Source organism: Vidua chalybeata, chromosome 6 (assembly GCF_026979565.1).
Source record: "Vidua chalybeata isolate OUT-0048 chromosome 6, bVidCha1 merged haplotype, whole genome shotgun sequence".
In the NCBI taxonomy this organism is placed as follows: domain Eukaryota; kingdom Metazoa; phylum Chordata; class Aves; order Passeriformes; family Viduidae; genus Vidua; species Vidua chalybeata.
The window spans coordinates 46,017,402-46,256,034 of record NC_071535.1 but is presented as its reverse complement, the minus strand read 5'-3'; the positions used below and the strand labels follow the sequence as shown (position 1 = coordinate 46,256,034).

Below are 238,633 nucleotides of genomic sequence, written 5' to 3'. Positions count from 1 at the left end.
AAGACATCTTGTAACACATCTGCTTCCAGTCTCTGCATTTCCTCATCAAAAAATTTTCAATGCAGTGACCAGAAATCTGTAATCCTCTTGATCATTTACAGTATTTCTTACTTTCATTGATCATAATACAAGTAGAACTTTTATATTTTTCAAAACATCAAGGAAACTTTTTGCTTAGCCTTTTGACTGCTCAACTAGAAACATTCTCTTATCATAAAAGCATATTCTTTAGCTGCTATTTTTTTATTAATAATTTTATCTCAACTATAGCCTAGACTTTATCTGAACATCTTCCTGTTTTCCCTCAATACATCTCAAAATGTTTTAGATTTTTTCCTTTCTCTATTTGAGAATACAGATTTGTGCTTCTCTTACCCTTACATAGTGTATCACTTAACGATTCTGACTGAAATTAAGTAGGAACCCTTTTCTCCCTCATGAATCTATCACTGGAAGAATATAACTTTATTTTCCTTCTTGGAAAATAAAAATAAACCCAGTAATAATCAGTTAGAACTAACCATTCATAGAAAACAAAGCAAAAACACAGTCTACAGAGATCTTTCCTCAGTGGTTACTTTACCATACTTAACTTATGATACCTCAGAGACATCTCCCCACTTGGCATTTTCTGTCTTTTATGCCACCAAAACTCTTAGTTCAGAAGTGTTTTCTAAAAATACTTAGGAGATTCCCAAAGGACTGTTTTTTGAGGTTTTATTTTCCTCCCTGTGTTTTTCTAGATAGTTTGGCTAGAACTCTCACCTCAGAAGAAAAAGGGTTTCCATTACTTAATTCCTATAACAGTCTTTGAAAACTGCAACAGCAACTCCATGTACACAGCAAACCTGACCCCTTTTTAGATTAAACTGGATGTGTATGCTGACAGGTGTAAGTTGGAAACTTTCATGTTTTCCATTCAGGTTTCTTTGCCATAAAACTCCTAGATCTCGATGGAATCAGTCTCATTCATTTCTTGTGACTGGGAAAGAGAATCATCCCTCAGCTACAGTTGCACCATCCCTCAGTTCAATCTGCTGGTATTTTCTATAATTTTAATACATTCTGTGTAGGAGAAGAGCTATTTTTAGCTAAGCACCTCTAAATTTTAGAGACTGATTTGCGCTGCTCTAGCTTTGTCCTGCCTGTACAGGGAGCATGATTCCTTCTTGAGCTGTGAAGTTACACAGAACAATTTTCCTTCTGCAGTCTTTGCTCCTCAGAGTGACCAACAACTTCCCATTGTCCCTTCTTCTGACATATGTGTGGCTTCCTGTGACATCCCTAACTAGAGATTAAGGGACATCAATATGTCTTTAAGCACTGAGACCACTCTTTCAGAATTCACACTTGAGCTTACATGGCTGTGGTAATCTGAAGAGAAATAAATACAGATGCTTATCTCCAAAAGTCCTAGATATTTGTACTTTTGCTAGCATTAGAAGGTGTCCTAAACTCCTAAACTATACTGTCTCTGTTTCCTTATTGACAGAAGGGTAATGATCCTGTCTACCATCTGTTTTATATGTTTTTTAGAAATAATCAATCTTTGAGTTAGATATCATAGCCTGGTCATTTCTTGCTCAGCTACCTTAAAGGTTTTTGGACTATATATTTTAACCCAGAAAAACCTTAATGGTAATACGCAGATAACATCTGTACGTATGCATTAATTTATTTACCATAAATTGTTTGACAACCTGAACTAACCAATCATTTTGCAACAAAATTAATTCCACTTTATCATTACCATCTTTGCCCTAAGCTTACGTAAGTTATCTATACCTGAGTTGACCTTTCTGTGGAACCTTGTGCCATTCCTGCTTCCAGTCAGCTTAATCAGAAGTCACCTTCCTCTTTTCCATATTGGTCAGGTGTTCAGGTGCTTTTGTTACCAAAGATATTACTTATAATTCTGCATGCTGTCACTATGCAAGTGGCAGCAGAACTAGTGACAAGAAAGAGGATTTTAATGTTTAGGTTCTACAGCTGAGTATTAACAGAGATGTTTTTTTTAAAAGTTCCTGGAGCCCATAAGTAGCAGTACAACTTCCCATAAGCTTTCACTATATGTCTGACCTAGGACCCCCAACACCAGTGCTACAAAAATCACTGCTAAAATCCAAAGCATAAAAAAGAAAAGTTGGTTGCATGGCAAGTGTGTTTGTTATAGCAGCAGATGCAGATGCAGAAGCAGAGATAAAAGATGTGTTTTGCGTCATTGTTATGTCATTGCATTGTTTCCCTACCCTTAAACTTTTATGAGACTATTTCCAATTGTTCCATCAGCATAGCTAACCTTTGATGTTCGTTTAGTGACAGGGTAAATTTATTTTGCAATATGCTTGTTGTTAAAAATAGAATCTACATGAAAGATTATCTTAATTCTGAATCACACTGCAGAATAAAAGGGCCTATATGTATCATTATATAACCTTAAGATAAAATTCAGCTGAGACCTGATTTGGTTTATTTTTTTAGGAAGAATAAATAATTTTTTAAGAATGTGGGGTCTGTTTCTATCAGTTAACATATCAAGAGGAAATCTAACTGCACTCTTGCCACAGCAATCACAGGATGACCACTGTACAAATACCTCAAGAAGTACAATTACACTTGGTGACTGAGGTCTTCCATATCTGCTTTTGTAGTCCTGACTTGCTGATCACAGGCTGCCAAACCAAGCAGCAATGTTCTATCAGTAATGTTGTTCTGCAGAAGTGGCCATAAGATTTTTTTCTGCTACTCTTCCACTGGCCAGAATTTCACCAGAGCACACACAGCCTTACACATGACCATACAACTGCACATCACTGCTTTTATTTCAAGCACAGAGATTGTCTGAACTGGGTTGCTGGAACTCCCTTGGCAGCCGTTCTAAAATAGCTCTGGTAAAATCTAGTCAAATTATGAATTCAGAGATGCAGCATACACAATCACTGCATTTCCTTGACTGAGGCATTTAAGCCCTCTACAGCACATCTTGACAAAAACTTAACAAGCAACAGAGACTAGCAGCAGAAGGCTGAACAGTGCATGAAATTGTTAAAGCAATAACATAGAAGTAATGGGGGTGAATTTTGACATGCATGCTGCCAACAGATTAATCCAAAATTACCAACACAAAAGGAGCCAGCATTTAGATGTATGTAAAACTGATATAGAATCAATTTCATCACTGTAACCTTATGTGGCAAGCACATTTTTCTCTCTCAGGATTTTTCATTGAAGTGCACAGAGAGAAATGAAAGAGAAAACTATTTCTATTTCTGCTCCTTGTTTTTCTCTTGTGGAATGTGTTTGGAGAATTGTTTACCTAGAGTGAGCGCTTGGTTAGATCGTGGTGGATTGTTTGGGCCTGATGGCCAATCAGATCCACCTGTGTCTGGACTCTAGAAAACAAGATCACAAGTTGTAAAGGAGTTATATATGACAGAGAAAGTAGCATGTAGTTTTTAGTATCCTCTTTTATATAGTATATTAATGAATTATAGCATAATTATAATAGAGAAATCATTCAGTCTTCTGAACTGGAGACAGACATAATCATTCTTCCCATTTGGTTCGCCAGCATCTACAACAACCTTGAGTAGCCTTTGGGTTATGGGCATTACTTTTCATTCCAACAAATACAATACTGTAAGGTATCTGCCGATGCTGGCTGCGGTATAATGTTCTTACATGCCCTTCCTTAAGTGGTTTGGCATAGAAATTTTAAAAATAGCATCAATTTTCCACTCACAGTCCGTCCTTCTTTGGAAGTCAGCAGCTCATCCTCTGAGACTAAAGTTGCAAAACATTTCCTTCTCTTCCAGTTAGGTACAAGAGGGGATAAACACATGACACACAATTAATGAAGATTAGGAAGGGACGTAGAAAATAATTTCAATTAGTATGCTTTCCTACTTACAGTTAGCTTCTGGAAAACTTTAATCTGCAAAAAGCCCCTGCACAGCAGCTTCTACATCAATACACACGGGGAAATGCTTGACAATTTAAAATATTAGAGCAGTTCTCTTTGCTTAAGCATCTGTGGGATTTACTACAGGGAAATTGACTGAGTCAAGAAGAGATGGCATGGAAAAGGCACCAAGGGAATTACACTTCACATACTTTACTCTGGTAATACACAAACCGTACTCTGGTAATTTTACCCCAGGGGAGTGGGATTTTCCAAAGCTTTTATTTTCTGTTTAGGAAAAGGTAGGGGAAAAAATATTGGCAAAATGTGCTTTTTTTTCCTCTGTCCTCTGGAGAGGATTTTTTCTGAAAATACAGTTCATTTACGTGCTAGAAAATATTCCAGACAAAACCTGAGTGCCTAAACACATTCTCTCTCAATGGAGCTCACATATCAAGAATTTGAACAAGAAACAAAGTGAGCATATTTGTTTTAATTGCAGATTTCCTCTGCTAATATTTTCTACCACCACACTGTCTCAAAATTCATATTGACACTGAAGGTGGAACTGAAGTAATTTTGCATTTACTTAATATTTTTATATGGGAAATAGATTCACTGTCACAAAAAATTGGAGAGCAAACCCTTCACTCTCTCTTTCCTTTTTGCAGCAGCTTATCAATATTGCCTCCAAGTCAACATTTGCTGAGTTATTTTTTAGTTTTCAATCAAGAATTTATGAAAGACACTTCAAATATTACTGCTCAACACAGTATATTCTTGTATTTTCCAGCATGGCCAGCCTAGTCACTTGGCTGATAGATTAAACTTTTCCCATTTTTCCCCAACTCTTAATGGAATGGCTTAGTTTATGGCCTGTAGTCAACAGATCTACTGAAGGGACAGATTTTCATAAGTTTAAGACTTAATATCAAGTAGCTGAGATAAACAATATTCTGAGGCGTGGTAAAGGTATGGTGATGGTTCCACAGGTCATTATGAACAGTTGAGTTCATTTGAAGTAAAAACTGCTAAGAATCTTTGGTCTTCCTCTTCTTACCACCAAATACTAGAATTCTGATGGTATAATTTGCTGTGCATGCAAAACTCACCAGAGTTATGGTAAAGGTTAACTTTTTTCTGTTATGCAAATCAGCAGTTACGTAGTTAATAGTGCCTTCTGTATTGTAGGATGGGGAATAACTGCGTCAAACATGAGAATACATCTGACTCATATGCAAGTCTTCCAGCTGCCATGCACATTTCCTAACAATGTTACTTTATAATTGACACTTGAGTCATCAAAAAGACAACATTGTCAATACGGCACATTATCTGAGCAACATTGTGAATATAACAATGTATATAGAAGAACACTTTGTGAGCTGGTGAATTAGGCAACCTGAGAAAATTTTTTCTTTATACACTTCCATGGTATTTTGCACTATATGTTTATTTTCCATGCACTTTCAAAATTTGAATTACTCTCAAGGTGTCTTTTGAAAGGGGAGAAAAGGAAAGCAAAACTAAAAATTACTTTTGAGCATTCCTTCATCCTTCTTCTTTGCAGTTGCTGCTTTTTCAAATGTCAATTCTCACAAATCAATTATCCGCACTATAAAATGCCAGTAGTGAGACTGACAGTCCATGCCATTCAGTCCATTAAATCTACTGGGTCTACCTACATTCAAATTTTGTAAGGCCTGGATAAAAAATGTTTGGAATAAAAAAAATATTATTATAACTTCAAATAGTGCAAAATTAATGTTCAAAAGACCTGGTACCCAGAGTAACAGAATATCTCAGAGTTTTGATATATGCACATCCACGAAACTCCTGTTCCAATATGTAAAACACATCCAGCATTCTAAACAAGGAGATGACTGCACCAGGCAAAAGGAAAACCTTAAAAAAAAAAAACAAAAAAACCAGCTGGGAGAAAACTCTGGAGACACCTTAAAGCACCTTCCTACAAAGGGCCCTACAAGAAAGCTGAGAGTGACTTTTTACAACAGAAAAAGTATAGGACAAAAGGGAATGACTTAAAGCTGAAGGAGGGTAGATTTAGATTAGATATTGGAAAGAAATTAATTAATTTAAGGGGTGTGAGAAACTAGGTGAGAAACTGGGGCAGGTTGCCCAGATAATCTGTGGATGCCCCATCTCTGTATGTGTTCAAAGCCAGGTTAAATGGCAAACTTTGAGCAACCTGGTCTAGTGGGAGTTGTCCCTGCCCATGGTAAGGGGGTTGTAAGAAAATGATCTCTAAAGTCTCTTCATACCCAAACTCTTCTATGATTCTATAATTTCCTGTGAGAATACAGTTGGACCAGATGTTTGTTTTAGGTCCCTTATAACTATCAATTCTATTTAAATACCCGAATTCCTGGGCTCTAAGGCTCTACGAATTCTGAAACACTTCAGTTCTACATAGAATACTTTCTTTTTTCACTTTTCCAAAGACCAGGTAAGCAGGAATGAGTATGACTCTACACTGCAGAAATTAGAGGGAATCAAATTTCACTGATGAGAAAAGGGAGGAGAGATATGACTGCATTTAATCCAAACATTTGATATAGTTCATGGGAATAGAAACTTTGGTATGGATGCAAGCCTAAATTTTTTAAGGCTATCTACTTTTAAAGAGGTTTCTCAGTTTATGGAAATAAAAAGATCATAAAAAATAAAGCTGAATTCTTAACTTGACCTGGAAAGTAAGACTTAGCTGAACATAACACAACAGAATATTGCTGATGTGAACTAGCATGAAGAACAGGGACAACAGAGTACAATCCCCTTTCTCTGCCCAGTCTGAAGAACAGTTATTTTTCTGGCAATGCTTACATAGGTTAGAAACATTATAGATGAAAAGTATTTCATAAAACTCTGTAAAAGATGTTTGCTGAAGGCAAATAGCTTAATAAAAAATGTTAAATCAAAAGCAAGTCCATGAGATAAGTGATAATATCTTATCTGTACTTTCCCAAGACCGAGACTGGAGAAAAGTTTCCAGTTCAGAACAGTGCTTCACCAATGTTGCATTAAGTGTTGCTGCAGTCTGGCAAATCTGTAATTAGACACAAAGAAACTTCATTTTTCCAGCTGTGATGGGTTCACCTTGGCTAACTGCAAACCCTCAGCCAGCAGCTCTCTCACTCCCTCTCCTCAACAGAACATTTCTCCCTCCTCTCTCCAATTGCTACACAGCATTTTAGCCTTTCTTAAATATATTTCCAAACTTTCTTAAATATACTTCCAAACACACAAATATATTCCCATGCCACCAGTGTGGCTGATGATGCAGTGTGGCACAGCTGTGTGCTGTGCTAGGTCTGGAGCCAGCTGGCCAGTGTGTGTCTGGCACAGGGCTGTCCAAGTCTCTTCCTACAGAGGCCGCCCTGCAGCTCCCCTTCTACCAAAATCTTACCATGTACCACATACCTGTACATAAATTATAACAGAAACATCTCTTCACCATCTCAGAGGACCATATGATTAACAAAAGATCTTTTTCTGGTATTTTAGGCCAGACTGAACATGCAGACTGAACATAACAATGCAATTAGGCATTTACTCTGAAGGTATTGAATCCAAGCACTCTCTGACAAGAGGGGAACATTCTTCTGTAAATGACCCATCATTCAGAAAAGGTGTTTAAAACAAACAAACAAAAAAAGATTAAACAATGGTCAGACTTTAATGTAGATTTATCACAAAGTGCTCAACATATCTTAGGATATTACAGATATTGAAAGACTGAGACAGGCACGTGAGTTCCTGAAGAAGAGTATTATAATAAAATAAAATGTAAATCATACTTCTAGGCTTCACCTGAAAAATTAATGATTTCTGTCAATGTTACATTTGGGAGTGGACTTTACCCTTTCTTTGTAAGAAATTTATCGTGACAAAGAAAATTTATTATGACAAAGAAAAGCCTGTTTTTCAACTCTTTTGTTTCATTTCCTAAATTTGGGATTTTTTTGTTTTGTTTTGTCATCACAGGAATGTTTATATTGAGTCATCCAAAGCAAAGCAAAAAATACTTCTGAATTTACTGATGTTGTACTAGATTTTATTTTGCTACTACTTATACAAATGACAGTATTTATTATAAACAGACCTATGTCAAACACACAGAATATGAACGGAAATACAGATTACAAAACATGGATTATCTGAGTTTTAATAGGAGCTACTTTGTAGCTGTCCTAGGAAAAACTGTCTCTTTGGTTGAAAATGCCATTTTCATGTCGTGACCCTGGAGCTGTTGGGTCTCTCTCATGTAAGCTAGTATGTAGAACTGAGCCAAAATAAACTGCAAGCACAAAAAGAATAATTTTTAACTAAAGAGACAGTGTACTTGAAAAGAGCAATTCACCTCATCTTATATTGGGATGACTAGATGGCATTTTCATGAAAGGTGCAGGCCATATTTCAGTAATTTTGAACTAAAAGAATTTGATTTTATGAAGCTAAACAGTATTTATACAATCCTGTATGTTACCTCAACTCTGATTATATAAATAATATTAAAGTAGGCCAGCAAACAAAGCACACTTGGATGAACTTGGAAGTGATTGATGCTTACCTTACGGCATTTACCTTCATAATAAATTTTCTAATTGACTAAGGAGGTGTATCCTCTTTGTGTGATTTCTGAGAAACTCCCATACAACCTGGCAACTCCCATTTCACAAAGTAAATGTAAAAAATATAAAAAAAGTCTGATGTGAACAGAAGATTAGCATATGCTACTGAGTCATGAGCATGAGTTAGGTAAGACTACATGCACAGTCTACATGAGACTTAAGAAAAAACTTTCTAATTTGATTACCTGTAAGAGAGCAAAATAGTGACAAGAATACACAGTTAAAATTAAAAGAATAGAAGACTTCAATTTCTAACTCTCTACACAATCCATGTCAGATATTTGCATTCAATCCAAGACTTGTATGTCAAAAAAAGAACTGCCTAAATACTGTCATTTGGATTTAAAAAAAAAGAAAAAAAAAAAAAGCACTTTGTATCTTTCATTGCCACCGTTCATATTCTCATTTATTATGACTACATGTAATAATCAAATGCATCTCACAAAAACTACTTCCTATCTGGAACTGTCAATACAAAAATCACTAAATACCGTGAGTAAAATTTGTAAAAGAAGAGTAAAAAAGCAATAGCTATTTCAAAAAAAAAAAAAAAAAAGGAAAAAAAAAAGTTCAGTACTGTAAAATGCCATGAACCAACAGGAAAGCAGGACTACATTACATGCAATGGTCACTTGGCAAGACAAAATTCCTGCACTTTAAATGTGTCCCTCTGGTCTTCTTCTTCCTCCAACTTTACATTGCTGAGCACGAAGCCATGTACTCTGGAATATCCCTTCGATCAGCTGGGGTCAGCTGTCCTGGCTGTGGCCCCTCACAACTCCTTGTGCACCCCAGCCTCCATGCTGATGGGGTGAGAAGCAGAAAAGACCTGGACTCTGTGTAATCCCTGCTCAGGGGTAACTAAAACATCCCTGTGTTATCAACTATTTTCAGCACAGATGCTAAACACAGCCCCAGACCAGATACTACAAAGAAAATTCAATCTATCCCAGTCAAAACAAGCACAGTTTCCTGGCAATCTTTATCTTGATTCAGTGAAAAACCTAATAAAAACACTCACAAGATCATGAGCATTGCTAGTTACAAACATATTTATGTGAAACAGAACATGATCTCTCTGTACCTCCCCAGTTCCATGACTGAGTTCATAATATCTCTGTAATACCAGACATAGACACAGTGCTAGAAAGGACAATTAGACCTAGAGCACCTACAGGCACAACATGAGTAAAATTTGCAAAAGAACAGTAAAAAACCAAAAGCTATTAAAAAAAAAAAAAAAAGAAAAAAAGTTCAGTACTGTATCTACCCATATGTTACACACCAACTTCAGGAAGCTGACACAGCTTTCTGTTACAAGAAAGGCTTATCCTTGTGCGGTGTAAATTGTTCAGCTACTGAAACAGCAGGGTCAAGGAGGTGTTTTTAGCTAAATTATCAACATTATTTTAGAAGTTACGTTTCTTGCTGGGTAGATTCTCAAGTTCTACAGCAATACATTTATAGCAATGACAATTTATTTTTCTTTAATTGATAGGGTTTGGGGTTGTTTGGGGAGATTGTTTTGTTTTGTTTTTCTTGCCCATGGACATTAGCTAAGAACAAAATTTACAATAAGGCAGTGACTACCAGAGCTACAGTGTTGGAAATCTGAGTATCAAGCACAGATAGCTGGGCCTGCAATGTGTTTTTGTGGAGACTTGTCTGCTACATGTAGGAATGGAGATAGGAAATGCTTTAATAATGCTTTAATGTACATAATTCTATACCTGTGGGAGTAATAAAGCCATTAATAGCAGATTAATATTTAACTTTAAAAGTGAGAAATGACCATGAATGAATCAATCAAAATAAGGAGTGATCTCGTAGCTGTTTACAGGCACCATATTAAAGGCTCAAAGAGGTGAATAGTACAAAGCAAAACACACCTAAAAGGACTAGGAATGAAAACAAAAACCAGCATGGCCAAGCATAGCAGTAATAGAGATAAAATAACATATTAGTCCAAAATAAAGAAAAAGGAGATTTTAGAATAAATTGATAAACTGAACAGTAAATAAACTTCTAAGACAGGATGTCATTCCCTATATGTTCTAAAAAAGCTCAAGTACAAAACTGCCACATTTCAACAGTAGTTGGAGGGCAAGCTCCCATGGGTAGTCACCTCCCAGATCATCAAATTTTCTAGATATTTAAACAAGCTGTAGGAAAGTCAGTTCTGACTGATGGGCCCTGTCAAGGTTTAAGAGCAGTGAACTGTGAAGCCACACCATTTGTAAAGATCCAAGATTATCCAAGAAAGCCAAAACAAAACCAAAAGACAACTGCAAAACTAGCCTACAATGCTGAGAGGGGTAAAAACGGTAGTAAAAATTCAGTGACTATTCTATAAAGTATGAATTCAAAAGAAGAATTCCAGTGTGTCCACAGTGTTTTCCAATCCTTCTTTCTTATAGACTGTCTTCTTTCCTACAGACACCTAAAGGGCACAATGATATTTACCAGCTGTCAGGAAAAATATCTTGAAACCAACGTGACAAGTACCAAGTAATACCATCAAAGTGAACAGTGACATTCAAAATGTTCATATAGTGTTATTAAAGTATAGAGAACAAAGCACTAAATAACATTGTAATATTCTATATTGCATTAATGGAGGGCAAAAAAACCCAAAATTCTTATTCTGGTCATTCCATTCCAAGAAGCACATTTTCTTACTATAAAAGGTCAGAATGCTCACCTGTAAAGTTCTAGTTCTGTTAACCACTTATAAGGACCTTGGTTGTCTTCAGATGCCTCTCATTGATTGAATATAAACAACTGTGGACCCTGGATGACTGTGGCTGCCTATATTTTCCTACACCACTTTTTCCATTGCTAAGTGTATATCTTCTACATGAAGTGCCACTGAGTGTGGGTTGCACCATTAAAAATCAGTGATTTTCAGAATTAGACCCAGAACTAGATGATGGTGGTAGGAATGTGAATGTATATGAAAAAGAATGTTTATGTGTGTAAGCACTGGAAGAAGTGGCAGAACCAGGATGGAAAGAACAGCCCAAAATTATAATTAAGGACACTGTTTCCAAGACACTGCTACCACAGATAAAGTGGAATTGTGTTGTTTGCATCCAGAAAAAAAAAGGCCTGCACTCTGCTAAGACCACAGCACAGATGACTTGACAGTGGAAGACTGAGAGCTGGATGGAAATAAGTAGCATCATGTCACATATTCCATTCCTTTTCCATTAGTTCACCAAGAAAACAGACTAAAGACATATAACTTAAATAGGGGAAAACAAACAATAAACAGTAATCAGATCTAAGATTTCAGAAAGCCGAAATAAGCTATATTCTGTGGCAAATGATCATGTCTTAACAGCCAGGGACAACAAAAGGATATACAGATCTGTACAAAGTAGTTTGTCACCACCAATCAAGGAAAAATAATAAATGAAATGAGCATTGACAACAATGTCTCTTGTCTTCTTCTTTGCACATCACCAATCCTGGCCAGACCTGGCAAAACTTGGCAACCCAAGATCAATACTTGCAAAATGTGGGTGTGAAAGGGCAACTGAGTGAAATTCAGGAGAGAAGGAATGAAGATGATAAAATAAACTCATTTAGAAGTTTTGTAAATAAGAATCTCTCTCCTTTTCCAGAAGATTCCACACATAGTTTTATTACAAATGGTTTCTTGCAGGGGATATGCTACTAAATGTTTGAGTACTAAATGATTGGGCAGGGTGGGGAAGGGCATGAGTTATGCAGATCATTTTTATATTTGATACAGAGGCAGAAAGAGAAGCATAATTGTGCACATCCTTAATATTATTTATTCACTACCTAAAGCTAAACTACACCTTTAGATTCAGTTTTGAGTTTCTTACGCTTCCTGTGTTTTTTCTCATACATGGAATAGACTTCCTAGAATAAATATTTAAACCCCTTACTTGAGGTACTAAAGAGGAAGTTAAGTAAGACACTATTGAAGGGGACATGGCCATAGTTCCTTTCAGACATTATTATCTTTCACTTGTGAATTATGATACTTATAATACACTTATAATTATGGTGCAATTTACCTTACTGACTGTCACTGATACACTTATAATTATGGTGCAATTTACCTTACTGACTGTCAGCTCTGACTTACAGGAGAAGCAAACATACAGTTAATGACTGACTATCAAGAGAAGGAGGAAATCAAGCAGTTTTATGCCTGATGAACCTCGTTAATCATATGCTACTGATCACCTACATACATCTGAATATACAACCAGCGACATATCCACAGAAAGTTTCCTTGTTATTACAAGTATTTATACATTCTCGTTGCCCTTGTACACGTCCCCAGCCTTTGCCCTGGCCATGGTGCTGAACACAAACACGTGCTTGGGCAAATCATGGACTCATAGAATGGGTGGGTTGGAAGGGACTTCATGTACTTCTAACCCCCCTGCCATAGACAGGAATATCTTTCACTAGACAAGGTTATTTAGAGCCCCATCCAGTCTCGCCTTCAACACCTCTAGTGATGGGAAGTCCACAATGTGTCTGGGCAACCTGTTCCAGTGCCTCACTATCCTCCCAGTAAAAAATTATTTTCTATTATCTAATTTAAACCTACCCTCCTTCAGCTTAAGGCCATTCCACCTTGTTCTATCACTACATGCCTTTATGAAAAGTCCCACTCTAGTCTTCTTCTAAGGCCTCCTTATCTACTGGAAGGCTGCTATCAGATGAGTGCAGTCCAGTCCCACAGTTGTCTGACTGGCTTGAGAACTCATAGACAAGGTGAATACTTTCCAGAAAGAATGTCTTGTCAGCAAATCATTTTTTCAAAAGACCTTAAAATTTTTTTGCATTTTGGGGTGGGGATGGTTTTTCTTCTCAGGTGTGTGCTTTCAAGAGTCCATTTCAGCATCTTTGAAAAAAATTATGAGAAAATAAAGAAGCAGTTCTTTTGAAAATTTTGAAAATCCTGCTGTGCATGGATACTGCTAGGCAGACACATACTCTGTTCTCACTGCCGTGTCCTGACTACTTCCTCCTCTTCCTACTTTTCCTATGTTGCATAAATAATCAAAAGTGCACTAAGACCTCCTCTTAACATGCAAGCAACATTTTCCCTAAAGTAGGATGGGATTTTGAATCTATAGCTACTACAGTGATTTCTGTTAGCACAGTGATTTCTGGTCAGTTGTAGACACAGCTCAGTGCAGAGAAAAATACAATCAGAATTGTTCTTTCAGATTTAAAGAAAAACAATGTATTTGTAGGAAAGGAAAAATACATCAATATTCAGCACTTTCTCACAGAATTGGACTTGTGAAATCCAAGTCCCAGTTAGCCCCACAATTTGAACAATAACTAATCCTCTCACTCTGAAGGCTTGACTACTTAATTGTGTCTCTTCCACTTTGCAGAGAGATGTTATGTAAGACATGGGTACTTGGTAGCCTTCTTTGACAGGGTTCATTTCTTAGACAAGATTTGTTCTCTCACCTCTATTTACCTACTTTATTTAAATGCATCCTTTTTACAAACTAGACTGCTAATGTACACAATCATTTTATAGACACTGGTGCTAGATCCTTCTTACATAAGAGTTACTTCAAACTGTTAGAAAAAAAGACTCTTTAACAAATAAAAACCACATACAGACTGACTATAAAACTATATTGGATCAATTAAGCACATATTGATATTTCCTGTCAAAAAATAGAGACATAGGTGATTAAAAGGTATTCTGTAATTTGTCTGAATGTGGAAGCACATAGCTCTTTTTATCATCTCTGCTTTTTGCAAACAGGATTACTTTCTGAAGTATACTTTTTATTTTCTTAAATCTAGGCATGAGTTGCTCAAATGATGGCATTTCCAGGAGCTTTCACTGCATAGTCACCTTCTCTTATTTTTGGACTCCAGAGAAAATTTGTATTCAATTTTATGACATCTGTAGGCTTTGGGAAAGTGTTAAATTTCCCTTGGTAAAAATCTACAGTTCTAATTTTTCCTTATTCATAAGTTACTCATGGTGATACAATGAATGTTATGCCTTTCTTATATGCATGGCCATCTTTAGGGTGTAATAAACACACACATTTTGACAGTAGCAAATAACATATATTGTTAATACCTGCAGTGCAATAGATTGTCACAATCCTCTTCCCTTTAATGGGGAATATTAGATTGTCCACCACTCCAGCTGGGACTTCCATCCCTCTCAATGATTCCGAGAGATTGGTCGCTTGTGATCATCGATCGCAAGGACTGCTTTTTCAGCATTCCACTCCATCCAGATGATGCTCCACGTTTTGCATTTTCCGTCCCAAGCATCAACAAGGAGGAACCCCTGCAAAGGTACCATTGGACCATTCTTCAACAGGGCCTCAAAAATTCTCCGACCATCTGTCAATGGTACGTGGCTCAAGTTTTGCGTCCAGCGCAGGACAAACATCCCTCTTCCCTGGAAGAGGAAATGTGATAATGAATGAACTACAACAGGATAATTATTATTATCAGGAAAATATACGACGTATAGATGGGCTCATTTGGAACCATTAATACCAGGTGTCTTCTAGCACTTCATACTGACCCCAATTTTTAAAGCAATAATTGAGTGGGAAGCTGAGTTTGAGGTAATAAATAAGAACTTGTCATTACAGCTTAGTCTTGTCCTCTTACATGCCATCTTAAAGTCATAGTTAATTCATCACACACCCAATTTGAAAAGAAACCCTCACAAATAACTGCATATTTCCTAGTGATCAGCCAAAGTAAGAATGATTGGGAAAAGGGTTAAACTCTAATACTGAGAAGGGGAAAATGGTAAAATATAAATACATAAGAAACAAAAGCATGAAAACTGAAAGAAGTGTCATGATTTGAACAGTACCATACACTTTAGACCATTAATATTCTTAATTGTTAATGGTATTTGGATCCTTTTTTTGTATCTTGGCCAGCAATTCAAAAGAAACTGATTTAATGGTACTGAGGTTAAATCACTACAGCTTTAGCAGTATCTGTATTCTGTTGTATGAATGAAATAAAAAGTACTGTGTCCTTTCTAGCATCTATAGGCAGGCATTCATCTGACTCAAATCATAATCAAATGCATCAATAATTCATATATTTTTTCATTAGGGTCAGTGCTCATTCTGCATTAGCAAACCTGAGATGAGACGGAGTGTTGAAGCACAAACAGGCACTGTGTTGTATCAGCTATTGGTTATATTAAATACCTCCAAGCATCAACATTGATCCTACTCCTTAAGTACTGAAGTAATTTTTCAAATAAAAAATGCATACACCACAGCATGTTTCAGTGCATACCCTTATTTTCAGAACAGTGAAAACTAGAAAATAATTACCAGCTCTGTTCACTGTGTTCTTTTAATCTCACAAATACAGCCTGCTGCTTGTAAAACTATCTCACCAAACACTGTAACTCTATCCTAAACAAAGGATTTCTGCCTTTTAGAACTGCATTGTAATTAGCTGCTTGAGCATGCAGCTCAAGGGAATGATATGTTATTCATCACAACATAGATACATACTTTCAGTTTATTGGACATGCTCATTTCTCATTTACTGGATCTGTGGAGTAAAGCATCTCTAAATTGGATCACTTTGGTACAGAAAACTCAGACTAGTTTTTGGGAACAATAGTGAGGAGAAGCTGAATGTTTTGAAGAAGTTTTAAATTCTACAGATGCTGCAGATATGCTGTAATCCTGAGATTCTGAAAATGAAAACTCTTTTTGCAACAGAGAAAGAACAGCAGTCATTAAAGAGCTGCCTGGCCCAAGATAAACAGCCAGTAAAGACACATTATTTAATCTCCGCCCAGTTTCCAAAAGGAACAAACAATACATGTTCCAGGGGGAGCTGAAGAATTAACAACAGCTGCATGCCACAGTTGATAAAATAATAACAATTATGAGAGTGCCTATATGTGGAGTTTGCACCCATCTTTACATTTGTGACTTGACTTATGGCAAGTTCCTGGTTCAAGTAAAGGAAGTTCCGGTTTTCTAAAGAAATGCTCCTTTTAAAACGCTATGACTATATGATTGTACTAACCATTTCCTAAGAAAAGCAGCCTCTGCCTGTAACTTAAATAAAGACAGTCCTCACACATGCTAATATGTGATGTTTGTATGCAGCAGAGCAGGTCAATGAATTTTGACTGTGACTGTGGGTAAAATACCACTTACTCTGTTGCACAGGGTATTTTGTTATGACTATTACACTGAAATGAAGTGACTGTTAAAGCATCTGGATTGAATGGCTACAAACAGAATTTTAAAACATGAAGGGGAAAAAAAAAGCCCAAACAGTATTGTTTAGCTTATGTTCAATAGTATAATGCATTGGCCACTTAAATATATCTCACTTTAATGCCTAAGTATATTTTCCTTCAAAGAACATTCAAAGATCCAGTTCTCCCATTCTGTAGCAGTAGCATAGAAGATTCCACCCACACATGAACCTGTTGTGCTAAGCAATGAAGAACCTCTCCTTCAATTATATTCTTCAATTCAAAGATTTTTTAACTCGGTGTTAAAGTCAATGGCATTCACACAGGGGTAACATTTTCATTATACATGTGAATTTGTTAACTCAATGGCAACTATCACCATTGTGTAAAAAATTACTTTGTACATTCCAAATAATGGAGCAAAAATTTTATCTTTTTAGAAAAAACTATCTTACCCAAATTGGAGTGAATGATGTATTTTGGTTAGATCTAGCTAATGCAGTTTAGTTGTTGTGGCCAAGACTGACAACTGAGAAATTCCATAGAATATTCAAGATGAATACAGCAAGAGAAGAAAACTGGAAATCTGAGGCCATGTAAGAAGCTGTAGTAGAAATCTCCATAACAAAAATATAGCATATTTTGAAACTTCTCACTTTTTATACAAAAAGAGGATTTGGCATTTGGGTTGTAACTTTTTTTGGCAACAACAGATTTTCTTGACAAGCCATACACTGGTTCTACCATTTTGTTTCACCACTTTCAAAACAATCAAAACTGTTTGTGTCCATTTCAAATCATTCTTCAGTAGAACTTGGCTTGAGATAGCATAATAGAGAATTCAAATCCTGAGTGTTTGCATGCAATATAATTAAATACCCATCAAAAAGGGCCAGAGTAAATTAAAATCTACTGTTCCACAGCTATAGCTCTGTTGAAGTCCCAGTAAGGTGGAACACAGTTGTTTTTAATCATCTGAAAATCTAATGGTAAACACAGAGATTTAATATGATTAAGAAATGCATTCAAAGTTATTTGCATAGAAACTAAGTTTGCATAGATACTCAGAAAGTTATTTCAGATTAGTTGTCATCAATCACAATGTTGATGGGTTCACAGGCACAATAATCAGAAGGCGTTAGATACAACAAATAAAATAAACCTTGTGGTCAGGGTTTCTCACTTCCAGGCTAACTGGGATCCCTCTTTCCTATCAGACCTCTCTCTAGGAAGTCTTGCTGACTTCCTCACAGTTATTTAGCCTCAGCAGGAATGAAGGGATTTACACCACCACATTCCCACAATTTTGGTGGTTACACTCTCAGGTTTATGTTTAAACCTTCTCAGGCTGCAGCAGAAAACAGGAGTATTGGCTATGTAAGGATTTTATTTTCAGTGTCAGTTCACAGAAGTACAGGGTATTGCCAGCTGATCTATTGAAAACCTAAATCACAGAACATTCATGGATAAGGTTTTTAGTATCTCTTTTGGTCTATCTTTAATTTGCCCAAGTCCCAAGTACTCAAACGTGATGTGGCAGAACAAAAGACTCTCCAAAACACAGAGAAATAAGGGAAATTGTAATTTAATAAAAGAGCAAATAAAATTAGGTTAAAGGAAGTAACCTAGGTTATAGAAAAGTCTGCCCAAGAATTCAGGGCATCCAAGTTCGTTAATCCCCCCTCTCTGTCATTTCCTAGTCCCCTCCCTCTCAAATCCTAGTTCCTTACTTTTCTGTTCGCTTTACCCCACTCCTTCATCTCCCCAAATTAACTATATATGCTTTAGCTTCCTGCTTCAACTCCAATGCATGCTCCTATTATGGTCCTCCAACCTTAAAGACCATCCTGCAGGGCCTAGGGATGAAATGGTGGGAGACAGATTTGTCCCTCAGCTACATCCAAGGAATCTCCTCTTCCTCTTTCCTTTCCTGCTATTACAAAACTAAGCATATGGACAAGCAAAGGAAATTCTGATCCAGTTTCAACCATGTGGGGCAGGGAGGATTAGCTTTCATTTTCTGCATTAATCCTCTTTTCTTCTGCAGGCAGTTTGACACCTGCAGTATACACCTGCCTAAAGACCAGTCTGTTAGAAGCATGTCAGGTATGCCCTGTCATGTGCAGCAACCCCAACCAGTTGCTTCTCACGGGAAACAAGGAAGGAGGAAACTTTCAATTCAAACAACATCACGCAACAGCTGCGATTTGAGATCTCTCAAGATCTGTTCACACTGCCATCAGTGTAGGCCTGAACTAGGGAGGGTTCTTTGCAAATTCTTGCCATGTTTCCTTCCTCATCCCTCCTTGAATTTAAGTAGAATTTACTACAACTTGGCCTTTAATTGCCAAAACCACGGGAAGTCAGAATGATTTCTCTTTAGACACTGGTGCAATTTACATTCACCACCTTATCATGTGGATGAGATTTGTACATTAATGAAAAGCTACAACTTCCTCTAGTCCACAGCATTTGATATCCAACACTTAACCTGCGTCTGGGCATCAGACATAGCATTTGTTTACGCAGAGAAGAAATTTATAATATTCCATTTCCAGCCAAAATGCACCATTTTTATCCAGCAGTTGGTGAAGATGATGAACATCAGAAATACTGTTCTCTTTTTCTGAGCGAATGGTGTAGTATCACACACCCTGCAGAGCCCCTCTGTAGTTACTCATGAAAAAGCATTCCCATAGTCTTCAAAAGGCCTGGTCTTTTAACCATCAGCTTCCTGCAACATACATGAAGTCTGCAAATTAAGCAAGGTCAAACCAGGAAATTTTCTCCATCTGCCTCCTCAGCAGTTTTATGAAAAGAGGAAGAAGAATATCATTATGTTGTGTTCAGAAGACAAAAAGCAACAAAGCCAAATGGTGCTGTATTAAAGCAAAATACGTTTCAGATAAGGAGAAAAGACTGTTTGATCAAATTTATCCTTTTCTTTTGAATACAGGTATTATACATTTTCCTTTTAATGTTTCTCAGCATCTGCTAGTCATCTATGAACAGAATTTCAGATGTTCTCAGGTGAAACAGTTCTCTAGTGCATTCACAATTGGTGGCGGAGATTTGGGGACTGTTTGGGTTTTTTTGTTTTTTGGGGTTTTTTTGTTTGTTTGTTTGTTTTGGTTTGGAGTTTTGGGTTTTTTTTTTACTTTTCCTACCTTTCCAGGAGTTGCATTGAGATAACACTTAATATCTGGGGAAATAAGCTAAATGGGGTTATAAAACTTATCCAACAAATGAGTTAATGTTATTTTACAAAGGGGCAGTGGCTTGAAGGAAAAGATTTAAAAACTGAGTCTTGTGAACTACAGTGAAGCCAGTCTTGAGAAGTTACCCTCAAACTGAGAAGAGGAATATGAATTGCTCTTCCAAGCTAAACTAAGAGAAGTCCTAGGAATAACCTGCTAGATATGGCATCAGACCATTAAAAGTGTCAGAGAGACATTAGTGTTTTTTCTGGATCTTTCGAGACAATGGCCCAGGTCAGGGGTATCTACAGAGTACACATTTCAAGAGCAAAGAAGAATGTGTCAACTGGCGCTGAATCAGTACCTTGTTCTGGTATCCCCACCCTTGCAAAGCAGCAACATAGACCCAACATTCCTAGACAATATTTTAAGGCATTCATTCATGAACTAGGCATTAAAAGACAGATGATCGGGGTCTGAGGGACCAGCTGTCTCTTCCTGTTGGCTCTGCTGTTGAGACCTCTGACTGAGATTAGAGGACCTTAATTTTTTTTTTTTTATTGTGAAGGTGGCAATGAAAAGTCAGAGGCATAAATTTATTCCCTGTTTCATAGGGAAAAAATTGTTTCACCGATTAATTAAATCATAATGAGGATCACATCATCCATGTTTTATTAAATTGCTTTATTAAGACAAGGCCAATGGATACTTGAAAGGAAAACTTTCTGTGTAGATGGTTTTCTGATTCAAACTTTCATAAATAACTCATGGACCTTACACAGAAATAATTGCCTCAGTGTGTTAAAGATATGGCCAAGCTCAATGAATCAAACACGGAGAGGAAGAAAGGATTTGTAACTCATCAAGGGAACACATCAGGTTCATGAAGAAAGCACCAGAAGCAGCCTGTCCTCGTCCTCTGCCAGCAGATGGCAACATTACTTCTTATTAGGGAAAAGGATCAAGGGAAAAGATCTATGTCATCAACAAAAGCTGTGGCCACTGTGCAGATATTTTTGCTCTTTTATTTTCGCATAAAAATAGAATGAGTTGCCTAAGGTGCCATGTTACTGTTCCAGTGGACAGCGGCCGATAAAAGTAACCCTCTGACCACACCAGAGGCTGAGAGAAAGAGACAGAGAATACTGAAACTCACTGTAATAGCACACTACAGACCTGGAAGCTTATGCCTGGGAAAAAGGTTCATAGACAGAATGTACGGAAAGAGATGTGCATCTAATTCAGACCCCATATAAATTGATAGATACTAATTAATTATTAATAATGCTTTTGCATACAGAAACTACTTTGAATACTTTTTTTCTTTAAATTCCCCTGTGCAGATGGACTCAGGCCCTGAATCACAATATTTGTAAACAGTTCTTCTATTTCTGCAAATAGATGGCAAGTGATGAAAAAATTAATGAATAATCCTATTAAATGTAACTACAACTCCTGATAATACATAATGGTATGAAACTGTGTCAAGGGACATTCAGATTGGATGGACATTAGGAAAAGGTTCTTCACCCAGAGGGTAGATGGGTGCTGGAACAGATTCCCCTTAATGACAGAGAAAGAGTAAGATATATATTATTATCCTTGTAACCAGTGGTTAGGGAAAAACAAATTATCTGCAAGTTAGCATCCATTGAAAAAATATTAAGGTCCCTTTTTTTTCTGCTCATATCTCCACAGATTTTGCATCCAGATTTTAATATCCATTCTCTCAATTGCTTTATTTATTTTCAGCAACTCTCACATCTATAGACCATCAGCTGACATTTTTTCCTTAGAGTTTCAATGCTTTATCCTATATCTCAGTAATGACAACATAGCTTTACCAAGCCAAACACTGGCAATAACTGATGTCTTGCTAGGGATGTAGCCTCACAATATTGCTGCGATACCCAGGAGCTGTTCTACAGCATTGCTTAAATACCAAACATACATTTCTGCTTCTTAGTCCCCCCCATTTCCAAGAACAGAATCCAATGGAGATTAACACCCCTTTTACTACCTAATGTTTAATTTCTCTCTATCATAGACTGATGAGAGAAATTATTGCAACCGAGCCTGCAAAAATACTCAAAGCTATCCTGAAATGACTGATTACCAACACTGTTCTGAATGTTTTCAAATGCTTGGTGAAGAGGTGCTAAGGTCTCAGCCTTAACAATTCTCTGAAAGACAGAATAAAAACAAACTATTAAGCCAACAAAAAGGATGTGGGAGAATTCTGATTTCATGCTACACTCTTCAGAAAAGCATTTCATAATAATGCTTGTATTAGATCTAATTTGATCTGATACAAACTAACAGAGAGTTCTGGTTTTTAGCACTGAAATAATTTTCCAACTCTACAATACATAAGAAGTCACATTCATGCATTGCAGCTGAAGTACTGTGCTTCCACAGCTGGATGCACACAGCTGCAATGAAGCTTTTTGTTTACTATGTCTCAACATTGGGTGGGGCCAATAAATTAGGCTAATACCAGGGAAATCATACTTTTTTTTAGATTAGCTTCTTAATTACCTTTTTTTTCCCTTTAAAAATGTGTATGTATATGTATATGCACACATATTCATGCAGAGGTGTTCAACAAGAGCCATTTACATACTTTTATCCATATATCTGGAATTTGTCCAATAGTACTACATCCACTCCTTTCACTTTGGCATATCAGGTAACTATCAGGAATAATTCTTGCACTCTAAAGTTATTATTTACCCACCATTGAAGCACAGTTAGACCTGGTATGAAGTGTATAAGCAACAATATTGCAACAATACAAAACAAGTCTGGCAATAACATGAAAATCTACATATGCAGAAAATTAGCCTGACTGAAGAACATAATGCCCTAGAAGATGGAACCCTATCAGGCTCTTTTTTTTTTTCCTTCACTACACTGTGGCACAAATTTACTACTCAGAGAGAAAACATGTTATTTGTGATGTTTAAAGATCATGGCAGGCCAAAGATGCTTGAGCAATCAGTTCCGTCTGTCTCCACATACCAGGAGAGGAGATCTGCAGCTCTCCAGACTCCCGGCTGTAGAGACCCTCCCAGACTCCCCGTCCGAGCTTCCCGCAGCCAGCCCTGATTTCTCTCGGCAAACGGAGAGGACCCGCTGTGCAGGTGGGGACGGGAGCTGGGGCTTCCAGTTCTGCTGAATAGGAACCGAAATCCCTCAGCGGCGGCGCTGAGCGCGGGGATCTCCAGGCGTAGCCCATACCCACGGTGATTCACCGGGACGGGCTGCGCTCGGCTCCCTGACTCACTGCGGCACCGGCTCTGCTGCTGCAGCCGCTTCCAGCTCCCTCTGCGACAGGGACCGCTCCACACGCAGCTCTCCAGTCACGACTTCTCCATTGTGCTCTCTCACTTCTCCCCCCCACGCCATTGGCAAAGTACAGATCATAGATGGCAGGATAAATTGAATTAGTGAAGCTGTGGTAGCTGAATGATGGGAAGGGCAGGCAGAACACCGTAATTTATACAGTATTGTAATTTATACAGTAAATCCTACAATTTATCTGTCATTTTATGCTGATCTGTTTCATATTGCATTACCTAGGAACATGATTTTCAAAGATCACCTGATGCTGGCAAATGCACTGTTGCTATAATTATAATCTTATTTCTAAACTGTAAAACTTAGAAGGAAATTGTCCTTCTCAGCTTGGCAGCCAGCCTCCAAGAACACAGGTCAAGCAGCAGCATCACCTAATGCACTTCAGGACTCAGTGCTGGCAGATACCTACTTTGCTTTGTACATTTCTGTCTCAATAGATATGAAGAAAGTGAGCACATGGAGCAAATGAAGATGGATAAAAAGGCTGACTGGAAGAAGACAAATAGCAAAAGCATCACCATAGGCAGAAGTCACAAAACAGCTATGTCACCCATCTGGGGATGAAGCTGGGTAGTCAGAAGAGAAGGAGCTTGAAAAGATTATTCTAATGACTCTGACCTCCATTTTTCTGAAGAAAAGGGAAATTCCTTTGCTAGGAACCATTTCTAGAGACAGTTTAGTACAGAGCTCTTTCACTCTAGCAGTTATGCCAACAAACTTTGCAATCATGGATGACTCACTTCTCCATTTTCTGCTGCAGCAAAACTAACACCATTTGCCATCCCAGCCTTGTGAGAATTTGCAAGCAGCACACGACCTTTATACTGTGTTCCAAAGATGAAACTATTTGAATAAACATCAAGCAGTAGTATTCTGTCATAATTCACTGGCAACATATGGTGGGGCTGAAAAAATAAAGACATTGCACAGGAAATGGCAGGAATTTATTGATCAAAGAAAAGGGGAAAAGACATGAAGCCTGCAAACAGTAATACCAGTCTCTCTTCATTATCATGTTTGCTCCCTTTATTCCCAGGCAAGCCCAAAGAATACAGACCCAAACTTGTTCCCACAGGAGGGTGACAGTTGCCAGTCTCATGCCCTGTGTGACCTCTAATTAGATCCTCTGTCAGCCAACTGTGCTGTCCAAATTCCAGAATACAGGAGAAAAAAAAAAAAAAAAAAAAAAGCAGCAATAGACCAGTCTGTGACCTCTGAAAGTTTGCTATTTACTTTCCTGCAGTAATGTGCTCTTCTACATGAGCTGCTGGTTTCCCACTGGCTTTTGACTGCTGCATATATTCTAACACTTCAAAGTGGGCACTCCAAACAAGACACTGCGAACTACTTCATTGTAAAGCATGCACCATGATCCAGGTCACTCACAATAAACCAACCTGAGGGCACTGTAACTTATTAACCAACTTCCTCTCCTGGCATTGTTCACAGTCCTTACATCCACAGACAGAACTGCCAGGAGCCTGTCGCAATCCCCTGCAACCAGCCTATCTCAGGAAGTTACTCATGGGTACTACCAGGAGAGAAAGCTGGTTTATGCAGAGTTCCTTGAAATTACTAATAACAGAATGGGGTTCAAATATGGCCCATTACTGGTCCAAAATTAAGCTTTGCAGACACTTCCCCATATAATGATTTATCTTTCATTTTCAGTGTCATGAGATACCTCATTGGTGTTCACTGAGAATTCACAATCTGATTTGGTTTTTTTAAAACTGCAGTATTTAAGTAAATCCAGTGCATTTTTGCGCTAGAATTATGGAAGGATAATGATGAATAGAAGACTTTAAATTTCTCCTTCTACCTGACACAGCAGGCAGAAATACAGAATAACTGTTTCCCTGGAGAGGCAAATACATCTCAGGGAAAAAAAAAAAAAAAGAGTCATCAGACTTTAAAAGCTAATAATCCTGGTTGTGAAAATCTTGTGATGCTACCATAGTAGTTAAAGGTGAGCCTGACTTTACTCCAAAACAGGAAAGAACCGCTACTCCCAGAGGGAAGCAAGCACAGTGTTTGCTCTCTGGAATCATGACAGCAACACAATTCCAAATGGAATTGGAATGACAATTCCGAAAGGGCAGGAACTCTACTTCCAGCCAATGAAGTTACAACTAATACCATGAGAAAATTAGAAGCAATGTGAGCACACAAAACTAACTCAGAGAGTCAGTGTAGAAGGTAGTCACACAGCTGATCTTGGATGAAGATGGAAAGAAAATGACACAAAGACAATTTTCTATCACATTTTAGCATGTGCTGCTTCCCCTGGTATGTAACAGGTGGAAGCCACAGATACCAGGACTATTTAAATACAACAGAACAAGATAATGTATTACATACAACTATTTGGAATCAGTTTTTCCTTTCTTTTTGTCAGCTAGTAAAATCTGCCATGACACCGAATTACACTGATTTGATTACACAAGCCGTTTTTTTAAAATGCAACCTGACATTTCAGTTTTCTGAGGTTTGGATTTGGGGGGAAAATGCACACAGGAGTAAACACTGCCTCCATTTACATCAGTTCATTGTAGAAAAAAAATGCATGCAAATATATCTTTCAAGCAATTGGCTTCAGGATTTTATCACTGAGATCTGTAAGCATTTAGCACTGCTGTTTTTGCAAAGGCCTGTAATGAACACAGCATTTCAGCCATGAGCCTCCCTTGAACCCTGCTAACGAACCTCCCTAGTTTGGTGCTTCACTAAGTACACTAGGACAGACAATTTAATCCTTTTTAAACTGCACCCAAGTATGTGTGAAATTGTAATAATGCTGGTGACAGTATTATTATAGTATTATATATTATATAATACTATATATATTATAATATTATATTATAATACTATGTATATTATTACAGTAACACAGGTAATTCCAGAATTACTCCTGGGTTTAAATGACAGCATAACATAAAATTACTGAGCTAGAGTTTTTGTAGGGCCTAACAGAGATATATTTCAACCTCCCAGATGAATGCCCTATCCCAGAAGCTAGAGGGCCGTGATCTTTCTCATTTGCTTTATTTCCCTTCCATGAATCTTGCTGCACTGTGTCACAGCATCAATAAGACTGTAAAAAGGAGCATTTCTGCCCAGACTAGGAGGCAGTTTAATGATGATCAGTGCACTCCGATGAACCATAAGAGACATGGGTTTGTACTCCCACAGACTGAGGAGGGAACAGAACTGTCTGATTAGCTTATTAGAGAAGACAGGAGTTCCTCAGATTTGTTTTCAGCCACAAATCATTTGGTAAGCAGAAAATATTCAAGAAGCATACTGAGAATTTATCTAATGCCAACATATGTACAGTCTGGCAATTGCAAATTACAAATGTTCCCATCAGTAAAAAAAAACAACAGAGTTATTCTATGCCCCAGAGTGGATTGCCTGGCATTTCTTGACACTATGAATAGTCATTCTCATTTATTGGTGTAGTTAAAGTAACTGGAGAAAATTATCTTTTCTGTCTGTTCCTGCATTCTTTTCATTATTCCTAAATTTCCATCACATAAAAAATAAGATATGATGTGGATTACTGACCCTATTAAGCAACAAACAGGCATAGAAGAATGTTACTTCTATTATTTGGAATTAAAATCTTGTTCAGCTGAGCTGAAGTTAACATCAAGATGGTTTGTCGGCAATAGGCAATAGCACAGTTCTTAGCTGACAGAAATCTAGTCTACATTTTCCAGATGCTGTAAACTACCTTTTCAAAACATTCTAAAAATGTAGAGTATTTTGCTTGATTCAAACTAAACGTCCCCCATTTAATCCATGGACATGCAACAGACTGAGAAAAGTGTTAACACCCATCTGTGATCTGTCTTCTAGGTGTAGTAAGACTGCTCATTCAACCAGGATGCAACAGTTCCTTGCTGTGAATACCTTCCCCTGCATTCCCAGCTCTGATAAATGAGCAGATTATTTGTTGCTCTGTTGTACTGCCTGGCAGGGGAGAGCCCATTCCTTTTTTCCACAAAAAGGAAAAAAAGTGAGCCACATAGAGCTCACTCCAACTCTACACACAGCAAGAGTTTGTCCATAAAACTTTATCACTATGAAAACAAATCCAGTTCTTTTATTTTCCTCTTTATTTTTTTCCTGTACATTAAATCAGACCTTGTTGGCTAGATGGCCTGGCTGGTGAGAGAAAATTAAAGAATCTTATCACATTAGATTCCAAGATTACTGAATGTTTACTATCTGTAAAAGCAACAGAAATAAACACATGAGGAAGAGGTTAAAACCCTGTCTCAATATCAGCTCCAGATACGTAGTGCTGTTCTTAAGCTCTTGAAATGTCAAATAGAAATTACTCACCCATGAGACTACTAGCATATTTAAAACAAAGATCCCAAGCAGTATTTGTAGCTGACATGCTTCATGCAGTCATGTAAAAAATCCCTTAATATATGAACAGGCAGGTCCCCAATAAATATAACACTATTATTTTAATGATAAAAATAGATAAAGTTATTTATTTTAAATTCAATCAGATGTTGGTAGTACACAGGTACACTCCTGTGTATCTTTTTAGCATTACTAGATAACAAAGTACACAATTTATACTTATATTCTGAAGTATTTTCTTATTGTTTATTGGCATTCTAGCCTCAGCATCTTGTATTTCTGATGGCATGTAATTTTGGATTGTTATTTACTGGGTTTTTCTGTATGGTTGGAAGATTTCTCATTACTTTTTAAAGTCACTTGTCTCATTCATGACAGCATTTTAAAGGTGTTTGCTAAACATTTCAAGAATAGAAATATCCAAGATGTGAACTGAAGAAGAAGTTTTAGAAGTAAGGTCATTCTCTTACCAATACCTTTGGCAAATTTGTATCCTTTGTTTCTTATACTTGCTACTTCCTCATTTATGACCACCATTGTCTCATATAAAGAAACATGATGATATTAAGAATGCTTTCAGTAAAATTATAATTAAAGATCACACTAAATATAAAAAAGATGTTACAAAAAAAAAGAAGAAAAATAGAGCCTTTCACTGAAATTGTGTATTTGCTTTTCTTAAAAATAATTAAAACAAAAAGAAAAAAGAATTTATTTGCTCTCCCTCACAGCTATTTATTTCCTTTTCCACATGATTAACAATTGATACTTTTAAATTAAATGAGGCAAACTCAATTATTTTGTGCTGAGATTTCTACAAATAACTTCCTTCCTCATGTATAAGCAGGCATTCAGAAAAATCCAAGCGCCTATCACTAGACACACCTGCTCCTGCTAATAGTATACACAAAACCACTTGCTTACTACTTATCAGGACTGTACCAGTCATATTTGTGCAGTTCTTACGTCAACAAATATAAATATCAATATGAATAGATTTATTTTTACAAATAGATAAATGTTATTGTGTGGCACCTGAGTAAATCCAGGGAAGGATTCCTATAGAGCAATAGATTTTGCCTATGTATGTCAGGTCCAATTTTTTCCTGTTCTATGTAAAGCCAAAGGGGAAAACCTGTGAAGGTGTTTTTCTAAATAATTAATTTGTGTGCAGATCAAAGAAGAATTTTTCAGCTTTCAAACTCAGAAATGCCCAAATCACTTTGCACAATTGCATATAAAATATGGGCAGTGCTGTTACTGTGCTGTCAAATCTGACAGCCATTCTGTACTCAGCAATATATCAAACACCATCCAAATGCAACCATACAAATGTCACCTCTTTCCAGTGGAACTTTATAAATGAAGAAATATTAATCAATTAAGGGACAGTGGAGTGCATGCAGAAGCAGCCAAGTCTCCCCGAGGATTACAATAGGGAGTTCTGGGTGGGCAATCAAGTTTAAACTGCAGAACTGCCAAGGCACACGGATTCTCTGTATGATATAGCGGATTTCCGGTCACACGCTGAGGGAAGCCCAGAGGCTTTTGCCCACGGACAGACAAGTCAATTTTGCTGTTACACCACTAATCTATTATATGCTATTATACCATTTTGCTGCTCAAATAGATTTCTGTGATTAGGTATTAGGGAGATCATCCACACATTTCCACTTTGAATTTCTGAAGGTAGCATTTTCATATGAAATATCACGACATGGAGTGATATCCCTCTCATAGGCTGCTTGGGGAGAGTCCTGTCCAAGCCTCTCAAACAGAAATGGAGACCCCCAAACACACAAGCTAAAGTGAATCTGAAGAGTCTCTAGTACCATTTCAATTATCTATTTATTTAGTAGCAAATAGACTAGAAAAACACATCTTGCCCTTTTATATTTCATGTACTTGCTATGCTTAATGCAAAGATTTTCTTTCTAAATTATCTCCTTGTTTATCATATCAGACTTCCTATACCTGCAGTTTTAGGAGTTTCCTTTCACAGAGGAGAAGCAAGTGCACAGTTTTACATTCTCCTCAGAGGAGATGCTTTTCAGAAGGGGCAGTGCACACCAAATTGGTTTCTTTCCACCCTTGCCTTCATATACTGTAGGGGTTTCTAAATTGTGTACTGCTCTATTGATGCCAACCTTTTGTTATAAACCAGCCCCAAAGAAACACAATAAACACTCATAAATGTTGTTGCTCAGAATGGCTGCCATCCTCCTTATCTTCAAAGGGGCCAAAGCTCAACATGGCCAGCACTTCCTCAAAGTTGTTGCCACAGAGGAAGATGTAGCAATTACCTTCCAGGAGCATAGAGCTGTTCTCAGGAGAAATGGCTGCAGTTCTGTGGCACCTGCTCAGCCTGCACAATGGCCTACACTGCCATTGTGCAGTGACTCTCTCCAAGTCTCATGGAGTAGGTGACAGAAGCAGAGCACTCAGAGAAGATGTCTTCTTGATCAAGGTTTGTCTTTGGCTTTGATAAAGCAGCCAGTCTCTCAGACTGACAGATTCTGAAGGTGAATAAAACAACCATAAACCCATATCTAATTTTCTGTAGCACAGACTGGTACAAAGGATGTGTCAGTTTGTGCTGGTGAATGGTTGTTACGGGTACCCTAAGAGACACAGGTCCTGCTATAAACCCTTGTCAGCCAAACAATCAGTAAAGGCAGATCCAGCTCCAATGCTATCTCTATCTCTCACACTATCCTCATCTTTGGACTGGCACAAATAATTTTCTTCCTGCCTGGCAGAGCAGTGTTCACCATACCCTGTTTAGGAAGTATAAAGGATCAGTACCAGTGGTAGTAGGCATTAATAATGGAAGTGGGGAATAGTAGAGATTGAACAACAGCTTCCTACCCTAAAGCAGAAGTCACCTTGCTCTGCAACTCAGGGAAAGGCAGAGAAACCAGATCTTGCAGATTAATGATTGCATTTTAGGCCTTGTGGGAATAGCTCACCTTAAAAGAGAAACAGCCTGTGCATCCCGTGATTTCAGTCATGGAATCCACCTAGGGTCTGTAGGAGACCTTCAGCTCTGAACTTCCTACAGAATGCTGTTTACCATTTCAGAGTGCCTTGAAAGATTCTCTGCCTTGGGCTTGAGACACCAACATTGCTCCTCATCGTCCCCCCAGTGATTCCAGTCTTTCTGCCTGGAGATTACACAGCAGGCAGTAGCAGAGAGCATGGTCCAGAACTAAGGGAGGCCCTGGCACAGGAAAGCAATGAGGAGAGGAGACATCTGGGGGAGTTTTGCTGGGATCTTGCCAGAAGTCGTGTAGTCAGAGAGCAGGAAGGAAAGATCACTAGAATACAAAGCAATTAGCTTTGGCTCTTTGAATAACTAATGGTTACTAACTAAGAGTAATGATTCTATTTAAGGAACTGCTTTTGTAATACTTACTGGAGAATATAGAGATAATTGACAGGACGCATGCAAACAATTCTGAGCAAGTCCAAATAATTCAGGACATTTTTTTAATTTTGGAGATGCTGGTATTTTAAGCAATACATAACAAACCAAAATAGTCTGCTAAGCCACAGAAAGAGATTTTTAGGATTTTGCAGTATCAAACTGACAGTTAGCAAGATTTTTTTTGCAAGTAATTGGTTCAAATTATTTGGAACAATTGATAGACAAGGTGAGATCCTGGTATTTCCTCTAAGGGAAGGTCACAGGAAAGTAGAGACTGGTCTGCCTCAATACTTGGGAAATAGATGGAGCACCCAATCCTGGAATACATTTTAAGGGACATGAAGAACAAGGAAGCTCAATCAGGAGTAGCCAGCACTGATTTACTAGTGGGTAACTCTTCAGTAAGAGATCCAACTCAAGTCTGTTTTGCCTGTGACAGCAACTGATGATTGATCTCTCCCCATCCTTATCTCAACCCATGAGCCTTTAACTATATTTTCTCTACGCTGTCCAGTTGAGGAGGGAGTGATAGAGCACCTGACATCCAGCCAAGGTCAACCTGCCACAAGTTCTTATTTCAGATGGGCAACACTTTGCTCTGAAAAACTCTCCAATAATTTCAGCATTTGCCACAAAGAAATACTGCCAAAACATGTCATGTAACCATTTTCCCCACATATGCTTTGCTTCAGACAATACAATTTTGTCCTTCAAACAAAATCTATAGAAATATCCTTTAGATACCTAGGTACAAGATGAGATAAACTTGTCTGTGAGACCAAAAGTGCAAAAAAAAGCCCATATGGAACTTGCAGAGATATCACAATCTGGTATCAACATCATCACTGAATGTAAATACTAAATAGTGACTTACTGACTGCTACCAATATGTAAACATACTCTATCTGTTGATTGCATAGTTAAGGTCCTGGAAAATCAGTTAAGAGTAAACATTTTAAATTTTACTGGATTTCTTGATATAAAAATTATTGTTCTGGAGATTATTAACCTACTCAGAATCCTGTTTTTCAGAGATACCAAAGTCCTCGTTGACTCTCTTTGATTTGAAACAATAATACTTATAGTCAAGAAAAATAAAAAAACAAACAAGCATGTTTTCCCCTCTTTTTTCTTTTAAAACCTTTTAAAAAATCCCTTTATTTAACTTCTTAGTTATGGCCTAAAACTCATTAACTGATCCTTCCAGCATGTTATATTTAAATTGCATCAAAAAGATTATGTTTTTGATACCTCACTAGTAACTGAATTTTAAAGCAGAGCATATATAATTTTGAATAAACTACATCCAAAGAATTGAAGAACATGAAGATCAAAGTTTCAGTAATCAAAATAAATCAAATCAACACATTCAGTCTAATACACTGCATGTACATAAATGCCCATTGTGTTTTATTAGTACTGAGACAGAAAACAGACACAGTTTTGAAACAAACTCCATTACGTCTACACAGGCCAGCATCACTGACAGACATCTATATTTTGGTATTAAAAAAAATCCTGGCATTGCTCAATACCTGCCATTCCCACCTTGCTGTAGACACGCCCTGGGTGTACCCAGTCCCACCACACATTCTTTGACCCACTTTCAGTAAGGGGCCCCTGAGAGTGATGTGTTCAGGGGGCTCTGACAGACTGAGCACAGGTATTGTGGATGACAGATCACTGACCCCCAAAGAGGTGTCTGGGGGATACACTACCTGTCAGATCACATCAGCCCACCTCCCTACTGAATTTTTTCAAAGTACAAGACTCAGTACACAGTCTGTCGAATTGCCTGCAATTTAATGTGTATTTGACAGTATTCTGTCTCAAAAAAGAGCAGCTGAGTAGTAAAGGAGAAAACTGCCTCCTTCTTTTCACCAGCTGCCTCTTGCACTAGGGCACTTCCATGCAAGCCTCTGGGCATCCACAGGGAAGGGAAGGTTTTGGAAGTTGGTAGGAAGAGGATTTTAGCTGAGCTCCATGAAAAGTGAGGGAGCCTGTAGGATTAATGAGGTCAGAGTCCTGAGCACCCACAGGGGGCTGTGCCCAGGATGGCTCAGGCCATAGGGGTTTGCTGAGGGGAAGGTGCGCCCCGAGTTAAAAGGCTGTGCTGTGAAGATGTTCTGGGTTTGTGTTTACAGTTTTCTCCCATTCTTTCAATTTTATTTCTAAATCAAAACCATTCTGCATCTTATCTTTTAAAATGGTAATTTTTCTAGTCTGTTTTCCAGAAAAACTCACTTTTATTGAGAAGGTCACTTTAAATTCTTCACATAGTCGGGCTCCGCTTGCCCCAGCGCAGTGTTGAAGGCTGAGGTGCAGCTGGTTTTGGTTAAATCCTGAGGCCAGCAGGTGAAAGCACTCCAATTGCCGAATATGCCCCTCTGCTGAGGAGCACATTCAGCGCTGGTAGCTCGGTGAGCAGCTGCAGTGAGGGCTGGGTTCTATGTGAAGTGAGCCCGGGCAAGGGGCCGTGAAGTGCCGAGGCTTTGCACAACAAAGGGCCCGGGGACGTGCGGCCCAGGTGGGGGCACGCAGAGACACAACAGGTGTGATGACTCTGCTGGAAGACCTCAGACTGTCTGGGTGGACAGACTGTGAGGGTAAAACCCCGGGAAATCTTCTGGCGGACACCAGCTCGGGATGGTAGTTGTGTTGCTGTGCCGCGATTAAATTCTTGTAAGGATCCAGACACCTGGGACTCTGCTGTGGGGGAAGCAGGGATGAGCCGGTAAGGAAACCTTGTCTAACTGTGTACAGAGTGTGGGGTGTGCAGGGTGCCCATGCGGTCACCGGAGCTCCTTAGCGATCCTGAGTCACAGACAATTCCTGTAGGATGGGGAATGTTACAGCTGATGTTTGCAATGACACTAAATTCGTAAGTCGTCTTCAAATAAGACTATGCTACCAGGAAGTTGAGACACTTTTTTTTTCTGCTAAAAGGGTCCTATGAATTGTCTAGAATAGACTGAGTATGGTGTTTGGATAATTTTCCAGGGAAATGCTGAAAAATTATGTGAGTCATTGCATCTTGAGAACTGATTCTGTAGTTTATCATTTGCTGTGTTTTTGCAGTAGTTCTGAGTTGCTGGACACAACTTCTGGCTAACAGCACTGTTTTGTGTGGTAGCTGGGTCTGCTGCATTTCACACAGCTGAAGTGATCAGCCATTCTCTTTCAGGAGAACCTGCCCTAAAGGCATTTCATTTTCAATTAATGGGTTAAAATAGTTTGAACTCACCAGATGGTTTCTTAATCAGGCATCCCCTTCATGCCTACATAAACCTATATTGCTGTTGGAACTTTGAGAGTCATCCTCAAGACTTGAGTCTGTCTGAATATGCCAGAATAGCATAGTCATAATAGATTTTCATGGGTAATGAATGATCAATGTTCAGTATAATGTTCAGTAGCATGGGAGGTTCCAAAAGGAAGAGTTTAGTAGTCATTGGAGAAAGAGATGCTCTTTAGCAGTGTATTTTACTCCATACCAACCACAAACAAGCTGCTACAGCTGTACTTACAGCTGGGTTTGGTTTGGGGAGTTGAGGTGGGGTTGCATTTTGGGTTTGTGTTTTTTATTCCACTGAGGAATTGTTCTGAGTATGCACATGCATATTGTTTTGAGTTAGAGGCAATACTATTGAGTAGCAGATTTTAATGCTTCAGGTCCATCTAGGTAGGGATGTCACACATGAAAATATTGCCAATAGGACCACCAAAAGTCCTGATTTGTCACATTAGAAAGAATAGAATCACATCTCAGGAGCTTACTATTTTTGAATGCTTCTTCATACTTACGGATGGGGGTATTCACAGAACTTCAGTGTCACAGAGGTAGGGAAAAAAATCAGCTTTTTTTCCAAATCTGAAGTAGAGCCTGTTAAAAATTAAGGAATCAAGAAAACTGTACAAGCCTAATGTTTGGATTTTGACTCTAGGGCATTGGAAGTTGAGTTTACCTGATCTGCTCTCAGGTGAATGTCGTATAGGTCAAATCTTAAAGTTGCTCAGGAGTTTTTTTTTTTCTTATATGATCCTAAAGTAAGGTTATCAACAAAGCATGGTGCTGTATATAAGATCACAAGTCATAGAGGCTTCATAACTGCCTTGTTAATAGAGCTCTTTGTAATTTCCACAAATTCTTATGCTGCTGCTTTGGTTTTATCTACATTAGATACAATAAGAACAGTTTGTGTGGGGTATCAGGCAAAAGTCCCCTGAATCAGTGAGATTTCTACTCAGTAACAATTTTTAGCCACGAGTCTCATGGTACATTACTGGTCTTTATGTGGATCATTACTACTGTCAGATCCAGAAAGAGTTACGTTGATGATCTTCTATGTCTCCCAGGTCTGCAGAAGACAGCTGGGGAAACCATTATGTTTATTTTTAAATCTATTTTCTTTCATAATATGGACATTTTAGATGCTGATACTTAGCAGTACATGCTTTAGCAATGATGAGAGTTTCTTATCTTTCCTTCTTTGCTAGTAGCCATGAATGGACATTGCCTTTGGCAGAACCAATAGCATGACTTCTCTAAATCCAGATGCTTCAAAATAGGCCAAATACATGAAAAGGATAGATGTTGCATCTTCAGTAAAAACAAGCAATCAGAAACCCAGAGTCAACTTCCATTTGTGTATTCTTTTATATTTGACTCCACTAAAGAACATTGTTGTAAATATTTCAAAACCTCAAATGCTCAAGGAAATCCTGATGTGGTAAATCATGCTTATGTCATTGTTGAGATATGTATTGAGTTTGGTGCTTGCTGATGAGAATTTTAACCATGGTAATTGAACTACTTTCTGCTGATCCTTTAGGATTTAATTTAGCAAGTAGGCACTTGCAACTATTGCAAATAGGCAATAGTTTAGCACTATTAAAGTGCTAAATCTTGAACAACACACAATATTATGTTCACATCTAGTTAAAAAAAATTGAGAATTATAACCTTAGCAATACAACACAGTGTAGCAATGTAGACAGTGTCTGAAGCATTTTGCTGCTTTTATCTGTAACTCTGGAAAAAAACTTGCATGCAGGGACAGGTTTATAACATAAGTGTGCCTTCAGCAGTCCAGTGGATCCCCTGTTGGACTTATTGTTAGGAAATCAATTGTGGAAGAATGATCGTGTAAGTTATTAGTGTCCTCAACCCAGATTGTCAGGACTGTGGTCACAATTGTTATCTTGTTTGATCCAAGACAAAGTTCTTTCCAAGTAAGGATCCATTGTCAGGGTTTATCCCCAGCTGCTAATCAAGTACCACAAAGCTGCTCACTCACTTCCCCTTGCCTCTGCTCTGCCACGGGATGGGTAGGAGAGTCAGGGAAAAGAAAAAACCCTGCAAACTCTTGGGTTGAGACAATAGTAATTTAATAAATGAAACAAAATATAAGTGTGCTAATTCTAAAAATTAATACTGATGCTATGTTACATTAATAATAAAATTTGGGAAGTACCCAACCAAACAAGTGATACAGACTATAGTTGCTCACTATCCAATGCCCACCCTGTCCTCAAATGGTGACTGTACCCATCCATATAACTCACTTCAGTTTATATGCTGAATGTGATGTTCTATGGTGTGGAACATCCCCTTGGCCACTTCAGGTCAGCTGTCCCAGCCATGTTCCCTCCAGCTTCTTGTGCACCTCCTCACTGGCAGAGTGTGAGAAATTGAAAAGTCCTTTACCAAGGGTAAGCGCTGCTTAGCAACATCCAAAACATCAGTTTGTTTTCAACATTGTTCTCATGCTAACTCCAAAACACAGCACTGTACCAGCTACTAAGGAGGCAACTAGCTCTATCCCAGCCAAAACCATGACACCCATGATGCAGGTTGCCTTAGCCGAGTTTCTTGGTGTATCATGGAGTTGCCACATGCCATTGTAGAAAACAGTAGAAAGCCTCTATTTCCCAACAGCAGCCACCCCCCTGCTCTCGTTTGTGAGGAGAAAGGTCATTCAGGTTTAGCCATTATAAAAAACTGTTGGAAAACACCATTTTCTCTCACCTGTGTTTATCATCATTGCAAACAGAAGAAAATAGAGGAAGAGACAATTAGGGCTGACAAAACCAGCAGAAATATTTTCACAGTTATTAATGTACTTCTGCTGAGTATAACACTTTGTAGCTTGCAGCCCTCTGCAGAAAACCTGCCTCTATCAGTATAGGCTGTAATAAATATATTTATTTATAATGTATAATTTATATAAATTCTCAGATAGCAATGAGTGGCTACAAACACTTCTTTCTGTTGTCTCCCATTGGATATAAGGCTGCTAAATATCTTTCCAACAAATGGCATGGTCTTTTCATTGCTTGACTGAAATAGAGGATAATAAACTGAACACAAATTTTTTGTGGTATGGGAAATGATAGCCAATGAAAAATGCTGCAGAGCACCTCATCAGTCAACTACAAGTGTATCACATATCCTTTGTTACCTGTGCTGCCTTCCCATACAGTTTCAAATCCAGAACCTGCCTTTCAGCAGATTCTCTTGTCTGAATTCACTGTTCAGAAAGCTCTGGCAAAAGGCTGTAATCCTCAGCAATGCTCTCCTATCAAATTGGCAGCATTTCAATAAGCTGACATTATACCTCAATGAGCTTACCTGAGAGCAAGAGAGGACTGCTCTAATGCCTGCTGCTTGCCGCGCATCATGTGCCAGCACTGACCTCAGCTTTCCTAAGGTGTTTATTAAACACCAGCTCTTTAAACAAGAGCCCCACTGCTACATCTTTCTCACCTTGGGGAAGAATGAGAGATTGAACCTGGCAGATGCATCATCTTTTTTTGTAGCACATTATTGTAAGAAAGCAAGATCATAAGTATGATGCAGTAGCAGTAGTTAGTAGGAATTCAATATGATGTTGGAAACTCAATTCTTAAAATTGAGTGTGTGGGAAGCCCACTTTTTATATCAAGCTTAGCAGAAGTCAATGAGGATGCTCTAGGAATTAAATTTCCTTGCACCTATATTTTCAGTTCTTGCAGGAGAAGGGACAGCACAAAGGTTCTCCCATTCTTTTCTGACTGTATGAAACATCTCACATTGTGATGTCTGCTTCTTACTGAAAAATCCATAGTCTGCCAAACCCTAGGGTAACCAGAAACATGCTTGTCAGTGAGGGCAAGGAATACATGACATTTGCTGCACATTTATATAGGCACCACTTCACCACATCATGAGAGATTGTAGTAAAGTAATTGGTGAGAGCATATGTAAACATTGTAAGCTCTAACTTTCCAGGTGAGATCAATGAAACACAATTACATTAAATTCTTTCTGGAAATGTGTGGAACATTGATAAATACAATAAAAGAATACCTAAAGTTCCACATTATTTATTTTTTTTATTTTCTTTATTGTCTTTACATTCTGGTACTTCTCAGATATGAATATTCCACTGCTTTTGAGGCTTAGAAAATATTACCTTAAAAGTACATGCGAGTTTTATAATAGAATTCAGCAACAGCCAGCATTCATGGGTGTATTCATTTTTTATTTAATTGAAAACATGTAAACAGAGGAGTAGTTCAGGTTGCCAGATTCCCCACAGGCAGTTTTGAGTTCTTGTATTCTCAACAAGCAAATATTCTGCTGATAATTGGTTGAAAAATTAAGGAAAGTACTCAATATAGAGCTCAGCAGCCACAGACCTTGGAACTACTGTGAGGTTAACTCAAATGGAATTACTAACCTCATACCAGAATTGTGTCAGTGGAACAAAACCTGCCCCTGCCTTTTTTTCCCATGCTTTGGCCCATACTAAGTACTTTGGTCAAAGTTTTCAGTTCTGTTTAAAGCTGTCAGTCTGATAGCAGCACAGTTCTCTGAATTCACTAAAAACTAGTCAAAAGAACAGGATGTATAGGTATATACATATAATATGTGTATGCATACCATACGTATATACATTTATACACACAGTAAATATTAACAGGTGGAAACACTGGAGTTGTTACAGCATTTAAGTCATCTAATTTATTTGGATAAGATCTTAGATTGATTTAACAATGTATATTTTGATTTTCTTAGTAATCAGGACATTGCATCTTAGAAAACACATCTGGCAAATATCTTGCTTATATTGGATTGTAGATAGGTAACACATGTGCATGTTTTGTGATTAGCCCCTCTGCTTGTTCTTAAACTGAACAATGAGATACTAGAGATTTCAAGTCAGTAATTAATGGAATGGGACATTTACCTGAAAGGAGAGTCTAAAACTAAAAAAAAACCTGGAGTACAACTCATAGAGAGTATCTACTACTAATTTAAGTGTTACTTTGAAGAAAAACACAAGGGAGTAGCCCTAATCACAAGTGTAAGGACTAAAGTCTGGATCCTACTGAAGCTCTATGAAATAGTCCTTTATATTTGTCCTATAAATTTGTATATGAGACAATGACCACCTGACCCAAGGGAAGAAAATCCAAGCTTGAGATAATAAAGATATAACTGCGTGGCACAGTGCAGCAATTCAGTGCTATATTGTGCTGAGTTTAAAAACTGGGCAGTGTATTTGTCAAACTGAAACTGCCAAATAAAGGTGATTTAATGTTTAGTTTTCATTTTCCAAGTGATTCCAAGTGATCCATAGTTTATTATGTTTAATGTTCCTTAGGAACATCATAGTATTAAAAGTGCATGTTAACTTAATTACACAGAACTTTCAAATAGTGGGGGATTTTATCATGAGCAAAAACTGTTCTTTCTGTACCAGTGTGACTGATAATAATATGGAGATTTGATTACATGCACAGAAGCAAAGAGCTTTCAGGACAGAATATGTAGCATTTATTTACGTGAAAAATGAGGGCAAATCTTTGTGAGAAAGTAAGAGTGCTGACATCTTTATTCTACATTAAGATAAACATTAACTGGCTGCCAGTCTCTCCATGCAATGAGGTCTTAATATATTAAATAGTCAGCTGACAGAGAGAGACATGACACAAACACAGCTGTCTGCCCTCAGAGACCAAGAAGATGTAGAGTTGCAAGTTGCAGCTGCAATTCTGTAATGTTTGAATAATCAAATGTAAAGACACGCAAAAGTGATGTAAGCTGTTAATCGTTGTTCTTGTATGATTTCTATCAGTGCATTCTTGTTATGATTCTCCCTACAGAGTGCTTTCTGCCCATGGGGAAAATAGCCACACTGTCCCTTGTTTCTGAAACTGTGAATGGAAAGTGCCTCCATCAATCCCTCCACACTTACCTTTGGTTCATTCTTCCAATAACTTAATTTCTTTAGAAATGGAAAGAGGTTTTCAAATTTGAGAATAAGATATAAGTCATGATTTTCAAATCTATTCTACCACAATTCAAACATCTGTGAGATTCCGAACTTTGGAAAAGTGACTACAGTGGCTGTTTATGTTTGTTTGAGTTTTTTTTGTTTTTTTTTAAATCCAAGTCAACCAAAATGCATAAAAGAAAAAGCATCAGAATATATAAAGTAAAAGGTAAACACAAGTTTATGCTTGACTTTATTATCTTAGCAGATATGTTATATTACCATCAGTTGGAGACTTACCTGTTCTAAAATGCACACACATTAAAGAACAAGTTAAACATGGATTGCTACTGACGTCCTGTTCCCAGCTCTTAATATTTGTGTAAATACAGGTTCTATTTTACTTCCTTACCAGTAGAGGTGAAAGCTTGTACTTAATGAATTCCTGCTTCACACAATGTATTTGCTTTTCATGCTGTATCTGGTAACAAAATCTATCTGATTATTAAATTAACAGAGCTGTGATGTAAAAAGAAGCAAATAATTTTATATTTTCCAAGCCTGGTTTGAACATTAATTACAAATTACAAGTTTAGCTTAGTTGTGTGACAATTATGAGTACAGCAATTTAGAAAACTTATAATGTTTTAAATAACTTATTGAACTGAGTTCTAACTAAGCTAGAAACATTTGAGCCACAGCTGCTTTCATGTGTAATGCTTTCCATTCTTTTTCTGGTTAGTATGGACTCAAAGTGCATTGTGCCCAGGAGAAGAGCTGATGTAGGATACTCCCTGATCTTCCCTTATAGAAGGAATACTGACTCATTGGTAAAGCCTAAATGCACAAAAAAAACCCAAAACAAAACAAAAAAAAAAACCAAAAAAAACCCAAAAAAACCCAAAAAACCACTCAAAAAAACAACTTACCTGTGCTTTTACTAATTTTTGTCCATCAGATAAATGTTCTCCATGTTAATGTAACTCAGAAGAAAAATATAGGTTAGTAATTATAAAAGTAAAATCAAATTGGTTTCAACATTTTCTATTAAGGGGGAAAAAAAGGAGCCCTCCAAGTCTGGATTTAGTTCAGCACAAAGTCTGATCTAACTCTAGACTTTATATGAGGTCATCATTAATCTTTTTTCTCTCTACTAGAAGCAAATGAAAATGAGAGAATCAGTCTTCCTCTGCAGATTCCTTAATCATTAGGAGATAAGTTGGGCCATAAGAAAATCTGCACAGAATTTTGTTCATGATCATAGTGTTGGAGAGAAATTTTAGTTAAAAAGTCAAAGGGAGACAAACATGAATAGAGGTGACAGTCCTCCTATGGTTTCTTTCCACAGTCCTATTATTCTGTTCTCTCCTGTCAGCTCTGTAGCTAAAATGACCAGAATTCAGGATTCTTATAGAACAAAGTGTGCAGCCCAGACCACTCCAGAGATCAGAATGCAAACCAATTTGAGTCCAGCATTAACGACATAGGATTCAGAAGCAGGAGAAGAGTGTCGGAGTTGAGAGCAAGCAGAGTTTGTCTTCCCAGTGTTCCTGTGCAGGAAGGGGAACACGATATCACAGTAGCAGGCCTTGCTTTGTTTTGTGTGGTTTATTTTTTCCCCCAAAATGTTTTTACTCCAGAAACACTTGAAATATTTTGTCCCTGTCGTCAGGGCAGCGGATACGCTTCAGGGAACTGTGGGAGTGGTGGCTTTGTCAGCCTCTGGTGTTGGCAGGACATAAGGAGTGAACTGCAGCAACCCAGGTCCCCACAGCTACAGTATCGGATATTCACCACAGGTAGTGCCAGAGGCATGAAGCCAACGTGAGGAGGTCTCAGGCCATTGTCCCCAGCAAATTATAATTAGAAGTTAAGTACCAACCAATGAAGTCTTTACCACTTTTAGAGACATGAGTTTGAAATTATTTTCTGCTTTTTTTTTTCCTAACAGGTATATGGGAAAGACTTGACTGTACAGTCATTTAAGTTCAAAAGTACTTTTGGAACAGTGAAAGAGTGCAGTTAGTTATTTCTTAGTTTGTGTTCACTTTCATCTTAAAGCCAGAAATTACATACTCTCTAGCACCTATGGTCAGCATGTATTTGCATATTGCAACCAACCATAATTTACAATGATAAATGGAATTTTGCATTTAAATATCTGTAGGCAGCTACCTGAGGACAGCAGAGATGGTTCCAACTGAATGGCAGCCCTGACAGTCTATTCAGTAGCATTTTTTTCTGGTTGTGTGTGAGGTATCTACTTCAAAGGTATGAAGAAAAGAAGTTTTCTTGATTCTGGTGACCAAAAGGAAAGCAGATAGTGTGGGTTTCTATTAAAACAATAAGGTGGATTATTTAGTGTCTGGTAGCAAAATCACCCTGGGCTTCTTTTAGGTACTGTTTGGGGAAGGAGTTTAAGTGTACAAAATGTAGGAAGAAGAGCAGCTGGAAAGGCACACAGCATTAAATACCAGGAAGTTCTAAAGCTGGGACATAGGATGAGGGATAAGCTGGTCATGATTTTTTTGTGCATACTTCTCAGCCAAAAATTTCTTAATTACCATAATTGGAACATTCTCAGAATATGTATCTGTTTTACTGCCAGTTTCTTTGGAAAGCATCTTGGCAAAAGAGACAACCAGCTGGCCATGTGGTGCCTGCCAGCTACTCACACAACTAGACAGGAGCCCCTGGTGGGTGCCATAAGCATAGCCCAGGGAAGCTGCACTCAATGTGATCTTCTGCTCCCTGGCTACATTGCCTGAAAGACAAGGATGAGAAACAGCAAGGAAAAATGGGAGCTTGTTTTCTTCTGTTTAGCACATTAATGCCAGTTAGGTTGTGCTTTTGGTTTATTTTTAAAATTGGAATGGTAATGGAATTGCTTCGTGTAAGGTAAGCACCACTAACAGAAAATAAATAGTGTTACCTTGAGACAATCTATACCAAAAAAACCCCAAAATTTCCAAACTGAAATTTTACAGCTCATTGGATTGTAGATAGAAACCAAGGTTGCCCTGCCAGTTTTAGTGAATGTCTCAGTCATAAAGGATAAAAGATAACCCAGTTGATTTCAAGAGCCTTATTTTATGTCATTCTGATACAGCATTTATGAGACAATAAATGTTATGTTCATCATACATATATTATTCAATCATTCATATTTTAAAACAATTACTTGAAGGCTGGGCATCCAAAATATTTTGGAAGTTAAAGTACAGATGATTAATAGTGTCATATTAAAACAATTTATCTTAAAATTATTCAAAATTTGAATGAGACATGAAATCAAATTTCGGAGCTCAAAGACAAAACCCACCAGTTCAGCTGTTGTGTCAGATTGCTATATCTGTAAATCCTGTATCTTTACATTCCACTAAGAGCAATGGAAATTTACAGGTTTCCAAAGCTGGAAATGACTTATACACCCACAGGGACTAGGGGTAATCAAATGCTATATTTTGGTCTGACTCTTTATAAAGATATGTAGCTATTTGTTCAAGAAATATGTGAGGCTGCTAAAATAATATACAATGAGTATATTACAGGAAGTAGAATGTTTTCTTGGCAATCTGCATAAAAGCATCAAAATATTCTGTAATTGATATACCTAAAAATTCCTAGAGTAATTAAACTGTAGACAAGATAGTCTATTACTTAAAGTGTTATAACTGTCTCAATTTGCATAATATCTGTCTTACATAAATTCCTTTGACATTTCAAAAATCTTTCAGAAGTGTACATGATGCTGGAAACTAAACTGTATTTAAATACTGAGAAACTGTTAATGGATACTAAATATGGCCACAACAATCCCTGCTCTCCTGTACAACAACAGTTTCTAACAAATTTCTAAACCAATTATAATTATTAAATGGAAAAAAACCCCATATTAGTTAGAGGCATCATTATCTCACTACAGCTGGGCACGCAGTTTTTCACAAAGCTCTTCCATGTAAAATAATTATCTATCTACTGTGAACTCAGTCACTTCTCACAGTCCTCAAGCAAATGCTTTTTTCTTGGTCTGGAGTCCAGACTTAATTGCAGTTGTGGATGGATGCTTTTGATTAACTGTGTTCACACCATCATTGGATGTCTCCATAAAATAATAACTTGCTGAATCATAAGTATTTAGACTGAGTGACTGAAATTCCTTCCAGGAAAGCTGAAGGTAATAACTTTATTCTGACTTCTCAGACAGAATGAGTTCAGCTCAGAATGTTGCTACAAATACAGGGAACTGAAAACAACAATATTTTGGGTAAATATTTGTAATAACTTTTGTCAATATGTGCATTTCTTGAGAATTTTGTAAGCTTCATATAGTAAAGACATAAAAGGTTTCAGTAAACATAAAGGCTACAGAGAAAAGCTTGAAGCCATGATAATGGAAGAGGAAAATTAACTGTTACCAGTAATCTTAATGCCATGGTCTCAGTCTGCCACCTTTGATAGTAAAAGTGATGCTCTCAAGTGCCTAGCTCTTCAAACGAGGAAGTCATGAAATACTCATTGATGTTAGCTGTTTTAATTTATTACTGCTTGACAGAAAGACTATGAAAATGTATTACAAAAAAAATTCTATTTGACAACAGTGATGAATTTTTTTTCTCTTCTGTCAGAGAAAGGTAAATTGCTGTCTGACACTATCAGTTACCAAGTTTGAGTTGCTAGGGAGCACTGTAGTCCCTTATCTTCATAAAGAAGATGCTTCTTAGAAGTGGAAAAAATGAAATTATGTTTTAGATTTCTTTATTTCTGGCAAATCAGCTCTAAGTTTTAGATTAATGTAATATCTACAGCTGTGAAATCTTAATTATATATTTATCATAGTATCAGTCTGGTTAGAGGCTGTATTGAGAACTTACTATTTTTCACCTGGGTCATGATTTTCAGAAGTGACAAGTGATTTTGTTTGTTTACTTTAGGGCTTTTATAAGGCAGATGCAGAAAATTTTCAACAGAAATTTTTAAATTTAGGGTCTTGGTTCTATTAATTTAGTGTTGCTGTTCTATCAACAGCCATATGCTTCATCTACCTTCTGTTGCTGGGGAGAGGATAAGGGGAGTTGTAAGGGGGAAAAAAACAACCGTGAAAACCAAAAAGGCAGACCTTCATGTCAATTAAAATTTAATGTTCTCATTTTAATTATGAGCACGTTGAGCTATGGCTGAAATTATGTTAAGTTGCTGTCTTTCCCGAGCTTCTTCCCACCACTCAGAAGAGGTAACTGAGAATTTCCCTTCCCCTTCACTCCCCTGGCCTGACCTTCCCTTACCTTTCCTTACCTTCCCTTCTCTGACCCTTAAAGCACTGCCCCTGGATGCTGGAAGCACAGGGAACCACCAGGGCATGCACAGTGTTGGCAGCTGTGGGCATGGTTTATGATCTGGTTGTTGTGATATTGGTGGGGATGACAGGGCAGGCACCTCTTGTGCAGGCAGATTGCCAAGGAAAAGGCCCCATCTATTCCCACTTTCTTCAGAGGCTCACCTGCTCAACTCAGTATTGCATAGGTGAAAACAGGAAAGGCTGAAGAAATTCCTATGGAGAGATAACCCATGCATTTTATATTTTATAGGGAAAGTTTTCTTGTATCGAGACTGTATTTTCCACAAGCAATTATTTTGCTAATGAAAAATGACAGGATCAAGAAAATTCTTGTTTTACTGTCAAATCAGTGGTGGCAGTGATGTTTTGAACATATCCAGTGCACTCAACATTTCACCTCTAATGTGGAGAGATTCAAGTGTAACAGAAGTGGAATTGATGTGTGATGTTGGCAGGAAGGTGGAGATTAACTTGTGGAAGTTTCCAAAGTACCACAGTGCAATAGTCCACCCCATTTTGGAACAGAGTTTGCCCTCTGCCCTTGGCAGTGCTAAGGTGGTGGGCAAGGGCGTACTTAGTTCCCTTGCATAGTCAGGAAATCAGTTGTGCCATGGACCTCTTTACCCAGCCGAAGTTTATCAGTTTGCTTAAAAAGTCACACAAGGGAGAGATGGACACAATCACCCAGGAGAGTGAATGGAAGTTAATGAAAGAAGAGTTAATACAAAAATCTGAGTTCTGTATCTCGGTTCATTCATGTCTTACCATCTTTTATTCACACAGTCTTTTCAGCACTTCCAAAACTCCTGTACTTCATTCTTCCACTTTGTGTGCTGGTCCAATATTATTCCTTTTCTTATCAGCTAGTGATCATAATTTGTGTGTTATTTTTCTTTTTGCTTTTGGTTATAATACAAAATTTGTTCAGTGAAGGCAGGTAAAAGTGTTTGAGATGCTACAAATAGAAGCCATTATAAAAACCTTGTAAGAATGATAATGAACTGGGGGAGGTTTGCATTTTCTTTTTTCTTCTTTTTCTAAGTGGCTTTTAGATGTGTTGAACTTGATAAAGAGGAGATCCTGTTGGGCGGGTACTCTGCTGTTACAATTTCTGCAAGCTGTGGGAATGAGGGAGGGCATTGCAATTCTATATATAAACCATCCAAGCTTGAAGAGGGCAGCCTAGAAAGTGGCAGCATTGGCACTACCTGCTTGGAACAGAGGGGAGTACTGAGAACACTGCCCAGGCAGAGTGTGCATCATGCTCCCAACTCTGGTACTGCTCATCTTCTGCAGTTTCCTGCACTCTGCTGGTAAGTCCAAGGTGCCTGGGCTCCTCTTGGTACATGACTTGAAAGAAAATTGCAGTATGACATCACGAGAGGTTCGGGTTTTGTTCTCCTTTCCCACAAACTGCAGAATTCAGTTTACACATTTTCTTCTTTTTTGCTTCATCTTAAAACACGACAGGTTATTTTATAAATACATGACTGAAATAAAATAATTCATTCTTCACTATTTCAGAAAGTTGGTCATTGATTTGTTGGATCCTTCCCTAAAACTCATTCCCTAGTTACAGGGAATATTTTTAATGGACTTTTGTTGTGTTTCTGAGTTGCCAAGTGCCTTCATCCTTCAGGTGTTCATGATCTGGTGTCCTAGCGATGTCATTGCAGATATATATTGTATATATTCTGTGTGGAGTGATAATCAAAATAATTTTTCTTTGTTATGTAAACAGCAAAAACCATTAAGTATGAGCTATGTGATGGCATTTCTTTTTTGAAGAATGATGTGGTAGAAAGAATCCTGTGCTGGAAAACAGGCAAATGGTTCTAGTCTAAAAAATTTACATGACTCTTGATGTATTCCTCCATGTATTATTCTGTACAATCCTTCAATCTTTCTAAGAAGTCTTTTTTGATCCAACCCACCTGTATACCAGATGAATGTGTAATTTCTGAAAGATTTCATAGGTAAGTTCATTGTCTCTGTAGCTACTCAGCCGCCTTACTCACTATTCTTCCTGTGATGTTATCAGTGTGTTTCTTGAGAATAAGCCTTTTTTGCCATGGTTTGGCATGGCTTAAGATTTTTTTTTTAATCTCTTCTGTATATTCTCTTTAATTACCAGTTATTACAGTTAGAATTTCAAGAAAAGATTTCAAGCTGCTAAAAAGCATACTCGCTTGCTTTTGGTTAAACAAAGTTAAATTTATTTCTTCTGTATTGTGTTTACTACATTTAATGAATCATGTAGTTCAAATTGCATGGGAACATTTATTGCTCTTAAATCAATTACTTAAACTGTAGCATGAAAATAATTAAAATATAAGTAACTCAACCCTTTAGTAAATCCTCAGAGCCAATTTCTAACCTCAGCTGTATTGTTATAAATCAGGTGTAACTCCATTCACTGTATTAACACCATTGTAACCAATATCAAGTCAAGTACCTGAACGTGGGTCCTAACCCCAAGTTTTGCTGCCTGCAAGAGCAAAATCTTCATCTACATGACTTCCTATTTTAGATAATAGATGTATTCATATAAATGCAATCAAATACAAAATTGCTGTAGATACTTACACAGCCACAAGCTTTACATGTAAACTTGGTAATCCCAAACCAGAACTTTTTCTACAAAGTAGTAAGCTGATTTTAAAGATAAAAACACTAGAATCAGGATCTAGAAAATTCTTACAGAGCAGTTTTCTCCTTTGGGATGTGTCAATATTTAAGGTCCTTGGAATGCCTCACAAGATTGAGACTGTGAAAGCAAACAGATTTCATTCTGTCAAGGAAAGATCTGAAATCAGGCAATTTCTGGATGTTGATTTGTACATTCTTAAATTGGACAACATGCAGGGTGCTCATTGTTTTGAACTTTAGATCCAAGTGTTGTTTCCTTAGAATGAGTCAGACCAAAGCCGGGATTTAATGCTCTTCTTCATGGATCTGCATCCAAATTCTGTAGCTGAGTCTGTCTCTAGGTAGAAATGTAAATATTGATTGTAAGGACATATATTTGATAATTTGATGTGTAATATGATGGAAAGTGATTAAAAAAAGAAAATCAGTAAACATGCTTGAGTAAAAAAAATCTACAGAAGTTTGAAACCTGATTAAAAGTGTTAGTTCGAGCCTTTTCTTAATAAGAGATGCTGATTCATTGATTAAATTCAGCCTTCACCCATTTAGCTATTTCAATAATCAAAACTGCATGGATCCTTTTGAGAGGTTTGTGTATAGTCATACTTTTTCTTATGAAGTATGTAATGAGAAAGGCACCTTGATTTATGCTGTTCACATATCTGTTTGCAAGAGACAAAAGGAGGTAAAAATTTCATACTGAAGAGAAATCATCATGAACATGTGCAAATGATAACTCGTATTACAGTTACAGCTCTACCAGTACCCTCAGTGTTAAGTTTAATTTTAGGCTTCTATCATTTGTTTGAAAGTTCTGGTCCTTTCCAGAACATCTCACATTTCAACATTTCTGTTTGGCTCCAATTAGAATAGAAAAACTGAACCTTTTACAAAACAGAGGTTTTAAATTATTTCTGCAAGTTGGAAGTACAAAGATTTCATTTCAATGTTTTGTTTTAATTTGTTTATCTGATGTGAAATACTTTGATTGAAGCCATTACAACATGAAATTGTATTTTCCCATAGGGATGTTTCATAGTAACCAGAGTATAGGAACAAAATTACTTATTTCTTCATAGTAAGTCATGTTCCCTGGTTTGTACTGCTGCCATGAACTAGACAGGCTGGCCTCACAGAAACTGCACTTCAACAGATATCATTCTCAAGAAAGTTGGCCAGATGGAGAAGAGTGGGAATTGGAAGTAAAACCTTCCTTTATCCAAGAGAAGTGAAACTCTAGTTAAAGTTCTACTGAGATAATTCAAAATAAGTATTTCTGTTGAGATAATTCAAAATAAGTATTTAATATAATTTCTCAAAGGAAAACAGAATACTTGCAGTAATGGTAAAATGTCAGAAAGGAAGATTTCAGTACTTTAGAAATCTCATTTAACATTAGGACAGCCTTTTTAATGAAAATATCTTAAATGAATGCAAAATACAACTTCTGCATAGCCATAGTACTTGCTACATCTGTACAATCTGCCATTTTGTGTGCTTCTAGTTGATAGTGTTGCCAGGAAGATTTAACTATCCTTTTCAGAGTTAAGTGTGAGAAAAGAAGGCACATGCTGAGAATAATTACTGTGGTGTTATTAGTATAATAGTTTGATCTGACAGGATACAGACTGATTGGCAGATAGCAGATGGCTCTGTATTTGTTTTATTAGCTAGTCTTTGGGCAAAAAGTTAAAATGGATTTCATATCCATAGTCGTTTTCAATCTTCACCAAACCTGAAGTACATGTTCAATTTTGTTTGCAGTGCTTAGATTCTTGAGTTTGAAAAGCTACCAAACAAGCTTTGTAAACTGATTTGTCTGTTCTAACCTAAAATATTTGTCCATTAGACATTTTGCTTTACATCAAGCTCTATAGATAGATCTGACCTGAAGTTATGTTTTAGGCATATATTCAATCCCTGGAAATCTAATATCCTTGGAAGGCAGCTTTTACACACTTCTAAATCCCATTCATGTAGTGTCTGAAGTTTAGGATTAAACTGTAATGATTGGAAAACTGCAAAGCCAGCAATAATAGATTATTGAACAAATGCAGGTATCAAAATCCAGGCATTCAAAAAAGGCACCAGCAACTCTGGGCATGAAGAGTGTTGGTTTGAAAGCCACAAACTGACTGTTCCTTTTGTGGTGTATTTACTGTGATGCATGGTTCACTAGGAACTTGGAAGGAGCATGCTGGATTTTGGAAATGCCTGCTGAGTTGCAGGCCAACCGTGGAGGTTTTCTAAAACATTGGCAAAATCTCAGTTATTGACCAGTGCTGACCAGTTCTAGACAGCAAGGCAGTGTGAATAGGATTAGAATGATTTTGTGATGAGTGTGTCAGACGACTTGGGAGTGGCTGAGATAAATGCCATTTTAAGCTATTAGAACAATTAGGATGGGAGCACTTCTGTCACTGAATTTATGTCCTTGATTTCTTTCCCTTATGCCAAAATATTCATTGTATACAATTCTACCAGGATAGTATTTTAGCTCTTAAAAACTTAGATTAGTTTATCCAGATAACATCTTCTTTCAGCAAGTACTGTTTCATAGCAGAATTGAGGTATAGACTGATGGGAATATTGGAGATGTCTGCATCTGAGCTCCAAAGCAAAAGGATGTGCTGAAACACTCAGTTCCAAAATTCCCTCTTCTGCTTTAACCTAGCCTTACATAAAAGGCAGAGCCTCGCCTGTTTTCCTGCAGCCCTTGAGGTAGCACATGGCAAATAGTACTTCACCTTCAGCAGCACAGCATGGAATTGGCTGAGAATCTGCTACAGCTGGTGAGCTCCCTGGAGGCTCCCACTCGCTGCAGTATCCAAGGAAGCAACAGCACCCTGCAGAGCTGTAGTGTATATACAGATATTTATGTGGATTTGGCCTGGCTTACTTGATAAAAGAAACCTTCTGCCACAACATTTTCTATGTTGCAAAATATCCTAACCATGTAATTGAGGATTATATGGGTTCTACAAGATACTTGCTCCTACTATGTAAGAAAGAGCAGATATGAGAAAATTTAAATTTGAGTAGCACATTTCTGGAGCACCTTAGGTCTTTTATTCCTGTATCTTGTTTAAGTTTTTACCACCCAGCTATTGACTCTGAAAGCTCACTTCAGCAGTGCTGGAGGAAAACCCTGGGTGAAAGAGCCTTTGGGTATGTGTGAAAACATGGAACAGTTGTGCTCATGCAGCAGGTCTGTGTTTGACATGGAAAAGGAACCACACTGCACTCAGCATTTGCTAAACATTCCTTGGCTTCTCCTAAGCAAACCCAGCTTTGTGAAGAGGTATGTGAAAGGGAGCAGCTTGCATCATTCTGCCTTAACGTGAGCAGCAAAAGCAACAGCTACGCCTGAGGATTTCCTGCTTTTCAGCTCCTGATCCCACAGTTCTTGTGAAGAACACACCGGACAATACTTTCCCTATATTTTCACACTTTTGGCTATTTCTTCCACTACTTCTACCCAGGTGGTGAAACAAGAACTCAAAAACATGAGTAAAGATTTATCCCACTTTTTTAAACAGGAACATAGGATTTTAGTATGAAGTATAGGAGCTGTCATATTGCATAGGATTTCTGGCAAATTTTGGAAACATTTGTCCAGTACAGAAGAATTTTCTATTACCTAATTATGTAACAGGAATTATGTGATTTTCCATGATAATTGTCATTCATATTTGTGTGACAGAGCACAATTCATATGTGCTGACTCTGCTTTGACTTAAAGCATGCTTAAAAACAAAATAAATATGCAAATATCCAACTTCTTTTGCTCAGAGAATAACTTAATTGTGTTGTCTTTTTCCTTTCACAGCTTTTGAAGGAAATTATTGGTCTCCCATTCTTCTCCAAAAACAGACAGAATCTCTGCAAAGAAGTAAGTGTCTGACCTAGTTTATAATGTTTGCATTTAAGTGTGAGTGACAACTCTATTCAGTATCAAGTCCATATTGCAGAAGGCACTGTACAAACCACATAATAAAAATAAGTCTTTGCCTCAAGGACCATATGTTTTGAAGCATTAAATTTTAGAAATTCCGAAAGAAGACTTTGCATGTAAAAAGATTGTCAAATGCGTTGTCTCACTGTGGTAAGTTTTAAACTAAATGGAAAGTGCTTTAGCGTGCCATGCTGAGGTTTTGATACCCAGGGATAGAAACTGTGAGCAGTTTAATAGCCTTCCACACTTAGAAATATGCTATTGGGGTAATTTTCGTGGTATGTTTGATTTTCATTCCTACATATTACTGCCTAATACCATCTAAAAATTTAGGATATGGATTTTTTTGATATTGCAAAATGCAGGAAAATAAATTCTTCATATAGATAAGATCTATGTATATAGATATATATATAGATAGATACATATAGATATAGATTCATATAGATAAGATCTATATGAAGATCTTATCTATAAGATCTATCTATATTCCTCATATAGATAAGATCTATCTATATTCTTCATATAGATAAGATTTCAGGTTAAAACAAACTTATATGCAAATAGGCAATCAGAGTGTGGAATATTTCTTCTTCACCTTTATAGCCAGCTGCTAGAGTGGGGTCAGACTAGGACAGATCTCTGCTTCAGCATTCAGCTGAATGTGTGCCAGCTGCTGCCACACTTCTGGTAGTTTACCAGCAGTTTTCCCTTAACTCCAAAGAATGACTTGTGTGCATCCATCCAAATCTGTATGCAAAATTAACTCCAGCCACCTACTTACTGTAAATTTGTGCTAGTCCTTCTAAGTTTGAGAAATATAAATAGTGAGTTACTACTACTATCTGACTTGTGTAAAACAATGCCAGAACAAAAAAAAGATTGCATATTATAGCTTTAAAATATTTCAAATATTAGATATCAGAAGTATGGTTGGAAAGGCAGGTATCCTTAAAACATTAACTCATTATTAAAATTTAATGGTAAATTTTGACTGTAGTTATTGTGGAATTTCCTGCTATAAAGAAATTTTGGCTCTGTTCAAAATGATGGTTGACAAGGACTTGGAAGCACAAGGGAGGGGTAAGCAGAAAAACCTCAATAGCCTCACAGAATTCCCTGAACTGAAAATAATTGGAGGCTGAGAAGTATCTGTGGAAGTATATATGCCTGATCTGATGGTAGTCTTCCCTTGGGCAGGCTGTTAATGGTCACTGCTGGAAATAAAATACAGAGCTACATCAATCCTTAGGCAGAACCAACACACTTTTTCACATGTCCCTATCTGAAGAAATGTGAGGCACTGACTTCTAAATTTGAAGTTCATTCAATAGTCATTTAGTTTGCCATGTTCATGGCAGGAAGGAATGAATGTCATCATGCTAACATGATATATTTTACAGGACATTATGTTCCTCTGCTATGGGATACAAAAGGTTATAGCCCTTCTGAAAACACAAAATTTTCACAATATCCTTTCTAAAATAAGTAAGGATATTAGTCCTAATGTTCAATTTTTTTTTCTATCCTATTCTATTTACAGCCAATCTTCTTGATAATTAATATATTTAATGTTTTTACACTAAAATATTATGCTTTGCTTCTGCATACCATTAGAATTCCATTCTCTGTACTCCAAAGCTTGTTGCATTCCAGTGGCTGAATGAAATTCTTTATCCAGTTTGGGGAAAATGTGGAGGTGTATAACAAAAATAATTATATGAAATGAAAATTTATTATAATAAGCATTTATTTAGGCAGAAGAAACTGAGAGTAGCTTGAATTAGGAGAATTCTCATTCAGTATAAGCATAGAGAAGCTACATGAAGTTCATCCTTAAAGTAAAAATAGTTGAAAGACTTTTAATCTGACAAAAAATTCTCAAATATTCAGGAACTCATATCTGTCTGCTGTCTGTTCTTACAACAAGAGAAACAGTAGAGCATGGATATAGACTAATTAAAAGAAAATCCCTAGATATTATTTAGTAAAAGCTGAACTCAAAAGACAAACACATAATCTGTATTTAAACTTCCTTGAGTTGTTGACATTCCCATTTGTTATTTTTCTTTGATAAGAATTAAATAAAAACAAATACAGTGACTGTGCTCCTGTATTTATTGAAAGGGGCACCTCTTGCACTCTGAACATTGTGCAGCCCCTGGGTAATCATTCCTTGGCACACTCTGGGGTTTGGTGGTCAGTATCACTCAGGCACAATATATTAAACTAGCTGGAGTTGGGCATGAAGGATCAATGATAACAATCAGCCAATTCTTATTTTCCAGTCAGACCTTCAGGACAGAACAGAAGTGTGGAAGAGGAGTACTTTTTGCCAGCAGGTAACCGCTCGCTGGGAAACAGTATTTTCTGCATGACTTGAATAAAACCAGTAGCATTCTCCAGTAATTTGATCTCTCCTTTACAGTTAAGAGATATTTTGGCTTTAAAACAATAAATGTAAATTGCATGTAGACTTTGATAAGCTTATCTGATACTTTGTAACTCTAAGATATATATGCTAAGATACCTGAGCTTCATATGATACCATAAGCAAAAATAATTTAAAAATGAAAGTAACAACTATGTCTGGAAATACAGAACTGAGGACATAATTTTAGGTACTTCAAAAAAATGATCAGCTTCAGAGGGACTGTTCAAATGCTATAACCAGGTGCAGAACTATCTTAACAGCAGGTGCTGGAGTTGTATCTCTTTTTTTTTTGACTCATTTCCACATCTGAAAATCTGTCTATTTAGATGAACTTTCCAGACTACTTAAAGATGAAAATTGATTAAAACAATCTGTATATTTATAAAAATGGCTGGAACTTTGTCACACGAAAGTGTGGAATTACAAGTTGGGCTTTGAAGACTATCTTTGGGTACCTAGTCATTTGACTGTGTGGTTAATCATGATACAGTAATGCCAAGTACAGCTTGGTAAATGCTGTGCCTGAGATGTTAAAACTCTGTCCAGTAGCAAGCTGTCACCTTTGCAAACAGACCTAGCAGCCTGAAATAAGAAATTAAATCTCTGTATTACCCATAGGAGTTGAAAAGGCTTTTCCCAAGCTAGAAAGTTAGGGAATTCTCTTCTGCTTACAGTAAATGAGAATATTGCTCTCACTCCTAGTATTGTTTCATTTTCTGACTTGAGATAAAATTTTGAGATTACAAAAGAATAGAAAAACCAAACAGAGGGCTAGAATGTTGTTTACAGAATTAATCTGAGCAGAAGCTTAATAGCTTGTCCTAGTATTTATATTTGAAATGCTAATCAGAACAATGAGCAAATATGCTAAATCCATGTTTCTTTCTCTTTTATAGTTTTGAGCAAAGATTCCTGTTCTACCTGGGGAGGAGGGCATTTTTCAACCTTTGATAAATACCAATATGACTTCGCTGGGACTTGCAACTACATCTTTGCAACTGTATGTGAGGAGACCAGCCCAGACTTCAACATCCAGTTCCGTCGTGGGCTAGACAAAAAAATTGCAAGGATCATTATTGAGCTTGGGCCTTCTGTTGTCATTGTTGAGAAAGGCAGCATTTTTATCAGGAGTGTTGGGTAAGATTCTGCCATGAATGGGGTGTGGAGTGTTTAGAGAAGGCAGGGAGCTATATAGCAGGAACAGGGACTTATGTAGCAGGTGCACTGATGACTGCTTATGTCAAAAATAAATTAACAAATTACTAAAGGTAACACACCTAACTGGACTTTACTTCCTTTACTTCCCATCAAGCACTCGCACTCTAGAACATTTTCTTTATAGGTTTCTCTGATCTTGTCAGTTTTCAGTCATAATTCTTATATTAAAACTCCATAGACTCTCCTTGGGATAATCAACGTTAATTTCACACCAACTTCATGGTTCTTGAAATATATAACTATGCTCTAATAAAACTAAACTAAGTGAATATGCCAAGTCCTGTGCAAACATTGTCAGTAGTAGAATCACTATGCAAACCATTTTTTTGTGATCCTTCTATGAAACTGCTCATGTAGATTTTCAATCAACAGAAACTTTCACACATTTCAAAATGTCACAGTTATAAGGGAAAAAAAATCTGTTTCGTGTTGCTGCAAGTACTCAGACTGGGTGTGTATCATATCCAAAATAAATAACGAATACCTGCATAATCTTGCTATGAGGTTGGCTTCTCTTCTCACCTTATTTCAGTGTCATTCAGTTACCTTACACCAGCAGTGGAATCCAAATAGCACCTTACGGATGCAACATCCGCCTGGTAGCCAAGCTGATGGAGATGGAACTGGTGGTCATGTGGAACAATGATGACTACCTCATGGTTAGTAAAATGTTCTTCTACAGCAGAGAAGAAAATTCTCACTGATTTACTGGAATGGCAAGAACTCTCTGAACTTAATGGGTGCTTTTGCATGTATTTACTATTTTAGTATTTATTCTTTTCCTGTTTTATCTATTCCTCTTGAAATAAACAGCTTTGCATGTTACTTTCACTTGGTAGTTAGCAGCATTGGTATTTAGCTAAAGGGACCAGTGCTGAGATTCGTGGATACTTTCACACATTTTAATCGTTCCTAGGGGTATTCCAGCAGCTGCAATGTTTTGCTTAAGAGATGTTATTTAAAGTTGTGTCGAACTCAATATTGTATGGCACAGTTTAGTCTTTTTTATTGATCTTCCCTGGGGCATCTTTTGGTTTCAAATATTGAGTCCTTCTACCAGTTTATTTTTTCTTTCCTATTACTGAATCTTTTCAGGTTTTCCCTTCAAAATCCCCAATACATTTTCTCAGTGAGACCTGTGATATTATTGCCACAAAAGACACTGAATTCTAAATTGATTGTTTGGTAAAACAAGAAGATGTAGTAAATTGTCTGGGAGATATATCAGCATTATCATCACATATATCAGAGAAAATGCTACTCCGATGGGTTAATCTGACTATACAAAGAATATGGTTTTATTTCTCTGATCTAAGATTTTCATAATAATTCATTTTTTGTAGTCAGTAATAATATTACCATTTTAGTCTCCAGAATAATAGAGAATTGAATAACCTTCTTCTGAAAATAGATTTTCTTCCTGTAACCTTAAGTTTCTTAAGAAACTTGAAATTTGTACTCTGTCAACAAAGATATTAGGAAGGCTTCAGAATTATTTTCTTTTTTTCCCTGGCTCCTTAGAATGTTATCCCCCCTTAATTCCCTGTGTCTTCAGATCTTATCCTTTTTATTAAATACTATTTTTAAGAATTGTTATTTGCCTATTGGGAAAAGACTTCACTGCTTACAAAATTCTTCCTCCAAAAAACTCACTGAAATTAATGAGAAGAATCACTTTTAATTGGGTGCTTGAACTGAACTTGTTTGAGAAAGTTATTGCTGTATAGATAATTTTACTTAGGGTGATCCTTTAAAATGTTTTGTTGTATTTTATTTTAGGTTTTGGCTGAAAAAAAATACATGGGGAAAACATGTGGAATGTGTGGGAACTATGATGGTTATGAATTGAATGAATTTGTGCGTGAAGGTAAGAGACATTTCAGACAGGAGGAGAACAAGTTAAAGTGAGTCAAGGTGAAAACTGAATACTGTGATAGCATTGCTGTTTTCCAGAATTGAGTAAAACAGTCCCATGGGGCACCAACATACCGCATATGATTATGCTACACTCTGTTATTTGCTATGAGCATAATATAATGGGTTCCTCAAAGAAGTGATAAGGACTCTTATCTTTTAGAAACAGGTGGTAAGGTTCACACTCTCCTGACTTCCACAAGAGGCAGTTTTTATCATTGGGAAAATTAACTAGTAGGACATTTAACAGTCAAAGAGTAAAATCTGAGTTTTGCTACATCACAGCAACAAGTAAACAAATCAATGCAGTCTTTTTCCTGACAAATTATAACCCTTTAATTTCCAGGTAAATTGCTGGATACATATAAATTTGCTGCCCTACAAAAAATGGATGATCCATCAGAGATCTGCCTGTCCGAGGAGATACCAATTTCTGCTGTTCCTCACAAAAAATATGTAAGAAAGGTCTTCTTGGCTTCTCTGCAGCAATATTCTTAGCAGGGGGCAAGACAGATAGAAATCAACAGCAGAGAGGCAGTGATTTCATAAAAATTACTCCCATGAAAATTGATAAAGTCAACATCTGTATAGCATGATATGAGAAAGAAAAGGAGTTCTTTGCATTAAAATACATTTAAATAAAATCCCACAGGTGTTTTTAAGGTTAGATTTATATCACTCATAAAAATCAACCAGCATTTAGCTCAGAGCTTTCTGGAATTCCATGCAGGTCATCACAGGAAATTCATGGAAACCAGTGAAGCTTTAAGAACTTTTTATCTAACACCTGGAAACTTGACACTATAAGCTGCACAGATTTGAAGATATTCAAAATGCCTAAAACATATTGCCAGATAACAGCACTGATAACAGGGACAACCACCATCAACTGCTATCACTTACAGTTCTAAATGAAAAGAAAATCAGTGTGCCTGGCAACCTTTGAGACCTTACACTGCAATAGGTACGATGATAGGCAACACAAACCTGCAGGTAACAGAAATGCTCTACGTATGTGCTCAAAGAGGAATTAATTTTGTTATCTGCACATCTGGGATGTTTTTCATGGAACATGTTGTCTCATGTTTGCCATGAGACAACACATTTCCTGTGTGTAATGCTCTCATCCATTTTTAGGGGGGTTGATGGCACAGAAAGTGACTTAATTTTCAATATGAGAAGTGGAATTATTTCATCAAGTTCTTTCTATTGTACAATGTATTTATACTTCCTTCTATCTGTGAATTTCTCACACATTTGAATTCAAATAAACATTATTAAACTCTAGGGTGAAAAGCAAACAAACCAATAAGAAAACCACAGCTAGTAGTTTATTCCACTGTGGTTTTCATATGAAGGAAACACCACAAACAGTTTTCTTTCTCTTTTTATTTAGGCCATGATCTGCTCTCAGTTACTTAATTTGGTGTCACCAACCTGCAGTGTGCCCAAGGATAGGTTTGTCATTCGTTGCCAGCTTGATATGCAGGACTGCAGTGAGCCAGGACAAAACAACTGTACTTGCTCTACACTGTCAGAGTATTCCAGGCAGTGTGCTATGTCCCACCAAATGGTGTTCAACTGGAGAACTGAAAACTTCTGCTGTAAGTTCAAATGGTTTATTCATGAGAGACTGTGCTTAACTTTTCTGTGTCTTGAACAGAGGAATAATGATAATAACTGGAATATTTAAAAAAGTCTCTACTGTCTTTAATCAAACAAATTATTTTTTGCAGAGAACAGTGGTCTTTGATAAAGCTGTAAGGAGAGCAGGGAAGCCTCAAAGAAAGAAGCTCAAAACATAGCTCCTGTGTCTAGATCAGTGACAATAAAACAGATAAACATCCAAGTGAAAACTGTTTAATGTCTCAAGTTTCCTACAGGAGGCTGCTTGCTCTAAGAACAGTTTTCTTATTACTGTACTTGGAAAATTAGCCAGTGAAGAGAGAGCACTTTTAGATAGCCCCTGAAGTCTTTGAACCTTTTTGCTAATAATTGCCATAGCTCCCTTTATTCAAAGATCATTTTCAATAGTCCTTTTTTGGATGTTCAACCTTCTTATTTACAATGACTGATTGGAAGTAAAACCTTTAAGTACTGCAGAAAATCTGATTTTTGGTACTTCATTAGGCTGCACTGTGGCCTGTTTGCCATTCTCCAAGCTTCTGAAAAAAATGTTTCCAATTTTTTGGGCAAGAAATATGAAAGAAAGCGAGAGTGAATATATGATGGTAACAAAGAATACTCAAAAAATGTAATGAATATTGAGGCAGGATAAAAGAATGTTAGTGTCAGAAATCAGAAGGTCTTTTCCTTGCTACGTAGCAGATGAAATATTCTATGTTTACACTTTAAAAATCTTAACACTCCCACTGTTTGTTGCAGCTGTGGGAAAATGTTCTGCAAACCAAATCTATGAGGAATGTGGTGCTCCATGTGTTAAAACCTGTTCCAACCCAGAGTACAGCTGTTCCAGTCACTGTACCTATGGCTGCTTTTGTCCAGAAGGTATCATTTCATCATATTCTTAATGGATCACACAAATGTTTTTTGCACATATCCAGTCAAGTGGAATGGACTGCTTAATAATGAACTAACTGTGCATTTCAGGGCGTTGTGCTGCTAGAACTGCTCTTTCTCAGGTAACATAATGTAACTGCAATCTTGAGTAATTGTGGTCCTTAAAGATGGCTGGTCACTCTTCACAAGAACACAAGAATACATTTTCCTCACAAGACCATGGTTTGTGATGGGATAAAGATATGCCATCTGCTTAAAGTTCTTTACTTAAATATACATTGATCAGGCACCACGAAGAGGTAGCATACCTCAGAGGATTCCTGCAGTATTATGGGAATTTTGTAAATTCCCTTTAAAATAATTTAAGATGAACTCATTACAGAAATTGTGATTATTACTATCATTTGCATTTCAAAACAGGACAATTGACTGCACTTTCATATGACAAAGTAGTCAAAAGCTGTTGTCACTTGTGAATATTCAGTTTCATTTTAATTAGGAGAAAATTTCCTGCATGTTACATCTCCAAGTATGGACACTGACTGTGCAAGAATAGCATTCTCAGGCTAATTTCAGAAAGCACTCAAGCCATAATAACTGTAATGCTAAGTGAGGATGGGGAAAAAATGTTTTGTTTATCTTCTTTGGCAGGAACTGTTCTTGATGATATCTCAAAGAATCGGACGTGTGTTCACATTAGCCAGTGTCCATGTACACTGAATGGAAAAACATATACTCCTGGTGAGACAATGAAAGCAGCTTGTAGGACCTGGTGAGTAGCAACAGGTACTTCCATGAGAGAATAAAAAGTACCTTTATCAGACAATTGGAAAATTTTGCCTAACCTTTTGAAGGGCAGCACCTTTCACAATTCAGGAAAGTTTACTGACAATCCATACAAGAGTTCAGCAACTTTGAATTAAGATGAGCAACTTCAACTGATATATGTAGACAAAGAAAATCAAAGCATAGACAACATAAGGAGAAAAGTGATAAAAACTACATATTTCATTGCTAGGAAGTAGCTGAGTTTTTAGAGCATGAAGAAAAGAATAACCTTGCACAGAATTTCATTTTCTACAGTAAATGTGTGATGGGTCAGTGGAACTGCAAAGACTTGCCCTGTCCTGGAAGGTGTTCACTGGAAGGAGGCTCCTTTGTTACCACATTTGATTCAAGGCCATATCGATTCCATGGGGTTTGCACTTATGTTCTTATGAAGGTAATTTCAACAGAATATCAAATGGATATATTTTAGTCAGTCTTTGGTTTCCTATTGGAACACAAACTGAGGACTTAATAAGATGCACTTTTATTCTACAAATCATTGTTATACTGACATAGGCTTCCCTTTTTACCTCTCTTTTCCGTTTCCCTCCAGAGTTCTAGCCTGCCACACAATGGAACCCTAATGGCTGTTTATGAAAAGACTGGTTATTCTCATTCTGAGACATCATTTAGTGCTATAATTTACCAATCTACAAAGGTAGGTATTCCCTCCACAGGTTCCATCCAGCACTTTATCACTAGATTAGCAAAATAGGTGTTCAAAGTCATTGCTGGTAGCTTGAACTTAAAAATTATGGGTTAAATAGTGAAGATATGTTTCTGCTCATGTATACATAGTAAAGATCTCAGTTACATCAACTCAGGAAGGTATTTTCAAAGTGAAAGCTAAAAGCAGCATGTTATAGTGTGAGAAAATGCTTGAATTAATTTTTTTCTTTTACATAGATCATCAACAGTATAGTTGTTTAACTTCACATATAAATACCTTCTGTAAAGATAGTTACTTCTGGTTCCATGTCTTCTTCTTACAGGACAAAATTGTGATTTCTCAGAATGATCTCCTTACTGATGGTGATGAACTCAAGCGGCTGCCTTACAGATCAGGTAAAAAAAAGGGGGAACATAAGTTATATCCAAATTAAATTAAATGACTGTTTTTACACAACCCAGCATCTTTACAATCTTTCAATTGCTAATATTAGGGGTTTTAGAGGAAGGTTAAAGTCTCTCCTGCTGCATCTGTTCCTCTCCTCTGTGGAGAGTTGCGTGTGGGAGAAGAGTTGTAGACAGAGTGCTAGAGCATTTATATATGTATTGAAATCGTTACCTTGCAGTATCACCAACATCTCTATTTTAAATGTGCTTGTTCCTTCAGGAGACATCACTGTTTTCAGACAGTCCTCCATGTATGTTCAGATGCATACAAACTTTGGGCTGGAACTTACAGTTCAAACATCACCTGTGTTCCAGGCCTATGTGAAAGTTGGATCACAATTCAAAGGCAGAACACTAGGTAAGTAAACAAGTCCCCTTACAAAGGAGAAAATGTAGGGAGTATAATTTTGGTAACTTAGTATTCATCTTCTAGGAAATAAATTTTCTTCTGCAGATTCAAAAAAAAAATGCATTGGAAACTGAATTGATTTTTCACTAATAACTTTAAAATTAATCAAAGAAACCAGAGGTGTCACATTTTTCATACATAACACAATGCTGTTCTGTATTTTTTGTGTGCCTTTTTCAATATGTGCTATACTACACAATGAAGGAGCAACAAATAAGTCTGTGTGGTCTCTGCATCTTGGAGCACAAAGTTCTTTGAATGTAGTGCACGACCACTGTAAACACAATGAACCTAAAAATCTAAAAGCTTCTGAGCTGGTAATCACCAGATGGAGATGTTTATTGTACAGCAACCTTAGCCACACAAGCATATTTTGCATTCTGATTATGGGGAATTACAGAGAGATTTTGGCCTTTACAAAAGCCTAAATGCATATTCTTTGTCATTATGCATTTAATATACATAAAAAAGGTGCAACTTTGAAAGTGTTTCATGGGCTTTCTCTTTTACATTATTTTAAACCACTTTTTTCTAAAAAAAAAGACAAAAACTTCTCTATGATTTTGTCATTGATTAGAAGCTGACACTCTTAAATTGAGGAGGCAGAGACTCAGTGACTGAATGTGTACATAATCAAGATTCTCTGGCTACTTGACCTGAGTAGTTATTGACACTCTATGTAGAGCTTTTGAATCAATTGTCTCACTGTTATAGAATGAAACATAAGCCATTGTGCACACATTCTTTAATTTCCGCCATCCCTTGCATTTCTGATGTTGTCAGGTTTGTGTGGCAATTACAATGGAGACACTACAGATGACTTCATGACTAGCATGGATATCACAGAAGGGACAGCCTCCCTGTTTGTAGATTCCTGGAGGGCAGGAAATTGCCATCCTGCCTTAGAGAGAGAGACTGACCCTTGCGCTTTGAGCCAACTGAACAGTAAGTAGATGATGCCGTGGTAACCAATCTCTCCAGCTGTCTTTGTCTGACACTTCCATAAGCCCATACCAGGGAAATGAGAGAGATGGACAGAAACAGAGAGGATTGAACATCACAAATTCTGTCACCAACAAGCCATTTTTGCTTTCTAGAATACATATCAAGTGAGAGCTTATCAAATCCTGTTCTAGAGATATGGGATTGAGATGATGAATGAGAGGGGTTTGATCTGTCTATGCAATGTCCAAGAATGTCTTAGGCTTGCTCAGCAGTGCCGAGACTGAAATCCAAGTTTTGTCTTCACGAGTCTCTATTGCCATTGGTCTCGGGGGGAAAAAAAAAAGTGAAAAAGAAAAAAAACTCCACTGAGCTACTTGTACAAGAATAGAGTGTGAAAGCTAACAAGCTAAGAAGTCGTCCTATTGTTCAGTGCATTATTGCCAGAAGTTCACCTAAAATACCAATTTTTTTTAAAATTTCCTTTTTAATTTTTCCCCCTAATTTTCCCATTTTAATGTTTGTTTACTTTCATTAGAAATATCTGCTGAGACTCATTGCTCCATTCTGACCAAGAAGGGTACAGTGTTTGAGAAATGCCATGCTGTGGTGAACCCTATTCCTTTCTACAAGGTATGAAGTTATTATGATGGATGTTGTACAGAGGGAGTCCAAATATAAACCAGATTGGACACATATACAGTGTCCCACGCATTCAATCAGCAATGCAGAGAAGCCTAGGAACAGGTGTCGTTTTGGAAATTATGTCTCCACCACACTGAAAGTCTGTTTGGTCACAGGCACCAGTCCCATCCCTGTGAATCAGAAAATATTTTTGCTCATGCTGCAGTTGTCCATGACAACAACTTTAACTGTGCAAAGTGTTGATTTTACCATGTGCATAATTGAGTTTAATATACATGCTAATCTACACAAAACATTTTGAATATTAAAAATGAGAAGCAGAAAATAAACAAAGGCATTTTTTAGGGTACTAAGAATATTTTATTTACATCAGCAATGCACTTACTCAGACATTTTCTATCCATTTTAGTTATGCAGTAATATGTATCTTGTATCACTTAGTTCTTGCTAATTCAGCATAGAATCATATTGGTTGGGAAAGATTTTTGAGATCATTGAGTGCAACCATAAATACAACAATGCCAAGTCCACCACTACACCATGTCCCTAAATGTCACGTCCCCCATGTCTTTCAAATACCTTCAGGGTTTAGCACTTCCAAATGTCTGGTCCCCAGTAACAAAGTACTCTGTGTGTGTTGGGTTTCAGAGATGTGTCTACCAGGCCTGTAATTATGAAGAGACTTTTCCTTATATTTGTTCTGCTCTGGGATCATATGCACGAGCATGCAGCTCCATGGGTTTAATCCTTGAGAACTGGAGGAGCAGTGTGGACAATTGCAGTGAGTACCTGAACCAACTCTTAGTAGTCTGCCATCAGATGAGTAATGAGGAAATAGTGATCAGAAAGAAGAGCTGTAATTGGGTAACAAATAACCAACTGTTGGATACCCTTTTAGTGTCTGTTTCAACAGGGTTGTTACTTCAAGACTATATGAAAAAGATTGTTCATATGCTTTAAGGTGAGTATGGGGATGCTTCCAGGACTTGATAATTAAGGTACAGAATAGCCAGAAAAATAAAGCTATCCTGTAAAATGAGAAAGAACTAGGGAAAACTGATTACAGACTTTATTATTTTGCAACTCAGACATAGGCACTGATTTCACTGTTACTCAAAAATTTATTGATATTTCTGCTAAGCTTCCCTTTGTATTATTAAATTCCAAGATTCACAAAAAAGCTGTAAGGTGTTTTACCTGCATGAAACGTCTGAACAGCTGCATAGTTTGCTATTAAGTCTTGGTCTGCAACATGTTTTGCTAGAGCTCCGCATCTACAGGAAGAGGAGCAACAGGAAGCATTGAAACTGTTGACACAAAATAAGCAGCACATAATAAGCAAAAGGACATTATCTTTCACAACGAAGATGATCAGTAAATGAAGTTTAACATACACTCTGGTCTTGTTTTATAGCCATTACTTGCACTGGCAATCAAACATTCAGCTACAACACTCAGGCATGTGACAGGACATGCTTATCGCTCTCCAACCGAGCCCTGGAATGCCACCCAACTGATATTCCTATTGAAGGCTGCCAGTGTCCTAAAGGAATGTACCTGAACCACAAGAATGAGTGTGTTCGTAAATCTCATTGTCCCTGCTACTTAGAGGACAGAAAGTACATCCTGCCTGACCAGTCAACAATGACTGGTGGGATCACCTGGTAAGTGTGTCAAGTTTAAAGGTGAACAAACTGAAAATGGAGATGAGGGGTCTTCATGTCTCTGTCAAGGGTCAACTGCAGTAAGCAGACAAACACACACAGCAGGATGTGGAGGAGAATCAGGACAACAGCAAGAAACCTTATGGGTAGAGATATAGACAGTTTACTAGATTTCTTTATTAATAATAAGCAAAAAGCTTATTTAATAAGCAAAGCAGCATGAACAATCAAAGCTAAGTAAGGAATTGATTCAGAACTTCCTGTCAGCAGGCAGCCATTCAGACATTTCCAGGAAAGCATGAATTTGCCATGCATAATGGTTTGTTGGGAAGACAAGTGCTGTAACTCAGAACATCCCTCCTTCTTCCTTCTTTACCTGAGCTTTTATTGCTGAGCTTGATGTGCTATAGTATGGAATCTTTCTTTGGTCAGTGGGGTCAGCTGTCCTGGCTGTGTCCCCTCCCAGCTTTCACTTAGAATGAAAATACTTGCTTCTCAGCCTCCTCCCTGGCAGGGCAGCCTGAGGAGCAGGAATGCTGGGACATTGTTCAGCACCAGCTAAAACAACATTGTGTTGTCAACAGTGTTTTGGTCACAAATCCAAAACACAGCACCACTGAGCTGCTACAAAGAAAATTAACTCCATTCCAGCCCAAACCAATACAGTCTCCTTTATTTTTAATAGCATAAATTTATTTTTCAAGACATCTTTTTTTGCCCTTTTCTAAACTACAAATATTTTTAACTGAACAGAAAACATTTTACTTACCTTCAACTTGGAAATATTACAGAGAAAAATAAAAAACAATAGCTGAAATCTGATTATTCCTACTAGGAGATTTTGTCAACAGCACTTAGCTATATACAAACTTCTGGAATAACTTGATAAGCCATCCCCATAGTGACAATTGCTTATGAGTCATAATAGGCTACTATTCACTTTCAAAATTGATGTTACTGTATAATACAAAAAGTGAAGAGACAAGTTGACTCATATTCCACTTCAAAGGCTGGGAAGGAGGTAATAACATGAGTGAAACATTTTTAATAAAACAATTTTACAAAAAAATCAGCATTTCTTTCTTAGAAGAGATTTCCATTTATTTTTATTTTTCTTCCTAGCTACTGTGTTAATGGGAGGCTAAGTTGCACAGGCAAACCTCAAAATCCTGCAGGTATGAGTCTGATATTGTTTGCTTAGAAACATTTTTTGTCCTTTATGTTGGAAAATTACTACTTCGCTGTTCTCTTCTATGTTAATTTCTCCTCAATGTTAATTTTTCTTCCTTTTTCCTAGAAAACTGCAAAGCTCCTAAGAAATACATATCATGTTCTGACAACTTAGAAAGCAAGTATGGAGCTGCATGTGCCCCTACCTGTCAGATGCTGGCTACTGGAATTGAATGTGTGAGTTTCACAGCTCTGGGATATTTATCCTTTTGAGAGAGGTAGAATGTTCTAGTTTTTACTTAGAACTAGACTACATTGCTTCTAGTGAAATTAAAGGAATTATTTTTTCTTATATGATGCAGTTAAATATCAGGCTGTGGACACAAAAACTGCCCATATATTTAAGAAGTGATTAAATAAATTAATTGCATGAATTTGTGAATGAAATTCTACTAGAATAAAAATCCATTAAGGATTCTTAACTACATGGCTATAATCTCTGGCTCAGGTACTCCATAAGCTGTGACTCCATGTCCGTGGAAATATGGGATTTATGCTTCCTGTTCTATTTTTTCTCAACTTTTTGTTGCTGTTGATCACAGAATACAGGAGACCTGGGCTAGATGAAGATTGTACTGTCCTGATAGGGTTTTCTTATATTAAGGAAACAGACTAATTGGAAGAATTGTAATAAGCTTCCTTGATATGGAAAATATTCTGTTGTACTGTTTCTGAAAGACTGGTAGTGACAGAAGATACATTTTTCAGAGTCTTCAGGTATGTTTAGTATCTCAGACCACAAATCTATGTTACAGCTTCAGTGAAACTAGTTCAACTGACAACAAGGAACAGCACAAAACTAAAATCAAGCCCAAACAGAACTTAGCACAGGTTCACTCTTGACACTGTTCACATTCAGGATAAAATGCATCTCACGTTCTTTTATTTTTGTTTTGCAATCTGTTGGCCTTTCCCAGATACCCACAAAGTGTGAATCAGGCTGTGTCTGTGCTGATGGCCTCTATGAAAATCTCGATGGCAGGTGTGTGCCAGCTGAGGAGTGTCCATGTGAATATGGTGGCCTTGCTTATGGAAGAGGTGAACATATCCAGACAGAATGTGAGATCTGGTAAGAATGACAGAGTTTTTCATTGCAGATCCTCGGTTTCACTGAAGTGTACAGTCACATAAAAATAAGTGTTTAACTGACTGGGGAGTAGGAAATGGCAATAGCTGTAAGGCAGAAATACCATGACACACTACAGGGATTAACAGAGAGAATATTAACATTTGACAATATATGTATGGATAAGAGTCATTGTACCAGCTTCAGGGATAATTTCTGCCTTATGTATGTTCAGGAATAAAGGCATCCAGTAGGGCCTGTGACTGTAAATTGTATAGTCAAGTATTATTAACAGCTCAAATAAAGATGAGGGCAAAATCTTTCTTCTTTTCTGTAGATAAAAGCAACCAGCCCCAAACAGATTCCCATTTCATTAGCAGCATTCTCAATGCACTTTATTCCCTTTCTAGTCTATTATTATTTAAAAAAAAACCACTCCCCAAACTACACAGAGCAGTGATTTCTGATCTCATTAAGAGCAAAAATAAATGGGTTTCACTATTTCTTTAATTTAAAAAAGCACAAAAATTATTTAATGTTTCTTCTTTATTATTAATTCATTTTCTAGGCAGTCCATAAATTTTAATTATGGTTCTTATATTAACTGTAACTTGGTCTCAATATACATAAGTCAATTAAACATGTTGAACATGTTATCGATAAAAGTGGATGTATATAAAAATAAGCAAGTGAAGATGGCATTTCTTTGAAATCTGAGTGTGGTTTCTCTTCTCACTCCCAGCACTTGTACAAAAGGCAAATGGAAATGTGTTCAGAAAACAAGGTGTTCCTCTACCTGTAATCTGTATGGAGAAGGCCACATCACCACCTTTGATGGACAGCGTTTTGTGTTTGATGGCAACTGTGAATACATATTAGCTACGGTAACCTGCTTCCTTCTGGTTGTTTCAGCAGCATTTCAGCATCAAGAAATAGCTGGATTTAAGAGACTAATAAAAATATGCTAGGATGCATCAATAAACACTACAGCACTTTGAATGTTTATAACCACTTACTGAGTTTCTACATATGTTTATTACAATGCTTAGAATGAAAATATTTTACTTCCAAAAAACCGTAATTTTCATGCAATTATAACCAATTTTAGATTTTTTTAAAAATAAGTTTAAATAGTCATTGTATTCTGTACCAGAGAAATATGTCTTTAGGGAAGTTACATCAGTTTGACTAGCAAAGCAGAGGTCATCACCTCCCAAAACAGAATTAATAATGACATTTTAAACATCCTGTATTTTCTTATACTTCTGTGTTTTAAGCTGGAAGACTTCAGGCATAGTCTATTGAGCCTCTGTGCTTCTTGTGGTTTGTTTTGGGTTTTTTTTAGGATGGCTGCAGTGTTAACAGACCCATTTCTTCTTTCAAAATTGTTACTGAGAATGTCATCTGTGGGAAATCAGGAGTTACGTGCTCCAGATCCATCAGCATTTACCTTGGGGTAAGCTCTTCTTTCTGCCATTATCCAGCTGAATAGATTTTAAAAACAGATTTTCTTCATTTTTTGGAAGCTTTAGCTGTATCTTAAGAGAAAGGTCTTGTAAGTGAAATTATGTGCTAAACCTAGAGCCTTGGTTTTAGTAGGAAATGTCATAGCTGTTTGTTTGGGTTTTTTTAATTCTCATGTTGTGTTTCATTCTCCAAGAATCTTGTCTATGTAGAAGCCAGGAAATTTTGAAGTTTACTCTGCAGTGAATTGCTCAATCAAAAAATACTGTTTTCCTGCTGCAGTGTTACAGCAGCTGAACTTCAGCAACAAAAATACTGAAACTTGACAAGTTGTAACTTGCAGATAAATTTTCTTCCAGAATCTGACAATAATACTGAGAGATGAAACCTTTGCTATTTCTGGGGGAAATCCTGGTATAAGATACAAAGTGAAAAAGAATGCCCTTCACCTGACGTTTGATATCATTATCCCAGGAAAATACAACATGACCCTTATTTGGAATAAGCATATGAACTTCTTCATCAAGATCTCCAGAGAAACACAGGTATTGCAGAATAATTTCCTTAAAGTGTCCCTCCATTCAGATTGAATTGCACATTTGATCACAGTTACCCTGAGTCTCTGTGATGGCAAAGCAATTAATTTTTATCATTATCTCCAAAACAACAGATATCTCCACAAGAGGCTAACTTTTAAGGTATTTCTATACTGTGTTCATGGAATTTTTGAGCTAAGTGTTTGTAATTTATGCAACTGCACATTTTAATTTGATCTCTAAATGGTGACAATTTGCAGTTTAGAGGAGAAACCCATGCACAAGTATGTTATGAGAGTGTATTTGTAGATGACATGCACTCTTAAAGCACAGGAAACAGTCAGTGATCAAAAGGGAAGGTGAGAATTGTAACTTGCTGAACTGATATTGGTGCTTTCATTGAATCTAGGAAACGATCTGTGGTTTGTGTGGTAACTATAATGGCAACATGAAGGATGACTTTGAAACTCGAAGCAAGTACGTGGCATCAAACGAGCTGGAATTTGTCAACTCTTGGAAAGAGAATCCTCTCTGTGGGGATGTGTACTTTGTAGTGGACCCCTGTAGCAAAAACCCTTATCGTAAAGCATGGGCAGAAAAGACATGTTCCATCATCAACAGCCATGTTTTTTCTGCCTGTCACAATAAGGTAAGAATTTATTTGCTCTTTTTTTTATTTATAGGCATAATCCGTATTCTTCCAAATTCTCATGCTCCAACAGGTGATTTTCTGTTTGGCAAACTGTTTCAATAAAATACATTTTAAAATGTTTATGGCTCACATTTATGTTAATTTTCTTTTTCTTTTTTTAATTTGCAATTCACCAGCCCTTTTGTGAACACAAATGCTAAGTATGCCATTAACTGATTAGTTAAAACTAAGAGAGTGAAAAAATAATGAAGGCTTAAGAATCAGGAATTGGTGATTCCTGATATTGATTAATGCATTTTCGGGTGGCAAAAACCAGTGAGAAATGTGGATAATGCTACAGTGGCTATGCATATACATAGAGTATAATAGGCACAAAATCATCTTGGAAAATGAATCCCTTTTTGCCATGCAGGTGAATCGGATGCCCTACTATGAGGCCTGTGTCCGAGACTCCTGTGGGTGTGACGTTGGAGGGGACTGTCAGTGCATGTGTGACGCCATCGCAGTCTATGCCATGGCATGCTTGGAAAAAGGCATCTGCATTGACTGGAGGACCCCTGAGTTCTGTCGTGAGTTTCTTTAAGCTCTCCTTGCACAGGTTTAAGAGATTTTTATGGTCAGTATATTCATTTGGCAACATAGGAAACTTAGTAATAAGCACCTCAATGTTTGCATTTTCTCTGTGGGCAAAGAATTAACCTCAGTCACCTGGGTTTTGAAATCTGTACTTTTCTGCTAAATTAACCAAAATATTTTAACTCTTTTTATCATGGACTCATGAGAGAGAAAATAATGGGGTCCCAGAAAGCAGATTGTTTCTTCTCCTATCAGTGTATAGTACACTGTGAGTTTGCCAGCAGAGAAAGCATGAAATTGTAAAAAAATGTTTCATTTGAGCTATGATGAAATCAATTTCTGTGTGGATGTCAAGGGAATGTAGACAGCTGTGTTGGCTGGAACACTGTAAAACAGGAAAATGACATCAAGGTGTTCCAAAACAGCAAATACAATGGAAAAAAGATGATGAACATGCTATAAATCAATGTTAGAGTTGTCATCTTTGATGGATTTCCTTCCACATTTCAATATATTCAACATATTCAATATATTTGTGTATGAAAGGTTGTGGAAATGTCTGCATACTGTACTTGCAAAAAAGAAACTGACTTCCATGAGTTAAAATATATATTTACATCAGAAGCTAATCACTTCATTGAATTGATTTTTATTCCAACTGTTAATTAATTTTGTTTTCCTTCTAGTACTTTGGAAGTATCATGCCATTAATTTGAAAAAGAAACATCTTCTCTCTTGCTTGTCCTTTCTTTAGCTGTCTATTGTGAGTATTACAATTCTCATAAAAGAAAAGGAATTGATGATGCTTTTTCCCATGGCTACAATGATGATAAATGCACCTGGCACTACAGGCCTTGTAACTGTCCAAATCAAAACTACAAATATGTCAATATTGAAGGTAATAACCTCTACTACTGTAAACCAGGAAACAGTAACATAATTGTTTTCAGTGCTGTTTTTTTTTTTTAGATCAGTCATACCATATTAAATAATGATAATCTAATTGATGTTATTTTTGAAGAAGCTTTGCTAATATTTCCCTTACTAGTAGTGTTTTAAATACATAATCAACTCAGTAGATGTACTGTATTTAGCTTTATATCAAGTTCAGCCTGTCTGGAAGAGAAATTCTGACTTGCACCAAATCAAAAGAATGCACTGTACTTAGGAAAGAAAACGTGGAGAGAGAAATTAATATTTTTATTAAACAAATGGATATAGCTGGACAAACTAAACAAATTCCTACATAGACAAAACCTCCTTCTGAGGCTAACACTCACTTACCTGAATTGATAATGTTGAAATTGATACTATTTTTAATAACAGATATATAATATATTCAATTATAAATAGTGTAAATTAAATGCTTTTCTCTAAGAAATTTAAAACAGACTTCTCTTCCCCTTTCTTCAGGCTGTTACAACTGCTCTCATGATGAGTACTTTGACCATGAAGAAGAAAGGTGCATGCCGTGTGGTAAGCAGCAGTTCTTTCTCCACAGTAACTTGAAAACTATACTACAACATTTGCATAGACTCAGAGAAGATATTTTTATAGTATCTCTCCATAAATGAGTGTTCATCTAAACATAGCTTCCTTTCAAAATAAACCCATTTTATACTGCTTGTACAATAAAGTATTGGTGTTCTAATCTGTGTGAGGCACGGGCCCAGCAAAGCTCTGAGTCTCAGAGGTATTTAACACATTTCACAGAAAAAGGGAAACATGTAGCAAAAGAGCAGATTTAGCTACTGGACTCAATAAATATCTTTCTAGATTTTTTTTAAATTAACTTGAGGTTCATTACCATAAGGTTTATTTCCATGACAACCTATTTTATTAAATAAGGTTTTGGATAGACTCTAGCTGGACAGTTTGGATTTTCATGCAGACATAAACAAACCCTAAGAACGAAATTTTCATTATAAAATTCTATCTTGTGTAACCAGGATCTCAGCCAGTGATCTCCCTTATATACAAAACCATGTTCCACTATCCCTGAAAACTGAGGTGCCCTTAGCCATAAAAATCATAACAAAGATAGGAAAAACTTACTAGTGTTCATTATAATAATGAGATGTATTGATTTCTTTGTAATTAAGTCCTTTGATGTGAATTTGACCACGGAAATATGTAAGATTAAATACTTTCAGGAATACCTCAGTAATTAGTACAGTTCTTGCAATCCAATCCAATGAGATTTGCCTTATCTGGGATATTATAATATGTTTTTATTCACAAATATAACCTGTTTTATCTTTATGTAACAGGACAAGTAAACGTTACCACCACACCCGGACCATCTTCACCTTCACCAGGTTAGTTTACACAGTTGACCAGCTGTGTAACTTACACACTGATATTATGTCCTGATAAGTGTTTATGACATGAATAATGCCCTTTTCTGTGTGATATAACAGCATTATCAGTTTCACATGCATAAGGTGAAATGATGAAAAATACCCTGGTACCATAATATCCTGGGCTGCGTCAAAAGCTGCTTGGACAGCAGGTCAAGGGAGGGCACTGTGCCCCTCTGCTCTGATGAGAGCCCACCTGGAATGCTCTGCCCAGCTCTGCAGTCTTTAATTCAAGAAAGACAGAGTAGGGCCACAAAAATGACCAGAGGGTTGGAACACCTCTCCTGTGAGAAAAGGCTGAGATCTGGGGTTGTTCAGCATGGGGAGGAGAAGGGTCCATGGAGACCTCTTTGTGGCTTTTCAGTACTAGAATGGGGCTTATAAGAAAGATGGAGATAGACTTTTTAAATAGGGCCTGTTGTAATGGGAGAAGGGGAAATGGTTTTAAATCAGAAGAGAGTAAATTCAGACTAGATATAAGGAAGAAATTGTTTATGATGAAGCTGGTAAAACACTGGAAGATGTTGCCCGCAGAGACTGTTGAATCCCCTTACCTCTCCAGTTAAGGCTGGAGAGGCATTTGAGCAACCTGATCTAGTTGAACTCATGTCTGCTCATTGCAGAGGGAGTGGATTAGATTATCATTAATGGTCTAAGCCAACCCAAGTCATTCTATGATTCTATGATGAAAAGGACCTCACAGAAATTTATGCCCAATCTTACTAGGGACTGGCCATATAACACTTCAACAGTTGAAGGAAGTCTTGATGGAAATGTGTGACTGACTACACCAAATCCCTATAGCCTGATACAGGAAAGGAATCTACATATCTTGATCTTAAATTTGTTAGAAATTCCATTAATTTCCCTAAAGACATGATATTGGAAAACTTTATACTGTGGGTCATATGAATAATAAAATTATGAATACTATTTGATATAGGACTGGAATATTGTTCCATCTCTGCTGATATGAACAACTGTTTATGCCAAATTCACTTTAAAATGAAGAAAATGGTATAAAGCATCTCCAAGAATACCTGTTTAATGTATTCACTGCATATAATAGCAAAGGAAGTAATGGATAACAGTTCAAGGTTTAATCTAAAAGGTAATGGGTTTTAATAGTAGCTACTGCTAATAGCTATAAAACCACTTGTTTTACTTTAGAAAAATTCCATTAATATAGATATGTTGTCCTACTGAGGACTATTTCTCATCTTCTCATTTTCATTTTTTCTTAGTAACAACAGTGCAGCCTAAAGTAACAAGGAGTTCTACCACAAGCACACTTCCAACAGTACCTAGTACTTCTTCTGCAACAACTGTATTATCTGAGACTACAAATCCAACAATAACTGCAAAAATTACAGTTCCAAGAACTTCACCCTCACAACCTCTTGTCACAATAAAGTCAACTACTGGTAGGTTTTTAGTGTTATTGTCTAAAATTATTATAAACTTGTTCTAAACCTCTGTACATCATTGAGATACCATTCCTAGGAAGGCATTTCAAATTCACACACCATCCAAGCATTAGACTCCAAATCATGAAGAAGGCAAAGCAGGCTTCCAGAAAGGAGTTTGTAAACCAGAAATGTTCAGAAGTGTAGATTGGAAGTGCATAAAAAGATATAGGATATAGGCATTAGGTTAAAAATGCAACCAAAAAGTGAGTCATCTGAGAAACACATTTAGAATTTCTATAAGCAGTGAGCAAGCCCAGCTCTAGTTGGGTTTATTAGCTCAGCTTCAGCCTCTTTTCCACTGGTTCATTTATGGAGTTCAAGGAGCACCCAATCTATTGACTCTGAATAATGTAAGCAAGCCCCAAAGCAGAGTCACACAGGTAGCAGTGTAGCAGCTTTGTCTAGGCTTCTAAAGTCCTGTTCTCTGGAGGATGACTCTGCCAGCATAAATTACTTTCTGATTCTGTGGTTTGTAGAGCCTGATTTAGCCTCATACCAGCATGCACTTCAACTAATAAAGCATCTTGGACCATGGCTGTCAGGGAAAGCAGAGGTAAAAATAGATCCCAAAGAAGTCAAAAGACATGAAAGCTGACATTGTGACAGATGATTTGTGCACTCAGGCAAGGAGAGTCTACAGTATGATGTTATCTAGCTTTTTCAATACAAATTGCATAAGCTGCAAGTGTGGCTGATTTGGAACATAATAAAAGCCAATGGACAAAGTCCACATAGACTTTAGCCAAAGTGACTACAAAGCTAACTACTTAAATATTAAACAAATCTAATACAGAAAAATACAGAAAATGAGAACAAAGACAGACATGAGACAATAGAAAACAAATATAAACTCAGAAATATTTGGTAAGTGTATGAGAACATGAATACAACAGTCATACTGAAAATATTTGAAAAATAAAAAATTATCTCTAAAATACAAATATCTTCTTTATAATTTATCTGGTTTTAATTTTTCTATGAATTGGTTACTTACATTATATTTTTACCTTTACTCCAAAAGAACATATAACATCCATTTTTACCACACCAAACATGACTACAACCATCACTACCCCTTCCATAACTACCTCAATGAAAAGAATCATGGCCACTACACCAAAGTCTGTTCCCTCATCACCTTCTGCTTCATCAATCGCTTCTTCAACAGAGACAGAACAAGTAGGGGTCACCTCACCATCTTTCAAGACCACCACCAAAAGGGAAACAGCAACCTCCTCGATACCTACTCAAACCACAAGTTGGAGCACAACTTTCAGCCAGCCTGAACTAACAACAGCAGGTAAATAGCACTTTTTTACATCTGTCAGGTGAAACCATCACTCACAAGTCATATGTCAACATACTCCTTATTAAAAAACCCAGGCATTCTTACTAGAGGTCTTAACATTGCAAACAGAAAGGAAAGGACATGGATAAGAAGTGTGATTAAAATAGAAATTTATCTTGCCAACAGAGCAAGCATCTGACATCCAAATATGATCTCAAAACTATCATTAGCTAGCTAGCATCTCTTCCAACACTTCCTCCAAATATAGACAAAATCTCTCTATGCCTCAAAGCAAGTTCTTCAAAACTCACAGATCACAGAATATAGATTCCCCCTACCCATTGTAAGAAATACTCCCCCCAGAAATATTAACCTTTCTGAATGTATGACACTCAATATACAAACAAGGATCGTCTCCTCTGAGGTTGTATGACAACATGAATTACTACATTAGCAACTGACAGGCTGGGACAGTGTGTGGTGGGAAGTCCACTGTAGTGGGAGGGCAACTGTACACTCTTTTCCAAATCCAGGTCTCTCCCACAAAGTACTGTTGGGGTACATATATCTAGGTCTTCTTGTGCAAGCAATTACAGCTTCCTCTAGGAAGCTCACCAGCTCCCACCCATTACTAATATTCATTCTTTCACCACAGAGTGAGGGAACCAAAGCAACCACTCTGCACTACCCAGAAGGTGAGTAAACGGGACTAGAGAGAGGCCCTTGGCCTAAGACTCTGCTTCACTTACCTCAGCTTTTCCAGATGATGGTCTTGCCCAGTTTGGAATACTTGGCAGGGGAAACATGTATATCCAACTAGGCTCTTCTTTCCTCAGGAGCTTCAGAAAAAGGCAGAGAGTGTCAAATTGTCAGAGGCACCCTTCAGACCCACCCTCACTCAACTTGTGCTTTTCTCTCTGCAGTTGTCACCCACATAAGAACAACATTGACACAGCCTGTGCAGCACTTCGTCACACAGACACAGACCATCCCTGGCAGATCCACCAGCAGTACCTCTGTCCCGAGAGAGACCAGCCCTGCCACTAGCCCAGGAGTTCCGCTAACAAGGACATTTCCGAGCTCCAGCTCTTTGCCTGTCACTTCAACCTCATCTGCTTCTTCCCTCTCCTCAACCCAGCTGGGAACATCATATCCTGGTAAGGCTCCCTCCTGCCCTTCTTGCTGCTCTGCCTGCTTCTTCCAGCTCCCACCTTTCTCTTCTAAGCAGCACATCCCACAAAGGCTTCAGTTTTGGTACTCGTCTCAATTCCCCCTGCTATTGCCACAGGACCACCAGCAGGTCCTGGGCCTGACCCACACATGACCCTGACTGTGTCCTTCTCCCTGCAACTTCAGAGCTTTGGCTCTGGGGCACAGGCCTCTATGAGAGTTCAGGCATCCATTAATTCCTGCCCTATAGCTACCAATCAGATAAAGCTAAAACACCTCTCTCTTCTTACAGTGCTGCCCTGAGAATGCACAGTGGGACAAGGGTGAACAAAAGGCAGGGAAACTGGAAACACATCTCCAATTTACAGCTCAGGACAGTTTTGAGTGAGAGGCATAACCCAAGGCATCATCTCCAGCCAAAGGATGACTAGGCCCTGGCACATCCAAGAAAAGTGCTGTTCAACAAATATGATCTCATGGACCAATGCTGACCCCGAGTGCAAGAATCACCAGTGGAGGGTGGGCAGGAAAGTGTACGCTCAACTCCAGGCTGAAGTTCTTTCACTTAGACCCACGTGCCAGAGTTGTCTTAGCGTTGATCCTCCTTTGGGGAGATGCCACAACATGCTTTGCCTAGAATCCTTCCCAAGACTCAATCATTCTTTTCTCTCATCCCTTTCTTTGTAGCAAGGGAGCCAACCAGAGCTAAGACACCAACTACTAAAGTAGTAACAGGTGAGTGCTCTGGTCATGAAATAGATAAGAATTGTCCCTGGCCAATGCATCCATATCCCTTCAGTAGCCATGGGCCTCCCATGGATCCCTCCCAGAGGACTCTGCAGCAAGCCAGTTCTAAACAATGAGTAAACAAGTGATACCTCTTCCCCACTCAATAGTTCCAGGAAGAAGGATATGAGACAAATTGCTAGATGTCAACTTTCAAAATAGTCAACAGCAAGCACTTATGAAAGAGAAGCAGGAGAGGATGGAACATATTTAGGATAATGGACACCTTTATTAACTGGAAAAAAAAAAAAAAAAACACAAACCCAAAACCAACCACATTTAGTTGGAAATAAGCTTCCCATCCTGGCCCATAAATGACCACAAAACCTCAAAAAATAGAGAAGTCAATATCACCCAACTTCCCATAAGCCAGCAAAATACAACTGACCCATGTTTCCCTCCTGGCAGCCTTCACCTATGAACACTCAACTGTGCCACACATCTGGCCACCTGTGACCACACACAAGACCACGGCCGCCACCTCCATCAGCAGCACCTCCAAGACCTCTGCCTCCACAGAAGTGCCTCTGGAAACAGCCTCTCCACATCCCAGCTCTCCACCTGTCCCCAGCAGCCCGCTCAGCACCCGGTTGCCATCCACTGCCACCACTTTCACAGCCTCCTCCACAGCAGCTCCCAGCACCAGCCTCAGGCCCACACCTACAAACCTGAGGCCCAAGACCTCTTCCCCAACAACCAGTGCTGCAAAGGAATCTCCTGTAACAGAGTCCTCTGCACCCACCATGGCCAAAACCAGCACGATGCCATTGCCTGCTTCTTTTCCCTCCTCATCTGTCTCCTCAACACGGCTCAGCTCCTCACAGCCTAGTAAGGCTCTCTCTTACATGTCCTGCTGCTTCTGCCTGCTCTGCCTCTTCTCTTTTTCATTTCCACCACTGCAGTGGGGAAATATGCAGTGCAAACCACTTGCATGTTTTCTTAAATTTGCTCTCCATTCCCACTTCTTTTTGAATCAGCAGTGTAATGTGGTTGTCATTTGGTATCACCCTGGGGGTCCAGTTGTCCCACACTGGCCACCATGTCAGTTCTGAAGTGGGCAAACTTTAATGTGCTCCTTTTCCTTGGGAGACCTGCACATCCACACAGGATCTGCTTCCAGAAAGAGCAAGAAGCATCTTGCCCGATGGAAAGCAGCATGTTGTTTTCCTCCCCTTTTATGGGAAAAAAAAAGAGGGCAGGTATAGGGCAGAGCCCTTACTCCCACCTCCTTCTTTCTAATAAACACTCAGTGCAGCATGCTGACGTTGTTGATGTTGGTGCTCCCAGTCCGGGGCTTCAGCGACCACATTTGCCTTCTCCTTATGCCCTCACCCGCAACTGACCTGTGCTTCCCTCCGGACAGCCCTCACCCCCGAACAGTCAACTGTGGTACACATAGGGCCACCTGTGACCACGAACAAGACCACAACCGCCACCTCCATCAGCAGCACCTCCAGGACCTCTGTCTCCACAAGAGCCAGCCTAGCAAGCAGCACAGAATTGCCTCCGGAAACAGCCTCTCCACATCCCAGCTCTCCACCTGTCCCCAGCAGCCTGCTCAGCACCCAGCTGCCATCCACTGCCACCACTTCCACAGCCTCCTCCACAGCAGCTCCCAGCACCAGCCACAGGTCCATACCTACAACCCTGAGGCCCAAGGCTTCTTCTCCAACAACCAGTGCTGCAAAGGAGTCTCCTTTAACAGAGTCCTCTGCACCCACCACGGCCAAAACCAGCACGATGCCATTGCCTGCTTCTTCTCCTTCCTCAACTGTGTCTTCAATATGGCTCAGCTCCTCACAGCGAGGTAAGGCTCCCCACTTCCCATCCTGGTACTTCCTGCTGCTCTCCCTTTTTCCACTCATCCTTACCAGCTACACAACTTTCTTGCAGAGTTGTTTTAGTGTTGGCTCTCTATCCCCTTTGTTTTGCATTGGAACACTGGTATGACCTTACTTACTTAGGGCTCTGGGACACTGATATCTCCTGTGGAGCTTGAACTGCCAGTCTCAGAGGGGAATGTCCTTAAACTCTCCCTATTCCCTGAAAGGACACATGCATATTCACACAGGGTCCTCTTCCAAGAGTAGGTAGTGGGATGTTGCCTGTTGGAAGGCACTGTATCCATTTCCTCCCTTTTGAAGACAGAAGCCAGACAGCTTGTAGACAGGACCCACAGTCTCAGTGCTCCCTTTTTCCCAGGGAATACTCAGTGCAGCACAGCCCTGCTAGTTTTGTTTATATCCTAAATCTGAGGTGCCTGACCACCTCCATTTCCGACTTTTGCTGCCCTCATCCTCAAAAGCTCTGTGCTTTACTTCCAGCAGCCTTCACCAATGAACAGTCAACTGTGGTACACATCGGGCCACCTGTAACCACAAACAAAACCTCAGCCGCCACCTCCATCAGCAGCACCTCCAGGACCTCTGTCTCCACAGGGGCTAGCCCACCAAGCAGCACAGAAGTGCCTCTGGAAACAGCCTCTCCACATCCCAGCTCTCCACCTGTCCCCAGCAGCCCGCTCAGCACCTGGCTGCCATCCACTGCCACCACTTCCACAGCCTCCTCCACAGCAGCTCCCAGCACCAGCCTCAGACCCACACCTACAACCCTGAGGCCCAAGGCTTCTTCTCCAACAACCAGTGCTGCAAAGGAATCTCCTGTAACAGAGTCCTCTGCATCCACCACGGCCAAAACCAGCACGCTGCCATCATCTGCTTCTTCTCCTTCCTCAACTGTGTCCTCAGCATGGCTCAGCTCCTCGCAGCCTGGTAATAATTCTTCATGGCTTTCCTGCTCTGCCCAGCTCTTCCTGCCCTCCCATCAGCATTCCCTCCATGAGTGATACAGTACTTGTGGATCTTTGTCTGTCTACCCCACCATTCCCACTGCTTTTGCTCAGCTTTGTTCCTGGTGTATTCTTGGGCCTGTGCACTGGTTCTGCTTGGGACAGAGCAGGTTTCCTGGTAGTGTGTTTTAGATGTGCGTCCCAGCTGGTGTTGATGGCACACAACTGCTTTGGTGGTTGCTCAGGAGTGCCAGCTCCGCCTCTGGGCCCCCTCTGTTTGCACTTCTGCCAGCCAGGGAGTGGCCATGGGGTAGGCACAAGTCCATCAGGGACACAGCCAGCATAGCTGGCCCAAAGCCAGTGTCCAAGGAGACACTACATACCACAGAATATCATGCTCAGCTGTACAGTGGGGGTGGACTGGGTGGGACAGTTATTTCCAAGGAGCCATTGCTTGGAGACTGGTGGGATATTGGCTAGTGGCAAGAAGTTGTAAGTCATGGCCATCTTGTGGGTGGGTCTTGGTTTGATTTTCCTTTAGTTTCTTTACTTCTGAAAACTTTTTCCATCCAGAATATATGTGGCTGTTCTTGCTTTTTCCAATTCTCTCCCCATACCTGTTGAGTGGTAGCAAATGAGTGATTGCCAGAGTAGGCACTTCACATCCAGACAGAGTCACCCCGTCATCACCTGACAAGTATTGGCCCTGACTGGCCCTGAATGATGACAAAACTAAATGGATGAGCAAAATGTCTGGTCTTTCCTCTTCCCAGACATATTCAGTGTAATCCCAGGCTTAACTTCTACCCTTAATAAAAAAGATTGTGCCCATCTCCTTCTCTTCCCCTTCTATCCTCACTCTCAACTGACCTGTACTTCCCTCCGGACAGCCTTCACCCATAAAATGTTGACCATGCCACATGCAGTGACACGTGTGACCACAGAGAAGACCACAGCCGCCACCTCCATCAGCAGCACCTCCAAGACCTCTGCCTCCACAGAAGTGCCTCTGGAAACAGCCTCTCCACATCCCAGCTCTCCACCTGTCCCCAGCAGCCCGCTCAGCACCCGGCTGCCATCCACTGCCACCACTTTCACAGCCTCCTCCACAGCAGCTCCCAGCACCAGCCTCAGGCCCACACCTACAAATCTGAGGCCCAAGGCATCTTCCCAAACAACCAGTGGTGCAAAGGAGTCTCATTTAACAGAGTCCTCTGCACCCACCACGGCCAAAACCAGTACGATGCCATTGCCTGCTTCTTTTCCCTCCTCAACCATGTCCTCAACATGGCTCAGCTCCTCACAGCCTGGTAGGCTCCTGCCTGAACTCCATTTTTGATTCTTTCTGTCCTACCACACAAGTTCCTTTCAGAGTTGTTTTAGTTTTTGCTCAACATTTCCCCTTCTTTCAGTTTTGGGACTGAGGTATGGCCTTAGTTACTTAGGGCTCTGGGACACTGATATCTCCTGTGGAGCTTGAACTGCCAGTCTCAGAGGGGAATGTCCTTAAGCTCTCCCTATTCCCTGAAAGGACACATGCATATTCACACAGGGTCCTCTTCCAAGAGCAGGTAGTGGGATGTTGCCTGTTGGAAGGCACTGTATCCATTTCCTCCCTTTTGAAGACAGAAGCCAGACAGCTTGTAGACAGGACCCACAGTCTCAGTGCTCCCTTTTTCCCAGGGAATACTCAGTGCAGCACAGCCCTGCTAGTTTTGTTTATATCCTAAATCTGAGGTGCCTGACCACCTCCATTTCCGACTTTTGCTGCCCTCATCCTCAAAAGCTCTGTGCTTTACTTCCAGCAGCCTTCACCAATGAACAGTCAACTGTGGTACACATCGGGCCACCTGTAACCACAAACAAAACCTCAGCCGCCACCTCCATCAGCAGCACCTCCAGGACCTCTGTCTCCACAGGGGCTAGCCCACCAAGCAGCACAGAAGTGCCTCTGGAAACAGCCTCTCCACATCCCAGCTCTCCACCTGTCCCCAGCAGCCCGCTCAGCACCTGGCTGCCATCCACTGCCACCACTTCCACAGCCTCCTCCACAGCAGCTCCCAGCACCAGCCCCAGACCCATACCTACAACCCTGAGGCCCAAGACATCTTCCCCAACAACCAGTGCTGCAAAGGAATCTCCTGTTACAGAGTCCTCTGCATCCACCACGGCCAAAACCAGCATGATGCCATTGCCTGCTTCTTTTCCCTCAACTGTGTCCTCAACATGGCTCAGCTCCTCACAGCCTCGTAAGTCTCCTTCCTACCCAGTCCTGGTGGTTCCTGCTGCTCTTCTTTTTCTCTTCTTCATTTCTATCAGAGCAGGTTGCTTGCACAGTTGTTTTATTTTTTGCTCTCAATTCCCATTTGTTTTTGCATCAGCACAGTGGTATGACCATTCTTCATTATGGCCCTGCAAAAAGGTCAGTCCCATGTAGCCTGGCCTGCCAGTCTTGGAGGGGCAGTCCTTAGGCACTTCCGTTCCTTCAGAGGACATGAACATTCAGAAAGGACCTTGTTTCTGTAAGAGGAAGAGAGACCTTGCCCCTATGAGGACACCCTGTCCATTTCATCCCGTTCAAGGGGGATGTAAGCAGCCGCTTGTGGAATGGACATAGGCCTAGTCCTCCCTCAAACTTGGGAATACTTATTGCTGTACTGGAATTCTGATTTTCCTTATGTTTGCATTCTCGAGCTTCAAACAACCTTCTTTGCTTTCCCCTTCTGTCCTCATCCACAACTGACCTGTGCTTCCCTCCTGGTAGCCTTCACCCCTGAACAGTCAGCTGTGGTACACACTGGGCCACCTGTGACCACGAACAAGACCACAACCACCACCTCCATCAGCAGCACCTCCAGGACCTCTGTCTCCACAGAAGTGCCTCTGGAAACCTCTCCAAATCCCAGCTCTCTACCTGTCCCCAGCAGCCCGCTCAGCACCCGGCTGCCATTTACTGCCACGTCTCCATTCTCTTCTGCTTCGGCCTCAACCATCAGCACAATGTCTGTGCCTACATCCCTGACTACTTCCACATTTAGGTCTGCTGGCAGCACTACACATTCTTACTTTGAAAACACCACACTGACTCCACATGGCAAGACATCTTCATTAGCTGTCCCTACCACTATCTCTGCCCAGTCTAGGCCAGCGTTGATCCCAACTGCTTTGTCTACAACTACTACCTTTGCTCCCCATGTTATCACGATGGCTTCTACACAGTCAGTTGAACAGAGTTCCCTGCAAACAACAACACTGACCACTGCCCGCACGACATCATCTCCTCCTCTCACCTCTAGACTTTCAACATCCCTGTCCTCTGTTGTACCATCAACAGTGCCACACGGTAATGTATCTCCATATAATTTCCTTTTTCATGGATTTGCTTTTAATGCCTCGTTTTTTCATGAGTGTATGAATTTTCTTTACATATCCTTTGGCTATGATCCTGTTTGTACCCATTGACTCCATCTTTTCTTTCTGCAGTTATTTTTCTAAAGCTATTGTCTGACAGATTTAATACAGGTTCCCTGCTATTCAATATTTTAAACATTAAGAAGTGTGAGTTAGAGTCTGACAGGATGCACTTCAGGAGAACCACAGAATCTTTATTCTGTCATCTTAAAAAGCAGTGTAAGAAACCTCTTACTGGAACGGGCTATCCCTCATTACCCTGCAGCCTTCCTATTAGCTCTCACATGCTTTGCACACTTGGGCATATAGATACAGCATCTTAGTCTACTGCCCAGTTAGTAGTTGTCTTATTCTCCAATAAAAAAGTCCCAAAGCCATACTACAGCATTAACTGAGCCTCCCCTGCAATAATGTTCAATAATCTATAACCTTTCTCTCAGCAGGGGACCTGACTGTGCTTAAAAGATCATTGTGCAGGACCAGGTGTGAGCGGTGTACGAATTGCCTTCATAGTTTTCAACATCTCTGTCTCCTTAATATAAGCTTCAAACACTATCTTTGAACTCCTTGGAAAACTTGTGTTTTCAGTCAGCTTTCTGCTTCATGAAGTGCTTAGTGTGGTGCTTCAAGGCAGGAGAAAATGTAACACTGACACATAGAACCTAACATAGCATTACACATTCTCCCTAGCAAGGCAAATTGTGAACTTCTGGCTACCTATAAATATATCCTTAAAACGAGTAAATTAAGCAATTTTCAAATAAGTGCAGTCTGTGAACCAGAAATAATTCTACCAGAATGAGCCAACTGGTTGTTCTCTTTGCATCTTTGTGTTCTCAGCAGAGGATTAGTTTTTCCATGCTGGACTGAATGCGTACTATATTCTTAACAGGACTTTTTTGCTCATTTGTAATTCCAACAACTTCTCTTTTCTTAAAAAAGAACTTTATTCTTTTATTTTGTTGTCCTCCAGGGTAAGCCTCACTTGAAACTTTAGTGCCCAGTTTAAAACCTTCTCTTGCTATGTAACTCACTTGTGACTTGTTAATTATCTCATGCAATAAGAATGGTTTTCAAGGAAACAAATATGGAGGCTTTGGGCATCTAACAAAGGTCACTCAAGAAGACCAAGATGAATTATAGCAGAATTTTTTTCTTTTTACATTTGACAGAGAATTGTAGAGAAGTTGAATATGAAGAAGAAGTAACTTACAAAGGCTGTTCCACAAATGTCACTTTGAGCCGATGTGAAGGATCATGTCCCTCTTCAACAAAGTAAGGATAACTGAGGCTGTACAGTACTAAAGTTGTTTTCCTTATTTGGTCATCTGTAAATAGGGAAATTTATGAAAAACTGTGCCTTTATAATTCAGGGAGGAAAATGTGGTTAGCATCCACCCAGCAATGTACAATGTTGCTGTATAAACTGGTTAATAGCAACAATAAGGTCATTAATTACGCAGGGATTTACATCTAATCAAGGAAGATCATCTCACTTCCTTAAGTTTTTGTTGTTTTGTCTTTAAGAAAAGCCAGACATCAGTGCTCCAGGTTTGGAGGGCTATTTTGTTATTTTGATGGTTGGGGTTGTGGTTTTGTTTGTTTGTTTGTTTTTTAAAGACTGAAAAAGTGGTTTAGACTATAAATACCTATTTCAAATAGCTAAGACAGTAAAATAAGAAATTTCATCTAAGGTAACTAATGCCACTTCAGTTGTCTCATAACATGCTCCTAATAGTGTAATTCAGGTATATGTTATAATTACAAGGAGCCTGTGCAGTTCTACTGCCCATTAGGAGAATCTGACAGGAAATCAAGGCTTCAATACAAGTGTAAACAGTGCAGCAGTATTAGAGTTCAGTTACCAGGGAAAAAAACAAAAAGTTACATTCCCAACAATCCAATCCAATACGATGTTCAAGAATGGAAAACAATGAAGGGTTTTGCTTTTGCAGGAACTAATTTAAATTAATCCTTATGCTAAAAGTTGTCCCCTTCAAAGCACATTCAAGTGCCCCCCATCATTTTGAAAACTGAGTGACTGACCTTGTATCCTGAGAGTTGACAAAAGGGCTGTGAAACCTCGAGGAAGACTTTTAGAGTGAAGGTTTATCTCAATTGCTAAGAAAGTTGTGGTTAAAACCCAGTTTTAACTGAAACCAAGAAAACTTTTCTGTGCTTCAAAAGAGGTTTTTCCAAAAATTATTTTTTTCCTAAACTCTCTTTTTCCCACACCTGAGTTCTGGCCTGTTATCAATACAGCTTCCCACTCACAAAGAGAAAGGCAGAACCAAGGTCATCAGGAGGCTGAACACGGTCAGGAATCAACAGCCTAAGAACTGCAGTACTATAAGGACAGACTCAAATCCTTACCTGCCTATTCAAGCTCTCACTTCACCTACCTGTGCTGTGAATTCAGAAATTATGTGCAAGTCTTCTACCTTGTTAGCTGACCTCACACCCAGAACTGGCATCATACAGCCACCACCTCAGATTCCAGCACTAACTGTTCAGAGGAAGAAAGGGGTTTTCCTTCCTCTGTGAACTGCAGCATCTGCAAGAGAGACCTTTTGTAAACTCTAAGTAGTCCAGTGTGCAGCCTTAACAAATTTAATCCCTAGGTACTTTACAAATATTCAGAAGGCCAAAAAGATACCAGGGGAATCAAATTCTATTAGTTTTCCAGTGAGGTCTGAGGTCTAACAGATGATGAGATCATAGAATCACAGACTATCTTGAGCTGGAAAGAACCCACAAGGATCAAGTCTGTCCTGTTCTAAAATGGAAGGCAGCAGCTGAGTACACCAGAGTTTCTGCCTCAAGAGAACTTAAAAGTGGAGTAATTTCCCACATTATTTGTAGTCCTGCAGTTGACAGATCCATTCATCTGAGGGCTGTATTCTTTCCTCTAAACCTCTCACCATAAGAAAGAAAGAAGTTCATATACTTTGAAAGTCTGTGAGCCTAAAATGCTGTAAACAAATGCCAACTGATTATCCCTCCCTTCCACACAGGCTGGATGTTGAGAAGATGATGGTCACCACAGCATGTGGCTGCTGTAGGCCACTTGAACTACTTAAGAAGCAATTCCAACTACCATGCCAAGACCCAGATAACCCTGGAAGAAGGCTCACCACAGAAATAATTGCATTTAGTGGCTGTGTGTGTAACATTGACAGTTGCACACACTAACCAGACCCGGTGGCTGCAGATACCATCTTTTGTAATTAAACCCTGATCACAAGTTAATCCTTCCACAGCTCATTGCTGGGTTCTCTTGTACTGATTACACAGGACAACCTTGCTGTAAGGCTGCCTGAGCAGCTGCCTGGACTACCAATGGAATTACCAGATAAATTATTCCTAATCAGAACCAGGGTGAGGTGCAGAGGAGGAAAGAGAAACAGGCACAGAAAGAACAGGCTCAGGGTGGGGATCAGGAGGGAAGTCAAGAAACTGGCCTTGCTCAGGGTGATTTATTCAACCAGAGGTTAAAACCTGGCCCATGCACTGGGCAGTAACAGAAATTCAATGTTCAAATAAAGCAGAAGGAACTGAATTTGCTAACTTCTTTCTCCTTATTTGACCAAGTGTTTTAACTGAAAAATATTAGATTCACTACAGTCAACTTGGCCCTGTGGAAGAGCCCACTGCCTGAGTGGGAGAAGGGAAGTGACCTGTTCCCTGCCTTTGAAGGTGGACACAGCACATGTGCTCATCAGTCACAGATGACAGGTTTGGAAAGCAAGGTGCTACACGACCCAAAGGTGAATGGTGAAGTTTCCACAAGCACCCTTAGTGTGGTGGGACATTTCTAGAAACATAACTAACACACACACAGAGCAGCTTTGGGATAAAGCAGGAAGCTGAAGGCATTTCTTTACAAGAAATCAAAGCCCACAGGCATCTAAGAGGATACAAGTTGTTCACTCACAAGCGATTTCTACTTGCTGCGAATCTAGACAACCTTTACTTTGTTTGCAAGTCATTTAAGAAAGAGCTGTATGAGTGCAGAGAAGCTCAGAGCGCCCTTTTTCCCTTTTAGCAAATGTAGATTACTCTTCTTCTACAGTGCCATCAACTGTGCATGCCATACAGGTGTGTGCTGCTTAGCCTCAACCCTACCCCACTATTAGAGCAGTTTACTGCAGCAAGTACTGGTCATGTACTTACTGCTGTTAAACACTCTAGGGAGAAAGATTTTACATCTAGAGCATCTGTTTTAAAATAAAACAGAGTATTTATAACTTGTAACCAAACAAGAACAAAATCAAACTCACTCACTGGGGGAGCAGAAATCTGTAGACCAGGTAAGATTTCAGTGAACAAACCCACCAGCACTTCTCATAAAAGAATCACAGCAATTGTGTTCCACAACAATTCCATGAGAATACTTTTCATACCTTCATGCCCCCAGACAAAAAAAGGACAGTTTCATCACTGTTCTAATCATTTATTTAATCTTAATATGTTCTTCTGATGAATATAGTCTAATATATAGTCTTCTATATGAAAATTCTCCACTTAATTTGACAGAACTTTGTTTTATACAAATAAGACAATCACCATAAATGTTACATACTGGAGTGTAGGTCAAGAATGAACATATGCTACCTGTTTTGCTATTCAGTTATTTTCACATGTCAATGCCTGAAAATACTGCACTTAAAAACAATAACACTGTTTACTGCAGAAATTACTTTGTCTGCTTAACAGGATACATCACTGGTAAGTTAACCATCATTCACAAAAAAAAAAATCAAGTATTTGTCTTTAATTTGTTCACTTTTCTGCTCATGGCTTCATTGAGCTGACATTTAATACAAAGAGTGAACAGTCATAAGCTTAACACAGTCACCACTGAAAAGACACTTTCCCTTACCCCCCCTCCTTCCCACATTTTAATGCACATTTTAGCACAGCTTGAACCAAAGCAAAGTGAAATAAAGTAGTGCAGTGTCTCAAGGTGTCCTTTAATGAGGGCACAGAACATTTTTCAGAGGGACAGATATACAACAGGATTTGGAAAATACAAAAGAGAACCTCCTCCTCTGTCTTTGCTAAGACTCCCTTTAGTTCAGCACATCAGATTTTAACAGAGCAGCCAAAAGCATGGTTAACATAACAGGACTAATAATGAGACACAGAACATTGTGAAGCCAAAACAAAAGGTATTCCATCAGTATTTGTCAACTGCCCAACCTGACCACAGGCACCACTCACCAAGATTTTCAATACAATATTTATGATTAAAGAGTCTTAAGTAAGAAGAATTTTAAAGGCCTTAAAGGGGCCAATTGTTCAAGAGAACTTTTGCAGAAAGACCAGGCCTTTAGCCTAGTTTTCAGCCTTAATATCCATAGTTACTAGCCGTTTCTGGAAAAACAAAACACATCCCCCAAATCCACACATCACAGCCAAACCTTTGTTCCTCATTTTTCACTTTTACTCAAGTATGATCAGCCAAACCAAGTGATAATCTCCCAGTTCCATCATTTAAGCTCAAAGCACTGAAGACAAAAAGCAAGGCATACTCAATCATGGAGAATCCCGTCCCCTGCTGAGCATGGGCAGCATGAAAGTAGCCTCATTTAAATGTATTTTCAGTATCACCACCATCACTCAACACATTCTTTCCTGGGCATATTTGTCTGTGTATGTGTTGTGACACAGCAGTCCCAGGTTTCCTTTCAATGACCATGAGGAAATCTTGACCTCAGGTTCCCTTCTCCTGTCAGCAGGAGCTGATTTTGTTCACCATGATCTGTATCTCTTGCTGACACCAGCCCAGGGTTTCTAACTGGGCCACCTCACCTGCTTTGGTTTAGCAGCTTCTGTTGCATCTCAAGGCTTGAGGAGTGTAAGCCAAAGTTTCTGTCCACTGACTTCTGCAGAGAGGCTGCAAAGAGTTTGATGTGAAACAAGGTACAAAGACTTCAGCTGTAAAAACCTCTAGAAAAGCTGAACATTTTTGGGTCTTCTACTTTCGTTTTCTATACCATGTTGGACATTTTTACCACTGTCAGGAAGGAAACTGCTTATGTATCGGTTATTCAACCTCTTGAGTCTGAACATTAATGTACACTGGGGAAAAGATACTGATTAAAATTACATTTTCACCTAAGAGTGCATGCCTTACAGCCCTTCAAGGGCCCATTTCTTCCCACTTCTTTTATACAATACTAGTTTCTGCAGTTAATTGTATCACATCATTAGGACTATTACTTGTCAAGTCTGATAGCAAACAGAAAAAACATAGAACAGAATATTCATTGAGAAACAGCGAACAAGTATATACTCATTCACCCCCTGCCAGAGAAGTTCACCTCATTAATGGAGATAAGCAGGAGGATTAAGAATAGCTTTTGTGTTGAATCCAAAGATCAGAAAACATCAGGATGTAAAATATTACAAGATTAATACTTTTAAGACTCTGGTCCTGTGGCATTTTTCAAATACAAAGACTGGCAACACAACATAAATGTTCACTTTAATCATTCAAACACATCTTCAAATCTGCCCTTCCATCCAGTAGACAACTTGTGGCAATGTTCAACTTTACAAAGTTTTGACCCTACATTAGCATGGGAATTAACCTTCCTGAGCAGCAGTACATTGGTTTCTTTCAGCTCAGAGCAGATGAAGTAGCTCTTAAAGGTACTGAAGCAGAAGGTTTTTGAGCTATTTTCAGCTGAACTTCTTGATTGCCACAACTAAAACCATTTCCCTTCAACAAGTTTAAAAGCCTGACCTCTGCAAAAAAAGGAGCAAAAGACAGCCCTCCCACCCTTTATGTAACACACTAAAAGCCATTTTTAATGGAAAAAGTCACTTCCCTGTACTGTACATTTTTATAGTCTTAATTTCAAACAAGGGTCAAGTCCTATTAAGGCAGGGAGCTGGTATTGGTTAACATTGCAGTACTCAGACAGTGATGTACAAGACATTTATTTGCAGTATGATGACAGTGATATAAGTGGAAAAACCAAAACTGACATGGTTAATATTAAAACTGTTCTGACAGCAATTCACATAATCTCTGAGATACAGCTTCTTTACTTGTTCGTAGTGTGAGCCTATACATCTGCAAAAGAACATAAAATAATACTATTTAAACAGTTTGGCATTAAAGGAATGCACATTCAAAAGGGAAAACTAAGTTACCTCTTACTTGTTTTGTAAGCTTTGTTAGGAAAAAGATCTCAAAACACTGAGAGGCAGCAAGCCACTGAGCAACACAGCTTTTTCAAACCACTGGCTGAACCAAACCTATCTTCAAACCCTTGTTGAGAATTACTGTTACTCAAGTATTTTTGGGCTTTAACAGAAAGGTGCTGTCTGGAGTATCTGTTAAAGAGGAGCAAATGCTGTGGAAAAGTCTAAAGACCCTGTACAACCACTTCTTCAGGAAACAGAAGACACAACCACCCAAATCCTATTTTTAATCCCCAGTTAATTTTGGTAACACCTTTGTCAAAAAAGCTTTAGTAAAAATACTCTTAACATTGTACTCGCTTGCTTATGCTTTCTCTTTTAGCCAATTACTCTTTTATTCATTTAAAATAGCAAAAGGAAGCATGCTTAACCTGGTCCAAAGTGCACAAGACAGTCTGGAATATTACAACAATCTCTTCCAAGAGGAAAAGAGAATTGCTCTGAAGAAGCAGCTTACCCAGCTGGGCCATGACCAGCTGCTACAATTTAATTTCTTGTTGGAGTCTGCAGTCACAAGCAGCTATTGCAATAGTTATTTTTAAATATCTTAAAGGAGTTTCAGATACACAGAAAATTTTAGTTCAAATGAGAACTTGTATCTAAGCTGCTAATAATTACACAGATACCTGTGCCTGGAGGTTGGGTTCAAGGCGCAGCAAGCATCCAATCTGAGTGGTTTTTGTGTGTATGATACCAGCACCAACAAAGTTAGCAGGATTGGGATCTACCTCCTCAAGCAGGGCTGATCCAAATCCAATTATCTGTGAAAGAAACCAAGAAGATTTAGATGTGGGGAGAAGATGTCACAAATACCAAGTATACCCAAACAGACACCATCAAATAGCAAAACAAGGAGGAAACTAATTCTGAAATCTTCAAGACTACTTCATTACTACAAATTTTTGAAGGCTGACCCTGATAAATGAGCTCTTTTGTAAATAAGGCTCTTTTCAAAAGCAACTGAGAAGCAAGTTAAGATTTATCATCAGTCTCCCCCAGTTTTGATACAGCCATTCCTGTACACAGTCACTGTTCCTGTTATACATTCCTGTTATACAGTCACTTCTGTTTTGCCTAAGGCAGTCAAAATGTCACTTTCTTTTCTAACCAGTACCTCAAGTATAAATTAAGGCTTGAACTATCTTCCAATTCAGTTTTAAGCAGTGAATCTGTGCTTTCTTAAACAGCTTCAAGTTGCCAGCTGCTACTGAAGACTGCATCTAATTCAAACCACAGCTAGAAACTGTCCATTCAACTCAGCAATGCCACAATCTACCACATAGCATGGACTCACACTTTCACTGGATGATCCAACTGCCATATAAACAAAAATGCCTAAAGTTTACTTATACCATGTGCTAATTCAGGCTGGGATAGAGTTTTCTTCATAGCATTTTCTTCATAGCAGCTGGTATGGGCTGCACTTTACATTTCTGCTCAAAAGAGTTCATAACACAGGGATGTTTTAGTTATCACTGAGCAGGGGTTACACAGAGCCACGGTCTTTTCTACTCCTCACACCATGAGTGAGGAAGCTGGGGATGCACAAGGAGCTGGAACAGGACACAGCCAGGACACCTGAACAATGGGATATCCCATACTGTAAGATGTCCTGGCTCAGCATACAAGGCTGGGAAAAGAAAGGAGGATGTTCACAGTGACGTTGTTTTGCCTTCCCAAGTAACTGTTACACCTGATGGAGCCCTGCTGCCCTGGGGATGGCCAGACACCTCCCTGCCAATAGGAAGCACTGAAATAATTCTTTGCTTTGCTTGTGTGCATGGCTTTTCCTTTACCTACTGAACTCTCTTTACCTCAACCCACATGTTTTCTCACTTTTACCTTTATTCTCTGTCCCACCCCACTGGGGGAGAGTCAGCAAATAGCTGTGTGGTGCTTAGGTGCCAGCTGGGGTTAAAACATGACCTGCCACTGCCCTGTACACTATGAATTAAAAATACCACACCACCACCCACCTTTGCTTTCGTGATCTCTGCATCCATCGGGTGCTTTGCTTTAAAGATATTCTGTACTTCCTGTTTTGGACTGCAAGACAAGGCAAGACAAATACATTATGAACAGCATTTCCAATAGCAATTAATTGTACTGAGTGAGCTCATGGCTTAAAGGATTGAGTATGGGATGAAGCACTGCACCAGCTACATTCACAATATACCTTCCCTTGCCCACCACAAGAGGCCCAAGTACAAACTCTTACTTGCTCAGCTGCTTCCAACGCTGAAAGAAGTCTTGAGAAGACATCTCTGTTGGCTGGAAAAATTTATTCAGAGTGATGGGTAATTTTACTGAAAGATTTTGAAATGTTCCGCCATATCTGCAGATGGAATAGAAAAACCACAGTGCATGTGGCAGCCTCAGCAGTGTCTCAGCAGAAATCAACCAAGCAACTGAGGAACTGTTTATGATCAAAATCCATCAACTGCACATGACATTTCTAATATACAGTTTCAATCCACTGTTAAATAAATTTATTTTCTCTCCTTAGATAGCAATAGATGAATTGGCAGAACTGCTTATAAGGTTCTCTCAGTTTTAGCATAGGTTCATCCTTCTAGATAGCACCCTAAGGGGCAAAAATATGTCCTTGTGAAAACATACCAATAAAAACCAGTTTAGACTAGAAAAGCAGCATGTAGCCCAGAACTCAGAATTTTATAAAGCTGAGCTGATGTTGAGTGGACAGAACAAGATTCTATTTCTGGTTGTATACACTTCCAGGCCAAGTTATTTGGAGAAATGTTCTTGGTTTCCAGAAGGGAGAAGTTACTGCATATATTCCTGTCAAGATTTCTTAAGCAAACAGGAAGACTGCTGTTTTATATAGATGGCAGAGACAGAAGTCATGGAGACATTTTATCAGTAGCTGCTTCTTGACTGTTTGGTTTGGCTGAGGTTTTAAACCACATTGTTCCAAGTGGATTCTCCCTAGAACCTTAAAGCTTAATTAGATCAAACTTTCAAGTTATTTGCCCAAGGGAGCTTTTTATGTCCATATTTTGCACTTCAGTCACAGGGCCATGCCAAATTTAACATCTTTCATCTAATTAATTCACTAACATTTGAATCCTTTGTTTTACCTGAACTGAATGTTCAGGATTGGAGCTTCCATGAAGTCTGACACACATTCGATGTTCACAACCTGCTGAACCTGTGCACCTCCATCCACTGTGGGGTCAACAGGTTTTGTCTGAAGATTCAGGCGTAGAAAGTAGTTAAGGAAACAGATCAATGAATTGATAACTTAAAAAATGCAAATCTCCCAAGAAACTCCATGAGAAATTAGTATAATATTTCCACTCATTCTCTGTGTGCTACTGAACATTTAAAGCTCAGTTTTATGTGCAAGAAAAGAGTTTGTGGGGTTTTTTTGTTTGGGTTTTTCATATTGACACATATACAAGCAATAACTCTGAAAATTCTCAGTTAATTGGATATTCTTAAAGAAAGATGTCCTTATAAAGGTGTGAATGCACAGAGACTTCACAATAAAAGCCACAGGACTATTATGAACATGACAGAGATATGTTGAGTCAAACAAGCCTGATTACTTAATCTCCCAGAAATCCTAAATTTGCAATACCAAGCATTAGGGACCAGCCATGAATAAAGAGCTTATTTTAAAGTACCATCATCTTGGCATACATGTATTCCATCTCCATGTCAAGTTTTAGGTTATCTGCTAATGCAGTACTCTAAGGACACATTTCTACCATTGCTACTTCATGTCAGTGGTGAAAGCTACAGTTCCACTACATATTTATTCCAGCTTAATTTCTTGTTATTTCAGAAGTAAAATCTGTGTTTACAACCAGGGCTTTAAGGAAAGACTCTTTCATCCCTGCTCTAGACTTGTTCTTTCTACAAGAACTTTAGAGAGCTATCAGGAAGTTTCTCATTTCTTTCATGTGCAAGGACACCGTGCCTTGATCCAACAGATTTATGATATTCTGCAGCAACAAACCACAAAAACCTAATAAGAACAGACAACTGCTACTACATTTAAGGATATTTGACTGAAGGTCATCTGAGCAGATTACTGTTGGAGTAAAATTCAAGAACTGTGTTGATGTCTTATTACCATAGAATATGAACATACGTCCTGGAAAGAGAAGAATGAGACATCAGAATTTTTAGGTCATGTAATTGCATGGAACTACTTCTGCTTCAATTCCCCAACACATTCTTTAAAACCACTTTTAAGAACAAAATACAGTTTACATGGTTTATCTCACCAAGACATTCACAGTTTAAAATGCAGCAATATAACCAAGCCATTAGATCTCTTCTATAGTAGCTGTCACACAGACAGTTAAATCATCAGTGAAGTCTTTCAATTGCTGGAGAATTTTGCTAAAATGCTACCATGCCACCTAGAGTTTTACAGAAAGGGAGAAGTAAGAAATTCTATTGCTAGCCTGTGTTCAAATTCCATCTCTTTCCTAGATGGATCCAGTATCTTGTCATTCAATCTGATCTGAAATGTATTGTGTTTCATATCATTACACTGCAAGATATAAATTTTGAGAAGAATGGTCCTTTATAAACCTGGCTACCCCAGCCATACAACCAGGCAGCTTGAGCTGGAGTGCTGGAGCTCAACACTCCCATTTCATATCAGCTACCAAAACAATCAAAAAATTTAAGGAAGCAAGAGCCCACACAAAAGCTAAGGATGCACCACAGTGAGAGTTGTAAAACAGCTTAGGCCTATAATGCTATTTCCCTCTTCAATAGCTGAAAAGTGAGTCCTGTCTGGAATATCATGCTGGCATTGTGATTGATAATGCAAACAGCCAACCACAGATCTTACCCAGGTTCTGTCGAAACTCAGATTTCAAGCCAATTTGTAGCAACTGATTTTCAAATAAGACTCCATTATTTTTACACACAAACCTAGGGGAAGAGAGGGAAAACATGTTTTAAATTGAGCTACAATAAACAATATTTAGAACCACAAAATTCAGGGTTTACACAGAGGATGAAGATTGCGGTTAACCTAGAATGCATCAATCTGTGAGAGAGGCCTTTGCAGAAAGCTGCAGAGTTAGAAAAGACAATTTTACATCCAGAACCACCACTAATAAGACACTAAAAGAACTGACATTTTTATTTGATAGGCTGTCTGAGAAACTATGAAGGAAACCACAATACGCTATATGCACACACACTGTCTAATAAAGGACCAGGCAACAGATAAGGATTTTTCTTTTTAGTCTTGAGAACTTATGGAATTCATTAGGTTGGTGCAGAATTGAAAAGTTTGAAGCTTTAACTGAAAGGTTTAAACCTGAAAGAAAAAGACCCTCCTTGTTTTATCATTTCTGTATCACCTAAGCCAACTGAGAGATGTACTTTTTCCATTTTGAGAGAGGAAGCCCATTCTCCAGTCATCTCAGTCCTTTCTATCACCCTTCACTTAAAATTAGAAGAGGTGGTCAGCAACCATCTGCCTTTTGCATCCCAGGCACTTAAAACACTCCCAAATACCAAGTACTTTTGACAAGTACTCTTTTTTATTTAGTTCCAAAAACTTAACATACAACTGGCATTGCCTCATTTTAGAACAGTGTGTGATAGCACTGACTTGTAAAGACGACTCTAACCTGTGTATTCACGAGCCTGTCACAAATCCACAGCATCCACAAAGGTGTTCTAGTCACAGGTCTGACAGTACACGTTTCTCTAGTTTTGCTGGTATTAAGTTAATGAACATTATAGTTTTGCTTTATAACTGTATTCTGGAAATTGCCCAGCCTTGCAAGGTTTTAGTATTGCTTACTTGTGAAAAAGCTCATCAGCATCATGCACAGTATCAGCTGGTTCCTCAGAAACTACCTCAGATGAAGCCAGGTCAGGGCTAGTTCAGGCAGCACAAAGGAAGAAAGGCAGTAGCGACAGAGACAGCAGCAGTTAGTAAAGACAGCTTAGAGCTTTGTTACTTCTCTTATCTCCTTCCTCAAAAATGGCACTGCTGAGCTTAATGCACGAGAAATTGATTAGCTGCCCTAGCTCAGTACCCTAGAAAGGTTTTAGGCATTAGGCAATGTTTTCCCCCACTTCTCTCCCCCATCCCATCCCGACTGTTAGAAAACAGCAATCCTTCATGAAGACAGCTGAAGGTGTTCAGTAAATGTAAACCTCTTACAGAACCAAGTCCTTTTAGATGTTTAACTGTGACAGCAAAGGTGTTTAAGTTCAAAATCAAAAAGGTAGCTGCATATTAACTACTACAAAGGTTTGCTTAAAAGCAGAGGCCTCATCAACCTTAGAAACCCTTCTAATTACAGGTGCACAATTAGTTCCTAAAAACACACAAGTATTAAGCGTAGGCAAGAATACACAGGCACACAGAGAATGACTTACCCAAGCAACAAATTAGAACAAAAGTGACAACAGCACTAAGAAAAGGCAGGAAACTATAAAAAGCAACTTCTCAGTATCATTACAGAAGCATTCAATAATCTACAGACAGACCAAGGAGTTGGGCATTGCTATACTTTCTCCTGCAGAGAGAAAACTCTTTTTATGTGACATTTGCTTATGAAGCTACTAGCATGGGTTCCTTTTTTTACCCTGTTAAAAAAAAAAAAAAAAAAGGCATGAACAAGCTTGTGTAGCTTCCTAAAGCCCTGGTTTTGTGATGTATGATCAAGTATCACTTCTGACCTTCCTGTAGAAACACAGGAAGGAATCAAGAATTAATCATTGCAAACCTGCAACAATGCATTGCCTGATATAAAATTTTGATGGAAGTGCCAATGATCCAGGCAGATCAGTTTCCCTAATTATGTCTTTTATATTAAGATACATTGAAAATTTGTTGTGCCAACATTCAAAATTTGGTCCAAGACAACAGTAATATGTTCTTGTCCAGTAAGACAACTGATTTTCAAGACATTCTGTGATTTTATGTCATTAATTCCCAAAAATGTAGCCAAATAACATTTGAGAGTAGCCACAGGGACTTTTAATAATAATGGGGTTAATACATTGTACCTACACTACACTTGCTAATGTAATTATATTATCAAATCCCCTTAAAAAAAAAAAAAGAAAACACTTGTTCTTTATCCCCCTTTTCACACCTCTTTGTCAGACAGTAGCAGAACAACTGAAGTGTAGCATTAAAATCTGGGAAGCAGTATCTCTGGATACAATCCATCTCACTGTTTCAGTAAGTGGAGAGATCAGAATATTTTATGAAAAGAAAATAAGAATAAATGTATTCATATCAGGACAGATAACCCCCACTTCAAGATGTACGGAGATGCACAAGCAGCTTAATTTAACAAAGAAGCAAAACCAGCAAGAAAACCAGACACTATTGTGTGGCAAATATCCTCAGGTTGAGTACTACAGACTCAGTTTTTCCATTAGAAGCAATATTCAATAAAGACAGCACATCCAGCAGAGTGTCTAATAACACCTCTCTTGCTGCAAAACTGCCACCCAGGAATGCACTCAATATGCTGGAACAAAACCAAAAGTTATGTGTGTTTTTCCTTCAATCCTGTTTCAACAGACAAATTCTCCTTCAAATTCCTTTCAGGGTGGATTAATTACCTCGCAAAGTTGTCATCAGAACCAGGAGCAAGAGGTGCAACTGCAGAAGCTGAATCTGAAAATACATCCACGAGCAGGCTACCACCAGAGGAAGGTGGGGGAGCTGAATTGGTGACAGGGGCAGCACCCAGACCCAGCAGATCCGCCGATGGAGAAGGAGTAGACTAAGGAAGACAAGACACTTCGGTGTTACACTGCAACAAAACTACAACAAAGCTGTCTTGTTTGCATAGACAACTAAGCTATGGCAAAGTGCCTCTCCCCACCCTAAATCAAGGTTTGAATGGATGTAAAAGGGTTCACACACACAGCAGTTACCACGCTGAATTTCAAATTAAGGTCATTTACAGGTGTGGTTTTCTTTTTCTTCCTTTGAAGAGAGTTATGTCCATCTAACCATTAAATAAAAGCAAAACCAAAATTAATCTAAGATCTGGTTCTGCAGAAGAAAGCTTACAAAGATGTCAGTTTTCCCCCACCCTCTTTTCCTGTTAGTTTCAAGGGAAAGTAAGTACTGTAGGGAATAAAATTCCCATGTTGCTTGTCTTTCATGAAGAATCCATCAACAAAGCAAGTGGCTTTTACACAAAGCTAAATCACAAGTCATCACAGCATCTTTAAAATTGACTGTCAGTTTAATCCTGGGTTTCTGAAGCCTAGCAAATCTTAGAAAGAATGTAAACCCAACCAGCAAAAAAAGCAGAGACTGTAGCCAGTTCAAGCTGCAAGCACTAGAAGAAGAGACAAGATGTTTAAACTGTTTTTTCCTCAAATAGAACAAATCAAGCAGCCAGGACACAGAATCACGCAACAGAGGCTATACCCAAGTCGCATGCAAGATCAGAGCACAGACTGTTAATCAAAATGGCCATGTATTAGACATTAGGAGCTTCCACTGTGCCAGATAATCTGCGGATGAGTCATGAGATGCATCTGGATGAATCTGAAATCTTGTTTTTCTAAGCCAACCCCAAGTTATCATATACTCCATACAGTATAATGAAAAATTCCCTGGCAAAAGACTTTTAAGAAGCCAATCATTAGGACCAACTGAAAACAAAGGTTGGACCTCAAATTTCTAACATTTTTGGAATCTAAACCAGAAAAAGCCACTAGTGAAGGTAACACTGTGCAGTTTGTTACATGGCTGCAACCCATAAAGTGAAGCTCATAAAGCACAATGCAATATTAACTGCCAGTCACGTCAATTTGGCATTCAAAGAAAATTTTGCAACTTTTCTGCTGGAAAGATACTTCTGTCCAGTTAAAACTGTTCCACTTGGAGTAGCTACTCTTATACACTGCAGTGACTAAGCAGTAAATTATTATGCTTTAACAAACTGGGCAGGGAGCATGCTACAATATTTCCTTCTCTAGGTAATATTCTACAGCATCATAAATCTAATCACAAGTTATTTAAACCAGAAAGAAGTATTACATTATGGGAAAATTGATGCTACCAGCTTTAACTGACAATAAAATGAGAAGTTTCAGCTCAGAAGAAAAAAAAACCTGCGGACTTGTCTAGCATAACTGTACTCAAATAGTACTGACAAATAAAAAGTAACAAGTTTATATTGACTTAAGGACATCCTGTGAAGGTAGAGTGTTGTCCACTTCTGTTAAAAACAATAGCCCAAACCAAGATGCAAAATAACAGGTTAGACAAAGCAGAAAAAACAGCTGATACTCTGAAATTCAAGTTAACTTCTTTTAAATATTTAAATAATTTTACAGTCTCACCCTCAGTGCAATTTCATCAACAAGGAAATTCACATCTCTAAAGTAACAGCAACATTTTTCAAATAACAATGTAAAAGGGATTTTTTTAGGCTGCAGACAGTTTGTCCCCACTTACATAAGATTTCCAAAGGAAAACTGCATCCAAGCATGACAAGGGGAAAGCAGCTATATGTTCCCTGCTTTATAGCAAACATCCAAAGCCTTAAGTTTCAGATGGGATGTTTTAAATCCCCAAAAAGCCACTTAAGGAAACCAGTCTTTTCTCACTTGCACACCATCTAAATTAGTGAAATAACAGCTTTTAAACTCACAACAGCACTGGCATTGACAGAGGCAGGTTCAGCACTTCCATTCATATCAGAGCTCCTCTCCTTTTTGGTCTCTTCCAGGTCAGTAACTGTGCCTGGGCCTTTCTTCTTCTTCAGTTTAGCCAAAATGGAAGATTCCCTCTCTGGAAAGGGAGGCATTTCTTCCAATACTGTAGCCTTACCATAGAAAAAAAAAATATTAGTTAAACTTCAGAGAAAAAGCCAAACCAGCTTCTGAGTCTTTGAAGAGACACACCCTTATAGACTGCATTCAGCAAAAGCAGAAGTAGTTACCTGTACAGAAAATTATTATGCAGTTTACTGTAGTGAGGGATTGATCACTTTTTTGAAAGAAAAATGCTTTAAAACTTCCTGAAGTCCTTCCAAAGCATGTGGCTAAGAAAACAGAAGCGTAACACTTCTCTGAAACAATGATATTAAATTTAGAAAAAGAAAATTTAAATAATTAGATCATAGCAGACCTAAGGGTCCTTAAGTCAGGCAGACCTAGACTTAAACCACAGAGAATACTCACGTTTCGACCCTGACCTAAGCATTTATTAGATGTCAGAACCAAATGTGCAATGCTCAGATCTGAGAGCACCAGGTTAAATCACTGAATTTCAAGAGACAGAAAATTACACTTTTCCTACCCACCATCAAGTAAGTCCTCAAAAGAAAGGCCCAGTCTTTTGATATCTAAATCGTCTAGGACCCCGTATTGTGCCAGCTTCCCCTGGCTTCTTGTCGTGGGGACAGGACATTTTCATGCTTATTATCCTAATCGTGGTTTCTGTTCCCTGCTCTCAGTTTGTTTTGTCTTCCCCCCCCCGGCTCGCTGCTGGCTTGCTGCTTGGCTTTTGCTCGCTGCTGGCTGCCTGCTTTGCTAGCTCTGTTTTCCTTTCTTTTTTCTTTGCTTTTTTGCTTGCTTGCTTTTTTGCCATTTTTTTCCTTTTCCCCAGTTTCTGTTGTTCCCTTCCCCCCCCCCCTCCCCCCCCCGAAGATATCGGACCTACTCCGGGCAGGAGCTCCCCCGGGGTCTGCGAGAGAAGCTTCGTACCCTCTGCGGCAAAGAGAGATACAGCTCAACCCCCTTGGACTGGTGAAAACATCTGTTGTCATCTCGGGCTATTTCTCTTGTGCTGGGGAGTGTTTTTTTGTTGTTCCTTAATAAACAAGTTTTTTCCACTTCCCCTCTGAAGAAATTCCTCCCGAACCCGGTGGTGGGGGAAGTTGCGGAGGGTTTTGTTTCCTATAAGGGGCTCCTTTGGAGATGTTTTCCCCTAATTTGTCCTAAACCAGGACACCTCTCTGCTCCAGATTAACATGTCTTAATGGTCATATGTCCCACTACAGCAATAACAACTGGGAATTTAGGTCTAAATTAAAGATGACTAGAGCAAAATTAAGGAGACTTAAAGAACCAGCACCCACATGGTAATCCTGAGATTTCTGAGCAATCAGGTAAGGTTTAGTTGAATTTAACTTGCAGGGTACTGCATAAGAAAATAAATCTTTATACCTACCAATATATCAGTACTAGCAATAGTACTGAGCCTCAAATACTCAACAGCTCTCTGCTGCAGCTCAACATCAGCATTCTTTAGCTGACTGTCACTGCGCAGCACATCTTGAATTGTAGTTTTGATTTCTGGAAACAGGTTCACAAACTTGATGTAGGTAGACAGAAGCAGAGCTCGGGTAGGAACACTACACAGATGAAACTTGGAATGAAGCAAGTTGAACTGGATGAGGGGACTTAAAAGAAGGAAAAAAAAAATTGTTCAGTTTTTGTAGATATGATAATCCTTATTACTGCACTATTAGCAAGAGCTGAATAATTTGTTAACTAGCCTTTAGAAATGCTAGGAATTAAATTGTTCACAGAAAGCATTACTACTCCAATTCAGTATTTTAGAAGGTGTTTTACCTTGATCTTGGATCACCTGCTATCAGATTTCCAAATTCTCCCAAGATGTAGCCACCTACTTTTACAAGATTCTCGTGGCATGCTGGAGCTTGAAGGGCCTGTAACACATTAATAATCATTGATATGCAATGTACAAAAAGAATCTCTTTTCTGTCACTTCCATTCCCAGTTTTCTCATCTACTTTCCTGCAAGAGCAGACTACAGATCTAGGCACTATAGAGTACTTATGAGAAAAACATGATGGTGGTATGATTTCAGAGAAGACTCTAATGTGAGTATTAGTTGATTAAGAGCATTCTTAGGCCCATCTAGCAGTACTCTGGACTTTTGATGACAGATAGAGCTCCTTAAGTTTCCCTTGTTGCATCATGTGCTGCTTCCTTAATTCTCAGCTCATTTTGAATGGGAATTGAAAACAGTTACTCTCACCTCAAAAACAGTCTTTGCTGCATATCCTTGCACATCATCCCTGTTGATGACAATCTGAATAACTCGGTACCACACTTCTTCACTGACATAGTCACCAGCAATGCGAATCAGATTCAGGATTGTATCCACATACCACGTGTAATCCACTGCATACTTCTCAGCTAGAATTGCAACCTTCAGAACCTGAGCACACAAAAGAGAACACAGAAGGCTGACTAGCTTTTACTATGAGCTGTATACACCTGGTGATGCCCTGCACTGGCCCAGAAGCCTCAGTTTCAAGTGCATGAGCTTGTTCATTTGTTCCCACAGCCAAGGTGAAAGGTGAACATTGAAATGCTGTGCCAGAATACAGCAGTTGCCGGGCACATATTGCTTTGCCCATAATGCATTCAAATATGTTGTATCTTTGTGACTTTCCAATTGTGTACCTAAGTGATTAAGAGCAATTTATAGAACATTTTTGTTTGCTATAAAAACACCATCTAAACTACCATTGAGACAGGATCAAATAGGAAATTGGAAACCTCTCAAAAAAAGGCAAAAGCAAACTCAAGATAGCAGAGGCAAATAGAGTCACCAAAGCACAGCTGACTTCTTCAGGTCATACTCAGATTTCTGCATCCTGAAGCAAACAATCAGCTTCAGGGGAGACCCCTCACAATTTATTATCAGTTGCATTTACTAGTCTTAAAAAAATAGGTCAGTATAAGGGAACAGAATGAAATTCTCTCTCTGCCAAGTCAGGGGACATTGCCAACAGCAAACAGACAGCACAAGAGGTAAATCAACAAACAATGTATTCCACATTCACTTCTCCAACCAAGGAACATCAGCACCTAACTAAACTAAATAACTAAGTACAAGTTTTGTTTACTGTCCTAAAAAGGTTGAAGTTGAGCATTTCAACTTTTATCCTACTGGTAGGAAGGGGAAAGATATCAGGCCTCTTAGCTGATTAGAAGGTATTGGTTTTGGGAACCCTTAGACTGAACATTCTCAGAGCATACAAAGTTCTACCTACAAATAAGCATTTACCACAAATTTTTGAAGCTACTGGACAATTGACTAGAGTGGGACCTAGCCCTCAGATATAGAGAATGTGTTGGTGGCTCACATATAAAATTCACTTTGCTTTCTATATGTGCTGTACCAAGAACAAGATCAGCTTTTAAAATTCTTAAGTTTCCAAAGTTCCCCCCTGCTCCCTGGATTAGCTTAAATTAAATTCTTCACTATTAGACTACAAAGTTAGGACTTTTTTGTTTGTTTGTTTTAGTAGTTTTCTCTGGGTTTTTTTTTAAGACACCATGAAAAGCAATCTCTATCACAGACTATGAAGCATCCTAATCAATAAATGATACTTAGGGTACCAAATCCAGCTATGAAACAAGTATTTAAGAAAAACATCAATAGCTTACAATTTCTTCTCTAATGGAATAATCAGCAGTCTCCAGGTAATTGAGCATTTCAGCCACAATCTGCTGGGCATTGCTTCGGTCACACATTGCATACAGGAGATCTACAGCTCTTTGTCGTACACTTACATCTCTTTCAGTCTGCAAAAAGACACAGAGTCAAAGGTCAAGATGATTTCATCTTTGTTTGGAAAGTACATGCAGCTTAAGAGATGAAACTTAGTATTATACACAGTCAAATTTAAAACAAATGAATTTGTATAATTTGTCAGATGCAGAATTAATTCAGATATACCCTTTATAGAAGCTGTGAGTTTCTTATACCACTTCTCACTTTCAGTCACCTAAGAAAAGCTCAGTGGAGGAGACTCAGACAGCTTCCTTCTTTTAAATACTATCACAAAAATTCAAATCATCAGGTTTTGTTTCTGTAGCATACTTATTCAAATCTGTGCAGGTGCTGAAAGAATGGAGGAGTTTGTACAGAACACCTCAGTACTAGGTAGAATAGGGTGGGTGAATTTGTGGTCCACTATGCACTGAGTAACTGGTACCAGTGGCTATAAATGCACGAATAACTGGCTGAAATTGTTAAATTGTTACCAGGCCAAGGAGCATTTAGCTATCTGCAGGTTTAGTGTCACCCATGCCTGTAACAACTGAAGTCCAGCTAGAACAAATACATAGTTTGAACTTAGACAAATGTATAAATATGCTACAGTACAAACTTGGAAGGAAACAAAGCATGTAAACATCCAAGTATGCAAGTAAATTTACATGCAAATCAATCTTACTCTTTTGATTTCTGCTTTGTCACATAAACAAGGCCTAGGATTCCATCTTTCTGGTTTCTGGTCTTTACAATTCTGCAGTGCAAGCTGATCTGCTCTACCACTCCCCATAAGCTATTACAGCAAAGAAACAGTGCCCAATACCCAGCATTCTCATTTTTAAACAGTTATACATCTTCAGCCTACACTTCAGCAGATAGCAGTGTTACAGGGGACAAAACTCCAGGTATCAGATTTACCAGCAAGTTGCAAAAATCAAGAAAATCTGACCTCTGTAATTGCCAGCACAGCAAGAATTTGCTGGATTGAGGTAAAAAAACTGAGGTAGACTTCAAAGAATAACTCATTTGGTCCCTAAGTATTATTAACTTAATTGGGGACAGGGAGCTTGGGGCAATGGGGGAGAGGGCATTGAGGCAGGGGAGAAGAAGACAACACTCAAAACCAGACCCCACACTTCAATATTTACCTTCAATGCATTGATAACTGTTTCTATGTGTGTTTTCACAGCCTCATGTGAGAACTCAGAGCTGGCAAGCGTGCACATGCTTTCCAGTGCTAGGTAACGCAAATTAGTTTCTCGGTGCTGCAAGAACTGACCTAGCTGGTTACAGGCACGGACTAGTAGGTTTGGCTCACTGCACAGAACAGGAGAGAAAGTGAAAGGGTTAAAAGCAACAGGTTTGAGAACACTCAATTCAGAATACTATTTCTGCAGCAGAGATTTCTTAAAATGCTTCAAAGTGTCTGCTAGAGTGCTTTGCTAGTGAAATGCAAATTCAGATACTGTGAGCAAATAATCTCTGTTGGATGAGAGCAGTGGGGTCAATACAAAACATCAAATAAAGAAGCAGCAAAACCCAAAGCTACACAGTTCATTAACACTGTTCAGTTACATTGCTGTGGTTGTGTTCCAATGTAGCAAGCAACTTTGTGTTCTTTTCCCCTTCACTCCCTCCCCCATTAAAATCTGATTAACTGTTCAAGACATAGCCCCTTTGATAACAGAAGTGTTGTCCCAGCTCACCTGTCATGATGTATAATTAAGCTTATTGCCTCAAACAGGACAGCATTCTTCGCATTCGAGTGTTGCACTTTCTTTGACTTTGGTGGCTCCTGTGCTTTGTTGAGGATGGTTTCCAGGCATTCTGTCAGACGGCCACGTACCGCAGGGTCTTCTGGAGAAGAATGAGCCATTGGACAACTTCATTTTGCTCCAAACCCTAAGCCCTACTTCAGGTTTTCCCCTGGCTAAATCTAAATTAATTAAACTATTCTGAGACATTAAAAACATTTACACTCCCCAACATACATGTGGGAAAAGAATTCCAAGTCACAGTTCTATCTGGGTGAGAACAAAAGCCAAACACAATCTGTACTACAACATACTTGGAGGCTTTAATACAGTTGATAGTATTAATGGATGTTTAAAATGGCAGCTGCCAATGATTTCTAAGATGCACACTGGTTAGACATTTTGTTAAAATCAAACAGAACATAACTCAAAAGGCCAAGTAGCTTAGAGCTACCAGAGACATTCAGGAGTACAAACTTCAGTATCTTTGCGTTAAGACAATGTGCTTGCACTCCAAGCTATGGTAACACTGCAATGCAGTAGCTCTTTGGAGCCAATGTACTGCATAATAGATGACCAGTGCTGTGATGTGCGCATTACCTGGAGGTGGATAGCACTGTAACAGCCTCAGAAGTTTCACAGATAGCCAGGGAGCAGGAACAAAGTAGTATGTGTAGTCCTGAAGGTCTGTTGATGCAGAAGTTACAATCTGTAAAACAAACAGCCAGCACGTCAGCTCCCACAGTTAATTGAGTCACAAGCATGAAAATGACCCAGAGAACACTGTAGGTCACCTCTGACAGAAGCTTAAAAAACTGTGTCACTAGCAAAGTCTAGTTCAGTAGATTGATTAGGTGTAAACTGCCATGCTATGAGTATACCACTGTAAATGCTAATAATGGAAATCCAGTTTTGTAGATACAGTAGTCTAGAAAGTCTCTTCTGAAAGCCTACTTGCTTTTTTAAAGAATGAAGACAACCATCTTGTAACATCAAACATTTAACCAGAAGTTTGACTTTCTCTGTTCTAGCAATTCACAGATTCAGTCAAGTCTGGTGGCTGCTGACAGGTGAGCCTACAATTCAAGTACAAGATGCTATGACAGACTGACCTAAAGCAGAAGGATCAACTAACACCTATAGTAACATCCATATAGCAAAGCAAAAAACAGGGTAGCACTCATAGAGGAGGTTTATATGCATAATGAAATGTGATAAGAATTAGATTAGATTACCCCTCTTCATAGGTTTATTTTACTCCTTTTATTCTAGGGTAACAATGAGTTTGGCACTATCTTTGCTCAAAATAATTCTACCTAATTCTTACTGCTCCATTATTTCATATTTGAAAAGAAAGTAAACAAGTAATTTGGGTATAAGACTGCATAAAACTGGGTGTCAAATACATTTGTGAAGTAACCGTCTCCCTAGTCTCTTTCCCCCTTCCAAAAGGAGGGGGAAAACAAAATCAAAACAGTGACATCAGTTTTCCAGCACAGAAATGTTAACTTACAGACATGTCTCTCCACTCCTCCTTGCCCCTGCTTAACCCCCTACATCATTTACAGAATATCAGATGCATATGATTATTAACTTAGCAGCAGCTCAAAAGAAGGAATAGGAATGCAGTCTTGTAAGAAGCTTAGATAAAGTTAAAGCTACAGACTCTATTTTTGAGAGGTTTGTGTGAAGCCTGTAGAATCAGTCTTTGATCCAACTATTCTTTGCTATTACAGCAACAAAGTGAGGATTACTATTTAGAGCACAGCAGGGATTAAACCAAGAAAGTTTGGGCAAGCCAATACAGCTTTCTGTCCTGGTACGCAACAAGCATTTAAAGAGGTTACCTGAAGCACCCACATGAAGTGACACTGAATCATCTTCACATTTCATGGTACAGTAAACTAATCTGACCCTAGAAAGCTGAACAGGAAGCTAACCTGATCTAGAAAGCTGAGTAAATTAATCAACAGTGAAGTATTATCAGGGTCATCATTGGACTCACTCTGCTTAATCTAGACACTGCCAAGGAGACTGAAGTCTTAAATTCTTCTGGGTTCTTCTGCGCCAAAGTGGTGATCAGACTTGTAGCGGCAGTAACCACACCCTAGGAAAAAACAAAACACAACACAAAAAAAAACATGTTCAATTTTGGATCAGTTTATGACACTGCCCATTAACACCTTTCAATTCAACAGTTTTTTAATATACAAAAAATATGGTTATCCCCATTACAGAGTCCTACATTAAAAAAACTCTCATTTGGCTAGCAGCTAGACTAATTACACACCTGCAGAATCCAACAGAATTTTCAACAGCATGATACTGCCATGCTTGCAGAGCATTTTATGCTATTTTTTGTATTAGCTTTGTCTCATGTTTGGATAGTACACCTAAAGTAAGAGAGCGGTATTAAAATTAAGCCTGGACACAAATTGTCTTATTATACAAGAGAAGCATGAGCAGAAGAAATTCAATGCAGCAGATCATCCAGGAAAGAATGCTTACAACCCAACATGAGGAGAGGGCTTTGTATAACACAAGCACTGGATATTACTACTGCAGACTAAAGCATTCATTACTGTTGAGGCATAGGTATTAATAGCCTTTTCATAAAGTAACTGGACTGTGGGAAAAACCAGGGTCTCCTTTCCAAAGCAAGAGGGTTTTTTAAGCATCAAAGTAAGAATGACATAGACACCACAGGACACAGAAGTCTAAGCAATGACAAATCAAGCCTTGAATCTTTAGTGCAGATCTAATCTTAAAAGGCCTAGGACGATTAATATTACACCTATGCAATGTGATTTAGTGTAACAAGGCATAAGATTAATTAATTTACAGCCAGAGGAAAAGACAAACTTGTACATACTATTCCTGTACCGACAATGAAAAGGTAAACAAAGCTTTATTAAAAATTAATAAATACAGCAAATAAAGGGAAACTCCTTCCATTTTCTTCCCAAAGCCACTTGCTTGAAAGACTCAAGCAGAAATAAATGCTGTTTTTAACAGCAGAAGTCACATCATTCTCTATACACTAGACCCAAGAAGCATAATGAGGCTGATTTACCAAGTGCTGGTCATTGAGGAGATGCACCACTCGAGATGTCCAGTCTCCCATGGGAACAAGGTCAGGAGAAGTTCTGTATAAACGCAGCAAGCATAAAGCAGCACTTTGCTTCACACTATCCATAGTGTCTCTGCAAGACATACATACTGATTTAAAATACTGTCGTTAAGGCACAGCAATACCTGCAGGACAGCTTTATGTCAGATTTCACACTGACTCAGCATCCCTGCCAGGCCGCATCTTTTCAACAGAAGTTCACTGAAGTCTTCTTATGCTGACGTATTTGTTCTTCTTAATTTTTCCAGTAAGTTTACTTAGTCAAGTTTTCAACTATTATAGAGGCGACAAGACATATGTAATGATTCTTTACAAACTGGAGTAGCATTTTACATCTTTTATGAGAACTGAAAGTTTCTCATCTGATCACAAGAACAAGCTTCTTCCAGGCTGACTGAAATCAGACAGTTCAGATATACTACCTTATGAATGTGATCAAAGCTGGATCTACTGATAGGTCCTGCATGTCAGATAGAAATCATGAACTACTCAACAGCTTCAGAACCTACAACTAGAATGTAAGGTGGCTCTCAACAAGCACACAACCCACAAATCTATTCACCTTGCCATCCCTGCTGCTGGCACAGAAATGGACTATTTTAAGAGTGGCAAGCAACTATTCTAGTTCAGTGAACTCCTTTTCACAAAGCTGTTGATTAAGCATTTTGTGTGATGCACAGACAACAGCTATAAAATGTACAGAGCACTACCAGTAAGAGTATTAAGAGGCAGTTTATAATGTGGTTAATCCTGGTTAAATGTTCAGAAACCTCTATATACCCAGTAGAAGTTCAGCCCAGCTATTCTTCATAAATTTATCAGTTTTCCATGAGATCAAGTTGTACCTCAGTTAAAAACCACAAACTATTCCTCCTGTCTCTAATTATATTTAAGCCAAGAGAGCTATGCTGAATTGGCAAATGTAACTGACAATGCTCACTCTGCCCAGGTCACTTAGACAGGACAGGCACACAAACATGTTTCATATATATTATCTTAGAAATGCAGAAGGCATGAGACCCTGAAGAGTGATCTCAGAAAACATAAACACAGCTCTAAGTTTAAACAACTGACCTGAAGGTGCTGTGCTCTGTTTGCAATTAGTGACCCCAAGTGAAACTTTTGGAATTTTTTAAGGCTATCTTATTAAAACCCCATGACTCATTACTGCAGTATTGTCCCCACCATGCTACATGGAGAACAGCACCTGGCAATGACAGTGGCCTGACACTTAGAGTATTAATACATTTCTTATGCCACATATCACTTTTTATATTAATGTAAGACAGTTACTTGTTATAAAAAGATCCATGCATATTCTAAAACATTTCATATCCATAAGAGCTTAAATGCACTGTTTGCACTTGGACATTTTAAGTTTTAAAATAAATTAGCCCTACAATCATAGGTCCAACTTTACATTGACTTAACTACAGTTTCAGACATTTGCCAGGTTTGTTTAGAAACTTTCAACTATACTAAAGTAAGAAAGTTGGTGGTCACTATTTGCCTTTTACATTAATTGCTCTTTACATGGTTAGTAGAGGAAGTAAGAAAACTCACAAATCAGTATTATCATGTTCCTTATGAAGTCAGTACATTTACATAAGAACTTCAGTTTATAACAAACTTTGTAGTATAAACATCTATTTAGGTCAATTTATTTCTTTTTTCATCAGGAGAGGTAAGGAAAGTAAAACGTATGTATTTCAGGGGTATTCAGTACCACAAAACAAAATAAAAACCAGTTCACAACAAGGTTGTAAAAGCCTATTCAAGACACCAAAAGTCTTAATTTCCATGTAGTCTTACACTCCTACAAGCAACTCCACACTCAGGCAAGTAAAAGCACCTGCAGGTATTGGAACTGTCATTATACTGCAAGCCCAGGGCTGTAGAGCCCAAACACGGATTAAGGTGCTGCAATGGAACCAAAAAGTAAGATGCAATTTGCCAAAAAGTATATTGGTCTTGTATTTGAAAGAGGCATGTCACACCTACCCAGCCACAAGAATTTTGGGAATTTCTCCAGCAAAAGCTTCTGCCATTTCCCGGCTGCCCACATTGGCAATGCAGTGCAGAGCAAGGCCCATGAAGGTGGGGTTCCGGCTGGCCAGGTCGTTCTTGATGGCATTGTTTATCAGGCGAATGAGCTCGCTGTTGGAGTTCACCAGCACGGAGATGAACAGATAGCCCTGTGAGTCACAACATGGAAAATCTATTTTAGCTGACTTCATTTATTGTGGCATTAACAGGAAATACGATTTCTTTGACAGATACACTTTTCTCCAATACCATATGGGCAGAAATGGGTATTTAGACAGAGTGAAGGCTAGAAAGATTAAGTGAATTAAACAAAAATTAATAAGTTCAGTGTTACCCTGACTATCTGGTTTTAAGTGTTTTCTCAGTCTATTCTGGCATATACTCAAAAGATTGTTTTAGATGAATGGAGACTAATCAAGATTTTGGCTTATTATTCAAATACTAATAAGCTACATGCACCTGATAAACACAGCCTTACCTAGAGAGATGGAAAGAGACATTCAGAAAATTAAAAGGTTACTTACATTTTAATGCAAGACTCAAGGCAGTTTCTTAACAAGGGTAATGATTTTATGCAGAACGCATATTTTTTTGCAACTAATTCAAGACTCCCTGTGCACAAAGGTGTTTAGATTTCAGAATCATCCCTAGCGCTAAAATAAGGCTTTAAGCCAGGGCAGGGGGAATTAAGGAAAATTCTTTACAGACTCCACAGCTGAGGCAGGATATTAGATTGACCAGTTTATCTTTTTTAGAGCTCAAGTTACTCACAATTTGTTTCTCTGTATATCTATTGGAACTGAGCAGGTTTACAGCCTCCATGTGACCAAAGTCTATGTCATGCCCCAGCAGAAAGATGAAGAGCAGTTTGCAGACATATTTTTTCTTACTGTAACCATCCAGAGCCTTGTCACCTGAAAAGCAATGAAACAAACAACAATTAAGTCTATGTTGAGCTTTTACCTTGGTTACTTAGTGATAATTCCATCTACCATTATCTATATCCTAAAGGATGGTGATGAAAGGATAGTCAAGAAATAATGCTATCATCTAGTCCGTGAAGTATCCTGCAGTGTCCTTGGAGTATGTTCTTACTAAGAGGCAGCACATCCATGTCTGCTTTTGATTTTCCTGCTTAGGTTAAGGACATTTATGTCTTCTATATACGTTCTCCTCTTAAACCAATTATCAAACCTTTATCTCAGTGAAAGTGTTAACATACTTTTCCAAGTGCACCACTGTAGAGAACTCAATAGCAAAAAAAAACCCAAAAAAACCCAAAAAAAACAAAAACCAAAAAAACCCCAAAAAAAACCAAAGCAAAACAACAAAAAAAAAAAAAAAAAAAAAAAAAAAAACAAAAAAAAAAAACAAAAAAAAAAAAAAAACCACAAAAAAAAACCACAAAAAACAAAACACCCAGCAAGTTGTTTTACAAAGATCAGGTCACAATGGTCTATCCCAAAGACTCAAAGAAACATATGAAATGAGATTACCATGAGAATTTTAAACTTTTTGTAAAATGAAAGTATTCACAGGTGTTCCAGTTTCAGAAGAAAAATGCACTCTAAATAGATTAGGCCATATGTTGCAGTACTGCTGATTTTAGAAGCTTGCAGAAGCAACATGGAGCAGTGCAGCTTCCAGTTCATCGGGAGACCATTGCTTTTCCTGAAGGGAAGAGCTACACATGAACATAACACTTTCTGTGTTACATCCTCTCCCTACCTCAAATCGGGAAATAAAGAGGTATCCAGTAAATCAGGAAATATAAAGGGGTATCCAGTAAATCAGGCATGACTGACTGCTGGGTAGCAAAATTCTGATATATACTGCTGCCTAAGAGACTATATAAGCTCTTTCACCTCAGCATTCTGGGCCTGGAATAACTGATCTGTCACATCAAGTGTGTATTCCTTAGCGATGGGCAAGTTCAGCCAGAACAGCGCTGCATACACTAAAGCTTCAATAAGATATCCCTTACTCATTGCCCTTGCCAATAAGAGCTCTAAGCTTCCTTTTTATTTTATATTTAGCTGCCTATTACATAAATCTGAAGTTAAAAAAGAATCTTAATAGTACAGATGTTGCTCCTTCTTCCTTCTCATGAAGTGATACAGAAGCATATTAAATTTGCCAGGCCACATGAATCTACAGCTCCACTGGATTTCACACTACATTCACAGACTGGATAAAAAACAAGGAAACATTACCACTACTAAACTTACAGTTAGTGAAGGAATGAAGACTACCAGCTCTGTGTGAGGACATGTAACAGTGAACCAACAGAAAGCATACCAGCCCACTGAAGTACATGATGATAAAAGGTTATGTCTACAGGCTGCAACTATGCGTTTTGGGGTTACTTTCTATTTCGACCCTAAAAATTCTTCTATTTAATCTTATTTCCACTGAGATAAATTTAAACAAACCACTGCTATTTTAATGCAGACAATTATACCCTTCTAATTTGGGTTTTTAGGCACCCGTTGATTTTTTTTAACTGGCACAGAGTGCATCAATTGCCAACAAAAAGCTTCATCTTAAAGCTATTTTTATGTTGTGAAAAGAGGAGTTGTCTTCAGGTCCATACTACAGAAGCCAATATAGGTCACATTTTGCTTCAATATAGGAGGCAGCACTACTAAAGATACCCATGGCAGTGAAATTCTGCTGTACTAAATCCTGTAAGCATCCTCTGACAACAGCCAGCTCTGCAGAAAGCTATCTAAAGACATGTTTTCTTCAAGCCACTTTTACAGTTTGCTGCTATAAGGCTCTTTTCCTGCTGAGTCAGCAAACAAATATAGGGAATTTTGCTCTCCTAGATTTGGAATTACTGTCAGAAGAACCAGAGTGAAACATGCAGTGAGAAATATTTTTCCCCTTCTTTGGAAGCAATATGGCCAGAGGAAAGAGAAGATACTCAACCATGTCTGCTTATCTGCTGTGACCTCCAAACTGTCCTGTTAGCAACAGTAGAGTATTCTGCATAAATACTTCCTGTTATGCTATTTTCCCAATGAAATGGCATTCAAGAGCAGAAGCTTCTTCCTATCCCACCATGGCAGAGAGATGCAGATCAAAGATAACTTTCCTTAGGAGAGGCAAGGGAAAAAACCCAAAAACAAAACACAGGAAAAGGCAGCATCAGCTTTAGTTTTCTAGTATTTTTTCAGCTGCTTAGGAAGAGTTTCTAGAAACTCTTAAGATTTGATTTTAATTGATCATCTACATGAGACCCAGAAGGAAAAGAAATAATCAGTGAATAAACCAGTGGGTCTTTACATTACCTAGCAACAAAAACCACTCCAACTCCTGACAATCCAGCTATTCTAGGGGACCAATGTATGGAACAGGTGATGTGCAATACCATTAACAGATACTACTGCGACTCACAGAAGGGGGCACTAAATAAGCTGAATCCATTTTAGTCAGTCTAACTCTATTGGCCAAGTTCTACATAACTGAGGACTTACTATGGTATTGGATAGCATTAATGTCATTAGTTGCTTCTCTGAGATTCAGATATAGCAACAGACATCAAAAAGTAGCTTTCACATGGACTTCACCACAAGTGAAGACAACCCAGCCATCTCCAAAACCGAATTCCCAGCAGGCCAAGAGGCTGAACTGCAGCTGCCTGTTAGTGTATAATCCATCAGCTATATACAAAAGTATTAAATCTAATCTCTTATATTCTTAAATGACTGGTGTTGACTCTGTGATACCAGAAGGGAAGAGGGAGTATAGAATGCTGCAACCCAATTGCTGAACGAAGAACATGAGGCATGAAAATATGTCTACTTTGAACCACATCAACTTTCACAACAAACTATTTATCAGAGATTGGCAATTCCTTTTTTAGGTTTAGGACCCAGCTATTTAAAACATTATATCCTTCCAAGATGCCAGTACTTTAAGAGCTCAGATTAGCAAGGTCCTTGGATCTCAGGGTATTTGAAGAATTTTTGACAGAAGCTACACCATGGAATCAAGCACAAAACATATCACCATCCTACTAACAAGCAGCTTCCTTCTCCACCATGTGGTATCAAAGAAAAATATTGTAAAATCAGTACCTGAAACACCTTTTCTGAAGACAGAAAAAATGCTACACTGACTGCTTTCAAAAGCTCCTGTTTCTGTATACAGAAGTGAAGGCAATGCAAGAGTTCTCAGGCAAAAAGAAGTTTATAAACTTGGTGAAATTAGAGTTCCTACAGCCCTTCTTCAAAGTCTTATTACTTCCCAGCAATAACAGAATATCAGGGGTTTTAAAAATTTTTATTATTTGATTATCTGAGCAATTTGAAAAAAAGAGGACTTCAGTCAAAGGTCTCACAAGAGTTGTCTAACTCTAACTGTCTTTTGAAGAAGTCTGTGACTCTGATTCTTATTGAAATTTTACCTATTCCACTCCTTTCCATGTCGCATTTATGAAGAGTTCTGAAGGTTCTATTTCAAACGTTACTAACAAGTCTCATTGCTTAAGTATGTGCCAAAATAGTACAGCTTCCCCCAGTCCCAAGCAAACATCCAAACAAGAGCAGAAGGAAATGTCACATGCTCTGTTATCTTTATTGCAATACACAATCATTTCTTTTAACTCAGCTCATTTCCAAATGCTTTCGGGAACATTTGCAAGTGCTGCAAATCAAGTCAGCAGAAACAGGAAGGATTCACAATACAAGTCAGCAGGTTTTGAGCACAGTGGGCATTTCAAAGGCTACTTGCTTTTCCTGAAAAATTTATTATTTATTTGGCTAAGAAAGAAATTAACAGCTGATTAACAATGAGTACTATTAAGAAATAATTACTACTTCCAAATTTCTGTTTATCACCTCCCCAGCATTTGAACAGAGAAATTTGATTTTCCTTGCTCATACATTATCTTCCACACAGCCCTCTGAAAAGAAATAAGGCAAGAAAGTATTTTAAGACCTTTTGGTTCTAAGGCAGCAGCTTCCAGCTCTAGTTTGGAACATAAGTTAAAGAATAGCTTAACATAAGTTAAAGACCTGCTTTTCAATCTAACTCAGTGTACTTAAAAGCCAGTGTGCTGCACTGTTACTAAGCCTGCAACCAGTGAGAGAGGTCAGGAAAACGGTTTAGTCCTTGGGATGTTCACTGGGGGTAGATAAGGAAGCCTGACAAGTCTAAATCTCACTAGCTTTCACATGGCTGATTGCTACCTTAAAATCTTAGCTTTTAAAACCACAGTAATGGCTTTTGCAAAACAGAATGGACAACACTTTTCTTCGCTTCCTTCCTACACTGACCTCTGTTCATGCAGTTGGCAGCAATCCACAGATATACTGTATCAGAAGGCCACTACTCTATCTTAGAGGCTAAGAAAACTGAATTTGATTTTTATGAATGTAGCTACACTTTGAGGCAAGATCTTTATTTCTGGAGGGATAACAGTCTAAGCCCTCTACATCAAATGCTGAATATTTGTGCCAAACAACCCATACAAATCCATAAACTAGTATTTATTTACCATACTACTAGCACCAGAACAAAGATCAGCCCTACAACTCAGATCATATTTGAAGCCTGATTTTACTTCCAACAATTCAGTTTGTCACTGAAGACACTTTATGATTTTATTGTGTGACTGCCTTCACACATGGTCAGAAGACAGTGTGACTAAGCAGGCCCATCTTAAAAATAAAGCTGATGCTTTCACAGCCTGCCAGGAAAGCAATTAATTTACTGAGCTGTTACACAGCTTCAGTTTAAAACGGGTATTTAGAGCCTTATCTTAACTTCCTCCAAAGGGTTACCATGTATTTTGGGAAAATAGAGATAATTTGCTCAAATATGGAAAACCAAGTCAGCAGAAGAAAAAAAAAAAAAAAAAAAGAAAAAAAAAGGCAACAATTAACACATTGAGGCACTTCTGCATGAGCCAAAAAGAAGATACAGAAGCATGTCTGAAATCTAGCAGCCACTCTTGTAACCCAAACCCTACTAATCAATCAGAACAAAACTAAATTCTAATGCCAGAGCAGGAAAAAAAGAACAAGTCTGAATCAGGCAGAGAACAAAGTTCCTCTGATCATGGAAACAGTTTACAGATTTGTGGGCCGTTTCATTAATACACAAATTCTGGTTTGAGAGATCAAAGTGATACAACAATTTAATAAACTGTGCATTTTTTCACTCCCAAAGCAGTTACTGCTCTGACACTGAGACTTCCAGTTTGGTTCAAGCATGGGAGCAAAATCAGCTTACAGTCTGAACATGTAAAACAAAAGGCATAGCATCACTCCACACTTTACTCCTACAACTTCTTTATCACACTGGTGTAGCTTCTCTCTACTACATTCTTCTTATCTCAGTTAATGCAGAAGCATTTAAAGCAACCGTCAAGGACACAGTAATGGAGCTTCCTCATGCTTAGACAAGAGACACAGTCACCTTAAATACAGAGATTCTAAATTCCTGCTGAGCTTGCTGCACAAAAGCTGGATCAGAACCCAAAGTCATAGCACAAGTTCCATCAGTTCAAGGAAAGTATTGCTCGTCCAGAGATGTGAAACCTTATCCCAACCTGTTAAATACAAGGGTACTTCCAACACCAAGTTACCCAAACATAAGGCAGGTATCAGGCTTGACAGCTACTTGCATGCTAGAACAAAAGTAGAAATATTGAGGCTCTGTCTGCAAAAGTGTAAGAATACACCTTGCAAGTTACATGGGATGGGCATCCAGATAATGCAACAGCACGTGCTGAAGCATACAAAAGCCCAGAGGTAGACCAGACTAGTGTCAAGCAAGAACTTCTCTGTCAAGAGGTCTTGTTTCTCAGACCTTTCCCTGATTACAGCCATGCAGCCAGTCCAAAAGCTGCATCTTTGGCCAGGTACAGCCAAATAATAACTCAGGGCACCACTATTCACCACAGTTATTTAGCAAGGGGCTTCATCTTAAGTTCACAATCACACATTTGTTTTAATCCAAACTATTTAAAAACATTTTAAGGTCAGAGTTACATGAAAAGAAACTAAGCTAAACTGAATAATCTCCACTTAAACCAATAATGAAATGCATATGAAGGTCTCTTAATTTTTATATAGCCCTTCTGCAAGGAAGAACCACACAGCATGAAGTCCATGTGGGACTCCTGCAGCAGAAAGATAACAGCTATCAGCTCCTCACACTCTCAAGGCCTCAAGCAGTTACACAAAAAGTTGTCTCAACACAACTTTTTCCAAATGGCAACATTTATGTTTTTGCTCAGGCTTCATCAAGGTATTGTCTTCAGGTAATTAAAATTTTCCATCCAAAATCCATACAGATTTAGTAAGAAGCCATAATGAAGATCTGCTACAAGAAGGTTCAGCCATCTTCCACTCAAGCTACTGAATGAGCATATACTGACCTTTATTCAAAACTATTTAAATAGTGCTTAAAGGATGCTATACAAGGCATGCAGTCTAAAATTACGACACTACTTTGCTGAAAGCACCTCTATTCTCTGATCACTGCCTGATTTATGGTTCTACATAGCCAGAGATTCCTATGAATCTACAATTTCTCTGCTGCTTCACAAGTAAGCAGGGAAGAATTAAATGTTCATGTACTTTTACCTATTTTCCCAAGAGAAAAATGTAAACAAAGAGGCATGTGATTTAGAAGAATTCTAATTTAGAAGAATTTCTTGAGTGTCTTGCACTGTGGTTAACTCTTCCCTTCTAAGCTGTTGATGACACTCAGGTTTCTAAAGGTCTTTGTACACCTTTAAGAGATATACTACTTAAAATGTAGCACAGATCATACAAAGTTCAGGAAAGTTATTTGTTAATGCATCAAGTATTCCAAACAGATATGCTAGTCTAAGCGAGGATAGCAAATTCATTGGTGGTAAATTTACTACAAATCCAGCAGATTCTGAAAGCACATATAGGATGTCCACATTGCAATACCTTATCTAACTACACACACTGCCCCACAACTATTTAAACAAAACTTGCCACAGCTACTACTGTTACAATTCCATTTAAAAACGTCCCAACTGCTCCTCAGAATCTTGAAACTTTGAAACCACATACACAACTTGAGTACAACTAACAGCATGAGTTTTACCTTGTGTTGTTTAAAAGTTAATTGCTGCCTCTTGAAATTAGTTACTACATATTCTTTTCATATGAATATTTGTACTGCTGTTGCTTGTGGTCAAGATGTATGCTTCAGCTTCAGCAACTACACATTTTAATTTAATTCTGCTCTAAGACAGCCTAACCCATTACTTCCATAAAGGGCTCAGGGCTGAAGAGGGGGGAAGGAAGAGAAGTTTAAATAGATGCTGTTTTACTGGAAAAAAATCACATCCACCCATGTTACTTCAAACTAGTCACAGACTTACAGCTTTCTGGAAGCAAACAGGCTGAGCAGTCACATGGTTAGGAGGCCAAGTATTAGAAACAGTTTGTAGCCCAATTTTTGATAGAGGAGGGAGTTTGCTTCTATTATGGTCAAGCATCACAGGACTATCAGAACTGTTCTATAGGTAAGAGAACATTTTCAAAAGTGATTCTAACAGACTGCTCTAGCATTTTGCTTTAGTCAGCAGTTGACTAAAGATGTCCAAGCATGTAAAAAACAAAACCCCACAAAAGAATGTCATATGGAAATATATACAATATAGTATGATCAAGACACTTACCTTTAAATTTTGACCGAATGTTTGCTAGCTCTTTATTTATCCTCTTTATCTCTGCCTCTTTACTTTTGCCTGAAATGAAAAGAACACGTATCAGGACACAGTGCTTTGGACATCCCTCTGCCACCCGAAGCATCTTTTCACCCAAACAGAAACATACATTTGTGAACATACAAACAACAGGAGGAGTTATTACTCTTCATTTCCATCACTGGAACTAAAGGCAAACAGAGGTAACTTAAGCATCACTTTAGACAGGAATTTGAGAAGCTCTAAGGACCTCCCTGTTTCAAGAGGCTTTGCAGACTTTAGACAGTATCACTTGCATATAACCTGAGATGCCACTGCTACTGACTTTCACAAATGCTCCAGTTTTTTTGTTCCTGAAGCAGCCCAGAGAAAAGCGAATTCTACTTCCTATGTGATTACTAAGTTGACAGTGCTTTGAAAGAGTCCATCTCCTAAGCACAATCTTATAGACAAGCAGCTCAGGTTATTCCTCACCTTAAGGACAAGCCAATTTATTATTTCTCTGTTGAACAGTCATTCAGTTCAACAGCTTTAAAAACATTCTTAACAGACTGAAGAGGAACACAAGGAGTCCAAAGACTCAAGACCTCACACAGTTAGGATACAAGTTCAGACTTTCAATGTACCACATGAAAGTCATTTGAAAACCAGAAATATTTAAAATTCACACTTTATTACATGACTTGGCAATCTTATGGTTCTCAGCACCATCAGTATTTCATATCAACCTTTGATTCCAAGAATAGGTATTGGGATTTGTAGTACCAATTCAAGTTACACAGAGAAACAGCTGCAGTTTAAGTTCTGATAATGCAAACTTATTTAAGTAATATTTGCACTATCCAAACCAGCCTATTACTCTTTAGCATTTTCATTTTTGGTGACTGAGATTCTACAGACATCTGGGTCCACTGTCTCCTACATGAGTAGAAGCACAGAAGGGTAAAACAGCCAGCTCAGGCATTATTATCAGCTGCCTGTCATTTGAGGGAAGCAAGTGAAGTACATTTCAGCAATGGAGAACTGGCCATTTAGTTCTGTTGTTAATTCAGACCTGTACCTACTCAAAATTTCAACAAGTCTAAAACTTTTGTACATTTTCCAAAAGTTTCAAGTGTTCCAAGCACCAACTAACTAGTAGCAGAAAATGACAGCTTCCTTCCCTCTTCATCACATATATTTGCTACAAGGTTATGAGCAAAAGTCTCCATGCTTTGGTTCCAAATGGTCCAGCCTTATGAGTTGCCGCAATCACATGCCCTGTGTTCACACCACACATTTCCCCACACCACTGGGATCACAGCTACAGCCATGAATGTGCAAATTGGGGAGGTGACAAGGCTTGAAGAGCAGATCATGACCAGCATTCCAAAGCACCTCCAATCTCACCCCTTTCTTCAATAGAAACATCTCACAGTATTTAAAGATCACACTACATTTGCATATCCAAAAGCCTGTGTCACCTTAGGATTGTTAATCCTCCCTTTACTACTCTTTTGGGGATCTTAATAAAAGGTGACTAAGTAACTCAAGGAGACAAATGCCTTAGGATAGTTTAAGAGCCAAGTATAAAGGAATCCCCTGCCAAGTACTAATGAATCTAAATTTTGTAATTTCTTGACTTAGATTCAAAAAAAATAAATTGAAGTTAGGCACTTCTGAAACCAACTCTTGCATAAGATGCAGAAAACAGGCTTGTATTAATCTGCCTCTAACAATGGCCACAAGAGAACAGACAAAGAGCAGCCACAGCACACTGTACAATCAGAAATGTTAGGCCCAAAATAGGAGCAACTACTTCAGTTTGCCTTGTCCTTTTAAGAAAATACCTCCAGACCCCACATATTCACTTCAAATAGAATTTCCCATTCTACAACAGTGTTTTGTAAGGGCTACTGGTGAAAAGACTTAAGTGCAGGGTGCCTTGGCAGGCACCCCCACAGGGCAAAAAACAACCCACAACTTCAGAGCTCAATAATTTACAATACCTGTTCTGAAACAAATTGTAGTTGCTATCTTTATGCACCTTGATTTCCAGATAAAGTAGAAGATAATGTCCACAGTTTTAATTTGACCTAGAAATTCCAATTAACTTCTAGAATGACAAAGCTAGAGAACACTGTTCAAAGGTCAAAGATGTTCAACATCTTTATAAACACTCTGTTTATAAAGATGCATCTGTTGGAGTCACAAACTCTAACCAGTTTTCACTAATATATCATGCAACACATAATGAGTTTTGTTCTAATTTAACTTGTCAACCTAAAGAAAGATGGTTTTAAAGTAGTAACACTATTTATTGTTTAAATGGGCAGCAAGTCATACAATCTAAGACCTGAAGTGTATTCCTTTATAGATTTTAGATTTGTCTTAATTGGATTATTTATCCTGAGCACACAGCAGAGATACTCAAATGTTTGCTTCTAGGGCACTTGCCAGCATTAGGAGTTCATTACTACACTGAAGCAAGTAGTTTGCTCCAGGGACCCACCCTCTGAGAAAAGGGGCCACAGTAACATACCCCAAAAGGGTGCAAATGTTTATGTAAATAAACAACACTCCAATCTTGAAAGCTACTTGAAAATACTTCCTTTATTTTCAGCCATTCATCTGCTTCTGATGAAAAATTTAATCTTCTAAAGCTTTTCTTTTATTTTCCCTTTTACCACAGGAAGAGCGCATCTCATTAAAGACATAACCACAGAGTCTGGAGATTTTGTATTTCATTTACATTAATAGGGCAGAGAATATAGAACTCAGTCTGGGACACTGCTAGCCTGAGTAGGATATTTAGTTTTCAAATTTAGAAACTAGGTCTTTGCTCTGTATCTTTACTCTATGTTTGAAAGGAAAGTGAATTGCAATATTTACTTCAAATTTATAGCAATTGTTTCTCTAACCTCAGGAAGTGTGGTAATAATCACAATTTTAAAATGTTAAAAATAGGATGAGGAAAGGGAAACAGTAACATATCAGCTAGCTTTTCTTAACACAAGATGAAATCAAGGCCATCTTTTACTTTTTTATAACCACCAAAACCTCCTGGCAAACCTTTCAAGAATCATTATTTACCTGCTACATTCACAGATTATCAGTTACTGCTAGAAATTGGATTCTTTGTGTCCTAAGCAAGCAACAGAGCATTAAGCAAAGCCTGACTAAAATACTTCAGGAATTTGTGAAGTCAGCACCTTTTGTAGAAATAGTCTGCAGGCTCAGCAACACAAACATGGAAATCCCACCGCCATGCACACAGCTGTAGCAGTGAGATGACAGGAACACCCAGAGTCACATCTGAAGGTTTATTATCTCAAATTTTAAATCTTGCTTAGCATACGAACCAAAGTCTTTTTCGAATAATTCCTTCAGGCTGTCCTATTTTGAAGGCAGTATATGATCTCATCTAGACTATGACCAAACATAAACAGCATAGCAATCCACAGGTGATAAAAAGTTTAACTCCATGTACTGGAGATCACATTGAACAATTAAGTTTTCACCTTATTACTAATGACAATCTAAGCAAGCCTGCAATTGTAGTTTTAAAGAGCAGTACCAGCACACCAAGTGTTAAATGTCACTGAGGGCAATCACACAATGATGAGGACAACTCACAAGTTAAAACCAGGCTGAAGTATCTAACCCCAAATTTCCTCAACTCCAGCAGTTTACATTGTATAGTAACCTAATTAAAACATGATTAACTGCTTTTATTAGAGGATAACAAAGCAAAACAAAATCTCACAGTGGAAGGCAGCTTCCATTATAAAGGACAAAAGAAAACAGAAGTATCATAAACTAAGGACCAATTTTTAGCTAAATCTTCTGTCCCACCAAGTGTGGAAAGGCACTGTTAAAATGTGTTTGATTAACTGAGAAGTTTATCTAAGTTCACGTTACTCTGACTTGTCAGCACACACTGAATAATTTCTATATGCATATTCTATTTTTACCATCACTAGAAACACTCAAGTAATCTTTAGGACAGTAAAAAGGAAGATGATGACAGCTAAAGGAGTGCTATGCTGCAGGAATAAAGGCTTACATTTCAGAGCTAACAAAGGCAATTGCTCTGCCACACTTTCAGGCTGTTACACAGCTCCCAGTCTCATGAAATTATCAGAGCTGTACACCAACAAAATGTTCTGTAACCACACCATTCAGCTTGGAGAGGCTTTAATAAAGGTCATGTCATGTATACAGACTACTGGGTAGGACGGTAGTTAAGCCAGAGCACAAGAAGATTATGTTGCATATGAGTTCAGGCCATATCCTTCTCACTTTCACTTACTCAGACTTTTACCATTTTAACAGACTATCATTAAATATCTGTAATAAGTTATTAAAAGAGGTGACTGCAAGTCAGTAAGCTTTGGTTGCTGTTTTGCTGCAAAGACATGTAGTGTTTGTAGCCTTACAGCCCTACTGTACGAGTGCTGCTCATCGTCTCCAAGATGGGTACTGAGCACACAGGTACCCAGCCACAACACAGTCCAAGGTGCTTATGGGTGATTACTTCACATCTGGCAGTTTGTCAGGCTTCAGACTCCATCATGCTGCCTACTGCCTTCATTAGAGAAGGTAAATTTAGTCTGCAGAGCAGTGTTATCCTTAATTACCATCTTGTTTAACAAAGATACAGTAGGGAACATTGTAAGTCATGCAGCTCATCAAAGAACCAACTACTATTCTTGTATTTCCCAGTAATCCAGGCTACAGTCACCACTTCAGGACTGCATAAATACACCTCCATTCCTCTGTCTGGAGCTCTGTATTACAACCTAAAGAATGAGAAAATAGAGGTTACAGGAAAGGGGTTTGTTGAGTCCATTCATTTGAAAAGAACACCTGACATATCTTAATAGTAACCTGGCAGCCGGGTTGCAAGGTTAAGTAAGTGCTTCAAGGTTAGAATTAGTGGGTTGCTTTGGCTCACTCAGACAGTGACCTGCTTCATCAGGATTAACTTGTTGCTATACTAACTGCAGACTGGTAAAGGCAAGTTTGAGGCATACAACCCACCTGTGCTAACTAGAACTGCTACTAGTTTTTAACTTTCATACAAACTACTTGATATATTTCTGACCAAGCCTACACATTTATTTCCCAAAGGAAGAGAGAAGCATTTTTTTCTATCAGCAGCTACACAAATACCGAGCAGAGTTCATTTCTGCAGGCAAGGCCTTGAGACACAGGCATACTGTCAACATTTAAAGCAACAAATAAATAAATCACAAAAGTTTAGATGTTCCCAGTACTCATCTGGCTCCAATCTGCTTAATGCCAGCCTTCAGTGTAATTGAGCCCAGCCAGTAATTAATTTTGAATTTACAGACAGCTGAGAACTGCTACACTGTGCTACCTCTCAGCCTTACCTGCCCTATGGTCATCTGACAATTTACGATTACAGATGCACAACTGCTGGCATGAACTATAAAGCAGAGGATAGGAGGCTCTGTTAGCACAAGGAAAAAGCCTGCCACAAAATCATAGGTCTAATACAACATGAACTCTATTCACATTCAATTACCAAACAGGCCTTGAAGATAGAGGACAAGCCTACTTTTCTGCTTAGGAGAGAGAACACAAATACAACCAAGGTTAAGACCAGGAACTTCTCTGAATTCCTTAATGGCTAGGAACACTTACATGGGAAGAACACAGTTCTTACACAAAAGATAAATTCTCAATTTTAAAGGTGATGTTAGACATCTTCCCTGAGAGCTGTGAGTCACTGTTTTCCAAACATAAGAATGTTTCTGGTTATGTTTTCCTTAGCCTCTACATTAGGAGCATCCAAGCTGACTGACCACTTCAGTGGGAGAGAGAGCACAGCCAAACTGCTACCCAGCTTCCCTTGAGCAAAACATTGATACTCTGAGAGTCAGTTTGAGTCAAGGCTATGCTTCTTAAGAGACAACTACAGATGGTTCCTAAACACTGCTCTCATCCTGGCACACACATCCCTGCTACTACCTTGTACTGCTGCAGGTCAGTTTGGGAGCCTAACAACCAAAAGCAAGATGGCAAAGTCTAGGCTAAGGCTAAGTCATGCCAGCTTTACCACAAGTGATAGTGCCAGCAGAAGATATGACCAGGTATAGAACAAGTTCACCCATTCACTGTCTAGACACTTCAGTTGGCATAAAGCAATCAAATGACCCACTTGCCTTTTCTATTGCTAAAACAGCCTGCGAGCATGATGCAAAGACTACACTGCATTCTTGAACCCTGCTATCAGGGAACAGAGGAAGAAACTGGTTGAAAGACAGGGAAAACCAGAACAAATAATAGTATCTCCACTATAAAAATGGTAGAGATAGAGGAAAATATGCACATAAAGGTAATCAGTGCCTCCATTTTTGCCTTTGTGAAAGAGCTTTTTTACTTGCTCATATCAGTAAATTAAACCATTACTTCTACCTGCCAGTGGGACAGATACTCATGTTACCGCACTAGAGGACAGATTAGCCATTTGCTATGCAGATCATGATCTTCATGAAGTAAAACACCAAATCCATCCTCCAGCTCTCCCTAATCTCTCAGCTGGCTCTTTAGCACAGCAGGGAAGAGGGCAAAAAAAAGGCAGACACATTGCACAGCAATACATTTAGAGTGGTCTGCTTGCCCATCCTCACATTGTCAGTCTGTCTACATAAATTCCTTCATTTGGTTAAACTATCTAGGGTACTACAAAAGAGGTGCAAGCTCCAGTTCCACCCGAGTCTGAAGGAGCTTGCTGGTGCAATTGTTTACAAACTCACTGCACAGCTAATCCAGAGAGACAATAAAACACTGAACACCTTTAAAAAAAATAAAGTTAGTATTGCTTCACTTTTGTTCACAAATCAACCTGTTCAAGTCTGAAGAACAAGATGCTTTTTGTTTACTGATGTGCTAACATCCTGTTATGAACAAAAACAGGAGTGCATGCTGTCCTTCCACAAGATCTGTTTGACCAGAAGAAAAGAAGTGCCTGTCACGTTGAAGATCACAAATGGCACAAAGGCAGTTTAGGAGTGTTGTGCCTTGGGACATCTTGCTGTGATTAGATATCTTAAGACAGAGACCAGTGACCTACTGGTATTTTAGAACTTTACGTAGAGCACATTTTCTAATATTCTGCACAGTAATTGAGCTACTCTCCACAGAACTGACTTCTTCCTCCACTATGCCACTAGAGATTTGCTCCTGTAACAACACTTCTCAGGAAACAGAAGGGAGTCACAGGCTTTACTGTAATCCATTAATCCATTAACTCCTTGTCCTCATAAGAGAAGAGAAATAAGAGCACAAAAGCAGCTTTCCAATCCAGATGTAATAAACTGCAACAATTTAATACAAGTTTAATGATTTTACATGTTTACCATGGCTATTTTTTTCTAAGCACCACAAGTTAAGAGAAAATTTGAGAAGTAACCAGGTAACCAGTGTCTAGCTTAAAACCAGAGCTTTCCCTAGAATAACCGAAAGTGTACTGGAAGTTCATATCCAAGTGACTATGTGACACACAGAACATCCATCTGGCAGTTTAGGTAGCAAAACGACATTGACTGCTATCAAAAGAGAAGCTTTAAGCCAAGAAGATATGCAAACAGTAAGTGCAGGGTTAGGCTTGTACATAAAGTCTTCCTCTTTCCTTGACTGAGCAGCATCCAAGTAGTCATTTCCTTGACCAGTCTTTTCATACTGTAGAGCTACACTCCCTTCAACAAGATAAGGCAGTATTTGCACTGATTTCCTACAAGTCACTGTGGACTCTCTTCTACCTTAGTTCACATTCAAATAGAAGAACAGTTTGAGGCCTATCCTAGTTTAGCTATCACTTCTAAACTACTGTTTCAGGAACCTTAAAATACTTTTGAGCTCATTAATTAATGCAGATACGTAATAGCCTCTGCAATAGTCCTTAATTTCCTCTTATCAGTCCTGACAGGCATTCTTTATCCAAAGGATTTCAAATTAAGCAGTCCAGGGTATCTAATAGAGAGGTTGGATGTCACATGAAAGATTCTAACTCTTTACTATCTCTCCTCCATTACTCTCCTCTAAGACAAACATGCACAAATGAAACAAGCGTAAAAACAAAAAACCCCAAACAAAAAAATCCCAGCCCCTCAGAGCTCTTTGAAATGACCAGGAGCAAGCCAAGACAGAGCAGACAGGGGAAGAACAGCAGTTTTGTTTTAGAGATCCTCCTCAGACTAATTTCATGCTAATTGTGTTTTCCTTAAAGCACTCTCCTGCAAATAGTAGCAAGTGATGCAAGACTTAGTGCTTATTATAGCACGTTCTTAGGGCTGTTTTTTTTCAGGCCAGAAACTGACCATATTAGATGTGCTGCCACAGTCTTGAAGAAGCAATAGGAGAGCTAACTGAGATGCCTTGCCTTCAGTTTCTTCAAAAAGGTAAGTAATCTAAGAATACATGTAAAAAAAGTCTCTGTCTAGAGAAGTATTTCAAGTCCTGCTTTAACACAACATGCAATGCAAACAAGAACCCACAGCTCAGAGAAGCATTGTAGTAGCTTTAGCCTACACAGTGACAGCTTATTACTGACATATAATACTTACAGGTAACTAGATCAAGCTCATGTGCTCAACTTGCTCCATGTGAAGTTTGTTTCACTGGGTGGGTGTTCTCACAGAGAAAAATAACTCTATACATACCCATGTAGTCATTTAATTCATGTACATGCCCCTCCTACCTACACCTGCAATGCACTTTATAACCTATCATCCATTCAAACAGATGATCATCATATGATGAATTTAATGAACCATCTTTTTTCAATCCCCACTTGCTGATCTGTAACCTAATGCACCAGTCCCAATGCAGTAAAGCAAAGACATTTTGGGAGGTTCAGCTTCAGGATACTATCTCTTGTCCTGTACAATGAAAATGTAATGCATTAAATTTTGCATTAAGTTCTATCAGAAGAGATAGACCTTTGTTTATTATATTTGTTGGATTTTATTTAAGGAAAAAATTTGGCCTGAGGAAAAAGAAACAGTAACTTGGAAGAAAACATACAAAGAAACATTTGGAGAACAAACCCAGGAATCCCTCCTCCGTCTGTCCAACTTCTGGGGCAAAACTGAAAAGGTAAGACAGTTACCTAGCAAGGAAATTAAGAACGGTCTTCAACTCCAAACCTGTAAAAAAAACAGCTTTTACCTCTGTGTAGACACATCCCATCAACCTAAGAGGAACTGGCTTCCCAATTTTAAGTGGAGCAGGGGGTTACCAGCTTAACACTATAATAGAAACTATCTCTACATTACAGGCTGCAAAGCAAGCCTTCCTGGTTTTCAGGGTGAATAGCAGATAGCACTGTGCTGCAGCAGAATTGGTTGAGTGACAAATTACTTAAAAGTATTTCATTGTGAGATAAGCATAAAGCTGTACTCAATGAAAACAGACTCCTGATGATGTGTCTGTCAGCTAAGACAGCTGGAGAGTTTATAAAGCACCCTCTTGCATAAGCCAATTGCTTCAGCAGCTCTGCAGTACATGCACAAGAGAAGACTTAACATACTATTTAAGAATAAATATTTCTTGCAGGAGTCCATATGCTTATAACACATGCAGATCATGTTAGGTTTTAGTTCACGAGGCACATAACCCATGCAGTGACAAGGACTCCTCCTGACCTGAACTCCTAAGTTTGGATAGCACTTCACCAAACCACAGGGTTCAGAACTTTCAGCTCCACTCCACCACAATCTTTTGTACAGCATAGCCACACCTATTTTCTCAGTCACACCAACCAAGCCCTCATTAACTGGACTATCCTAATCAAGTACTGCAGTTTGGCTTTCAACCTGTAGTTTTCTTGTCTCTTCTCTGGTGTCTGTGAAAGATAAGCTAAAAACCTACTTACTGTAGTAATTAATATGTGTTACAAACAATCCAAATGAACAAGTCACTAGGAAAGTTCATGCATCTGCTGGCAAATTGACAGACATCTAAAAGAGTTATTTTCTAAAAGATATTTTTATCTGCCATCTGCACTAGGACCTCCATATGCAAAATGCAGAGCCTAAAATAAGAAGCTGCCCTGAAACAAAATTCTGGACAGCTACAAGGAACTAAAGGATAATTCATTTTCTTGCATTATCGTACTTTGAAAATTCACTTGATCTTTGTATGAATAAAGAACATTTCATTTTGAAAGAAGACACTCAATGTGACAGCTTCACAGAGACTAGAGCGAAGTGCTAAGAGCTTCTCTTAGCCTTGAAATATTTTACAATTGCTGCTGCAAGTAGTATTCTAACTGTTTTTAGCGAAAAACATCACAGACTTCTGAGAAATCAGTGTACTTTAAAATAATCTGCTTTAAAAAATACATCTGACATAGAAATATTTAAGACAAAAATCAAGAAGTTTAATAGATAAAAAAATATGTCTAAACAACACAGAAATGACAACCAAGCTTTGAAGTATTAAAGACAGGCTGGTAGTGCGAGCTCCTTGTTCACAATCAGCTACAGTTGTAAACACTGAAAACTGCTATCAAGTATGACTTATGTGAAGCCTGTAACAGACTGGTATAAAGATAGGCAAGACAGGCATCACTCCCAAATCAGTAACATATCCAACCTGTAAGAGAATCCTGCATTATTTAGTGCTGCAGACATTGTAGATACAAATGTCAAAAAAATAAATCTTGATGTAAGGAGATCAAGCATTTCCAAAGGTACACAGTCAAAATTTATATGAGTACCCCCGAGAAGTTTAGGTTACTTGAATTACTTGAAATCACATGCTGTGCATCCATCCGAGCACAGTCAGCAGACAACAACTGCACTTTCATTTTTCAGCAAGATCTATAATGTACAATCCTTATTTGTGCAGAATCTTTCAGAATACCCCCCCATCCACACCATGTTTCACTATTACTCATAATCTGGAAAGGCTATTGGCAAACTAAAAGTGCCAAGCCTTTGTGGCAGTATTAAAAATAGATACAAGAGTCCAGCAAAGCCAAAATTTGGATTGAAATTAAAAATGCCAGCATAACTTTCCACGTTACGGCAACTATCAGATATTTAGTCCAATTCTAAGGATAGAAATAGAGGTCAAGAGCTGCACATGGTGTCTAGTTTCCCTCCCTTCTCAGAAAAGGAACACTTGCTTTCTTTGCTTACTCAAAAGATGCTGTCCACCTTAACAACTGCTACTTTTTGTTCTTCACAACATCTAGCTCCTCACTGAAGAGGCAAAGAGGGAGTTTAGCCAATAGCAGTACCTACAAAGCCCAGAGTCTCCAGAGAGTACTTCTGTGAATATTCCAGGAAGCACTTTTGTGAATCTTAGTCTGTGTACACTAGCCCAGGGTTAGCTAGCAGCACTCAGAGCTCCACTAAAGGAAAGGCTCAAATGCCATTCACAGCTATTTGGAAGCTTCAAACATCATCTACTAGCGGCAATACCAGCTCTTCTGCAGCTGTTTAGAAGATGCTGCTACTTTTTTCATTATGAAGACAAGAAAAATACACGAGTAATTACAGCTTCCACACATCTGTCTGGACAGAGACAAAACATTTGAGATATACCACTATTTGTTTAAAGAGTCAAAGTGTTAACATCTTATTTGTATCACAGTAAGTTACATCTTTGTTGTCTCCTGCAGATAACTAGAGCATGAGAGGTTTGTTGTCCCATCTGGACCAAGGTAGCTTCAGCTCTGTTCCCACATTGCCTCGTGGGGAAATAAGTACCTAATTTGTTATATCCTACAACCTTAAATTTTGTTATTTCAAATCCCTGAACACAGGTTACAAACCGAAGAGCCCAAATGTTTCTCTTGTATTTACTTCTAGTGAATTCCACTGAAAACAAGCGTGAACAAAGTTAACCAACTGCAACACATGAAACACTGATGAATCAAGTAATACTGTTTCTAGCTAAATCAATGAAAACAATTATTTAAAAAATCATTAAAAAAAATGATAAAAAAATCATTGTGAATTGTATTGGGTAGATAAAACAGCTTAACAAGTCTTAACTGCTATGACACCAAGCGGAAATCGTAGCTTTGCCAACTAGACAAAGCACAAGAGCATTTGTGTAACCTGGAACTGCTACACTACACATTTTATAAGCCATCTTCTACACAGACCAGGGTGAAGTCTAAAGACCTAAGGATCTGCAACTGTTTTGAAAAAGAAAAGCCACCTCATTCAAACAACTTCTGCTTTAAGGAAGATTATCAACCTTGAATTTGTTCACATATCTCAATGTCCAATTCACCTGATTATAAAGACACTGCATTTAAATGGTCTCATTTTACCAGTATAATTTCTTTGCCAGGTTTTTTTATTAGAAGTCATCAATGTGAAGTTTTTCAAGCCAGTGTGATTAAATAATTCCAACACAATAATAATTCCCAGTCAGAACAACATAATTTGCATTAAAAATTCTCCAAATCTGTTTATATCTTTAGAGAGAAGAGCTTACTGCTAAATTCTCCAAATCTGTTTATATCTTTAGAGAGAAGAGCTTACTGCTGTTTTTAAAATAGCCTCAAGTGATCTACAGAGACTCACAGGTGGACAAAATAGAGCTGTTTCATCACACCAACCACAGCGACCTTAGCCCTTCCCCAGGCAATTCCTGCCACATCATACACTTAGATCTCTAACTCTGATTAATATTAAACTATTGTATGCAATTGTCGGACAAAAAGGAAGACTGAGCACTGAGGTGTGCCCCCACACATACCCCTTCCCCCCATACCAAGCAGCAGCAGATTTGTATTCCTCCTCTCCTGCTGCACACTCACAGACACGCTCCCCCCACTTCTCTCGGGGGAGCACTTACCCGCACCCCCCTCCATCCCATTTTTAATTACACCTATCCCAAGCGCTGATTTCCATCAAAGCAGAATCTTAAAGCCAATTTAAGCCAAGCCTAGGCATACGCACTGAGGGCCCTGCTCTCAGGCGCCTACAGAGGCCTGTTTTCCATCAGTGACGTGATGAACCGAGAGCCGCTCAGGGATCTGGAAGGAGCCCAGGGACGCCTCTCCCTGCCCCGCCGCACACCCACCCGCGCCCCGGCAGCGCTCCGGCGCATCGCGAACAACGGCGGCACCGACCCCCAGCATCCCCTCGGCCGGGGCGGCCACCGCGACACTCAAGGACGGGGGAGGGGGGTGACAGGGGTGGGAGGGGGGTGACAGGGGTGGGAGGGGGGGAACACCCCAACCCACCCACCCACCCAAAACGCTCAAGCCCACAGGCAAATGATTTATGCGGCTCCCCCCTCCCCGCCGCCCCCCCGAGCGCGTCGCCATTTCGTGAGACAGGAGCGCTCCGAGCTGCCCGCTGCGGGGATCAGAGGGAAGAGGGAAGCACTAGGAAGGGGATCAAGGGGTGAAGCCCCGGCCCCACGGGGCACCAGCCCATGGCCACGGCCGGCACGGCCCAGCCCAGGCCCCGGCTCCGGCGCCACTCACAGTTGCGGATATCGGAGATGAAGACCGCCAGGCCTCGCATGCCATCGCCCTTCGACACCGCAGGCATCGTGGCGCACGATCACGGCCGCCCTGGGACGCGACACGCCGAACCCCCGCAGCCGCCGCCCGCTCTCCCCGCGGGCTGCTTCAGGCCGCTCCGCCGCCGCCGCCTCCGCAGCGCGCAGGCGCCGCCGGGGCTCCCGCGCCCCCGCAGCCGATGGGCGGGCGCTGCTCGGGCGCCACCTGCCGTGCGGAGGCGGGAGCGCCGCGGGGGCGCCGGGCCCCCTGCGCCTCCCGGTGCCGCAGCCACGGCGGGCGCGGACCCTGCCCGTCCCCCGGGATGTGCCCCGAGATCTGCCCCCGTTCCCGGGCATCGCCCGTGCAACCCTGCGGCCCAAAAAGTCTGGCTAGCTGGAGGCTGGGCCCTGGGGATCGGCCGTGCCGCTACTGGGACGCGATTTCCAGTCACCGCCCGTTAGGGCAAACGGGCCCGGGCCGAGGTGAGGGCCGGCAGGGCAGCGTTAGCCGTTGTGTCCGTGGGTGAATTGACTGCACGCTCCCTGGTCGAGAACAGCCTAATCCTTTCCTCTCCTCGTGACCCTAATGGCCGAGAAGTTTGATGATTTTCGAAGGTGAAATACCGGGCTTCTCAGGCACTTCAGAGGATGTAACTGCTGAGGGAGAAGGAGAGAGATGGCCAATCAAGATACTGGAAAATTTCACTTCATCACTTAAGTTTTGAGCAGATTATTGATCTGGAATCTTATTTTTTAAATGTGAAGAGCAAGGTACGGACTCTCAGTGGTATAGTCAGTAAGAACATGCTTTCCACAGGGTGGACTGCAGGAGTCTGTGCCTTGGTCCTCCTCCTCAAAAGGGACCCCAAAACAGTGCACGGGTTCTCCTGCACGTACCCTGCATAGTCTCTGTGAGCATTGAGAAGCCCGGAGGCGACTGTGTGCAGCTCCATCCTTAGGCACATCCCCCTTTTGAGCCCGCCATCGGTTGTGTGAGTGGCGCAGTTGCTCCATGTTCACGTAGAGAGTCCCACTCCCTGACTCCCTGGGCATGCAGGTGTGCAAACCCAGGGCCACATGTTCCTCCCGATGGCTGTAAACATGCAGAGTGACACAGTCCCACACCACATCTACTCACGAGCCTGAAAACATTTCAAGGTTAAACTGTCTTATACATGCTGAAGAGGTGGGACTGTGCAGAGCATTTAATATCTTCAGCTGAAAATCGGTTCAAATGGTCTCAAAACTGGCCGAGACTGCCTAACCAAAAGTGTGCTGGGGGCTTCAGTCATGATGCAAGGGATTAGTATGCTTAGTGGAGAATAATGATTCACAGAATCACAGGGCTTAGGGCTACTGGAGATCAACCAGTCATTTCACCTCTATTTCAGCATACTTCAAGGCATTTAATTTCATTTTTTGGGGGGGTTTTGGGTTTTTTTGGTTTTTTTTTTCCTTTTTTTTTTGTGTGGTTTTTTGTTGTTGTTGTTTGTTTTCTTTTCTTTTTTTTTTTTTTTTGGGTTTTTTTTTTTTTTGTTTTTTTACCCCCTAGTGAACTTAGCCCAATATCTAGCTTTTAGCTACAGTCTATCTTCCAGAAAGGCACTGAGTCTTGCTCTGATACAATCAAATTCACTGTTTCCCTGGATAGTTTGCTCCCATGGTTAATTCTCCTTGTTTAGAACTTGCATCTTGTTTAGATTCAGCAAGCTCCAGTACCTTTAATTTCGTGATACATTTTTCTTTCATAAAGATCTATATAATACTTGATACCCTCTGTCTGACAATGGCTGTATACCTCAGGTCACACCTGAAGGGTCTATTCCAGGTGTTTTCAGGATACAATGTTACATGAGTGCTTTTTAGCTGTGCAAGTATCTATGAGCAAGGCAGGATGACAGCATGGGGTAGTCTCGCAATTGTCCCTTTGCCCCTGGATCCATTTTGTAGACCAAGTGCAACTACAGGCAGTCATGCACAATTAGTCTACTGTTCAACTCAGATTATTTGTAGGCTTTCATGAAGAACACTCTCCTTTTCCACAGCTTTACAAATAGATTTTTACACTTAATAATAATTTCTGTGCACCTTTGAATGTGAAAACTTCCCATGTCACCAAATGAGGCTTTTTCTGTGATCAGAAAAAAGAGAAATCTTTTTTGAGCTGATTTCTACTCCTAAGAGCACAGTGACACCTAAAGGCTCAGTCTATCAGCCCTGTCTGGTTGTATTCTTGTCAATACTGCAAGTCATGCAGGTATCCAACTCCCTTTTCAGCAGTGGCTTAAGTACTGCCAGCAGGATAGCTGTAGCAGTACCAGGCTAAGCTTGAGCTGCAAATTCTTCTTGAGAGCTGGGAAAATATCCACGTGGTTAACACATGTGGATGACTCTAGTTTTGCCTCATACAGCTAAATGTTTCATTTGAAGGGGCTCAGTATGCAGTACACATACCCTGATTATTTTATGTCAACCTCTTTTGACTGGCTGTTGAGGCTTCACTACATTCAATCTTTTTACCTCAACAAAGGCTTGTGCAATCAGGACAAATGTGTAGGCATGTCTGTCCTTACTGCCTCATAACTTAGAACTTAGTAGTGCATTTCAGATGTCTTGGTAAGGATAAGGTAGAAATTTTATGTGAATAATAGGTATCTAGAGGAAAGAGAGTCTGTAATGGTCTCTATATGCATCCTGGCTGAAAGAAACATTGTAATGTGAACTCAGCTGTTACTCAGCACAGAGCTTGCACCAGGCACAACCCTTTGCAAACACACTGAGTTGGTAATTCTGTAAAATATTTTTGTTTGAGCCTAACATCTATAAAACACCAGGCTGCCTAAAAACAAACATAAGTGTTTCTATCCATCCCAAGATGTTATGATTATTCAAGATATTTATAATTACTGTAAAATCAGCATTAAAGGGGAAATAGTACCAAGAAACATTTTCCTATTACATAAAACAATTGGCATCACATTTGTTTTTTAATAGATCCACAATGTTTGTCCTCTAGTTTCCATTTTATATGGGAGTTATTTTAAATTTTTTTTCAGAATTTCATTGCACTGGTACAAAGGCTTTAATAATTGCACTGACCTTCATAAAACTATTACCATTCATCTCAGTGTTTTCAGCTGGTGAGGATCCAGTTGTGGGAACTACAAAAAGGGAATTGTTCCTTTCCCTTTATTACTTCTCTCACATTTGTCTTGTCAGTTATTGTTTTTTTCTGCTCCTCATGATCATTCTAACCATTACTGGAACCAAAAAGAACTCAGGACTAAACAGAATCCATGGCTCCACCATGCATACACAACCATGTTTCTGTACTTGACATCAAACATTCATTATCCCTTAACCAAGAGCACAATGCCTTCTGCCATGCCAGAGTGTCAGATGGGCTGCTTTCAACACTAGAAAACACAAAGTTAGGCTAATATCACTATCATGAAACTCTAAATTTACAGAAATTTGGGATGGATCTGGGCATAGAAGACTATGCATCGGCTTCACAGACAAGACTTTTGTTCAGAGAAAAAATATCTCCATTTTTCTTTTCAGTGCTGAAGAATGCTCATGAAGACCTTCATTACCCAAGAGGGAATGAAAGAAGAGGGCAGTTCAGCAGAATAAGGCAACCTTCCAGTCCAGCTTCTAGAAGGTTGTACTAAACTGTAACCAAGAGAGAAAGAAGGTCACAGGATGGCTTCTGTTGGGAACTGCACTGCTAGGATATGCTGGCTTTGCCTCTACATCATGATATAACACATCTGTTTTTTTTATCAAGTCTTTTGATAGGGTATTTAGTCCCTGCAAGCAGCCTGTGAAATAACAGGGTTATATCAAAACTTCTGCTGCAGTAAAAATAGCAGTAACACAAGCCATGCTGCACACAAGAACACAAACTGTAGAAGGTCAAAGCAGAAGAAAATAAAAAACTCAGTTAAAACCACAATCTTTTATTTTAGAGCCTGTTAAAAGCCATCTGAGATTTGACCCCTCCTTTCTGCACACCCAGAGTCAGCAGTACTGCCAGCAGACTCTCTGCAGCCTTACCTATATGATCATTTTGCCTCCAGGTCCGTGTGTGCATTTTAGCCCAAGCTCCTGATTTAACTACACTTTTTCTCAGAATCACAGAAACAATTTGTTTTGAAAAGATCTCAGAGATAATAGAGTCTAACCTGTGATTAAACATCACTATATCAACTAGACCATGGCTCTAAGTTTTTCTTAGACACTTCCTGGGATGGTCTCCGCCACCTACCTGGACAGCCTCTCCCAATGTTTCCTCACCTTCTGTGAAGGAATTCCTCCCGGTTGGACCTCCAGGTCCAACCTGACCCTCCCCTGGCATAGTTAAGGCCATTTCTTTTTGAGTTGCTGGTAGCCTGTGAGAGGAGGCTGATCCCAACCTGGCTACAGCCTATCACCCCTGAACTTCCTCCTCTCCAGGCTAGACCTGGAGCTGTATCAACTTGCTATAGCTTGGGCTAAACCAAGAGGCTCTTTATAGGAATTTAGAATTACACCATTATTAGTATTTCCTTTCTTCAGCTACTGATGCACCCCAAAGCACCGCGTCCCGGGTCGGGCCGGGCCGGGTCGGGTCGGGTCGGGCCGGACCAGGCCAGGCCAGTAGCAGCTCTGTCGGTGGGGCCCGGCCGGGATGTGCCGGCGCTGGGCCGGCCCGAAGCGCCGGGGAGCCGCAGCCGCTGCCTCTCGCCTGCCACCCTGCCATGTTGGCGCAGCCCGTGGCCCTCCCACCGCCCCGGCGCTGCCCGGAGCCGGCGGGCGGGGCGCTGCCGCTCGCCCGCACTTCCGCGGCGGCGGCGGGCGGTACGTGGTGTCCGCAGGGCTGGGCCCGGCAGTCCGGCAGGGCTGGGAAGGGATGGAGGAGAGCGGAAAGGGCGGGGGTGAGGCCGCGCTCCGGCGGGGCGGGGGCCTGGCCATGCCGCGGTGGGGGTGACGCGGCAGCCCGGGGCTGCCCCGCCGGGTCCGAGCTCGGGGCGGCCGCAGCGGCCCTGGCGCTGAGGCGCTGATGCCATAGCAGGCGTGCGGGCTCCCTGGTATCTCGAAAGTCGGGCGAGTGTGGGAGGGAATTCTGAACGTCAAAGTGGTGCACTTTACAAGAGGGGAAGGTTTAATGTTTACACAGGTTAGTAAACGGATTTATTCTGACTCTTCACTCCCCACTATAGCTTTTATTGCTTTCATATAAAAACGCATCAGCAGTATGCTTCCAGGCCTTCCTTTACAAAGTGATGCAGGTTCTTTCTGCAAATGTAGTTAGAATCTAGTTTCTTCTTTATAAATAAACTATAAACATTAACTCAGTGTTGTGTACCATCCATTTAGTTTCTTTGCTTGCTTATTTTGGACAGCCTAAATCTGTGCTAGCTTTACTCGATTTTAAAAATTAAGATAAATTTAAAACAGCTTTCCAAAAGTATGTTACCTTATGTGGAGGCAGGGTTAAACAACATTCATGACCTGGCTAGGAGAGAAACCTGGCCTTCAGATCAGTTTGTCAAATGATGTTTTAAGCTTTAAATTGTCCATAGTATCAGCTGGACAAGGACATAGAGGCAGTTTTCAATTCTGTTTGCATTTTGCAGTGACAGAGGAGATAAACAAAGAGTGCAAAGCTCAGACAGTTCTACTGAGTTCAGCTAATTTGAGAGGTGTTAAAAAAATGGCAGAGTGTTTGTAGAAGAAAAGTTTGATGAGGATTTAGTTTTGTAAAGCTTGCAAAATGGATGCTTGTATTTTCCATAAAGAGCATTTAAAGTTTGACCAATTTATCTTCTTTGTTACAGTGATGCCATCTACTTGATTTTCATTGATGTTGTTAAAGAACAAACTATTAAAATAAGTTTCCAACCAAGAGTTTATACTGGACTGTCAGTAGCAGAAACCAATTTGCCACAGGCTCAGTGCTTCCTATAAATCTAGGAGTGGATGTTGGCTTAACAATAATTGACAGACGGATACGATCCTGTCAAGGAAATGAGCACATTTTGATGGCTAATTAGAGTTCACGGATGGTTTTTTAAGCTTCTGTTCTTCAGCTGTTAGATATTATCTTCTTTTCAGGGAAGTGGATGCTGTTGCTAATTGTTTCTGAAAGTGAAATCAAACACCTCTAAATCGATAGATACAAGCTTCTGGGAGAATTGAGATCCTGTCCAAATAGTTAAGACTTGTAGTGACTGTTCAGGCTCTTGATTGTTCCTCTCTGCAGTAGTTTATAGATCTTGCCAAGCTAGATGGAACATAGAAGATACTATCAAAAGCAACATGTTTTGTCTCATTTTTTAGAATATGGAAAACAAGGGGGTTACCTGTGACATTGAAATCATAGTAGAAGCGTAAGACATTAATTATTCATAACAGGAATTTTGAGCCGTATAGCAATTCAGCTTTTACAACACTCCCTGGAACCAAGAAATATTAGAAGGCTTTCTGCTTTTATTTTGCAGTTTATAAAACACTTGACTAAAATTTTCAAACAATTTTGTACAGGAGGTTTTTGATATTCTTTGGTGATACTGGCATTGTTTTTTTCAAGCACTTCTGCCATCATCCTTCTACTTAGTTGCCTAATCATATATACCTCTCTTTTCCTGAAGAACCCCAAAATCCTATAATAAATACCTCTGTTTTTTAAAATCCTAAGCCAGACACATCTAAATACTAGCAAGTTTGTTCGGTTGTTGATTTCATATCTGTTTCATTGAGTACGTTTCCATTGAAGCTTTAAGGTTCCTTCTACCACAGTACTCAGAGACTCAGTCTCGTGTTGTGGGATCCTGCACCTGATGTTTTGTACAGAAATAAAGTACTGAAACTTTGAGCAGCACTTGTTATCAGTGCCAGTAGAACAAGTCTTATAAATATGATTTGTAGAAATGAGTTTGTAGGTCTTCAAAATGAGTGGTAGAGTAATATAGAAAGCAAGACAGTTTTTTAAGTTCAACAAAAATTCAGAATATTGGAAAGAACCTATTTTCTTCTCCATCAGGATCTCATATTTATGAGAAGCAGCTTGATACAGATCTAGAGCCCTGGTTCCCCAAATGCCATTTTTTTTTTCTGTTTTCTTCTTCACTACTGGGAGCTAGGCTGGGAAACCAGTGCAACTTTTGATTGGGGAAAGATTGGAAAACAAACTCTGGCTGTATTTGACTTCTTTAAAAAGTCTTCCTACAGATACAAGGAGTGATAGATGAACACACAACAGAACTGTTGTCTACTAATTCTCAGTTTCTTTATTTGGAGCTAGGGCAAACTGTCAAAGTTATTCTTCTAGACAAAAAGGACATGCCTATCCCCTCCTTTTTTTTTTTTTTTTTCCCTTCAATTTCTGTATCAGTGGCTTGGCAAGGAATTGAAAGTAAAGGTCTCATCTGTTGCAGTAAAGGCACATAGCTGTAAGCATATAGCTATAATTCTTTATATCTGTTAATTAATTTATGACACACTGACCAGGCTAGGTAGGAGCAGAAAAAAATATTATCTCTTATTTTCTATAGAAAAGGTAAAGTGGCACAATAATTGTTATGTGCAGCAGACATTTATCTCAGTTTCAGCTGTGAACAGTTGTACTTCTTTAGGGGGATTCCTTAAAAAGGAAGCTCCAAGGGTCCAACCCACTTCATCTGTGATACACCTTTTAAAACAAGGGACAAAAAAGGTGCTTGAGACTAGAAGTAATCTCTCATAATGCACTGGTTTTGTTGCCAGAGCAGAAGCACTGTTAAAACAGTACTGCCTTAATAAGTCTGATTCTAAGAGAATCAAAAGATGAGAAGAGATAGGGAGATAAAAAGGGAGAAGATAAGAAAATTTCTTTACTTTTTTTAGACAAGAAAACTGAATGAAACTGTTAGATTCCTCTGTTCACAGAGATTTGAACCCTTATGTTTTCAGAAGGAGAGAAACTTGACATGGGGAAAAACACCATGAGGCTTCTCTGTGCTTTCCTTTCTCTTGCCATAGTATGCTGGGTAGCTGAAGGTACCCTGTCAAAAACAGATGCAAAGAAAGGTGCTACAAAAAAACTGGAGGAAAAGGTAAGGGAAATAACTGAAATTCTTGTCTTATCTAACATGTGTAGTGAATTAATTGAACTTTGGTAAATGGCCTCTACCTCTGTTAAAAAAGTGTTAATGCATTTCCTCTGAAGCTGATACTCACAGATAAAACTTGAAACTGTCCTTTCCTTCAGCTTTTCTGTGTGTCACAAATGGTTTACTTCTTGAAACATATGATCTAGACTTCTGGAGCTTTATCCTCTCTGCAAGTTGCAGAAGCAGGAAGTTTTTGTCCCCTCAGGGAACACACTTCCATCCCTTTGGAAACCAGGGTGGGGAACAGTAGTTTGGGCCAAGAGCTCTAGGTCATTTACTGGTGCAATGGAGCCTTGCCAGTGGGAAGGCTGTATTGTGATGAAATATTTTGAAGAGCCTTCTAATCAGTTGTTCTTTTGCAGGCAGAAATTATTCAGAGTCCCACAATAATCAGAGCAAGCAGAGCCAGCATGCTGAAGTCTTTCTTCACTTGCTGAGCATGTTATTGTTTCCTTGTTTGTTATTGTTTTATGTATGTACATCTGTCACTGTTGGTATTACTTGCTCAACATCTACCAGGAAGCAAACCTTATTTGCAGGTAGTGAGGGTAATGCAAGGTGTTAAGGCAGGCCATATGTCTAAATTCCTTACAATGAATCAATAGATGGCTTCTGCATACCCACCATGAACATCTCATTTGATCTTCTCATTCTGTTTTTATCTGCTGGGTCAATTGAAGCATCTTCCCTAAAGAAGAGTGTTTAAAATCTTGACTTTCACAATGCAGCATTCTCAGACTAAAATATATCCAGTTTACAAGCTCTCTTCAAATTCTTGGTTAAGAACTCCTAACCCATTTTTATTATTTTGGGGGTAACGTGACAGAAAGCATTGACTAGAAAACAGAGCACCATCAGCTGTCATAAATTATGTTCTTTACTCTGATAATGTCTTGGGGTTTGGTTTTTGTTTATATGCTTTCTACCTTCCAAACAAAATACGTTTACTGACGATGACAAGTAATTTCTGAGGACTTGTATGTTTCAGTTCTAAATCAAAGTGCTCTGCATAATTTAAAAGGAGTGCTCAGAGTTTAATGAAGTGATTTGTTTTGCTGTTGTTTTTAAAGTCTGTTGCCAGTGAAAGTGGCTGTTTCATATAACTGGTTCTAATAACTGTCTTCTCTCCACAGAAGCTGCATTCTGATAAAAATGTTCAGGACCGGGGATTAGTAGTTTTGGATCCAAAAGCAAAGGATATTATATTGGAACATGAAAGTTATGGCTCCAAGAAGATGAAGGAACGACATTTCTCAGGAGATGTTCTGGGATATATTACTCCTGTAAGTTGATACAATGAATAAAATTTGTGCTTTGAATGAATATGCAGCAGACTGTGCTAACCTGCAAGTTTGCATCCCTGTTTTAAAAGTATTTTTATAGTAATGGGGGCTGCTAGTCAAATACAGTCAAAGAGCCAGAGAAGTATTTGAGACTTGACTTGGGGTTCAGGTGGTCTCAAACCCTTGTTCTCCCATCTGTCTCTTGGAGGATGTCTAGGTCCTCTAGGAGGATGTATATTGTTTTTCCTCTTGCTGGTGTTGAGCAATACACTTAGAGCAGGTACTGGGTGTGCAACTGCAGTGGGAGCTGCAGGTTGTGCCTGGGTGGGAGCCCCAGGCAAGGGGCTGTGACCTGGTGCTGACCTTTCAGACAGCAAAGGGCACAGGGACCTGTAGTGGTGGACAGGTGACCGGACACTGGGACACAGCAGGAGCCAAGGGCTCATCAGGAAGACCCCAGACCATCACAGGCATGGAGGGTACAAAACCTGGGGATTCCTTTGTTGGGGTTCCCTTCCCAGAGGCACCAGCTCAAGCTGTTTCTGTGTTACTGCACCACAATTAAATTGCTTTAGGATTCCAGACATCTGGGACTCTGCCATGGGAAACCCAGGGCTGAGCCAGTGAGGAAACCCTGTCTGGCTGTGTGACCGTGGGGTTTGCAGGGAGCCAAGAGGGACACCCCTGGGGCCACTGGAGTTGCCCTCAGCAGTGAAAGTTTGGAGTGGTCAGAGTGACTGCCAGAGTGGCTCCTAGATGGTCAGGCAGGGAAGCTTCTTTAAAATGCTGGTTTTGACAGGGATAAGAGTATTCTCCTGTCAGTGGTGAGTCAGGGGAAGTTGCAGTGTAGTCAGAACAGGAGGGCTGCAACTCGAACCTGCTAAATCAACAGTAATAATTGTATGCTGCCAAACTGATATCAAATTGATGTCTTTTGCTATCCTGTCTCCTTCAAAGCATTCTTTCTTGAATAATAAATGTTTCATCCTTTTTTTTTAGAGGATACTTTTCACTTGTTTTTGTCTTACACTGCTCAAAAGACAAATAGGTGCCCTATAAATTTCACCTTTCTCAAGTTCTCTTGAACCTAAATTCAGAGTCTATAAATTCAAAACTGTGTGGGAATCTACAAGCCAGTTGCTGTAGTTCAGGTGAATTAGCACAATTTGAAGATTGCCTTTCATGTAGCTAAGCAGAGCTTCCAGAGTACTATCTTATTTAAATGAAAGCAATATCCCAGCAGGTTTCCTCAAATGAATGAATAGGGATCTAGCAGATGATTAAATTTCTGTTAAAGAGTTTATGTTGGTCAAAAGTGAAGTGAATTGTATATCTTACTTCTGAGTCTCTCACTTTTTTCCTCTCCTTTGTTTTTCAAGTGGAACAACCATGGCTATAACATTGCTAAAATATTTGGAAACAAATTTACACTAATCTCACCGGTTTGGTTACAAGTGAAGAGGAGAGGGAAGGAAAGGTTCCAGTTCGCTGGGCTCCACGATGCTGATCAAGGTGTTTTTTTTTTTTTTTTTTTTTTTTTTTTCTTTGAATATGAATTGCAATATTGTTGCAGACTGAGTAGATTTGGCATACTAAGTGGGTTTTGGCTGGCTCTGCCACATGGTGAAGTACTTTCAACCATTCCATTTTTTTGTGTTTTCTTCAGATTGAACTTCCTTCTGTCCTCACCTGCTTCCACATGTGTACATAGTTTATTTGTCAGAAAATGTAAGTGGGAAGATTGGCTTTTCCACCATGCTGTCCACAAAACCCCTCTTAAAAAAATGAAAAGGCAAAGATCCTGTACAGGGAAAAACCATGTTTGGTGTTGCACTGTGCAGTTGTTTACCCGTTGTGGGTTTTGGTTTTTTTTTTTTTTTTTTGCAAAAACCTTTAGGCGAATTTGTTTTAGAAAGGGAAGATTTAATTTAATTTAAATTTAATTTAAATTTAATTTAAATTTAATTAAAATTTAATTTGAAGAGAATTATTTTCCTTCATTACGAGGGAAGTGGCAGCAAGATTAAATTTCAGCTAGTGTGTACTAGTTCATGGTTTCGAAGTTCATTGAATGTGATATTTCATTTGAAATAGCTATAATTCTTACCGTGTTAATGCCTACTAACAAATTCATCCTAGTGCAAAGACTGCCAAGAGGAGTGGATGGGACACTTTAAAGTACCATCTGAAAAAATCAAACATTCCTCCCAGGTGATGCCTGGTGGCTGCAGAAATGTTATTCTGAGTAGGCACTAGGGCAGCTTCCATAGTGAGGCAGAACTAAGCAGGGAGGGGCTGGGTGGGGACTATTGTAAGGCTGTAGTGAATGCTGTGGTGCAGGTTCATGGCTTCAGATTCTGTGCATCACAGGATGTTCTGTCTGGGTGGATTATGAACTGCTAGTCTGTGGCAGGAAAATGTGTATAATGAAGCTATGCTACATCATTTGAAGAATGCTTGAAAATATGTTATCATTGTCAACATCATTTATATTTTATCAGCTGTCTTACTTGATACTGTTTGACAGGTTGGATGAAAGATGTGAGAAAAACCTCCAAAAACATAAAAATAGGTGAGCCTTTGGTTTATGTTTGTTTGCTTGCTTTTTATCTTATTTAGCTTCTAGGAGAGGAAAGTAAGGTTTTCTTCTAGGTCTTCATGGGAGGAAGGAAGATTACCTTAGCACAGCTGTATGAAGAAGATGTCTGAGAAGAAAACTTAAAGCAGTTAACTGTAGATAGTTAAGTAACTGAAATGTTGGCCCTCTTGATGCCTTTGTCTTGATGCCTTGAAGCCTTAGCTTCTTGTCTCACAATAAATCCTGGGTTACAATGCCCTCCATGGAGGGATACTAGTATATAACACTGTGTGCCTCCCTGGGTAAAGAAGTCTTCAATCTTGTTGCTTGGGGTTCTGTGTAGTTAAAAAGAAAAAAAAAAACCAACCAAATCTGAGTCAGTGATTCAGACTTTCCTGCATGATAGAAAAGTCCTGTTTTGTCTCTTCTCCCCTTAAAGCTGGGAACTCATGGGATGTGCTGCAGTGTGTGTCTTTAGGGAAAATTGCAAACATTGGTGTAGAGATTCTGCTGTGCTAGACTTCTTACATTTGTCTGTAGCAAGAATTCTGTGGAACTGTGAAACGCTTCTTGATTCAGAAGGGAGTATGAAATTTGAAATGTATTAGAAAAATTGAATGCTCAGTCAGATATTTTAATGTACTTCAGCTGCCAGAGGATAAAGCTTTTGAAATCTTTCTACACTTTTCTAAAACATAATTTTACAACCATGGTAGTTAGTAGGGGCTTAGACATAGCTCCATAAAATCCATTGCCTTTTCCTGAAGGCATGATTGTCAACTATTCCAACAGCAGTTTTCCTGTCTATTTATTTAATGTTTTGTGTTTTTAGAAAAACAAATTACACAAGCTCAAGTGCTTTCCAAAAGTAAAAATTTGTCTTAGGGCATTGAGTTGAGTAGAAGAGTGAAGTAATGTAGAGCTGTGTATGGAGTAAATTAGAGTTTGAGGTGAACTTTTCTACCTCATTATTGTGGTAGAAGAGATGCACAACTTAAAGATTGTGTCTTGTGTTGCTGCTGGTTTAAGACTCTACTTGAGGCCTTGAGTGGTAGTTTAGTTAAGATCATTCAATCAAATTAAGGTATCATCTCTTAAAACTTGCATCAGTGCTGATCATTAACTAAACTTAAAATGAAGAGGAATGTTCTACAGTGTCAATATATCTATGCTGCTGAAGCTGGTCAGAGTGAAAAAGCAATGATCTCAGTCATGGGATGTGATTTTTAGTGGCATCTCTGCTTGTATCTACTGTATTCTGTTTCTGCAGAAACATTCCAGTGTAGATAATAAATTCCTTATTTTCTCTACTGATTGACAACTTTGCCTGATAGTGCCTCGAATTTTGTTTGATGGCTGGACTTACCAAGACTTTGAGAGTGTTTTTGGTAGTGAAGATGAGATAGAGGAGCTTTCCAAGAACATGGTTCTGCTAGCCAAGGTAAAAAAGCTATTTATGATGCTTATAAAATAGTGTGAGATGGTACTTGATTCCTTTTGTAATAATTTTTTTTCTCATATCTCGTGATTTTGCATTCTACAAAATAAAATTTACTCAAAACAATATTGAGGTAGGGTTCTTAATAGTGTGTCTTAATATGTGTCCAGTTCCTGTAAATATGAAATGTAACAACACTTAAGTGCAAGTGACTACGAGTCTAACGTGAGACTACATCAGTCTGATCAACGTAAACTTCTTGTCATTGGCAGCTGCACTCATGATTTTTGCCTGTTTTAAATTACTTCTACATTTCTATTCGAAATATAATTATTGAGCTGTGGCTAAACTGCTTAGTGGTATTTTCTGATAGGCAGAAAAAGGGTCTTGGGTGCAATGAGTACTGTTTTCTGTACAGGAATGCATTCAGGCTCAGTGTGGTAAAGCTAAGGAGCTACTTTTAATACCAAGAATCACTCACTGGATATGTATTACTGAACAGTTTTGCTCAGGTCTGATCAACCAGTGTCCTCAAAATGTTAAGAGACTAGGGAGAGGAGAAGAGGAATTTTGCTAAGATTTCTGGCCAACCCTTTTGCTAATGGCTTTAGAGCTATCCCATATGTGAGAATAGACAAGTTGCACCCAAAAGAGATTCAGCATTAGTGGTTGATTCATAGCAGCCTATTTATTTATTGTCAGAATAAGAGTTCTCACTTGCTACATGACATAAAGAAATCTTACAGTGCTCTAGAGGAAGTTGGATGTAGAGTTAAACTGAGTAATTTCTTAAAATTTGTAACCGATATGTCAATTTTAGGTCCTCAGTAACACTTGACCTCTTAAGGATGTCAACTCAAGTAGAACAGTATCCTTGATCATGCGAAGAATAAATTATCAAAAGAGAGACTAATTGTGGGAAATACTTGGAATCATGTCTATGCCGAATTAGCATTTACATCTTCAGACTCAAAAGATAATGAGTTTTTTCCCTGATATACAAGTAAAAGTGTGTCAAATTATTTGCTTAACAACCACCTTTCATTAGTGTCTGAATTTTCCTAATATAATATTGGCTTTTTCTGTAAAAGTAGATAAAATGGATAACTAATAGAGATTTTAAACTTTTGCATGTTTGTGTTTGTTAAATGATTTAAATTTCTCTTGGACTTCTCCATGAAATGCTGTGTTAAAGATGAATCTGGTGTAAGGATACAAAGCATGTTCAATCTGTAATAGTACAAGAAAAATAACTGCATGGATGTTAACTGTGTGTTGTTGACAATTCTCTTTATTTAGAATGAAAATTTTGATGGTTTTGTAGTTGAAGTGTGGAGTCAACTGGAAAATCAAAAGCAAACGTAAGTATAAGTCTATAGGAAGCAATTCCTAAAAATCAGCTCCTTTAAAGCATCCTTTTAATTTGTCCATGTTGATTTGAATATGTCTTTATAAATAAATACACTTAATTTTAGAACAACTAAAGGTTGTTCTGCTTGTCTTACAGTGAAGTAGAGGGATTCACCTCACTCTACATGAGATCAAAGACTACATCATAATCTTCACAGTGGGTCTAGCAGGCCGTGTTAGTCTTTCATTCTTGAGTTTTGCATGATGTAACTTGTATGAGGATGTAGAGGGTACCTTGGTTGCACACTCACTCCCATGTTGGCACTGGTCTTTATCGTAACAGTGTTTGGTTTGGGTTACTGGGTGATGCTTGGAACAGTGTGATACTTCAAGACCTAAGGCAAATACCAAACTTCTGCTTCACGAGGAAAAGACAAAACATGGTGGTGAAATTATGGTTCAGTGCAGGAACCTGAAGATTTTAGGTTAGTTTCTCAGGAAATTCCGGCATCCATTTCTCTAAAGCACAGTGTTTCTTAGAGATCTCTGTTGCCTGAAATGTCTGGGGGAAAATAGCTTCAAGAAAGCTGCAGAGAATGCAGACTTCATTATGGAAGGCTTTCACCTTTCAAAAAATGGTTACTTCAGGTTATTCTGGTTAGGGCAAATGCTGCTGACTGATGGCATATATTAGTTTCTTCTCAAACTGAGTGTGCTATTAGCAGTCCTACCTTTTTCCTATAAAATTAACACTTGGGTACAAAAAATGGAAACTGCAGAATCTTTTAGCTTTGTAAAGGGCTCCATCAATTGCCCTGCAATGAGTAATCCTTCAGTTATATGCTCTTGCTTATAATTAGGTAATTTTCCAGGTTGTTCTTAAGAGCTTATCTGTATCCTGAGTTCTGAACCTAGTGCAGTGTCTTAATAAAGCAGCCAAGAAGGTGACTGAAGCAATTAGTAACTTCCAGTCAGAAGTGGGTGGTAGTGGTCATTTTATTACTGTGCTTACTGTATTTAAGTAAAATCAATAATTTTCCTATTAGTTAACATGGATATAAGACAGACTGTGTAACTGTCATTGTAACACTTACTGAAGATCATTTTCAACACACTGGCATGAAAGTGCTGTATTGCAAATGAAACACATGAGCAAAGCATACTTTTGTGTTAGCCCCAGGGTGAGTTTATTTGTGTCATGATAAAAATACTGCTCTCTGCCAGGACTAATGTTGGTTTAAAACAGTGTTGTTTCACAGAATCACAGAATAAGCTGAGTTGGAAGGGATCCACAAGGATCATTGGGTCCAGCTCCTGTCCCTGCACAGCACCATCCCCAGGAGTCACACCATGTGCCCCAGTGTGTTGTCCAAAGGCTTCTGAACTCTGTCAGGCTGGTGCTGTGAGCACTTCTCTGGGGAGCCTGTTCCAGTACCCAAGCACCCTCTGGGTGGAAAACCTTTTTTTAATATCCAATCTAAACCTCCCCTGATGTTCTCTGGTAACAACTGTTACCAGAGAAAAGAGATAAGTGTCTGCCCCTCCTCTTCCCCTCAGGAGAAAGTAGTAAGTGGAATGAGGTCTCCCCTCAGTCTCCTCCATGCTGAACAGACCAAGTGACCTCAGCTGCTCTTCACACAGCTTCCCCTCAAGGCCTTCACCATCCTCATGGCCCTCCTTTGGACACTCTCTGATAGCTTCATGTCATTTCTATATTGTGGCACCCAAAACTGCCCCCAGCACTCGAGGTGAGGCTGCCCCAGTGCAGAGCAGAGGGAACAATCCCCTCCCTGGCCGGCTAGGCCAGATGTCCCCAGGACAGGGTTAGCAGCCTGGCTGCCAGGGCACTGCAGACTCAGATCCAACTTCTCACAGGCCAGGACCCCCAGGTCCCTTTCTACAGCACAGTTTATCTAACTGTGTGCTGGACATTTTGTCCAGAAGGACACTATGAAAAACAGGTGTCATAAAAACTGTTTGTACTGCAGGAGATACTACTGTTTAGTTGCCTCAGCCTTCAGTTACCTGAGTGTTACTTAGGTGAAGCACCACTTTCATTCACTATTTGTCTGTTATTCATAGAAAGGAGTGGGAAGTATCTTCCATAATTTCTGAAAAGGAAAGGGTTATTCTCATGCCATATAATGGTGACTGGATCCTTTTCTCTGAGTTGGTAATGCGTAATCATATATGGCCACTGTGAATAACACTTAAGGCTTATCCTAACTTAAATATGAGATTGTTTGTCACAAAAGCAATCATAAAGGGAAACAAATTAGGAACTGCAGATTTTCTTCCATTTCAAGACCTGATCTAAGGGCTTCATTGGAAACTCATCAGTGTGTTTTTCCTCCTTTTATTGCTGTGTCCCTAGAAATGGTTAGGGTGTTTTAGTTGAACAGTGCCTTGGGTTGGGCTTGCTGCATTCTGAATTATGCCAATTGAGACAGAGAGCTGAAGCTGGGCTCAGTGTGCAGTTACAGCTGTTTTGTGAATGCAGGAAACTCACTTCATTACATGGTAATTTTTGTCTTATGATGCTTGTAAGTTATAGGACCGTTGTCTTCATTTTGAGATTGTGTTTTCCTATCACTAGCTTTGAAACTCAATGCCTTGGCTATCCAGTGCCCATTTTTCCCTAATAATGGAACAACTTCTTAGAACAGATCTTAAGGGGCCAAATTAATTTATTCCGTTGGCAAGCCTGTATTTTTATTGCACTTTGAGTGCTGTTACTTTGGGGTCAGTTCATTTCATTTTGAGTAGCAGAGCAGAGTTTTTTCTGGGTAGGCATGGGTGGTATTTTGCTTCGCTTGAGTTGCCGAAAGAGTTGAAGCAGCGCAATGCCTCATTTAGCCCACAGCGTGGCAATATTGTAACGCGAGTCACACCTGATCTTCCCTCAGCTTGTGTCTTTCGAAAGTGGCAAACCCCGGTAGTAAAGCAAGTTCTTAACCATGGAAAGGTGGGGATTAGTTCGCAGGAGATATCAGCACAGAGGCGAACCCTAATCCTTCGGAGAGGTGAAATGCTTGTAGGATGGTATTTGTGCATGCTCCAAATAAAGCATCTGTTGTAACTGTTAGGTGAAGTGTAGGCTTTCCTGATTCAGATCCTTCAAGGTCAAATGCCTGGAAGTAGCTTAACCTTCTTCTAGTTAAAGGGACAAAAGATCATAATGATGCTCCTGGGAACAGCTATTTTGCCTTCAAACTACTTTCAGAGCTGTGTGACAATACAAGGAGACCTGCCTAGCTAATACAGTTTTTCATGTTATTTAATGTGAACATGTTTTAGTTTAAAATCAAATAAAAAAAAATCCCTTTTTTCCCTGACATACAAGGAATAATCTCACATAAGCAGTTAGCAACAGGTTATTGAAACTCAACACAGGTGCATAAAAATGTATGGTATACACTGCAGTTGTCATCTTGCTTTATCCAATGTTAGAGCAGTGGTGTCGATCTAGGAAAAATATTACAGAGATAATCATTATGGTTTTCATTTTTCAGAACCTAAATTAAGTGCGTACCTAGCCATTAAATTAATAAATGGCACTCAATTATTATATATATTTCATATATCTATGTTGAGGGGAAAGCTATGGAAATTATTCCTGTGATGTTTTTAACTGTGTTATGGAAAAGATCTGAGATCCCATCCAATGTGCTGCCTAAGTGGTGCAGGAACACTTGATACAGCACAGGTTTCTTTATCCAGCTTAAAATGACAACGGGGGGATTTGCTTCTGGAACATTTGTGCCTGATACAGTCTTCCAGCTATGAAATCAGCATCCACTCTCTGAAGACAATGTGCAGTGATACTTTCTAGCAGAGTGCCCCCAGAAGCAGGTGAGTCTGTAAAAGAATCTGAAAACCTGATAATTAGTGTCCTAACTCACCAAGATACTGGGCTATGATTTAAAACTACTTCATATATCAGAAAGCTGGATTAATTGCAGCTGAAGGTCTCTTCTCAGTTGACTTCAGGTGAGCAAGTGTCCCATGAGATACCACTTTTCAATAGCTGAACCTAAATATTGGATGGGCGTTTTCATAACATATGCTGTCCCTTGATATTGGGGCTTAAGAATTGCCTAAAAACTTTGTGATGATTAAATTATGTAAGAATCTTCATCTAAAAGGGTAACAGTGCTAGCTCTTCAGTAACACATAAATCCTGTGACCAGCCTCTTTAAGAACCTGTGATCACTGAGCACTTTTAAAATCAGGTAAACTTAGAGACTTCTCTCTCAGCCCTTTGCATGTTTCTAGAAAACCTTTCTCTTTTGTGGTACTTAAGTCAACTTTAGAAATGAGTGAAAATTTTTCCTTCGAGGCCCAAGGAGTTATCTAAGAGTCTTCAGTTTCCTGTTTATTCTAGCTGGCATCACAGATGAGGTGAAATGTTGCTTAGAAATTAAATTGCTGGCATCCACTAAAACATGAAATTCTGTGGTTTCAGGCTCACTACATATCTTCTGTTTTATGTCTTCTTAAGCAGAACTAACTCAAACTGGTTTGGGTTTTTTCTAGAACAAAAATTTTTTCAATCATTCTGGTTTGGGGTTATAGAATTGTTCTGCAATGTTTAGCAGACTAAAGTCTTAAATTATATAAGTCCTTTGTGCTGCTTTATTTTGCATATTCATTAAATGTTGATTTATCAACATTATCAATTTTTAAGAGAATTATGTGCCTAAATGCATCTGCCTGTTTTCATGTTAGATATCCTGAGCAGCCTCTTCTCTGGCTGTTCCCGTAGGAGCCTTGGTGTCTCGAGTCTTACACAGCAATGCATGCTGTGTATACTTTGACATGTTTAAAATGGCATTAGAATCTTCTGTTTAGGTTCTTAATTTTAGAAATAACACCTGTTCCATCTGAAGAACCTGAATTGCTTTGATATGTGTGAGTGGGCCTGTTTTGGGGGTTTTATAGTGACCACTTCAGGCTCTTGCAGATGTCTAATACAGACACTTTGAAGTACCCTCTGTAGCACTGATACCTACTTCTTTCCTGTATTTTCTGGGAATAGAATCATTAATATACAAATCACAGTGGCATCAAATTTAATGGCAGGTGAAAGACTGCATCTAACTGATGCTGCTTCCTTTCATGCTAGTAATCATTGCACTGTGAAAAAGGGTTCAACTGCCCACCTCTTACCCTAACACATAGGAAAGTAGTCTCCTAATAGAAATCTAAATGAGCTGAGATATCCTATGGAAATGATACCTTAATTCTAATCTGTTTTGTGGCTTCTTATAGTTTAAACCTACTTCTTAAATAACTCTCTTTTTTTTCTAAAACTTTCTTGCCTGATTTTGCAATAAAATATTCCAAGTTATTAATCTCCTGGCATTTAAGTTTAGAAATGTACATGGCAGAAATATTGAGAGATGTGAGCAGGCAAAGGTTCTCCTGCTTATTTAGTTAACAGCTAGACAAGACCATGTCTCACTTACTAATCTCAATTGTGGGTTTACTGGGTGGGTTTATTTTTCTCCAGAGACCAGGATATGTTGTGAAAAAGGCATAATATACTCATAATACTCTCACAGGTTACATAAAAATGCACACAATATTCTGATCAGTCCAGCATTACTTGACAGATGGCACTGCCATCACACAGAATCAATCTGAAAAACGTGATTTTTTTGTCACTCTATGCAGAAGATGACCTTCAGGCATCTTATTAATGTTGGTTGGAGTATAGGAGGAAAAACTCTTCTGGTAGTTGTATCCTTCATGTTAGTCCCTGAAAAATTAATCTATTAATCAAAGATTTGCCATAATTCACTCTAGTTTCTTGGTATTAACTAGGCAGTGAAATGGCAGAAAAGGGCAATTTCTTTTTCAAGTAGACAGCTTTATTTTGTCCAATTTTCTTGACAAGGCATAAATTTTAGGGAGCAGTGACTCCCAATTTATGCAGAGAGGTGGCTGAAGTTGGAAAGCTGCAGAGCTCTGAAAGGTGGTGTAACTGAGGGGAAGGTATGAAAACCTTTCATATCTTCTGCAAGGCCTTTCAAATGCATTGACATCCCACTCTTATGCACTGAAGAAAACTGTTCTAAAAGGTGTTCAAAACACAGTAGACCAGCAATGCTGGAAAAAGTGATTTTTGGAAAAATAAGCTCGCCACAAACTATGGATGATGAAAATTTGGAGGCCTGAATACTTTATAGGGAACAAAGTACTTTGAAATCATAAACACTTGGAAAATTGACCTACCAAATAGTAGTGATAAGAGAAGGCCTGAAATAGTATGAATGAAGTAGACCGTGTTCGCTCAAGATAGAATCTTAAAGCTGCCAATATTTCAGTAGCTACTCTGAAGTTAAACTTGACTATAGTGAAGTGTCTGGTAAATATTTAATGAAGCTTTTTTAGAAAAATTACTTCTATTCCTACTTTCCTGTACCTCATTATAATGTTTAAAATGTCAGTAGCTTTTCTTTCAAAATTGCCAATGGTAACATTGGAGAACATTACATTTAAAACAGTGGAAAACATTGTTGGGACACAGTAAAGTTTTAATTTATAGCACAATAAATGAACGTTCTGCTATTGCTCTTTGGAGGAGAGGTAAAAGTGCATATTTGATTTATTTCATCTGTCTTGGCCAGCATATGGAAGTGTGCCTACATTCAATCTTTAGCCATTAATCCTGCCTGATTTGCCAGAAAGCTTTCAGGACCCAGAACCCTGGCTTGACAGGTTAGTGAATAGATACTAATTTGGGTTTCTTGAGCAAAAATCTGCAATTGTCCAGCTGTCCTTTTTCTTCTTGACCTCTTTCAAGTTGAAGGTAATTATTTTTCAGCCAGATCAATACTGATTGAATTTTGTGGGGGGAGGGTAGGAAGTGGCTGTTTAGATGTAGCCTGTTCTAGAGTCCTGAGTGCACCCACAATCCAAACTGCATTCCCATCCCCTTTTCAGGCCAGAAATCTCTGTCCTGTGTTTACAATTGTAGGTTATGGGTCTACACTTACATGTTTCAAAATACTAAATTTTTTTTTGCAGTCACTGTTTTTGAGGGTATGTCACTGCCTTTGTGGATCAGTTTTTGCCTGTGCAGGATAGGAGTGATGATGTTAACCTTGTTTCTAAATGGAAAAGTTGTTACCTTGTTCTGTACCTATGCTAGGGTTTTTTTTGTCCTATCCTGCCCTTCTTTTTATCTTTTCATATTCTAAAGAGTTAAAGTCAGCAAATGTTTTGCATGGAATAGAGTTCTCAAAGCTCCTACAGCTAACAAAGGTAGCCAGGCAGAGAAGAGAGATCCCTGCTGATGAACACTGTAGAATAATCTCAAGGCGAGAGGAATTGATTCTTTGGTCAAATATATCTTATATATAGCATGTCTGACATCTAATAAAGGTTGAGTTGTACTGTAGTTCAGGCATAATTAGTTAAAAAGGTGACTAAGCCACAAGATACAAATCAATGGGAAAGCTTGCTTACCTAGTTTTTATACTGATTATAGATTTTGATAGGATTATGTCATGTGGGAGTAGTGATAGATGTATATGCTTGTGTCAATAAATGTCTGTTTAGCTTACTGTTGTAATTTTTTAATGTGCTCCTATGGAGAAGGATTCTTCTATGCTATAATTGTTGTGTCTGAATAGTGACACTCCTAACATGGAATGCATGTGGTAAAATAGCAGGGGGGAAAGCTGTTGGCTTCCCAGAGCAAGAATGGTAGAAATACATGCTGCAGACAGACCAAAAGCTGATTGCTGTAATCCCATGTCTTTCCCCAGAAGAGAAATATAGGTGGCAGTGTGATAGTTCATTGTTAAGGGCTGTTCAGCACAGTCAGCTCTCAAATTGTAAGCACAAAATATTGCTAGTATTGGAAAGGTGATAAAACATGCTTTATTTGCTTGCCAGGATTTTGAGAGTAATAGCTTTTGTAGGCCCTAGGAAGTTTTCATCAGGCATCAAACCATTTCAGGGAAAATGGAAATACTTGGTTATCTTTGGATAGTGTTTCAAGCATAATCACTGTGATGGATAATTATATAGGAAGAGCAATAGCTTCAGGAGAGTATCTCTGGGATTATACTGTCTTGAAAGACATGACAGTATCAAGATGTTGTTTCTGAGAGTTCAGGTCTAATCCAGTTTAAGTGGAGCAAAGAACTTGGATAGTGGTTTTTTTCTATTCTGCCTTTCCTGCTTAAGCACTTTTAGCCTCCTGAAATGGATGGTGAAGTTGCTTTCCATTTGGTTCTGGTTCAAGTGTAGTCCTAAACAGATCTAGAGTTCTGTGCTAACATCATCTGACTGTGTTTGTGGATCCTTGTGGCCAGGTGAAAAATAGGAAAGTTAACTTTGTTATGAAGAATCAAATGACTTAAGAAAGGCACTCAGAAGAGCCATGTTTGTAGTGCAAATTTAAGGTAATCTTGAATTCCTCGTAAGGTGTCATTAAACTTAGTTTCTGCAAATTGAAGGTTTTTCTATTAACATCAACCTTCCACTTAGGAGTGCTAAAACCAGTTTGCATAAGAATTTTAAAGTTTATTTTGCTATTGAAATACCAAGAATATGGATATGAAAATCAGCTTTTGTGGAAGTCTTTATTTAAATGATGCAGACAGAAGATGCTATTTCCAAATACAACATTGTCAGAAGTGTATTTTGTAGGTATACAGTGAAGTATAGAGAAACAAAAAGATTACTTATACAGGAAAAAAAACAGCAGAAGAAATGTTTCTAAACACAGGCCTCAGAAATATCCCTTGAAGAGTGCATGTTCTGCTGTGAAAGTGTCTTCTCAAATTCTTGTGTGCAACAACACAGTGGCAACTTTATTTTCTTCAAAATTTGCTTCTTCAGAACAGTGTTTGGTTCTTGTATTGATCTAATTCTTTTCACCAAAAATGACCTCAAGAAGTGACCTGCTCTGATAAAGTATGCTGTCTTGTTTTACATGCTAACAATGCATCGTTAGAAAAATAAAATAAAACTAAGAAACACTTGAAACCCCAGGTTCCAATAAAACTAAGACTGTCTCAAGCAGTGCAGTGTTCATAGTCCTTAAAAAGAGTAAACTTAATCAGTCTTCCTAATTGTTTTTTTCTGCTATGATAATTTGCAACAACTTGTGTTTGTCTCTCTTGCCAGCTGCATCTTTTCAATTATTACTACTGTTACTTGTTCTTGTCAGTATATAGCAGCAGTTTTCCTGCCTTTCCCTCTAATAATATATTTCTATTTCAGGGAGTTGATTCACTTGCTCACTCACCTTTCTGAAGCTTTGCATGAAGCACAACTTAAACTCATACTGGTCATCCCTCCTGCAGTTGCAGCAGGGTGAGTATTCCTCTTTAGACAGCAGTTTTCATGTGAGAAATACTTTATTGTCTGATAAACAGTAAGTTCAAAGCTGTGTGGTTTAAAAGAAGAAGAAATTATTTGGGTTTGATTTGTAGTCCTTTCTCCATGCATGTTGCACTGAGTAGTCTTGGTAACTATGTGCATTCATACATACCTCTTAATTTTTATGTGATAGAGGAGCCAACAAGGAGAGGTGCTATGCTGGACCTTGTTCTCCCCCACACTCCAGCTGGGGTGTCATGAGAACAGAGGAGACTGGCAGAATTCCCTCCCTTGACCTGCTGGCCACACTTCCCTTGGTGCAGCCCTGGATGTGGTTGGCTTTCCCAGCTGCAAGTGCACAGCTGACAATTGCATAGTTGGCAATGCAAGATTATTTTTTTCCCCCCAAGTTTTCTTTCTTCCTTTAAGATGTTCAGCAACCCTATTGCCTGCATATGAAAACTCAGTAATGTAAGTCAAACAGAGAAGCATTGTTAGGTACTTTTTCCAATGAGTGTCAGTAGACAGCAAACAAAAAATATGACAATTTCTTATTTTTGTCACTTTGGGCTGTACAGCAGTATGGATAGGCTCACAGCCAGTACAGATTATGACAGTTCAACAGCACAGTTTCAGGACTGTGTTGTACAGCCTCCTAAACTTCTTGTAGCCTGTCATGTCTTTCAGTGTACATTATTTTCAAAGTGCCAAATAGGTTGAGAAAATTGAATGCCTGAGCAGTCTGACAAATGTTGCTTCTGTGGCTGGACTTTTCTCTGCAATGACCTCAAGTTTTCTTTGAGTTTTATGAGGAGGTCCTATGGCATGTTGGGGAAATAAAGTATTTCTGCTTACAGCTGTCTGTGCAGATTTAAATGCATCTGGCTGAAAAGATTCAGGGATCCTGTAGCAGGTTGTCTGTGTGCTGAGGTCAGTTAGCATCTGCCCTATAACTGTGGTGTCACCTCTTCTGTAGGTTAGTAATGTAACCCCATCCAAACCAACTCCTGAATATAGGTACTCCCTACCATCTTAATACTCTAAGCCCAGAACAATATCTACCTAATTTTGTTCTTCAATAGCTGCCTGAAATCTGATTGCAGTTTATTTTCTGTAAAGTATGTACTTGAGAGTACTTCTTGTTTCTTTATATTTTCCTCTGTTGCATGCTATAACTGATTTATATGCTTACAACAAGTAGCTAGTTCAATACAAAAATCCCTTTGCTTCCTGTGTGGGGCTGGCCACCCAGTTTTGATAGGCAGCGAGAGAGAAACAATGTGTTGAAGACTGTGGCAAAAGAAAACAATAAATTCGATGTAAATTGGTAAAGTAGACAGTTTTGTAAAATATTACCTGTGCAGAATCCTTTACTTAAAGGACTGAAGGCTTAGCTGCATTTTGAGGAGATTCCTTCATATCCCTCAAGCACCTATGCTTTTACCTTGGGTCTGGATCACTAATCCTCTAAATTCTTGCAGATTTCTTTGGAAAATTGTGTGCTGGTATGCCTTTGCATCACATTACTTTTCAGTGGTGCTAACAGGTACTTTGAGTTTCTTCTGATATGGTTAAATCAAAAATAATGCAAAATTACTATGTCTTATCTCCTGTCTGTCATTTATTCCAATCTTTCATGCTGCCCTCTTATGTCCTATGTCTTATCCCAAGTGATAGTTACTTTAAAAAGTAATTTTCTGTTGCTATTAATTTTAGTCTATTATAGGTAAAGCAAAAGAGAACATTTCAAAACATTTTTCTAAAATGCCATATCAGTCACTGCATCACACAGATGCTTTTTAAAATGCTAATGCATGCTCTGGTAGAATTTAAGTAATTGCTATAAACACTGTTCACGTTTGAAGTGCATTTGTGCTTTGGGTGGTAGGGAAAAAGTGAAGAATAGCATAAACTTCAACATTCCTGTTCATTGTGATACCTATTGACGTTACCAAGGTCAGCCAGAGGGATCTGAGTCTGTTTTGTTTCATGTGGGGCTCTACAGTTTATTTTTTCTAAGTCCCGAAACAAAAGTTAGAGCCTCTGTAAAACATCTGTATTCTTAAACATGTTTTGCCTGGACCAGAATTTGCATTTTTAAGATAACTATCTTTCAGGACTGTTTCTGGGTTGAACACTATGCTGAAGTTTGGATCTTGTGTTGCCATTGCTGCCTCCTGCTGTCCTGCATATTGATACAATAGTCAGGTCACATTTCTGAAACCTTTCTGAACTGGGATTTAGGGATGCACTATTAGAGCTGGAAAGAGATGCCTATTTAAAGTGCAATTTTTAACCTGAAACAAGTTTTACATGCCTGTTCCTAAATGGCCTGTTTATAGAGGAACTGTGAGAACAGCTGTAGTTTATATAAAAGAATCTGAAAGTCTCATTCCTCTAAACTAATTGTATATATCTTTATGCGTTCCTAAAGTTTTTGGGATTTATCCATAAAGCTTTATGGCCCACAAGAATTCATTAACCACATTCTTTTCCATCAATAATCTTACATAAGCCACCTGTCTATGTCTTCTGCGTGTGTTCTTACTGCATTAACTAGAAAAACACAAAGTTTTTGAGCAAATAGGTTGTTGCAAATAGATTCATAACTTACAGAAACATCCTAAAACACTCACAATGTCCATGTATACTTTAAAACTTAGAAATAGATTTCATTTAATGATATCAACAATCAGAATTCTGAAATTTTCTTTCTACCTTATTTGACTTTTTGGATAGCAGCTGTACTTGAAAATATTTGATTTATAGGATACAAGTCTTGAACTGAAAAGCACCTCCTACTGTGTGTTGAATATCTCGTGACTTGAAATTCACTTTGGATTGTAACACTTCCACATGGTTGAAAGTGTGCTTTAATGCATCTTACATTCTTTAGTTTGTAGAATCACTGTAGACCGTTAATCAAAAATACAGCAAAATGTATGGAAATAAGTACCATCAAGAATCAAATAATGTATCAGAGTTCAGCAGCTGGCAATAGACTGATAAAGGAGATATGAGCAGTATATGGAATATCCTACCCAATTTGGATGTTAGGAGCTGAAACATTGTCCCTTTTGTGTTCTACCCTGATTAAAATTTAAAGAGAGCATAGTCAAATGTAAGCAGTTTATTTAGGAATTTGTAATTTAGACTCTCTTGATATGCATTAAGATCAAAGCAGTCTGTCAGCAAATGCTATCTGAAAGGAGACACTTAAGAGCTAAAAATACCAGTTTGCTGAGGGAAAACCCGTCTGGAAAATGCAGCACTGCACATGAGATCAAGTGTGGGATGCAGGAAGAAAACATGTTGGATCATCTGTTTAACTTCTCAAATTCAACTTTTGCAACAAAAATTATGTAAGACCAATCCTCTACTGAACCTTGCTTTAGTAGCTGAAGTGGTGCATTTGGATTTTGGTTTCCTTGTAAAATGTTCTGGACTAAAAGAAAACATCACTCTTTTTAAATCCACACATTTTATAGCTTTTCATAACATTAACCAGAGGCAGTTGAGCTGGCATAAGCAAGACTAATCAAGACTTAAAAGAGTGTTTGGATGTTGATTAGGAAGCAGGAATCTCTCTAGCAAGCTTTACTGTTACAGAGAATGCTTTTGGAGTTCCCATGGTGGAAAACTGAGATTGAGATAGTATTTTCATCCACCTGATGTCTAGGAATTGCATGATTTTCCTGCAAATGTAAATGATTTACAAGAGAGAGGAACAGCAGGAGCCAAAGCTATTATTTATGAAGTATGTATGTGTGTAATTCTCCCTTGTGGATTGGAGTCTTGCAGTTGCAGATGTCTGAAGAGGCATGCAGGGATTGCAGTGGTGTGTAAGTGGTTGCTAGAGCAGATGATTTGCTGAAGACTTCCACTCTGTCTTTCAACAGAATGTCTCAAAAAGTTAGAATTTTACTGCTTTAAACATGCATGGGCATTGATGCACGTATAAGCTATGGGTATCATTTCTTTAATGTCAGTGGGTAGCCAGGCATATTCTGTCCATTGCTGATGGTAACTCCATTGGTCCTACTAATCCTGGGCTTGATTAAATTCCTGCCTTAAATATATGCAGTTCAGTGTTTTATTGTTCTGCAGAAATTATACTGGGAAAAGATGTGTGAATGTTTTTATACTGATTTCACAGGCCTCTTTCCAAATAGGATAGCTGTGCTGGAGTGAACTACCTTTATGCCTAAATATGCACTTGCATAACTATGTTGGGGGAAAAAATAAATATGGCAAATGGACCTTGAAATTTGGTTGCACCTGTTCTCATAAGTCATAGGCATTGGGTTGGTTATTTGGTTTCTTTATAAAGAATTTAAGTACTATGTTAGGAATGTATTCTCAAAGCAAAAAGTGAGACTTTGTATAGTAACTCTTTTCTGTCTGCAAGTAAATTGAATTTTATCTGACTAGATGTTGATGACTGATGCATGTTTTGTCCGGGTTCAGCAAACATTTTTTCACCGTGTTTCCCGATTACTATCAAGAAAACAATGAGTAAAAAAATAACATTTATTGACATAAGATATCATTGGAGGGAGCATCAGTAATTTTCCTGTTTCTTGCTGTCGTGAGAAAGAACAAAGACAAAAAGTTCCTGGAAGCTGTAGGTTTTCTTCACAGGGGTTCTCAATCTATCCATGGCTGCATAACCATTGCTTTCCTGGCATTTGGAGATTATTACAGACTTTAGACATATGATATAAATATGTTAAGTCTCAGTATACACTCATTAAAAGCTGTTCATTTTGTTAAACACAGTATTAAATAACCCTGTATTTAGATTGTTAGTGATTGCCTTCCTTTGGCTTTTATCATCCCCTGAAATATAATCCTTTGGGCAAAGTAGAAGTAAAAATGGCATTGGTTGTATCACTTCATAATATAATATGCTATACTCTTTATTGACATTTTGATGGTTAGGGTATGCCCTAGGCAGTTTGCCCTGTGTGATGGATATCCTTTTAACACACCTCTCTTCAGGCTACAAGACAGTAGCTGCTTCTTGAATAACAGATGATTCTTTATCTCTTGATGTTGCACAGAATCTGTAAATGAGAGAAAGTAATCTGTGAAGTAAACAAGTAAACTCAGGTGCTGAGGAGAGAAGCTGCCATGCCAGCATGATCTGTGGTGGGGCACTGTAGTGTGCTGCCCAGGGGGTTTCCTGAACTGGAAAGCCCTCAGGGAACTCCACAAGGAGGTGAACTGGTTGAGGAGTATCCAGGAGTCCAAGAGAGAAATGGATTACAGGAATCACACTCTACCTTCCCTGGTAGAAGCCTTTTAGGCACATGACAGGGCACATGACACAAAAGATTCCCTGTCGTCTTTCCACCTGACTGAACATGTGACTTAAGGGATAGGTGGCAATGGTGACAAGTTCCTGCCTGTTGCAGCAGTTGCATCTCCTCTGTCATTTCCCCACCTTCCCCGTTTTATCACTATTAAGAGTTTTACAGTTACAGATGAAGCTACTGCTGCATTTCCGAGAAAAAAAAATCAAAAATCTGCTGAAAAATCTCTAAAACTTTGGAGCTTTGTATGTAGCAATCATAATTAAAATGCATGGAAGACGGTGTTAGAAGGAGATTGTTTCAATTGTTTAAGAAGCCTCAGGTAACACAAAGTAGCTTTATACTTTTAGTAATTTTATCAAGTCTAGCATAATAATAGCCAAATATGTCACACCTTGATCCTTGATTTCAGTAATTGTATGTAAAATAGCTGCTGTTCTTAGCTGTGTTTTAATAACATGCTTGCCAGTACAAAGCAGAGGTCAGTGAGGAAGATGGTTTCATACAGTCTTGTGGGACTCAGTGTTAGGGATTATTAGTAAGAGTGAAGCACATTATAAACAAACCACTAGAGCTGTCACTGTCCTCATGACATTCTCAAAAAATGCTACTATTGGCAAATTGCATACAGTTTAGCTAGAATAATTTGTTATCTCCTGACTAGTTTCTGACAGCATATATCAAAGCAGTATTTAAATTAAAACCAAACATGTTTCTTCCTGATAAAAGGTGCAGTTAACCTCACAGCTTCTAGAAAAATTTCTGTCTTTATTGACTTCTTGAGATGCACAGCTATAGTGCAGCTGCTTTCATTTTAAAGCTACAGGAACCCAAACCACTTTCTGTCTTCAAGTATTTGAACATAATGTATGTTCTTGTCTCATCAAAATACAGCAAGCATCCCCTACTTTGGATTTCATATTTGCATATGTAAGGAAAAAAAATTACAGCTTATCTTCCTTAAAACTTGTATAGGTATGTATTATCAGTATTTTCCAGCACTAAACTGCCACTTCTTCAAAATTAACATTTTAGCTACTCAGTTTATTCTTTATTCTTGTGGATGTGAAGTACTGTCTTAAGTATCTTTAGCCTTTTTTTGTAGAGCTGCTGTGCAGTGAAAATTACCAGAATCTATGCAGTCTTCATTACTCCTATCCACTAGCAGTTGATACCAGCTTAGTTTTGCTACTCTGCCTCTTGGAAAGATTGGCAGGAGGGTAGACATGTTGTCCCTTCTCTTAGTGCTGTCATGCTCTTTTCTGCCTTTCCTATACAAATACATACCTATTTGACTGAAAAGAAGGAAGAGCACACAAAGAATAGCTGCTCATCGACCTCACACTTCCTCAGCCTAATGGGTGCCACAATTGACCAGTGTTTTGCATAGGGAAAATAGGTGCTTTGGTCTTTTAGAAACTGATTATGAACAGATACTTGTAATTACATTTTTGTTTTATATCGGTAATCTGTCATCCTTAGAAGTTGCTGCAGATTCAATTGCCTTGCCATAACTTTGTGTATACAGAATGATATGTTTGTTGGTTTACTATTCCAGTGTATATATACACACTGTTTCCCTTAGATGTATTTCTGGCAAGTAGCAATTCTGATGTAGAATATACAAGTAAACAGCAGGGCAATTTTTATGATAATGTATGGTAAACAAAATCAATGAAATTATAAGCAGCTTCTAACATGTGTCTGTTTTGGAGTGAAATGAGAACTGTCACTTACTTTTAACATCATTCTCAGGAAAGACTATATGGGACAGAATGTAAAGCATTGAAATTTTGATAAGTAAATAATGCTGGATCAAACCAGCAGGAAACATATTGCTTGTTTCAGATGAAGTTTCCAATCACCAGATTATGTCAAATAACAGTATATTAGAAAGCCAACTTTGTGGAATACTGTTTATTAAGTAGCATTTTTCTTTACCAAAACATACACTTAAAATTATGAAAGGTTAAAATATTTGTGAGAAACCTGGTCATAATAATCTTATTTTGTTGGATCACTAATACCATTGCTGAATTTTTCTGAGCTTTCCACATGTCTCATCTTTCTGACTTTTCTTTCCAATTTGACAAATGAGGTCACAGAAAAGCAAGCAATTGTAAAAATGGTGTTTATTTATTGTAGAGCTACTAAGTATATACCAATATGCTCTGCATTGGAGAATCAGTATACAGAAAATGGGACTTGGGAGGGAAAATCTGAAAGCTAAGTATGCAGAGTTTCGTATTTGTTGTGCCTAGTTGGTAATAACACTTTGCCCTCTATTGTTCCCATAGTTATCCATCTTCCTGTGAGTATCGTAAAAAAAAAAGGGACTGTCAGGAATACGGGGAGCACAGTTACAAGAAATTTTGTAATCGGACCCTGTGCATAAAATTCAGCACTCAAGAAGGCACAGAAATTACTATTAAGAGGGCTGTCTAGGCTAACTGACTGGTGTAGTAATTTTTATTGCATTTTAGAGAACCTGTATAATATGTTTGATTTGGATCACAAGATACAGCTTGAGATGTGAGTTTTTACTGAGGGGAACAGAAAACTCAGTAGGAAATTATTACTGATACTGAGTAACAGTTACCTGGAGCAAGTTTAATAATGTCTTCAAATTATGGTAATACTATTAAATCCTACTCAGTCATGCTACTGGGCTCGTGTTTTTTCCCTGTATAAAGGCTGTCAGTCACATCTCTTTTAAAAGTGAATTCTGTTAGTGACAGTAAATCTGGATGCTTGTTAATGGCTCTAAACTACATCTGTTTCCCTTCCTGATGACTTCCCTGGTTTTGCTGCTGTTTGTTGGGCTGCCAGCTCAGTACAGCGTGGCTCTGACTGCAGCCATGAGTTGTTCCATGCATTTGGTATAGATTCATAAAGGACTCAAGAGGAACAAATCTATTCTTAGAACTGGCTCTTTTAAAGATTACAGCTTACAATATAAAATCAATGCAATGAAGGTCTGACTCTGCTGACATCTTCTGAAGCAAGTGCACACATCTGGTTTTGAATTCCCTCTGGGGAGAATAGTTGAAATAATCTGTAGGTCAGCTAACAACAGCCAAAGAGAAGAAAAAGTGGAATGTATTCCTCTGCATATCTGTCATTTGTAGCTCTACCAATTTTGAGCCAGCTGGTGTAGAGCAATTACTACATAAGTTTCAGTATTAAGTTGGAAAACTTTCCAGAAAACAAAGAGAAGAAAAATTGTGAGCATTTTATGCAAGGAGGAATTAAGGCTACATTTGGTGTGTTAGAGTTTTTAAATTAGGCTCATATGTTCCAGAGTGCAAGCTTGTTTTGCATGATGTTCTGCTATTGGAGCATCGCTTGCCTGGGCATTAAGCCCTGGCATGAAAGGTACTAGAATAGTTTGGAAATGAGGAGAAGCAAATGGTGACACAATGGATGTTCATTTGTGCATAGTCCTTCTTAAATGGCTCCTATGAAGAGACTGAAGCAAGGTAATGGTAACAGCATGAAAGGAGAAGAGTTGACCTTCCTAAAAATGGAACTGGTAAATACAACAAGTGTCAAAATTAATTTTTTTCTTCTTTGGTAGTCAGATTGTCTGGTTTTGTCAAATGTATATCTTATGTTGACTTCAGAATTTTAGATATACTGTATTTTTTTAAGTTACACTGTAATTTAACAATTTGTAAGTGACTGGTCTGCTGGAGTGCCTCAGATCTGAGGACAGCAGTTTTCAGGCTTATTTGTCCCTAGCAGTCTGCTGAGATTTCATGCTTTCTTTTCAGGACATATATTGCTTGGAATGTTTCCCCTTACTGACTTCTGTTACTGGTTTAAACCAGATGGGCCACAGGTAATTAGTTTGGCTTCATGAAAACTGTGTAGGCTACTCCATGGCAAGAACAGATCCCATGCTTCTCCCTGTTTGGAGAGCAAGGACTGCAAAAACAACGTCTGGGATGGGATGTGTGTATTAAAGAAGAGTGCCGGCCCTTAATGTTCTGCAAAAAAATTCATTAGGTACAGAGATACCATTCTGCTTCCTGATAAAAATATAGCAAGTTTTCACTTGTCAGTCTGTTAAAATTCACAGTCCCCCAGTGATATGAAGCACGTGGGAAGGAAGGAACCACACCCAGGTCTTTTGTGTTGTGAATCTGTAGTACTCAGTTACACTTTTCTTGCTCGTCAAGCTGTCTAGGTTTTGTTCATTTTAAAATACTTACGTTAATCTTCCCTATTTGAGAATTTGGTAAAGAGATTTTTGCCAGAAAATTTGAACACAGTCAGTAATGTGATTTATGGTTTTCAGTAGAGATGTTTATTTTATATTGTGATATTTTCTGTGGACAGGGACCTTTTGCTCTGAAGGCAGAAAAGAACCCTTTTGCTCTGAAGGCACCTGAGTGTAAACATTACTATCATGAAATAAGTGCACCAGACAAAGACAATGCACAAATAGGGTTGCAGGTTTTTACTTCTGAATTTAAGTTACTATTCAGAATAGTAGTAGAGTATAGTATTGAAAGGTGCAAATAATTTTTTAAAAGGCAAAATAAACTATAACGGAATTACTTTTACTAGAAGTTTATCTAGCAAACTCTTAAAATCTACAAATGAATGGATGTCAGAACTCTCAGACTACCTACACCTTTAGAAGGTTCTCCCTAATGTCTAGCCCAGGTTTTCTAAAGCAATTATCTTGGCATATTCAGACTGCTCCAACTCATTATAAATGAACTGCTAAACTGTTGTGCTTTCATTAAAATTCTCCTTTCTCATTTGCTTATTCTTTTATAGTTTTTGTCTCTTGGGATGATGTTTCTCTGAGTTATTAACAATAAGATGTCCTTTCATACTATGTAAGCAGAATGAGATTTGGAGATGCTAAAATGGGCTTTAGATTGGAGAGGAGGGAACCTCCTGCTTTTGTTTCTGCCCTCATCTGTTCCAGCACTTTAGTGTGTGAAACTGGGCGAGTGTTCTCTGAGTAGAACCAGATGAATAACTATGACTGGAAGTGTGTATGTGACCAGAGATGATTGCACTGGTTTTATGGAATAACCTTTAAGTTTGATTTTTAATTCTATTTTAAGAGGAATAAGACTTTTGTACAGAGATTGTTAAATACATAACAAAGATGGGAGGAGAAATTTATACTAACTTGGCATTTATGTTATTTGTTTCTCCTGAAATGGACTGACCTTAACACTGTGGTTCAATGGACATTTTTGGGTTTGAAATGTACAGTCCCTGATTTGTCATATTGATCAGGGTTTGTAGGCCCCAGGATCAGATACTGTGTTTATATCATGCTTCACCTCTTGCAACATTTTGTCCTTAGAAAGAAATTAGAGAAAATAAAAAAATTGTATTTTGAAGATACTTGAATTTACAGTAAGCATGTGCATTTTCTGAAATGCCTGAGTAACACACATGTCTGCAAAAGCCTTTATCTGTTGTCTGGGAGGATGTGCTTATTGAGGGAGAGAGGTCAGAGATGGAGAACATGCTGTGCTTTTTACAATCTCCATTCAGCTGCATGGAATTCATCCCCCACTATGTAGAAATCTGCTTTTGTCTACCTGAGGATCTCTCTTTTGTTGGTTAAACATTCAGTATGGTCATGTTCTTTTGACAGCAGGGATTAGATCTGTAATTGTTGTTCATGGCTTTGCAGTGCAGTATTGTTTCAAGGTCCTGTTGCTGACTTGGCTTCTTCAACAGTGCTGTTGTAGACAGACCTTAATTCTGTTTTTAGCCTGGTTTCTGAGGTAACAAGGTGTCTGTAAGCTTTCTTTCTTACATTTTTCGTCTCTCTGCTAGAGCTGCTTTGGCATTTGACCAATTTCAAGTCAAACTGAGATAGGCGTGGAATTTTAATAGTAGGTTCCTGTTACTTCATGAAAATATGTAGCTGGACAGATGAAGATAAAAAATAATTTTTTCCCCCTAGACCCTGCTGTAGGAGGGCATTGTAAGTGAAACATCTATTGGACACCAGAAATGTAGTTGAAAAACATCCATGCTAACTGGGATCCATGTTGAATTGTTTTCTAAGTAGTGATAGTGGAAAATTACTTCAGTGAGCTGTCATCCTGAGAGTTTTGAAAAACCTAATATGAGAAACAGTAGTTACAAAACTGTCAAGAGGATTTTTTCGGAGAAGGAAATGGTTTCAGATTGAACTTGGTTACACATTTGACTGTTTCATTATCAATACCTATAATTGTGTGATGAACAGGGTAGTCATTTACCTCTTTCTTCTATTTTCTGTAGAACAGACTTCATGCAGGAAGAAACAGAATTTTTATTCAGTGATTGTGCATTAACTGAATTCAGTGGTCTGTGTTCATAAAATGCAGTAGCATTATATTGTAGTGCTCCTAACTGCAATGAGCTATGAAAACCAATAATATCTCAAGATGAAGAAAGATTTGCAAACAGTTGCTCTACAGAAAATTATACATGACAAGAAAATTAAGTCATTACTGAGAGGCTGACTTCTGAAATAGAATCATAGTGGAAACAGAAAATCAATCAGTTTTCCATTATGAAGGCTATTCAAAGATGAGGATACAGGAAACCTCTCTTTTATAAAGCAGGGTGAAGGTGAGGTAGCCCTACAAGAATGCAGTTTGAACTTGCATGGAATAGAAGTCAGTTAAAAGACCTTTATTATTCATTTTGAGAGTCATTGTAGTGAGACAAGAAATAATTGAGAATGTAGATTCATTTGAAAGTAAATGAAAGCAGCTTTCATTGTTAAGTATTTTTTTCCAGTCTTTCAATATGAAAGACTACATACTCAAAACCTTACAAAAATACTTATCAGTAAAGCATTACTGGGAATTTTGAGACATATGAGTGTATGTAATTTGGAAGATTCAGGTAATAAACCTTCTAGGCTGTGAAACAAACCCGCCTGCAGTTATTTTAGATATGAAAAGATGGAATACTAAATAGAGACTGTGGAATTCTAGGCTGTGTATATGGAAATACCAAGGAAAACAAGTGTTTTCTTCTAGATCGGTGATGTTGTCCCAATAATTGGGATTTTGTATATGCATGTGGCAGTGTGCCATTGGGAAATGTTGGCAAATTCTCAGGAATGTGTGCAAATAAGACTTATGCTCTCAGGGGAATCATCTGTGAGTTCTGCCAGGTTGCCGTTGTTCTCTTACTTGAAGGAAGAACTTGTAAAGATTATGTTGCGTTCCTGAGGCTTTTTATGGGAAGGATTTCCATGGATGTTGTGTAAGGCAGCTTCTTTACTGTTTGTGAAAAGGAAAATACCTAACAATAAAAAATGTCCACTTAAGGTTAAAACAGCAGTGAACTGGAAAGGAAAACTGTCGGAACCTAAGGTGTCCCTCAGACACTCTTGGATGTTCTGGGTCTAGGGCAGAAGCCTCTGAGACCCTGGTAGGCAGCCAGAAACCCCTGTGGTTTTGAGTTTGACTCATGGAACAATTTACTAACTTTGTAGGAAGAACAAGAAATCATAAAAGTTTAGATATTATAATAGAAGTAATCACAAAGTAAAAGGTAGGATTTTTGAGTGCTGTATAGGGGGGTTTTAGGTCTTGTACAGAGGGGTCTGAGTTTTGTACATGGGGGTCAGAAGTTCTAAAATGGAGAGATTTGAGTGTGCCTTGTCTTCCTTCTTCTTCTTTCTTATTCCCTATGTTCTTAGTGATGTTGGCACTCACAGATTGGTTTAGAGTAGAAAGCCACTGTTCAATATAGGTAATAGGCATTGGGGAAAAACTATAAACATTTAATACGTAATGTGTGATATAAAAGATGGCGCCAGCCCCTTGGGCGGGGGAGACGAAGATGAAGAGAGACAAAGACGAAGAGAGTCAAAAAGAGACGCAGAGGGAGAAGGAGTCAAGGAGAATATCAAGAAGTCTGTGTGCCTTGAGATAACATGCAATAAACTACCTTGAGACCAGACAACTGAAGACTACTGAGTCTTTCTTTGAAAGCACAGGTTGGAGGAGAGACTTTACCACCACCCAGAGTCACCCCAGTCTGGGGGAGATTCCGACAGAAAACTATCATTTTCTCTTTGCAGTGTGTTTTTGTTCTTCCACTCCCTTTCTACACACCCAGCAGTCCCATGCTCTGTTTCCTATCCTTAGTGTTATTAATTTCCCTGCATTGTTAATTTCTATTTGTAGAAATTTTTGTAGAGATTTTGTAGAAAGCCACCTCTCTGAATTCTGATGTATGGTGCCTTATCCTTTAAACGTTGAGCAGGAGTGGAAGACACTTTTTAGATTAATTCCAGATATGTATTTTTACAGGGCTATGTCCATATTACTTTCACATTTTAATAAATATTTAAAAATACCATAAAGAACAGATATTGTATCCATTAGAAAATCTTGCTGGTCCAAGGAATTTAAGTGATTGTTTACATTTGGCTGGTATTTTAGAAATAGAATCCAACAGATTTTTCTAGAAAACAGAAAATTGAAATATATGGGATAAATATAATTCCATATTAACAGTTGTTTCAAACCAGAAAGAAGAAAAAATAAAGCATAATTTCTTTGAGAGATGCTTTTCCTTTTCAAAAGCAATGAAAACATATTCACCACAAAGTGTTAGTTTAAAATATTAATTATATAAGATAGAGGATACAATTTGATTTTCCTCTTACAGTGGAATTTTATATCATCCTCATTACCAGTATCTGAGCATTTTCAAGTCACTCTGTAAGCGACAGAACTGATACCTGTCACACTTTTGATGTCTTTTCTTACAGAGATTTATTTATGCACTTCATACTTTGCATTGGTGTAGTCTTGCTTAGATATTTCCCCTGCCTGAAATATGCTTGTGAGGTAAATAAACAACTTACCTTGTACTGAAAGTAGATCATGAAGTGTAAGATGAATTTTTGGATCCTGAATTGTCAATCAGAAGAATAGGTTGAGTGATGACTCAAGTCTGAGCACTTCATAGCTTTGCATCTGCTTTTCACCAGAGCATTTATCATTGCCAGAGAAGCTCCTTGATCAAAACACTGGGAGCATATTGGGTAAAGAAGATGTAAAAATACAATATAATGCCTGGTTGCATAGGTTGAGACATAATATTGCACTGCCACATTGAAACTGCTTTGAAAGGAGCTAAAAACCCCAGTGCTTTCTCAATAATAGTGCAAACCAAACCTGTGACTACGAGGCATTGCCTGAGTAAGTTTAAGGCCTCTTTAATGGTAAAAAACCATCAAGTATCTCAGATTTTAAAAAAAAATATGGCTCTTGTTAATAGTGTAAGGCAATGGTTTTCAGCAATCCCAGAAAAATCAGTCTTGTCCTTTTGTCTTTCCTTTCTTCCCAGTGTTTGTTTCATTGGGGTATGCACTGAGTAGCAGGCTTGCTTGTAGATTCAACTTATATAGTTCAGTTTTTCAGTTGATTATAATTCACATTCATGTATTTTGTTCAATCCAGATTACTGAAAACCTCCATGGATGCTGAATAGCAGTTGATACTAGCAGGAGTGATGGGGAATTTCAGCCCTCTGAGGATATCCATAGCTGAATCTGGTTTCATCCCAGTGCCCTGTGCTCCAATAGGGTCAGGGCAATGTCACCAGGCCCATCACTCGTGTGGCCTCCCCAGTCCCCCTGCACCATGGAACAGTGCTGCCCCCGGGAGCGAGTCCTGGCATGGGATGATCTGGGGGGCTGGAGCTCCAGGGCTGGGGATTGAGGGGCTGGGGATACCAGCTGTGCCACCTGGGGCATCCTTTCTCCATCCTGTCTTCATTCCTTCTCCTCCCCTCCTGTATCATTATCTTTCTCCCAGATGTGGGAGGGTTTCAGGTTCTTGGGTGAAGAATTTGGGTCTGGTTTTGCAAACAGGCTGAGAGGAGCCCTTGCCTACTCTAGACCAGTGGAAGTTTTAAAAGCAGATTTGCAGAGCAAACTCAGTTGTTACTCTCGCCTCTCATTCTGCAGTGTCTCTTAATCTTCTTTATAAAGTTTTAAAATTAAACAAGCCATGTTTAAAAAATAATCCCAAGCGAAAGTGGAGTCTGTCCCAGTTCAGCAGAGTGGAAATGTTCAGCAAACTGGGTAAGTTATGCCAAATTCTCTCAAAGACAGAGGGATTTTGGCTTGAATGTTTTAGCAAACTAGGGTAACTGTAAATACAAGCTCTTTTTTTTTTTTTGTTTTTATGGAGATTTAGGTTGGAACCTTAGGAGAAGCTTTTTCACTCAGAGGGTGGTTGGGAACAGACTTCCCAGAGCGGCAGGTGCAGGTCACCAAGCCTGCACCAAGCCTGACAAAGTTCAAGACATGTTTGGACAATGCTCTCGGGTATATGGGGAGATTGTCAGAGCTGTCCTGTGCAGGGCCAGGAGTTGGACTTGATCCTTGTGGGTTCCTTTCAACTTGGCATATTTTATGATTCTGTGTATATTGTACAGAGCTAATAAAGGATGATGAAGCTTCTGTCACTTTACTGACTATTTTGGAAATGGTATTAAAAGTTTAGAAGAATGACAAGCTTTTGACTTAGACTTGGAAAGTACTACTTTCATGGACTTTGCGTATTCTGTGCCAAGTCTCCTGACTTTCCATGCTGGATTTCTCAACAAAGTAGTCACTAGAACATACCTGCCCTTGAGTTAAGTTTACATAAATATCAGAATGATTGAAAAACCTCCAATTTGAAGTATAATAGCCGTCAAAAAAATATTTGGATTTTATTCTGAGTGCTCATTTTCTTGACTCAGAGCAATACTAAAGACACGAATCAAATAGTCCTGGTTTTGTTCCAGTGGAGTTTCCCAAAGTGCTTGACTAGAGCAGAGTTGGCTATTCATTGAACTGGTGACTGGTGCTTGTTTTTTTGAAGAGTGCTGCTGTTTTAACATTATACATTAACGGACAAAAGTATATTCATTGCTGCTAGGTTTGTTCCAAGTTGGAATCTGTAACCTTGCCACTTAGATGGCATTTCTTTGTAACAGGAGTAGTTGAGTTGCAAAATTTCTTTGGACAAAATTATGGCAATATCCATTTTAACCTGTGGGTTTCTTCTTAAGTTACACATGCAAATTTCATTAAAGTACTACCTGGCTAAATTGATAAAGCAATCCAACTTGCCCTAATATCTAATACGCATTATAATTACTTTTTATGTTTTTTCCCTTCAGGAGTAATCACAATCAATTTACTGAAAATGTGTTTTGCTGGAGTTTGCATTGGGAAATTGCTTTGCCTACAGACATCTGAGTTGCTATAACATTGCTTCAAAGATGTATTTATTATTTTAATTCTTGTAGAACAACTGTAGTTTGCAACTGCAGTACATCACAAGCAGATGACTGTAAAAAAGGCCTGAGGTCCACCAGTAGGTTCTAGAAGTGAAGATTTTTAAAAAAGTTTTTACAACCTTTGAAGGAAAAGAATGGGATTTCTCCTTCCTATGACTAGTCTATCACTGGTTCTGAAAATCTGCCAAGCATGTTATGTGATTTATGTGACTTTGTAACCTGCATTTTGTTCACCTCTTTTCTTATGCAGTGGAACACAAAGTGTCCTTGTGAACTGATTAAATGAACACTGTTATGCTCTGGTGTTCCATGCAGCACATATTGTTGGATGTAGAATTTGCACACTGATCCAAAAGGGATAAAGGTCAAAATATGTGATTTTTCTGTTTATTACTTGCATCTGTCACTGAACATCTTTTTCATTTTTACATTTAAGATGGAACGTGAGTGGTTTTAAAAGCATACCTTGCCTAGACAAGGCTTGGCTTCTACTTTCTAGCTCAGGTAGCAGTTCCTGATATTATTGGGAAAGTCTGGATTCTCCAGTCTCTCTCCTCTGCTCTCTAGAGGAATCTTGTACAATCCTATAAGTCTGCCTCTTAAATGGCAGAGATGCCATTTAGCTGTTAAATTACATTTTTTACCCTTTTCTCTTATTTTGCAATGTCCCCCTATGTACACTGCCGTCCCAAATTATTTGCGACAATATCCTACTTCTCTACCTGTTTGTCTCATGTTAGCATGCTTCAGAGCCCTCTGGTTGAGGGCAGGGTTCTTCTGGCATTAGCTTCTCTATTTTAGTCCAGTCCCATCTTTGCAATGTGATTAAGGTTGCTTTATGTTGCCTGCTGTGCTATTTGTGCTGCTATTTTGAAATTGCAAATTCTCTTTGAAACAAATTCAATGCTTTCAGGCAACTTGTGTGAATTAATTTCCATCTTGAATGACTGGAGGAAGTCACTCAAGTTCTCTGAGTCCAAAACAGACAAAATGCACACCCCTTTGCCCATGAAGATAAGGTACATATTAATCCAGGTCTATATTTTGTAAATCAAGAGTAAGCAAGAAAAGGGGGGAAGAATGGTTTTCCATATTTCATACCAAGATATGCTGAAGGCATAACTAGACTTTTGTCTAGAAATGGTCATAGAATGGATTTCTTCTTTCTTCTCCCCTGCCCAAAGAAAGAAATGGACCTGCTTTTGTCTAAAGAAAATAAGTTTTCTTTCTTAAGTATGGTATAAACTGAAATTGTTCTTTTTGAGGTCAATGAAAAAAAAATACCTTTGGTTTATATTTTTCTATTAAAAGCTGCACCCATCCATTTATTTAAGTATGTCTCAGAGAATTTAGCTTTGTAAGTGTCAAAACCAGTTCAACAGCCCAAGCAATTAAAGGTTTCGTAAAAGCTTTTAGAGTTCAATTGATTGCTACCTAAGGCAATTTGATTCGTCTGTAGCCCTTATAATCACTATTGTAACCATGCTGGAAATGCTTATTTGGTAAGTATGCTGTGGAAGTATGATTCTTCCCACTGGCTACCTCCATAGCATTGTGGGTTTGGTTTTTTTGGGTTTTTTTGGGTTTTGGTTTTTGTTTTGTTTTGTTTTGTTTTGTTTTTCCTTTTCCTCCTTAGCTGTTTATTACAAAAATGGCACTGTAATACATATTTTATTTTTTTTTGCCACCTCAGAATGAAAGATTTTTCTTATGTGATCAAATGGTATGAAACCCAAAGGAGAGAATAAGCCTGGTCATTGCTGTAATTTATCTCCTATTTCTGTTTTGCTTTGTTTTGAAAGGACCAACCAGCCAGGAATGTTCGCAAAGAAAGAATTTGATCAGTTGGCCTCAGCAATAGACAGCTTCAGTCTCATGACATACGACTATTCGGCACCACATCGGTAAGATTCCTGATTAAATCTGACATCAGAAAGATCATTGAAGGAGCTGATTCCTACTGAGGTCTGTTAAATCTACAGTACAAGTTCATCTTTTTTCTAGTAAAGTGGATAGTGCTTTGTACTTGTATGATACTAAAGTTCTGGATTAGTAATTGAAATAGATTATTTTTCTATAAGCTAACTCTGTATTTTTAACAGCAATGTGTGTCTGGGGTTTGGATATTATGAAAGACTATGTACTCCAGCTAAAAAGGCATTCTTTTAAAAGGATAACTTACTCTTTTCCAGGCTAAATAACTCTTTTTGAGTTATTTAGCACAGTTCTGCAGGATAGGTACACTAATAATAACATTGTCAAACAAATTAGCTTTAAACAATTGATACTTCATTTCCCAGCAACTTTGTTCTGCTGTATGTTGAGTTTTAATGGCACAGGTATCATGAAGGCTTTGAGGCAGATAATTAGTAGGGAGTAGCAGATGTTGGTATTTGTAAGACTGGGATATACTCTTCCTGTTACCATGCTAGTGAGTGCCTTTTGTCATGTTAATATTTGAGGGACAGCCTACTCTCCTCTCCAGTGAGGTAGGAATGGAATGAGCACAATATCCTGATGTTATGTACATGACAATTCAATTTCTCCATGTATTAAGGCTATACTCTTTTTCTTCCTGTAGGTTTTTCTTAGGTACTTTGTAGGTTTTTTCCCGTAAATAAGTGTTACACAATCATTGAAACTTGTCTTGCTTACCAGGCACTAATTTTTATAGTTCCTTCTGCAAGTAAATGGTTGATTTTGTCCCAGTATGTTTTGCCAGATTGCTGTAAAAACATTGAGGAAAAAAACCTGAAGTCATACAGAGTTTTGAATTATAGCATATGCATTGTGCAAGACCCAGTAGCAATGTGCTAGAGGGAAACCTTTTCTTACCCCTAGGAAGGAATTCGGTGTCCCTTCACCTTAGAGTTGAATCAAAAAGTCAAGAGTGGGGCAATCATGTTTTGTGTATCAGCACTTCAAGCTACAGAAGAATGTGCATTTAACATTGATAGAATTATAGGTTCATCTTCACTGATTATTGTGTGCCAAAATTTTCTTTTTACAATTACACTGGCCAAAAAGAGAAGTCTGAGTGTGAACGTGTACTTTTTCTGACAGCCTGTTTGATTTTTGCTAACTTGACAGACCTGGCCCAAATTCCCCCCTTCCCTGGGTACGAGCTTGTGTTGAAGTACTGGATCCTGATTCAAAATGGAGGAATAAAATACTTTTAGGACTGAATTTCTATGGCATGGACTATTCTGCTTTGGGAACCTCTGGGGAGCCAATCCTTGGCAGCAGGTATGACTTCTCTGGATAGTTAGTACTTCTGTATGATATATTCTCACAAAAATTAGAAATTCACAAGTATTCTTGTTTAGAAATATGGATGAGTTAGTAACACGGAAATGTCAAAAGTGATAAATCTGCACATGAAATAGTAGCTCACCAGTTAGGGAAAGACCTGCAACTTCTCTTTCCTGTACAGAAATGCAGATAGATGGCACAGTTATCCTGTCAGAACTCATATGCGAAAATGGTTTGTGTAGTTTTCCCTCTTTCCTCTATTCATGCTTGTAGGTTGCCATCTTTATGTTAAAAATGTTCTGCAGTATTCTCTTACGCTTGGCATAATTTTGGGGGTTCCTGCAGTTGTCCTAATGATTCTTCCTGTCAGCTTCTGAAGTTGTTACCTGTTACTTTGAAATTTGATACTGGTTTCCAACAGCAATCTTCCAGTGCTGATCTCTGAATCTGACTGAATAACAGAAAAGGGGAAAATAAAGCCATTGTTTACAGAGAAAGGTATTTAGCAAGTATTCCAGAATGACTTCTGAAAAGTTAGTGGTGATGATTAGGCAGGAAGAATAATAAATAGTCAAAGCATTGTTGATTCACAGACCTAATTATAGGAGCTCATCAAAATTATGTAGCTTCACTGTAATATTTACAGCTCCTTTTGCAAGTGGGGTGTAGCACTATCTAGCAGAATAAAAGGTTCTTGCCTTTTTCTGAGCTGCAGCTTTTGAAATTAAGTTTCCACTTGAAAAACACTGTGCACTAGGATGGCATCTACTTTTCATAGGTTCTTCTGAACTATGTTATAGTATTAATTCATGTTGCTTTTTAATTAATGGCAAAAATACCCTAGCCAAGAGTAATGTATAAAACTTTAAGCTTTATAAATTTTGCTCTTTTTTTTAAAGTATTTTTAAGTTTTAGTGAAAGGGGCTATTTACCTGTATGTAGGACACTGGTGTACAGTATGGTTCTGTTAACATATTATTCACGGATAGATCATGAGATTGTAGTTTTCCAGGTATTTACCAGAAGCAAGGTTCTGGACAAAGTCTTTAAGAGGCTTTGAATTTATACATCAAATACATCAATTTTCCTTTTGCTGTGTTACCTGTTGGTCAGTGGTTATGTTTATTTTTCCAGAAATATAGCTCTAAGCATCCACAGTTGTGTATGTCATGTAGTAATGCAGAAGTAGAATAGACTCAAAGTAAAATAGCTTCAAAATAGGCCAAACTTCTGACGCAAAGAGGAGGAAAAAAGGGGGTTTTAGTGTAAAATAAGCTTTCTGTCACTTATTTGGTATCAGGCCATTTGTAAGGAAATCCTTTGACCTGCAAAAAGTGCTGAAGGATTGATGCATTTCACCTTTAAGGCACTGCCCATGTGTTGTAGTGGTAGTGAAGCTGAGTTAAAGTACTGGTATTAAAATTAATTTGAAGTCTACTCAGTTAAGTGCAGTCTGGTGTGTGTCAACTTTATTGTAGATTTCTGCTCAAGTTTTTGCATATGAAATCTATTTCATGTACAAGTCCTCCAGCATGTCTGTGTGGCACACAGTAAGGTGCACCACTTCTTGTTGAAACATATTTATTGGAATCTGATCCTCTTTAAGAAGAGATGGAAAATTACAAGATTCAGTGGCAAACTGTGTATTCTCAAGTTGTTTGAGGTCAGTGTATTATGAATGTTAATTGGTTATTAGTAAAGAATTCCATGCAGAATGCAGAAATCTATGCTGCTCTTGTGTTCATGTTTTTCTTTAGGATAGGAATTACGTGATGGAAAGAGATGATGAACATAGGTAGATTTCATTCACAACATATTTTCTTCAGTCCAGAAATTAATAAAATAACTTACAATAGAACTCCTATTTGCATAACATATTATTTGGCAGTGTTTTTTTATTGCAGAATATAAGGGTAGGAGGTAGAAGGTATACTTGCAAAGATACACAGGCTTTCCATGTAATATCCTGTTTCCTTCATACGCACAATAAGAAGTAATAGGTATATATGTATATGCTTGCATATACATATATATCTACATAGATATATCTCAAGATTAAATTAAATGAAAACAATTCCTCTCTTACAGCAGCACAATGTAGTTTGTCCTTGGGTGTTGTTATAATAGGACCTACAATTTATATTTGCAGCAACAATTTGTTTCTTAAAGCTCAGTCACAACTATTATTTATTAATACAATCAGTCAATCACAGAGATTACAGCACTTTCTGGTGCTTTAATCAACCAGGTACTGTTTGGTTAGCTGCAGGGAAGCTGCATTCCTGTGTATATTTCATTGTGACATAATTTTTATGAAATCCTAAGCTGGAAATAAAGGTGTTCTGTTTGTGATTCTTCAAATCACCTGTAGTGCTTCTGGCAATGTTTTCTGCCCTCTGGCTGTCAAGAATCAGGTGTCTGAATTGTTAAGATGCAGAGATGCAGTCATTCTAACTTTCTACTATGTTAAAATCCTGTGTGAACGTAACCATCTGGTGCTGCTTCCTTGCTTTCCTAGTGATTACCTTGTTCCAGCATGTCCTCTGTTGATACTGTGACCTGACAGTATTTCTTCTTCACCTCACAAGTGTATGTCTTGGGTAAATAATTTTTCAGTATACTTTGAAGTTGAAGAAATGGGTTAGTCCTTTTTGAGACCTGCAGTAGGTCATCAGGCCTCTCAATCTCACGAGCTTCTGACTTCCAATGTACTTTTTCTGCCTTTGTTGTACAGAATCTCTCTTACTCATTGAGACATTACATTTCAGTTGCAGTTTTGTTTTGCCTTCTCATAGAAGGTTGCACAGCAGTGTAACAGTGCTTTTCATTCCATGTCATCTAGAATCTATGTCCATTATGACCTGGGCCAAGAGGGAACAGATAAACTTCATTGCTAGCTGTGAATTAAAAAAAATATAAATCAAAGGCTGTCATGTGCCAGTGGTGTCACAAAATTCTTTACTGAGCTCCTCTCTGCTAAGTTTCATGTGATAATGTAATTTTTGTCCTTTTTTTTTTTTTAATAGTGTTGAAAGAGGGAAGATACAATCTCTAATGTTCCACCTGGCTCTGTGTAACTTTTGAATATATTCTGCCTTCAAGCTGCTTTTGTTCCAAATGTAGCCATTGAAAATAGATATGTGAATAACTCTATTATTTTGAGTTATGCTCTATCTGCTTATCTTTTATTTAAAGTAATCTGAATAAGGACTTTTATGTTAATTTTAAACATTTAAGAAGATTGATATAGTAAATTGCCAGCTGAAGCAAGGGAGAAACTAATTTTACAATGCATTGTGCTGTTCAGAGATAGAAAATAAGATGACTTGCAAGCTATGTGAGGATGTAGAGTTCTACTGAGAATTTCATTGTCTGCCTGCCATTCTGTAAATACCACATAAAATATGGTACCTAGAAACAGTTAGAGGTGAACTTTTTCTCTGAATTATCATGGCAGTGTCTTTATAAGCAGCAGCTTAAGATTTGGGCCAACTGTGACTCATGATTTTGTCCTATGGAAGTTACCAAAAAGCTTGTGCCAGGAATTCTCATACTCTTGAAGCTGCAAAGGTTTTACAACATTTCTCTTCGTGCTGTAATTCTCTCAGGATTTCTATTACTTGCCTGTATGCCAGGATTCTGTATCCTAGTTTAAATTATTTTGTACATAGTTCATGGGATTTTGGGGAGATACTAATGTTTCAAATAAACCAATGTACTCATTAGCTTTGTAGGACTGAACAGCTTGACCTTTTGTCCACCTCTTCTCTTTACTGAAGAAACTGCTAAGCTGTTTCTTCTTAAATTGTACTGCTGGATCAGATGGTAAAATCATGGCAATGATAGGTGGAAGTAACAATTGGGCCTGGAATCAGAAGTTATTTCTGTATTACAGATGTCTAAATATTTCAGGAGTGTTTGAAAAGTTTTATTCTATTAAATTCCCTCTGGAATATTCTGATATGTGTCTCTTCCATGGTATATCTGTCCCTTCCTCCCTTTAGGAATGGAAGGTGAGATTGAGATTTTAGCTGAAAGTGTAAAACTAGTTAATTCATGTAAGGTAGATAGAACATCTTACAAAGTAAAATTATGGGTCATATTTCAGCTTATCCAAATTTACCTTGTGATGATAAATAAAAAAAGATGTCATAATTGTTTTTATGTAAAACACATTTTTATTTCTTTTGAAATGAGGTAAAGGTGGCTTTTGTTTGTTAGGCAAATGATTGGTTCCCAGGTTCGGTTGTACAATGGCATTGGCTGCAGGCGAGTGTGTATATCTCAGTGAATCTGCTTTAAAAAACTAGTCAGTTGTGATGTACATTTTAAATGGTGGGCATGTTACTGTGAAATATGCTCTTCTCCATCTGCCATGGTGTTTTTTAATAGTAAATTTGCTACAGGCAATATTTAGGCAGTTAAATATTGACAAAATAATAAGGATGTCGTTCTTTACTGTCTTGTTGTTGTACTCCAACCATTAGAAGATAGCATGATAAAATTAGGAAAAATACTTTAAAACTAAGAGCCAGAAACCTTAAATGTAAGCTAAATTTACTTATGCCCTTAGAATTGCATGTTTGTGCCCAGTGTAAAGTGAAAGAAACTCGTTGCTTTGGTACCTTCTTTGGGTTTGTGAGATCACTAATGGTGGACCTAAAGGCAGTCCTAGCTCAGATTGAATCTCTTCAGATACATGATGATTAACAAAGAACATAAAACAGATGACACCATGTGTGTATCCAGATCATTCCACTATGAATCCTTTTGCTCACGTTGCCCCATCCTCTCTCATGTGCTGAACGGGTAATCATTAATTTTGCCTGGTGTTGGCTGTCCCTCACAAGATACTCCTCGTGTTCAGTTCCATTGCAATTAAGTTGGGAATGAGCATGAAAAGGACCTCCTGAAAATGCTGAGTGACTTTATATCTAGAGCTGGGCCAAGGCATTGTGCTCACCTGTTGGACTGTGTGCAGGATAGATTCTTGTGGGAATTTATGGATTCTGAAGGCATAGCATCCTCTTTTGGAGCCAGAAGACAGCAGCCTGGGTGAAACTTATCAGCTACACTGGGACCTACCCACAACTGACATGGATGCATGGCCTAAGGTATTGGATCCAGACATCTGGATATATTTTCCCTCTTATTTCTAAACAGGGAGAGTTTTGGACCTTTTCCCAAAGGAAAAAAAAAATACAGATCCTGATGTTTTAGATTGATTGCCTATTGTCTTTATTAGAAAACTGGCAGTAGTGACATAATTTGTGTTTTGTTCAAGGCGATGCATTGTTTAATGTGTAGGATATACTTGGGGTTTTTTAGCTGATAAGCTTTTCTTTAAAAAGCAAGTACCTTGGAGTTTTTCTGATCTAAAACTCATTTTTCAGACTTCATTATCTGAAGATTTATGATTTTAAGATAAATCTATTCAGTGAATTGAATTGCCATGATTATTGGGGAAGCAGTCACAATTAAAAGCAAGTTTCTATATAAATTTCGATAGGCCTTTTGAAACTGATCTGAATATTATCAGCATCAATCTAAAAGTTGAAATTAACTTTCTTGGTAACTCAAATGTAATTTCAGTTGGTTGAATTTATAGGAAGACAAATATATACTCCTTCATTTGCTAAAAAACACCCTTTCCAAAGTTTTATTTAGCAAGCTCTGAAACATAAAGTAATCCCTGATAAAGCAAAGCTCTTTGCTTTTCTTTTTTTTTTGTGTGAAGTTATATCTTTATTACCTAGCTATGTCTTTGCTGTCAAGCTGACTGCCACAAAAGTGGTGCTGGGGACCCAGTGAGTCTTTGGGGCTTTTTCCTTGGTGGTGACTCTGGTCTGGTGCTGTGAGCTGGAACTCATTAGCAGTTTGAGTGCCGCTCCAGTTGTTTCATCCAAATAAAGCATCCATTTTATGCACTCTGAGACTTCTCCACGGTGCAAACTAAAGCCTGGTGCTAGTTTTTATTGTAAAAGTTCCATCCTGATATGAGCTGGGAGTTTGATATAGACAGAATCAAACAACCTAAGTGCTTCCTTTAATTTTGACACAATGCTTTTAAGCAGTACAGTGAAAAAAAAAAATAAGGTAAAGTTACAAAACATTATTCTTTGCATATGGCAGTGAAAAAATTTCTCTAAAAATAATACTACATTTCTCAAGATTTTTTTTTGTACACAGTTCTTTCAGAGGGCAAGAATAAATGTGCATGTTTATTGCAATTCCAGTGAAAAGTAGCAATCACAGCAGCAAAGTATTCAGAGTGATCAAATTACCAACAGAAGGACTCAATAACCAAGTGAAGAGCCAGTGTGGAAATATATAAGATTTTGGAATAGCTTTGAAGCCTTGAAGTAATACTTACAGGAAACAGTAATGGAGCATATAGCTATACAGTCTTTGAAGTAATAGAAGTGCAAGTGTGTTCCGCAACATTAACAGCTTTTGATTTGTGCAAACAGCTTGCTTATACTTGGTGTTATACAGCAGATGATTGAATAACGCTTCTGGTGATAACATTCAGTAGTGGTACAATGTCCAATAAATTTTTTCTTTATGATTATATGAGCTATTTCAGTATATCAGTAGTACCAGCAAACAGAGTGGGTTTTTTCCACCCTAAATTAATTCATGCCCACATTAGGAGAATGGATCTAAAAATGTTGAGCAATAAATCTTACCTAAAATAAGGTTTTGGGCTCTAAAAATAGGACAGTTGCATTTCAGAATGTTGCTGGAATGCAGGGTTGTTCATGGCTAAAATGGAAATCGAGGCAGACTTTGATACTAGGTCTACTAAAAATACAGTATAATGAAAATTATTACAAATTAGTTATTTGGAAATTCATTGAAATTTAGAATATGCCAGCAATATATCTATGTATCTTAAATATATACCTTAGTTACCATGTATACCCATATAGTTAACCATTTCTTACAGTTTTATGTATGTATTTTTGTGTTTAAACCAAATGTTGGTTTTGTTACACTATTTCAGAAAGAAACTGTATTTGAAAAAAGTAAAAATCTCTCCATATACTACATCTTTGTGAACCTCTTGCAAGTAGCTTCTGTCTTTTGTTATTTACCTGTCCTTAAGGTTTGGGAGGAAAAAGAAAATGCCTCTAGAGTGGTATTACATGTAAAGTTCAAGGTAACTGCACTGCCTGGCTTAGAGCAGGTACATCCTCTTCACTGCTTGTGAGTGAGGATATTGAGCCGGCAAGAGGGTTAAAGAGGAGATTTTACGTGCAGTGACCCAGTTTGGGTGACACTGGGGATAGTCCTACTGCCAGCCCCTCATACAAGATGGGGGTGTAGATGCCAGATGATGCCTGCAATTTTGAATATAAAATTATTTTCTACAATGGTTAAAACCTAAAGGAGATTGTCTTATTTTTAGGGTTTCTTTGTATTTACCAATTTTAGAGACATTAGTATTAAACAACTTTTTTTTCCCTGTGAGTTGAAAGCAAATGTCCCTGAGTCCTGGGCTTTGAGCCCCAGTAAGTTAAGAAAATAAGGTGTTTCCAGCTGAGAAGGAGTTGTGGGTTAGAGATCTGTACACTGCTTCATACACTGTTCACTTGGAGCCATAAATCCAGAAATGTAAAAGTCAATGAAGCTGTTGCTTTCCATATTCATGCACCTCTTTGAATGCATTTTAATGGATAAATGTGTAGTTACATTTCATTGGATTCTGCATTTTATAATGAAAAGACACTGGACAGTTTGAGCAAACTCAATATAGAAGTGGAATGTATTTTAGTATTGACAGTAGAAGTGAAGGTGCCTATTGATAATAAAAATCTATTGAATTGTTCTTAGGTTTTAGCATTTGTGGATTGTAAGCATATGGAGAGAAATCAATGGGTCCTGCAACTTTAGGGAGCCCTTTATGTACCAAACCTGGGAAACCAGTCTGGTCATTGCAAACTGCCTTGCTGAGCCCTCATTACCCACTGAATACATGAGGAAAGCATTAGGGGAGCATGGTGTCTCTGCAGTCACCACTGAAATTTTGAGTTATAAATATGATGTGAGGGTCTCATATCGCCTTGATTGCTGCTTACTTAAAAATTAGAAGTCTTACTTTCCTCAGAATTTTACACAAAGTCTTAGCAAGTCCAGGCATTCTTGTTTGGTTTATCCTGGCTTTGTTTCTGTAATTGAGTTTGCATATTGAAGGACTCCTGGACAATTCTTTTTTTGTTGATGCAGGCATCCTTGGGAACATGAATTATGAGACAGGAGAATGGGTAGAATAGTTAGAGATGAATGGGAAATTGTCTTGTGTAATTTCTCTTACAGTTGACCCTGAAAACCAGTACTATAAGCATCTCTACGTGTAAAGTAGGTATCATGTTGCAGCTGTTTAAATCTTAAGTGTCAGTGTCTCTGTAAGCCTTGATTGAAGATGCCATTTTTAGGATTTCTAGAACTATGAGTTGATAAGGGCAACAAACACAGGGCTTCCATTTAAAGGCATAGCCAGTATGGCAGTATCTGTGGGACACTTTTTCTGTTTTATATTCAGGAGTATTTTAGCTGTTTTTTTAATTCTTCCTCACAAATGTCATCAGTAAAGAAATCTGATGAATGTGGTGATGAAAACTGTCCACCAAAAGCAGCATAGTCTTAAGAAAACCAAGTTAAGTTTAAGTCAGGAGAAACTAAGGTGCTTGCTAAATATAATGTAAATTTAGTCTTTTCCCAAATTAAAAAAAAAAAGCCCTGTACCATTGATGGCAATTTGTCAAGCTTACAGGGAACTCCACCAATACATTTCAATGTGATCTGAAAACCGCTTTCCAAAAATGAAGAGTTTTCATCTTGCTTCTTACCCCTAGAGTATTCCTTGAGAATATCCATAAAGGGAATATTAAGAGTAAGATGTGCCTGGAACTCTCTAGCTGACTGGCAGCATTTATTTAGCAGATGTATTAAGAATAGTTGAAAATCTGTGGGGTTTTAAAGCAAAAATCTGATACTGAATCATGAGTTTACCTAAAGTAAACCACTATTAATTTGCAAAGAAACTGTTTGCCATTAGTCTTTTGTGAAATGGTGATTATCAAGCTGCATAATAAAGAACTGATGGCATCCTTTGCTATATACAGGAGTGTCTTCCAGGATGAATAGTATTTTATTAGAATCTGTTTTATAGTACTATGAGAAAGAGATGTTTAAATAGGAGTGGATTAGGAACATAAAATCTTCAAGTGCATTAGTAGATAGGTTTAAACAGTAGGGAGTCTGTGGCAACAGATGAAACAATTTGTTCTGAAGAACTCAGAAATCTTGTACTTGAGCAGGAAAAGATGTGTTTTTTAATTGCAGTAAGGAAGAATAAATGTCATCAGAAATAGTTGTAGTTTTAGAGCATGGAAAAAAAATGTCATGGAGAAAATTACCTGGAGCCATTTGTTTCAAGTTTCATTAGTATGCATATTTTCACATGTGCTGCTCAGATTTACATTCTAAACAATTTCCATTCACTTTCTCTAAGTTCTCTGCATTTAGTTGCTGGAATTCCCTTCTTTGCATTGGACACAATTTACAGTCACCTCTTCTGCTCTGCTACATGTTGACAGCTACCATTTGAAATTGGAATGTTTCTGTTCACATGGATTTGATGAGAAGTTGTCCTTAGAATTGTGTTGCTATCATTTATGTACATTCTGTGTAGAAAAACCACCGAAGCAGCCCAGTGTAATTCACTCTGATACTTACGGAAGGTTTAAAATTTTAAGAATGAGTTATTTCCAAAATTGTTTGTTCCATCTCCTTAGTGTCCAAATTCCAGAATGTGTTCATAGACCACTAGAGTAGTATTAGCTACTCTAGGGCATATTTGCTGCTTGATTGTTATATTTTGGCCACTGTTCTGAATATTTTTTGCATTCTGACATTAAATTACCTGCTGTTTAAATGTTTCTCTTCTTCCCTTCATGAGATTGGAAATCTCTGCAATTGAAGTATTTTGGCAGCTTTAATTTTTGTGTATCTGAATTTTTGTAATAGATTGTTTCTTAAGCTGATTTTTTTTTTAAGATGCTGATTTATACAGTTAAACTCTTTGTTCACAGGATAATGAATTTATTCCAGAGCTTATTTTCACATTAAAGGTTCAACTTAGAATCATTAATTTTGATTGTTATTAGGAATGAGAAACACATTTGATATTTACCTATTTTAGCATATTTTACACATAAAGCTTGCATCCAATGAAAAGCTACTTGTTCATGAAAATGAGTCCTCAGCTAGCACAAAATCACACATAATGACAAGAAGAGTGATCAGGGGACAGAAGGCCTTTGAAGTTAACCTTCCCTCGTTTATATAAATGTATAATTTGAAAAATGCAGGTATATTTATTTATTTATTCAGTACTATTATGTCAGTTTCAAAGCTGATTTTGCTTTCCACAGTCTAATTGTATTTTCTCGCAGCCAGCTAAGGCGAAGTTTAACAACCAATATTTGTAGAAATATGGGGAAAAAATCCTTGCAGAAATAAGTCTGAGTTGTATTTGATTAAAAAAAAAAAAAAAAAAAAAAAGGTTGACAGTTACTACACAGGTTCTGGGCTATTAAGGAAAAAAAAAACCCAAACATGAAATAGTGGCATAAGTGATAGAATTACATACTTATTTACTGCAAAATGCTCAAATTCTGAATTTAACTTCCTTATACAGCTGCTCATTCTAGTAGGTGGCACAGTGATTCTTCGCATGTAATCTTTCACAGCTGTTAAATTTTGGAGCATCTTGCCATTTAATACATTTATCTTTTTAAGGATGCCTAAACCCCAGGTGGTTGTAGTATTAAGGTACTGGGTGTGAGGTACGTTGTGGGTGACCATGTTATAATGCTCTAGTGCAATCACACTAAATCTCATTTTCCCTTCTTTTCTTTCCTTTATATTTTTGCCACTTTAATAGTTGTAGTGTAGTGACTACTTTTCTGTAGTTGTGTCTCCAAGTTTAATAGAATAATAAAGCAATAATTTATCAATGGAATCCTTATCTGGAATTATTGTTCCACTATTATAACAAAAAGGAACAACACCAGATGCTCAGTTTGTCGAATTAAAGGGATAGATTTGAGAACTTTGACCAGAACTTCTGAATCTCATTGCCTGTACCATGCTTTTAACTAAATGATCTGCCTTGCCTTTTCTGCCTCCTTCAAGCAATGTCTATTTATGTTTAAATGCAGCTTTAATTATTCCAAATTGAAGCTGTTCTTTAAATAACCTGACCTAGGGACATGGGACTTTCCACCTTCAAAATGTTTTTTGCTGGCACAGTCAGACTAAGGCCTGCAGTCTTTCACTACTGGCTACTGCCAACATGGTATCTGAGGAGAGCAATGCTGTGCAAATATTTCCCTTTCCTTTGATAGTATTTTTATTAAATCTGTACTGAATATGCCTCAATATGCCTGATAACTAATGGTGCTATGTCAGGGGCAGCAAAGCCTCCCATCACCTCCAGAGCAAAACTTTGTACGAGACTAGAACTGTTCTAGAGTTTGGAAAGCAAATGATAGGAAAACCTATTCAGAAGAGGCATCCCTGGAGAGAGACCCCTGTTCTTTTTGCTAGTGAGATTAAAAAAAATCAAGGTTATGTTTCTAAAGGGAAAGGAAAGGAGTTTAATGGTGAAAAGGCAGAATTTTTAACAGATACAAATCTGCTTTTTCATTTCTTTTCTCAATGCTGTTGATTTCACTGTGAAACCTTAGCAGCTTATTTAACCTCTTTCTCTTTATTTGAGCTGTTAGAAAACCAAACATGTATGTATTTTACTTCCAGGAGTATTACTGGTAAGAGATCTACATTTGAACTTCAGCAACTGTTGAGATTTTTAACACAGATGGGACAGCTTGACATTAATTTCAATATGCAGCTTGTGCTTTTGTAGTGATTCTGTATCTAAAATTGAAAAGATACCACTTAAAATTAAAAAACTGTGGTGCATTTTTCTGAGCTATGGCAAATATAAGTAATGCAAAATTCAAGAACGCTCTGCAGTAACAGGATAATAAATATTTGGCTGTCATCTTGGGGACCTGAGCTGGGCTGTGCTTTTGTTTTGTTTCGCTGGTTTTAAGGAAGGAATATCTGATTTTTCCACTAAAGTAAAAAAATGTGTTTCACCTTACCCAGTTATAGCTTTCAATGATTTCCAGTTCTTGAATTATTTTTATCACATACATTTAGTTAGTTAATTAATTAACTTTTTCTCTCATTTTTTCTGATTTCTGACTCTGATTTCTCTTAAAGGTTTTCTCTATTAACCTCACTTCCTGCCTTGTGTCATGCAGCTCCAAAACCTTGCTAGTTGTTGATACTTAGCCATAAACTAAGACAGTCTTCATGAATGGAGCCACTTTGCCTTTTCTCTCCAGAAAATTTGTGTGGAGGTTAGATTTTTGACAGGGAGAAAAAAAGGCAAATACGGAGCCCGTTAAACAAGCAAAACCTCTACCAGAATTGCTGGGAAAAAAAAATAATTCACTCTCTTGGGAAGTAAACTGAACTTTTGCCTTCTAAACATGTTTCATACTAACAGTGGTTCAGGTAAAAAAATTTTATCATGCAAGTGACAATGCAAGATTCATCTCATTAAATGAGCCAGAGAACTCAACCTTTCTCTAGCCTCCCAGTGGATAGTAATTCTGTCCCCTTCTCTTTATGTTGCCAGAGTTACTGGCAGAGAATAAATAAAGGGAAATCAGAATATTCTGCCTTACTTGATAGCTTACCAAAAGAGAGATTTTATGACCTTTTAGAGCCTTGAAAAGAATGAAATAAGTTTAGAGTTTGTCAAGTGAGTTGCTTTATTGTAGGGTGGGTTTTTTGGCTTTTATTAAGAACAATCCTGTAATACTGTGCAACAAGGGATCTTGGTTTGGATTTGGAAAATGTGTTTCTGAAAATGTTGGCATTTGATATTTTATCTTCCTTCACGATATTAGTTGGCAGCATCTTCCTCCATTATAACTAAAGTAATTTTACAGTTTCCTTGTTGTAGTAGAAGGAGCTGGTTATCTCAAAACTATGTGTTCAAAGATAATCTGAGACATTATAATATTTTCACCTACTTTGAAATTATTTTGAGGAGATTCAAAGTTATTTGTCTTTTTTCCCTCTTTTCTATCTTACTTTATAGAGTAATAGTTTTGAATGTTGTCCATCCATGAAAGAATAATCTTTATTGGAGAAGGATGCATGATACTGTCTTTTACCAATACTGAAGGTCCATTTTAATGGGTTTCTTGTATTCTGGAAGCAAATAACAGTCCAATATCATTGCCAGTGCTGTAAATCTCATTACAAGTCCTTCTATTTAGGCTAGCTATTTGATCTGTGATTTTTCAGCAATTTATTCAGTCTCTAATACTTCTACTACATATTTTAATTTATATGTTCATATCATGGAAAGTTTGCCATACCCATGCCATGTCTCTTATCCTCCTTTGAGCTAAAACATAGTTTAAAGAAGTTCTATTCTATTTCTAATTCTAATTCTATTCTATTCTATTTCTAATTCTAATTTCTATATATTTTTAACTCTGAAACATTGAAATAGAAAGTTCTCGAATAAGAATGCTTCAAGCAGGTAGTGAGTGTGTTGCCTTCAGAGCCACTTAAATCTTCTCCCACTGTTCCAGCATCAAAAAGGAACATTCCTGGTGCCAGAGTTGGAATTTATCTAATCCGAATAAGGAAACAGAGTTCCCAAAGAAAGTGAATTAGATTAACATCCAGTATTGAATCCAAGATCTGTTGGGGGGAAGATGAGCATGTTAATCTTAAAATAAATTGGAAATATAGATAAAATATTGGGACTGTTACTCGACTTTTGATCATCCTGACTTGCTTGTATTGAAAAAAGGTATTGTAGGAACAAACATAAAAGGGAGCTAAACAGAGAGGGATGAAGGGGAGATGCTAATCATTCACAGTTGCAGAGAAATATTGCAGTATTCGAAAAGTAGTGAGACTGGCTGAAGAAATTGCATGAAATGTATTTATTTATTTACCCATGCTATGGCACTGTTAAAATGCAGAATTGTGCTTTCAATTGCTAGGAAATGTAAAATGTAGGAAGACAAAATCCCAGTACTTATTAGAGTAGTCTGAAAAAAAGTAAAAGGCTGTTCTGAGGACAGAGTTTAAGTAAATTACGTATTGAGACGCTAAGGAGTGATTTTTGAACTACCAGTGAAAAATAGTAGCTCTTAATGAAGTGTATGAATTTTCATTGAGTTCTATTTGCTTTTGAGAAGCTTATGCATGTTTCATATATGTTAGTGTCTAAATGCATGGTTTGGTTTTATTTGATAAATTTCATATCCCGAATATTCTACACTTGGCCATATAGGTTTTTATTTTTTTCTAAATTGCTTAAGAATATAAATTTTTACTGCCTCTGTTGGTCTGCTTGTTCATGCAGTTGTTCTCTACAGCCTTTTGGTGGCTTTTGCATATATGAACTACTTTAAACCATGTTTGATGAAGCTCTCAAGGATATGAAAACTATTCTGAATATAGCAAAGCTAAGTTAGGTTTGTGAAGAGAGTAAGCCTCCCTACTATAAGCTGGTTGCTGGTTGCCAGAGAATCCATGTAAAGCTTAAGTTGTAGGAAACTTCATCTGCTCAAGGTGCAGGAGGCTTCACTTCTCCTGTCTGATGTGCATTGTGTACTTATTTTGTTCAGAGTAACTTAAGCCTATGCCTTTCTTCCTTTGATTCTTTGGATGTGGAGTGCAGGGAATGTTGCAGTAGCTTTTTGATGAGTGGACTTATCTAGTGGGATGCTTTCTTCTTGACCATATGTAAATCTGGGACCGAAAAAGGTATTGCCACTTTCAAATGTGTCATATTCGGTAGATGAGTTGTTGGGGAAGAATGGTGCTTAGCTATGTTACATAATTTCTATTTATCAAAGATACTGTTCTTGGAGAACTAAGGCTATTGATGTAAAAGGCAGTTTTCTGGTAAACAGTTAAAAAGTTGTAATTTTTTTCTCTCAGACTACTGTATTCACGCTTCTTTTTTTCTTTTTTCCTTCTTCCTTTCAAAACTCTTTGACAGATGCTAAGGTTAATGAATTTTAATTTTAATTTGGCCTTTTCCTTGGGTTGTTGACAGTTCCTTCTACACCACAGAGACCTTTCTTTTCCAGCTCACTTCATGTTTCAGTAAGAAGTAGAATATCTGATGGAAGCTTCTTCATGAATAAGTGAACCCCACTGGAATACAGCCAAACACTGTCAGAACTGGCTCTCTGATTCCCAGTCTTGTGTTTTACCATGGTTTGAGAGATTAGATTCATTAACCTCTCATTAGAAACATGTCAATGCTAAAATCCCACAGCATGCTAGACTCAGTGTATTAGAAATCCCAAAAGACCAGTTAACATTAAAGAATTAACATTTTGTATTCTAGAAGTTAATAGTAGATTCCCCATTTGGCTCCATTCCATTTCATTGATGCGGTAACTTCTTAGGTGCTTTTCCCTTTAGAATTAGCAAAAATGTTATTTATCAAAAAAAAATTGTTTGATAAAAAAACTATTATCATTGTAGAAATAGAAGCACTTGCAGTTTAAAAATGCTTACTTTTTTGTAACATTTTCTATATATGTGGGTGGAGAGCACTGCAAGTATAGAATATGGTATACTTTTTGGCTATAAATAACGCTTTCGAGAGTTATCTCTGTACTAGTGATAACTTACACAGAGTTTGCTATTTATAGAAGAATATTAAATCCTATTTGAGGAGGTCTAAATGCATCCAGATATTCAAGCACTGGGTTTAGTTCCAGAGTTCATAGTCTAAGGTAAAATGAAATGTAATTTCCATTGTCTTTTGACCCCAGGAGTTTTCTTCTCTAATGAGAATAAAGACTGCAAAATAATTTGAGTAAGATAGAATTCATTCTACATCAGTCATATTACATGGCTTCTGCTCAAGCTGGTTAAAATCCATAAAACAAGAAGTAAGTGACCCTTTACCAGCAATACATTTTTGTGTGTATTCATCTGCTACTCTGAACAAAAAAATAAATTTCCATTTTGTGTGGCTATTATAAGAAGCATGAAATAATGCTTTTGAATCACCTAATGTCATTACTTGAAATGGAAAACAGTATTTTCAAAGACATTGCACTTTGTTATTCAGAGCCATGCTTATCAGCCACCATTATTAGGACATTTGGCTGCTATTTCAAAGTACAAGAGTGGAACACAGGGTCATTAGTAGGGAGATGAGAAAGAATTCAACTGGTAAGCCCATGCTCTGCTCTCCCTGAGACAGTAACAAGAACAGCTACAAGAAAAAACACAGGATCGGGGTCCTGTATTCCTCCCCTGCCATGCAGAAGGCAGTAACTTATAAAGAGTGAACAAGGACAAGTCCCTCTTTGGAGCAGCAGGCAAACTTCCTCTTTGCCCACTTTGCCTTCCCATATGCTTGTACACAGCAGTGATGATGCTCTGGATGTGAAAGGTAAGCAGAGGGTGATATGGATGATGGCCCATCTACACCAGAGATACTGCTGAACAAAAAGGACTGGCACCTGTATGATGACCACCTCCCAAAGGAAGAAAGATGGGCTATAATGGTAGATGACTCCCTCCTGAGGTGAACAGAAGGTCCAGTGTGCTGGACAGACCCTCCTCATAGGGAAGGCTGCTACCTCCCTGCCACCTAGGCTAAGGACATCACTAGGAAAGCTCTTAGGCTAGTGCAGCCCCCAGACTATTACCCTTTATTGCTCCTCCATGTGGGCAATGACAAAGCTGCAACATGGTGTCCAAGGGCAATCAAAAGAGATGTCATAGTTTGTAAGGGAATTCAGGTCTCAGCTGTGGGCAGCAGTATTGGCAGGCAACAAAAGGGAATGGTGTGAGATGATGTCGGTACTTCGGCATCCATTAGGAAAAGCTCACAGAATGCTGTGTACAAGCATTTCTACAGCCCACGGCACACTTGGTACCTTGTCGTGTGCTGCATCACTATTTGGCAGTAAGTCCTTTGGCCACTGGGACCTGGTTCCAGAGGTTGCACCGGTCTCCTTCTGAATGTCAGTCCTGCAATTGTGTGGGTTTTCATCATGTCAGAACAAGACCACTGCAGTCTCCCCTGAGGAAGTTTTATCTTCACCCACTGGAACAGTCTGGAAGATATATTTTGGTGAAATTACTGAGTGGGGTGTCTTTGGACGGGCAAGCCTGAATCTACTACCTGAATGAAAAACACAGAAGTAATGGATTTACAGCAGTGTTTTCCACAGGAACTAAATGTATCAGCATCACTAGAAAAAATATTTTTTTTCAATAAAGATAGATAGCCACTATGGTTTCTGTGAGAGTAAACGGTGACCTTTTGCTCCAGGATGTTTGGAGGAGCTATGTTACAAGTAATAATTTCATTTAGATTTGGGTTTTTTTTCTCCTTTTAGAAAGCACCTGAAAAATTGCCTCAAAAAATCAATATAGAAATGCAGCTGTAGAGAAGTTAAACAGTCCTTGTTATGTGTAATGGTAGTCACTGAGGAAGTAAGAACTAAGCAGTCAGTGCACAAAATAAGTAGTTAACAACAGCATGAATTTTTAAAGTGCTTTTTCAAAAAAATGCTTGAGTGATTCCAGAATCACACTCAGTAGAGAAGAAATAGTCTATCTGTATATTTTCCAGTTATACACTATTGTCAGTATAATTTCAGGGTCTTGTTGTCAATTTAAATGTTTTATTTTGAAGAGTTTGATATGAGAATAATAAAGGTTTGGGCTATGATTAAAGTTAAGATATTAGAATAGCTTTCTTCAAAGAAAATTCCTGCCAGGAAATTAGTTTGTTTTACAGATTTAGTGAAGTAACACAGAGTTGACTTCTGCAACAACAAGTTGTACATGTCTTGACAAAGCAAGTATGAAAATACCTCTCAGTTGCCTTGTTTGTTGAGACACATTTGGGTTCTATTGTGTACAACCTAGACAATTCCTTGTTCAGTAGTTTGGTATTTGTAGGGAGGGTAATTTTCAGGTTTGTTAGAGTTTTTTTTTCTTAAGGATAGCTTTGTATTATTCTTTGCAAAAATCAAAGAAACTTTTCCCTAGAATATTAAACTGAAGAGCAGCTGTTCAGTAGAATAACTACAAGGGAACAGATCATTTCTGTGTGCTGGTGATTCTTAGTTGCATTTATGCTATTCAGTATGTGAAATTCCTGATCTGCACAATTTGAAAGTCTGCTATAAGATATGCCTTTGTACAACCATTTGGAGCTGCCATAAGAAATGTGAGGGGTTTTAATTCAAGAGGATTTTGCTTTCTCTGGTGCTAAATACTGGAGGTAATACACCATATTGTTTAAAAATAATGACATATAAAATCATACGTGTTCACAAGGTAGTAATTCTTGTCTACTTCCTGTACAAGTAGAAGCTTGAGTTCACTTTGGAAGTTTCTAGAGAATGTGGTTTACCAGGAGCTTCCATCAAACCTGAAAAGCAAAGTCACTCTCCACTCACATAGATTATCCTGGGATATTATGTGAGCAGTGTTTTTTTCCCAGGATTGGCATGATTTTGTATTATTTAATGTGCTTTTTTGCACTGACACAGATGTGCTGCATTTCAGAGTGGTTTTTTTTGTAAAGCTTCTTGAGATTCGATATTGAATGGTATTATTGCTAATATGATTTTAAGGGCCTTAAGTCTCAAAGGTCTTTAACTGTAAATACCTGCTGATGCTCTACTTCTGTATTTTTGGAACTGAAGAATTCTTTGGAAGATGATGGGATTCTCTGTTGTGTTTTAGAGGTTTAGGGTTTTTTTCCTGTTTCATATGAAACAATCCACTGTATCAGAGATGAATAAATGTTTTCTGAAATGGCAGTGAGTATTCTCACGAGGGCCAGCGTCTTCTACTGATACACTTGGAAAGATGCAGTAAAAAGGGTTCCTTAATGTATGCTGTAAAAAAAATTGCCAGTTTTCTAATGCATTGTCTTCAGGGGGTAAGGTCACCATTGCACACAGTATATTTTGCTTAGAGGCCAGTTGAAAATGAAAGGAGGTTGTTTCCAATCTCTCTGTTCAGTCACAGTTTAGCTTTCATTTTATATTATCTCCAGATTGGTTGAACTCTGGGATATAGCACTATTGGCAACACTTGCTGATTAAATTTGCCATGACCTTTCAATGGGCCACACAATTTTCTTTCTTCTTCTAGCTCCTCATTATTTTAATGGCACTTTTTTGCAGTTAGGGAGGTTCTTTAACGGGTGTTAGTGAAACAACAAGCACTGTAATTTGGTGAAAGCCTGGGATGTTGATCATACATTGTGATTGCTATGAGAGCTATGTCTGCTTTACATACATGTGAGTGGGCCTCATGACCCTCTCTACAGCAAGTATTTGGGAAGGCTGGAGAAAAAAAGAGTTTTCCTTTGGAAATGTTTTTTTTAGTTTTAAGTAATTGTTAGACCAGTGTTTTCTTTACACACATATTCTTGGAAGTATTAGACAAGCTTAGAACCTATTGATGTTAACAGGCATAGAGTTTAAGCTCGTTACAAAAAACTTTAAGTCCCTCTATGACCAATCCATACTAATGAATCCATATAAAACATTGAACATTGAAAATGCTTAATGCTAGAGAATGGTAGATGTTTCCTAAGGTAAATTTTAGCACACTTCCTGAAATACACATTCTACCTGAAATGAGAACTTCTTTAAAGGTACCTTGGTCAGGACTTATGTGTTAGTTGTTTTTCTGTTGCCATTTCTAGTCTTACTGAGTGATCCTTCTAAATATAATCTTCCTGCTGGAGAATTTGCTTCTAAAGTGTGTGCTGGGTGATCTACTTGTGTATAAACTGTGATTGCACAGCAGACCTCTGCAATGTGACTTGCCTAGGTGCAAGTTGGAAATTACTTCCTAGTTGTTTACTGTCCTTTAGATCTGTGACTTTGGCAAAGTAATTGTTGCAGCTTTGAGCTTTAAGACATCCAGTATTTCCATTAGTGATGTTTTCTGGTTGAATCATCCATAACCTGGCAATTTTTGCTAATCCAATGATTGCGTACAGTTTCTGAACAGCTCTTTTACTAAACCACATTCATATATGCATACAGTAGTTATCTCAGTAAGGACATCACATGCAGTGTTTATAAATGGATATGGATCAGCTCTATGTCCCTTACATTATTGTGTGTTTTTAGAGCTAAGGCAAGTTAGCCTTCCAGTGTCTGCCTACAATCTCCTTTTCAATTACTTTTATGTTCAATAGTCATTATTCATAATAGGAGCTTATGTAAACTTCCTATTTTTATCTCATGCTAGCTGTGGCATATGAATAACGTTTAATACTCTCTAATAGCAGTGAAATTGCAAGTACGTACTTCAGGGTATTTTCTTACTGAGATTTGCTAATGTTTGCAATTCATAAAGACCTCAGTGGTCAAGCTGACTGTTCTGCTGTCGTTCACCTCTGTGTGGTGAATTGACATTCAGAAGCTTGTAGCTAATTATCCTGGATAATAAGTATACTTTCCTTAACAGTGGCTATTAGCAGAGGGTATGATTCATATTTTATGTATTCTTTTAAGATTATGTAATTTTGGAAGTGATATCCAGGGAAAGGAGGTTCCATATTTCTTAAATTATGTTGAGCAGATGTACCTTGGGTGGTGTCAAAGAGCCAGTACTTGATAGAAAGGCATAATTCTTGTGATGGACCAACGGAAGCATAAATGTCTTATATCAAGGGAGTATTTCAAGATCCAAAAGATATTATTAAGGCATAATATTTTGACTTCTGTAAAATGAGAGTTAGGTGTCTTTCAGGTAATAAATGGTTTACCAGAGAGAGCAAGTTCTAGTACCTGAATTACTCTCTTGAATAACACTGGCCATAAATTGTATGTAAACACAGTATGTGTTAGGACATTTTGACTTTCTTTGTTCATGTATCTGGGATGCTTGTTCGATGTATTCTAAGTCATGCGGTGTTTTTTGTAGAGTTAATCTTTGTAGCTTAATGTGTTCATAAAAAGAATCAGGAGAAAATTTCCCCTTGCTTTATGATGCTTACTACCGCAAAGAATTCCCATGTACTCCATTCCTGTAGTTGCTGCTATCTATCTGTATTCTCAGTGCCCTCTTGGCTGCTTTGACAACATTTGCACAGTGAGCTGATGCTTGACTACTATTCACCAGCCTTCCCATCTCTTCTGAGTCTTTTCTTTTTAAATCATGGGCTTTTTTCCCTCTCTCTTTTTGTGTACAAATTTAATAGATTCAATGAAAGATGTAGCAGTGATTTTGGAGCTGAGGACAAGTGGTAGAACAAGTACGCCTAGAATTTAAAATAGTCTTAAGTAGCCATCCTTGCTGGGGAAACATAGGCTGGGTATGGGGTGCTGGATGATAGAAAGATATGGATTCTATCAGCCATGCATGAGTGTGCTGTACTGTATTGATGATGCTGACGCATAATATTGAAGGGCTAAAAAAACATCATTTACAGCCATTATTAAAATTGGACTGTTTTACACTTAATTTGAGCTTTTTCACTGTTCAATTACAATATCAGTGCTGGGTAAGAGCACATAGCTTCTTTCTGGTTTTGCACTTCTTTTGCAGTGCTGTGAATGTTGCTGTACTGCAGCTTTGTGGACAGCTTTTTGTAACCTTGGGTCAAGTTAGTGTTGCACTGTCTGGCTCTGTGAGCTATTGCAAGAGGCTGACACAGTCCTGATTACTAAGCAGAAAACTGTAGTAAAACTTTTGACATCTCTTCAGCAAATTTGTCTTCTTCCATTATACAGGTTTCTTATACAATATCTCTCTTGTCCACCTTCCTTAATTCTAAGCACTGTCATTACCAGTCAGTTGCAGCAAACAAAGAATATGGAGGACACCTCATATCTAATAAGACAAGAAATACAAGGGGGAGGGAGTGTTTAATGATAAACCCCACTTGTGTTATGCATCATATGATTGATTTCAAAATAAGATTGGTGAGGAATGGGAACCTCGGTTCATTTCACTCCTATTAGTTTGGTGCCAGTGCCACCAATAAATGCCCTGAGCCTGGAGAGGGATTGCAGGTGGGCAGAAGAGCATCTGCTAGGCTGTACAAAGGAATTCCAGTCACTTCAGCCAGTAAGTCAGCATCACTGGAGGCCCAGTTTAAATGCCTCTGTGCAAACAAACATAACATGGGGAATAAGCAAGAGGAGGTACAGAGGTGTGCATGCCTGCAGGGCTATAATCTTCTTGCCATCAAGATGACTGAAGTGTTGGAATGGAAGGACAGGGGTTCTTTAGGAAGCACAGGCAGTGGAGGTGAGGACTAGATGTCACCCTCTGTTAATGAGCAGCTGGAGTGCATGGAGCTGGACCTCTGCCTGGGGATAAATGAGAAGCAGAGAGCTTATGGGTCAGGATTAAAGGAAGAGTGATGTTTAGGGAGGTAGTACAGTAGGGTTTTTCAACAATTCTTTGGTATTTCAGTGTGCTTATTTTAGTTTTCATGTGAGTGCCCCCATTTTCATGTCACTTAAACATTTAATGAAATGCATAATCTTGTACTGATTAGATACTGTTGTATGGAAAATCTACTTGTATAGCAGTTGGCTAGATTATGAATGCATAAGTCATTAACTTGCAAATTTATTGGCAGAAGCATCTTCTAGACTTCAGTGTTACACATCAACCTTTTGCTTTTAAGCTAGAGAAATAACAGTTTACTGTCTCATTTTCCACACAGAGACAAAAATAAGGGAATCAGCAGGAATAACTTAATTGCTTTTCTGCTTAGTTACCTTTGAAAAAGGCTGTACAAAGTTATGGATAAAATATACTTTATTAATTATTTAGGATTAATTAATTTTTCACTTTTAAGATATTCCTTATTCTGAGATGGTTTAATGAAGCTGGTCTGGTTAAACCTTCCAATACATTTGATGTCAAATGGGAGTCTGTCTTACTGCTTTGCATTAATTGGCTGCACTTAACCTTGTGTGCCAAAAGGACCATATTCACAGGAAGATGTATTCATTTCACTGGGAACAAACACACTGAGCTGAGGCACTCAGCTGGCCTGGTGGAGCCAGTACCATACTTTCTACTTTTCTGTAGATAGCTGTAAAATTTTCCCTCAAGTGTGTGTATCCAGCTGGAGATTTTTGGTATTTCTTTGCATTCAAACAAATGGTAAAAAAATGGAAAGGTTGTCTGGCAAGTAAAATAATTCCAAGGTGATAGGATATTTATTAAGAATGCACACACTAAATTAATGTGCTGTCTGGGGTTTAGATGATAGGATCCTATAATGCAAAAAGGGGTGATCTTAAGAACATGCTGAAGCAGAACAGGTAACTGTGCAGTGTCTTTAAATATAAGATAAAATAACGTTGCTTCTCCTTTTACAGAATTGATGTCTGCTTTTTCAAGAAGCTTAAGGGACTGCAGTACTATCACACTGAGTGTATGCACATATTTATATATATTTTGTCACCATAATTTCTGAGCTTCTATTAGTAACATGTGTTGTTTGCCCTGACTTTAAGGACTTTACTAACAAGCAGTTTAATTTCAGAATTCAGACAGAAACTAGACTCTACTCATAATTCTCTTATTGACTTCTGTTGCCTTTGGCAAAATGCCTAATATTTGCATTTCTAGTATTTGAAAATTGTTGGTACTTATTTTTGTACACTGCTTCTCGGAGAAGCTTGCTTTAGAGTGAAAAATTGCTGAATAAATTAATGTTTATTTCTATATATTAAGCCCATCACTCTAGGATTTCTTCTATATTTAGTTCCTCTGGCACATGTTCCATTCAACAATATTTTCTTTCTGGTACAATTCCCAAAATTATTTTCAGGGAACTGATTGTGGTGTTAAAAGTACAGAGGATGGAGAAGGTGTGAGAGAAACACTCAGGTTTTTTCATACTTTCTGCACTAAATATGTGGATAAATGATGTATTTTTATATCATGAAAATTAGTGGGTCTGTAGTAGCAATAATGCTACTACTTCTCAGTGTTTTCTCCTCAATGTTTTGAATTTTGTTTCACTGGAGGTATACAGAACAGTAAAAAATAGTCTTATTTGAGAATATTTTCCTTAGCTATTTCATTTAAAAAAAGAAAGTGTAATGTACTTAAATTAAGATGAGGATGTTAATGAGAGATCAGAGAAGTTCCCAGTGCAGGATAATGCCAATTATATTTTAATTTCTGAACTACTGATGGATACATATATATGAGCTATATATATATGCATATGCATATATATGAGCTATATATATATGCATAAAATATATAAAATCTACTAAATTTGACATTTCTTTGAGAGCCTTCCTTTTAAAATTTCCTGATGCTTGTCTGTTTAAAATCTATTTAAAATCTTATGCCTATTGAGAAACTGTGACACCAGTTTATTTTCATTTTTGCAAAGAAACGTTATATTAATTTTTTTGTGTGCCTGATCTTGTAAAAAAACCCAACAAAATTCTATCCACTATATGATGAAAGGAGTGAAGAGGTTTAATGTAGCTTAATCAGAATTACCAAAATAAAAGTATCTTGTATAGAAAGCTATTTATAATCAAGTAAAGTGACACATAGTTTATACTGTTTAAGAAAGACTTAAAGGGGTACAATGAGAATAATGTCCTGCAAATTTGAGTCTGTAGTAAAAAGTGAGGAATTTCTTTTCTACAAATTCCACCCGTGTGTTACGAGCAGCCATCTGAAGGCTTGCCAGCTTCTGCATTCTCATGGGGGCTTGTAAAGACAGGCTGCTACAGCAAAGTTTTTACAGAAATACAAACACACTAAGTGTGGTGCAACTCAGGACTCAGACTTGAGTGTTTGTGAGCACTTGTAAGTGCCTACACATGACCTTCCTGCCTGATGTGCCACTTCAGTAAGGGAAGCCCAGATGTGCACAGCCACTGCAGGACTTCTGGTGAGATTAGTAGACCTCTGACTGCCTTCCTTCTCTTGCAAGCTGTCCTGAGGCAGACATGGTGCCAGCATGCAAGGATGTTTGGCTCTTCATCTCTCTAAAGCTGCTTTCTGCCCATGAACCAAATTCCAAAAAAATGTGAAAAAAAATTTCTTCAAAAATGTGGAAAAAAAAATTCTTCAAAATGTGCTATGACAATTGATTAATTGCTATATGTTAGCAAAATCTAACAAACTAGTTATAACTAGTTTATTAGTGAAGCAAAGCAATAATGCTTAATGAGACATTAATTTCAACAGTGAGAAGATCAAATAGTAGGAGAGACAGACATTTGTCACTCATACATGGATAATTACAGATATGTGCTGTGTTTAACCCATGTTGTGGCTACACCAGAGAAGTTGAATTTCCATGCACCTTCCATTCCAGCTGACTGCAGGAGGGCACCCATCTGATGAGAATGGGGTTGTTCTGACGGTTTGGCATAAATTGTTATAAAACAATCAGTAATTATAAAATTACTTCAACGTAGGTCCAGCAACAAGGTTGAGATTTCAGTGCTTTTTTTCCGTTGGATTTTTGTGCTGCCTCCTTTGAGGTTTTGTTTCTGCACATAAGTTGTGCCTGTTGGTGGCTGTTCCTCTGCGGTTTTTTGAAGTATCTTGGTCAAAAAAATACAAAAATTTTACTGAGATTAAGCAATTCATCTGTCTGTATTTCATTCAGGTTTTTGTTACTGCACAATTTGATGCCCTCTGTTAAGAAGGCATATTTATCATCCAGCAAAAAATAAAACTGTACATGGCTGATATAGACAGGAGCCATCACCTCATTTAGCAGCAAAATAAATTCTCAAATATCCTCATTCAGCTGTTCTATCAAAACCAGCTGCCATTTCTAAGAAAATATAGCATTCTCCAGGTTTCGGTTGTTGTTTTGTGGTTTTTTTTTTCAGTACACAAATCTCATTGCATTCAGATAATTAAAATGCCGTAACAGTTTTCACATTTCATTGCCTAATTAACAGCAATAAAGGCCACACTAAATCAGGATGAATCTGTAATTTCATCACTAATCGCACAAGTGTGAGTGTCAGAATCATAATGAGATGCACAAATCTGGAGGTAATGAGGCTGTGGTTGTCTGGGAAATTAGAGCAAGTGCTGGCACAAATTGTACAGCAAGGTTTATTCCCATTTTATTAATTATAAGCTTGCACAGGGAATTGTAACCAACTCAAATTACTTTAATTTGTGAAATTCATGCTCTAGCTATGAACCTGACATCTGAACATGAAGTTGGGTTCCCTATCCCTCCCTCAGTGCAAAAATTGTGAAACATGTCAGTGCCCTGAAATGTTTGTTTAGATGTGAAAATTTTGACATTCTAACATGGAGGGATATTACAATGCTGATGGCAGCACTGTTGCATAGTGACCATTTAGTGCTGGTGGGACCATCCTACTATGTAGGACACCAAGGCTTTCTCAGGTGAAAAAGAGTTTCAGTAATACAAAAAATTAGAATATGGCAAATAAAAATACTTAGGGCACACATAATGACTGGTATAATTTAATTCATTTTGTTAACTGGTATAATACTTCTCTGATAAACTGAAAAATACCAGCTTGACTATTTCAGTCGTTCTGTAGTTTTGCACTCTAACAAAAACCTGTTGTAGTGCTAAAGACTAATAAATACTGATTGAAACTTGATTCCTGAGAGGTTGGTTGATTTTATGAACAGATCATGCAAGTTAATCTGTGTTTTAGACAAAATGATTTAATGATTTGTGCTGATTCTGTCCTGACACTGTATGATAAACTTCCAAGTAATTTGGATGTTTATACATCAGAATTGACGTTTTTTGAATACATACACATTTTATGTTCATAACCAAGGATGACAATGATCTTTCTCACACTGAAGTATAATTTGGTAGTACTTAGCACCCAAATATCACACTTTAGGCTCTTGTTCTAAATGTTATTAGACTGGTAGATGGGAAATCTTCTGTAACATGCTAATAAAATCAGTATTCATTGTATCTATATTCAGTTTCTATGTTGTAGTAATGTTTCTAATCAAACAGTTAATATCATACCTGCAGTGATTGCCAAAAGGGTTGTTCAGAAGGGGTTGAATGAATTATGTTTCCTGGGTTATGTTTGTTATGGTGTTGTAAAGTTGTAAAGGTGCCAGTGCGTTTAACGATTATCAACATTTTAAAAGAAGAACATTGACAATCCCAGAGTGGAAGATGCTTGATTTATTCTTTTTCCCTAGATAAATGTTGTTACTAGCAGATAACTCCTCCTATTAGGAGTTAATAGCTAAAAAATCTATTCCAAAACCTTCCTGTAGTAATACTGAATGCAGCATTAGCTATTGTAGCAGCCAACAGTGCTAATTTCTTTAAATCTGTGAAAGATACTATTTCCAGTTTCTGGTAGTCACCAGGAAGAGCTGGTGTGTATTACCAGAGGATTAGAGGATTGTATGAACAGCCATCTTGTGTGTGAAACATGTATTGCTTGGCATGAGAACTATCTTTCAATCAAAACAAAACCTTGTTGCATTTCATTGCATCTTTGCTCCAGACTGTTGTGTGGTTTTGTTCACGTGTCCAATCTTGTTAGATCTTTTAGGTCTTTGCACTAAAGGAAAACAGTAGTAGCCTTGTAAAACCTACAGTAGCACAAAAAGTTTTTCCTCTGTTTGGGTTTTTTTAATCAGCCCAGTTGGACTTACTCAGTGTTCTGTAGATAGGCTGTGTCTTTAACCAGCATGTGGGGTTTACCAAGGTACAGATGAAGCCATACTAAACACTGCCAGCATAAACCCAGTAGTCACATCTTCATCTTTTATTAACAGATGGTATTAGAAGAAGTTTGGTGTCCTTTTTCAAATGACTTACTGATTGCTACTTCAGGAGAAAATTTTATGTGTTCTTTCCTATTTGGCACCACTTGTGCTTAAGAAATTTGATTTAAAAGTTGAAGTTTGACAAAACCATGGTTCTGACACCTCCCATAAGGCTGATTGTTCCATCTCAAGATGCCATCTGTCAGATCCTTGTTTTTAGGCTCCTGTTCCCTAGTAAAAGATTTTGGAAATCATAAAGCTCTAGGAGTTTCTGCCCTAAGAGGACAAACTGCAGTGTAATCCACACAGTGAGTGAGTGGTTGTGTGTACTGACCTGAGTTTATCCCCAGTCTTTGATGCATAGCAGGCATGTCCTCTCAACTCTATTTTAGAAGAGAAACTGTCAATGGAAATTACCTCCTTTTTTCTCGATTTTTGTTCCTCAGATATCCCCATAAACCATTACATATTTTTTTTTAATTCAGCCTTATCATTTATCTCTAAATATTCTGTGACATTTATTTGACTTAAGTAAAATTATGTTGTTCATCATATTGGTTCAGAATTTATTTATTATTTGCATCCCAGTACTGACGTGCTATAGTCAGGAGCTAACATTCAAATTGTTTTTTAGAACTTTTGCATGTCTGTGAATATCAAGAAGACTATGAGGTTTGGGAACAAAGAATAAGGGGAAAGGAAGTTATATGTTTTATCTTAGTATTTATTTTCTAGACTAGTTTAATTTTTTTTTTTTTTTTTGTACAACATACCCTTTTCAGTTATTTTGGTTGCATAGAACAGAGGATGCTGTTTGGCATCCCAAAAATCCCAAAAAGTGCTCCATAACATTGGTACCATGCGCAGGATGAATTCCGTCTAGCCACCATCAAAGCTTCTTGGAGCTTCCAGAGTTTCTGCTTACCTCAAACATGACTGAGATGCAGAATTTTCTCAGACTGAGAGGCGGAACTGTAGACAATATTCTCTTCCCAGGTTCTCATACATTGCCTCTATGTGGATTTAATATTGTAAGGATCTTTGTGAATTTATACACTGAACTGATGGAATTATAGGAAATTATCAGAAAGCAATTGAGTGTATAAAAGGGTCTGGAGTAGAAGCAGCAGCTCAGCACTGACAAATGAATGAGTTTTTATCTAAAACTTACAGGTGGCAGTGCTAATCAGATATCTATCAGATATGTACATCTTTCTTCCTCTTCCCTTTCTTTTCTATGTACATCGGTTTAACAGATGCCTTTTTGAAGGCTAACAAATACTGAAACATGATTAAGAATTGAATACCTAAGTTTATCTATAAAGATGATCTAAAATAATAGGTGTAAAACTCTAAAGCAGCAGTATGAATTGCAGTTGACCTAGTTTTTTGTGACATGATGAGCTCATACTGGCTTTGAAGGTACTTAAGCTTTTGTAGCATAAACTATTATTCTGAAATGCGATTATCCTGTTGAACTGTGGTTAGAACTCATTGTAACTTCATTCATTATTCAGAAGACTAGCCTTAATAGTAGCTTAAGATACATGTCATGTATTTGTAATGAATTAATTAGCTTTCAGCATTGATCAATGCTTAATGTATAATTAGTGAGCAGATTTAACAATCTGCTAGGATGATACTCTCTGCTACATAACCATTGTGCTCACAAAATATCTCATTAAATCCAGGGCAGAGAGAGGCTACAAGAGAACGGTTTTTACAGCAGCACTGTTGGTGTTCAACAAGCAAAGATAATATGTCGTGTGTTGCTGCATTTCAGAGTGTAATATTTGTGTGTTGTATTAACATTGGGTTGGTACTGGAAGGCAAAGTAAGATGGAATATGTGATGTCTAACACTGGCTTTAGAATTTGAATGTCAGGAATGCATAGCTGTGCTGCCTAAAGTTGTAGTGAGGTGGGGTTGGTCTCTTCTCCCAGGTAACAAGAGACAGAATGAGAGAAAATGACCTCAAGTTGCACCAGGGGAAGTTTATAATGAAAAATTTCTTCACTGAAAGGGTGGTCAGGCATTGGAACATGTATAAAATTAGTCCTCCGGGGGTTCCCTGGGTTCCCAGCCAGTCTGGGGAGTGATCCTCGGCTGGCCGGTCCGCAGGGAGGGGTAGATGAAACCCGGAAAGCTCCACCAAAGACGAGACGTCTCCCGAGCAGTTGGATCCGAGAGGTTTATTGTAGGAGAGAAAAGGAGCAGGAGGAGGAGGCAAGGAACAGCAACACTCTCGGAGGGAAACTGACTCTGGGGAGCCCAGTACAAAGGCGGGACTGAGAATATAAGGGCAGAGGGATAGGAGTGGCTAGGGTACAAATCAACCAATGGGTAAAGGATAGAGGGGAGGAGACGGGATGGGGTGACATGCAATGAACCAATCGGGATACAGGAGAGGAGTGGCATTCTAACAGGGTCCAATGGGATTAACAGAATAGAAGAACTTTCTAGAACCGGGGAGTGTGTTAAACTTTGACAGACAGCCTCCACTGGGGAGGGAAACAGCATGTGATTGACAACTTTTGACTATATTGAAGTTGCCTCCCAAGGGAGGGCGGGGACCCCTCCCACAGGAACAAGTTGCCCAGAGAAGGGTTGGAATCACAATCCCTATGAGCGTTCAGAAGACATCTACACGTGGCACTTGGGGTTATGGTGTAGGGCTGAAGATGGCAGCTTTAGGTTAGCAGTTGGACTTGATGATCTTAAAGGTTTTATGGAACCTTAAAAATTCTATTATAAGGGACATACAGTTTTAAAATTAACCTAGGATGACTATAGCAATAACTGGAATTAAATCCCTATTCTGTGTGTGTTTGTATGTTTTGGTATCTTACATTGCTCTTAGACAGCAGGGTAATTGGAAGGTCTAGAGGGACTTGTTGCTAAGAACACCCTCCCTGTCTTTACTGAGCTTGCACAGTTGTAGGTAAAGAAATTCCCAGGCATAACAAGCTGTTCTCAGCTATTGTACTACTGCTCTCCATTCAGAACTATACAGAGGTGTCCTTTAGAAATACTTTAGAGCAGTGTTGAAGGGCTTCTGTCTATTTAGGCATAGTGTTTGAATATCTACAGAAGGAATTTATGAATGAATGAGTGAATGAATGAAAAAATAAGTAAACACTGTATGCATTTGCTTCTTAGGAATTTCTGCAAGTATAGCCCCTTGGCCTGTGCTCTTCGCTGGTGAAAGCCTGAGCGCAGCTGCCCCAAATGCATATTAATAAATGTCTGTCCTTGGTTAGTGTAGGTTTGAAACCCTGAAATATACACAGCATTCAACAGATTCTAACAAGCAAAATTCAGATATTCCTTATGTCACAGTAACTTTCTGGGTTGCTCTGAGAACAACACAGAAGAAGAGCTGGTAATGTCGTATGGATAGCTGTAGTACAGCATGGCAGTCAGCTGTTCACAGACAGCAGCTAAGAGCTGTTTTAGGGAGCACCCATGATGTATTTAAACACAATTTTCATATTACAAGCAATTAGAATAAGTGGTTTATGGAGAAAATGAAAAGTTTCTGCACATTAAATATATAATTTTATCCCTTGAAATAGAATTCATATAAAGTTACACTGTATTTAATAATAATTGTGAAATAGCATCATTCTTCTAATTCCAGCTGGCCAAATGTTTGGTTGCTGAATGTTTTTCAGTGCAAATACTTGCTGAGCCACATGAGATGGTGAAATGGCTTGAATAAAATAGTAATCCTTAGTCAGCCCATCAGAGCACTGACTTTATGGAGTTACTACCTATCAAACCAGGACACTTGAAAGGCTTTAATTTGTTGATTTTCCACACACTTTAAAAAGATTCTTCTGACTGCAGCTGTAACTTAATCTAGTGCTCCTCATAGGAACTGTTAAGATGTTAAAAACTGGTGTGTTATCACTGGGTACGAAACTGCAATAAGAGTCTCCTGTAAAAGGAATATCAGACAGGCAGAATTTGGGAGAACACACTGCTCTAAACATGGGAAGAATTGCAAGCATCACTCACTGCAGCAGCTGTAGCAATTGGCCAATTAAACAGGTTTTATTGATGATCTGCAATGGCTAATAAACTTTTAACAAGCTATAAAACATCCCATGGATCAATCTTGCTATTAACATGCTGGATCATAACCAATACTTGTTAATTCTAACTAGCCTTATTGTTGGGATCTGGAAGGAGTAAGTGGACTATATGCCAAATGTAAAAGTGGAGATAGCATTCCAAATAAATTCTGATAGTTTAAGGAGTACTTATAATTTACTTTGGCAGATAAAACAAGCATTTTAAAAAGGAAGGCCTGGGGGCATCTTTTTAGGTTTCCATGTCATTATGTCTAGGATGAAACTTCCAGCCATCAGACTATAGCACAATCACAGAAAAGCTGATAAAGAAAACCAGGAAGGTTTGAAGGGATTAGGGATTTTTTTATAGTTCTATGTAATACAAAACCATCTCTAGGGAATAGCTGTTCCTAAACACAGGGCTTAAGTAACTATAGTAACTACTTGCCTGGTACTGTATTGTTTATCTGATTGGCTGAATGTTATTTTTCTTAACCAAAATGGTTATTTAATCTTACACACTTGCAGCTTGGGTTTTTTTTTTAAGATAAAACATAGAAGGCTAATAGGGAGTTAGTTAAGAATTAAGAAGTTGTAGAAAGTAAAATGTTGACAGATAAGATATTCCTAAAAGTTTTAGAATACCAAACATAGTAAAGAACTCAAGAAGCATTTAATCAGTATTACTGTTACAGAATAAATTCATTGGGCTTCCTAGGATTTCGAGTGAGTGACTGATATAAGCTGGAACTGTGAATTTATGGGAAGTTCTAACCAAATTTCCAAGCAGTGTCAATGTTAGTAGTTTGCATTTTTTAATTTCTGATGTCACATTTTCTTGTGGTTAGTCCAGTACTGTTATTTCCATCATACTATTATCAAAATATCAGTGCAGCTGAAGATTCAGATTGTTGTTCAGGGAAATTGCCATGATCCATGCATATGCATCAAATTGTGCACTTAAGGACAGAAAATAATATTACCTAACATAGGTCCTCTTTCTAGCTCCATGCATGAAAAGCACCTCAGTGTAACATAAAGTCCATACATTATGATTTCAAATACTAAATTTTTGCACAAAAAATATAGGCTTCAACTCTCTAAAAAAGAATCGTTTCATGTCCTGGAGTGTTTTTCTCTATCTTCCTCTTTGGTACATCATTGTAAAGGAAATTTTCTGCACCTAAAGTAACTAATGACCTCAGAGTTTTTTTGTAAATGTTTGGTTGAGCACTTTATAAGCATCTGTTACAGTTTGCAAATGTTTGGATTTGGCAATAAAAATATTTGCAGGTATAGCTACCAGAGAAAACATTCCCAGTGTAAAGTGTGTGAAAGAAACTGTAGCACAAAAAAAACCCTCTCTTAATAGATGAGATACATTGCAACAAGAATCAGGCCTGTAACCATCAAGGCTGTCCCAACAAAAACTTCAGTTACACTGCAATTGTTGCTTGAAAATTACCTTTGGTTTCTTGGCTGTGAGTTAATTGAGAGTATAAGTAAATAATAAATAAAAGCCACTCTAGTAACTAACATTTTAAGTGAAATCTGTTACTGCAACCAACTAAGATTTATCGGCAACAGGTAAATAAACAAGAACCAATACAAAGACTGTAGGTAAACCAGTAAAATGTTGGCTGCAGCTGACTTCAGCAGGTCTTTCTTGTTCCAGAGCCACTACAAAACAATATAAATTCAAAACAGTACAGTGTGTAAAATGCCACTTCGTAGTCATTTGATTGCATCTGCTCTGCAGTCAATAACTTATTCATGTGGGCTGTAATCAAATATTTTATCAGGGGTATGGGGGTCTATGAAGTATCACCAAAATACATCTGTAATATCCTGTTCCTATGGTATAGAATCAGTACACAGGTAAGTTCTCCAGAACAGCTCACCCAACTTTCTGAGATCAGTTGATATGTTTACTTTCAACTTGCAGCACTTCTAATTAATGTGCTGAGATTTCTCCAGGGATCTCACAGAAAAATTAAGTTACTGTAATTGAGTCCTACCTAGACAGTCTTTGCAGGAGCTGCAGACAAAAAGGCTAGGCAAGCAATGAAAGTGTGGCACAAGCACCACTTGGTTCTGTTGCTGCACGTGCAGGTTGCTGGGTTTGAAGTTCACCATCATCCTTGTACTCATGCCTTTGCTGGGTCTTGGTTAGTTACAGTGCTGTCACTTTCCTTGCTTCCCTGATAGTTTTTGTGAAGGCAGATCCTTGATGGATTGCACTTTGCAACTTTCTAAGTTTCTAGATATGCATGAATCCTGCAAATTCATTGTTAACACAGACTCTTCCTGAGCCCCTGCTGTGCAGTTTCATTTTCCATTTTGTCTTGTCGGATATTTGTGTTTTAGAGGAAAAATGAACAAATAAACACCCACTGGGTTTTGCTAATGGGTCCAAGAAAACAAACACCCTTCCACTTTAGCTAGAAAAGGAAACATCTACAAAGAGCATAATAATAAATGTGCGTGTATTTCTTATGGGTTTATTTTCCTCAGTAAAGTATTGTTTGAAGATAACGTCAGAGCCTCTAGAAGTTCATTATTCCCCTCCTGCACAAAATTTTTGCCCTTCTGCTTAGGAAACAAAATATTGTCTGCTTGCTATCTTCTCACCAAAGAGCCATTGTGTAACACCTCCTTTTATAATTCTTTGTCTCTCTTTCCAGGCAGCCTTGTCTGAGGATCCCAGTTCAGTAGTACATTTAGAGTTAAAAGTGAAGTGAATTTTGTCTTATGTAGCAAGCCCTTGTGCAAGGTTGCTCCCTCTGAATAGTTGGCCAGCAAATGGTTGTTTATTGCAGCTGGCCTTGGAGAGCAGATGCTGCTCTCAGAGAGAACTGCAGTGTGTGTGTGTCCTGAGGCCATAACTGCTGCCACCTTTTTATAACCTTAAGCAGAATTAATAATTTAGTGACATTCTCAGAATTGTCAGAGGTAGTTGATGGAAATGCATCTAGAAGAAATGATACTGAAAAGATTTATTGAGGACTGCATTGTATGATCTATACTGCAGAAAAGGTTGTGAAAAGCTCATTGTGATGTTGCTTTTGGATAGAACATGGATGGAATGGCAATGCAAAGGCTTTTTAATGGAAGTGACAGTGACACTGTATTTGCTAAGACATGGATGTGGAAAAAACAAAGATTTTGTGAGTTTTACAAAATGTAGTTGGTCAATGCTAGGATTCTAGAATCTGTTTTTGCTTAAGTCTTTAAAAGTTATGAAGAGACAGATTGCATACATCTTTTTTTAAAGTTGCTGTAAGCAGAAAAGAAATTAGGTGCCCAAGTTCAGGTTTTCATTTGGATTTAATTTGTAAATTCTATTTCTCTATTTTGAAAATTTTTATTTTCTATATTTACATAGTTAATTATTTTGTTACTCTTCTCGCTTGCACAAAATGTAAAGGGGCTTCAAAGCACTGGGCTTTTTTTACACCTCTGTAGTGAAATGGAGAAAGAGAATAGCATTGAAGTATTTCAGTTTTACACTTAGGACACAGTTTGATTTTGATCCTTTTCGTATTCTATCTAAATTGCATCATTTGCATAGATTAGATATTACTGATGCAAAAATTGTTACTCCAGGGGACATGAAGATGTAGAATCTTTTGGTTGGTAGTTGCCTTAAATACTAGAAGACTGATAAAAGTTTTCTTAACCAGCAAAGCTTTATGCTGACAAAACCCTAGTGCAGATTCATTTATCTTTTTGTCCATTTAACTTATTTTGATGAAGTAGCTGATTCAGGTGCTGCCAATAAAATCTTGGTCAGTCCTATAGGTATGTTTTCATTCTGGGGGGATCACAAAGTGGGGTTAAATTGTGATGTACCAGTTGACTATTTAAATATGAGCTATTTCACAGATTAGCCTGGTCTTCTTGACAGGGAAAACAGTTTTATTATTTTATGGGTTTATGTTTTGTCCTGAAATATTTCTTTGTTAATTATTACTGTAAGATGAAACTTAGAGGAAGTGCACTTACAGGAAGACCAAGGTTATCCTATGTTATAGCCTAAAACTGCAAACTGGCAAGACATATGTGTGCTTTGTGATGTCTGAACTACTTGTTGTTTATGGAGTTTTTGTTATTTTCATTACAAAAGTAAAGAATAATGATCTTTCACTTTCACTTGCAAGTTTCCAGAATTTTTATCAGTCTGCACTTCTTTCACAGCACCAAGTGTTATCTCTCATGCTCATGACTTGCAGTTATGAAATCTCTGAAGCAAATCTCAATGAACTTCCAGCCATAATATTCAACCATGCTACCATTGTAGCACTGCCTACATTTATGATATTGGGTTGCTTGAGTAAAGTTTTAGAATGCCACAGTGTGTTAGTACATTCTTCAAGTCATGATTATTGTTTTGCATATAATGTGTTTGCTGCCTTTTTATCAGTGATTGGAAAATAATTCTGATGTAATTTTTTTTTTAAGAGAAGTTAAAATCATTGTAACAAATCCATTTATGTATTAACTGACATTACATTTATAGTGACTTTTTTAGAGCCAGTTGGTATGCAGTCTGTTTTGAAAGTTAATATGCTCTCAATAGGACAAGTGAAAAAATAACTAATTACTAGAAAATGTAGTTTATCTCTGTTGACTTGCTGAAATATCATGGCAGCGATTAAAAATAACAGCCATTTTATCAATGTTCTTAAATTCCAAGGTTTAACAGACTTGAATTCAGAAAAAAATATGATCATATTTAATGGCTAGTTAGTATTACAGAAACCATATATAAATGATAAATCATGGTTTACTCTCTTTTTAAGGCATTTCTCAGTATACATTCATGGTGTATATTTTAAAAAAAACTAATGTTATACCAAATTTCAGAACCTGTGATCCTTTAAGTATGTTGTACAATTATCTGAGCAAATTGGAGCAGTAAGATGCCAGATCTGCTGCAATTAACATTAATAACCTGGTTCTATTTCTAATGCTTTTCTAAACACTGTAAAATGAATACACTTACTTAGATTCACCTTGGAGTTTTGTATGTTCCCAGGCAAGCCTTATGCACCAAATCAGCACTTGTTGGACTATGATTCAGTATCTCATCTGCTCTTTTCTGATTTCTCCTGAGCCACAAACTTTGCTGGTGATTGACACATTCTGTTAATGCTTGTTCCTGTATGGAGATTAAAGCATGACTGATGGAACTGTCCCAGACTTTTTCATTTACCTAGATTTCTCCCTCATCTACTGCAATTGCACGTACTTGCCCTGTGGAAAAACAAAATTGAAATAGGTGCTAAAGCCACAATTAGTTTTACATTAACCTGACTGATTAGTACTTATGGGCAAAGTAATACAAATTATTTCTGGTTTGGTATTTATTTTCTGGTTCAAAGGAATGTGTAGCAGACAGTGGTGTTGGCTGGAAATTGGCAAAGGCTGGTTAAATGTGGCCCTTAGCTGAATGTTGCTGTATGATTAGTTGAAATGTTCTTGATACCATGTTGCTGTATGATTAGTTGAAATGTTCATGATACGAGAACTGGGAACTGCATTCAGAATACTTTATGGACTTAGTTAAATAGTTCATCACTTGTAGTTCCTGTTTCTGTGGTCCTTCGTTATTAATTTCTAATATTTTGTTTGACTTCTTGGCAATTTTTGAGTGCTAGATTGATGCTGAGAGAGAACAACTTATATAAACACCATGGTCATTTTTCTGAGTGATGGAAACTCATTCAGAACCTATATATTTTTCTCATAGTTATTATTTTGTGTTTATTGGCATCTGGCTTTAGTTGCCATTTTATTGCGATATAACTTGTTTCCCTGAGCTTCTGCAACTCATTTCAGTCAAGTTTGGTTTTTAATTGGCTCTGAGCATTTTCATATCATCAGCAAATTTTGCAGCATTGCTAATTTTTACAGATTTTTCTGTATATGGAGTGAACTGCAGAGGTCACAACACAAATATTTGTAAAATACTGTGCCTTCTTTCTGTTGTGAAAACAACCACTTACTGTTGCCAGATAAACAGTCCATATGTCTAGTAATTTGATGAAAAAGGCTTTTTCAGTGCAGAACTATGGATTCCTACTAGTATCTTCTTTCCCTCTTGAGGGGGTTTGAAGTCAGAGAAAGCCAGGCTTCTGAGACATCAGAAATAGAAAATGATGGAAAAAATTCATGTAACAGCTGTTCTCTCTTTAAGGGATGCATCTGTATGCCCAATTTACTTCCAGTCTGCCTTTGCCCTGCCCTTGGTAGGAGATACATGCCTACATCCTTGGGTCACGCAGATTAATGCCCTTACACCAGAGCAGTTGTGTTCTAATTCTGTCATTTCACTTGCTCACACTTTAATCTGCAGCCACGCTCTGCTCCCATTTACCCACTGACAGAAGGTGGATAACAGAAACCTGTGTGCTGGTGCACCCGTGCACTGCCATTCTCTGGAAGTGACCCTGCCTGGGGCTGCACCTGGGAATGCTCAGGTCGTGCCAAATGCTTGTGCAGCCCTTCCCCATGTATGGACTGGGCTGGAAAGCTTGGAGAAACACTGTTTGCAGTTGTGGCTTTGCCATATTCTATCAGTTGATCCCTCTGTAGGCTGCAGGTCAATGTGTCACTTGCAGTGACTGGATGCTGTGCAGGTACTTCCCAGAGTTCCACTGCCAGCAAAACCACATGACACGCAAGTTTTGGGTTTGAAATACCTTCACTCCCCTTTGGGCTTAGTGTTGCAGAAGGGCATGAACACCATAGACAGTCTTTGAATTAATGAATATTTTCAGGAATGAATAATGCATAAATACAGCTCTTACTGCCACCAACAATCCATGTTGTTTTATAATTAAATATGCATTTCTTTTATATTTGAAAATATAAAGTATATTCATTTTGTGGGTAGTGCAAAATTTATGATCTTCTTAATTATTCATTTCAATGCCTTTTAAAGATTGTAGATCTATTTAAGTGACATGACAGATGACCACTCTGTCCCTTACCAGCTCTTGAAAGAAAATATGATTTGGAACTCCTAAGGTCTGAGCCTTCTCTTTTGCCCATCAGTTTAGATATGATCTCTGCAGTCTGCAACCCAGGTTGCCCAAAGCATTTGACCACTTTGTTCTTCCTGAAGTCTTCTGTAGCAAAGGATCTTAATGGAAAGAAAATGTGTGAAAATGTTTGAGGCTCTGTGCTTGACCACCTGCAAGGCAGTGATCAGTGGGTTAGAGGGTGAGACCTAGCATGCAAGTTTTGTGTTACTGTGCTATGTGCAAATTGGAGATGGAAGCATTCAATCTGTGTTTCATGGCCTTGTGTATTTACATTTATAGTCAGGATTTTTTAAAAAGAACATTTATCTTTGTAATTGACATGAAGGAATAGAAACTTAGACTTAAGAAACACCAGTAATAAATCATACTTTGTCAGGTCTGGTTTGTTATATCCAAATGGCAAACAAGACCAGCTGTGTACTGCTTTTGACTTTCATTCATGTCTCTTGTATGAGCAAAGCTCTAGGTTTTCTAACTTCGTTTTGTGAAATTTATATGCTTTACTATTACATTTGTTGATAAACAGGACACTAGGAGAAGATTTTTACTGGGTACTATTTTGAGTAATCAAAAAGTGAAATGAATATTTGGTTTTGGTAGGTTTTCAGGTTTTCCCTGTGAGAACTCCTCAAGTATGTCTTTCAGATGCTGTTTCCTAAATGCTGCTATTTGGAAAACTTGGTATTTTGTCAGTTCTTTGAATACTGTGCCCATGGTTTTTAAACAGTCAATTGCAAACCTCAAGATGCAGCTCTTTTAGCTTGCTGAGTTGTCATTGCAGCAACTTCCAACTGCTCTGTTTTTCCTAACATGAATTATGTTGACCATGTGTACACTTCAACCACTGCCCATTTGAGACTTACCATGATGATTTGCCTGAAATAATTCAGCAAGACATTTTGCTGGATTTACAGGTGTAACTTTCTAACTTTATTACTTACTGCTTTTAACATGGTTATATTCTTCTCTGATTCAAAATTGTGAACTATACACTCCTTCAATTACCAGGGTTCTTCCAGTGCTATTCTCTCCTGCATTAAACTGCTCTCTCTGGGCTTTGAGAATTTTACAGTTGTAGATGTGGTTGTTCACTTACTCCTGTACATCTAATTTTATGACATAAATTAGAAAAACTTTTTTGTTTTGTTTTTAAAAATGCTAGTAATATTCCTTTCAGTCACTATACTCTCATTGTAGCAAGGAAACTACCCAGTATTGTGATTTACAGATACTTCAAATGCAGCAACTGATGCTGTCACAGAATGAGTGTTTAACACAGTGTAACCACTAGACTACGGTATGCCCTCCCAAGAAATGTCTTATTTCTCCTGAAATTACATTTAAATTCAACCATTGTCCTGTCTGATACATCAGTCTTAACAGACCACGTACTTCCCTTTACAAGATCCTCTTCTGCTGGTTCAGTAGGGAGCGTTCCACAAATTACTTAATTCTCTTTGCTGACATGCCTCACTGGGACAGCCAATACCAGAATGTCACTCATCAGCATTTTCTTTGATGTATTTAATTTTCTGTTAGTGAACTAAAGCTGATTTTCACATTCAGTGCATATTGAATATCTGGGAGGCCACTCTGAGGTACTGTAAGAAGGGTCTTGCTGTCTGATTCTGTTTTGCATCATCTGGGGCTGATGATCCGACTTCTTTCCCTCTGCTGTGCAAGTGCACTAAACCAGATCCCTTTACTGTTCAACTCCAGCTGTGAAAGGCTTGATCAGCAACTGGTAGCTTTTTCTTGAATGCTAATTTTAGAGATTCTCTAGTTAGCTAATTGTGGCCAAAGAAAAAGTGAAAAAGCTTTACGACCATCAAGTATCTTACCATAAAGCATTACCTTAGGCATTAAGCATTACCCTTTTTTTCATGGGGTATTTAACCTATTCAAAAGCTGCCTGGACATAACCCTGAGTAATGTGCTGTAGAGTTTGAGAAGGGAGGTTGGACAAGATAACCTCCAGTGGTTCCTTCCAACTTTAGCCATTCTGTGATTCCTAATGCTTTAAGAAAAGAAAAAAAGGAAGTAGCAGAGAGCAAGCAGATAAATTGTTATGTCTAATTTCTGTTTTCTGCTCAGCCTTCTGTACTGGCATTCTGTTTCAGAAATTTAACTCATAAACCACTATAAGGTTCTCCCTGAGCCTCCTTTTTCTGTGGGCTAAACATCCCTGGCTCCCTCAGCTGCTCCTCATCGGACCTGTGCTCCAGATCCTTCCCCACCTTCATTGCTTAGCTGAGTGTGTTTTCTAGAGGTTGCTAGCTTGTCATTTACATAATGCAAGGAGTTTTAAATTATTTGGCTCACACAAAGGAACACAGTGAAACCAGGCTTCCACCAAGCAAAGATTGTTGCTGAATCCTTCATGGCCCTTTCCTATGTTAACTAAAATTTCAGAATTTCTTTATGAACAGTACATACAAATTAGACCTGAGTCTCTTTATATAAGGCTTTAAAATAATGTTGGAAATAATCAATGTGGCATGAAGTGTGAAGCTTCAGTGTGTCTAGTAAAAGCAAGTACAGCCTTGTTTTATGTTGGGGATATTCCGTGTTGATAAATTACTTGCCTGTGACCATAAAAGAGAGGTAGGAGTAGCAAACCAGCAACAGAACGTTTAACTCATAACTGTTCTATGAGTTAACCCCTAGGTACTGCTCCATCATTACTAAATCACTTAGATTTACTAAACTGATTGGAGCAAAACTTGCTCTCAGCATCTACTTCAGCCTTGTAAAATCATTAAGAACTTCAGCAAGTTTTAGCACACAATCTACATATTTCTTATTACTAGGGTAATGGAAAAGATGTTTTATTCTTCTGTCTCTACAAATGTAATCCGTGATGTAAATTGAGTCATTTTTGTTCACATCTGATATACTGAATGATGTTGTTTTCTATTCCATTTTTAATATATGTGGGTAAGTATACTGACTTTTTCAGTACTGATATTTTAGTAACCAGGCTTATTGCTATTTTAATTATTTTTTAATCCTAATGTTTCTGTGTTTGTCCTTACATCTTATGTACAGTTCTCTTTCATTAATCTATCCTGAGTTCTGAACATTGAGAGAAGTGCTCCTGAAATGCTCCTGAAGTGCTCCTGTCATGTAATATAGTTATGGCAACTTGGTAATTTTTTAGCCTCCCTTTCCCTCTGGGACCTTTTGGGGAGCACAGTGAAGATTATCTGGAATCACATAAAGAAATGTAGACAGTTGTTATAATTTTTGGATATCTGACTTGATTTTTTAATCAATTTTTTAAATGATGTTGCAGTATTTTTGAAGAAATAATTATACATCTTTAGTTGCCCATGTAGGGATAAGTCACTGTTTTATAATAAAAAAATCCCCATCATTATTGACTGGATTGGTATTGTTTCTATCTAGTTTAATTTATAACATTATCCCAGACTTCTGTCCTCAGAAGAAGACCTTGTTTCCACATAGGTTTTTATTTTAATCTATGGTCTTCCCACTTTCGTCATAATTGCTTAATATTTATGCATTGTCTCATAGTGTGAAATCCTGTAACAGTGTGGAAGTCAATGGTTTTGTAAATTCTTTCAGCGCTCTTCTATTCAAAATGTTCTTATTTTATTGTAGGTACAAATTAGAACAAAGATTATACATTTGAAAGTGAAGGTGCAGAACAAAACTGTTCTTCCATAGGAGAAGAATATGTAGTACCTGCTAGTCAAGTTCATTAAATTACGTTGTTATAGCAACTGGTTAGCCTCTTCCATACTTAAAATATCTTGTGTTAAATAATTGGTGCTGCTTAATTGTATTTTATTGCAAAAAAAGCAAGTAATTAAAGAGGTTCTTGCAATGGCTGTGGGGCCAGAAAGGGTCAGAAACTACTTGTAATTGGAATATGTTTTGTGAATATAAATTAATAGATCTAGTAATCTATCTCTTCATTCCTCAAGATCCAAAAAAAGTATCTAGCGTACTTGAATTGCTGTTCCTTGCTTGGAAATATTAATGGATAAAAATTACCTCTTGTCCTCAATAATTTTTTTTCTTTTGTTCTCATCCTCTTAGGAAATCTGTAACATGTGTGATGTATGGGATAGCCCTGTCCACATTGACAAATGGCCCAATAAAATGTATTTTGGACTTCTCAGGGCATTTCTCTGTATTCTGGCTGTCAGTCATGTGTTGCAGCAGGTTCTTTTCCTCCAAGTTTGGCCTTCTGCATGAAAACTTTCTGAGCATCTGATCAAACTCAGCAGCCATCATAATCCACAAATATAGAGCTTTGTGGGAGAGAAAAGATTTCTAACAATATAATATTTGGGATTTCAAATCAGCAAGTGCCCAAATCAGTCAGCCAAACAAGTTCAAACAATCTCAGTTATGAAATTAGAGCCTATTGTTAAGACAAGAACCTTCACTTTTTTCATGGTGTGAGAAGGTAATTTTTATTTCTCTTCAGGACTTCTGGAATTGATCACCAAGCATTTTTTATGATGAGTACAGAATCCATTATCTGGCAGTAATGGTTCTTTACTTAAAGAGAAAACTGTGCCATCCTGAGGGGGTGGGGGATTGAAATTAAAGAGCTTCTGAAGTGGTGCAGTAGTTGTGTGTAGACTACAAAGTGTGTAAAGCAGTACTGGCAGGCACTTACAGGAGCAGCTGCAATGCAGAGTGAGAGAGGAACAGATTACAGCCCTCCACTTCATGTAAAAGTAAATACAAGTAAAATATCACCTAGCAAAAGCCTTACCAATCCCAAATGTAGGTCAGTAAGTCTTCCTGTGACTGCAGTTGGAACCGTTTTGTCTAATCCAAGCAATATTCCTCATGTTATCTGTGCTTGTGCATTATAGGGGTTCACAGCTCTACAGCTGACAGTCCCATCTGTTTCTCTTCATCTCTGAGCCTTGCTCTTATCCTCTTTTTATGTGTCTTCACCAAACAAGGTCATTCATTCCTCTTCTCTGTGCATGCCACTGTAGCAAGAGTTCCTCTTAATTAGGTATGTAGGGCACAGGGAGTTGTTCCCAGGTGGCAAATCTGCCATACGGTTTTGAAATAGCTCTTTGCATTGAAAAGCAGAGCTTTACTTTTCTCCTCAGGCCTGCCTTAAGGTAGAAAAGTTGACTTGTTTGTGGTATGAGCCTTTCAGAATCTTGTCAGACATAATTCACCAGAATTTTTTTTTTTTAATTAAAGCAATCAAATGTTTTTTTCTGGGCCTCTGAAAGAAAAAATATTCACTGATGAAATCAGAAGAAAAGAGGAAAATGAAAGCTTCTTTCCTCAACAGTTGTTTCTGAATTGTGTTTTTTAAAAAAAGAAAAAAAGACATTTCTTAATTCCATGTTGTATCCATGTCTCAGCCACTATGCTTTTAATAATTGATCACAGTATTTTTCACTCTTTAATCTTCCTTTCGACTTTCTGGATTTGCCTTTCTTACATGCATATCATAACGTTAATATTTAATTTGCTTAGCTTTTCAGTTAGTAAGTGCTTAAAGGACATTCTTCTTTTATTGATTACACAGCTGTACTGGTGATTGCTCCATGTGTTGGATAACTTGTGTAGGTAGTGCAAAGTGATAGTGTTTTGAAAGTGTTATTGCAATTTAATATGGGTGCATATGGAACAACTTTGGAGACAGAAATGCCGGCCTGTTTTAAGTTTAGCAGTGTACTAGGATAATTTGTCAACACTTACTGTCTGAACTTGTTCAAATAGCTGCAAAAAGCAAACCTCTGTCATACAAGCACAGCAAAATAATTTCTAACTTCCCCAGATGTTAACAAAATTTAGATGTACGCAGATCCCACATATGCTGAGTATAATGCCCTTTTCATTCTTCCTTTAAACCAACAATTTCTTGAGCCAACCAAAGATCTTTTGAGAGGATTAATGCTATAAGTGCCATTTAATTAAAGATTTAAAAAAAATTATATATACATGCCTGTTAGAGGTAAATAGTATTGCATTTTGAAATTTAAAGGGGGCAAAAATGTGGTGGCCATCATTTTGTTCCCTTGATTTGCAATCCAAGTGTTACTGTTTGATTTAAGTAACAGCTCATTTGGAAATAATTATAAATAAGTTAATGTGTATTTCTTTTTTGCTTTAAAATTTAGTCTTAATCTTAGCAAATTTTATCAGAAGGAAGCGATGTTTGTTCAACAGAAACTAAATAGATAAGAATATACAATTTTTTTTTTAATTACGATAAAGATATGGAAGATGTTCTGCTGTTTTTTCATGATGAAAAATGCCCAGGCTTTTCTTTAAAACTGAGCACTGTCGCATGAATATGCATTAGTTTAACTAAATATCAAGAGATTTAAAATTCATGTTCTCAAATATTTACTTAACTCCCCTGATGAAGATAGTTGCTTAAAAGGGCATAAGCTTCCACTCTCATTGGTTAAAAGATAGTTTATGACTTCATAGCCTGTCTTCAATTCAAGTCATGCCAAAAATTGAGGAATGATATGGTATCTAGATTGTTTTAAGGCATGTTAAAAATGTATTAACCTTCTGAGATTTGCATTTTTTATGAGATATTAATACTCATTTGCATGAATTTGTCATCATTCTGTCTTTTCAAAAAACAAAGTCTGAAAGTCTTACATTAGTTCTGTTGGTGTACACAGTCAATTGAGAGGAGAAACATTCCTCTGCCAAGAATGAAAAATTAACTCAAACGTCAGCAGCGGTGTTCTTTGTTCTTCACTTACCTTGGTCCCAATAGGTGCAAAAGAGTATATAGTTCATATCTTTATGGGACAGTGGAGGTTTGGAGAATTTACTGCTCTGCCATAGGTTTTCCTTTAGCATAGTTAACTTCTCATGTTACAATCCTCCCTGCCAAGGATGGAATTTATGATTTCTTTCATATGAAACTATCTGTTATATTTGGCTTGATAACTTAAATTTATTACTGTGCTTCTATAACTACTACATGCCAAAAAACTATTCCTGAGCTGTGTTTCTTTTATTTTATAGGTGTTTGGTGTTTAGTTCCTCCTTTTGCCAATACCTTCGATGATGTTTCTTTAAGCAGCCAAACCACTCATTCATCAATGTAGTGGAAATTGTAGGCCTGATGTGATTGTCAGCTAAGGAACCTGAACATTCTTCTGAGGCTACTTGGAAGTGCAGATACTTTTCTGTGTCTTGTTCTCGGCATCTTGTGAAGCAAAGGGAATCCAATCCAACTTTTTCAGGGCACAGTCTCCTACTGTAGTTTGTTTATGTCATTGTCTGAACTTCTGATTCCTTGCAGACAGCTCTGCTTCTGACATCCTATTTTTGGAGAGACAACAGAGGCAGCATTTCATTCCTAAGGCAGTTACTGACCTGGGTCAGGTCAGTTTTACACCCCCAGAGTCCTGCAGCCTGCAAATTTTGTGTTCTGCTTGACTTAATTCACTTGGGAGCAGATCTTCCTCTTCACTCGTGTCCTTGTCCCATCCTTGGTGCCTTCTGCTGCTTGCACCCCAATGCATATTCCCTTCATTTCTCCTTTGCTACCACGTGTGTCCTTGCACCTGCATGGGGCTCAACCAGGGCATCTTAGCAACCCTGGAAACAGGGCATGAGCACCTGCCTGGCTGAGGTGAAGGCTTGAAGGAAGAACTGCATTGCTCCTTTCCTGACACAGGGTGAGAAAAAGATGTTTCTGCTGGCTTTTGTGTTTCATAAATCTGCTGGATGACATTGCTATTGACCTTGGGTTGTGTTGGGATGATTTAAATTCAGGAATGGTTGAAGAGAGATACAAGAAGAAACTGGAAAAGCTAAGAGTGGTATTTATTTGCATTAAGATCATCTGACCTGTTAGAAAAGGTTGGAAAAGAAATGTAATTTTTTAATATGTACCTTTTTTAATGAAGGAGGTATAGAAGAATTAAAAATATCAAAGTAGGTGAATTTGCACTCAAAATTCATTTTCATACTGGATTGGATCAGACTTCATCTCCTATACACTGAATTAAGATTAACTGAATCTGACCAGGCTCCAAATCCAGTATAACAGTTTTCATTGCTAATCTGTGTAGCACTGTGTAAATAGAGCTGATTTGTATACTTTGAGCAAGAAGAAAGTCTGTGATGTTGTTATGATGTGAGTAAAAGAAATCCCAACAAACCCAATCTGACAGACAACAAAAGTAGCGTGGTTTTTTAGTTTTTGTTATTTACAGCTGAAGCCAAGTAGCAGATACATTAGTGGATCTGAACTTTGTTCAGCCTCACATCCAAAGATAAATAGCCCCACTTTTTCAGATACAGTGCTTATTGTGTCAGTTCTTAAAACAATAGAGCACAGTATTTTATTTGGAGTAATGAATCTGAAAATGCTTCAACCTCAATTGAGTGTTACTTAAACATTTCAGGAAATGGGCCCTTAAACTAGCAGGTTTATCTTCAGAGATTTTATTTTTAGGGTGAACCTGCTGGTTCTTGAAACAAGCCCGTAGGGAGAAACAAACATTAGTTTTCATCACATTGAGAAGTATTTTTAAGCAGAAACACTCTGTCATGTCTCAGATTCTGAGACAGAAACTAAGCCAGATTATTGGGTGAGCTGGAGCAGGATGTAAGTTTTTATGTATGGTCTAGGAAGCACTAATACTTTCACTGTTTCTTGATGATACATTGCCTTATAGGAATCTATCAGGACCTGTGCTTCTTCTATGAAGGATGGGCATTAAGCTTCTGTAATGTCAGTGCAGTGGTTTGACCCTGACTGAGGAAAGAATCACATTGGCTTCTCAACAATGCATATTTTCAATTTTCCTTTAAAAACAGTCATGCTGCTGAACAGCAGTGTGTTACTGAAGGCACACAAACAGATATGCAAACTTTCTGCCTCAATCTAGTTATGTCTTCATTGTCTAAGAAATAGTTTTTGACTTAAAAATCAACATCTTGTTTTCTTTAAGGAGATTTTCGTATGTTCCTCTGATATCCTTCAGTCTGAGTTAAAATCTTAAATATATAGATAAATGTTTACACCTTTCTGCCTTTTGTATGATGAATTCTATTCATAGATCAATATCTAACTGTAACTTTGTGGGGTCTTTTTTTTGTAAAGAACCACCATTTTGGTTATATTGAGGAATATAGCATGCAAGTATTGCTTTCAGCTGTACTTGACATTCCTGTGGATAATTTGCCAGTGTACCACTGTGTCAACTCTCAGGTGGGTCTCCCTATAAAACCTCTGTGAAGTTGATAATAAGGGGCACTACTAACATGTTAAGCTCTATACATAGAAATATGTATTTTTTATGTTTTTTTTCTGTAGCCACAGTAAAGCACCAGAAGGTTTTGATGCTCATTGTTTCTTGAGACAGGAATGCTTCTGAAAAGCTTGACATTGCCTACTGTGTCTCCTGAGATCTGTAAATTAGGAATAATTTTCTGTCTCTTTGCAGTTGTGTTCAGCAAAGTATTGTTGTTTACAAATTACTTTGGGAATGCTGAACAAGATGCTCTTTTGAAGAGCCCAGAGTAATGATAGAAATGTCACTGAGGTTCTGCTTGTTTTCATTGGGCTGGTGCATCATGGCAGAAGGTACAAGGTCAGTGGGCTTGTGTGAGGTTGGTGTGGAAGTGCTGAAAAGCATTATCTATCAAGTTAGAAATGAAGTATTGTGAAGAAATCAGTGAGAATGATTTTATAAAACTTACTGAAAGCAATACACACAGAAAACCTACTATGTTGGAAACCTGTTACTATTAAAATAGTAAAAATATTCTTATTGACTTTTAAAATTGACAGAGCAAGGTTCAGGCAGCAACAGAGAGATTACTAGAGAAAGATGATGCTTGATTATAGATTTTCATTTCTAGGCTGCTACTTGGATATTTTAACAGCTAACTGATGATTTCGCTCTTCAAACTCTGTTTATAAGTTCTTTTACATTAAATAATCTATAGACTTAACAGAATTATTTTTGAATAATATACCCCATAGACAGGCTTATAGTGTGCTCTCCACTCCTCTCAGATGCATAAATCGGAGTAAAAATTATTTCAAAGCTAGTTCATACTTTTGATTCTCTAGATCATACATAGTAGCTGTCTTTTTCCTGGATAACCTATTTGTATTTGAAAGAACCTGTGGGATTTGTGTTAATCTGAATTCTTTAATGTGCAAGCAAGGGATACAGTGCTATGCAACATTACCACCTTTTAAAGCTAGAAGCATATAAATTGTAAATATTGTGTTACTGAGTGGAGAGAGGAAATTAGTAAAAAGGTTTTTAAGTTATTCTGATGGAACCAGTGTGGTGAAAGCTTAATTGTTCAGTCTGTTGTTGACCTTTTTTGTAATGCTGTGTATATATATACACACACACATAAATAACATTATGCTGTTAATGACTCTGCTAGGTTTTTCATAAATTTATGCATACTTTCAAAACTATTTTAAAGGCTAATAGATAAAGATGGTTAAATTGCAGGGTATCTCTGCCTTTTGCAAGTTGCAAATTTTAGGGACTGAGTGATTGAGAACTCAAAATCTGTATAAAATCTTTTTTCTTTTTCAATTTTATTCCTTTTGTGTTTTTATTTAGTACCATTGAATGCATCTTTTATCAAAACTGTTAGTTTCATGACAAAATCATTCAGTAGCTTATAGGATATTCAGAATTTTTGCATTTGTTTTTTAGAAATTATCTTCTAAGAAGAAGAGAAGGCCAAAAAATTCCCACTTTTAAAACCTTTTTTAAAAAATGTCTCCAGATTGTATTGTTTCTTGACATTTTGTCTCACCTAAAAGAAGTAATTTAAGAAAAACCTTAAGTGGTAAAATGTCAAGGTAGCTAAAATTAAACATTAAATAAAAGGGGGTTTGACTTACAGGTTATATGTACAACCCCTCTGAAAAATCTTGTTTTGAAGATGGGAATCTTCCCATTCACAGTGTGTCCTGATGTACACAGAGTAGTGGGGAAACAGACTGGTACTTTTTTGGAAGGTATGTTCTGAGAATGTTCTTAGGAGTACTGCTGTGAAAACTGTTTTGGAGCTATTTCTCTCTATTTGTTTTGCATCAGAAATCAGAACTCTTGAGCTCTAGAATACAGCCTTTTTTGTGACTTCTCTTACTTTTTTTTATTAAGAGATAAAGCTCCCTATAAAGGGGGAAGATGGGCCCTGTCCAGCTGAGTCTAAAACTTGCCATGCATAGGCACTGTTGATAGGTATGGAGATACAATTCCTGGTAGGTTCACATTTTAATAACTAAGCCTATTGTAACTGAAGAAAACTGAAAAGAAAATGTTTGGTATAGATTTTCAAGCCGAGTAGTATTTTTGTTCTTTGACTGAATCTCTCAAATTTGGTACAGTGGAAGATAAACTCAATTTTCTGTAGCAGGAGAAAATGGTCCTTCATCCTGATTGGAGAACTATTGCTTCTAATCAGAGCTTAGTTCATGTGAGAACTGGGGAGAAAATATAAAGTGTTAGAAAAGAGCATTAAAATGCAATGCATGCTCAGTAGTGGTTTTCTTTTCACTAAAGTTTTTTGTTGAAGAGTGATTCAGGACTAGTAAAGCAAAACACCCAAAGATTAAAAAGTTTAACTTCATAAATAAATCCTAGTTTAAGAATTAAATATGAAGCTATCTCTTCCTAGAATGTAAATTTTTTTGTTGCAAAAGATATACTAGAGACTGGTTTCTTTATATTTTCAGTGAAAAAAACATTATCCCTGAAGATAAATACCTTCTTCAGGGGGACTAAAGATTGTGGGTTTTACCTTAACATATTCCAGGGCCAAGCCATTTTTCATGTTTTGGAAGAAAAACATCTAAGAAAAGGAATACCAGGCATAAATCCTGAGAACCTTTCATCTGGTTCCTTTATTTATTCATTGAATAAAGTAAAGTGCAGTAGTGTGTAGGTGTAGTCACTTTAGGGTTGTTCATAGGGCTGTCTTCAGCAGCACTGATTTTACAGTAACTCCATAATATGTATGTTTTGCATATGTATGCAGAAGGGAGTGTTTGTTTTATTGTTTTAACCCAGAGTGTTTGCAACCAGGAGTCTCCGTCACACAAATAATAGTTCTTCTCTGAATACCAGGAAATGCCCATTTTGACAGAGGCATGGCCATTTAAATGAGCCAGAATGGCACTTGTCCATGTCAGAACATGTATTTGCAAGGTGGACATGCAGGTGACATTGGCCTTTTGTTACTATTCCTAATTATCCATGCAGATCTATCATTTCTATATGTTGCATTGGTGCTTCAGTAAAGGCTGGCATCAATAATCCAGATACTTCATCCATGCTGACCTTGTTTCAGGCTAGCACCATAGAAACAGCATGACTTGCTCTGCAAATGGTCACAAACTTCCCAGGAAATATGTAGTGCAAAGCTGTGAAACTGAGTTTCCAGTGTTTTTCATTCTCTTAACTGCTGAGGCAGCTTGGTAAAAGAAGAAAGGTAGTAAGTTAGGAACTGATGGATGAGGAATTAGTCTGGATAGTAGTATAAAAGCAGAAGTGAACTGGCACAGAGGCAGTAGAAAGAGGGATAAATTAGAAAGAGAGGATGAAAAAATAGCAATAAATACGAGTTGAAAGGTATAGAGTGAAATGAGGGGTGAAAAAAAAGGAAAGCTGGCTGTGGTGAGCTTCTTGCCTCTTTCTTTTCCTCTGTAAGAACCCGAAAATTTATCTAGAATTCTGCTATCCCAGAGACATTGACATCCCTTGTCTTGTTCACTGTGATGGCAAATTTTGCTTTTCTATTTGTTTGTTTGTTTGTTTTAACCAGCGCATGTCAAATATTTATTAAGTCAAGTACTGCCCCAGCAAGGAGATCATATATTAAGGGTGCCTGGCAGGCATTAGTTTGAGTCAAGCAAGTGTGTTGTGACAGAGCTGCTGCAGTTTTACACAGGAACCTTTCCACTTATGACATGGTAGGATTCTAGAGAGATAATAGGATAATATGGCATATCTTGGAGTTCTTACCTTGTTTCTTTTACTGAAAGAAAAGGAATCAAGTAAAGGGGAAATGACTACAAGAAGGGAACAGGTTATTCCCAAGTTAGGGCAATAGAAAACCCATGGCTACAAGAAGGGAACAGGTTAATCCCAAGTTAGGGCAATTGAAAACCCATGGGAAACAGATGTGGTTTGCTGATTCGCCTCTTCCCAACTCTTCATAGCAACTTTGTGTCTGGTTAAAAAAGATAAAGCTTGATTTTCATAGTCATTGAGTATGCAGTTGCAACTGAGGTAAATGAGAGCTTATTGTTTTGAACATTGTACTTGGAATTTTTGTTGTCCTTAACAGAGAAACATAAAAACCAAGTTCCTATGTTACAAGTAGGATCCCTAAGATTAATGGATAGCAGTGACAATTTGGAGGCTAATACTTCTTTTTTCCCCAATTGAAGCTTGTAGCTAGTCTCATCACTGTAGATGAGACTATTTCAAGGTGAACTTGTTAATTTTTGCTGTTACACACTGTGGGTTTAAATGCCTAGAGACAGAGGAAAAGGAAATAAATTCTCTGTGCATGGTCAGGATGAGTGCTCATTAAATGTGGTATATGCCTTAACAGTATTAAAATAATAATAATATACCTTTTATAGAAAAGGGTATAATAATTGGTTCCACTTGCATTTCTAATTTTAAAGCTTGTTCGTAAGTATTTTGAGCACTCTTTAATTGCGTTGGGAATTTTAGCAAGTGAAATTAAGATTTCCCATCTAAAGTCCTACATTCAGGAACAAAGTTTTGTGCCAGGATGTCTTGGCTGGTAATTTTTGTTTTCTGCTCTGGAACATCTTGGTACCATATTCTAAATGAGTGTGGTCTCCTGTCATTAGTGGAATGGGACAGTTTGTTAAAATCTGTCCTTAAATTTTAAATGTCCAAAACTAGATTTCTTTGCATATGTTTCTAGTAGGGCAACTTAAAATTTTGTATGTCTTAAAAAGGGATGGGCAGGTTCCAAAGGTCTAACTTACCCTATTTGAAAATGTCCATTATTCCAGGGCATGTGTGTGTGAGGGAGAGTGCAAGAGCTCTTCATGTTTCCATGTGCTCACGTGTTCCCATGTGTTTGCTTATGCAGATAAATCCATGCCTGGCATGGGTTCATTTGACATAAACACAAAAGAAAATCTTTTCTAAACCTGCTATTAGTAAGAAACAATTTACCAATATATGAATAAGCAAGCCACAGCAAAAGACAGAAGATGATCCTGGCAATGCTGAACATTTTAATTACATTTAGAATAGTACCAGATGAGAGAACAAATCTTTTTCAAACTGAGCAATACAAAATTTTTCTCTATTTCTTGATGTATAATAGTGAGGTGGGTTTTCAGCACTGATGCAGTCAGGATAGTGGCTGATGGAAATTTTTTAATAAGAAATAGGATGATTTAAAGGAAATGTTTCCATCATATCCTGCTTATGACAGGATTTCATATGCATATGAAATCCTGTCATAAGCAGAGAAATTATTGCAAGATTGAGACCTATTGTGGTGGGAGACGGCTTTGATAGACCTTTCAAAAAGAGATGGCCAAAGATGCAGGTTAAAAAATGCGGAAGAGACAGGGGAATGAGACTTCTTGTTTTTGTGTGACACCTGTGTGGCCTCTATCACTGGCAGTAGCTTGCCATCTTCTGGTCCTCTGACATGTGGCAGACAGCAGCTTTGTTTCTGTTTTGCTGTCAGAAATGCAGACACTGTCTCTGCACTGAGAGGATACTATGAGCTATAAATTTACAGCATACCAGCTCTTCCACCCCCATTCCCCTTACAGAGTTTTGGGTCCCAGTAGTACTCTATCCTCACTTTGCATCAAGGGAGATAGGTCATGCCATGTTCAAAATGTCCTTGCAAGAAAATGATACCAAGAAGCCAGTGATGGGGAAAATTCATATGCAGAATTACTTATCAGTGAACTTTACTTGACAATTTCATTTTTAGAAGATTAGCTAAGCCCCTTATCTAGAAGAACTTTCCCAATGACATAAGCCTCATAGTGGAGGACACAGCTGTGTGCAGCCTAGGAATGACTTCACTTCCTGTGCTTTGGCATATGGATTTCAGACTGTAGAAATATTAAAACAGTGCCTTCATGTGTCCTTGCAGATTTGTCAGTCGATGAATATTAATTCATTCACAGAGCTACACACAATCAGAGAATGAAAAAGGGGCTACCTGGAGGCCATCTGGCCCAAGTTCCCTGCTCCAGGGACCATATTACTGAGGATGGTGCCCTGATACCTTTTGAATATCTCCAGGGAAGGAGACTCCACAGCCTCTCTGGGCAATCTGTTCTAGTGCTTGGTCACCGACATAGTAAAAAGTGTTTCCTCATATTCAGGTGGAAGTTTCTGTGCATCAGTTTCTGCCCATTGCCTCTTGTCCTATTGTTTAGCACCACCTCCTGACACCCTCCCTTCAGATATTTGTATGCAATGCTTTAGAAAAAAATAGCCTAAAAATGTGAACATGAAATTGTAAAATGGTTAAGGAAATGAGTTGTCAACAAGAAGATATTTTTGATATCATGTTCAGCATCTAAACATGGTAAAACTGCCCTTTCAGAAATTTCTGCAATGTGATTTCATAACTGCTTCTTAGAAAAGTTAATTCCTTATCTATGCTTTTAATTTGTAGGTACATTGAAACCTTGAAGGAACACAAGCCAAAAATTGTCTGGGATGAAAAAATTTCTGAACACTACTTCGAATACAAAAAGTGGGTTACATTTATTAACTTACCATTCTGCAAATATTTTTGGGCATGGGCCAATGACTGTAGTAGGCAGCTGAATTCAGCAAATGGAAATTCTGCTGATTGCGATCTGTTTGTCAACATTGAACTGCAGCATAAAAGAGTGTTTTGTGTGAGAGGGAAAAATCAAAGAAGGATTCATGAAATTACATAAACTAGAACTATCTTTAGAAGAGAAGTCTGATGAGTTGTATCTTTAGAAATTATCCATCCAAGTTATCTACTGAGTGTCAGTTAATCAGAGGCTCTGAGATGAGTACTGGGAGCTGTATAATAACTCAGCCAAAAATAGTTCTGAGAAAAATCTATGGTACAAGAGCCTGGTTTAACAAGTCCTACTGGTAAGATTGTTTAAGTGACAAACTTCCACTAGATGGAATGGACTGTAGAGTAATGTAATAGAAGTAAAACTAAGTGATTTCCAGATAAAGGTTTTGAAAGAACTGAGAACATTAAGGATAATAATGTTCTTTGTCCTCCCTTGTTCATCATGAGATGACAAGAGGATTCCTGATCTAGAAGCATCTATTTAAAATAGATTTAAATAAAACCAGCAACATCTTTTTAATCCTATGATAATTTGCTATTTTAATGCAAATATATCAAAATATGCAAAATGATACAAACAAATCCTACTACTTCTGCAAAGCTGTGTCTTGTATATTACTCAATGCATTGTTAATGATAAACAACTGAAAGGAAGAGTAAAGCACATTTTAGAAGCTTTTAATAAAAACAATCAAAACTTCTTATTTCCAAAACAACCTTGTTTAAAATATTTTTAATTATTAAAAAAGCCAACCAAAAAAAAAACTAAACATAAACCTACAAATCACCTACCTTTGTATTTTTAGTTTAATTTTCAAGGTATTTCTCAGCCTGTAATTTTCTTCTGACTTTTATTTATCAGGAGAAAAATCTGTTGTTCAGCAGTGTTTAAATTTGTTTTCTGCGATTGTATGAAAGGATTGGGATCTGTATGCTTTCATTTTTAATTATTTGGTATCCTGTTGCAAAATTACTTTATACCAAGCAATTACAGTTTTTTGTGTTAACTAAAAAGGAATATCAGAAGCTCTGTTTTAATGATTTTTAATGTCCAATCCTGTTGGAGACACAATGAACACTAGATGAAAACTTGCTCTCAAAAGTGTAACTCTGAGGACTCTGTTTGAATGGCACACTTCTGGGATTCTTGTCTGAATCACATTTCTTACATGGCAAAATGAACTTGTGGCAGAGGGATAGCTTGTCAGTAGTACTTCCTCTTTTTTTTTTTTTGAAGCCAGCCTTGGGAGGTTCTTATGTGGGGCTTCCTGGAGGAATTTTTGATGCATGAAGCCCACTCTGTCTAAAAAGCACTGTAAACTTCACTTATGCTGTGCTTGGCAGTCAGCTCTGTGGTTCAGCTGGCTGCAGGGGAGGGTTATTTAAGGAACTCTTTTTCAGTTACCACTTTGTTTTGCAAAGGTTCAATTATCTTGGACAGGGATGGCAGCCAGGCCTGAAATATGTATGCTGCTTCCCTGGTGAAGCCTCTCACCTGGAAATCTTGCACGTCTGCAGTGGCTGAGAAATGAAATCATGAATCTTTTAAGCAAAGCACAGCTCATGATTTCATGTAGCAGGCAGAGACTGTCTATTACAAATTGTTGCAGAAATCTGAGTGCTTGTCCCAGTGCACAGGCAAGTATTCACTTATGTAAGTTGTGAGACTATAGGAGCAATTCCTTTTTGGTCTGTCCATGCACTCTACTTTTTCTCCTGGCCTAAGTGGTAAAGTGGTGCTGTGAGACCCCTTGTAACTCATCCTTCTCATTACTAGGGGTTTAAAATGCTACCTTGGTATTTGTGCCCAGTATAGCTTGCCCTGTCTGTTTATTTTATACTGCTGGCAGTTAATTTAGCCTAAAAGATAATAATTCAGGGAATTGGAGAAAATATTTCACAGTTTGCATCAGAAAACCAAACGTCTTCATCTTTTTCAGATGTGCATTTAGCTGGCACAACTGCCTGTTATAATCTGACAGTTTTGTCATCCAGTTGCCACAAAATATCTCAGTGTTTACTAAGTTATGGTATCAAACCATCTCTGTTGTGAGATCTCTTCTTGGATCCTCTGTTTTCACTGTCAGCCTTTTCACAGTATCACAGAATCTCAGAATGGTTAAGTTTGGAAGGGACAAACCTGGTTTCAATTTTAACCTTAGTTTAAAATCCTGTTATCTATCAAAGCTACTGTGACTATTTGGTTTTCTTGTTTTGCAGAAATAAGGGAGGAAAACATGCAGTCTTCTACCCAACACTGAAGGTAGGTGCCACTTTCTCAGGTCAGAGGGCTGTAAGAGGACAGATATGTTTACTTGACCTGTTTCATTATTGAGATATTTCAGAAAATGTTGAACTGGGTTTAGGCTTTTGTGAAAGAAGTTTGCCCTCCTGTAAATGTTATGTAAATTGTTATGATTCAAAGATTCAGCTGCTTGTGCAAGAAGGTTGTTTTTTTCTCTCATGCATAATGGGGTTTTGTGATCTCTGAAGATAAAAGTATGTCTAGAGATAAGACACACCAGGACAAACCGGTGCTGTAGAGGACCTGTTCAAGTGCACAGCTTATGTACTATGTTGTTAGCAGATTCTCAGACAAGATACCAAAGACATTTTCCTTCTCATCATGGTGGCTGGAAGCTTTGAGAACTTTTGCCTTTGTAACAGGGTCCTGATTCTCCCTGTCAGCCTGCATCACCCTGTTTTCTTCAGCTCTGTGGAACAGAACTTCAGTATGTGGAACATACTTTAGTGTTTTGAAAACTTCTACACAATAGCCTGCAGTAGAGCTGGATACAGGATAAAGTGGTTAATTACAGCCTTAGTTCCTAGGAAGTTCTCTTTAGACTTTCTCAAATTAAACTGAAAAAAAACCTGAAAAAGCCAGCATGTTAAACCTCTGCTGGCTTTTAATATTGGAAGGAAATTGCTTCTGTAGTGAAATTGCATTGTATTTACAGAGACCAGAGACTTTTTTTATGGTTAAACTAGTATGAAATTATCTAAGGCTCTGTTTTCCTGGATTGTTATCTTAAGCACCATGAGTAAAAGGATATTTCCCCTGATTAATCCAATATGGGTGGAAATACTATCACATATGGGGTATTAACTACCACATCTCTGTTCTTGCTAGTGCTGCCTGTCTGAGAGTGTTAGAAAGTTTCATTGTGAATGTATCAGAGAAAAGATAGCTTGTGCTGTTATGCTGTTTTCTTCAGCCTGGGGGAAGGATTTCACCCTGCCATTGTCAGTACTAACCAAGTTAAGAAAACTCATTCCTGTACATTTCTTTTATTACTTCTTCTCTAACAGATCATCACTAAACTGTGGTGATTGGTGAATGCATGGGAATGGGTTTCTTTCCATTTTCAACATTCTTGTAATGAAATAGTTTGAGATTTGTTTCCTGGTCAAGATGGTCAGTAAACACTGAATGTTATTACCTCATGAAAAATGTATTTCTTTCCCCTTTTAATGTTATACTCACTGACAGGTTGCTCAAAATTAGTTTGTTCATGACTAGTTAAAAGTAGTCATGAATGCCAGGCCCAGTGGATTTGTTAATGAGGCTGTGATACTTTATTCTGTTTCCCATGGAAATGATTTTTAAACACATCCTTAGTATGAATAGTTTAAACACTGCAGCACTGTAGTTCAAGGTAGGAAAACCTGAGAGCAAAAGATTGAAAAATAATTATTTTTGTTTCCACTCAAATAAAGGGCAGAACATGAATTGTGGCATTGCTTCCCTTGTTAACCAATGGCTAAACTAACTCTTCTAAATCAATGGCTAGAGCTCAAATAGAGATACTTTTAATTATTATCTCCAAGAATCTCTTTAAAATAGAATTTTTGTAATATAAATTGTGACTCTGTCCTGGGAAAAGGCAAGGGTAGGCAAGAGATCTTGATGGTATTTGACAAATTGTTCTGATCGTCTTCAGTGATAAAGTTTTATTTTACCCCTGAGATATTTCTGAGAAGAGTTAGAATTTCTGTACATTGTGAAATAATAGTCTAAATTAGAATAGTCCTTTGCATAGTTCATAAATCTGATTTATTTCTGTGACATTTTGTCTGTTTAGCTGGTAATCTTTTATTAGGTCATTGAATTAACTGGTATGATTAAGTGTCTTTGACTGAATGATTGCTTGCTAACCAGAGAGTATTTGAAATACAGACAAGGTTTTTCAGTAGCTGGTTCAAGGGTAGATGTTTTTAAAAGGTCTGATAATGGCATGAAGAGATGGCAGTATGGAGTGTCTGATATCTCTGACTGAGACATGATTGCTTTATGTGTCTTTCTCTTAGTCCATCCAGTTGCGCTTGGAGCTTGCAAAAGAATTGGGCACTGGAATATCCATCTGGGAACTGGGACAAGGCCTGGACTATTTTTATGATCTGCTTTAAAATGAGAGATGATCTTAGAAAGACTTTATTTGCTTCACTGAGGCTCCACCTTCAATTAATCTGGGTATCCTGTAGAGGTGATTTTTAAAACATTTTTTTGTAATTTATATAATATCTGTATCAAACTTGCATTTTTTCCCCAATAAAGAATTATTTTTGATTTGCCACACAGACATGATTCTTGGTATCTGATAAAATTCAGAGTAAAAAGCCCACAGTCATTTCTCTTAAAGCACCGGAATTCCAAGTAATTGAAAACAGACTAACATAGCTGGATGGAGTCAGAATATTGAGAGTTGAGAATATTTTCTGAAATGTTTTCTAAAAGAAATAAAAGGGAGAGTTGATGCCATCTGATCAGAGTTTAAGATGGAGACCTTTCAAAGAGCTGCTGGTAATAACCAAAGTAAGAGAACAAATAAATCCATCATATTACACCCAGCAAATTTAAAATCTGCTGGACTCTCTGCATCTTGCTGTCTTCTGGTAAGGTAAGTGAACATAAAATGTCAGGAGGGGAGACCAATTAGAAGACTTTCCCTCAAGCTGGTAGAAAATCAAGCATTGACAAGCTAAGCTGTTGGCTCTGTTTGTTTTGTCATGATAGTAGTTCCATTCCTTAAGTAGTTCAAAGTCGCAATAATTTCAATTTATGACCTGTTTCTAAATCAGTTCTAGTACAAGAGATGCTCTGTGATTTCTCTACCCTGCATAG

General features: G+C 38.1%; 3 protein-coding genes across 10 annotated transcripts; 2 read left to right on the top strand and 1 right to left on the bottom strand.

Annotated features, from left to right (window-relative positions):
- Window positions 1–31,488: 31,488 nt before the first annotated feature.
- MUC6 (mucin 6, oligomeric mucus/gel-forming) lies at window positions 31,489–88,405 on the top strand. Its single transcript, XM_053945858.1, has 41 exons — window positions 31,489–31,540; window positions 33,239–33,280; window positions 52,227–52,289; window positions 54,641–54,694; window positions 55,683–55,923; window positions 56,537–56,663; window positions 57,784–57,871; window positions 58,265–58,374; window positions 59,315–59,522; window positions 60,304–60,426; window positions 61,090–61,210; window positions 61,522–61,660; window positions 61,820–61,924; window positions 62,259–62,331; window positions 62,603–62,740; window positions 63,575–63,736; window positions 64,272–64,366; window positions 65,027–65,159; window positions 65,793–66,042; window positions 67,165–67,217; window positions 67,340–67,449; window positions 68,190–68,341; window positions 69,081–69,222; window positions 69,684–69,794; window positions 70,162–70,347; window positions 70,748–70,987; window positions 71,403–71,559; window positions 72,321–72,464; window positions 72,980–73,042; window positions 73,837–73,884; window positions 75,171–75,350; window positions 76,564–76,695; window positions 77,607–77,840; window positions 78,541–78,588; window positions 79,048–79,467; window positions 80,003–80,446; window positions 80,964–81,410; window positions 82,318–82,737; window positions 83,233–83,676; window positions 86,011–86,113; window positions 87,853–88,405. The coding sequence occupies exons 1-41, from the start codon at window positions 31,489–31,491 to the stop codon at window positions 88,028–88,030; spliced, it is 6,780 nt and encodes a 2,259-aa protein (XP_053801833.1). The 3' UTR covers window positions 88,031–88,405.
- Window positions 88,406–89,275: 870 nt separating this feature from the next.
- On the bottom strand, window positions 89,276–134,841 carry AP2A2 (adaptor related protein complex 2 subunit alpha 2). Of its 4 annotated transcripts, none has more exons than XM_053945229.1 (23): window positions 134,675–134,841; window positions 121,183–121,251; window positions 113,280–113,422; window positions 112,464–112,657; window positions 110,406–110,535; window positions 109,338–109,439; window positions 107,933–108,041; window positions 107,285–107,435; window positions 106,727–106,895; window positions 105,470–105,607; window positions 104,049–104,231; window positions 103,619–103,716; window positions 103,215–103,446; window positions 101,692–101,865; window positions 99,638–99,801; window positions 97,854–97,931; window positions 96,885–96,967; window positions 96,084–96,173; window positions 95,152–95,275; window positions 94,272–94,388; window positions 94,030–94,099; window positions 92,680–92,814; window positions 89,276–91,922 (listed from the first exon to the last, which is right to left on the bottom strand). In XM_053945229.1, exons 1-23 carry the CDS (start codon window positions 134,739–134,741, stop codon window positions 91,845–91,847), a joined length of 2,898 nt encoding a protein of 965 aa, XP_053801204.1. In that variant the 5' UTR covers window positions 134,742–134,841; the 3' UTR covers window positions 89,276–91,844. The 4 variants fall into 4 exon arrangements, with proteins under 4 accessions (XP_053801204.1, XP_053801205.1, XP_053801206.1 ...); XM_053945230.1 differs by having other exon boundaries at window positions 107,285–107,432; XM_053945231.1 differs by lacking the exon at window positions 97,854–97,931 and having other exon boundaries at window positions 134,675–134,840.
- A 4,627-nt stretch (window positions 134,842–139,468) lies between these two features.
- Window positions 139,469–238,089, top strand: CHID1 (chitinase domain containing 1). Of its 5 annotated transcripts, none has more exons than XM_053945603.1 (13): window positions 139,469–139,533; window positions 142,627–142,769; window positions 143,960–144,109; window positions 145,489–145,621; window positions 146,637–146,681; window positions 148,022–148,128; window positions 149,425–149,486; window positions 158,716–158,808; window positions 177,224–177,325; window positions 178,512–178,667; window positions 233,344–233,424; window positions 235,729–235,771; window positions 237,820–238,089. In XM_053945603.1, the coding sequence occupies exons 2-13, from the start codon at window positions 142,644–142,646 to the stop codon at window positions 237,916–237,918; spliced, it is 1,197 nt and encodes a 398-aa protein (XP_053801578.1). In that variant the 5' UTR covers window positions 139,469–139,533; window positions 142,627–142,643; the 3' UTR covers window positions 237,919–238,089. The 5 variants fall into 5 exon arrangements, with proteins under 5 accessions (XP_053801578.1, XP_053801580.1, XP_053801577.1 ...); XM_053945602.1 differs by lacking the exon at window positions 139,469–139,533 and adding an exon at window positions 139,654–139,852; XM_053945605.1 differs by lacking the exons at window positions 139,469–139,533; window positions 178,512–178,667 and adding an exon at window positions 139,651–139,852.
- Window positions 238,090–238,633: the final 544 nt, after the last annotated feature.

Coding starts and splice junctions, on each gene's coding strand:
- MUC6 (XM_053945858.1), top strand. CDS start 31,489: ATGAAGAACAAGGAAGCTCAATCAGGAGTAGCCAGCACTGATTTACTA. Junction 31,541..33,238: donor CAGCACTGATTTACTAGTGG/GTAACTCTTCAG, acceptor GCTGAGGGGAAG/GTGCGCCCCGAGTTAAAAGG. Junction 80,447..80,963: donor GCTCAGCTCCTCACAGCGAG/GTAAGGCTCCCC, acceptor CTTTACTTCCAG/CAGCCTTCACCAATGAACAG.
- AP2A2 (XM_053945229.1), bottom strand. CDS start 134,741: ATGCCTGCGGTGTCGAAGGGCGATGGCATGCGAGGCCTGGCGGTCTTC. Junction 109,440..110,405: donor TCCTCAATGACCAGCACTTG/GTAAATCAGCCT, acceptor GTTTTTTCCTAG/GGTGTGGTTACTGCCGCTAC. Junction 94,389..95,151: donor ATCCTGAACATTCAGTTCAG/GTAAAACAAAGG, acceptor TTCCATCTGCAG/ATATGGCGGAACATTTCAAA.
- CHID1 (XM_053945601.1), top strand. CDS start 142,617: ATGTTTTCAGAAGGAGAGAAACTTGACATGGGGAAAAACACCATGAGG. Junction 178,668..233,343: donor GAGCCAATCCTTGGCAGCAG/GTATGACTTCTC, acceptor TTTAATTTGTAG/GTACATTGAAACCTTGAAGG. Junction 235,772..237,819: donor TCTTCTACCCAACACTGAAG/GTAGGTGCCACT, acceptor TCTTTCTCTTAG/TCCATCCAGTTGCGCTTGGA.